Below are 231,529 nucleotides of genomic sequence, written 5' to 3' on the forward strand. Positions count from 1 at the left end.
GCCGTGTTTGGAATAGGAAGTTGTTTGATATAGCCTGCAGCTGGGGTGGGGGGAGGAGGAGGAGAAAAGGAGGAGGAGAAAAGAAGAAAAGAAGGAGGAGAAGGAAAAGAAAAGAGGAGGGGAAAACAAGAAACAAAGAAGGGAGTGGAAGAATAAAAAAGAAGGGAGTGGAGGAGGAAAAAAAAGAAGAGAAGGAGAAGGAGAAGCAAAGGAGGAGGAGAAGGAAAAGAAAAGAGGAGGGGGAGACAAGAAGAAAAGAAGGAAGAGGAAAGGGGAGGAGGAGGAGAAAAAGAAGAAGAGAAAGAAAAGGAGGAGGAAAACAAGAAGAAAAGGAGGGGGAGAAAAGGAGGAGAAAGAGGAGGAGGAGAAAAGAAGGAGAAGGAAAAGGAAAGGAGGAGGAGGAGGAGGAGAAAAGAAGAAAAGAAGGAAGAGGAGGAGGAGGAGAATCTATTGATCTGAATTTCCCCAAAAACCAAAAAAGGGCCAATTGCTTCCTGTGCATTTTCTTCCTCTAGCTACAGGTGAAACTCGAAAAATTAGAATATCGTTCATTTATTTCAGTAATGCAACTTAAAAGGTGAAACTAATATATGAGATAGACTCATTACATGCAAAGCAAGATAGTTCAAGCCGTGATGTGTCATAATTGTGATGATTGTGGCTTACAGCTCATGAAAACCCCAAATCCACAATCTCAGAAAATTAAAATATTACATGCAATCAATAAAACAAGGATTGTACATAGAACAATATCGGACCGCTGAAAAGTATAAGCATGCATATGTACTCAGTACTTGGTTTGGGGCTCTTTTGCAGCAATTACTGCCTAAATGCACCGTGGCATGGAAGCTATCAGTATGTGGCATTGCTGAGGTGTTATGGAAGACCAGGATGCTTCAATAGCAGCCTGCAGCTCTTCTGCATTGTTCAGTCTCATGTCTCTCATCTTTCTCTTGGCAATGCCCCATAGATTCTCTATGGGGTTCAGGTCAGTTGAGTTTGCTGGCCAATCAAGCACAGTAATCCCATGGTCATTGTACCGGGTTTTGGTGCTTTTGGCAGTGTGGGCAGGTGCCAAGTCCTGCTAGAAAATGAAGTCAGCATCCCCATAAAGCTCATCTGCAGAAGGAAGCATGAAGTGCTCCAAAATCTCCTGGTAGATGGCTGCGTTGACCCTGGACTTAATGAAACACAGTGGACCAACACCAGCAGATGACATGAGTGTGGAAACTTCACACTGGACTTCAAGCATTTTGCCGTGTGTGCCTCTCCATTCTTCCTCCAGACTCTGGGTCCTTGGTTGCCAAATGAGATGCAAAAGTTGCTCTCATCAGAAAAGAGGACTTTGGACCACTGAGCAACAGACCAGGTCTGTTTTTCTTTAGCCCAGGTAAGATGCTTCTGAGGTTGTTTGTTGTTCAGGAGCGCCTTGACAAGAGGAATACGACATTTCAAGCCCATGTCCAGGATCCGTCTGTATGTGGTGGCTCTTGATGCACCGACTCCAGCCTCAGTCCACTCCTTGTGAAAGTCCCCAACACTTTTGAATGGCCTTTTCCTGACAATCTCTCCAGGCTGCAGTCATCCCTGCTGCTTGTGCACCTTTTTCTTCCACACTTTTCCCTTCCACATAACTTTCTGTTAATATGCTTTGATACAGCACTTTGGGAACATCCAACTTCTTTTGCAATTACCTTTTGCGGCTTTCCCTCCTTATGAAGGGTGTCGGTGATGGTTTTCTGCACAACTATCAGGTCAGCAGTCTTTCCCATGATTGTGATTCCTACTGAACCAGACTGAGAGACTATTTTAAGGCTCGGGAACCCTTTGCAGGTGTTATGGCTTAATTAGCTGATTAGAGTGGGACACTTTGAGCCTAGAATATTGCACCTTTTCACAATATTCTAATTTTCTGAGATTGTGGATTTGGGGTTTTCATGAGCTGTAAGCCATAATCATCTCAATTATGACAAATCACGGCTTGAACTATCTTGCTTTGCACGTAATGAGTATCTCATATATTAGTTTCACCTTTTCAGTCGCATTTCTGAAATAAATGAACTTTTGCACAATATTCTAATTTTTCGAGTTTCACCTGTAGAAAAAGGTGACTAGCTAGAACACAATTTAAGCTTCTTCTTTTACTTCCTTTTTTTATTATTTTCCTGAATGGGATTCCCATCAGCCCTCCAGCTCTTGTGAAGGCTTGCTTTATATTTCAGTGATTTATCTTTCGCTATCAAAGGCTTGTTAAGTAACAAAATGGTTTTCAAAGAAAAAGGGAAGGCAGAGCTGGTTTGGTTTGTTTTTTCTAAGTTGCTGTCAAAAATTCTTTTCCCAGGACTCCACAATTCAACCCTCAGCTACAGGTATTGTGTTCGAATTAAGCCTCGACCTGGACATGTATATGTGTGCGTGCATGTGTGTGTGTGTAGCGGTTATCAGAATAAGGCTGCAAGGTAATGGCCCCTCCTTCAAGAAGATAAAAGGCAGCTGTGCAGCGAACATACTTTGCAGAAGGCAAAGACGTTTTGAAACTTCAGCCTCGTGGACATTCGAGTATCCTGAGTTTGTATTTGAAGATTCTTGTATTGCAAATTATTTCTTGCCTGTTATCTTTAAGCAAATCTCGCACAGTTTGGCAAGGCTTGTGCTTATCACAGCTAATTATTTTGCAAAAGCATTAGAAGGTTTCTGTTCCTTTTGAATTGTGTTTGATTTGTTGGAAAAGGGCGTGGGTCAGAACACCTCCTTTGCCTCTTGCAGAGGTCTCCAAACTTGTCAACTTTAAGACTTGTGGATTTTAACTCCCAGAATTCCCAGAATTCCCCAGCCAGCATTCTGGGAGTTGAAGTCCACAAGTCTTAAAGTTGCCAAGTTTAGGGGCCCTTGGCCTATTGAGACCTCTGGGAACCCTCAATTTCACCTGAAGTGTCTGGTCCACACCTGGAGAAATATAGCTGCAATCTGCTAAATTAAAAAGGTTTAATTCTCGCCAAAGATTTCCACTGTTCCAGATCAGGGCAGAAGCAAGCATCCCTGATCATTTTCCTGCTGTCTCAGAAAACTTTTTTTTTCCCCAAAAAGAGGAATGTATTAGTTTACTTTATTTTTTTTTTCCCTGGCATGAATAAAAGATGTTTAGTAGTCAAATCTCTGCCATAAACAAGCTACTGGAAGAGGCTATGACACTTGACAGATGTGAACGACAGCGCTGTCACCTTGCCCGCTTATTGTCTTGTACGTGGGCACAGCAGTGCCTCTTCAGCTGCAGATTAACAGGCTCTCTGTCATGCCCCTTTTGGAGACTGTCTCTGTGGGAGAGGAGGAACAGCCGACAGGGAGTGGAAGTGTGGCTCCGGAGGTTGTGGAGAAGGCTGGGGAAGGGCAGAGGCCGGCTGGGCAGTCAGAGGAGGACCCAGGCCCATCCCCTCTCCATCCTAGGGCACACAAGGAGGAAAGGATAAGGGAGAGAGGTTGTCTACTCAGGAGGAAAGGGCCTTGATCCTCTTCATGGGCTGCAGCTGTGACAACTGAATAAGAGGACGGACATGTGTATGGGCGAACGCTGGAAACAAAGTGTGGAAATATCTCTAGTTTATGCTTCCTCTCTGAGTTTGGCGTCCTTCCCAGTGTGTGTACTGTTATCTGTGGATGTCCTCCAGCCCTTATCTTGCCTAATTTGTGTTGTTTTTTTCCTTCTTCTTGTAACTGTTTGTGTGCGATTTTTTTTTTGTCTTCCATCAAGGATAATCGGAGCTTGGAAGCAAAGTGAAGGAATAAAAGGGGCTTCACCTGTTTTCTGTGACTGTGTTTGCTGTGTATCTCACCCTGGGTCATCATACTCTCTCCATGGAAGATAGGAGGTTTGTGGGGGCAGAGCATTCTCACACATACACCCCACAGGAATTGCAGAGAAGACTCCAGCAAAGGCTTCCATAACCTTCAACCAAAGAATATAATATTTATTAAATTGATATGCTGCCCAATTCCCAGCCACCATCGGCAGTTTGCAATTGTTAAAATAAAATAGGACCAGAGGTGGTATTCAGCAGGTTTTGACCCGTTCTGGAGAACCAGTAGCGGAAATTTTGAGTAGTTCAGAGAACCAGCAAATACCACCTTTGACTGAAGATTTTACAGTATCCTTCCCCTGCCACACCCACCAAGCCATGCCTACAGAACTGGTAGTAAAAAAAAAATTGAATCCCACCACTGAAGAGAACAGAATTCTTTTATTGGCCAAGTCTGACTAGACTCACAAGGAATTTGTTTCCGGTGCATAAGCTCTCCATGTGCATACAGCAATAGTGATAAAAGGTTTAATTGTTTGAAATTAAATTTAAAAGATTATATTGGTAAAACAGAGAATAGGGGGAAACAAAAACTAGAAAAAGAGCCCAAGGGCAAAAAGAAGACTTTTTGGATATAAGAATGGAATGGAATGGAATGGGATGGGATGGGATGGGATAGGATAGGATAGGATAGGATAGGATAAGGAGTAGGAACAGGAGTAGGAATAAGATAGGATAGAAGAGTTGAAAGGGACCTTGGAGGTCTTCTAGTCCAACCCCCTGCTTAGGCAGGAAACTCTATACCATTTCAGACAAAAGGTTATCTAATCTCTTCTTAAAAACTTCCAGAGTTGGAGCATTTACAACTTCTGGAAGCAAGTTGTTCCACTGGTTAATTTCTCTCTCTCTCTCTCTCTCTCTCTCTCACACACACACACACACACACACACATACGTATGTATGTGTGTGTGTATGTATGAATGTATATTCTGCATTTTGTGTTTGTAACTTGGTTTGGAAGAAAACAAAAACAGGTCAAAAAATCGAGTCAGTTCTGAGTCAGCCAGGGTAGGATTTGCAAAAGTTCCTCCGTGATGGTTTTTCACCCCAAGAGAGAGAAAGAGAGAGAGAGAGAGAGAATCTATTGGACTGACACAGAGAATCTGTTGTGAAATTTATCATCCTGTCAAGGGCACGAAGGCTGCTTTGAGCACCGGCAGGAAAAACAATTTGCTGAAGCAGTAAGTTGCAATTCATCGAAACCCCCACCCCTCCTTGCCAGTGTCCTGGTTCCACACTCAACAGCTGCTGAAGGGGAACTTGAAATATGGGATGTGGTGAGGCAGAGCGCGGGGGGGAATGGATAACGCCACCCTGTTGGAACTGGCCCTGTTGCCAGAGGATCGGATCACCTCCCAATACTGGCAGTTCTTGGCAGTCCATTTGGGGCATTTCGTGGGGAAACGGGGTGCAGCCGGATGCCCACCCCCCATCCCTGCTCAAGTGCATTGCAAAATAGCCAGCAGCCCCCCCTTCGCATGCAAAGAAGCAGGAGTGTGCACAGGTGTGTCGTTTCTCTTCTTTACAACTGAGGATGGGAGCCCAAGCAAAAAAAAGCCATTTGCTGCCCTGAAGCAGAGGGGAATTCAGACACACCACAGAACACCACAGTTCCTAAAGCTCTTTTTGCAGGGGAGGGAAAAATCTCGCTCGCTCGCCCACCCACCCGCCCTCCTCATACGGTCCGAAGGCAGTAAGGAAGGCTTGTTTTCGGGTTAGTCTGGGTGGGGGGGGGAAACCCCAGGGGAGATACAGCTGGTTTCGTTGCTTTTGCATTTTTCTTCTGCTGTATATTTACCTTTTGTTTTTTTTTGTTTTTTTTAAAAACTGTTTAGTCCTTAGCCCTTCTTAGGCTGTAAACTTAAAAGGAAGGTTTATGACATTTGTTGCAATAACGATATAATGGCCTTTGGTTGGAAGGGGGGGAGGGGGAGGAGAAGGAAGAGAAGGAAAAGAAGGAGAGGAGGAAGAGGAGAGGAGGAAGAGGAGGAGAAGGAGAGGAGGGGGGAAAGGAGGGAGAGAAGGAAGAGGAGGAGAGGAGGAGGGGGAAGAGAAGGAAAAGGACGAGAGGAGGAGGAGGAGAAACCAATATTTTTTGTAAGAACAGATGTAACACCAAAATAAATAAATACATAAGCAAGCCGTAATCTCCCATTTCTTTCTTTCTGGCCACAAGATGGCAACCTGTCATTTCTTCTTTCAACCATTCTTCTTTCTCTTCTGTAAAAACTCAGTCCCACCTTCTTCAAATCTCCAGCTGTGCCAGGCTACCACTTCCATCATCCCCACACAACTGCAGATGTGGATCAACCATCCTTAGAAGATACCAAACCAGGCAAGATTTTTTTTCTTGGAAACTTTGGAAAGAAACCATCTTTAACCACCATCCTGGCTTATGACCACAATAAGCAGGCTCCATGAACAGTCGTTTGATGAAGACTACCTGTATAAAACCTATTCTGGCCAAAATGTATATATAAAATCTTTTTTCCAATGACCAGCTGGGAAGGAAGGAGTGGCAGAAAAGTCTTGCTATGAGCAATTGAAAAGGGGTGGTAGGTGGGAGATGGAACTTCAATTGCACCATCAGGTCTGCTATCCTCCTGCTTGGTGGGCACTTTAGACCTGCTCAGAAATGCCCAACCTAATGCAAATTTAAATTTGGTTGGAAAGACTTCTGTCCATGCTCAGAGATCCCCCAGAGATCCCCCAATAGAATTTCTATTTAGGGGAAGGTTATTCCACTCTATGTGGGGGGAAAATCCCTTGTTGAAGTTTTTTTAAGGGCACAAGCTTAAGTCAGAGAGAAAAAGAGAGAAAAAGAAACACAGAGAATAGAATAGAATAGAATAGAATAGAATAGAATAGAATAGAATAGAATAGAATAGAATAGAAATCAGGAAAGTATAGAACAGAATATGGAATGGAACAGAAATAGAATAGAATTCAGAATAGAATAATAACTTTATTATTATTCATTAAAGTGAAATTTCGTCTCTCTCTCTCTCTCTCTCTCTCTCTCTCTCTCTCTCTCTGTGTGTGTGTGTGTGTGTGTGTGAGAGAGAGAGAGAGAGAGAGAGAGAGAGAGAGAGAATATTATTCCTAAGGGCAACCAAATCTAAATAATTGTACATCCTCTTCCGATGATCAATGGACTGTCACCTATGCAAGTGCAGGGGAAATGACTCCTTCTCGACGTTGCGTTTAGGAATATCTGGAACAACAAAGGGCGGAGGCCCCGAGTTCAAATCCCCGCCGACCTGCCAAGCTGCCTGGGCCAGCATTTTTCTTCCAACCGTAAACCACCTCATAGAACCCCTTTAGGAAGGGGAGACAGAGATAGGTACTGCTGCGGTCGAGTGAGTGCCGGAAGTGTTAGCTGCAGCTCCCTTGTTTTTTCTCTTTGATCCTCAGAAGCTTCATCCTCTCCCTACCCCGAGGAGGCGTGGCCAGAAGAGATGCTACGTTTCTGTCTCTTCTGCCCCGCCCGCCAGCGGTAGGCGTGGCCAAAGTGACGCTTACGCTTCTGTCTCTCCCCTGCCTCATCCCCGAGCAAGAGGCGTGGCCAAGAGTGACGGTTACACTCTCTCTCTCTCTCTCTCTCTCCCTCTCTCTCTCTCTCACTCCCCCCGCCCCGCCCTCGAGAAGGAGGCGTGGCCTAAGTGACGCTTACCCACTTCTGTCTCTCCCTTGCCCCGCCTTCCGGGAGGAGGCGTGTCCAAAAGGAGAGGGCGGTTCCGCCATAGAGAGCAAAGAGAGGGAGCGGAAGTAGATCCGGATTTCTCTTGCTGGCAGAGAGGTGAGTTGGTGGCGGGGGGTTCCACTCCGGATTAGGGGAGGTGGGTGGGGTGGGGTGGGGGGCTGCTGTACCTCTTTGCCTCGACCCCTCCCCAGCTCTGCTGGTCTCTGCAGCCCCGTCTCCCCTGAGCTTTCCCCCCCTCCCCACTGCCATCTGTGGGGTTCAGATAGATTGCCTGGGCACCTGGAGGCTCTACTTCGCTTCCCCATCTACAGGGTCAAAAGCCTTTTGGGGGGAGATTTTTTTGGGAGGAAAAGCTAGGAGTGGATACCCCCACCCCACCCCCCAAAAAAGAATATTTCTTTGCTCAGCCTGCATCACCTTGGGCAGCTTCGGAAGTCATTTATTTAAAATTATTTAAAATTAGTAATTGATTGAATTTGGTTTGTTAAAAGAAATCACCAATTATCTTGGTTTGGAAAACTGTGACGGGTCAGTCCTCGACTTGCAACCATTCCACTTAGTGGCCGTTCCAAGGGATGGCGGGGGAGGGCATTTTTCCACGCTTTACAGCCTCCCCGTGGTTGCGTGATCAACAGACACTGGGCCACCAGTTCATACTTACGACGGTCGCAGAGTCCAAGGGTTACATGATCCCCTTTTGCAGCCTTCTGGCAAGCAAAGTCAGTGAGGAAGCCAGATTCACTTAACAACCGAGTTGCTGAACTTAATGACCAAAGGGTTTCACTTAACGGGACAGGTCATAAAATGGGGTGAAACACATTGAAATGTCTCCCTTAAACAGAAATGTGGAGCTCAGCTGTGGTCATAAGCCGAGGACTACCTGTATTCCTAAATTAGAGAGATGATGGGAATGTAGCTTCAAACCAAAAAACTCAAATTTCCCAGTTTTTAAAATTTCCCAGGCCTTTGAATCAGAGCCTGTTTTTACAAAGTGAAGCTCTTTCTGGCCTCTTTCCCTGCTAAGAATGAAGGGGGAAAAAAAGAAAAGGAACACCCTGTTTTTCAACTTTAGCAACCTTTAAGATGTGTCAACTTCAATTCCCAGAATTCTCCATCCAGCATTGCTGGCTAGAGGATTCTGGGAGTTGAAGTTCACACTTCTTGAACTTGCCTGCATTGACAAATAGTAACTTATTTGATTGATAGCAGTTTAAAATTCCCTTCTGGCTGATTGGTGGCTGAAACAAGCCTAGTTTTCAGGACTTTGGTCAAATAAACCACTCTGAAACCATGATTTATCAAAAAAATTTTGCAAAGGGGCTGCTTGTTTAACGCCAACCACCATTTGCTGATTTTAGGCTATATTAACAAGTTTGGCTTACTACGAACAGAAATTATTTCATATTTCTAGTGGGTGTATTAGAGATCGGGGATCAAGTGTGTTTAAAGAATTTTTGGCCTTCTTTAAGCTGCCTTTAAAATCATTTTTTTCTCCACCAGTGTTCTGCATTGAAAATGACATTTTTTTTCTCCTGAATTCCCCCCATTCTAGTTCACATAATGTGCTTGAACATATACATACGCGTTTGCTTTGGGCCAAGTTTGTTCTGCGAGTAGAGTCATAGTGTGTTTTACACATCCGGTGCATTTCAGTCTGATCAAGGAAATATTTACCTTGTTCAGTTTTGCCTTGGGATGATACAAATCCTTCCCTTGTTGTCCCTGCCATATGCTGCAATAAATCTACTTTGGCTCTATTTACAGAGTCCGCTTACCTGTAATGATGTTCTCTGAACCATGATTTATAAATGAATTCAAAATTTTAGGCCTGGGTTTACAAACTTGTAGCTTTAGCCAGACCACTGCTTGTGGTGTTCAGAAATTTATACAGGTAGTCCTCAACAAGAGTTTGTTTAGTATTCGTTCAAAGTTATACTTTTAGGCCTGGGTTTACAAAATTGTAGTTTAGTGTGCTGTGTAAACGCATACCACTACTTGTCTTCAGAAATTATACAGGTTAGTCTTTGATTTACAACAGTTTGTTTAGGGACTGTTGGAAGTCAAAATGGCATTGAAAAAAGTGACTGACGATTCTTCTTCACGCTTACGAGTCTGGCAGCATCCCCCACTCGTATTTATGATGGTTGCAATGTCCCAGGGATCATGTCATCACCATTTGTGACCGAGGAAGCCAGATCCACTCAAACAACGGTGTTAGTAACTTAACTGCCACAGTGATTGACTTTAACAACTGCAGCAAGATCATAAAATGGAAGAAAATTAACTCGCTTGGCAATAAAAGTTTTGAGCTCATTGTGGTCCTAAGTTGAGGACTACTTGTAGTTTTCAGATTCTCAGTCATCCACGTCCTGGTTGTCCCAAAGGTGCTTTTTTTTTTCAAGAGGCAACTGGATTTTCTGGTTGTTGGGGAATGGAAGGATTGATACGCCTTGCAGACAGCTGGTCATTTGCATCCTATTAGAGGGCCGTTGAGGCCACTTGGATGTTTATCTGTGTCACCCAAGTAGCGCAAATGGGTCTGGGGTGGCCTCAACGACTCTTAAAAGGATGCAAATGACCAAGCTGCCTGCAACCCTTCCATTCCCCACCATTCAGTCAGAGCTGAAGAAGCTTCTCGGAGGAGAAGCGAAACATCTTCCAAGAAAAACCAAGAAAGACCAGTGGCCTCTTGGAAAAAGCGTCTTTGGCATGCCCTCAGATGAGCAACCTGTTGAATCTTCGCTCAATAACCCTGTATTTTTTTTCCCTGCTCTGTATAATATATAGAAATCATGTTTCCCGAAAGTGGCTCCTTCGTAAAGGGCATGTTACTTGGAGGGATTTGCTGCGTCCTGGTGACCCTTCTGGGACACATTAGAACGGGCCACACTACTACGAAGTCTCACGACCACCGACACCTCCAAGCTCCCAAGAAAGAGGACATTCTCAACCTCTCCAAAGAGAAGCGCTTGGAGCTGACCCAGAGCCTCCGGGTCTACTGCATAATCCTGGTCAAACCAAAGGATCTGGGACACTGGGCCGCCGTGAAGGAAACCTGGAGCAAACACTGCGACAAAGCCGAGTTCTACAGCTCCGAAAACGTCAAAGTCTTCGACTCCATCGTGCTGAACACGGACGACATGTGGACAATGATGCGCCAGGCCTACAAATACACCTACGAGAATTACCGCGACGGCTACAACTGGTACTTCCTCGCCTACCCTACGACGTTCGCCATCGTAGAAAACCTCAAGTACTTCCTGCTGAAGCAAGACGCCAGCCAGCCGTTCTACACGGGCCGGACCGAATCCTCGGGCGACCTGCAGTACGTGAACGGAGCTGGCGGGATCGTCCTAAGCGTGGAATCCTTGCGGCGCCTCTACCGGATTTTCCAAGACCCAGATAAGTGCCCGGAACACGGAGGCATGATTTGGAAACTTTCCGAAGATAAACAGCTGGCTTTGTGCTTGAAGTACGGCGGGGTCCATGCCGAAAACGCCGAAGATGCGGGGAAGAAGGACATTTTCAACACCAAGTCGGTGGGCGCCCTCATCAAGGAAGCCATGGCGAACAGCCCGCGGGAGGTGGTGGAAGGCTGCTGCTCGGATATGGCCATCACGTTCAGTGGCCTGTCGCCGAACCACATGCATGTCATGATGTACGGGGTCTACAGGCTCCGAGCGTACGGCCACACTTTCAACGATGCCTTAACTTTCCTCCCTCCGCCGGACTCCGATAACGACTGACGAGGGCCGCGGGGAAAGGCGGCCCCCGCCACACACGTCATCAGGTGTAGCGTCCATCAGCAAGCAGCATGTATTGAGGGCAAGTTCCAAATCTGAATTTGATTAGCATTGGCATCTGGTTTTGTAATCTTTGCAAAAGGGGGGGGGAGAAGGTTTCCCCGTTTTTTAAAACCGACAAGCCCTTTTTATACACCTGTGAATGTCACCTGGAGGGGAGGAGGGGAAACATTAAAAAGAACACTTCCGAAGATTTCTTTTTGCCGACAAATTGCGTAGCGGGTATGTAAATATTTAAAATCAAGATGAATCTACTGTAAATTAAATCTATTTTTGCAACGGGGGGGCATCCTGCGTCGTCTTTTAGCACAGCATGGCACCCCGATGGCCATCGCACCGGAAGAAAGGGAAGAGAGAACTTTTTTTAATCCTAAAATCTCTTGGCTTTTCCTTCTCGGCTTCACAATCGCTTAAAGCAACGTATTTTAATTTTTAAAAGCTTAACGGGACCTTCAGCATTCACTTGATTTATTGAGCATTAGCCACAGAACAATATAAATTTGTACATTCAGGTGCACATTTAAAAACAGAATTACAGAGTAGTCCACGCTGGCCAGGAGCAAGCCGCATACTTCCCGCTGGTTTTTCACTTGTACGTCTTCATATGCCAAAGGCCGTCATTTAAATAGTGAATATTTTCAATGCCGATCCCTTTGTTGACTTTCTCTCTGGGGGAGGAGAGGTGGAAAAGGAAAGTTTAGTCTTCCCAGCTCTGGGTGAAGTGCAAATGAGCAGACGCTACCCCCTAACACCCTGATGGCGAACCTATGGCACACATGCCATAGGTGGCATGGAGAGCCATTTGTGTGGGCCTTAGCCAAATTTACCTGCACTGTGCACGTGCGCACCTCCCGGCTGATTTTCGGACTATTTGAGGCAGTTTTCGCCCTCCTGGAGGCTCGAAAGAAGCCTCAGGAGGCCAAAAAACAGGCCTTCCGGAAATACCCAAAGTGCCAAACAGGCCCGTTTTCAGCCTCCCTTGAGCCTCCAGGCAGGTTAAAACTGCCTCCAGAGGCCAAAAAACGGGCCTTCTGGAAATACACGAAGTATTGAAATGGGCCTGTTTTTCGGCCTCCCGAGGCTGCAGAGACTTCCCTCGAGCCTCTGGGAGGGCGAAAATGGCCTCAAACAGGCCAAAAATCAGCTGGGAGGTGCATGCATGCATGCAGAGCTGGTAAGGAGGCGTGGTGAGGGTGTTGTGCGTGCATGCGCAGGTGGGGATGGGGTGGGGCGCCTTGCATTGTGGGTGCCAGCACAAGCACGCTTTCAGCACACCACAACAAAAAAGGTTCGCCATCACGGCCCTAACAGCTAGTCCTGGACTTAAAAGTTTCGTTTTGTGGACGTTCGAAGTCACAAGAGCCCTGGGAAAAAAGTGACGTGATTTGCATTTGGATGCTGGACAACTGACTCATATTTATGATGGTCGCAGTGTTTCGGGGGTTGTCACATGATCCCCTTTTGTAACCTTCGGACAAACAAAATCAAAGGAGAAATCCGATTCGGCTTAACGATCGTGTTACTAACGACCGCTGTGATTCACTTAACGAACATGGCAAGAACAGTTTGGACAATGGGGCAAAAGAGACTTAAGAATCGTCTCACCTTCCTCACTTAACAATGTAAATTTGGGGGCTCGATTGTCGCCCTAAGCCGAGGACTATCTGTATTTATAACCAAGCAGCTGAAAGCTGAATGGAGAAGCCTTTTTGCCTTTTTTTTTCTTCAGTACATTAACTCTTGAAGTTAGAAAAATCCTGGGCTTGTTTTCGGCCTTTTTAAAACTATATGCAAATACTGAAAGAGAGGAAGAGGGAAGGTTTAATAATGGCCTCCAGTCACATCTTATCTCTTGCACTTTCAAAAGCTCACAAAGGCAGGAGAAAGGATCAAAAGGCTTCAAGTCTTCACATTCCTCTCACCAAATTTAGAAAATGACTGGGTGGATGGTCCCAAAGGCGCTTTTTTTCCATGATGCAACTGGACTTTCTGGTTTTTTTTTCTTTGAAGAGGTTTCGCTTCTCATCCAAGGAGCTTCTTCGGCTCTGAGAACAGAAGCAGCTTCTGAGAGAAGCTGAACCTCTTCAAAGAAAAACCAGAAAGTCCAGTTGCCTCTTGGGGGAACAAAAAATGACCCAGAATCTCGACAGACCAATTGGGAGAATAAAATGAGTTGAAAGAAAACGGCTGTTTCCTTACGTTCTTAAGAAGAAAGTTGGAATCAAAATACATTTGGTAAGGCAATTCCTTATAGCAAATAAACATTTTTTGACTGCTGGCCAACTTCGACAGATAAACCCTTGTTACTTATTTGAACTGTTTAGAAAACACGCCATCTACAAAAATTGGAAGGCAGTTTAGACGTCTTGCAGTGTGTAACCACTAGTTGGATCTAGGAGAGCCAAGTTAAAGAACGGTACGGTTTTCCTTTTGAAACATAAGACTCACATATCGTCTGCCGCCATCTTCATGACCCCAATGCATAGTGCGTGTTGCTTTCCTTCCGCCATTATTGCCTGTTAAAAGTCTGCTAAGGAAAATAACCTTTTTTGTAGTCATTTAAAATCATACCAGGAGTAAGTAAAACTACTGAAGAAGCAGTCTGTCATGTCCTTGTCGGAATCTGATTTGGAGGAGGAGGCCGAGCAGCTGACAGGGAGTGAGAGCGTGGCTCCGTTGGCTGTGGGAGAAACTGGGGAAGGGCAAAGTCTGGCTGGGCAGAGCAGGGGAGAGGTAGAACAAGGGAGAGGGAGTTGACTCGGCCTTCCATCCTTCCAAGGTCATTAACTGAGGACCCCAGATTGTTGGCAGCAATAGGCTGACTCTGTAAACCGCTTAGAGGGTCAGCAGAATTAGACTGCAATCCTGCCTTCCGACCACGGTGCTACCACGGCTCTCGGTGTTAAGTCTTGGTGGTCCGTGGTCATCGCCCGTGGCCACAAAAGGTATTTTAAGGGGATCTGTGGTGAAGAAAAGGTTGGGAACCCCCGTTCTATCACATTCTGAGAAAGCAATTGGCACCCACAGACAAGGCCTACTCAAGGATACCACAATCGTATCGGCGCCAGCAGGATAAAGTTTGGCTCCGGGAGACGTCAGGCCAGGACACATGATATTGGCTCCACTAAGGACAAATTTAATGGCGCCTTTATCGACTTGTTGATGTGGCAGAATGAAGGGATCTACGGAGGGGAAAAAGGTTAACGGGGGAGATAAAAAAAAACAGTGACGGGGTTGAATAGAGTATCACAACATCACGGTTCATTTAGCTGAGACCAGCGGGCAAATCCTTTGCAGATATATGAGAGGGAGAAGAAAAATGATATCCCCTGCATGCTTTTCTCTCCAATTTTTCTTATATGCCTTCAAACTGCAAATTTACAAAATTTCCTTCTGAATCGTGCTCTGTTTAGGGAAATATTTAATCTACTTTTGAGAGAGAGAGAGAGAGATGGATGAGATAGATAGATAGATAGATAGATAGAATAATAAGGTAGGTAGGTAGATGAGAGATAGATAGATAGATAGATAGATAGATAGATAGATAGATAGATAGATAGATAGATAGATAGAAAGAGAAAGAAAGAAAGAAAGAAAGAAAGAAAGAAAAAGAAAGAAAGAAAGAAAGAAAGAAAGAAAGAAAGAAAGAAAGAAAGAAAGAAAGAATAATTTGGTAGGTAGATGATATAGATAGATATGATAGGTAGGTAGGTAGGTAGATGATAGAAATGATAGAGATGATAGGTAAGTAGATAGAGGCGATTACCATGTTTTCCTGAAAATAAGACCCTGTCATTATTTTTCCACCAAAAAAGGCACCAGGTCTTATTTTCGGGGGATGTCATCCACTGACTAACCTCACTTGCGCACGTCACCTCTGGCCTCCTTTTTGCGGTCAGAGGCTTTCAGGAACTACTACTGCGTCCGGCATGGCTTTCCTGAAGGCTTCTGCAGCCAATAACAAAGCTCTGGATCGATCAGGAACTTTGTTGTCAGCTAAAGAGGCCTTCAGGAAAGCCTTGCCGGCTACAGAAGAAATGGGCCGGCAAGGCAGGCGTCAGGGTGTGCCAGGCCCGGTTACAACTGTTTGAAAGTAAGTAGTAGGGCAGCTTTACCTACCCACCCCCATCCCCACCCTAACTTAATTTTTACCCATGAATTCTGGAGTGGGCGGGATCTTAATTAGGGCTTATTCGAGGTGATGGCTTATATTGGGCACACTTGTAAAAATCAAACTAGGACTTACTTTCAGGGTAGGTTGTATTTTTAGGGAAACAGGATAGAGATAGATGAGATAGATTAAGATAGGTAGGTGCGTAGATGAGATAGGTAGATAGAGATGAGATAGAGATAGATAGCCTGTGTGTGTGCCAAATGCAAGGAATGAGCTGCTTGCAACAGAATAAAAGTCAAATAAAAGCAAACAGGAAGAATAGACCTGCAGCACACAAACAAGTCGTCTCTGGGCGAATCCTGCTAAATCAGAAAGTTTTGTACATACATACACACACATACCATTGCATTTGAGAGGAAGGAAAACTGGGGAAAGGTTAATAAAATACAGAGGAAAGAAAAGGAAAGAGAAAGCATGCCAATTCAGAACGGAATGGACAGAAAATAACAGGGAAAAAGGTCATAAGGAGAAGAGCATAAAGAATCAGGCAATTCGGGTTGGAATAGGGGAAATGTCAGATTGCACAATGGAAAGGAGTAAACTACAGAGAACGAATGAAAATACTGCAGAGAACATGCAAACATATTATGCACGTTCTGTATTACACAAGCTGTCCAGTTCTATTTTTCTACTCAACGCCTGTTAATTTCAGCAAACAAATTTAAAACAAGTATGCTTATGTCTCAAAAGTTGCCAATCTTGATTTCTCTCCAGTCCAATAACCCTTTTTCCGCCAAAATACTTACATTTATGTAGTAACCTCAGTGTGGGATAAAAAGGCCCCTCCCTTTGTCTGAAGAACAGCAGTTCACCATTTACTGTGAGAATTTCTATATGTTCATGACTGAAATGTACAAAATTAACACACGATTATTTTTTTTAAGAAAGTGTTTCTAATAACCATTTAGAAATAATCATGAAAGAGAAAACTTTACATATTTCAAATGGGGCATTGGATAATCTGTAAGCTACCCATAGTCGCCTTATAAAGGAAACGGGCAGAATAAAAAAATTTAATAAATAAAATAAGGAACAAAATAACCCTCCAAGGTTAATGTTTCCATTAAACACGAATATCCTGGTAGCCTCCAATTCAAAAAATATCGTGTAAATATTCCAGCATCTGTTTTTCATTTTGTCCAGTACAGTTTCAATCTAGCAATCTATTTCTCACATCTAAGAAGTAACAATACAGAAAAGCAATTTGAGGAAGCAGAGGAACTTACCATCGTACTATCTTAACAGGATCTTTCTTTGGCATAATTTGATTTAGCCATGGTTCAATACCCGGGAACTGATCTATCAGTTGGTTTTTAATGCCTTTAATAACCGACGTTTTCAACTGGATACAGTTTGATACGTTCTCCTTTTCATCAAATCTGACCAATGAATAAAATAATATTAGAAACAACCTTTGGTCCACTTCTTCATCCACTGCCAAGGTGGTTATGCATATATTTCTTTGTCAACAAAACTGCAGTGACTAATCCAGATCAGGAAGCAACATGGATTTGAAAGCATTAAAAAAAAAAAGCCCCCCAAACATCTGGCAAAGTTCTATTTTTGTCACATTTTACTTCAGGTCATCTGTTCGGGATTCCTTCTCAAAGACTGTATTTATTAATATTAATGTGCATTATTAATGTTTACAATAATATTTGCATCATTTTAAATATTGTAATCTTGTTTTTTAATTGATTGAGTCCCCTCTACACAAGATAGGTAGCGTATCACTTTTACAAATATATAAACATATTAAAATAAGGTATGCTGGATCTCGCCATGATTAGTACCACTATAATCCCCGACATCTCCAAAATTGTCATGTGAGCCCAAACTATCTCAGAAGACAAACTGAAAAGGGGGTATTACAGTGAACTCCCTAAAAGAGTGGAAAATGATCAGAAGTTCTGACAACGGAAGGGATAAAAAGTTTATTTCCTGTATGGATATGGGATTCCCATCCCGCCCCTTCAACCAGCCTGCACCAGCCAGGAGGTCAGGTAATGTAAATATTTAATATATTAATATATCAATATTTGGAATGGCTGTCCCAGCCCTTTATTGTTCTCCAAAGCATCTTGCAAGCAGGACAAGAAGCAACGGGTGGAAGTTTTTTCAAAGAGAGACCCAACCTGGAACTAAGGAAGAATTAATTTCCTTGACAGTGAGAACAATAAATCAGGTGAAAACAGCTCACATCCTGAAGCTGTGGGTGCTCCAACACTGGAGGTTTTTAGAAGACATTGAACCACCATTTGTCCTGGATGGTATAAGGACTCCTGCCTTGGGCAAGGGGGGTGGACTAGATGACCTCCAAGGTCTCTTCCAGCCCTACGATCCTACTTCTAATTCTGATTGCGCTGATATTGTATCTCAGTACGGATCTGGCCGTTAGGGTGACATTTAGTGGGGCTGGTGCCTTGGAGCCTGGGGGCTGGACTAGAGGACCTCCAAGGTCCCTTCCAGCCCTGTTGATCCTATTTCCGATTGCATGATTGAATATGAATCTGAGAGATAGGGAGAAATTTAGTGGGGTTGATGGGTGTGCCTTGGAGGGGAGGGAGGGAGGCTCGACTAGAAGACCTCCAAGGTCCCTGCCAGCCCATTCTGACCGCACTGATACCGTATTCTCAGTATGTATCCGAGACTTGGGAATGACATTGAGTGGTAGTGGAGGGAGGTGGGTGGGTGGACTGTTCTGGGGCAGGGGGGCTGGACTAGACGACCTCCAAGGATCCTTCCCGCCCCGAGATTTACGTCGGTTCTCACAATCAGGCAGAGATTTTCTGCTGGATTTGGCATCTCTGGACCCCCCCCCGCCCCCCCCCTCCCCTCATCCCCCAGGAGATCCTTATTAGCAACAAGTCATCGCCACCACTAAAGCCTACCCGTCTCCTCCCGGGCCTGGATGATGGGAGTTGTAGTCCCTCCTCCCCTTTCCCCCCCCCAAGCCTGAGTCCACCCCCCTCCCCCATCCGGGGGCCCTCTCCCGCGCCCACTCACTTCTTGAACATCCTGGGGCGACGGGGCGCCGCTCCCCGCGAAGCCGGGCGGAGCGAGAGGGGGGCTGGGGCGGGTGGGGGCGGGGGGTCCTCCCGCGTCGTCCCTCCTCGCGCGCTTCCACGCAAGGCCTCTCCGGCCCTTCCTTCTCGTCTGCCCGCCTCGCCGGAAAGGAAACGGCGCGGATTGGGGAAACGCGGGGGGGAAGGGAGGACGGCGGGACGCGCTTTACGGCAGCCCGGTCGCAAAAACCGCTGGCGCCGAGCGAAAGGGAAAAGGGCAGCGCCCCAGTTCTCCCGAAAGACGCACGAGAGGCTCCCGCGGGTGGTGGTGGAGGGACTCGAAACTACCGCTCCCGGCAGGCTGAGCGCGCGAGACGGGGGACGGAGCAGGCGCGTTGAGCCCGAGCGGCCGTTACTATGGAGACGCATCCGAGTCGGGCCTAAGGAGGCCTTGGTTCTACTTTTTAAAGGGGCCGCTGCGGGAGAAATAGACAGACAGACAGACATAGAGATTTATAAATACAGGTATAAACATATGTTTATATTTATATTTAATATTTATATAGATGGATGGATGGGCGGGTGGGTAGATGGATAGGTAGATAGGTATAGAGATAGAGATAGATACTTATAGTTAGATATGTAGGTAGGTAGGTAATGTAGGGAAGGAAGGAGGGAGAGAGAGAGAGAGAGAGAGAGAGAGAGAGACTTTAAATATCTCCGACATGCCTTCATGATCAGGTCCCATTATTCCTTTTAAAAGGGGCGTAAAATGTAAAGTGCATCCAATGGAATCTAAGCCCAACTGCAGCTTTTATCACTGGTGTTCCTCGACCTTGGCATCTCCTTGAAATTTATTTATGTATTCTTTCAGTGATCTTAGCAGCTGCAAGATTTGTGGACTTCAAGTCTCAGAATTCCCACCCCCCAGTGTGTTTATTTGGGGAACTTTGATTAAACCGTGGCTTAATGCACTGCGATTTAGTTGATATGGATGGCACTGAGTAGCAATAGTTCCTATATACCACTTCATGGTGCTTTTACAACCCTCTCTAAGCGGTTTAGAGTCAGCCACTTGCCCCCAACAATCTGGGTCCTCATTTTACCAACCTCGGAAAGATGGAAGGTTAAGAGGCAACCTCAAGCCTGGTGAAATTCTAGTTGCTATTTGCCACAATAGATGCTGTTTTAGGATCTCTTTTCTGAGCACATAGTCTCTTGAGACTGAAGAATGCCAATTCGAAATGTAATATAATTCCTTTTTAAACTGGGGAAATGTGTTAAGTGGTAGCAAAAACCTAGTCTGAAGTGAAGATTATCACTGTTACATGAGATCATTGTTTTTATTTCCATCTTAAGAAAAAGGTATTGCTAATGATACTTAAGTCAGTATTTATGAATAAAAAACATTTGAAGTTGAATCTGCAGTTTTTATTTTTAAAGTAAAGCTTTGGATACACGATTCCCAAAAAGTTCAAAACCAACACGGATGAAAATATACTAACTACCGGTAGTATATTTAAGAAAATAAAATTAGAAATAAATAAGGACTGAAATCAAAACAATCTTTTAATATATAACAAACATTAAATACACTGAGATTACATGACAAAGAAATTCATTCCAAGCTATTGGACCAGGGGTTAATATAATTAGTAGACATGACAGGCTCCAAGAGAAAATGTAGTTTTTATTGACATTACATATAAACTCTTCCAAGCCACTTTCTCACAAAAAATCAGAATAATATAAATGATTAACAAAACTTCAGTATACAGAATAAGTTGAAAAAAGCGAGCATTTTTTAAACTTATATCCCCATTTCTGTTCTAGTGAACATACAGAACACCAAGAAAAAGCCAGGTTAAATATTCACCTTATTAAAAAGATTAAAGGACAAAAAGTATCCTACAAGATCTTGAAACTGATGCTTGTAAGTGAAAACTGAAACCAGATTTTTTTTTACCTAAAACCAGATCAAGTAGTAGTCAAAAAGGCTACCCTTCAAGTACCCTAAAAAATTAGGTCATTCATATTAAACTGCCCTAAAAAAAAAAAAAATCAGGAAGTATCCACAGGTGCATTTTAGATGTGAATTTTAAACAAATCAGAATTATTCTCCTCCATCCCAGTTAATTCCTGGCATCAAGAAACCCACCTTTATTATTATTATTATCTCTTTTATTCATTAAACATGAAACTCAGAACTGAACATTTAAAAATGTATCGCAAATATAATTGACTAGCGCTGATGGTTGATATGGGTTGCTGTCAGCAACCTAGGTATCAACTAAGTATCTTATTAAAATGTACAATGTTCTGAGTAGCAAAGCTTTTTGCAGTTCCCCTGGTGTTATAGCAAGCAACAGCAATTTTTTGATGTATTTTGCAAAATTCTTGGACATGGTACCAAGTGCCCTGATGATGATGGGTATAACTGTTACATGCTTCATCCATGATCCATTATATTATTATTGACACAAAAAACAAGAGTGTACACAGCAAACGAGGTAACTATGCTGCGTTTCGTATCACAAATCACTAGTCGAACACTTCCCAAGCATTGAGGACTACGTGATGTATCAGCAGGTTATGCGAGCAGATCCCAGTAAGGTGGCCTTCTGCAACTGACAAATGGTGATTTTGTCAGCCCCAATTGTTTACAAGTGCTTGCCTAGGTCTTTAGGCACAGCACCCAGTGTGCCGAGTACCACTGGAACTACCTGCACTGCTTTATGCCAGAGTCTCTGCAGTTCAATTTTCAAGTCTTGATATCTGGTGATTTTCTCAAGTTGTTTCTCATCGTTTCTGCTGTCACCAGGTATGGAAATGTTGACGATCCACACTTTTTTCTTCTCCACAATCATGATATACAGGGTATTGTTCCAAAAATACTATCGTTTACACAAAAAACAACAGTGTACACAGCAAACAAGATAACTATGCTGGATTTTGAAAATCGAACTGCAGAGACTCTGGCATAAACCAGTGCAGGTGGTTCCAATGGTACTGGGCACACTCGGTGCTGTGCCTAGACTTAGGCAAGTACTTGACAACAATTGGCGCTGACAAGATCACCATTGGTCGCTGCAGGCCACCTTACTAGGATGTTTGCATAATCCGCCGATACATCACGCAGTGGGAAGTGTTCGACTAGTGATTTGTGATTTTAAAAAAATTGTTATTATCTTTTATTCATTAAACATGAAACTCAGTCAACTGAACATTTAAAAATGTATCACAAATATTAACTATTATGTTATTATTATTCCTGTTCTTCCAAATGGAGTTTAAGTTTCCAACAGGTAGAAATGGGGAAGCATCTAGTTGCAGCTCAAGGCCCGGCCACCGATTTCACCGCCCGCCCAGGGACGCCCTTGCGAGGCTGACTGATTACCACGCACCCACCCCTTCCTCCTCGCTTCCGAAAGGCAGAGCCAGGGCCAAGGCAGTCCGGCGTTCCCTGGAAGAGAAAGGCGAGCGCGACCCCAACGGGCCAAACCCACGAGAGCCTGGAGGCGGGGACCAAAGCCTTCCCCTCCCCGTTTCCTCAGTCCCTTCCCGGCTGGGAAAGAAAAGGACGGCGGACCCGCCTCTCTCCATCTTCGCCGGGCAGGAAGGGAAGGAAGGGGTAGTTGCTCTCCCACTCCGCTTCCGCTCTTCGTCACGTGGGAGGCACCCCCAGCTACGGAAACCAACGAGGCTCAATCCCGAAGGGGTTAGATTTCGCCCCCCTCCCTCCCGGCATCTGGATTACGCCGAGGGAAAGGAAGGCGAGGAAGCGCCGCTACGGGTGCCGGCGAGGCCTCGGGGGGGTCTCTGCCAGGCGAGGAGAGAACGCGGATGCCCCCGCCTCCTTTCGGCGTCCGAGAGCGGCCGTCGAAAAGAGGCGACCCCGTCGGCCCCGCGAGCGCGGCTCGGCGCGCCATGGCCGGCCGCTCGAGGAACCCGCCGCTTCAGCAGCCGCCCGGCGATACAATCACTTCCGGTAGGGCAGAGGGCAGAGGGGAAGTGGGTGCCAGGGAGCGGGGTGAGGCGGAGGGGGGGGGGAGGGAAAGGAAACCCCGGGCGGACCTGAGGGGGTGTCGCGGGGACGGCGGGAAAAGGGGGCGGAAAACCGGTTCCGCGCGTCTCCCCGCCGGCTTCCACCCCTCCCGAGCGCGGCGGCGGCGTCTTTCAACCCCTGCCTGCCGCCAGTGGCGGCGGCGGCGGCGGCGCTACTTCCGGACGGCTCGCCTCCCGGCATGCCGCGCGGCCGGAAGTGCCGCCATCTTTAGGCCCCTTGCTTTGCTTCTTTTTTTTTTCTTCTCTTCCTTCCTTCCTTCCTTCCCTCCCCTTTTCCCTTCTTCCTAGCATTGACAATAACAAGCGGAGCTACTCGCCCGCCGGCCGCCCTCCTTCCCCCTCTTGCGGGCCGCGAAAGAGGCGGGGAAGGGGGAAGCGAAGCCCCGAACCCCCGAAAGCGAGAGCCAAGAGGGGCGGCCTCAGGGCGGGAGAGCGAGAGAGAGACAGGACCCCCCTCTCTCCGCCTCCTCTGCCCGTCTGAGGAAAAAGGGGCAGAGTTAGCGGGGTAGGGAAAAGGAAGGGACCAGGCCCGTCGACAGAAGCCAGAGCCAGAGGGGAATCTTCCTCCCCGCACCCCTCCCGAAAGGCGAAGGGGAAAGAGAGAAGCGGGGGCTTCTTTCCTCCCAGAAGAGAGGAGGAAAAATAAAAGGGGGGGTCGAGGAAGAAGAAAGAGGAGGCCTCGCCCGTCGTCGTCGTCCCTTTGGGCTTCGTCTCCCCACCCCACCCCACTCCAGGCGACCTTCGGTGACACCATCTCAAGCTCCCGCCCCCCTCTGCGTGCCTGTCACACCAGGAGGATTTGATGCCCTTCAGCCTGCTCACCTCTGTGGTGTTCATGTTTCCCACAGGTTTCTCTTCCCCCAACCCCCCAGCAGCAGCAGCGGCAGCTCAGGAGGTCAGACCTGCCACGGATGGTAGCAGCAGCTCTTCCTCCTCCTCTTCCTCCTCCTCTTCCACCACCAAGAAGAGAAAGTTGAACAGCAGCAGCAACAGCGGTGAGAGAGAAGACATCGTCGACTCCATCTCCTCCTCCTGTTCGTCCCTCCTGTCTCGAAACAGCGGTCCTTCCTTGCCCGGTCTCCTTATCACCGCCTCCACGGCCTCCTGTTCTTCCTCCTCCTCCTCTTCCTCAGGGCTTGCTTCTTCCAACCACCACCTGCAGAAGAAGCTGCGTTTCGAGGACTCCTTGGATTTTATTGGACTGGATGTGAAGATGGCCGAAGAGTCGTCCTCTTCCTCGTCCGCCTCGTCGCCGGCTGCGTCTTCGCAGCACCAGCAGCACCAGCAGCTCAAAAACAAAAGCCTCTTAATCTCCTCAGTAGCAGTGGGACACCACGCCAACGGCCTGACCAAAGCTGCCTCCTCCACTGTCTCCAGTTTTGCAAACAGCAAACCTGGGTCAGCCAAGAAGTTAGTGATCAAGAACTTTAAAGGTAACCGGCTGCTGTCGCACGTAATCTCTTTAACGTCTAATATCTGAAGGGGAAACCGCAGCGTAAGGCACATATTTCACCGTAGCTCTTGCCACAGGATTTATTCCTCTACTATACAGCTGTATTGTTCCTGAAGGTAGCTGGTTTTCTGCCTACATGCAAAACCAACTAGCTTTTTATAAGAAAGGAAGACATCTTCAGATATTATACTTAATCATTGTTTGAGGAAATGTTATTGTAGCCCTTTTGTTGAACCCCCATGACTTCTGTTGAGTCCCTGCGATCCACTGAGGAAGGAACTAGTCTCCCTTTATTTGAACACCCTGGATAGGAATTCTATGTCTTTTTTTTTGTCCTGCATTTGGAGAATATGGCAAAATCTTTTTAAAGGAGATAGATGGATATATGTATTTTAAATATAAATAGATATTAATGGCAACTTGAAGAAACTGCTTACTTAGGTGCACACTTCCCAAATATTTCTTACAAGGCAAATGGAAATTGTCCCTGCATGCTTTGTCAAATTCATATACATGAATCTGTGCAGTAGAGTTTTAGTTTGTATTAGAGCAGAATGGTACAAAACAATATGCTGCTTAACTATGTTTTCCCTTTCTACAATCAGTTTGCTTGTTTACAGTCAGTTTGGGTTTCTTACAGTAGTCAATCAGACAGATGTTCAAACTGCATTTGGCATTTTTATCTACCTATCACGCCCTTCCTAAGGATCTGGGATAACCAGATGTGATTTAATAATATGAAAGGTATCCTCATAGGATGTAAGCTGTGTTCTGAATAAAGCTGCCTTTTGCAATTGACTGGTGGTGATTTTGTCAATGCTGATGTTCAAGTGGTGCTCCAGTTGTTTTGGGATTACACCCAAGGTGCCTATTACTTTTGATACTACCTCCCCCCCCCCCTTTTTGTCACAGTCTTCTGTTTCCATTTGCAGCTCTTTTTTTTTTTGTCTTCTGTATTATTATGTACTTTTGAGTCACATTTTGATTCTTGGTAACTGGACCAGTTTCAATTTCGTCAATTTTCTTGATAAGTTTTTTCAGAATTGATTTGCCATTGCTTACTTCCTAGGGATGAGAAGAGAGTGACTGGCCCAGGGTCATCCAGCTGGCTTTGTGCCTAAGCAGTCATCCAAACCAGTGGAGGAAAAAAAAGCAAGGGATTCTTTAAATGGCCTTCTGCAACAACTTGCCCCAACTGATCTGAAAAATCTTCTAGAATTGATTGGGAGTGCAGAGGATTTGATGTTCATTTTAAGTCAAGTTGAAACTAGATTATCCTGACATAATTTTGAAATAATGGATACAATAACACGTGGATATTCTGGTCCTCTAAGGTTGAGACAAACAAGCACCTTTAGATTCTTTGGTAATTTCCTATGGCTGTGAAGTTGAAGAGAAAAGAGTTAGGGTACTTCTGTGCATAATGTAGGAGAAAATTATTTGTAAGATATTTAAACATGCTTTTCTTAATCAGAAGATACTACAATTGTACATTATGTGTAATAAACTGACATTTTAAATGTTGCTCATACATTGTATGCTTATCAAGGTTTTTGGTTCTAAGAAGAATGATAGCGGTGTTCTGTAATTCTGTTTCAGGGAATAAATGCATCATATCATTCTGGCTGTCTCTGTTAAATAACATCTTATCTATTAACAAATTACTCAGACATGCCTTAGTTTTGTAATTTTAGCCAAAGAAATAACAGTGAACTTTTTATATGAAAACTTTAAGCTATATAGATCAATTTCTGTCTTTTTAGACAATTTGTACATTTCCTTGTTTTCACTTGATAAGGATAATTTTAGCATATAATTCATTTCATACTATAGATCAATATTATGCCGTTTGCTTGTTTCTTTTTTGGTTTATGTAATCTAAAATTATACATCATGTACTGCCTGTCATTGAAAGCCAAGATAATCAGCTGTCCCTAGTTGATTTTCTCTTATTTTAAGCTGGTACAAAATAACAAGAAAAAGTTGTGGTTTTAAAGCTGAACACATTAGGTACATAAGGGATTCCGAAATGGATCTGAGAGATTGTGACAATGCATAAGGAAGAAATATCCAAATAGATAGCATTCCTCTTCAGTTTGCATTAAAAAATTGAATCAAAATCAGTATTCTGTGCTAATATACTGATGTATCCTAAGAAACCTTACTGACTTGTTCAGGGCCAAATCTCCAAAATTACAGAGCAAAAATTGGTATTCCTTTTTGTCTCTAGATATAAAAAATATTTCTTTCTGGTTTATGAGGTTGTCCCCCCCCTCCAAAAAAAAATTATTGAAGTTACTGTTGGGAAGCGCAAGCACTATACCAAATCAGTTTTCTGTGATGTTAAATGACAGTAACATTTGCTGTAAAGAACTGTGTCTTCTTCCAGACAAACCTAAACTGCCTGAAAATTATACGGATGAAACCTGGCAAAAACTGAAAGAAGCTGTAGAAGCGATTCAGAACAGTACTTCAATTAAGTACAACTTAGAAGAACTTTACCAGGTAAGCCTTTGTGGATGTACTTTCAATCCACTGGTAAACTTTGCAACAGTTCCAAGGATTTTCTCCACTTTCTAGGATGTGGTTGAGATCCCATCTTCACATTCTAGATGAGATGCCGTCTCAGTTAGACAGATGGCAAAATTAACAAGAACATCTTCACGATGAGCTGATCTTCAGGCTTTCTCACTGTAGAAACTGTACAATATCAATTTGTTTTTTGTGAAGTGTCTCTTTTGATTGTCTGCACGCCAGCCACATTCTTGGGATGCAGTGCTAGCCTGGGCCACAATTTGCTCTGCTAGATACAGGACAGAATTCTCTTATTTGGGGGTGATTGAAGCCCCCCTCTGGGTAATGCCAGTTTGCTTTAGTTATTTTCCAGTTTGTGCCATTTTTTTCTTTGTTTTTATCATGGCATTCTTTTGCTCTGTGTATTTTTATCTGTGAAGCACCCAGACTTCTAGGGAATTGGGTGTCTTGAAATTTTAATAAATAAAATCCACCAGTAAAAGTTCCGTTATCAACTAGTTTCAAACAAATCAAACACCTGCATTCCTTTCATTGAAAAAAGGCAAAGAAAGTAAGTACACAACAGACTCTCCAAATTGATTTTTTCCTAAGAAAATTAAGCCTTTTTGACTATTTGAAAATCAGAGAACAAGGTTAAAATATTTCAAGCTCTGCCCTCAGTACACATCTGGTATCTTATTAGCTTTGTTAAGTACAAGAACCAAAAACAAATCAGTTTTGTTATAAAAAGTGCTGGCTTATTATAAAGATATTTTTAGTTACTGTGTAGTTAAAAATATTAAAACATTGATGTGTACATTTCCATGTTCCATTTAAATTCCATTTAATGTTCATGGTAATAAATATTTTACTGCCTGAAAAATTATGGCAATCCTCTATTTTAAAAACTTAAACTGTTTAAGTATCAAATTATAGATACATTTCATGGATATTTAACAGGTTCATTCTCTGTTCTTCATGATTTCAGTATCAGTTCTTTTTTCCATGTGTTGATTTTACTGATTGTTGTTGGTTTAAAGTTCTGTACTAGTATAATATTATGGAAAAAATGGTAGGTAATTTTAGTTTAGATCTACTAGTTAAACTGAGAATTAAATACGGCATTTAACTGAAGATTTGATAAATCACTGGTATTCAGTAGGTGTATGGCAAGCCTTATTGGTCTATCCCAAAGAATCTCTGCAGTCGGTTTAACATACCTTAAAAACCCACTAAGACTTTGCTTAAGTCTTCATAATATGATTATGCATGCTTCTATAAATTGACCTCAATCTTGTTCTGTTTATATCTTCCGTGTTAGTTTTATTTTCCAAGGGTATCAGGTGCAGATTTTTGGAGTTAAAAGGTTTGTTTGGTAGGACATTAACAGTGTGTTCCCAACCCACCAGGATCATTGTGTAAGTGGGGTTTTAGATCTGGAAAACTACTGATTACTTCAAATAGATGCATTATTTCCTTAGACCAGAAAACTCTTGATTTTTTTTTTAATATGAAGCACGACTATTTTAAAAAGGATTGCATTGGAGGGTTTTTAAGTTGAATATGTTAGAATTTTTTTAAAAAAGTGATTGACATTTTATAAGAACATTATATGTTATGACCCTTGTGTTCACTGTCGTGTGATCTAAAGGCAGAAAGTACAGCTTGTTAACATTCATCTTGTGAACCTTGTGAGCAATCCCCAGAGCATGTTGAACCAAAATTGGACTAGTTTGTGGGTAATGGATTAAAAAGTGGACTTTGCAGATCTGGGAGGCATTTTTTTCATAGCTGAGTCTTGCCAGTTTACACGCCAGTTTTGAAAGTGCAACCTTTGACAAGCCATATGATGCTTGAACCCTATTAAGGGAAGCATTCAATTATCAAGAAAAGCATCTTAACTATTAAAACAATCTTTTAGTGTTTCTAATTGAGGTGACTTAATGTATTTGAAGGGAGTGAAGTAAACTATATTTGCTCTATCTGTGTTTTGTTCAGGTTCTGTGTGTGTGTGTGAAGGAGAGCGCAAGCGCACCATTGCACACAATCATACATATGAAATTCTGTCAAGGCCTTAGCAGACCCCTCTGATTTAGTATGTATTCAGAGCTATATTTTGGAAGGCAAAGCAGCTGCATTTTCTGTGGACATGATTTGTCTGGGTCTATTTTTAATACCTTGAGTTAAAAATAGTCATATGTTTGCTGGTAACTAAAGACTAAATAAAACCATGCTCTCTAAGACCAGCAGAACTGGTAAATGGATCTACCTCTAGCTATGCTTTTTTTAAGTACCATTATCTAAGTCATGGCAAGATTTAGCGCGCTCTCTCTCTCTCTCTCTCTCTCTCTCTCTCTCACACACACACACACACACACACACACACACACACATCAAAGAATTGAGACACACCTGTTGTGAGAACCCAATACGTTTCTTGACACATTGCTTCCTCTGCTGGCAAAATAAAGAAATGTAAAATTAACATCTTTGCAGCCATTCCTGCTATGGGGGTTATCCATAAAGTGGTACGTTGGTCTGAAATAGCCTTGTTATGAGTCTAGCATAGTGATCCTTCTTTCTTTCCGTTTCTTTGCTCTTGAAGTTAGCGCTCTGTGGCTTCAGAGAGTAGAACAATCATTTCATGGATGGTCTCTTCTAAATCTTGATATTTGAGTTCTCGTTTTTTTAGGAAGCCTGCGCTTGCTTTTACACCACATGGCATGACAAACAGAAATTGCATTTTCCGTTGCTAATGTGTTAGGCCAAATAAGGAGAAGAGTAGTAGTGGTAATTCTTGTATTTTCTTTCTCTCTTTTTTTTTTTTTAAGGCTGTTGAAAATCTTTGCTCCTACAAAATTTCTGCAAATTTGTACAAGCAATTAAGGCAGATTTGTGAAGACCATATCAAAGCACAGATTCATCAGTTCAGAGAATATCCTTTATAATAATGTCATATAAATGAAAAGCATGCCAGGGCCTTGTTAACTGTTTTAGCAATTCTCATTAATTAAGAAATGTGGCACTTGTTTTGGTAGTTACAAAATACCTAAAATATTCCAGCAGAAGAGAAATGTATGTTATCTGCCAACTAATCGGTTTAATCATTAAACTGAATATAAGCACATTCTTACTGGCGCTTGCCATGTGTATGTGGATGCTCACATTTAACCTTTGGGAACAGAATATTAAACTACTAAGTAAACTTCCGCTAAAGCGGTATCAGTGACAATGTTTTCAAAAATATTCTTAACTGCTTCCTCAAGGATTCGTTGGACAGTGTTCTTTTTCTTAAGAAAATAGACAAATGTTGGCAAGACCACTGCAGACAGATGGTAAGTCTCCTTTGTTTTCTAAATGTTTCTAAAAGCTTGGAACTACAGATGTTTATCTTCTGTGGCATTTGAAAACTTTCCCTGGAGGAACTTTGTTTACCTGAGCTTGCACCGAAGGAGTAGATCAGGTTGTCCAACCTTGGCCACTTTAAGAGTTGTGGACTTCCAACGGCCAGAATGACTTGACTAGGGGATTCTAGGAGTTGAAGCCCACAACTCCTTAAAAGTTGCCAAGGTTGGACACCCCTGGATTAAGATGGTGCCTCAGGAAAAGACAATTGGACATTCATGGACAATTTAACTGATCATTCCATATTGTTGACTGTCAAAAAAAAAAAGATTCTAGTAATTTGTATTTAGCAACAATTTGGTTGGGGTCATATTGAGGGGAATTTAAGAATTCAGATTTATCTCCACTGTATCAGTTCTTTCTGTTGAAAGTTAGCCGATAGCAGGAAGCTTCTAGAAGGTTGTTTTTTTTTCTGGGGACAGGAAATAGGAGAATACGTATTGGGAATACCTTTCACCCTCCTGAAATATTTATCTATGGGGCCATTAAAAAAAATCTGTGCCACTGATCATAAAGAATTATAAGAAACAAGATCAGTCTCTAAATTCTTTGTGAAGTGTTTGACACAATGGCAGTCAATAAGCACGGATATCTGAAAGTAATTTCCCTTCGATTAAGTGCCTCTCCCTTCCAAATTAATGTATCTAGACGAAGGCGAATGATTTTACGTTCTTTTCATCCAATAAATATACAGTAGGCCTTAAAATCGGTCAACACGTGACACCATGTTTTTTTTTCTTTCTCTCATTCTTTCTTGCAGATAATGATTAGGAGTATCTTTTTGTTCCTGGATCGAACTTACGTTCTCCAAAATTCAATGCTGCCATCAATTTGGTAAGGGAAGAAAAATAGTAATATTGATTTCCCGCTTCCGAAAGCTTTGTCATTGATTCATCATTTTTCTCACCTTCTGCCCTGATGGAAGGATGGCCCGTCCACAGTGGATAGAGAACCTTGGAACAAAACCAAGAAAATGTGTTCCCTTTCCCTTTGTATATCTCACCCTGCCAAAATCTTCATTAAAATGTGTGGGGTTTTGGGTTGTATTCAAAAGCCAGTTCAAATAAATAGCAAACTCTTTGAAAATGTGTCGTATGAATGAGAGAGAGACATGATGGCTAGAATGTTGCTTGGATCTAACCTGTAATGTCTGAGTTGGGTTACTGGCTTCCCTAAGTTACAAATCTTTATGGTTATAAGATACAGTTTATAAATCAGAACATACTGCCAACCCAACTAATTCTTCATTAGAGGCAGTCCTCAACTTTACGACCACAATTGAGCCAAAAACTTTTGTTACTAAGCGAGATGTTTGCTACGCGATGTTTGCAAAGTGGGTTTTGCCCCATTTTATGACTGTTCTTGCCATAGTGACTAAGTGAATCACTGCTATTGTTAAGTTAGGATCACGGTGGCTAAGTGAACATTCCCCATTGATTTTGCTTGTCAGAAGGTCGCAAATAGGGGATCACATGACCCCAGGACCCTTTACCATCATAAATAGGAATCGGTTGCCAAGCACCGGGATTTTGATCACATGAACGGGGGGATGGTGCAACAGTCGTGAGTGTGAAAAGTCACTTTTTTTCAGGGCTGTTGTAACTTCAAAATGGTCACTAAACAAAAGGCTGTAATTTGAGGACCACATGTAATTGATTAAATCATGACTGGAGATTATCCGTCATCCAGGTCATGGTCCCAAAGGTGCTTTTTTTTCCAAGAGGCAACTGGACTTTCTGGTTTTGTTTTTTTTCCCTTTGAAGACATTTCGCTTCTCATCCCAGAAGCTTCTTCAGCTCTGAGAACAGAAGAAGCTTCTGAGAGAAGCTGAAGAAGCTTCTGGGATGAGAAGCGAAACCTCTTCAAAGAAAAAACAAGAAAGTCCAAGTTGCCTCTTGAAGGAAAAAAAAAAAAAAGCACCTTTGGGATTAAATGCCTTACCAGAACCAACAAACCTAACAACTGATTCTTACATTCTTTCTTTTTCTTTTTTTTTTCTTCCACCCTTTCAGGGATATGGGGCTGGAATTGTTTAGGACTCATATAATTAGTGATCAGAAAGTCCAGAACAAAACCATTGATGGCATTCTTCTCTTGATCGAGAGGGAAAGAAACGGAGAGGCTATTGACAGGAGTCTACTCCGTAGCCTCCTAAGCATGCTTTCAGATTTGCAAGTAAGAGCCGCCTTTCGGGGTAAATCTGCCTAAACATTGAGCGGTTGGAGCATCCTGAAAGTAATTCTCTTATTACTCTTCCCTTCAGATTTATCAGGATTCTTTTGAGCACAGATTCTTGGAAGAAACAAACCGTCTCTATGCTGCAGAAGGACAGCGGCTTATGCAAGAAAGAGAGGTATTTTATTGACAATTCCAAAGCACCAGTTTTTCTAATTCCTCCTTTTTCTGAGCAGATTTCCCTCTTATCCACCCCTCCAAAGAAACCATCCGTTGCCTTGTTACGATTTTCTCCATAACTGATTCAATCTTCCAGGTCCCTGAATATCTTCACCATGTCAATAAACGCTTGGAAGAAGAAGCAGACAGGATTATAACGTACCTGGATCAAAGCACTCAGTAAGTATTCAGCCTCTCTTGATATGCAGGAGTGATTTCTCCTTCAGCCATTGCTTTTTGCTAGCATGAAATTATGAGCTTTTTTTTTTTTTTTTGGTCTTTTACATGTCTTTCCTCTCTTTGAAGTTCCAGGAGGCAAAACCCTATTTATTTTTGCTTCTCTTCCCCGCCCTAAAGCACCCTGTAATATCAGTAGTCTTGATAATCGGGGGGCTCCTTTGCAGATGTTCTATGTGGAAAAATTGTGTGTGAAACTGACCTCTCGTCGTCAATTTAGTGTATGTTCGGTTGCAGAGTCCAAAGAAAGTGAATAACGGCATATCCATTCAGTGGGTTTTCATGTCAGATCATTTTCTGCCTACCTAAAGAAGGCAGGAAAGATGAAAGGAAATGCAAAATAGCTTTTACCCAGTGCTGGGATTCAGATATTTTTTTTTTTACTACCGGTCTGTGGGCGTGGCTTGGTGGGCATGACAGGGGAAGGTTACTGCAAAATCCCCATTCCCTCCCCACCCCACTAACCTGCTTTCCAGCTCTGTTCTCCTGTGCAGGGCAACCAAAGAAGACTCAGCCGATCAGCTGGGACTTAATGGGAGGCAGAGAAGAGATGGGGGTGGGGCCAGTCAGAGGTGGGATTTGCCTGTCCGCTGAATTACTCAAAATTTTCTCTACCAGTTCTCCAGAACCTGTCAGAACTGATTGAATACCACCTCTGCTTTTACCCCCCAAAATAAATAGATAGATAGATAGATAGATAGATAGATAGATAGATAGATAGATAGATAGATAGATAGATAGATAGAGGACAGACCACCGTAATGTTGTTGGAGAATGTTGATGCTTAAACTGGGATAATTCTTGGTGTTCTGCTTAGACAAATAATTTGAACGGTTAAAGAGTGAGCAAAAAGGATTGTAATTCTAAACTCTTTCTCCTCTAGGAAACCACTAATCGCCACTGTAGAAAAACAGTTGCTAGGTGAACATTTAACATCCATTCTGCAGAAAGGTAACCCATCTATCTTTTTAGAAATCTTCTGTTTACTGCTTCTTCGGGGCTTTGGGTTCCCTGAGCTGGGTAGAAATGAGCCAATCGGGTGATGATTCATTCATTCTCTCTCTCTCTCTCTCTCTCTCTCTCTCTCTCTCACACACACACACACACACACACACACACACACACCCTTGTTTCCATATCCCATGATATCATATTCCAGACAGGCCTGCATGTCCCATTCTCCTTATGGGAGGAAAGGAACCACAGGAATGCCATTGGTTGCACTTTGCAATACGCACTAATGGAAATTGAGAAATGCTTCTGAAAGTAAAGTGGGTTTTTTTAAAGTCCTTTCTAACATTATAGAATATTAAAAGTCTTGAACAAGCTCTGTCTAACCATGGTGTTAAATTGTTTAAAACTCTACTTTTTAAATATACTTCCTCCAAGAAAATCATGGAGGCATAAATAGTCCCCCTCTCACATCGTTATTTTATCCATTTCATCCTGTTTTAATGGAACTGTAATCACTTAAGAATAAACATGTCTTGAGATTTTTGTGTTTTAGTTGACAAATGCTTTGATTCCAAAATGGCTCTGGGGGGAAAATGTTTTCTTGTTCTCACACAGAAAAACTTAATTTTGAAATACTTCGTCTCCATCAGCCTGCCTTAACTTAGAATCACTGTGCTTTCATTTTTTAGGTTTAAATCATCTCCTGGATGAAAATAGAATTCAAGATTTGTCACTACTCTATCAGTTGTTTAGTAGAGTCAAAAATGGAGTGCAAGCTCTTTTGCAACAATGGATTGAATACATAAAGGTAATTGTGCCTGGCTAGTTTAAATTAAGTCGCAGGAATAAATTTTAAATCTGTTAAAGAAAAATACTTGCATGGTAATGAATATAGATGTCAAAGAAAATTGCATAAATCGTGGAATTTTTAAGTTTGTTGGCCTTTTGAAATAATCTAGCTTGTACTGATTCCTCCAAGGAATTTTGAAACTTGAGTGGGAAGCTTTTATTTCTGTTGAATTGTTTGGATTTTGCTCCCAAGTGGAGCATTTTCCTTGCTTGTGTTTTCAGAAAATCTTGTTGCATTCAGGAAGCATTTCTACCCAAGTACAAAAAGGGTTCTGTAAACAGCATTTATATGCTAGCATATAAATAGGCGTTGTTACTTGATTTTCTAATTTCCTTGGTGGGTTTTTATTAACTTGCTATTGGTTTTATCATATTTTATCTATATCTTAAATTAGTGTATTCTATTCCAATTCCATTTTAGACTGTATTTTACTCCAATGTCATTTTAAATCGCATTTTATCCAGTTCCATTTTAAATTGCTTTTATCAAGGTTTAGCACTAATTTGTTTCTGGAACTCTGTACTTCAATATGGCCCGAGGGCCAATCAATCAATCAATAAAGAATATTAACTGGCTATCAATTATATTAGGAACAAATACCCTGTGATGTTCTTTGTGCTCCTCTTAGGCATTTGGTAGCACCATTGTCATTAACCCAGAAAAGGACAAAACCATGGTCCAGGAGCTGCTGGATTTCAAGGATAAAGTGGATCACATTATCGACATCTGCTTCTTGAAAAATGAGAAGTTTGTCAACGCCATGAAAGAAGCTTTTGAAACCTTCATCAACAAAAGACCCAATAAACCGGCTGAACTCATAGGTACAGCATCATTCCTTCAGGAGCTGCCAAATAGGACGCTAAAATGGATTTATAACTCAAAATCCCTGGGGGAGGGTGTGTGTACAGGGGTAGAGAATTTCCCAGCTTCTGTATTCTTGATGCCCTTTTCTTCAAAAAAAAAAAAAAAGATGGAAAAAAATATGAGCCTAAATACAAGCTGTCCTCGGCGTACGGCCCCCAAATATAACCCCAAATTTCTGTTGCTAAGTGAGACCCTTGTTATGTGAATTTTGGCCCCGTTTTAAGCATCTTTTGTGCCACAGTTTTTAAGCAAATCACGGCAGCTGTGAGTTAGTAACAACAAGTTGTTAAGTGAATATGGCTTCCCCATGGACATTGCTTGTCAGAAGGTCATAAAACGGAACCACTGCAACCGTCATAAATATGAGTCAGTTGCGAAGCCTCTGAATTTTGATCCTCTGGCCATACGCAACGGTCATAAGTCATAATGGTCCCCTATATCATTTTTTTTCCCGCACCGTTGTAACTTTTGAACAGATGAACAAGAAATTGTTCTTGGACCAAGATTAGTACCTTCCTCTGATCTGGAATAATATTTGGATCCATTATTCAAATCTGTACCATTATTTGTTTGTTTGCTTTTTCCCTTCTTCCTCCTCAGCTAAATACGTAGACTCAAAACTTCGCGCAGGCAACAAAGAAGCTACCGATGAGGAGCTTGAAAAAATGCTGGATAAAATAATGATCATATTTAGATTCATCTATGGTAAGAGCAGGGCTTTGTTTTTACATTAGCCAGCCATTGCTTGTGGCCAGATTTTAGGTATTGCGTACAAAATTATACATACTGTCATCTTACCTGTAAATGATTTTTTTTTTAGTTTTAATCGTAACGTAACACCTACAAAGAACTGCTTTAATCTTAATGTAAACCGCTTTAGACTTGATTGTAAAAACTTTGATTTTTGAAAATGTTGTCAAAAGTCTGGAATATCTTAACCGAGTCCGTTGTTGTCTCAGCTACTAACTTTCACCGTTTTAATTCCAACTTAACCTCTGTGGACCTCAACCCATATTGAAGAGGCTCCTAAGGGGGCATGCATGTGTCCTAACCTGTGTATCATCCCTGGCACATTTTAGTTTTTCTCATTGTGTTCATTCAAATTTGTAATTTTTGTTTGACAGGATTTTAAAAAATTGAAAAAAAATAACGGTTAAGCCCAAACCTTCCCCATTTCTCAAAGCAAATTGGGTTGGGATGAATGCAAATTGGCCTCCCATGGTAATGCCCAGGAAAAAAAAACGATATCCAGAGATATCCAGCATTGGTGACTTTTAAGACCTGTGGACTTCAATTCCCAGAATTCCCCAGCCAGCCATGCTGGGTTCTGGGAGTTGAAGTCCATAAATTTTAAAGAGTTGGGCAAGATTGGACATCTCCGCTTTATGTGTCAAAACCAACTTTCCATTTCTACAGGAAAAGATGTTTTTGAGGCCTTTTACAAAAAAGATCTCGCCAAGCGACTCTTGGTAGGCAAAAGTGCATCAGTAGATGCTGAAAAATCCATGCTGTCAAAACTCAAACATGGTAAGGTATTTTTTTTTAATGCACCTTCCACAAATGTTGCTCATGTCACTTGTATCCTGACAATTTACTCGTTTTAATATGGAATCTTTACCGATATAAAGGTAAACCTGTGTTTAGAAAAAAAAAACACCTCAGAATTGATAAAGCATTTCTGCTTGCAAAATGGGCACAGGTATTCATAAATTCTGTTTCTTTTTTCGGGTATTCATGTCTAATCCCAGTCAAGACATGCTAATTATGTCACATTCTGTGTCCTAAATCTAAGATTGAATCTTCTGCAGCTATTTTATAGCTCTCAGATTCCTGTGCAATTAGTTTTCCCAGCCTGTAACCAAAGCATGGAATGCGTGAAATGCTCACAAATCTATTGCATTTTGTTTTATAAAACTACAGCCTTTGCCCACTGTACCTCATAGCACAATAAATACGTCAGTCTTGTAAAACAAGGATACCAATTTGTTTCCCCTTTGGGAATTTGAGAGAATTGTTTATAATGGCAATTGAGTGGTTACACTTCAGGTTTTTATAACGCTTTCTACCTCAGAACAGAGGAAACTTTGCCACAAATTTGCAACCACTATGTCAAAAGATGCCCAGCTCATCTGATGCCACAGGTGGACAGGTTTCCCTGTCTCTCTTTTAGGATGCTTACAAGACGCTATCCTACACTTCTGCCGTTTGTTCTACTACAGCTAGTCCTCAACGTATGGACACAATTGAGGCCAAAATGTATGCTGCTAAATGAGAAATTCATTCAGGGAGTCTTGCTCGGTTTTACAACTTTTCTTGCCAATGTTTCTGCGGTAGTTAAGTTAGTAACCCAGTTGTGAAGTGAATGTTGCTTGGATCTAACCTGTAATGTCTGAATTGGGTTACTGGCTTCCTTAAGCTACAAACCTTTGTGGTTATAAGCTAGAGTTTATAAATCACCACATTTTGCCCAACTAATTCTTCATTACAGGCAGTCCTCAGCTTTACGGCCACAATTGAGCTCAAAACGTCTGATACTAAGCAAGACATTTGCTAAGTGGGTTTGGCGCCATTTTATGTCTTTTCTTACCATAGTGACTAACCTGAATCACTGCTATTGTTAAGTTAGGATCATGGTTGCTAAGTGAATATTCCCCCTTTGCTGGTCAGAAGGTCACAAAAGGGGATCACTGCGACCGTCATAAACATGAATCCTTTGCCCAGCGTCTGAATGCAAATCACATGACCGCGGGGATGCAGCAGCAGTCCTCAGTGTGAAAAACGGTCATAAGTCGCTTTTTTCAGCAGTTCCAGAGGGGAATATTTCTGAAAAGCATCAGCTTGCAAGCGGAGGATCTTTGAAAGATGACGTTAGGCAGGTGACAAATGATGAAATGCTTTTTAATGGTGCTTCTGATCTGACTGCTCTCTTGCAGAATGTGGTGCTGCTTTCACCAGCAAACTTGAAGGAATGTTTAAAGACATGGAGCTCTCTAAAGATATTATGATACAGTTTAAGCAAGTAAGGACGCAAAGTCTGCCATCGTAGTTTCTTTCCTTTTGGCAAGCCTCTCCTCTCTAGACCTCTTCTTTCTATTCTTCTACTGTCTTCATTTTTATTTTATTTTTTTTGGTAGTACCCTTCCTACCTGGGTTTCCCCAAAAATAAGACCCAAAAGTGTGAATGTAACATTGACCTCTTCCCTCTCTCTTTTTATTAATGGAAGCATTTCTACTTCAATAAGTGAATAACGTGTTTCCTGAAAGTAAGACCTTGTATTTATATTTATAGTTATATGTACATTTACATTTACAATTTACATTTAGATAGATAGACAGACAGACAGATAGACACACACACACATATCCATCCATCCACCAAAAAAGCACCAGGTCTTATTTTCGGGAGATGTCATCCACTGACTAACCTCACTTGTGCACATCGCTCCCGGCCTCCTTTTCGCTTTCAGAGGCCGCCAGGAACTTCTTCTGGGCCAGCAAGGCTTTCCTGAAGGCCTCTGCAGCCAATAGCAGAGCTCTGGATCGATCCAGAGCTTTGTTATCAGCTCCAGAGGCCCTTCAGGAAAGCCTTGCTGGCTGCCGAAGAAATGGGCTGGCAAGGTAGGTGTTGCGGTATGTGAGGCCTGGTTGTAAGATAAGTAATAGGGCAGTCCCACCCTCACCCTAGCTTAATTTTTACCAGTCTACTCTGAAGTGGGCGGGAACTTAATTAGGGCTTATTTTGGGGGGTAAAGCTTATATTGGACGCATGTGTAAAAATCAAGCTAGAGCTTAGTTTTAGGGTAGGTCATATTTTCGGGGAAACAGGCTATTTTACTATGGCGTTACCATGGGGAACTCTTGCCTTAAAGAACTGGGTCACTGTTCCATTATATAACTCTCTGGTAACCTTAAAAGTGCTGCAGGAATAAAATAGGAAAAATTGAAAGAATTCCTTTCTAAGTCCTCCTCCTCCTCCTCTTTTAACGGCCCCATGATCCCTTGCGGGGTGGAGCGGGGGCAACTGAATAGAGCTGAGCGTTTACTGGCCGGTTGCTCTTCCTATCGCCAATTCCTTTCTCGGTAGTTTGGAGAAAAGAATGCAAATGCACATGTCGTTCTGAACGGTCCTCCTTTGTGTCTTTGATTCTGTCGTAGTATATGCAAAATCAGAATGTACCTGGCAACATTGAACTCACCGTGAATATTTTGACCATGGGCTACTGGCCTACATACGTGCCTATGGAGGTCCATCTACCATCAGAGGTAAAAAAAAAATGTACAGTGGTTTTGAAATGAAAGAATTCTGTTAGCTGTCCTTCAAGGATCAGATAAGGAAGAAGTAGAATATTTAATGGGATGTGAATATGATGGTGACACACTTGAATGGGCAACCATAGGGGAAACTTTGTTTTGTAATGTTTGAAACATGGATATGGATTGAAATGGTACACAGCACAGATAAAAGTATAAGTATAATTACTTTGAAAATGTGAAAACCTTGAAAAGGATATGTAATAGATTTAAAAATGAATGAGAGAGTTATAAAATAAGCCTGAAGGAAGTATTTGAGGGGGGGAAGTTAAAGAATATTTAAAGTAGTGATAAGATATGAAATTGAATATGAAAGATGAAAAATGAATATGTAAATGAGATTATATCTGTATGGATTTGAAAACCTGGAACCAAGCTGTTCACTAAAAAAAGATGTTTTATTTTTCTTTGTTTCGTGAAAACCAAAATATTTTTCTTTTAAAAAGAGGGGGGAATCAGATAGGGAGACTAGTGCCATAGTTAATAAGTAAAATATATCAGGTTATAATTCCCCTTTTTCACTCCGTTGAAACGAACCATCCAGAACTGAGGGTGACCACGTCAATCTCATCGGTTTAGTTATAATATAAAATGCCGGCATCAAAGTCATTGTAGCTAAGTCGGCATTCGGATTTTAAAAGTGCAATTATAGGTTCATCTGGAGTCAGGCAAAAAGAAAGGAGATCGAGGAGGAAAAAAAAATAGGTTTATTTTATCTTTAAAGTCTGTGTTTCCGTTCCGTTCAGATGGTGAAGCTGCAGGAAATATTTAAGACTTTTTACCTGGGAAAACACAGTGGCAGGAAACTTCAATGGCAATCAACATTGGGGCACTGTGTATTGAAAGCTGAATTTAAAGAGGTAAGGTTTGCTTTGGGTTTGTTTTTTTTTTTCCACCATAGGTGGAAATATCATTTTGCAGATTGGAAAGATTTGTACCAGCATTTTTTAAAGCAAATCTTACTTGCATCCCTAAACTCTGTTCGGCTGTCTTGAATTTTAAATGCTTTATAAGCAATCCTCGACTTACGACCATAATTGGGATTAGAATTTCTGTGGCTGAGTAAGGCAGTTGCAATGGCCATAAATGCGAGGACCGGGTGTAAGTCCCTTTTTCAGTGCCAGTATAACAGTCATTGCCGGCTGGGGAATTCTGGGAGTTGAAGCCCACACATCTTCCAGCTACCAAGGTTGAGCAATGCCGACATAGATCGTAAGACCTTTAATGTCATGATAATGACAGTGATCATTATAGATGAGTGCTCCAACACGGCTTTAACAGACTTAACAGATAACCCAAGTTGGAAGGGACCTTGTAGGTTATCTAGTCCAACCCTCCTGCCCAAGCGGGGAGACCCTACACCATTTCTGACAAATGGCAGTCCAATCTCTTCTTGAAAACCTCAAGTGATGGTGCTCCCACAACTTCCAAAGGCAACTTCTGTTCCATGGGTTGATTGTTCTCCCTGTCAGAAAACTTCTCCTTATTTCCAGATTGAATCTCTCCTTGTTTAGTTTCCATCCATTATTCTTTGTCTGGCCTTCAGGTATTTTAGAAAATAGCTTGACTCTTTGCTCTCTGTGGCAGCCCCTCCAATATTGGAACCTGGTCCTTCTCTTCCCTAGACTAGCCAGGCCCAGTTCCTGTAACTGTTCTTCATATGTTTTAGCTTCCAGTCCCCTAATCATCCTGGTTGCTCTTCTCTGCACTTTTTCTAGAGTCTCCACATCTTTTTTATAATGTAGTGAGCAAAACTGGATGCCGTATTCTAGGTGTGGTCTTACTAAGGCATTATAGAGATTACTTTGAAGCAAGCATTTCACCATGAAGTTTTCACTCATTCGGCTTCAGTTCAATTCATATTTTTCCCCCCCTGGCAGGGCAAGAAAGAGCTCCAAGTATCTTTGTTCCAGACTTTAGTGCTACTTATGTTTAACGAAGGTGAAGAATTCAGTTTAGAAGAAATAAAGCAAGCGACCGGAATAGGTCAGTATTTGAAGGCTGCTCGTAACGTCTGAGTATGCACCGTTCAGATGCTGAAGCGTGCATTTCTCTCCCTCTCTTTGTGTGTGTTTGTCTTCTCTCTCTCTCTCTCTCACTGCTACAGAGGATGGAGAGCTAAGGAGAACCCTCCAGTCATTAGCCTGTGGCAAGGCCCGAGTGCTGGCCAAAGGTCCCAAAGGGAAAGACGTAGAAGATGGGGACAAATTCACTTGCAATGATGACTTCAGGCATAAACTCTTCCGGATAAAAATCAACCAGATCCAGATGAAAGAAACGGTAATTTGTTTTCCCTTCCAAAAAATAAAAAATAAAAATACCCTGAGCCTAAATCAGATGTAAAAGAAGGATCTCCAACCTTGGCACTAGGGTAGTTGTGGACTTTATGACTTGGGGACTTCAACTCCCAGAATTCTTCAGCCAGCATGGCTGAGGAATTCTGGGAGTTGAAATCCCCAAGTCATCCTGCTGTCAAAGTTGGAGAGCCCTCTGTTTAAAAGAAATAGGTACCCTTAAAACCCCAAACACTGATACTTTTGAACATCCCAAAGATAAACGAACTATAATTTAAATTAATTTAGAAATGGACTATCATTTAGATCCATCCCGACACCTTTGAGGATGTTTGAATTAACACCTCTTGACGCCAGGCTGGGAAAGCCTGAATGAATGGATTAATCTCCTGTTTGCTTTTCGGAGGCCAAACTTTTTGCTTGTTTTCCTTCCACAGGTAGAAGAACAAGCTAGCACTACAGAGAGAGTCTTTCAGGATCGTCAGTACCAAATTGACGCAGCAATAGTGAGAATCATGAAAATGCGCAAGACGCTTACCCACAATCTGCTTGTCTCTGAAGTATACAACCAGCTGAAATTCCCAGTAAAGGTAGGTCCCAGGGTATGTTTAAAATGGGACTCTTCATAATTTTGGCTTACCAGCAAATAAACATCATCGTGTTAAACGTTCCCATTGTTTCTTTCTATCCCACCTTCGTTGTTTTTATAAATAGCTGAAGGTGGTGAAGATACATAATACTCCTTTCTCTTCCTATTTTATCCACAACAACAACTCTGTGACTGTGAGGTGGAACAGGTCTGAAGTCACCCAGCCATGGCTAAAGCAGGATTAGAACTCAGCATCTCCTGGTGATTGGCCCTAAGGCACCCAGATGGCTTTCATGCCTAAGGCAGGACTAGAACTCACCGTCTCCTGATGATTGGCCCAAAGTCATCCAGCTGTCTTTTATCCTAAGGCAGGACTAGAACTCACCGTCTCCTATTTTCTAACCTGGGTGCTTCACTCCTGGACCAAACTGGCTCTTATTTTGCCCATTGGCTTCTCTTTATAAGTGATGAAACAAAAATGACCGTGTCTTTCATTCAAGCTAGGAACTTTTTGGGAGTTGTTCTTCTCAAGACAGAAGAGCTTCTGGATCTAAGGACAAATCATTTTTTCCAGCTTCAGCTTCTCCTGATAGGAACCAACCAGAAGTTATACTCCATTCAGTGCAACTACCACAGCCGGAGCTGTCTGGCTGTTAGCTGTGTCCATTAACAAGAAGATCTAGCCAGACTGGTTTAGATTGGCAAGCACCAGCAAGCAAATTTACTAATAAGCCAAAATTCTGTGCAAATGCAACCATCCTTTGCTGCTTGTAGTACTTTCCCAACATCCAAACCATCCATTTTACTTTAATACCGAGCATAGCTAAATGATTTGCTTCATTTAAAGTGGCAGAAGCTTTTTCTCAGGAAAATAATCTTTTAAAAAAAAAATTCCAAATGAAGTCAAAAGTATTTTTTTTACCTAGGTAGACATGTCCACGTTTTGTAGACCTCAAAAGTACAAACATTTCTGATTGCAAATCCAGGCATACCAAAAGCATCAGATAAAGCCAGCATACCGATGCGAAATAAGTCTTTTTAAATGTACTTCATTCGTTCTTTTAAATCTGTTTTTTTTCTTTCCTTACGCAGACGTTGTTTCTGACTTCTTGTGTTGTTTTTCAGCCTGCTGACCTTAAGAAGAGAATAGAATCGTTAATTGACAGAGACTACATGGAAAGAGACAAGGAGAATCCCAATCAGTACAACTACATTGCATAAAACACACAATGAGCCTTTTTTTTTTCCTTTTCTGCACACTGATGTTCTTGGTTACTGATGGATAAACAAGCCTGTTGATCCCATTAAATTAACCTTTTTTCTACTACCAATGACTGAATGAAAGCAACCTCTAATGGGATTGTGGGCAGGGGGGAAGAAATATAGTCAAGTGGTCTTTTTTTTTTTTTCCAGTGGCTTTACATGCCCGTTTAAAAGAGTAGTATTTACATTTTTACGAAGAATGCTGTTGAACTCTTTGCATGATATTTGGTATGAACTGTGGAAGATTGCAAGGAAGTATCCGGTCTCTGTAATTGCACCCCTTCCTTCAGGTTTGAAGGGACAGCCTCTCTTTAGCACATCGCGCTCATCCCATTTTGAAAAGGAAAAAAAAAAACCTAAAATGTGTAGCGTTTTTATTAAGAAAACAAAACCCCCAAGTTACAACCTTTTTTTTTTTTAAAAAAAAAAGACGCTTAAACTGCATGCAAATTTCTAACCGCTATACGAAATTATTGGGTTTTGTTTATTGGACAACAAAGCCTATGTGGATTGGCAATCTTCAGAATGAAAAGCTGCTCTCATATTTCCTAAACATAACAAAATTGTTCTGTAGGTGTTAGAAAGAAAAGCACGCCACTGGATTTTCCCAAGGTTGAGAACAGGAACCTGCCTAAAATGCTTGGATATGTGGTGCAAATATTACTGTGAAAAGCTTAAGGGAATTAGGCTGCTGCTTACTTCCTTCATCCTTAAGTGTAAGTACTTTTAAAAAAACAAGTCATGATATCAGAGTTCATTGTGAAGGGGGGAGAATTTTTAGAGGATCATTATTTCAGAAACTCTTAATGAATGTCAGGGTGTGATGTGATAGCTGCACTGGATGTTTATTTTCCCCACTCCCCCGTGCAAAATTGGAGGTTTTACCCTTCTTCTGAATTGCACATGTTTTATTGTTAGACCAAGAATTGAACAGGTATTTATAAAACGGTGCCTTTCATCCCATCCAGCTACAGTCAGGAGGAGAGTTGTAGCTTAAACCAGTGTTTCTCAAACTTGGCAGCTTTTAAGATGTGTAGGCTTTGCTGGCTGGGGAATCCGGGATGTTGTAGTCCACGTGTCTTAAAAGTTGCCAAGTTTTTTTTTAAACAACAACAACACTAGCCTAAGTAATACCTCTGCTCTCTCTTGGTTGAGTCATGCTGGATTCTGGAAGGGGGAGGAGACCATTTCTGGACAGGCTGGATTTACTGAGCATGGTTCTCATCATAATGGTACCTTTTCCCCACCTGGTCCTGTTAGTAAGGGGCTATAAGTCAGCTAGCAGGGAAAGTCTAAGAGCTGCTTATCATCTCTTCCAGTGCCCGGGGATTTTCAGATACATACAATTCTAAGAGAACATTAGGATGGTATTAAAGAGCAACCCAAACGCTGCTTTTGAATCACAGCGGCTTCTCAGTAACCTACCTTCATTGCTTTGAATTTGTTACACCAAGTCTGTGGGTAGGCTGAGTTGGTTTTTCCATCAGAAGGTCCTGCACTGTTGCATCCCATCAAAAATCCTGTTTTTAATCAGACGCTTTCAAAACCAGTATCCATGTTCAGTATTCATCTCTATGAACAGCCAAATCCAGCGCTAATCATAACTGTGGCCCTTCAGAACTGACCTGGCGGGGGTTTTTCCTTAACCTGTCCAACCCAGAAAATCTCTGGATTGAAAATTTATCAGACATTTTAAAGCTACCTTCTCTCTTCCTGGCACAGACCTCCAGTGGAAATATTTAGCCATCCATGGCCTTCCTAGCCTGGTCATCTAGAAAATGAATGTTTCCTGCCTAAGAGCGACCTTTATGTACGAGCGTCTATCTTCCATCTAGGCTAGTTTAGCAGGCCATCTTCTTGGTACATCTGTGTCTAGGAACTCAGGGAGACAAGCATTCCTCACAGAAATTGGGTTTCTTTTAAACCTCCAATCGTCAAGTGATGCTGGGGAGTTGTTATTTTTTTTCTCCCTTAAAGAGACTCTGTAAGAGGAGAAAAATGTTCATAATAAGTCAGTTCACCGAATCATTTTCCCTAAGTGATGCTGAATAATAGCTATTTTTCAGCCATATCGGCCAGCAACTTTTCTTTCTGCTGGCGTCGTGTGCCTGCTTTATGGAGCCATAAAAATATTTATAATAGATATGTATATAAAAATGACTGACTTTTTCCCCCCAACCAGGGGCTAAAGCAGAGACCCACAGCTTGTTTGGACATAAATTTTTAAAATCTTTTTTTTTTTCCTGTTGCATGCAGATTATAGCAGCCGCCTTTGTATGAAATCAGAATTTCTGTTGATTTTAGTTTGAAGGTTTTTTAACCAAAAAAAAAAAAAAAACACTTTATAGCCAACAAAATGATTTTTTTTTGCTAATTTACATTTAAGTGACCACATGGTTTCAGAATTAATGGCAAAGGTGTTGTACAAAATTATTTGTTCTATAGTATACACAAAGGTGCCAAAGTACACATTAGTTAATTTAAAGAAAATAGACAATTGTTAATGTTATTTTAGCTGTGGTTTTATTTACCTTTATTCATAATTCAGATGCTCGTTTTATCTGTCTAATGCGTGCCCCATTTCTGTGTGTTTAAACGTGTGTTCCCGTCTTGATTTCTCCAAAACGCAAAACATTTTGTCTTTCTAATTTTCTTCAAAATAAAATGTTTTTTTTTTTTTTTTTTGTTTTGTGCATTGGAAAAATACCACTTCTACTTTTAGTGACTATATAAGAACATCACCACCTCCCTAAATGTTTAAAACTCTAAAAGAGTCCAGCAGCATTCAAAAATGTAATATACTTTTTTGTATAGACACATTCTTTGGAAAGAATATCTTTGCAATGGGTGGAGGGAGGGGACAGACAGCAGCGGGAGGGGAAAAAATAATCCTGTTTCTTTTAAGAAGCCACTTCAGTAGGCTATTTAAGATTGTGCTTGTTTATTGCATAGAAGTGTTCTATTTACACAGGTCTGCAAAGAGGACATGTCCGCATTAATTCCTTCAATGCAAATAAAATACCAAACCCGAAACAATTTTCAAACGCTTCATAAGTCAAAGTGGATGGGGTACAGAGTCTCTTTGGTAAATAATGTAAATACATGTCCTTTAAAAAGAGTGAGTCTGTTATCTAGGTATTTTGTGTCATTTAATAAATAATAAACAGTTTTGTGTTGCTAAAGTCTTCCTCGGTCGTGTGTGGGGGTGAAACGAGTTTGTGACGATGATGTGCCTATCGCTTCTCGGGTTGACATTGGGCTATTTAAAAAAAAAAAAACTCACTAAAGATAGTCCTCAGCTTACGACCGCAATTGAGCCCAAAACCTACGTTGCTAAGTGAGATTCAAGTGAGATTTGTCCCATCTAACAACTTTTCTTGCCGCAGTTGTTAAATGAATCATTGCCGTTGTTGAGTCAGCAGCCCGCTTGTTAAGTGAATCTGGCTTTCCCCATTGACTTCGCTTGTCGGTAAGTTAGAATTGAATTGTTAGTATAACCCAAGTCGGAAGGCACCTTGGAGGTCTTCTAGGCCAGGGTCGCCAACCTTTTGGACCTCAGGGACCACCAAACTCATAATTTTAAATGCCATGGACCAAAAAACCTTCAGAAAATCCCCCCAAAAGTCCGCAGGAAAATCCCCCACCCCGTTTTCCTACCGATCAATCGTTCTTTATTTGGGATCGCAGGATACATCTCCAGCTCCATTCTCAGGGTGTGGGGGAGAGAGAAAGACTTTTGGCTTCATGCAAGGAAAGCAGCAGAAGTCTTTCTCTCCCCCAAACTCCGCCAGAAATGAGTCTTTGCTGGCGCAGCCTCTTGGAGCAGGAGGCCTTGCAGGGTCCCAAAGACTCATGCTTTATTTTTTTGATGTGTGTGTGGTTCTTTTTTAACTTCTGGTAAGCCAGCTCATTGCAACCATTTTTGGTTTTTGAATTTGCTTAATGAAAACAAGGGCTTCGGCATAGCGCAGAATAGATGGGTGGATTGATTCAAAGTTAGCTTGGTTCAAAATAGGTGGGTTGTATTAATTGATTCAAAGTTCCTATCTCCCCAAGATTGTGGAGGGGGAACAAAAACCAGGTATCTTTCTAATCTGCGGCGCTCAAGTGGTAGAACGAAGAGGGGCAACTTGGCCTGTTTTTCTACAAACGAGTTTTTGTGCCGCACAAACTCTTAATGAAAGTCCATGCCTGGGTTAACATGCCGAGCCATCATTTCTTGGTTGAATATGTTGCTTCAGGTTAATCGCCAGGAGACTGGGAATTCTAGTCCTGCCTTAGGCCTTGAAAACTGCGTGGTTGACTTTGGGCCAATTGGCAGGAGACTGGAAGTTCTAGTCCCCCCCCCTTTAGCCATGAAAGCCAGCTGGGTGACTTCAAGACCACCACTAGGAGACTGGGAGTTCTAGTCCTGCCTTAGGCCTTGAAAACTGCGTGGTTGACTTTGGGCCAATTGGCAGGAGACTGGAAGTTCTAGTCCCCCCCTTTAGCCATGAAAGCCAGCTGGGTGACTTCAAGACCACCACTAGGAGACTGGGAGTTCTAGTCCTGGCTTAGGCCTTGAAAACAGCCGGGTTGACTTTGGTCCAGTCGCCAGGAGATTGGGAGTTCTAGTCCCACCTTAGGCCTTGAAAACTGCCTGGTTGACTTTGTCAACCAGGAGACTAGGAGTTCTAGTCCCACTTTAGCCATGAAAGCCAGCAGGGTGACTTCAGGCCAGTCACCAGGAGACTGGGAGTTCTAGTCGTCGTCCCCTTTAGCCATGAAAGCCAGCTAGGTGACTTCAAGACAACCACTAGGAAACTGGAAGTTCTAGTCCTGCCTTAGGTCTTGAAAACAGCCTGGTTAACTTTGGTCCAGTCGCCAGGAGATTGGGAGTTCTAGATCCGCCATAGGCAGGAAAGTTGGCTGGATGAGTTTGGTCCACTAGCCAGGAGAATGAATTCTAGTCCCACCTTTGCCATGAAAACCAGCTGGGTGACTTCAAGACAATCACCAGGCAATGGGGAGTTCTAGTCCTTAAGCATGAAAGCAGGCTGGGTGCCTTTTTTTTTGAAGTTACAGCACAAAAAAGCCCATTATCCCAACGTGACACCTCCGCCGCCTTTATTTGCAATTATTACAAGGTTTCACGTGGCTCCCCAGCGAAGCTCAGCACTTTCCCCAAATCAGCTTTTTTTTTAATTGTTTGGCGTGCCTTCCCCATCTACGCGGCTTGGCAGGGCTTGGGCAGAGCCCTGCAGCCAAAGCCAACTTTGCAAAGCAAACCATGGTTACGGGTGGGGAATCAAAGATTTCAAATCGTGGCTGATTGGGGTGTGTGTGTGTGTGTGTGTGTAGTAAAGATTTCAAATTTGCAATCGGGGCAATTTAATGAAATAAAATGATAAAATACAATAATAAAACTTAATAAAATAATAAAATAAAATAAAGTAATAAAATAAAACTAAAACAAAATAAAATAATGAAATAAATAAAATAATAAAATAATAAAAGAAATAAAATATTAAAACAAAATAATACAAAATAATACAATAACACAATAAAATAATACAATAAATACAATAAACAAAACAATAAAACAAAACAAAACAATGAAACAAAACAAAATAATAAAATAATACAAAAAATAAAATATAATAATAAAATAATAAAAGTTGACCGCTCACACCCTCCTTTGTGATGAAAACCTAAACCGCGCCCAGCCGCCTCTTGTTTCGGCAGAAAGGCCGGCTGTGAACCGCAAGGTCCGCGCAAGGCGGAGCCGCGCCGCGATTGGTCGGCGCCGCCGAGAGGCTCCTCCTTTATCCCCGCGGGGCCACGCCCCCTGGCTTTGGCCATATGACCGGCTTGAGCGAGTTGCGCGGCTCGTCTCGCTGCCGGGATTCCGTTCGTGGCTGCTGCTGGTTCTCCTCGCCGCTTCGGCATGGACCCGCCTCGGCTTCGCTTCCGACCGCCCTTCTTCTCGGGCTGCCTGCTCCTCCTGCCCCTGCTGCTCGACGGGCTGGGTGAGAACCTGGGGGGAGGGAGGCACTTTGGGGGCGCTGGGCTGGCCTGGGGATACAGTTGCGGGGGAGGGTGACACCCCAAAGGTAGAGAGATCATTCGGGGAGGGGAAGGAGGGGTGGAAGCAGCGGAGGGTCTTTTGGAAGCAGTTTTTTGGGGGTGGGCTGCCCTGGGAAGGTGATAAAGGGGTTGACAGCCCCCAAAGGTGGAGAGAGCATCCGGGGAGGTGGGGGGTCTTCCATGGGAGGGGTGGAAGCAGCTAAGAGTCTCTTGGAAGCAGTTTTGGGGGGCTCTGGGCTGCCCTGGGAATGCGATAATCGGATGAGACCCCCCCCCCAAAAAAAAGGTAGAGAGCGCGCTCAGGGATGGGGGTCTCAAGTGGGGAGGGAGGGGCCCGGGGTCTCAAATGGGGAGGGAGGGGCCGAGGGTCTCTTGGAAGCAGTTTTGCAGGGTGGCTAGGCTGCCCTGGGAATGCAATGAGGGGTGACACCCCCCCAAAGGTGGAGGAAGCATTCGGGGAGGGGGAATCCCCCATCATAGCAGGGGGTGGAAGCAGCCGAGGGTCTCTTGGAAGGAATTTGGGGGTGGGCTGGGCTGCCCTGGGAATGCGATAAGGGGGTGACACCCTCCAAAGGTAGAGAGAACATTCAGGGAGGAAGATATCCCATGGGGAGGGAGGGCAGGGTTTCTTGGAAGTTTTTTTTGGGGGGGTGGACTTCCCTGGGAATGCAATTGGGGGTTGTGAGACACCACCCCCCAAATATGGAAAGAGTATTCAGGGAGAGGTGTGGAAGCGGCTGAAGGTCTCTTGGAAGCACCCCCAGAAGTAGGGGTCCGGCTTGGGCATACCCTGAAGATGGAGAAAGGGTTGCCTGGGAGGAGAGGTGATGGAGAATTCGGGCATGCTGCTCCCCCCCCCCCAAAAAAAAAATTGAGGGTGGAAACAGAGAGCAAAGGCGGAAGTGGGGGGGTTAAAAAGTGGGGAAGCTGGAAGTGCAAACAGGAGTAGATGTGCCCTAAAAGTGGGAGTGAAGCTCCAAAAATGGAGGTCTCCAAACTTGGCAACTTTTAAGACCTGTGGATTTCAACTCCCAGAGTTGAAATCCACAAGTCTTAAAAGTTGCCAAGTTTGGGGACCCCTGCTCTAAAAGGGATGGTGGAAGGCACCCCGAATTTGGATTCGATGCATGGGGTGGGCGGTAAAAGATTCGGAGGTGCCCCCCTCAAATGTGCGGGTGGCGGTGGAGAGGGATGGAGAAGGGCTCCCCTGAAAGTGGGGAGAGGCAATTGCCACACCCTAAAAGTGGGGGTGCACTGGGGGACCCTCCAAATGTTGTGAGTGGGTGCCTGGAATAGGGCAGTAGAGCATTCCTGGGTGTCCCTTTCCTCGAATTTGGGGTGGAAAAGATAGAGGGCAACAGAGAAGAAAGATCTCGTAAAATGCGACTTAGGCACCCCAAAGTTTGAGAGTGCTTGGATTGTCCCTTCCAAATGAGTTGGTGGTTGGAGGTGAAGAGGATGGAGACTTCGGGGGTACATCCTTAAAAGCTCAGGAGAAGAAGAGGGGAGATCCCATGAAAAGCAGGGAAGCTTCTAAGATGCCTTCAAAAGGTTGTGAGAAGATTGGATGAAGTTGCATCTGAAGCGAGACTCAAGCAGTTGCGTTGTCCTGCTCATAATGGAGGAGTGAACAACGGATGTTAGAGGAGAAACCCCCCCAAAAAGACCAGAAGAGAAGATTAAGAAGATTAGGAACCCACAATATTCTGGGCCACAAGATATTACAGAACTATATTCTGTTGGGTGGTTGGTTCCACTTCCAAGCTACGTTGAAGCCCTGGGAGTCCTTATCTCCTTTCTAAACCACAAACCTGGCCCAACCTTGGGTAGTTTTTGAGGACTAGCCAAAAGAAGTCAGGTGCTATTACTCATCTGAGTTATTACAAACTCAGGGGAAATTATACCTACTAAAGCAGCTTTAATCAATCTGGCATCCTTAGGCTGAAAAGCAAGTATCACTGTCAGCGAATGGAGAAGATAAAGGTGGATTTCTGCTGACTTGCTCTTTTCTTCTTCTGGCTGATACTTTTTCAGCTCCCCAGTCCAGCTGAGAGTTTTCTGGACATCACCCACCCACCCAAATCCAGATCCAAATTCTGGCTTGGTTTATCTTGCCAAGAGCAAAGGGGAGCATGTCAAACATTGAAGGTCTTCAACACGCAAGTAGGGAGATGGCTGAGTAAGCCTTGTTTAAAAAAAAAAAGTTTTTCTAGGTTGGAAGAACTTCTCAGAGGTTGGAGACCAAAAAGGCCACAATCGTGGCTTGGATGTGAATATAAAGAGGCTCTTCTGAATCCAGCAGGGATCAACTTTTGTGACTTGACTTGTTGTGTAAACAAGGCTGTTGTGACATCATCGAAAACTAAAATCCCTCAGTAGTTTACAGTCTCTCCATGTTGTGTATAAGCTCAGCCTTTGATTTATAGCTGGACTCTGGATCCCACTGCCGTTTATGATCCAGTTGTCAATTAGAAATTCAGAGAGAGAATTCCCTGTCCTTGAAGGGGAACCTGATCCATCCTTGAATGAGTTCTCAGCGATTGAAACACTGAGGTTCCTAAAACTCATCCAAATCTTTTGAAGTTTTAAGGGTATTGGAACCACAACTCTTCAGCCAGTGTTAGCGGGACGTGTTTCTTGGGACTTCGCCTCCTTTCAGATTTTGATATCAAGTTTAGTGAAGCTTGAAATCAGTTTTTGGACTTGTGGGTTCATGTATGACAGTCAGTCATGGTGACATAATAAATGCATCACATAGAGAGGCCTTCAGAGGCACTTGGCTACAGATGGAGATATCATAAATTCAAGTCCATTTTAGGCACAAAGCCTTGGGCCAGTCACTTTCTTTCAGCCCTAGGAAAGGAGGCAATGGCGCAAACCCTTAACAGATTAATAGATTTCAGTTTGGGAATATTTCATGTACCCTTAACAGATAATCAGAGTTGGAAGGGACCTTGTAGGTCATCTAGTCCAACCCCCCCCCACCCAAGTGGGAGACCCTACACCATTTCTGACAAATGGCAGTCCAATCTCTTCTTAAAAGTCTCAAGTGATGATGCTCCCACAACTTCTGAAGGCAACCCACTTTTGAAAAACCTTGTCAAGAAAACTGTAGGGATTTGTCCTGTCAACCTCCAAGAATCAGAGATGAATGAAAGAATAAATAAATAAATAAATGGCTGATCTTTACATATAGAACAACTCTGTCCTACTTTAAAAGAAAGGGGTGTAGTGCCAGTTACATTTTTTGTTGAGTTTTGTAATAGAATTGGAAAGAATTTGGTCTCTGCGTGGTAGGAGTTCCTTCTCTGGTCTAGTTGTTTTCCTGTTCAAACTCTGGCATCTTCAGCAATTTCTTCTTGCAATTTCAGTGCTTCTCTTAGCCTTCCTGTCTTTAAAAAAAAGTTGTTCTTATTGTATTTGTGTGTCAGGTGCGGAAATGTATCTTATACCACATTTGTCCAATTTGAAAGGGGGGGGGAACCACATCATTAAAATATGAGCTTAATTAGGAGGGAAGGATTTTCGGTTGCAGAGGTTTTAACAGCTGTTAAACCAGCATTTAAACCTGTTTGTTAAGCGCCGTGTCAGGAGTTTTGTCTGGGAAAGACAGGCTGGGACATGTGTGTTGCAATTACATCAAAAATTTACTACCATACTGGAGTGACATCCAGTCTATTAAGTGTTGGGTGGCAGAAATAAAATAGGGTTGAGAGACTTCTAAAATATGCACGTGCCCTTGAATTTTCTATCCACCCTCCAAGAAATGTGAGAAGGCAAACATTTGTTTCTATAATAGCATCTTCATCAGCAGTGGGTTTTTTTTTATAGCTAATGAAGCGTGGGTGTTTTAAATTCATCAGTCTAGATAAAAATCTGCTTTAGGCCAGAATGACTGAAAGATAATTACGTATGTGAATTTTTTCTTCCTGAAGTTTTTTTTTTTTCATTAACAAGCGGCTACTTTCTCTCCTACATTCAAACATAATTATAATCTGAACACAAAGAGAAATGAATTTAAGGGAGAAGGGTGATCGTGGCTGTATAAAACTCAGCTTTTATTCTATCTTGCAATTCACACACAACACTTCTGTTTAAATGGAAATTAAAACAAATTTACTTCCCCCCCCCACCCCACTAGAAATATCTTCGAAGACTGATTCTGATCTCAGATTAAAAATAGCTGAGGAATAGATTGGGTCTATTTTGTAAATTTGCTTTTTGCACAATTAATCCCCTATACTCGTGATGGTAACCTATGGCACGTGTGCCACAGGTGGCACGCAGAGCCATTTGTGCCGGCATGCAAGCTACAGGCAAACTTACCTCACTGGGCATGTATGTGCCTCACAGCTGATTTTCGGCCGGTTTAAGGCCTTTTTTGGCCTCCCAAGGGCTCAAGGAAGGCTTTTTTTTTTTTCCCTGAAAATACCGGAAGTGACGAAACGGGGCTAGTTTTCGGCCTGCAGAAGCCTTCCTCAAGCCTTTGGGAGGCCGAAAAAGGCCTCAAACTGGCTGAAAATCAGCTGTGAGGTGCAGTGCGGGTAAGGGGGCAGCGTGGATGGGTTGGGATTATGCACCCATGTGTAGGGCGCGTGGGGGGGGTGCATTGTCTTCTGGGTGCTGGCATGCAAGTGCAAGCGTGCAAGCCCGCACACAATTTTTGGCACAGAGCCCAAAAAGTTTAGCCACCACTGCCCTATACCACCATTCTCAAAAGCCTCCAGCGAGAGAGCGCCTACAATTTCTGAAGGCAAGCCTTCCAACAACTAGTTAATTTTTCTCAAATCAATTAAATGCAGGGCGGTGGGACATTTTGACATGAATTGTATCACTGGCTTACTGGGCAAACCATTTTCTAGTTGTTTTCCAGACCTATGCGGTAGATTTGGAGGTGAAAGATGACTCTAACATGTCTTGTCTGTTTGCAAAATGGATGGTGAAATTCTCGATAAGCTATGAAGGAACCGATGGATCTGTAAGCATGCCTGATTTTTATTTTATTTTATTTTTGTTTCCCAGTATTTAAGCTACCAATGGGAAAATTGTGGGGGGGGAACCTCTACATCCTGAAAACAGAAGCATCTCAACAGCCCTGTTCGAAAATTGTGTTAAACTACCCAGGGGGCTGCCAAGTCCTTTGGATTTAATCCCCAAAAGGCCTCGGGGGGTGGGGGAGGGAGAGAGATGAAAATTGGGTCTCCCAGAGTTCTGGAAGTCCAGAAACTGCCCTGTTTCCTACTTCCAGAGCCCAGGGGTGGCTTCCCAGAGGCCTGAGGGAAGCCTCCGGATTCTGGGAAAGGCGAAAAATGGCTCCTCCTGGAAGTTCCAGTAGGCCATGCCCACCCAGCAATCGAGCAGAGAAGTAGTTGTTGGGATTTTTGAATCCCACCCCTGCACCCGTTGCTTCTTGTCCCGTCTTCCGGCGCCTCGGAAACTAGCAGCCCCTCAAATATTAGAAGACTGCCGTCATGTCTCCACCCAACTCAACGTTGACCGTAGATGCTTTCCAGCCAGAGTTCATCAGGGGTCTCACACACATTCAACTTAAAAAAAGCTCCCACTTGGTTTGAAATCTTTTTTTTTTTTTTTTGCAGAAAACATCTACGTTTATGCTCCCGGAAGACCTGAGCTACATCGGAACCTCTTGTGGGAATGAGACCTCGGGCCCCGTCCTTTCTATTGAGTTTGGGGACGAGAATTCTTGGTCCATTCGTTTCACAAAGACCAAAGACACTTATCAAGGAGTCATCACCTTTGTTTACAACACCGGAGACTTGATGTTCTTTCCGGATGCTAAAAGGAAAGGTAGGTTTGGAGTCTTCAGGTTGCTTTGGTTCTGTCGTGATGGTTCGCCAGCTGAAGGAGTGTTGCCTCTTTGAATGGCGCCTCTGAACTTCTCTGGGTGGTTGTGGCAGCCTGGAAATGCCTTTATCCGCCATCTTAACAGGGGAAACACCTCAAAAGTGGGATATTAAACATATATCTATATATATAAAAGTGAAATACCATCTCCCACCCTCTGCAGGAAGGGCAGTATCAATCTTAACGCATAAACTACTCATCTTATTCCTGCCATTGACTCTGAGATATCTACAGGGCTGTCAAAGTCCTTGTTTTGCTCAGTGAAAGTGCCTCAAAATGCCAGAAAGAAAGAAAGAAATTTGAAAGTTTGAATCCTTCCTACTCTGGGTGGAAATTTGAAGTTATAAAATTCACATCAGCCCAACTCCTCCGATTTAGATAATCCTGAATTCATATCTCAAGGCTCCGAGGAGGCCATCAAAAGGAGGAGAAATGATCTTGTAAAAAATAACTGAGGTGAAACTGGAAGTGAATCTTGTGAGGATCATGGACTGCCCCATAACAGTCCCCAGAGGGGAGAATTTGGTGTCTTTACCGTAGTATGAAGTGCTCGGGTTACATGGAAGAGGTTTTGTCATGAGGAAAAACAGGTGTTGTATTTCCGCCCTCGGAGCTTATTGCAAAACCCAAATGTGGCAAGATTCTCTTGCGAAACCCCAGGCTTCTTATTCTTCCAATTTCCAGGTTGCTTTACTTCTTGCCTTGCCTCTCCTGGAGAACTTAAACTGGCTCGGCCTGAAAGGGAATTTCCTCATTTTATACCAGGAGTGGTAGGAAAAGGGCCGAGCTCAATTGAGCAAGACTGAGTGGGCGCTTCATTCTTCTTGATCTCCTGTCTTATACTTAAGATGCCACTCGGGCTGTATCTCCTGAGTGAGCTAAAAAGTGAGCTTTCTCCCACCTTCCCTTGCAGTTCTTTGCAACAGATCTTGGTTAGAAAGTCATTTCCCCTGGCTGGATTAATCTTGTCACATTAATTTAAATCTGATTACGGGTTTGCACACCCTGATTGCTAGCTTAAGTTCAAGTGGGGCACCATTATCTTTTTCGGCCTCCGGAATCCTGCAAGGAATTTTAGGTTTAAAATCTCAAAGGTGCTTTCTCCAAAGGGCAACTGGACTTTCTTGTTGTTTTTTCCTAGAAAACGTTTCGCTCCTCGTCCAGGAAGCTTCTTCGGTTCAGAAGAAGCTCACTGAAGTTCATTGGAGAAACGTCTTGGATGAGAAGCAAAACTTTTTAAAAGGGAGGGTGGAAAACAAAGTGTGGTGACTCAGGGCGTGGCACAAAGGCAACACATTCAAATAAGCAAGAAGAGTCCCTTTATTAGCTCCAACTTTGCCCCCAATGTCCATGTGTGTTACCTTTGACTGGAGAAAAACTCTCCCAGGAACAGTCTTTAAGTGGAGGAAATTCAGTCCAAAAACAAAGACACATACAAACTGTAACTAGAAATCCAAATAAACCATGCTGCAGTAATTAACATGACAGGGCAGGAGAAGGAATTGCAGACTTGACAGGCCATCCAAACACACATAGTTGGGAAGACACCAGGAACCCAGATAAGCCTCGACCATACCAGACAAGTTGCTGCGTGCAGCTTCCCTTTTTAAACAGCATGTTCCCAGCTGCAGCTAATGAAGGGAATCAGGGCCCTTTCCTCTCCCGTAAGCCACACAACCCACATTGCTCCCTTCTCTATTCCTCCCTGCATGCCCTAGGATGAAGAGAGGGTGGTCCTCCTGGGTCTTCCTCTGAACTCCCTCTCCCTTGTTCTACCTCTCCCTGCTCCGCCGAGGGGGACTTTGCCCTTCCCCAGTTTCTTCCACAGCCAATGGAGCCACACTCTCACTCCCTGTCAGCTGCTTGGCCTCCCCCTCCGAATCAGATTCCAACAGGGGCATGACACACACAAAATCCAAAGCATCTTTGGGATAGGCATGATCTGGATGATCGAGAATTCTCCGTAGACATTTAGGTTGATATATTTGCAAGACTCAGCTGGCAGCCTTGGCCTCTCAAACTTCTGGATTCCTTTACAGAACGAATAACCGTTATGGCCAATTTTCCTGCCAATCCAGTTCCGCTAAATACGGCCTTTAGTTGTGACACTGAAGACATAGTGAAAAGCGGCGATGTCACCCAGACGTTCCAGAGTGTGACGCTGCAAGCTTTCCTTCAAGACGGACGCTTGAGTAGCCAGAGTGAGTAGCCCAAGAGTACTCGACGGGTTTCCAAACTGCCCACCGCCCACGTTGGAAAAAAGCAAACCCTTCCTTGTCCCGAGAATCGAGGTGTTCCGTTGGACGCTCATGACTAGGGGGTTCTTTCTAGCAAGAGACATGTTTCCCTTCAAGCAGGGGGTGAAGAACAATAGCCCTTTTATGACTTGGGCTATAACGCCCAGAATTCCTGAGCCCAGCTATTCTGGTTCAGGAATTCTGGGAGTTGAAGTCCACAAGTTATAAAGGGAGCCATCTTTGCCTTAAAGGCTGCATTTGTGGGGCTGATATCAGTGTTGGCTCCACCATGGGCCAATGAGATGGTCACCTTGAGCAGAAGATGAGGAGATAGTAGCACGGGGTTAAGAGAAGGGAGCCAGCAGCCACAAGACCAGTTTCTTTTAAGCTGGGTTGTGATTTTGTCATTAAAGAAATATTCAACTGCCACTCTATAAAACCATTGGATGTGGCATGGAGAAGGGTCAACATCGTCCTACCCTAAAGATCTCAGATTGGCCAATGTCTATGGTGTTATCTTTGGCTCCTGGGACGAACGTTTCATGATCCTGTTTTTAGATGACTCACCTGGTCTGTGGACGTCCATGAAAACATTGCAACATAATTGAACATCCATAAAGGGACGCGGTGGCTCAGTGGCTAAGACGCTGAGCTTGTCGATCAGAAAAGGTTGGCAGTTCGAATCCCTAGCGCCACATAACAGAGTGAGCTCCCGTTACTTGTCCCAATTTCTGCCAATCTAGCAGTTCAAAAGCATGTAAAAAATGCAAGTAGAAAAATAGGGACCACTTTGGTGGGAAGGTAACAGCGTTCCGTGCGCCTTCAGTGTTTACTCATGCCGGCCAAATGACCACGGAGACGTCTTTGGACAGCGCTGGCTCTTCTTTGGTTTTGTAACGGAGATGAGCACCGCCCCCTGGAGTAGGAAAAGACTGGCATGTATGTGCGAGGGGAACTTTTACCTTTTTCTTTACCTTGAACATTTGACCTCGGTTCCCATTTGTTTAGCAGAGTGATGGGGTTCGGGGAAAAACTGTCTTTGTGTCTAGTTATTCTGATGTGCAGTGCTCCATGGCATCGTTTTGAGGGTAGTAGTTGAAACAGTTTATGTGCGGGACGTAAGGGGTCTGTAGATATTTTCACAGCCCTCTTTTTGACTCGTGCAGGATACAGGTCCTCGATGGAAGGCAGGTTGGTAGTAATTGTTTTTTCTGCAGTCCTAATTACTCTCTGGAGTCTGTGTCTGTCTTGTTGGGTTGCAGAACCAAACCAGATAGTTGTAGAGATGCTGAAGACAGATTCAATAGTTCCTCTGTAGAACTGGATCAGCGGCTCCTTGGATATGTCGCGAAATAAAATAAAAATGTATTCTCCCCCCCAAAAAGATATTTCGAGCTCAGTTATGGTTGTAAGTTGAGAACTACCTCTACTGTGACGGATACAAACTTAAGTGTCCTAAACTAAAGAATGGGCTCCTGTTTCAAATTTCTCTTGTCTTTTTTTCTCCCCTCAGTGACTCTCTGTGATAAGGACATGACCGCATCCACCGTTCCTGCGGCCAGCAAATCTATCCCCCTGGCCGCCACCACCGGTACCTCAGAGTCAAATGCTACCGAATCACCATCTTCTCCCACCATCCAACCAGAGGAGAAACCTGCCTCAGGAAGCTACACGGTCAAATCTGGCCCAGTTACCTGCATTCTGGCAAACATGGGTTTGCAACTGAACGTCACCCAACAGGTTTAACACACATATTGTCTTGCTTCTTCCTTGGGCAATTGTGGAGAGTGTTGTGTCACAGCGTTTGAGGCTAATTAATGGTGTCTTACCACAAGGAGATAGAGGAGCTGCAATCTCTGGGTTTGACTTTTAACCCCAGTTTTAACATTCTCTGAAAGTTTCTCAAGAGGAGGTGGCTGAAATTGGGTGGAATATTGCTTTAGAAGAGTGGATCTTTCTCCTTTTTATGCTAAAGTTAGAAAAGGAGCATAGAAAACTTTAATTCTATCCCTAGAAGAAACTGAAAAACTCGTGTTAATCCAGCCCTGGATATTGGCATTAAAAGAAAAGTTAAAGAATACAAATTCAGTGTTCTCAGCTGCCAAGAGAATCCTTGCTCTGACCTGACCATTAACAGTTGTATAAAAACAATTTAAAACTGGATTTTTCAACCCTTTTTTCCTTCCATTTACTATCCTTGCTTGGTTCAAAGACAGGAGCAGGCCAAAGCAGGGAGTTAATTTGTAAACAATTGCTAATTAATGCCCTTTGTTTCAAACCATGCATTCGCCGATTGGTTTTGCTGATTGTACACCAAGCCAGAGCTTCAGTTCAGGTTAAGCATGCAAAAGTTATTAAGTGCACAAATAAAAAGAGCTTTGGTAGCTTTTGGGTGCCCAGCTCACCAGTAGGGGGAGCGTAAATTTTCCCAAATCTCGCCTGTAATGTCTGGGAATCCTGATTCCTTGAGACTATAAGGCGCCTTGCTGATTAATTATGGATGATAGAAGAATAAATTCATTTTAAATCAGTAAGCAAAGGCACCCACAGCTTGGAGGGACACCCTCCTTTTAGAAATGACTTCCATATTTTTTTCTCAGGGCAAAGGGTGTTTTTTTTTTACCTCAGCTTAATTTGAGTTAATTTTTTGAAAAGTTGGCCGGGTTGATATTTTAATAGAATCTTTATGGTGACGTGCTTTGTTTCTTGGTTCTGGCATTGCCCTTAGCCATTGTGCACCTTTTAAAACAGGCTTTGCTGTCTGAGGAATTCTGGGAGTTGAAGTCCACAAGTCTTAAAGTAGCCAAGGTTGGAGACCCCTATTTTAAAATAAGGTGGGGTGTGGGTTTTGGAAAAGATTTTGAGTTCCCCAGATGTCTATGGAGATTCTCCAGGTCATGGTTGTCCCAAAGGTGCTTTTTTCTTTAAAAAAAAAAAAGAGGCAACTGGACTTTCTGGTTTTTATTTGAAGACGTTTTGCTTCTCATCCCAGAAGCTTCTTCAGCTCTGAGTTCCCCAGAGCAGGGGGTCTCCAACCTGGACAACTTTAAGGCTTTTGTGTCAGGATTCTTGCAGTTACCCCCAATTAAATCATGAGTCTGTAGCCAAACTTCCAAAACTTCAAAAGGATTTATTGGGAGTTAACTTGCCCAGCACTGCCTGGGTGTAGCCAACTCTGAGGCACATCATTCATTGTCACCCTTGGCCCTGGTCTTCCCCCATCCACTGGCTGTATCGTAATTCATATTCTCCAATGGGACGCATCCATAGCCAAGAGTCATCAATCAGGCTCTCCGGTTAGAATTTTGCATGGCAGAAACTTCATTCACCTATTACTATCTTTGAAAAACCATTTATGGAATGCACTTTCGGTTTCCAAGCTGCCACACTGCTCTTTTAAACCCCTCCCCCCCCTTTCTGTTGGCAACTCTAAAAAGACTATAGAGATATTTTATGAGTTGACATTATGGATTTCAACTCCTAGAATTCCTCAGCCAGCTTTCCTGGGAGTTGAAGTCCACATATCATGCCCTTTTTACGAGTCAGACCCTGAGGGAGAGGAGGAACAGCCAACAAGGAGTGGAGGTGTTGCTCAGGAGACTGGGGAAGGGCAGAGGCCAGCTGGGCAGTCAGAGGAAGAACCAGGCCCATCCCCTCTTCATCCTAGGACACTCAGGGAGGAACGGAGAAGGAAACAACTTGGCTTGCGAGAGAGGAAGCGGCCATGATCCCCCTCATTGGTTACAGCTGGGGAGAATAGTATATAAGAGAGACAGTTACAACACAGCGTTGCCAGAAGCAAAGCGTGTTTTATTTTGGGCTGAAGTAATCTTGGCTGGCATTCTTCCAACAGACTGTGCCTTGTTATCTCCTTGAAGTTGGTAATTACTTATCCTGATCCATTGTGGAAATTCCTCCATTGTAGTTTGTTTTGGTTTTTTATTTCATCTCTATCTGCTCATTAAGTTCGGACTGTATTGCTTTCTTTTGAAGACTATTTTGAGTACGTTTTATCTCCAGCTGAGAATTATTGAACAGTGGGGCCAAGTTGGAGGCATTAAAGGACATTTATTTATGTTTTGGATTTTGTTACGTTTGTGTTACACTCCCGATCATCACAGCCCAAGTCTTAAAGTGTCCAAGGTTGGAGGCCCCTGCCCCAGAACACAAATATTTTTGGTGGGCCTTCCCACTCATGAGAGATGTGTACGGTGAGACAGAATCATCCCGCTTCTGTTGGTCAGCCAGGATTAGCCCTGGAGATAATTTCATGAGCTTCAACGCAAAGATATTCGTGGGTGGAGATTTAAAAAAAAAAACCACAGAAGAAACTCACCTTTAAAAGGGCTGAAATGCTTCTGTTTTTTTTTTCCAGACTCCCATGATAACCAACTTTAATCCAAACAACACGGTGGCCTCTGGTAATTGTGGCAAGACAACCGCTGTGCTTCGGTTGAGTGACGGAAACTTTAAAGTTGATTTCCTGTTTGCTGTGGTGAGTAGCAGTAGCCGTAGCACTCAGACTTATATACTGCTTTGTGGTGACTTTCCAGCCCTCTCTAAGCGGTTTACAGAGTCTGCTTATTGCTCCCGACAATCTGGGTCCTCATTTTATCGACCTCGGAAGGACGAAAGGCTGAGTCAACCTGGAGCCTGGTGAGAAGCCAAATTGCAGGCAGGCAGCAGAAGTAGCCTGCAGTAATGGACTCTAACCACTGCACCACCAAGGCTCACCACTGGGGCATCTACCAGTTGATGCACCGACTTTATTTATTTAGGTTTTATTTTCCCCTTGCAAATCAATTTACCCTTTCCTGATAAAATGAGAGAAAGCTAGGGAATCCCTTTCAAGTTTTTGCTGGAGGAAGTAAAGAAGTTCCCAACCAGTTTTTTTCCAGAATTATTGCTTCAGCCTTAAATGCAGCCACTGCAGGACCATTTTACAGTCTTTCAAAATTGGATCGCTTTCATTAAACCGTGAATTAACAGCCCGTTGCAGTATCAGATTACACCCAGCAGCACTGAGATATCCAATTGGGACTTCAGTCTGTTAGGTATTTGTTACATCTACTTCCATGCTAAAGGCATTTGAGTGAGTTGCCTGCTAGGAGCTTGACACCCGAAGGGTCATTTTTCATGGAATGAAAGGGAGGAAAAATGATTCGGTGCAATCAATGAAATTCCGTTGAAACAAAAATGGAATTTATTTTTCCCTGCTCCGCTTTTCAGAGAATTAAGGGTGCTGTAATCCACCCTCTTTCCCCAGAATAAATAAATAAATTACCATTGTACGGTATGTTTGTGCTGTTGGGAGTAGTGCGGTGGCCAAGAGGTAGAGCTCTCGTCTCGCAGTCAGGAGGCTGTGAGTTCGATCCTAGGTAGGAGGTTGGTATTTCTCTCTCTGGGCACAATGAGAATATATCTGCTGAACAAAACTCCTCATTGGTGACAGGAAGGGCATCCGGCGCCAGAATAAATAAATATAATTGAACGGTATGTTTGTGCTGTTAGGAGTGGTGCAGTGGCCTAGAAATGGAGCTCACAATTGCCTCACAATTAGGAGGCTGTGAGTTCAATCCTAGGTAAGATGTTGGTATTTCTCTCTCTGGGCACAATGAGAATATATCCACTGGGAACAAAACTCCGTATTGGCAACAGGAAGGGCACCTGGCCAGTAAAACACCCTGCTAGCTCCATTCAGTTGCCTAGATTCCACCGCGCAAGGGATTATGGGGTCGTTAAATGTTCATGCTGTTAGGTTTCCCCTGAAAAAGTATTCTCGGTAAAAGTATGTCCATTGTATATGTGTTAATTGGTGTTTCGTTTTGTGAAACAGAAAAATTCAACCTCTTCGGAAAAATTCTATCTGAAAGGAGTGGATATCACTGTGGCGGATTCACCAAATGGTAAGAGAGGTTTGGTCACTGGCAGCCTACTGCAGGTGGTCCTCAACTTACAACCGTTCGTTTAGTGACCATTGGAAGTTACAATGGCGTTGAAAGAAAAGGGACTCCGCCAACTCTGAGACACATCATTCATTGTCACCCTTGACCCTGGTTTTCCTCCCACCCACCCCCGGGTGTATCATAATTCATATTCTCCAATGGGACCCATCCATAGCCCAGAATCATCAATCATGCTCTCCAGTTAGAATTTGTGATGAGCCAGGGATACAAAATAAACACAGTCACAAAAACAGGTGAAGCCCCTTTTATTCCTTCACTTTGCTTCAAAGCTCCAAACATCCTTGACTGGAGACAAAAAAACTCCCCCACAAACAATTACGGAAAGGAGGAAATGCCATTTAAACTAAAAATGCCTATAAATTATAAAGAGTAAAAACAACACAGACCACACTGAAGCGAATAAGGGAACCAGACAAGATAAGGGCTTGAAGATGTCCGCAGATATCGGAACACACACCGGGAAGGACACCAAACTCAGAGAGGAACGACAGACTAGAGACATTTCCACGCTTTGTTTCCAGCACTGGCCCATACGCATGTCTGTCCTTTTAACCAGTTCTCACAGCTGCAGCCCATGAAGAGGATCAAGGCCCTCTCCTCCCCCCGTAGACCACGCCATTCGTGTCTCTCCCGTAACCTCTCCTCCCTGTGTGCCCTAGGATGGAGAGGGGATGGGCCTGGGTCTTCCTCGGACTGCCCAGCCGGCCTCTGCCCTTCCCCAGGCTCCTCCACAACCTCTCCACTCCCTGTCGGCCGTTCCTTCTCTCCCTCTGGGTCAGCCTCCAACAGGGGCATGACAGAATTTTGCAGTGGCAGAAACTTCAGTCACCTAGTTACTATCTTTAAAAAACTATTTACGGAATGCAGTTTCAGTTTGCAAGCTGCTGCACTGCTCTCCCTTCCCTTTCTGTTGGTAGCTCTAAAAAGACCATAGAAATATTTTATGAGTTGACAGTTTGCACTTCTTTAACGAAAAATGTTTTGCAAGAAATCCTCCAAAAGAGAACGGCACAAACTTTGGTCAGGATATTGACTCTGAGAAGGATATGGTTAACTGTCTTTCCTCACCCAGTTCCTAAGGACAGTGAGTCACCAGCAAAACCGAAAACCAAGAATTAGGTTGGTTGGAGAAAGTAAACATCACTTGGAATTGTTTCCCAAAAAGCACCCCCAGCAAAAATGCCTTTTGTTTTTGTTTTTGTTTTCAGTGATTCAGTGCTTCATTTGACTCTGGTTTCTTAGAGATCTTTTTGGTGCTTTTCTTTTAATAAGCAGACAATTGTTACTTAATAATGACGCAAGCAAAACACAAATGGTTGGTTGCTTAGATGTGTATCAAGCAACTCAGTTAGCCATGGACAATATATTGAGCAACTCATATGCATTTGAACAAAAGGAAAGAAGTGGTTAGAGGTGTTTATTGAACAAAACAACTCGCTAGAAACATGACTAGATTATCTGAGAATCTTTTTCCTTGACTCTCTGTTATTTTTACAGTGGACAACCAGAAATGCATACCCCGCCCCCTTGCAAAACAGGTGCATAGTAAAATATAGCTCCCGCTATTGTATAAAGAAAGCAGGTGGTTAAATTAAATATATAGAGAGCCACTTCGATCTAAGAGTTGTAAGAAGCTAGAAAGCCAAAGACTGTCCCACCTTAGGCATGAAAGCCAGCTGGGTGACTTTGGGCCAATCTCCAGGAGACAGTGAATTCTACTGTCGCCTTAAACCTGAAAGCCAGTTGGGTGACTTTGGGACCAATCCTTTCTCAGTGCAACTCACCTGACAGGGTGGTTATTGTGGGGAAAATAAAAGGAAGGAGTATTTAATTTATTTGCTGCCTTTTAATTGTTCATCTTAAAAAATAAAAGCCGGGATATAAAATTTAAAATAAATGAAAACAACACATTATTGCCATCCAAGCTCATCTACCACCTTGTTCCTCTTCAGCTACTATTTCGGCCTCAAATCACACCCTCAACAACTGGGAAACCACCATGGGGAACTCATACCTGTGCCGAAAAGAAGAATCGATCCTGGTGAGCCCTGGCTATAAAATAAACATCTTTGATTTAAAGATCCAGCCATTTGAAGTGGAAGAAGGGCAATTTTCAGCAGGTAAGAAGAAAAAAGCCAAGGAAGATTTAGGACTCTTCCATCTAAAGATTCAAGGGACAAATGTCTATGCAGATTATTATTCATCCAGGTCATGGTTGACATTTTTTGTTGTTGTTCAAGAGGCAACTGGACTTTCTGGTTTTTTTTTCTTTTGAAGACATTTTGCTTCTCATCCAAGAAGCTTCTTCAGTTCTGACCGAATGGTGGGGAATGGAAAGATTGATACTCCTTGCAGACAGCTGGTCATTTGCATCCTTTTAGCAAGTCATTGAGGCCTCTTGGAGGTTTATCTGTGTCCTCAGGGCCACCTGGGTGGTGCAAATGAGAGTGGAGCCTTCTTAGAACTGCTTGAAAGGACTTTGTTGTAGACTGGAGATAGATGATGTTGTATCCCTGTCCCTCTGTTGAGAGAGGGCTGTTCAATTTTGATCTAGATGACCTCTTTGACCCCTCTTTCAAGCCATCGATGCTCTCTATCCAAAATGTGGACTTTGCTGTCTTCAAAAGAGCGACCTTTTGTCTTTTAAATGCAGAACCTAGTCCAGATGAGTTGGTTTTCCTATGTTGTGCCATGCATTTATTCCATTCCCCACCATCCGGTCAGAGTTGAAGAAGCTTCTTGGACGAGAAGCGAAACGTCTTCAAAGAAAAACCGAGAAAGTCCAGTTGCCTCTTGGGTTGGGAGGGAAGCACCTTTGGGACATCGAAGGAACAATCAATCCAATGTGGAAACACCTAATCCTCAGCTTACAACCAAAACCAGAGCCGGAATTTCTCTTGCTAAGGAGGCCGTTGTTCAAGAGAGTCGAGCCCGATTTTGCAACCTTTTTTGCCTCACTGGCTTTGCTTATTTAGAAGCCTCCTGGGAAGGCCGCAAGGGGCCATCACATCACCCCAGGACGCTGCAATCCTCACAAATACGTGCCGGTTGCCAAGCGACCATATTTTGATCATATTCTGGGGGTTCTGTGACAATCGTACGTGCGAGCCGCTGTTTTCAAAATCGTGGTTGTAACTTCAAAATGGCGGCTGAAGGAATGGTTGTAATTTCAGGATGGCTTCCAGTCCCCAGATTGCATGAGCCAGAATGGTTATCGCTAGAGAATAGATAAAACTAACAATAACAATAAGAGTTTATGCTGTGACAACAGCTTTGGGGTATATATTGAAAGAGGAGTGCATTTCATAAGGGGTAGAGAAACTGATATATCTCATAGAAAACCATAGCCGGTTCCTTTAAAAATCAAGATTTCTGCTGTGAAAATACTTGGGGTCAATTTTCAAAGAATTTTCAAGTACACTTATGTCCCTCTTCTCAAAACGTTGAATATCTTAAAAAAAAAAAACTTAAGAACTTCTGACTCTTGAGCCTCTTCATCTTAAAACAAATTTATCTTAAGATAAACATACTTGTAAACGCTATAAAGGTAGTTTTGTGTTGAATTCAGTTTATTTTGAATGTCTCATAATCATCTTTTTTGGAGCCAAAACTTTTCAGATGATGAACAGGACTGAGAGAAGATTGACTTGAAGCCTGGATTGGCCTCTTAATCTAAATTTTTGTTCATTTTTTTCCCCACCATTCTTTTAACCCAACAAATGTTCAGGTTTTTTTTAATATGTATATATATGTGTGTGTGTGTTTTATGAAAGTTGCATCACCTTTAAGCATCTATGGAAAATTTTAACCTAAAAGCTGGTAAGTTGGCAGGCAAGAAAGCCAGAATATTCCCAAGATACTTGCGGAAGCAACCCCGTAACTTAGAAAACGATGTCAGATTTCACGAGGTTTTGATGTCCTCATGATAAGAGCATATAAAACTTCTAGCCAGAATGCGCACACATTGAAGGAGAAACCATGATATTAAAAGAAAAGTTAATGAAGAGTTCTGGTGGAATTTTAGCCATTTTTGAGATTCTGGCCAGATTTAATTTCAATCGTTGGCAAAAAGGCCATCTTGACGTCTTCCAAATTGGTCATCTGTTCTTTTTTTTTTTCTCAATTTCCATGGAAAATGTTATGAAAGCATCTCTTAAGATGAATTCTCTAAATTAGGTTTTTTAATGTCTGCGTGAAGACCGACTCTTTGGGTTCTCTTTTCAGCAAACATCTTTTGATTTGTATTCTTTCTTTTTGTCACCCCCTTTCTCATCTACAGCGGGAGAATGTTTGCAGGATGATGACACTGTTCTAATCCCAATTGTAGTTGGAGCTGCCCTTGCGGGCTTGATTGTCATAATAGTGACCACTTACATGATTGGCCGAAGGAAAACTTACGCTGGCTATCAAACCCTGTAGGGTCTGGTGGTTTGACTGTTCTTCAATCTTAAAGCCCGTTTCCCACATGGAAGCCAATTGTGTAAAACTTGTGAGATTCTATTTAAAAACGGGGAGCGCCTTCTCCCTTGAAACACAGCCAACAACTGATCTCATCCCATTGTAAGAAGGACTTGCAAACTGCGTCGGAGAGCTTAGGAACGGCCAAACTCAGACCTGAAATGAAACTTTTAAAACTTGAAATAGGGTTAATGTAGAGCTGTACCAGTCAGTCAGTAAATAAGTAATTCTTGAAAAGAAGGTTAGTTTTAACCAGGGTCAATTTAGGTTGTTAAAGCAATAGGAGTGCAAATCAAAGCATTTGCTAATTCTATGTTGTGTACAAACAATGGTTAACCTAGGTGCCATAACAACTGTAACCTGGGAATCTAGGCCTATCTACAAAGTTGTTTTCTTTCAGCATACGACATCAAACAAATCCATTGGGTTAACTACTTCAGCCTGAATAAGCTTAATGCACTCTTCTCTCTCTCTCTCTCTCTTTATCAATTTGGTAGCAATGACTAATTTCGAAACTCCACTTGGCTCTTTGAGACTTAAAATAACACAATAGCAACATTTTTAAATATTGGAGGAGTAGGTATCCCTGTCTTTTGTGGATACTTACATGTATGGTATTCAGCTTTGTTCGGGTATTTTCCCACGTCATTATAGTTGTGCTTTTAAAGTTGTAGCAACTTTACAGACGAACACAATACAGAAGCCTGATGATGGCAGATGAGATTCTGCCGAAACGTTGCTACAACTTTAAAAGCACAACTACAATGATGTGGGAAAATACTCGAACAAAGCTGAATACCATATATATGTGTGTGTGTGTATGTATGTATATGTATGTACACACATATACATAGAGAGAATGAAAACATTGTTTTAAGTATCCTTAGTTTGCATAGCAGATGTCTGAGGATTTAAATTCCTCTTCAGCTGAAGGACTTACTTATTATGAGCTGGGTGCAAATAGAAGACAGGCGTTGTTTAAAGAAAAACCAGTTTGCACTTTTTGTATTTGCAGCTATTGTAAATGGATCTGAGGATCTTAGCCTCAGAAAGTTGTTCCTTTGAAGTGCCTGTAGAATGTTAGCGCATAAATTCCCATTGTAAGCCTTCTTAACAAAAACAATGTGCAAAGGGCTACTGTTTAAGGTTTTATTTTTTTCTGATGATAATGCAAAGGCCACAAAAGATTGGTACGCCAACCTCATAGCAGTGGGCTTCTCTGCCAGTTAAACCACTTTCACAACTGGATCTTAAAGGTACTTTCAGTGTACTAAAACTCCCTACTTTACAAACAATTAAGTGAGCAGTAGCTCTATAATGATGCCTATTCTAAAAATGAAGAGGATAAAGTAATCCTACCCTTAGTTTAATGCAGGGGTCTTCAAACTTGACAGTTTTAAGACTTGTGGACTTCAACTTCCAGAATTCCTCCTCCAGACCTGTTAGCTTGGGAATTCTGGGAGTTGAAGTCCACAAGTCTTACACTTGCCAAGTTTGAAGACCTTTCGTTTAATATCTTGCTTTTCTCCTTAAATGTGCAACCGTAATTAAGGTTGTACTTAAATCACTCTTGCACTACTCTGTGGATTCAACAGCTCTTTGTGTATGTTTGTGTTGGTTAACAAGTACCAGTTAGTATATTTGTCAAATCGTTATTTATATGCTACCGTAGATATTTACAAAGACTGAACCAAGCATGTACTTTCACTTGAAAATATATCAATGTCTCTGTTGGATTTGCACCCAACGAAAAGTCTGAACAATAGAGTAACCGGCGTGTGTCAGTTCTGATAAATGTCTGCTTTTAACTGTTGGAGCAACTATGGTCTTTACTATGTTTGTACTTCTGTGTAGGAATTTGACTGTTTGCACATAGTTCTCTAATAAAAATTTCTCCTGTTCATGTGGAAATTTGGTGATGCTTAATTGAAAACCTTTCTCTAGAAAAAGCAGTCTTTGAAGACAATTTGTCCCTGTTTCAACTGGAATCTTTTAGCACTCTGCGTCAGAAAATTGTTTATTATTATTGTTTATTGTCTGTCATGAGTCTCACTTTGGCTAAGGTGTCTTTTTAATGTAAGCCATTATTTTTCTCAAACTTGGCAACTTTAAGACGTGGATTTCAACACCCAGAATCCTCCAGCCAATGTTCTGAATTCTGGGAGTTGAAGTCCGTACCTTAAAGCATTCTGGGAGTTGAAGTCCACACATCTTAAAGCATTCTGGGAGTTGAAGTCCGCACATCTTAAAGCATTCTGGGAGTTGAAGTCCACACATCTTAAAGAATTCTGGGAGTTGAAGTCCACATATCTTAAAGAATTCTGGGAGTTGAAGTCCGCACATCTTACAGTTGCCCTGGTTGAGAGACACCTGTATAGGGAGCCGGTTCTTGTCACCTTAACAAATTACACACAAATCCTCAACCAAGCAATACTGAAACTTAAAGCATTGACAAGTGTGACTTAGAAAGTCCGCTCTGTGATTGTAAGGTTGGAATTCACTGATCACCTGGCTTATCACCCAAGTGGCCCAGAGGAGGCCTTGTTGCCGATGCGAGCCAGCGGCCAGATCATTCCTATCATTTTTTGGACAGTAGGGGGCAGATGTGTATAACAGCCGATCTCCACTATTGATAGAACAAGATTAGATCCTAGGACAGGAGCCTCCAAACTTAACAACTTTAAAATTTGTGGACTTCAACTCTCAGAATTCCTCAGCTAGTCATGCTGGCTGGATTTGAAGTCCACAAGTCTTAAAGTTGCCAAGTTTGGAGACTCCTGTCCTAGGAAGTCTCCCTTTAAAAGTTGTGGGGTTTTGTTGTGATCAGTTTGGGCAGAGACAGAAGCTAGCTTTAAGCATTTCCCAAGATCAATACAAGGAAATGCTTTTCCTGCCTCTTGGCTTCTTCTGGTCTGGACCACAATCACAGATGTAAAAGCAAGCACTCATTGGATGTGAAAGGCCTGTGTAGCACCCTCCAATGATTTTTTTCAAACTCAGTCAATTAAGATGTCTGGACTTCAATTACCAGAATTTAGAATATACAGTTCATCTGGAGATATATATCTTTGCTCCAACGAAACCATACATTAACGAAGTAGACAATAGTTGGAGACTTGGAGATGGTGCTCTTCGGTTCAATGCATTAAGCCATCATGGTTAGTTTAGTTGTCATTTGGTCTATTGGACAAAGCCAATCATTGGAGCTTATTCTGATGAGAGTCATAGAATTATTGTTACCAAAGCAAATGGCGCTGGTTATTCACCTAAATGACTAAATAAATGGAAATATTAGCCAAGGAGGAAAAAGATGGATTCATTTGAGATGTCTAGAGAGATTTCCTGGAGATTTTGCTTTATCAGTTATACTGCAGAATGATTTTCTTGAATAAATCACAGTGGCCCGGTTTATTATTAAGCCACAAATTGGTTTCCCAACCACCATGGCTGGAGAATTCCTGCTGGAGAAAGAATATTGCTTCCTTGTTTTGATTTCCAGTTCTCCAGGAACATCTGGAGCAATGTGGTGGACGAGAGAGTTGGTCTTTCCTTACCGAGTCTCGACAACCACAGGTCCCAATGTGAACATTCTGCAAATTGTGGTTCTTGAGATCCCAGAATTTCAATCAGAAGTCATATTGGCTGGGAATTGAGTTTTATATCTCTTAGAGGGGCATCTAGTTACCTTAACGTGTTCCATAAGCTTGGACTGTTGTTGGGCTCCCTGGGTCTACAAGAAGCTCTCTTGGCCAAAGTGTCTGAGGGCTTTGCAAGCGGGGAGATCTGCTTTGCTTTGTCGTTTGTGTTGGACAAGCAAAACATGGTTGAGCTGCCTTTGGCAACACGGTTGGGCCAGAGGCCAGAATGATGTTCTCTTCCAAAGAAGTCACCTGCTTAACTCTGTTTATCACCCTTTCTCCATCCAGCTGAAGATTGCATTCCATCAGGGGACAACTTCTTCGTGCCACTCCTGATGGCAGTAGCCTTGGTAGGCTTAGTTTGGTTGGTGGTGATGGCATATTGTACTAAAATTCGGCATCGTGCTGGCTATAGACAGATCTAGCGGCGAAAAACCAATGCAGGGTGAAGGCTTCCCTTTTCAAACTGCCAAGGAAGAAGGATTGGTGTTAATTTCTCACACTTGTTTGTAACTTTCCAAAAAACAAAAAAAAATCGCACAAAAGAACTGCTCTACCAACAGAAAGACGTTGGGGTTAACGGTCGTTGGATTGGTGACTTATTATGATCAGCTTAGAAGAGACTCCTGAATTTGGATTTAAGCCAATAGAAGCATAGAAAGGACCTACCCATTTTGGGGTGATTTAAAGGCGGCCAACATTGTAACTTTAACATGTTCAGCATCATTTTGAAAGAAGAAGTACACTAAATTATACTAAAGAAATTCAAGAAAAAAAGAGATACATGCTTCCAAACAGTTGGGTTTTTTTTTTTCATACTATGCTAGTGCTTTGCACCCTTATGAAAAAGCTGTGCTGTTGAAATGGGGTGTTTTTGTAAAACGTTGATGTCACAAAAGCATTTTTGAGGGTGTTGAAATATCCTGTGTTTGTTTTCTCTGCTGCTTCGGTTAAACCATCTTGCAAAGACACCAGCCAGAATTGCAAACCCATGCATGGAGAGTATGTGTGTGTGTGTGGAACCAGAAAGTGTTGGCGTTCCTAAACCCAAGATCGTGACTCGGTGTTGACTCTGCCTGAAATGTGAACCAGATTTTTGAACAGGGCAGCTGGATTCACATGTTACGAAGCCACGGCTTAATACAATAGCTACCCAGTCACCATAATAGTAAGCCAACAACTTGGTTTAGCCAGCCACATGGGATCAGGCTGGGATGGGGGTTAACTATTCTGGACATAGTTAGATCATTCCTATCTTCCCACAAGGTCAGCTACAAAGAAGTGCAAATTAGCAATTGTGCAAGTTAAGAGAGGGCCTGCTCTAATTAGCCCTGTCTGGTAAGTGTTCATTTGGGAAAGTTGGTAAATCAGGAAGACAACTTAAGAGCCAAATGGTTAAGACCAACCCACCAACCCTTACCCAACATAAATTAAATTTAAGTATACTGCTATTTACGCTTCTGCTAATTTACCTGCCAATACTTGCTTTGATCGCTAACTAACCTTCTGTCTCTTGTTTTGTTTTGTTTTTTCCCCCCGTCTTTATCTCTGCAGCTGAAGAATGTAGAAGTTCTGATATTCTCTATGTCATCCCTATTGTGCTGGGTGTGGTAACTGGTGTCTTGGTTATTGTTGGCTTTGTGATTTTTATGGTTTCCAAACGCAAGGGTCAAGTGGATTATAACCCTGTGTAAATCTCCCTTCCCTTTTCCCCTCCTTCCCTTCCTCTTTTCCCTCCTCAGTCCATTTTCTTCCTTTTATTTTTTCCCTCAGCATTTACTCGGATGTTCTTTTTGAAATTAAAAACAGGAAAAAAAAAACTATCCACTTCGTTGAGAGTATTTTGGACTTGTTATGCTGTGGGCTGAGCTACACAGTGTGAGTGTGTGTGTGTGTGTGTATATGTATAAAGTTTTCACGGGTACTTACATGTATGGTATTCAGCTTTGTTCTGGTATTTTCCCACGTCATTATAGTTGAGCTTTTAGTTGTGCATGACAGTACAGAAGCCTGATGATGGAAGATGAAATTCTGCCAAAACGTTGCTACAACTTTAAAAGCACAACTATAATGATGTGGGAAAATACCCGAACAAAGCTGAATACCATACATGTAAGTACCCGTGAAAACTTAAGAAAACAAATACGTATGTAAGTATGTATGTATATGTATGTATATAATCTTGCATTGACACCTAAGGAAACGCTTCGTTTGTGGTGGTGCCTGAAAATAAAAGCGCCTACCTTCTCAAATGCGTTTTTCACGGGTCTTTCTTACGTGCTGGGAACTCTGATCCTACCACATCCAGCAGCTCTGGATTGAGAAAGCCTGCTTTGAACAAATAGGAAGCCGAGATCAACAAACCCCAGGTAGCCGTGAAATGGGGAAAGCTGTCTTAGGAAGGCATTGCCATTTTTTGTTCTACTATGACTGGAAACTCCTGAATTGCTGCATTTTGGGATTCTGTTATCGTGCATGGGGAGAAAAAAGCTCAAATCTTTACTGAAAGTGGAGTCCAAAAAGTTGGTTATATCTGGAAGAAATGGTGCTTTACTGTCCCACAAAGAGATTTGCGGCAAGAATTGAAGGGATTAAGTAAAGTTTTTAAAAAGCAGGAATTCAAAAGAACTTCCTAGTCTCTCAGATTTCCAATGTGGGAATCCTAATCTTGGTATACCCGAAGAGCCAGTTGGGTCTAGTGGTTAAGACATTGGGCTAGAAACCAGGAGATGGTGAGTTCTAGCCCTGCTTTAGCCAGCAAAGCCGGTGGAGTGACTTTGCCCCAATCGGCAGGAGATAATGAGTTCTAGTCCCACCTTAGGCCTCAAAGCTACTGGAGGACATTGGGCCAATCACCGGGAAACTTAGTTCTTAGTCCTTAATTCTAGTCCTGCTTAGGTGTGGAAAGCCAACAGGGTGTCATTGGGACTGTAATTCCCTTTCAGCCCAACCTGCCTCCTAGGATGGTGGTTATGGGGAAGATGAAGTTGTATTGTGTGTGTCCACCACCTTCAGTTATTGATAAAAATAAAAGGGGGGTATGTATAAATAAATAAAATGGAGTAGGGCTCCAACAGACCTCAAAAGAGCTGCTAAGGGTTTCATTTCAAGGTGGAATCCTAACCCTGGTGGATCGTTCTTCCCACATCCTGAGAGCCCATGGTACAGTCCATCAATGGCATTTTAAGGCCTACCCTTCAACGGCCATCCTTCAAGTCTTTTGTGAGCCCACAGGCAGTACAGAAAGAGGCTTTGTTAGGTTGTAAAGTCAGTCCTTTTATTTCAGGGTACAAACATTTGAGACCCCCCACACCTCTTCACAGCCTTCCCCCCAGCTGCGTCCCTCCCGGTCTGAAATGCTGCATCAGGAACGTTGGGAGGCAAACGAGGAAGCAGTCCGTACACACTCCAAATGCTGGTTCTCCTTGTTCGCATGTAGGTCTAACCACCCCATTCCAAAAACACGGAAGTGCGCGACTAAACGGAAGTCCCAGTTCTGGTGTCACCACTGTGGGGTGGGCCTTCCGTGGAGGTCCTTGTTCCCCTGTGGGGTATTTTTTTAAAAAAAAAAACACGGTGCTGAGCACCTTGAAGGCTTCCAAGCAAACATCTTGAGATGGTCAAGAAAGAGGTTTAAAGAGGCCCTCCTCCCTCGAGATCCCCCTTGTCTTATCTTTGCAAACCTGATTTAGGCATTCAAGGCTGGTGAACTTGGGGGAAAAAAACCCCACGTTTTCCTCTCTTATTTAAGGGAACACCTATCTTGATCAAGAAGGTCTACGCTGCCTAGGAAGGCATGACTGCCACTAAATTGAGCCAGAAAAGCAATAGGACAAAAATAACTAGAAGGGAGGGTTTTGGGGGCGAGGGCCGGGTCAAAGATTACATTTAAGGCCAAGTAAACTTTTGCTGGTTATTCTAACTTCTACGATGGTTAAATCTCAGGTTTTAGAAGGCCTTTTAGTGATGGCTTTTGTGAAAATCCGTTTCAAACATTGCCAAAATAGAACGCTGCCTGGTTCCCCTGCGCTACCTACCTACTACCCCATACTGGCCCATTAAATACGAAAGTGGCTCGCCGACTTCTGTTATCGACAGCAAAGGTTATCTTTTCCCCAAAGAGAAATTTTTTAAAAATATTTTTTTTAAATAACAATAAAACCAATTTGTGGTATGATGGCAAAAACTCCCACTTGGTGCCAAACGCCATCCCTTCCGATGCACCTAAGGGGGCGAAGATTTAAAACGCTGTTTTATTTAAAATGTTTTTTTAAAAAACAAAATAAAATTCGTTGGGCTGATGGGTTTACTCGGAGGATGAATGTATTCGAGCGCTTTATGTTTATGTTGAGTTCCAGATCTTGGGAGCTATCTTTTTATTGTATTTATGTTTCCAAAAAAAAAAAAAAAAACCAAAAACCATCCCTCAAAATAGGTCTGGAGTTTCCTGGTGCTACGTCAATGGCCGATTGGATTTGTTTGAGGAAATGTTTGAGTGCCATAAAGGGGGGGATCACAAAACGGGGAGACCTGGCCTTAGCTGTTGACGGTTAGTGTGAAAATGATCCGTCCCAGAAACCGATCGTTGTTCACCGTGTTGATAATTCCTTTCCCATTCAGCTGGCACTGAAGGTCCAGGGTTTGGTTTCTTGTAATTCCTGTGAAATGAATAGCTACCACGGGCTGCGTGTAGTTCACCTGGAAAAGGATCAACCAAGCGAGACCTTTTATGTCAGACTCGGAAACGGCGCAAAATGGGAAAGCAATGAAAAACAACATAAGCGATAAAACGTTTACCGGTGGGCTCTAGGAACAGGTTATCCCTTTGAGCAGTAACCATCATTAGAGAAAGCCCTGAAAAAAATGCTGTCGGGTAATCCTCTGCTTATAACAACACTTGGGCCTGGAACTCCCGTCACTAAGCCGTGGGGTCATTACACCTGATTTTATGCACTTTGTCACCATGGTTCTTAAGTGAATCGCCAGAGGTTTGGGTGAATCCCACAGTTGTTAAGCTTCCCCCATGGACTTTAGTTGTCGGAAGCTCCCTGTTGTGGACTGTCGGTCGCCGGCCCCTCCTACAGCCGAATCAGATGAGGAGGAGGCGGTGTGGGAGTCAGGGTTAGCATCAAGGCAGCCTGAGAGCTCCGAGGGGAAAGAGGGAACGGGGCTGGCAGAGAGGCAGAGGCGGAGCCTGGGCCGTCCATCAGCCCTCAGATGGAGAGTCAACAGCCCCCAGGTCTGGAGGTGGCTGATGAGGAAGAGGAGGAAAAGCTGGGTCCAGTGCCTGATGCATGGATGTGCAGAAGGCAGAGGAGAGGAGAGAAATAGAAATCTATGGGCCGGTCCTTGGGACGGAAGAGCCACCCCGCTGCTGGCGAAACCCCGCCCTAGCTCTGGGGATAAAAGGCAGGGGGCAGAGGTGAGTAGGCGTGGCAGACAGCTATTCATGTCCCTACTGGACAGACTTGTTAACCTGTGGGGAGAGAGAAACTTTTTCCCAGGGCTGCCGGCACTCCTAACAAAAGGAATCATTGCTTCAACTACAGAGGGTTTGTCGGTGTATAGGGAGCTGGGTCAGGACACTCCCCAGAAAGATCGCAAATAGTGACCACATCTTCCTGGGATGCTATGAATGCCATAAATACATGCCAAGCACCCAAAGTTTGATCCCACAACTGTGGGACACTGCATCGGTCATAAGTACAAGGAAGAGCCTCGTAACTTTGGACGTTCAACTAAAGGTTTAACTACCTCTATTGGGCAAAGTTCTGTCTGAAATGGTATGGATCTCTTGCTTGAGCAGGGGTTGGACTAGAAGACCACCAAGGTCCCTTCCAACTCTGTTATTCTCTAACTGAACTGATATTAGGTCATTAAAAACACGATTGTGACTTTGATACAAAATTGTAAAATATTTTTTTCAAGCATCAATAGAGCAAGGATAAGTGCTGGCAGAATTGTACAGAGTGTATCTCCAGCAGTTCAAAACATCTGGAGGCCACCAGTGTGGACTTTTTCTCCAGAAAGCCTCCTCGATACCAAAAGGGGTGATTCACACAAACATTAATCCAACGGTTAAATTTCTACTTACGTGCGAAAGTTTGCCATAATAAGGGAAATACATGGGATCAAATGTCTCGCTTGGGAAGAAGTCCAGTGACTGGAGGTGACTTTGTTCGCCTTTCTGCAATCCAAAAACAGAATAATTAAGCCAACATACATGACAAATCGACAACCGGCGACTCCGTTGATAGAAATCGGCTAGCCACTGTACCCAGATATAAAAATTGTCCTTCCCTTCTCCAAAACGTCCTGACAATTTTGGATTACAAGCAGGAGTGGGCTTTCAAAAATTTGAGCAACAGGTTCTCTGCCTGGTTGCTTGGTGGGTGTGGCCTAGTCGGCCTCCTGCACCACAGCAGGGTGGTTTCCTTGAGTCTCCGGGAGGATGAAAACGGCCTTCCCGGGCTCCGGAGGCTCTCTGGAAGCCGGAAATGGGCCCATTTCTGACCTTCCCAAACTTCTGGGAGGCCCGTTTTTCACCCTCCCCGAACCACTTCACAGGCCCTGCACTTACCTGCACCCAAAACAGGCTACGTGGGGATTCCGGGGAGGGGGGAGGGGCAGGGTGGATAGGCCCAGCCAAAGTGGGATTTGGGGGTTCTCTAAACTGCATAGTATCTTAGGGTCTCTCCCGAACCCCTGCGAACCCCCAGCAGCCCACCCCTGATTACAAGCAGTACTTCATTTAACGGCCACAATGGTCGTCAACAGTTCTGTTGCCGAGACATTTCTTCAGCGACTTTTTCCCCATCTTACGACCCTTTCTTGCCACAGACACTAAGGGAATCATGGCAGCGGTTAGATTAGTAACGTAGTTGTTAAGTGAATCTGGCTTCCCCGTTGACTTTTGCTGGTCAGAAGGTTGCAAATGGAAGGTCACGGGATACCGGCCCATAGATTTCCACTGCTCTCCTCTCCTCTGCCTTCTGCACATCCATACCTCAGGCCCTGGACCCAGCTATATCAATCGGTGGCTAATTATGTGAATTTTGATCAGGTGATCAGGGGGAGGTTGCAAGGGTTGTAGGTATGACAAACACTCCTCAGTTTTTTTCAGTCCCATCGTAACTTATAATGGTCACTAAATGAACTGTTAATTGAGGAGTATTTGTAATTGTTTTAAGGAACATGGGGCAGGTGATGAGCAGTTTTTCCTGCCAAAAATCCTGCAGAAATTATTGACAATCATGGGAGATGGGAGATCCTTGGCCTTGATGTAGACAGTGGCAAAAAAAAGGACAGAAGTTGTAAAATTGGGCGCAATTCATTGACCGCATCACTTAGCGATTGGAGTTTGAGTCCCCATTGCAGTCGTAAGTCAAGGACTACCTGAAGACCCTTATAGCTAAACCAGGGTTGTTCCTCACGTCATTTACAGAGTGCCCAGGCTGGTAAAATCCGATTTAAATGGTAACTACCTCTTGCTGTTCACAGTATTATGTCAAAATTGTGTCTCATTAAAAAGAAAAAAAAAAGGAGGCTGGATAGGTTTGGCTCAAAGTGTTTTTGGCTGCCAAGAATATCTGGTGCAAATTTGCAAATGGAACCAATAAAATCAAGATAATTTACCTGGATTTTGCAACTCACAGTAATTGGAGTGCCATAGCCAGGCTGATACCCGATTATCTGCAAAAAAAAAAGCTTTTTTAATTCCCTTTAAAAACACGTCGATTTTCTAAATTTTGCTGCCGGTAAAAATGAAAAAAAAAAAAAACAAGAGATCAGAAGTTACAACTGTTTCGAACTTCCTATTGCTTTCTTTTCAAGGGCCACAGAACTGTTCACACAGCCTTCCTCGATCTCTCCTTACCCAGTGTTATTTTTATTTTCATCATCCAATTTATATGGCTCCTCATCAGAGCAGAATGCCCAATATCTAAAGGAAGCAAGCTTAAGACTGCCCCCTGATTTGAAACAACACAATATCGAAGTCCGTGTTTTTCAAACTTTGCAACTTTAAGATGGATGGACTTCAACTCTCCTGGAGTCAATCTATTCTCCAAAGCACCAGAAGGCAGGACAAGAAGCCACGGATGGAAACGCATCAAGGAGAGAAGCAATCTGGAATCAAGGACAAATTTCTTGGCAGAAGTTGTGTGAGAACTCCATCACTGGAGGCTTTTAAGAAGAGATTGGATCGTTGTTTGCCTGGAATAGCATAGGGCAGGGGTCTTCAAACTTAACAGCTTTTAAGACTTGTGGACTTCAGCTCCCAGAGATCCTCCTCCAGTCATGTTCGCTCAGGAATTCTGGGAGTTGAAGTCCAAAAGTCTTAAACTTGCCAAGTTAGAAGACCCTTAGCATAGGGTCTCCTGCTTGAGTAGGACTACAAGACTTCCAAGGTCCCTTCCAATATTGTTATTTTGTTAAGCCACCGTTCCTTCTCCCTTGCTTCATGTCCACCTACGTGCTTGACTTGAACCCACTACAAGCATCTTAAACCTCTAAAACCCACCCCCAAGGGGACCTGCCAGCACTCAAACCTCTCAAGTCCACCCCATGGGGAAGTAAGCAAGTATAAAATGACCTTACGCGATTCATCTTTAGCAATATGCAAGGCTGGCCCTGTGAATATCCAAAGGTCTGGTCCTGAACTCCGGAGCACTTCATCAACTGGGACCTCTTGAATTGGCAAGCTTTCTTCACCGCAGTTTCATCACTGTCTTGCATGAAATAGGCGCCCGGGGTGCAAGGGATGTTTTTGGTTTCTTGAACCTTGTCGTCATACTCTAAAGACAACAGAGAATGTGGAGGTCCTGTAATGTAGATCTTACTGCAACGCGTTTCAATGCTGGGCTTTTGTTCTGACTCAACTCCCCAAATACAACAAACTCTCTGGTGTGAACTCAAAAGATTCCTTTATTAGGAATGCTAGCAGCCCTGGCAAAAAGTTCCTCTCTCAGGCTAACTAGTCCGTCTGTCTGGAAGATAAATAGTTGTCTGCCACATCTATTCATCTCCGCCTCCTGTATTTTATCCCCAGAGCTAGGGTGGGGCTTCACTAGCAGCGGTGGCTCTTCTGTCCCAAGGACCAGCCCATAGATTTCCACTGCTCTCCTCTCCTCTGCCTTCTGCGCATCCCTAATAAGGCACTGGACCCAGCTGTTCCTCCTCTTCCTCATCATCCACCTCCAGACCTGGGGGCTGTTGACTCTCCATCTGAAGACTGATGGACAGCCCAGGCTCCGCCTCTGTCTGTCTCTCTGACAACTCCATTCCCTCTTCCCCCTCGAAGCTCCCAGGTTGTCTTGATGCTGGTCCTGACTACTACTCCTCCTCCTCCTCTAATTCAGCTGCTGGAGCAGCCGGTAGCTGACACACCACAACAGCTTTTCAGGATAAAAAAAGGCTCCTTCTCTTTTCAGAATCAGGACTGTTGGGAGGGAAGATGTCCACTATGGTTTTGGTTCTAAGATTTTCATATTTCTCTGATAGTAGTGGACTATACCAGAGCAGCATATAGCGAACCAGTCTGGCCTAGTGGCTAGAAATTAAGAGACCGGCAGTTCTACATCCACCTTAGGCATGAAAGCTGACTGGATGATTTTGGGCCAATCACACAGTGTGATGACCTAGAGTATTTCAGAAATACAACAAAAAACCAAAACGTAAATCAAGATCCTTTAATGCCTTCAACTTGGCTTCCCTGTTTAATTGTTCACAGTGGAGGAGTAAACTATTTTCAAAATAACATTTCAAAGGAAAAAAAAAAACAGTTCAAATTCAAAGAGCTGATAACGAAGCAAAAACCAAAAACAAACCGCATTGAATAAAGTTCCACGACAGACCAGGATGGATAATTGCCAACTTCAGGAAGATAAGCAGGGACAGTCCGTTGGAAGAACGCCAACCAAGATAAACCTTCTTTAGGAATAAAACACTAATTTGTCTCCAGCGTCTGTTAGCACGCAGGTCCAAACTCTTATGCAGATCTCACACCTGCAACCCATGAAGAGGATCATGGCCCTCTCCTCCCAAGTAGACCACGTTCTACCTGATCCTCTCCTCCCTGCGTGCCCTAGTCTGGATAGGGGATGGGCCTGGATCCTCCTCTGACTGCTCAGCCGGCCTCTGCCCTTCCCCATCCTCCTCCACCACCTCTGGAGCCACACTTCCACTCCCTGTTGGCTGTTCCTCCTCTTCCTCAGTGTCAGTCTCCACCAGAGGCATGACCCACAGCTTATGCATACAATGTTTTTAAAACTACATATTTCTTTGCAGAAGGGCGCAATTTTTGCTTTTCTTAAAGGCAAATACCGTTCAAATAGCAAACTTTGGACGTGTTTCCCAAGTCTTTATAGAGCTCTTAATAGCTGAAGATGTCAGTCAAATTGACTTTGTTTCGTTTCTCTTTACCGTGTGGAATGGTTGGGTTTGGAAATCAAAACAGGAATGAAAAAGGAAATGCTGCAGCTTTTGGGAGGCAAAAGAAAAAAAAAGTAAACACAGACAATGAATAGATAAACAGTTACACAAAGGAGGAAAGGAAGGGCACCTTTTAAGAACAGTTCCAGGTTGTCCACATAAGGCTGCCATGAACTAGGTTGCGAGACTCTGAAGGCAATGTTGTAGGCCTGCTTTATGTATGGCCTAATCGTAACTCCTGCGAAAATAAATTTTAAAAGGAAAAATAAAACAAAATTCTTAGATCAACCCCTCCAAAGCATCCTTTCCTATGATGTTGACCAACTCTTCCCCAAAATATGGCAGATGCAAGGACGATGAAACATATGCAATTTGTAAATGGGTATGTATCAATTATTTCATATCCACATCATAGTTGCCTCTAATTTTAGCCAGCATAGAATAGCAATAATGCTTAGACTTATATGCCACTTTATAGCGCTTTACAACTCTCTCTAAGCAGTTTACAGAGTCAGCCTCTTGCCCCCCAACAATCTGGGTCCTCATTTGACCAACCACAAAAGGATGGAAGCCTGAATCAAGCTTGAGCCGGTGAGAATCAAACTGCTGGCAATCAGCAGAATTAGCCTGCAATACTGCATTCTAACCACTGCGCCACCACATATCTTCTCTGCTCTAAGTCCCTCCACACAGATGTGGAATTCTACCTGATTGGACCGGCTCTATAGAACCGGTTGTTATGATTCTGCCCAGTTCAGAGAACTGGCAAGTTGCACCACTGGTTGGCCCCTCCCCTCCTCGCCCCACCTACTCACTCCTTACCTGGCATGTGCGCCATCCAACTTGTCTGTGTTAGCCTAATTTTTTATAAGTTGCTATTTTTCCTTTTTTTTTCCCCCCGACCATCCAGTGTTCTGCTGTGCCGGGTGATTTAGATTAGCTAGAAAGCTGGAAATCATTGGATTTCTTTCTTTCTAGCTAATCTAAAAGCAGAGCTGAACCTTCCTTAGGACTGAAGCTTCTATTTTTCAGTGCAGACTCAGGTAGCAGATTGCAGAATGATAGATCTCTGAGTGAATCTATGATTCTGTGAGCAACTCAATCTGCCTGCCTGCTTTGCCTGATTTTGGGTAAAAGTTGCTCTCTTTTTAATAAAAAAAAGTTCAATATTTACATAAATATTTACAATATTTACATACAAGCCATGCTCATCCAGTCACGTGACCACCAAGCCACACCCACAAATTATGCTACCCCCACAGAACCGGTTGTTAAGAAATTTGAATCCCACCCCTGCCTGCACACCCTAGGTGTCTTCCCTTCCAATGGACGCCTTACAAGCCGCACTGGAGCACTTACCTGGTGGGGCAACCCTGTCCCTGTATCTTGGTGTGTAAGGGCTCAGCATGATCAAGACTACGTACATATACAATATGAACATGCCAGCCAGGAACGTGTACAGGACAATGTAAAACAGGAGTATCAGACCTGAAAGACAGAGCAGAGCTATTAGCTGATGGCCTCGTGATGGGTGATCCATCAGCGGGGGGTTTCAAGAAGAGACGGGACGGCCATTCCATATTCTGTGCTGTTCTATACTTTCCTGATTTCTACTCTATTCCATTCCATTCCATTCTCAAATTCTATTCTACATTCCTCTATTCTATTCTGTTCTATTTCTATTCTATTCTATTCTCTTCCTATTCTATTCTATTCTATTCTATTTCTATTCTATTCTTCATTCCTCTATTCTATTCTATTCTATTCTACTTCTACTTCTACTATTTCTAATCCATTCCATATTCTGTTCTGTTCTATACTTTCCTGATTTCTACTCTATTCCATTCCATTCTCAAATTCTATTCTTCATTATTCTATTCTGTTCTATTTCTATTCAATTCAATTCGATTCTATTCGATTCGATTCGATTCGATTCGATTCTTCATTCCTCTATTCTATTCTATTCTATTCTACTTCTACTTCTACTTCTACTTCTACTTACTATTTCTAATCCATTCCATATTCTGTTCTGTTCTATACTTTCCTGATTTCTACTCTATTCCATTCCATTCCATTCTCAAATTCTATTCTACATTCCTCTATTCTATTCTGTTCTATTTCTATTCTATTCTATTCTACTTCTACTTCTACTTCTACTTCTACTATTTCTAATCCATTCCATATTCTGTTCTGTTCTATACTTTCCTGATTTCTACTCTATTCCATTCCATTCTCAAATTCTATTCTATTCTATTCTATTTCTATTTCTATTCTATTTCTATTCTATTCTATTCTTCATTCCTCTATTCTATTCTATTCTACTTCTACTTCTACTATTTCTAATCCATTCCATATTCTGTTCTGTTCTATACGTTCCTGATTTCTACTCTATTCCATTCCATTCTCAAATTCTATTCTATTCTATTCTATTCTGTCTGAGCAGCAGGTTAGACTAGACAACCTCTAAGATCCCTTCCAATTTTGTTAATTTTGTGATCCCATTAAAAGGAGAATCAAGCCCAGGCCTTTTGGGAAAAAAAACAACCCCCCAATTAAAAATGCACGAAAGTCAATCCTCCATCCACCCCATGGAAGCTTCTCGCTGTGTTTTGATTTCCCAGCGGGGATCCCAAGTGCATTTTCCAAAGCAGCCTTTTAGCGCAGCTGTGACTTTTTGGCCTCTGCGTTCCTGAGGTGTTTACGTTACGGGCAATTTTGAGTTCTGGGAACAAACCGGCCGGCCGTGGGGACAGGACATGTGGGGGTGGACAGGGGGGGAGCTGCTGAGGGGGGTGGGGGAGAAACAAAACTTAATTTGAACCCGTGAGCTTTTTTGGCCTGGGGTCAAGAAAGGCCGGGAGGGAGCCTCTCTTTGAACACAGCAAGGGGGACGCTGCTGGCCAGGCGTGGATTGACTCATACGGGCCATTTGAACTGGGATATGGGTAGACGCAAGACCAAAATGGAGAGCACACACACACACACACACACACAATTTCTGTCGCTAAGTGAAGCATTTAGGGCACACCTTGCCTCGTTGTGCAAACTTTCCTGCCACCGTTGTTCATGGAGTTGTGAATGCAGGGCGGTCCTTGTCTTACTACAACCACGACCGAATCCCCAATGCCTGTCGCTAAGGGAGTCATTCCTTCCGTGAATGCTGCCCCATTTTACCACAGTTGACAGGCGAACCCCTGCAGTTGTAAACGCAGGGTGGTCCTCATCTTACGACCACAACCGAGTCCCCAACGTCTGTTGCTAAGCGAGACATTTGTCCCGTGAAAGCCATCGGTCCTAGATGGAAGGTAAGTTGGTAGCCATTGTTTTTCCTGCAATCCTAATACTCTCTGGAGTCTGTGTCTGTCCTGTTGGGTTGCAGAACCAAGCCAGACAGTTATAGAGGTGCAGATGACAGACTCAAGGATTCCTCTGTAGAACTGGATCAGCAGCTCCTTAGGCAGTTTGAGCTTAAAGGCTTAAAGGCGGAAGAATCAAACCCAAAATATTTGGCATAACAGTGTTTCATCCTTCTGTTAATTTCACACAGAGGGAATCCTCAACTTACAACCATTACAATGTTGTTTTTTAATGACCTAATAGTAGAACGGTTCAGTTCAAAAAATCCAGGCACTCCTTGACCTATGATGGTTAGCTTAACCACTGTTGAAAGTCACAAAGGCACTGAGAAAAAAGGGAGTTCTTTGTGAACTGAAGAAGCTTCTTGGATGAGGAGCGAAACGTCTTCAAAGAGAACCTTGCGGGGGAAAAAGCATCTTTGGGACCACCATGACTGGGATGACTGAGAATTTCCATAGACACAGTTTCTTAGTTTCTAGCCTGATGCACGTAACTCTTTTACTACATGTATTTTAAACTATATTGGGCTGCATTTTTACAGCACACGAATAACAGAACAGAATTACAGTGTTAGAAGGGACCTTGGAGGTCTTCTAGTCCAACCCCTTGCTCAAATAGGAAGCCTTATGCCAGTTCGGACAAAGGAGTGTCCAATCTCTTCTTAAAAACTCCCAGTGTTGGAGCATTCACAACTTCTTGTGGTAAGTTGTTCCATAGAAGAAACTGTTTTCACTGTCAGGAAATTTCTTCTTAATTCTAGACTGGATTTTTCCCTGATGGGTTTCCATCCAATGCTTCTGGTCCTGCCTTCAGGTGCTTTGGAGAATAGCTCGACTCCCCCTCTTCTTTGTGGCAGCCCCTTAAATACTGGAAGATGCTACCATGTCCCCCTTACTCCTTCTTTTCATTAAATTAGACACACACAATTCTTGCAACCATTCCTCATACGTCTGAGCCTCCAGTCCTTTAATCATGTTTGTTGCTTAAGGTTGTCCTCCCCCCTCTTTGGAAGAGCTTTAGAACCTATGCTGCCTTAAGAAAGTTCAAAACGTCCTCAAAGATCCCTCTTATCCTGGGAACCCCTTTTTTGAACTACGACCATCTGGCAGACGGTACAGGATAATAATAAAAACAAGAGCAAATAGGCTGAAAAACAGCTTCTAATGCATAAATGAAGGCTAGCAGTCTGGCACTCGGTCTTAAACCAAAGTTGCAAACTACAAATGACGTTTGTCAAACTCTTGTTTCAGCTCACTGTGGAATTCTCTCATTTTACTAAGATGGACGGAGCAAAGCAAGAAATGTGCTCATCTATGCTGGCTTATCAGGAACAAATTAATAATATCTGCATAACCAAAATTTTGCTCCTCCCTGGATAGATTCCCGGTGTTAAACTGAAAATGTTTTTCATCCACTCCATTTTAAAAAAGCAACATTGTGCACACGGAATGCAGTATTGATATAACTTTCATCCTTATCTCAATAGGAAATAAATGATGAATGATCAATTTCACTTACTCCAGCTCTTACCAGACCGGCCCAAACATTCCCGGGTTTCTGGATTCCAAATGAAAGTTTTAAATTCTTTAATCCTTTCGCCTCGCGTTTTCTTGCCCATCGTTTCTTCGTTCTTCTGTTCCTCTTCTGCATCCAGCTGATGTCTCTCTTCATCCTTATTTCCCTGGAATGATGACAAAGCAAATCCCGTACACAACATGAGCAAAATGTACTGGCCTACTTTTGCTGGTTGTTTTCATTTCTTCTTTCCACCACCCCCTACCCTCTGATCCATCATTCCTTCCCAGGAAAATAATTCCATTTGTCAGAAATAAGCACCGGTGGCTTTAATCTCCAGAGTCGGTGGTAAATTTCCATTGTGTCATCATTGCTTGCTCCTTATCAAATCTTTTCCAAGTGGGAAGAAGTTTTAAAGAGAAAGTGTGAGAACGCTTGGGCAACTCAAGGGTTGCTGAATATACCCAAATGATGAAGGCAGGCAGACCTACATAAATGTTTTGGGGGTGAGATAATTGGATCCTTCATCCAAAGAACCCAATGGAGCTTTTTTTTTTTTCATCCTTTTCCAGCACTACTCAAGAAAAATTCTCTCTGAATGGGGAGGAGGAGGAAGAGGAGGAGGGAGACTGTGCGGTCCTTGGTGCTCTCTGAGGATTCTTGGCTGTTTGCTTGCCAATGTTTTATTGCTCAAGAAGAGAACGCCATCAAGGCTGCACGGTGATGAGGGCTAGCACTGATGAGATGACCTAGTAGGGTAATGAAACGTCTGCAAGGAAACTAGCAAGCTCAGAGAGCACCAAGGACCCCATAGCTGCCGCCTTCCTCTCTTCTCCTCCTCTTCCTTCCTCTTCTTCCTCTTCCTCCCTGCAAACCTCACCCCATTTTAGCACTGATGATGTTAATTGAAAGCCACTCTTTCAAAGGCTTAATTGCAGTGACACCCCCTTCTCAAGGAGCCACTTCATCCCCCTTCCTCTTCCTCCATCCCAGAGATGGAATTGCTGATGAGTCACTTCTACCCATCTACCAGTATGGCCACGGTCCTTTTTAACCAAAAGAGCATCGTGGTTTTTTTTAATTTTGTATTTTATTTTATACAAACAATTCATCTTCCATTTAAACAGTGTGTCATCTGGGTACAAATACCTTGTGCAATAACAATGACAGTTAATACAATATTCATTACTATAGTATCAATATTCTATTCTTACTTTATACTACCATGCATAATATGTCTAGTTATTATAACAATCCCCTTCTTAGCATATTTAATTCTTATTCACGTGCTTACTATTTTTTGCTAATTTTCTTTCATTCCTAATTTCCATATTTATTCTCCAGCCATTGATAAAATAGATAATACCATGTAATGTTCAGTTGGTTCCTTTCCTTTAATTGCAAGGGTTAGCCTATTCATCTCTGCACATTCTAATATTTTCCTGATCATCTGTCGGAATCTTTTAACTTTTTCCAATGTTGTGCAAATCCAATTCTAGCTGCAGTTAATACATGAATAATTAGGTATGCCTTTACTATAAGAAAAGAAAGAAAGAAAGAAAGAAAGAAAGAGAAAGAAAGAAAGAAAGAAAGAAAGAAAGAAAGAGAAAGAAAGAAAGAAAGAAAGAAAGAAAGAAAGAAAGAAAGAAAGAAAGAAAGAAAGAAAGAAAGAGAAAGAAAGAAAGAAAGAAAGCATCATTTTAAGCAGAGCACTCAAAGGAAAGTAGATAGGCTGGTTAATCTAGAAGCAAGGACAATGATGGAGATGATGAGAGAAACACACAGGTAGCTCTCGACCTAAAACAGATAGTTTAGTGATCATTTGAAGGTTACCATGGCACCAAAAAAGTGACTTATGACCGTTTTCCATGCTTACGACCATTGCAGCATTCCCATAGTCACGCCATCCAAATTCAGGCGCTTGGGAGATAATTAGGAAGAGACTGTGTTGCACAGAAATGGACAGACTTACGTGGAAGATTAAACAGAAGACGCAGAATATTATCAAACGTGGAACTTATTCTACCAGTGGTTGGAAAAAAGGGGGCGGAGAATAAGAAGGTAATCTGTACTGCTAAGCAAATAAAATAAGCCAGACAACACAATGTTTATTAAGCACTAATGAAACAATAGAACATTAATAAAACTTTGTTTTTTTAATTCAAACACTTGGCAACTAACTGATATTTATGACAGTTACAGAGAGTTCTGACCCAGGCTTCCCAAGATCATGAAGCAGATTCTCTGTCCCGATAAAACCCCTTTTATTTAGTTTAAAGTGAATTCCTCTCTAGCAAAGTCCCGGCAAATAGTCTTTCAAGAGATTTCACAACTACAGACCTTTATCAGGCTGGGAGAGTTGCCAGGATGATATCTTCCAAACGCCAGGCTGTAGCAGCAATTACTTGGCAAGAAGTCAGGAACAGATCTTCACCCTAATGAATTGAACTAATTGTCTCCTGCAAACACCACTCCCCCTTTCACTCCTCTTTATTCCCCATGGGAGGAGCCATTCACCATCCACCTGTACCCTTACTCCCGAGTTGACCCTTGTTCCTTAACTGTTCCCTTCTCCTGGCAGCTCTGTGCATGTGCACATTGGGAACAGGCTCCGGCTGTTCTTCTGCCCCACTGATGTCCGACTCTGAAGGCAGCTGATAATTGCCAGCCTGCCCTGGCCCCATCTCTGCCTCCGACGCAGAGCCCTCATCAGAGCCTTCCCCAGACTCCAGGACTGGCCCTTGTTCCTCCCCAACCTCCTCACTGTCAGAGTCTGCCACCAGCTCTGCTGGCCATTGATGGGCCACAACACAGAGTCTTGGAGTCATGTGATCCCATTGACAAGCAAAGTCAACAGGGATGCCAGATCCACTTCGCAACCATGTTACTAACTTCAAAATGGCAGTGCTTCACTTAACTATGGTGGCAAGAAAGGGCATAAAATAAGGCAAAATTAACTTAGCAGCAGTCTCGCTCACTTAGCCAATGAAATTTTGGACTCTGCGGTGGTAGTACGTCAACCTGTTTTCTACACCTGGCAAAATGGTTATACAGTCAACAAGCTACAATTAAGAGGGGTCACAGAATACAAGCCACTTCGTAGCACAATCGCTATCCTGGTCAGATCTAACATCTACGATGTTCAGGAAAGTGGCCCGTTAGGTACATAGAGATTAAAATGGCTGCCAAAAACCAATGTAATTTTACCAATGTTGTCATCCCACAAATACTGACATTGCAATTTTGGACACACCTTCCTGCAATTAAATTTCCTTGAAACCTTTCAATGTGGCCAGGGAGGGAAGGGTTAGTTAGCCACTTTGGTTCACAAACCATGGTTTATGTATTAACATGTTATGCATACCCTGGAAAATCACATTTTATGCAATCATACAGTTAAACAAACCACAGTTTAATGTGATGCATGAATCTAGAGAATGAGAAACTCATTTGGGGTTTATTGAAACAAGCCGATAGTGCCAAAAAATACTTGGATGGCACATACCCTTCTGGGCAAGAATGCTTGAATCAAGCCACGTTCAAATCATCTTAAGTCCGTGAAGGTCCAGTTAATGATTTGCCTCAATGAAACTGGCCATATTTTGGACTCTGACTTCATTATTCCCCATTGAAAACAACATCAATCCACTGCAGCTTTTCTATTCTTCAACAAACGATTCCATCTGCCTAATTACGCCCAACCCTTCGTATTTTCCTTTCTCCTTCTAAATATTCCACACCTGGGGCATCAGCTAAGCCCAGAAAAAGCTGGTATAAATGCAGTTTTTGGCACAGGCCTCCATCGAATTAAGTTTAGCAACGTGGGGACGCTGGAAGAGAATCAACACCCAGTAAGGTTCAACTTACCAGGATTTGGAGTTGGTTCATGTGATGTTCTTTGGAAGCTCCAGAGGTGTCATTTGTAGCCATTGCTTTGTAAAAAAAAGAAAACCTCCCCCCCTAAAAAAAACTGCAAAAGGGGAAATAGTATCAAGATGTAAAGCCAGCTGCAGAATTAAAGAACTGAACCACTTCTACCAGCTTCACAATGTTCAACCGAGGTTCTTTTCTGAAAACCATCCAGTCGCGCGTTTTAGAAAGCAAGATTCGGGTTGTTCCTCGGGGAATGCAATACCCCAAAATTGACGGTTGAAACTTTTGGGGACTTCTTCGCTGCCAGTGCCAGGTGACTGGCTGTTGCTCTTTCAATGTTGCCCCCAGGAGGAGAAATGCAGTTGGCAGGCCATCAAGAGTGGGAGGGTTGCTTTCCCCGGGCAGGTGATGTCATGTAATTCAAGGCTAAATAAGCATTGAATGGCCCTGTCCATCAAAGACCACCGGAGAAGGAGAAGACCTTGTCTAAGAGAAAGCAGAGCCGTCCTAATTGTATCTAGGCAAGCCTGGGATCAGTTTTTAGACACCGTTGTGACACCGTTGGGCTTGAATGGAGAGCAGAGAGGGACAATACGAGCAAACATGTTCCTGTCAGTCACGGCCGGGTGGACGGGACCATAGAGAGTTTGTTTGATTGCTCTGAAAAGTTCAGGGACTCAGAGGTGGCTATATTTACCCATCTGTGCTCATTCAGGCTGGGCGGATGGGATTCTGCGGGGTCAGTTTTCCCGGCTGTCTAAAGTTCCACAAATCATCTCAAAAACCTCCAAGGAGAGCCAGAGGCCTCCACTTGCCACCGTGATGAAGTTGGGTGCTCCAGTTGGGTTCCTGGTGGCATGAAATGAGCCTTCCTCACACACACACACGCACACACCCCAGTTTGGGGGTATCCAGCACTGAGGCATTCATCTTGGTATCTCAGCCTTGCTTTGCCTCTTTGGGCAATGGCTTAATTAGGAGCAGTTCTCCGAGCCAAACTTTAAACCAGGGATGTCCAACCTTGGCAACTTTTAAGACCTGTGGACTTCAACCTCCAGAATTTGCCAGCCAACTGTGCTTGTTTCATGTTTTCGTGTTTCATTTTTAGATCGTAAATCCCTGAAGATTAAAACATCCATCCATCCATCGGTTCTTTCCTAAACATCCTGACCAGAGCCAGTGCTATGAAAATTAGGAATGTACCCGTTGTTTCAAAACTTCTCTAATGTTATCTTAAGTTTAATGTAGTTTAAATTAATACCAGTTCAGTTGTTCTCACCCACCCATGGATGCGGGTGTCTGCTATGGTGCACATTTTGACCCTTGCATTCTAAAGTCATTGATATTAGAATTAGAATAGCAGAGTTGGAAGAGATCTTGAAGGTCTTCTAGTCCAACCCCTGCTTAGGTAGGAAACCCTACACCGCTTCAGACAAATGATTGTCCAATAGCTTCTTAAAAACTTCCAGTGTTAAGAGCATTTACAACTTCTGGAGGCAAGTTGTTCCTCTGATTAATTCTGTCAAAAAATTTCTCCTTAGTTCTAGGCTGCTTCTCTCCTTGATTAGTTTCCATCGATTGCTTCTTGTCCCGCCTTCAGGTGCTTTGGAGAAGAGCTTGACTCCCTCTTCTTTGGGGCATCCCCTGAGATATTGGAAGACTGCTATCATGTCTCCCCTAGTCCTTTTTTTCATTAGACTATAGATAATTACTGCAACCGTTCCTTATATGTTTTAGCCTCAGCTCTCTAATCATGTTTGTTTCTCTTTTCTGCACTCTTTCTAGAGTCACAACATCTTTTTTGATCGTGGCGACCAAAACTGGAGGCAGTATTTCAAGTGTGTCCCTATTCCCCCACTGGTGTATTTAATATGCCTCCTGTGATCTTTTCAATCTGCTTCATGGCCTTGGTGACCCACAGCATGAAAAAAAAAATGTCTACTCTCCCATCAATGGTGGTGTCATGCCCCTGTCGGAGTCTGAATTCAAGGAGGAAGACAGAACAGCTGACAGGGAGTGGGAGTGTGGCTCTGTGGGCTGTGGAAGAAACTGGGGAAGGGCAAAGTCCGGCTGGGCAGAGCATGGAAGATGTAGAACAAGGGAGAGGGAATTCAGAGGAAGACCCAGGCCCACCCTGTCTTCATCCTAGGGCATGCAAGGAGGAATGGAGAAAGGAACAACGTGAGTTGCATGGCTTACGGGGGAGGAAAGGGCCCCGATTCCCTTCATTAGACACACCTGGGAAGAATGTTTAAAAGAGATGCATGCTGAGCGCAGCATCTTCTGGGAGCAAATGGTGAGTTTATCTTGTGTTGACTTTGTTTATCTGTGTTCCTGGCATCCTTCCAACCGTGTTGAATTATTGCCATTCCTTCATGTCTGGAATTCCTTCTCTTGCCCTGCCGGACTAATTACCTCATTTTGCCTTGATTGGACTTATAGTTACAGTTTTTGTTGACCACATTTTGGACTTGATTCTCTGCAGCCAAAGGCTGTTCCTGGGAGAGTTTTTCTCCAGCCCTGAAGGTAACCAGGACACTGGGGGCAAAGTTGGAGCTAATAAAGGGACTCCTACTGATTATCTGACTGTGTTGCCTTTCTGCCACGCCCCTTTGGGTCATCACAAGCGGTTAACTATGAGGCAAGAACTAGCGGAGTTTCCCCAGACTGCTCTACGTAGGCATTTCTCCAGAGCAGTGTTCCTTAACCTCTGAACCTTGAAACTGCGTGGACTTCAACTCCCAGAATTTCCCGATCCGAACCTCTTCAAAGTCCAGACGATGAGAAATGCTGCTCCAGTCATGAGAGAGTTGAGCAGTTCCCTTTAACCAATTAAACCACCAGTTAAACCAGTGGAAATTAGCTAACTAATGACACTGTAGGGGAAATTATTTATCACTGGTATCTTTTATGTACACTGAGAGCTTCTGCACCGAAGACAAATTCCTTGTGTTTCCGATCCCGCTTGGCCAAGGAAGAATTCTATTCAAAAAAACAAACCCTAAATCCATTGAAATCCAGATCTGAGATTTGGCAAAATGATCCAAATTATTTCGCTGGCTTCCAGCTGGGACTTCCAGCCCTCCGGCCACTGTCCCTTTATCCCCATGTCTCCTGTGAATATGATTTATCTATTTTTCCCATCACTCCCTCTCTACAGATCATCTCCAATGAATTGTGTGCCCCCATCACCCTACAGAAAGAGGCCACACTGACAAAAAGGAATAACACTCTCTACATAGCCAGATAGATGTGTTTTCCAAAGCTGCTTCTATTTTTGGCTCTTGGGTGATCAAGTTACACTGACCAGATTGATGTCTGGTCTTTCCCCCTCTTTTTAAATTATCTTCTGCCCCCTCCTGGCTACATCTGACCCCCAAAGAAAGGATTTAATCCCCAGAGAGACTGGGACTTCACAGGACTGACTTTTGATTTGGATTTTTATTTCAGAAGGTTCCTTGAGCCTTAAAACCTGCCTGAGAAATCTCCTCCCAAGAAATATACACCCTGAATTTTAAAATTCTGAGCCCCACAATCTTTTAGATCTCGATTGTGTTGCTGAAGAAGAATTCACATTGAAGGCACAGCTATACTTTTCAGATCTGCTTATTTCAGAGTTTATCAGGACAGTTTTGAACCAATATAGCTATTTTATGAGGGGGAAAAAATGGTGGTTTTTTTCTTCTTATTGGGTCTTATCCCACAGAAGGCCTTTTCCCAAAAAGCTACTGCAATACATTTTGCTTACATGATGTAACTTTCTCCTTGTTTATGAAGAGCTTGCTCGATACCTGTGCTTCACTACGAAACTATGTGGTAGTTTTGGGGGGAAAAAATAAGGGGAAAAAACTCTGCCTCTCCCTACCAGCATCCATCAGTATTCCTCTGGCTAGCGTCTTGTCAGTGTGTGAGGGTTGAGGGCTGTTTGGAAACTGAAAGCATATTTGCTGTGTGAGCAAGGAGACAGCAAGGAGCCTGGGTATGGCTTAGCTCAACTGTTTTGTACTAAAGCTGCGTGGTGCTCTGAAACTACAACTGAAACTCCTCTCTTCTGCTTGTGTTTTGCATTTGGAACAGATTTCTTTCCAGGTGGGTAGGGGGAGTAGAACTCCTTAGCATCAGTGTAATAATAATAATAATAATAATAATAATAATAATAATAATAATAATAATAATAATAATAATAATAATAATAATAATAATAATAATAATATAGGAAATACTAATGCTCTGACGGTCATTTCAAAAAATCCTTTTTTAGTGAGCACCTAGAAGCCAAGAGGAACAAACATGCCACATTTCAAGTCTGTAAGCTTTTGGAGATTTTGTGATGATGCGTGAGGGGTATTTCGCTTTTTTATGTATAGATTTTGTATATTCCCTTAAAAAGACATTTGTTTTGCAAAGACCTTATTCTTTCCTAACTGATTCCTCCTCTTCGAATTATCTGGGAAGTAGCTCAGGCTGGACCTTGAACATCAAAATCCATAAGTCATATATCATCCAACCTAAGTGCTTTTTGAAAATCCTCTTTACATTAAACCTGCACATTTATCCGAAAATACGCCCAAGAGCCATTTATTGCAAACCGCAACCCTTAAAAATAAAAAATTAAAAGACAGGCGAGATAAATCCGGCCTAAGATATTCCTAGCAGAGGAAGCAGCCAAAATTATATAAATACGTTCTTAAGGAAAGGTTGGCCTGTCCCTCTGCAAGGCCGGCGAATAATGCAGGTTTTGAAGGATCTTTCTCTCCAAGCCGACAATCTTGAAACCTTCGATTGGCTGAACGTGGCACGGATGCATCTCGGAGACCATTTTCATCTCCCGAGCCAAGATCTATTATGATCGTTGCCTTTTTGGGAATTTGGGCTTGCGCGCCTGCAGTTTGCATTCCAGGCGCAATTCCGGCACTTGGGAAGGGTTGGGGTTTTTTTTTTTTTTTTCCCTCCCCTTCCTTGGCTTTGGCATCTCCCCACCTCTGCAGAGGCGGAATCCAAAAGAAGCCGTCCCCTTTCCGTGCCCACCTACCCTCCCGACCCTGGATCGAAGCGCAAGGCTCATCCACCCTTGGAATCCGGCGCATCTCAAGCCCGCGGGGTGGGTAGGTCGGTGGGAGCGAGCCGGCGGCGAATCGGCGCAACAGCTGGGACACCATCACCATCACCACCACCAACCCCGTCCGCCTCTGGGCGCGCAGCTGCCTCCGTCAGGCTCTCTTCCCCCGCCTCGCGCAAGCGCCACAAGCCGCCGGCGCCGACCGGGAGCGCTGCGGGGAGGATGCTCCGCGACCGGTAGCTTGTGCGCGCCTTGCCGGCTCCTCGTGCCGGGGACGGTTGGAGGAGGCGCGCCGCCACCGCCATGCGCCAAGCTTTGGCTCCGCCGCGCTCCAGTGCCATCCCGCTGTCCACCTCGCTCGGTGAGTGGCTGGCAAGGACGGTGAGGGATCGGGGAGGCAGAAGGGCGGCCCGGCTGGAGGATCGGGCGAGACCCCGAGGGCCCTTTTCCAGCGGGGCAAAGCGCGCCCGGGCTCCGTGCGTAATTGGAGAGGTCGGTTGGGCGCGCTCTTGGGGTCCCTCGGTCAGCTGGAGAGGTGTGTTGATGGCTTCAGGGCCAGGGGGGGTTATTCACCCTCTCCCTTTCCCTTCGTTCCACCTCTTCCTGCCCCCCCCCCCAATTTCCAAGACACCCGCTTCCCTTCCCCCGCTCCAAATAAGGGAGAGGGTTAAATCTCTGGATTTGGAGCAGCTGGCCTGAACGTGAAGGGGTTTCCAGTGTAAAGAGTTTCCTGGGTGGCAATGGTCCTCTTGCACGGTGTGCGTGTGGGGAGGGGGGAGAAAATGATGGGGGCAAGCCCCCTCTGTGCCCCTTGGAGCTTTCCCAGGAAATTCAGGATAGTGCCAAAAATAGATAAGCATTTGAAGAAAGAGGGAGGGAGCTGGCCCGCAAAATTGAAAGCACCCCAATGAAAGGTGACACCGCCCCTCCTCTCTTCAGAACTAGGGTGCTTTCCTTTCCTCCCAGTTATTTAAAATGATCTCTCCTTCCTTGTTTTCCCTTTTGGAATAGCAAAAGAAGGGGAGACCCCAAGTTAGCTGTTGCTTTTGGGGTTCAGATCATGGATGGGTTGGTCACTTGGTCCAGCGGTGGGATTCGAAAATGTTTACTACCAGTTCTGTGGGCGTGGCTTGGCGTGGCTTGGTGGGTGTGGCTTGGTGGGCATGGCAGGGGAAGGTTACTGCAAAGTTTCCATTCACTCACCACTCCTATGGGATGGTTACTGCATGATCCCCGTTCCCTCCCCACCCCACTAACCTGCTTTCCAGCTCCGTTCTCCTGTGCAGGGCAACCAAAGAAGACCCAGCCAATCAGCTGGGACTTGGGAGGCAGAGGATAGATGGGGGCGGGGCCAGTCAGATGTGGGATTTGCCGGTTCTCCGAACTACTCAAAATTTCTGTTACCGGTTCTCCAGAACTGGTCAGAACTTGCTAAATACCACCTCTGACTTGGTCCCTTTCATTCTCACGTCCCTGTTCTGTGGTTTCTTCAGGGGATGAGTGAACCTAACCCAGCTGGCCACCTTGTGGGTCGGTGACCTACAATATGTGGCCACCATTCACCTTCTAGAGAAAGTTGTCTCAAAGCTTCACAGCCCCTGCTTTGTAGGAGCTGGGATGAAGATTCGGTTCTCCGGACCTTCTGAGAACCCCAATCTTCATTTTTGGGGTAACATAAGTGGATTTCCCTATGAGTGGTGCAGGGGTGGCCTAGAGGTGGAGCTCTCGCCTCACAATCGGGGAAGCTGTGAATTCGATCCTAGGCAGAGGCAGATATTCCTCTCTCTGGGCACGTTGAGAATATATCTGCTGAATATAACTTCGTAATGGCAACAGGAAGGGCATCCAGCCAGTAAAAATGGGGTCCGTTGGTCTGGAGAATTCTGGAGAACAGGTGCACCTGACCCACCAGGTTGAATATAGAAATATACCAGGTGGTTTTAAGGTGCGTTTGAAAGTGGGAAGAAAGCCAGAATGCCAGCACAGATCTGAATTGCAGAAGCCGGAGATGTTCCTCCTCTGTGATTTAATATTTAGATGTTCTGTCATTCATTAAACTTATTTATTAGATCTATGGCCAGCCTTTCCTTCAGGAGCTCAAGGTGACTTAGGCAGCTCTCCCTCCTCTTGTTTTTCCCCACACCAACAACCTTGTGAGATACGTTGGAAGGAGAGAGGAAGTCTGGCCTAGAATCATCCAAAGAGCTTCCTCAAGCTTGAAGCTAGGTTTGAACTTGGTTCTGACAACTAAACCATCATATGGTATAAAACCAGGATTCCTTATCATCTTTAAAGGTAGAGGTTCCCCTCACACATCCATGCTAGTCATTTTCGGCTCTAGGGGGCAGTGCTCATCTCCGTTACAAAACTGAAGAGCCAGCGCTGTCCGAAGACGTCTCCGTGGTCATGTGGCCAGCAGGACTAAACGCCGAAGGCGCACAGAACGCTGTGACCTTCCCACCAAAGGGGCCCCTATTTTTCTACTTGCATTTTTTATGTGCTTTCAAACTGCTAGGTTGGCAGAACCTGGGACAAGGAGCGGCACTAGGGATTCGAACCGCCGAACTGCCGACCTTTCTGACTGACAGGCTCAGCGTCTTAGCCCCTGAACCCCCGTATCCTTTTATCATCTTTAGGTTGTTCTTTTCAAAGGGGGGGGGGAGGAGAATAAAAACAATAAAAACACCTTTTGTTGGTAGAACGTTGATTTTGGATGTTGAAGGTTTTCCTTGTAAAAGGTGAAAGTCAACTTGTCCCTCTGCTCTAACTAGAGTGGAGAACACTGGAAATCCATAACTAGATGTTAACAATGTGTACGAACATGTAATATGTTCAGAAGTCTTCTTTCATGGCCCAAAGGTGCTTTTTCAACAGGCAACTGGACTTTCTTGGGTTTCTTCCTTGAAGACGTTTCGCTTCTCAACCAAGAAGCTTCTTCAACTCTGGCTGGATGGTGGAGAATGGAAGGATTGATCCTCCTTGCAGATGGTCAATCATTTGCATCCTTTTAGAAGGTCATTGAGGCCACTTGGAGGTTTATCTGTGTCACCTGAGTAGTGCAAATGGGTGTGAAGTGGCCTCAACGACCCTCTAAAAGGATGCAAATGACCAACTCTCTGCAAGGAGTATCAATCCTTCCATTCCCCATCTTCCAGCCAGAGCTGAAGAAGCTTCTTGGACGAGAAGCGAAACATCTTCAAAGAAAAACAAGGAAGTCCAGTTGCCTCTTGGGGAAAAAAAAACACCTTTGGGACATTCTCAGATGAGAAGTGAAATGTTTTCAAGGGAAAAAAAAAATCCCCAAGGAAGGTCCATTTGCTTTTTGACCTATATTACACGTTTGTACACATTGTTAACATCTCTTCAACCTCCTGGATGATTGAGAGCCTCCATAGATGTTCAGAAAGAATCTTTTTAGGACTCCCTCAGGGAAGTTGAGCAGAACACGTGGCCGGTGGAAGTGGCCTCTTGGTGGACTACTTGACAGAAACAGGCCCGTCCTTTTATTGTTATCGCTCTGTGTCTCTTTCTAGGGTCTTTCAACAGAAGGAAGCGAAATTCGCTCTATGTCACCGTGAGTCTCCTCATCGTCTCGCTCCTAATTCTCACCGTGGGCCTCGCTGCCACCACACGGACTCAGAACGTGACCGTTGGGGGTTACTACCCCGGAGCTATTGTAAGTATAGAGTTCTTAGACTGGGGAAAAAATCCTGGATCTTGATTATTCTCACTGTCAGTTTCTCCTTATTTCCAGGTTGAATCTCTTCCTTGTTCAGTTTCCATCCATTATTCCTTGTCTGGCCTTCAGGTGCCTTGGAGAATAGCTTGACCCCCTCCTCTCAATGGCAGCCCCCCAAATACTGGAATATCGCTATCCTGTCTCCCCTGGTCCTTCTCTTTCCTAGACTAGCCATGCCCAGTTCTGCAACTATTCATCATATGTTTTAGCCTCCAGTCCCCTCATCCTCCTGGTTGCTCTTCTTTGCACTTTTTCTAGAGCCTCAACATCTTTTTTATAATGTGGTGACCAAAACTGGATGCAGGATTCTAGGTGTGGTCTTACTAAGGCTTTATAGAGTGGTTTTAGTACCGGTTTGGTACGGGTTTGCCCAAATCGGGACGAACCGATAACATCCCACCCCTGCTTACAAGCAATTAACGATGGTTTGAAGTGGGAGTAACAGGGATGTTAACACGATGCCCAGAATAGCAAAGTTTCTTCGGGGCAGAGAAAATTGCTGTGTTCGTATGACGTCCGAAGCATTTCCTTCGTCCTCTTTTCTAAGCAGGAACAATCTTAACATAACAGCAGGAAGGGAATGATTGATGTTTTGGAACAGGCCAAGGACAAAGAAATGGAATCAGGGGAAAGATATTTACCATCAATTGTCATACAGCTAGTCCTTGCCTTATGGCCACAACTGAGTTGGCACTAAGTGCACTAAGACCGTTGTTAAGCGAACTCTTCCCCATTTCACCTTTCTTGCCGCCTATTAAGCAAATTGCTGCAGTGAGTAACACGGTTGTAAAATGAAACTGGCTTGCCTATTGGCGGAGGGGAATGGTTGGACTAGGTAACCTACTAGGTCCCTTATTCTGTGTTCTGTTGACTTTGCTTGTCAAAAGGTTGCAAAATGACCTCAGGGCACTGCAACCGTCATAAACGTGAATCAGTTGCCAAGCATCTGAATTTTGATGAAGATGCTTCTTCAAAAGTGTGAAAAACAGTCGTAAGTCACTTTTTTCAATGCCTTTGTAACTTCGAATGGTCAGTAAGTGAACTATTGTAAGTTGAGGACTACCTGTATACATATTTAGGTCTGTGCTTCCCCATAATTGTCAATCCCCATTATTTTTCCCTAAGACCGACTCAACTGGCTCAGTCTTAGCTGACCAGGAGAAAACTAATAAGCTCAAATATTTATAATTATATTATCATATATTGCCTGATCCGTCCGTGTTCCCATAGATGCCGGCATCAAAGTATTGAACTATTTTGTTGACGTGAGTTTATGCTTTTCCTTCCTACTCTTGTTTCCAAATTTGACTCTGCCGAAAAAGCAACTGACTTCCAGGCCAGAACGTAATTTTTTTTAAAAATAATCTTTTCCCTTTCAGCTGGGCTTTGGATCGTTCCTTGGCATTATCGGATCCAATTTGATAGAAAATAAAAGACAAATGGTAAGTCGTTTCCCGCTGGGGAAGTTACTTCTCTGTTTGTGTGACATAATTTTTTTTTTAATACATTTTTTCTTTCGCTTCCCTTACTTCCGAAATTGACATTTCTGCCTGGTTATTCTGCCGTTCTTTTTTGACGCTTAATTTGATGAGCAGGAAGTTCCGTAACATGGAGAGATGCTTTTTTCCTCTGCTTAATCAAAGCAATTTATAACTCAAGAGTAGACATCTGTCACAAGCCAAGATTACAGCTTAATCCTCTTGAAAATGAAAATGACCCACCTGACCATCTCAATACTGAACTCTGTGTATTGAGTGAAACTCATGACATAATCCAGCCTTTGCTGGAGACTAAAACATACGATGAACGGTTGCAGGAACCGGGCCTGGCTAGTCTAGGGAAGAGAAGGATCAGGGGAGACAGGATAGCAGCCTTCCAGTATTTGAGGGGCTGCCCCAGAGAGGAGGAAGGAGGTCAAGCTATTCTCCAAAGCAAGAGGAAGGAAGAAAGGAAGGAAAATAGAGAAAGAAAGACGAGAGAGAAAGACATCTGAGGAAACCATGGATGGACAGAAGATATGTCTAATTTAAGGAAAAGAAGGATGGGGTGACATGATAGCACCTTCCAATATCTCAGAGCTTGCCACAAGAGATGTAAAAAAGATGTGGAGACTCTAGAAAGAGTGTGAGAAGAGCAACCAGGATGATTAGGGGACTGGAGGCTCAAACATACAATGAATGGTTGCAGGAACTGGGCCTGGCTAGTCGAGGGAAGAGAAGGACCAGGGGAGACAGGAGAGCAGCCTTCCAATATTTGAGGGGCTGCCACAGGGAGGAGGAAGGGGTCAAGCTATTTTCCAAAGCACCTGAAGGCCAGACAAGGAATAATGTATGGAAACTGAACAAGGAGAGAGATTCAACCTAGAAATAAGGAGAAACTTTCTGACAGTGAGAACAATCAACCCATGGAGCAGAAGTTGCCTTCAAAAGTTCTGGGAGCTTCATCACTGGAAGCTTTCAAGAAGAGACTGGACATTATAAAAAGATGTCGAGGCTCTAGAAAGAGTGCAGAGAAAAACAGCCAAGAGGATTCAGGGGACTGGAGGCTCAAACATACAATGAATGGTTGCAGGAACTGGGCATGGCTAGTTTAGTGAAGAGGAGGACCAGGGGAGACATGATAGTGGTCTTCCAATTTTTGAGGGGCTGCAATAGAGAGGAGGAGGAGGGAGCCAAGCTAGTTTCTAAAATACCCAAAGGCCAGACAAGGGATAATGGATGGGGAACTGAACAAGGAGAGATTTAACCTGGAAATAAGGAGAAATTTTCTGACAGTGAGAACAATTAATCCATGGAACAGAAGTTGCCTTCAGAAGTTGTGGGAGCTTTACCACTGGGGGCTTTCAAGGGGAGATTGGACTGCCATTTGTTGGGAATGGTGTAAGGTTTCCTGCTTGGGCGAGGGGTTGGACTAGATGACCTACAAGGTGCCTTCCAACTCTGTTAAACTATGAATCACGTAAACTTCAGCGCACCTAGCGTGGGCCAAGATTTCAGCCACAGCTCACTGTTTGCCCCTGTTGTTGCAGAACCCAGAAGTTGGCTGGAGACAAGAGCAAGGAAATTAAGCAGTTAAGTTAAGCAGGAAGTAAGATTGGGTTACAAGCCCTCCTTGTTCCATCAGAGTTCTCATATCAGTTGACCAGTGATCTCAGAATGACCCCTTCTCTTTCTGTTGTTTTTTTTAAAAAAACTCAAAACAGAGACTGAGACGTTCGCCCAATTAAGCAACTATGCAATATTATACACCAGTGGGTTCAAATTGTATTTTTAACACACCAGAAACTAATGAGGGGTGTTGAAATCACTGAATTAACTAGCATTCATGACTTCTTCCAACTATTTTTGATTTCTCCTCTATAAGCGGAAGGCGGACTTTCTTGGCTGAGATCAACCGTGGCCGGATATTTCAAACCCTGCCTAGCGAAGCCTATTTTTGAAGGGATGTTCTTAGGAAGAATGCCACTTGATTCCTGATCAAGGAGGAGATGAGTCAGAGAGTTAACCCTGAGCTTTCAGACAACTTTCTGCTTAATATCTTTGCTGGGGATTGAAGTCACAAACTCAGGCTCCCAGAGAAAGGATTCTGTAGGGAATCTCACTCTGTATATAAAAGCGAAATATACCCCTCACACACCATCACAAAATCTCCAGAGCCGTAAAGCCTACAAACTTGACATTTGGCACATATGTTCCTCTTGGCTTCTAGGTGCTCACTAAGAAAGGATTTTTTGAAATGACCATCAGAGCATTAGTATTTTCTATATTATTATTATTATTATTATTATTATTATTATTATTATTATTATTATTATTATTATTATTATTATTATTATTATTATTATTATTAACACGCTCTGATGCTAAGGAGTTCTACTCCCCCTGCCCACCTGGAGTCCATCTAACTTGGCACCTGTTGACTCAGGTGAGCAACAGCTTTCTTGCTTCTTAAACTGCAACCTTTCTACTACTTGATTGACTCAACTGGAAGATGAGGAAGTTAGATCTGGCTCTTGTGCCACGTACAATACTTCCACTACTTATTTTTATTTACTGAATTTATTGGCCGCCCATCTTACCACAGGATAACTCTGCACTTCTTCCTAACTTCTTTAAAATTTCTGGACAGCCCCTCCCCCCTCCAAACAAAACCCCTAACGATTAACACATGTTTGGTTGTTAAAGGCCCAGCAACTGTATTTGTACGAGGTATAGCATTTTGTTGGTTTTAACCTTACTTTGGCTTGGAAGAGTAGGTTTTGGTTTAACATGAACAAGCTGGGCTTATTTGATAATCCAGTGTGTTATATAAACTCAGGAAGTGGGTCCCTTACAGAGGTGGTATTCAGCCGGTTCTGACCGGTTCTCGAGAACCAGTAGCAAAAATTTTGAGTAGCTCAAAGAACTGGCCAATCCCACCTCTGACTGGCCCCACCAACCCCATCTCTTCTCTGCCTCCCATTGAGTCCCAGCTGATCAGCTGGGTCTTCTTTGGTTGCCCTGCTCAGGAAAACGGAGCTGGAAAGCAGGTGAGTGGGGTGGAGAGGGAAGGGGGATTTTGCATATATCCTTCCATTGCCATGCCCACCAAGCCACACCCACAGAACCGGTAGTAAAAAAAAAAAAATCGAATCCCACCACTGGTCCCTTCCATAGGCCAGTTAGAAGTTGTTTTACTATTTCTTATAGTCAAAAAATCTTTGGCCCAGAGAAGTTCCTCCAGTTGGCTGGCAAGGCACTTGATGTTGTGTCTTCCCTGGAGGGGGTTGAGGGAAGGTTTCCTCATGTGAAGAAGGGAAATTCTGTCAACTCCTAGCATCCCAGATCCATCCATTGTATCTGAAGTCTCTGCATCTCTTAGTTCAACGGGGAGCATTCTAGCCGGTTTCCATGGCTACTCTCCTTGGTGCAGTTTAGGGAAGAAGGGGTGTGATGGGTGCAGATAGGGCCTTCATCTCTTGGTTCATCAACTCAAGGGTGGCTTTGACCTCTTTTTAACCAGTCCTCAATCCATCCATTGCCTGCCCCCACCCCCACTGGAAAGAAGAGCCTAGAATCTGGATTATGTCATCAACTGCCATGAACAAAGAGAGGCTGTGTGATTTTTACCCAGAGAGAAAGAAAGAAAGCAGATCCGTCTAACCTGGTTAGACGCCATCTTTGGGCTTCGTTTGAATGGCCAGAGGTACTTTGGGGGGAGCCTCCCCTTGAGCTGAAAAACGGAGAGCCAGGAGAAAGAACCAACCCTGAACGGTTATCTGGATTTCTTTTTCCCTCTCTGGACTGTCTCAGACAGTGCTACGGGACAATACCATGATAACATCTAATAAACCACCATGAAACAACAAACCCCATCCACGGGCTTCACTTCCTCCTCCTCTTTCTTCCTCTCCTCTCTCTCCCTGATTGCGATTCTGAACTGTCATTCAAAATCGTGCTTCGTCACGGGAAAAAGGAAGAAAAATATAAATGGAAACATTTAGTACCTTGGGGTGGACCATCAGGGGATAGTAACACAGGTGTAAGAGCAAGTGTCCAGGAGGCCAATGAGGTGTGGCCAGGCAGCCAGATTCCCTTAAGTGACCAGTTGACCAGGAAGTGATGTTGGGATGAACAAATCTCTATTGTTCTGTTCCGTGTTGCATTCTCAGCTGTTCTTCCAGGGTTCTACTCCTCTGTGTTCTGTCTCCGTGTCTCAGAACAGGTTGGTGCCATCACCAAGGGACGTAGGAACCATCATGGCAGTGGTGGGATTCACAAAATTTTTTACTACCGGTTCTGTGGACATAGCTTGGATGTGGCGTGGCTTAGTGGGCAAGGCAGGGGAAGGATACTACAAAATCCCCATTCCCTCCCACTCCTGGGGGAAGTTACTTCAAAATCCCATTCCCTCCCCACCCCCGCTAACCTGCTTTCCAGCTCTGTTCTCCTCTGCAGGGCAACAAAAGGAGACCCAGCCAATCAGCTGGGACTCGGGAGGCGGAGAATAGATGCAGGCGGGGCCAGTCAGAGGTGGGATTTGCCAGTTCTCCGAACTACTCAAAATGTCCGCTACCGGTTCTCCAGAACTGGTCAGAACCGGCTGAATATCACCTCTGCATCATGATAGTAGGAACTAAAGAAGTCTAGTTGTGAAGCTGTTCAAATTGTTAGTAGATACATCCTTGTGGTAAACTAATTGCCTTTTCACCCAAATGATGAGAACATAGGCAAGCAAGACACAAATTCCACATTCTTGAGAGCTCCAAAAGATACGTAGGATGAGAAAAAAATCAATACATGATAAGACAAAAACCTCCCACAGAAAGCTATGCCCAACAGAGGTATTTAAGACAATGCTAGCAACAGCAACATCATTTAGACTTATATACCGCTTTACAGTACACTCTCTCTAAGCGGTTTACAGAGTCAGCCTCTTTCCCCCAACAGTCTGGGTCCTCATTTTACCCTCCTCGGAAGGCTGAGTCAACCTTGAGCCTGGTGAGATTTGAACTGCCAAATTGCAGGCAGCTGGCAGTCAGCAGAAGTAGCCTGCAGTACTACACTCTAACCACTGCACCACCAAAGCTCCTAGATTTTAAAAATACATACTTGGATAGAAAAAATGATAAAGGAACACATAGATTTAAAACCAGAAATATTTCTGTTGGGTATCATACCAGAAAAATATAATAAAGGGACTATGTATTTAATATTACATGTGTTAACAGTGGCCAGAAGGCAATGCGCATACATGCCATAGGTTCACCATCACAGGACTAGCACGTATGTGCGAGGGGAACTGTAAGGTCCCAACCTTTACCTTAGTTCTCAACTTACAAACACAAAATTGAGTAGCTCCTGGGATAAAAGTTATTGAAATATTTGTTGGTGTGAGTTTATGCTCAGTGCAGTTGTCCCTTTCAGCGGTCACTAAATGAACCATTTTAAGTCGGCGTAGGCTTTACCCTCGATGGAGCTGCTCTCCAAAAGCTCGCGGCAAGGAATGCTGGTGGGTTCTTCAAATAGCTCTTGGAGTGTGTCAGGAGGCAGAAGAAGGGCTGTGTCATGGCCCTGGCGGAGACTGACTCTGAGGAAGAGGAGGAACAGCCGACAGGGAGTGGAAATGTGGCTCCGGAGGTGGTGGTGGAGGAGGCTGGGGAAGGGCAGAGGTTGACTGGGAAGTCAAAGGAGGACCCAGGCCCATCCCCTCTCCATCCTAGGGCACGCAGGGAGGAGAGGATCAGGGTAAAATGTGGTCTACTCAGGAGGAGAGGGCCGTGATCCTCTTCATAGGTTGCAGGTGTGAGATTTGCATAAGAGTTTGGACCTGCGTGCTAACAGACGCTGGAGACAAATTAGCGTTTTATTCCTAAAGAAGGTTTTTTGTTTTAAAGAAGGTTGGTGTTCTTCCAATGGACTGTCCCTGGCTATCTTCCTGAAGTTGGCAATTATCTATCCTGGTCTGTCGTGGAACTTTATTCAATGCGGTTTGTTTTTGGTTTTTGCTTCGTTATCGGCTCTTTGAATTTGAACTGTGGTTTTTTTTTCCTTTGAAATGTTATTTTGAAAATAGTTTACTCCTCAAAAATGTTAAAATAGTAATAAGATATGGAATAGAACACAAAGACGAATATGACATTGAGTTTGTGTCTGTTTGGAGAAGTGATAACCCGGGATCATGCTATTCTCAAAAAAGAGATGTTTGATTTGTATTATGTTTTTGTGAAAACCAAAATAAAATTTATATTAAAAAAAAAAGAAAGAAAATAGTTTAGTCCTCCACTGTGGCCAATTAAACAGTGAAGCCAAGTTGAAGGCATTAAAGGACTTTTAGCTACGTTTTGGGTTTTGTTATATTTCTGAGATACTCTGGGGTCATCACAGGCTGCCCGCTGCAGATGACACGCCAGCCCTTTGGAATTGACCACTTTTTTCTCCCTGTGCTTCCCACAGCTGGTTGCCTCCATCGTGTTCATCAGTTTCGGCGTCATCGCTGCTTTCTGCTGCGCGATTGTGGACGGCGTGTTTGCTGCCAGGCATATCGTGAGTACGGATCCAGAGGGTGGGAAGTTGGCAAAATATGGCCATTTGAACTGTTTTAAAAAGACTTTTCTTTTTACAGGACCTGAGGCCACTTTATGCCGGACGCTGTCACTACTATGCCAAAAGTACAACTCAGCCCAAAGTAAGTTAGCCTGATTTTTTTTTTAATCTCTCTGGAACCAAATTTTCCTCTTTCTTTAGAAATGTAGCTATGATTTTGTTCTGTTCTGTTCATTTTATTTTATTCTTTTCTTTTATTCTTTTACTTTTACTCTACCTTACCTTACCTTACTTTACCTTATTTCACTTCACTGTATTGTATTGTATTCTTTTATTGTTGTTGGCGGGAGGAACCAGGAACCAAATACTCTTCCCAGGAGTCACGCCTTATCAAAAATGGTTTGGATGTCCAGTGAGAGGTCCTCCTTATGCTAGCTTTGCTGTATGCAGGGCCAAAGTTAAATGTATCCGATGTGTGCCACATCAAGGGTTCCTTTACAGCAATAAGAAAAATTATGCAAAGCTAGAAAAGGTGGCACACAGAACCATGCATACCCCACTGTGCAGGTGCTTGCCTCACAGCTGATTTTCAGCAGGTTTGAGGCCTTTTTCGGCCTCCCAAAGGCTTGAGGAAGGCTTCTGCAGGCTTTGCGGGCCTAAAACTAGCCCCGTTTTGTCACTTCCTGTTTTTTCTGAAAATACCGGAAGTGACAAAATGGGGCTAATTTCCAGCCTGCAGAAGCCAACCTCAAGCCTTTGGGAGGCTGAAAAAGGCCTCAAACCGACTGAAAATCAGCTGTGAGGCGCAATGTAGGTAAGGAGGCAGTGGGGGATGGGTATTGCACGGACATGTGTAAGGGGCATGGGGGGGGCCGTGCATTGCCTTCTGGGTGTTGGCACATGTGTGTGTGCGTGCAAGCGCGCACACAATTTTTGGCACGGGAGCCCAAAAAGGTTAGCCACCAATGCTTAAGCAGCGGGTTAGATTAGAAGACCTCCAACTCTTGGTATTCTGCATACTCCCCCCAAAAGGGCCTCTTCGCTGCTTCTCTCTTTCCCGCAGACCATTTGCCACCCGCAGCCTCGGAGTTCCTGCATTCCCAAAATCAGAACCAACACCTGTTTTTGTTGTGACTTGTACCACTGCGGAAGGTGAGTGGCACAGATGGCACCGTAATGCCACCCAACAATTTGTCGTGGCGGGTCTCAAGCTAAGAGACCTTTGCAGTCTCTCAAGGAGGGAAAGACTGTTTGAGATTGGGTTTCATGCTTTGGGGGGTGACATTTCTCTGCGGACCATCAGCATTTTCTCTCAGACCACCAGTGGTCCCCGGCCCACTGGTTGGTGACCACTGCTCCACAGCAAGTCTCTCTCGTCCTTTCAGATTTGGTTTTGGTAGCCAAAGTGTTCTGACCCAGATCCCCAAACATGACAAACCCTCTGAAGTGAACTCAAAGATTCCTTTATTAGGAGCGCCAGCAGCCCCGGCAAAATGTTTCTATCTCACCGCAGGCTAACAAGTCCAGCCAGAAAATGAATAGTTGTCTGCCACATCTATTCGTGTGCCTTTTATTCCCCCCAGAGCTAGGGGGGCTTCGCTAGCAGCAGTGGCTCTTCCGTCCCAAGGACCGGCCCATAGATTTCCACTGCTCTCCTCTCCTCTGCCTTCTGTGCATCCGTGTGTCAGGCACTGGTTCCTCTTTCTCCTCAACCACCTCCAGACTTGGGGGTTGTTGACTCTCCATCTGAGGGCTGATGGATGGCCCAGGCTCTGTCTGTCTCCTTCTCTCTCTGACAGCTCCATTTCCTCTTCCTCTCGGAGCTCTCAGGTTGCCTTGATGCTGTCCTTGACTCCTATGCCCCCTCCTCATCTGATTCTGCTGCCGACAGGCCACAACACAAAGTACACGCCAAACTGTAAATGCCAGGTCCTCCTCCACAAGCAAACCTGGTTTGCTTCGTTAGCCGATGCCCCCCAAAATGGTCGTTTGGGCCCCCTCGAAGTCTTATTCATCTACTTTCCCAATCTGACATGTTGTTCTCTAGTTACGACTGTGACAGAGCCTTCCCCTCGCAGTTGTAAATCAAGTCGTCCATGTGAACAGCCTGGTTTTACCATCTTTTCTGCCATAGTTATTTTTTAAAAAATGTAGGAAGCTGGGTGGTTTAGCTTTGATGCCGTTGAGAACGTTTGCTTCTTTTGGTCCATCAGATTGGAAATTTCTGGCGGTTATTATGAATTCATCGATGTGAACAGTTGCCAAGATATCGTCCATCTCTACCATTTGTTGTGGTCGGCAACGGTGTTGAATATCTTGGGTTTGGTTCTAGGCATCATCACGGCGGCCATTTTGGGTGGTTTTAAAGATATGGTAAGTCTGAATGCCGGTAAGAAGTTAGTTCCATCTCAGAGGCTTTTAGACAAACCAAATGAAGTATTGCAGGCTAATTCTGCCCACTGGCAGGAGTTCGATCTTGATTGGCTCGAGGTTGACTCAGCCTTCCATCCTTCTGTGGTAAGTAAAATGAGGACCCAGATTGTTGGGGGCAACAGGCTGACTCTGTAAACCGCTTAGAGAGGGCTGTAAAGCACCGTGAAGTGGTATATAAGTCTAAGTGCTGTTGCTATTGCTAAACTAATAATAGACTGACAATGTGGGTTTAAACATCTCAGTGGTTTTCTATCCAGGTGGTTCTTAACTTAATGACCACCACTGAGCCCAAAAATTCTGTTGCTAAGGAAGGCAGCGAGTTGTGGCTCATTTTACGACGGAAGGAAGCAGGAAGTAACTGGGTTTAGAGAAAACTACACCATAAGGCAGGGGTCTCCAATCTTGGCCACTTTACGACTTGTGGACTTCAACTCCCAGAATTCCTCAGCCATTTTATGACAGACCCTTGGTCCGCTTCCTACACCTCCTACTTTGTATTTGAGTTTTTCTTCCTTCCCATCACTCCCTACCTCCTTCAGTGGCTTTGTCTTCGGGTCCATGCTTGAGAATTATGCTGGCTGGGTATTCCGGGAGTTGAAGTCCAATTTTGGAGAGCCCTGATTTAAAACTACAATCCCTATTGTTCCCAACCAGGGCATTAGCTACGCCGGTTAAGGGTTATCACAGTTTGGGCCCGGAGCATCTAGAACAAGGGTCTTCAAACTTGGCAAATTTAAGACTGGTGGACTTCCAACTCCCAGAATTCCTGAGCTAACATGACTGGAAGAGGAATTATGGGAGTTGAAGTCCACAAGTCTTAAAGCTATCAAGTTTGAAGACCCCTGATCTAGAGGGTACCAGGTTGGGGAGACCTGGACGAGGTCTTCTGATTAGATCATAGAGTCTTCTCTCTTCTTTGTTTTCAGATTCCCGCTCATCCTACTCTTACGTGCACGGTCGAAAACACCCGGCCCACTGTGTCCTATTACTCTCGACCCCAGGTGGCCTCATACAACACCTATCACAGCACCCCTCACCTGCCACCGTATTCAGCGTATGACTTCCAGGTACAATACCCCAGGCGATAGCTTTTTCTTCATTCCCATCCAGCTGGGAGCAGACTCTCTTTCATTGAAAGCTTTTTCTACAAGTTTAGCAACCCATTGAAGTTACAATAGCCCTGGTTAAGGCGGCCTGCAGCTATCGTTCACTTCATTGCAACCTCTCCGCAGTCATGTGATCAACATTCAGAGGCTTGGCAACTGGCATGTACTTATGACAGTTGCAGCAGCCCGGGCGGGGGGGAGGTATCAAGTGATTCCTCTTTTGTACCATTCGGACAGGTGAAGCCAGATTCACTTAACATTAACTTGTATTTTATTCCAAGAGAAATAGAAATAGAAGTAGAAATAATAGAAATAGAACAGAACAGGAGCAGAGCAGAGCAGAACAGAACCAGAATCGAACCGAACCAGAGCAGAACAAAACCAGAGCAGAGCAAAAACAGAGCAGAGCAGAAACAGAACAGGACAGAACCAGAGCAGAACCAGAACCAAACAACAGAACAACTGAACCAGAACAGAAACAGAACAGAAACAGAGCAGAGCAGAACACGATTCTTTATTGGCCAGGTATGATTGGAAAAACAAGGAATTTGCCTCCTGTGCATAAGCTCTCAGTGTACATATAAATGGTGTAAGGTTTCCTGCATGAGCAGAGGGTTGGACTAGAAGATCTCCAAGATCTCTTCTGTCTGTTATTCTGTATTTTTTTTTCTCTCTCTGTCTGTCTTCCGTTCCCCTTGTAGCATTCCAGCCTCTTTGCAACCTCCAGCCCATCCGGCCTTCCGGAGGATCCGCTCTCGTTACCGCCCTCGCCGAGCTTGGTCTGGTCCCCGACCGGTGCTCCCCCTCGTTATTCCCCACCGTATTTTCCACCTTCTGAAAAGCCGCCGCCTTATTCGCCGTAAAGACTGAGAGAAGGGGAAGAGGACGCAAGCCCTTCGAACTTCCCGCAAATCTTTTGTACTGGAAGAAACGAAGGGACATGGCCGGACTTTTCCTCAGTTTCCTTTCTCGCGTCCATCGCTCTTGAGCCAGAGGGTGTTTCCAAATTTGACAACTTTTTAAGACGTCCAGACTTCCGACACCCACGGCTGGCTGGGGCATTCTGGGAGTTGAAGCCCACACACCTTAAAGTAGTGGCCAATTTTGGAGATCCCTGCACAAGAGGGATTCAAAAGTGCCCCGGATCCTTGCTTGTTTTTAAATGATGGTGGGAGATTTAACCGTTGGCCTGTTCTTTTTTTTAAAAGAAGTTGCTTTTTTTTTCATGGTCCCTTTGAGTGAATTGCTTGTTAAAGATAGCAGTTGGCTATCCAGGAAGATCTTCGGGCCTTCCGAAAATGGGCAATTTGGTTAAACTATTGGAGGGACCACGCTGAGCATTTTCTCAAAACTGACATCGTCTCAAGGAAGTCAGGAGGGCAACTGCAACCCATACAATCCTATTTACTTGGATAAATGGACACACAACAGGGAGCAGAACTTGGATCGACCGATGGTAGCTGCCAGCTTGATCGATTTGTCCCGGATGACTCTGTGAATTGGAACCTCTGCCGAAGGGGCACCATTTCTCCGCTGTTCTTTTAAAGGAAGTCTCAAAGAGTTGGAATGCGTGGAATTAATTCTTTAAAACAGGTGTGGAGAGCGGAGGGATAGCCATACGACTAATCTGCAAATGGCCAAGAATGAGTGCAGGGTGGTTTATGGATTTCAGAGCTGCTGATTGAAGAGTCGGCTCTAATCCTGACACCCAGTGGTAGATTCATTGGTATTGTGTTGGAAAAAGACCAGATTTCTTTTCTTTGAAATAAAAGCTATCCCGGTATTATTCAACCATGGTATCTTTCAAGATAGGTGGACTTCAACTCCCAGAATTCCCCAGCCACAGGGAAAACTATATGCTACTGAAACTCTTATTGTGGTGATCTCTAACTGGATGAAACATTGCCTCGTAGGGCAACTGTTTTTGAACCAAGGTACCTCAAGTGGGCTAATTTATACAGAAATGTGTTCAAAATCCAAGACCCATCACTCCTTTAGGGAAGAAAGTTTGGAAAGATTGTGACTGTTTTGGTACTACCAAGTGCTGCTGCTGCAGCCACGTGATCTTTCTTTTCAATGATCTGTGACAGTTTCCCAGGCAGTCTAGCAATCCCTTTCTGCCTCCACCTAGCAGCAGCCTGGTACGGAAAAACAAATTGGTCCCATCAACAGCTACAGCCATTATATCTAAATCGGAGGTTTCTTTAAAGAAAAGACTTTAAACAGGTGCCTCTTTTATATGTGTGTGAGTGTGCATGTTCACACCCGGAAACTTAGCATGAATAAATGAGTATTTCTACCGCTTTGCACATTCAGTTTACTTGATGCACGCTTGAGAGAAGAGGTGCTTTGTTGAAAAATTGGGAAGCACAAATTATGACGTGGGGAAAAAAGATTGTGCATCTGAAAAGTGGGGTGTTTTACGGGCATTTCTAGATTAAACATTGCTCAATATGCATTAAAGGCAGTGTGACTGACAGGAGCCGTGGCTTAGTCTAGAGAGTGGGTAAGGGAAGATATGTCTGTGATTAATGCAACGATGCAAAATTGCAAATAAACCATCCTTTTTGTTATAAGACCACAGATGATAGTTTCATGCATGTGCCATTTCCCAAACTTCTCATCTTAACGACTTTGAAAACTGAGATGTGTAATTTTAACCAATGTGCCCCCAAATCAATGGCAATTACGTAGATGGGTTCCAGAGTCTTTGGGGGGCCTCAAATTGATGCCTTAACATCATTGCAAACTCAAAAAAAAAAAAGTATAGGTAAATTCCTTAGCCTGTGACCATAACGGAGCCTGTCCATTGTGGACGTGACTTATAATGGCTGTAAAAGGGATCAGACATTAAGCCAATTTGCAGTCATGAATTTAAACCTCGCAGCCCTTAAAACGAACTGGTGGTTCTCTCCGGGTGCAGTTTTGCCGAAAACAAAAGTGTCCGTTTTGAGCCAAATCATCGTGAAACGTGATCACGTGACTATGGGAACCTGCAAACTGCCTTCAAATGCAGCCGTGTTGCTGCCAAACACCCAAAGTTTAATCAAACCTGACTGCAGAGAGAGCCTGACCATCGGAACTTCACATCTGGCCATAAGTCCCTCTTGTAGAATAGAATGGAGCTGGAAGGGACCTTGGAGGTCTTCTAGTCCAGCCCCCTGCTCAAGCAGGAGAACCTATATCATTTCAGACAAGTGACTGTCTCCAGACTCTTCTTTAAAACCTTCGGTGATGGAGTACCTACAACTTCTGGTGGCAAGCTGTTCCACTGGTTAATTGTCCACACTGTTAGGAAGTTTTTCTTTTTAATTCCAAGTTGCTTCTCTCTTTGGTTAGTTTCCATCCGTTGTTTCTTGTTGTTTCTGATGCTTTGGAGAATAGCTTGACTCCTCCTTCTTTGGGGCAGCCCCTCAAATACGGGGACACTGCTATCATGTCGCTCCTAATCCTTCTGTTCTGTCTGTTCCAGACACAAATCCTGCAGCCGTTTTTATTGGACTGGTTGTAACTTCAGTAGCTAAGCAACCAGTTTTTGAGGACTACCTGGTACAGGAAGTCCTTGGCGTATGACCGCAACCAAGCCCAATATTTGTGCTGCTAAGCGGGACAGTTAAGGGGAGTTTTGCTGCATTTTATGGCTTCTCTTGCTGTGGCTGTTAAGTGAATCACCACGACGGTCATTAAGTGTGAAAAACGGTCATAAGCCACTTATTTCAGTGCCATTTGTTAACTTAGAACGGTCACTAAATGAACTGTTGTTAAGTCGAGGACTAGCTGTATACATAAAACCACCGGTGAGCAGACTGGTTTAGGATCGTAACCACATATCTCGACCAACAACGTGGACTTAAGCAATGATGCCTTTCAGTTTATCCCGCAAGGACAAGAGATTTGATTCCAAATTACAAGGATGCCATGATTGTAAAAAGAAAAAAAAAAAGAAAGAAACATTTGCACCTCCGCAGAATTGAAAGGGTTTATTTATTTATTTATTTTGCCATACAAAGCTCTAAGGACTAAAAGTCAAGTATTGGTTAATGAAAAGCAGAACAACAAATTCCCAGAAAAGGTATGTTAAGGGGAAAAAAAGCTGTACAACTATATACATTACAGTACTGTATTGATAAAATTAAAAATAAAAATAAAATAATAATACCGCTCTGTAAAAACAGTCGTTGAAATAAAACCACTGCCCCTTTTTTTTGCATCTTTCGTTTTGCTAATAAGTGATAATGCTTCGGGAGGAAATAAATTAAATCAAGTAGATTATTTTTTTTCCTTATTAATCTCGTCATATACAGGAATGCATGTTAGGTGCAAAGCCACCCTTGAAAAAGGAATCGAGCTTTCTTACACACTCTCCTGCCCCCAGAATAACGAATTCATAACTCAGAAATATCTGCGCAAACCCCACCCCCCAAGGTGGTAAAATATTGGATTTTATACAAACTTCAGGCAGGCATGGCTATCTGAATTCTCTCCGATGCAGAATATCTCTTTCCACAACGATCCAGAAAATGTGACAATCTGGTGGGATTCTACTAGTTTGGAAGTGAACCGGTTGTTACTCCGGTTGAATCCCACCATTGGTGACTGCTAATTTTTTCATCCTGTTATATTGCATGCAAGTTTTCTTTTAGGGGGAACCTAACAAGAAATAAAAAAAAAAAATAGGGATTCTTGCATTCTCTGTTCAGGGCAGGGAAAATTTATAACATTGGTACATCCAAACTCAAGCGGAACACAAAATCAAGCATCGTTGCGCCAAGAGAGACCTACTTGGAATGACTTAACCTACTGTTACCATTTTCGCTTTAGATTTCTGCTCAAGGATGTATTTCACGTTCATCTCTTTAGTAAATGTGTGAGGTTCTTTTGGTGGGGGAGGAGGAAGAAACAATTCATTTAGTAATGGAATTTAGAGGCAATCTTTCCAGAGCTGTTGCCACGATCTTTTTACAAAAATGGAAAAGAGAGAAACTGCTGCTTTAATAAAAAAAACCAACACTCATGAAATGGTGTCAATCAAAATATTTTCAACACCGTAAAGCAAAAAGGCTTTAAGTCTACGTGATAAGATCCCCTTAACTTCGGAAATTTGAGAGTTTTCTTCCTAGGAAAACCAAACTACAACGCAGAGTTGTCTTTCTAACAAGATAAACAGTTTTGAAACTTCGCCTTTCGGTTTGCAAATTAAAACAAAAAAAAAGACACTTTCAACAGGCACTGATTTAATTAATGGTTATCGGGATTTTCTGAGTGGGAGGGGGAGTAGCACGTCCAAGCTGAAAGTTTGACGGACATACAGCAACATAGTAGGTTACTTAGCAAACGTAACACCTTTTGCTATGGACAGCTGAAGGAAGTTAAGTTTCACTTAGCTTATAAAATGCTATGGACACATCAGTGTCTCTTGAAGAGGACAAAAATATACTTGAGATCGACTAACGGTGAGGGTATTTCTTTTAATAAAGTCCCACAAATTATTCACTTAAGTATGCAATGCCAATTTCAAAAGATCATTTCCATTTATAAAAAAAACAAAAACAAAAAAACTTCTAGCCATAATCAAACGTAGTCTCAACTCTACAGAAAAAAAAAAGGCATTCGCTTCTCTTTCTCCCATTATTAGAAACACGATCGGCTCTTTTTTCCATTGTGATTTTCGTACATGATTTTTCATTTTTACTTCACAGTGGAATTTCATTCACTTCCTGGCTGAAAACGATGTTAAAAGAAAGAAAACGACGACACAAAATTAAGGACTAGGAATGACTACTCTGAATACAAAATAGAGACTTCAGGAAAAGGGGAAAAGAAGAAGGAAGAAAAGAATAGTTAAAGTGATGAGGACAGGAGATTTTTCCATGACAAACCACCAATTGCTAGCTAATTTTATTCATCACAGTCCTTTTCAACCTTCTATAACACCCACTCCAAATATTATAATTTACAAAAAACAAGGCAAGAGGTTGTTTGAAACACAAGAAAAAACAACAACAAACTCTTGACCACTTATTTGTTGTTATTTGCTCAAATCGAGACCTTGCTTATCGCAGAGCACTGGAAAAGTATATTCCCAATTTGCAACGAAAGGAAAGCATGACCACAAAAGGAAACTCGCGACTAGCCCCCCACTCCAAAAAATAGTCGACCCCTTCTCCATATGGCTGCTGTAAAAAAAAAAAAAAACTAACCAGTCTCTCTCTTTTAAAAAATAAAAAAACTACCCACTCAGTTACAACAACAACAACAAAAACACACCCCATCATTTGCAAGGCTGCTTTGGTAGGAAGCTTCTGAACTGTTCCGGGAAGAAATCTACACAATTAGATTTCTAAATATTTTTCTTCCTCCCAGGGAATAAGACGGGGGGTGGGGGGGGAATTAAGGTTCATCCCAAATGGCTAACCTTCTTCTCCTGTAGAAAAAGATCCTGATCTTGTAATGTTTTCCATCTATTCTACTGAGTCCAAAATAAAAAAATAAAAAAATGGTGAAATACAATGGTCCAGCCACTGAGTTATCTTAATCCCTGGGGATAATAAGAAATGGGTGTTAATGTTTTCCGTGGAGAAAGCGTCTTCCTTCTCTTTTAAGGATGGCCCACATGCATTACCAACCACGTACAATTGCTTATCTCAAAAAGCCAACAAGAAATGGCTTACGCCTCTTTCGCCGTTAAAAACTTGGTTTCGTGAAGAGCAAGCACGATTTGGACCCTTATAATGTTCAGTTGCAGGAACGCACCGATTTCTGTTTTTAAAAGGGGGGTGAGGGGTGAGGGGACGACATTTCCTGCTTCCCATCAGCAAGAAAACTTAGCTGTGTGTCTGTTTTGTAGTCACAATGGAACCCCTTTCAGCATTAAAGTGCTAACATGAAAATAAAAAGCGGTTCAAGGAAGAGATATATATTCCTGCTATTCTACACCTAACGGGGGAAACGGTAACTTTTTAGATTTTGATCCGTATGAATAAACGCTGAAACGCCTAACTTCCTAAGCGCCTTGTAACCTGTATTCAAGTATCGTTTTATTTCCTGACCAATATTTTTGTTTTGTTCACAAGTTCAAAAGTTACACATTATCTAATTTTAACACACAACCATAGGCTAAAAGGTCGAAGAAGAAGCACGTGGACGTGTTCCGTTAATAGGAGATGCTCTCTAGATGCTGCCAAGCGGCCCGTTGAGAAAACTCTGGTTTTTGTTTTGTTTTTGTTTTTTCCTTTAAACCATCCAACAACCACAAAAAATTTCCTCCCCTTTTTGATAACGAAACAAACTATTCTCCCTCCCCCCCCTCCCCATTTTCAGCAACAACCTTCAGTAAGATTCCGGTATCACGAACTCAAATTCGGAGGTGCCGTCCGAAGGATTTTGTTTAAAGAGGGATTCGTTTGCTTGCGGGACGAAGATGTCGTCCCAAGTCATTGGCTTCGCAGGTTGGTTCGGGACCGGTTCCTGAGGGGTTTCTTTTGAAGGAGTGCCAGAATAAACCAGGGTATTGTCATTGGTGACCGGGATATTGTTGGAATTCCCTGAAATGTATGCGTAATTTCTGATCTGTAACGACCGACACGGATGCAAACGGTACAGCTTGGATTCCCCTGAAGGATCCTGGCTGTGAACCGATCGAAGGTGAGTGGCCATCACCTGGTAATTGATAAAACATTGGCCGCAAGCCAAGCACTGGTACCGCCGCTCACCGGTGTGATGGATTTCGTGTTTGGTGCGGTACTCCGCCAGAGGGAAAACCTTCTCGCAGTAACGACAGGGGTATTTCTTCTCCCAGGAATGTACGTTGAAGTGTCTCCGCAAACTCGTCAGGCAGACGTAGGACCTCCGACACACAATGCATATATAGTAGACTTTCCCGTCCATAATCAGCTCGTAGTGATCGTCATGCTTGACTTTCAAGCGCTTGCGGTTAGGGTCATTGCCCGAGGTGCGCGGCATGTTGTCCAGGTGGACTTCTCCGTCAGCCTCGTCTTTCACCGGGATGACAATATCATAGGTGTCCTCACCGATGTTCGCGTAAACTTTGCAGCCGGTGGACAAGCTTTCAATCTCCGTTGCTTTGTCTAATGTGATAGTTTTCTGCCCTTCAGTGATGTGCTTCGGCGCGACGTTTGGGGGCGTGTCCTTGAGGCCTCCGGAAAGAACGTCAGAGATCAGGATCTTGAACTCATTGGGTTGGGAGATGGGCTCCGGCGGAAAGCTCACCACTTGCTTCTTCTGGGCGGCTGTGCTGTCGGCCGCAACAGCAGGCTTGGGAGTTGTGGGCTGCTGGACCAGAGAACTGCTGCTTGCCGAACCGGGACTGGATAAACCGAGGATGTCATCATCGTCTTCCACATCTTCTTCTTCCTCTTCTTCATCGATGACGTTGGTCTCCATGTCAGTTAAGGAATCGTTGGTGGACGGCTGCTGGTTCTCTTCGGGAATTGGCAACACCTCTATTTCATGGGAGGAACTGACCCCCGGAGCAACGCCAACCTGCGATGCATTGAGCACGACAACATTTGGAGTCATGGTCTTTGGAGCTGGGAGAGGAAGAACATCAAGAGGCTTTTGGTTTTCGGCCGGATTCAGAAGAACAGTCGAGGAGTCAAGCCGTGGAGGTGCCACCGATTGAGGAAGAGAATGATTGTTGGTAGAGCTGGCTACCTCAGAAGACCCAGTGGGATTTGGGCAAGGCGGGATCTGGGTTATGACTTTAGTCTCCACCGAACGCTCCTTAGACGGTACCAGCTCAGAGCAGAAAATGACATCGTCGTCGACATCCTCATCCTCCGAATCACTAATGGTGATCTTGGTGGATTCACACGGCTCCCGGTATAGAGAAAAGGATTCTGTAATGATAGGTTTCCCGAGTTTGATGGATTGGGTCTCAAGTAGTGCTGGGGTCTTCTGGGCTTTGGGCCCATTTCCCTCCAGGATGGGCACCTCCGAAGAGCTGGCACTGGCCTCCGACGACATGTTCTTCACCTGTTGTAGAGGAACGCCCAGTTCGGCGAGGAATTTGACCCCGAGCAACTCACCCGATTTAATCAGTTCGTCCAGCAAATCCGATCGCACCCGAATAATTTTGGAGCTGTAGATGTAGTTGAGGATTTCCGCGAAAACCTCCCCCCGGATGAAGTTGAGCTCCACAACTTGTCCCGCCACGGCAAAGAGTTGGTGAAAGTAAGTGCTGGAAGCCGAAAGGATGTTCCTGTGGGCTCGAAACTTGCGGTCCTCCACAATCACAGTGACGTCGCAGAAAAGCCCGAGGCCTCGCTGCTCGTCCAGTGCTTTCAAAAGCATGCCAGAATATTGGTTGTCAGTCGCGGTGATGAGCTTCCTCGTCTCCATCCCTGTAACAAAGAAATAGAATCAAAATTCCTTTCTAAGGTAGAACATTAGCACCCACCCCCTCTCCTAGAGGAACGAAATATTTTGAGAAAAAATTTAAAAAGGCATAACATTAGATTTCCCTGGATGAGAAACGGAGAAACATGTTTTCTTTTGTAGAGGCAGGAAGCACTCTTAATAGCCCCCACTTTTCTTAACAGCCCTCAGAACTTAAGAGATAGGTAGGTCTATTCATAAGCAAATTCCACAATAGCCTCTTCATTGCATCAGCCCAAAATTCAACCAAGCTTAGCTCAGACAAATATGACCCCTACATGACCCCATGAGAGTCTGACAACAGCCAATAGAATACATGTTCTTGCACAGGAACAGGAAGCTCAAGTGCAAAGCCCAAGTGAAGGTATAAAAAAACCCTCACTCTCAAACTCCATGTGGTCAGCTGTACCAGAACCATGGGCTTGGTAGTTCCGCTTCATCATTAAACCATCTTTCCAATCAGCCTCCATGTCTCCAGTGTCTTTCTCCTGGCTTGGAACTGAACCAGATGGATATTTCTTCCAACCCCACTAAGGAAAAGTTCACTTGGAACCTGGAACATCAAGACAGGTAGTTCTCGACTTACAACAGTTCATTTAGGGACCATCCAAAGTTTCAACGGCACCGGGGAAAAAGTGACTTACAACCATTTCGATCGAGAAAGTGCTTCAGTAAAAATATGTCGATCTCTCCTTTAAACAAAGCTATTAAATATTTCCCGGCATGTCCCACGCCGGTCCTGTTGTAATTTTACTTACTGTGCAATAAGGCGGGAACCTGGCTGCGTATTGCTATTCTAGCATTTTACAAAAGGCAAGATCTTTATTTATGCATCTCATTAAAAGTAGGGATTCCTGACGGAGCGGAGAGAGGAGGTCAAATGAGAAATGCAAAACTTGCAGAACCTGAAGGTTAGTAAGGGAACTTGACAAGCGACGTTAAGGCGTGATGAAACACATCCACGGATTAACACGCTCAAAACAGAAGCTGGAAAACAGGCTGTGTGTATTTCTTCCCTGTTATTTCTCAACAGCTGCTGAAGCGTTGGCCTTACTAGGAAGATCATTCCGTCGTGCGGGTAACACGGGCCCAAAGGTGCCAGGCTCTGAACTAACATGCCGGTGATGGACAATCCTGAATAGGGTTCTCACACATCTCGTTTCAGTCTCTGAGGGGCAGCCACAAAGAGGAGGGAGGGGTCAAATTATTCTCCAAAGCACCAAAGCAAGACGAGAAATAAGTGGTTGGAAACTGATCAAGGAGGGAAGCAACCTGGGATGAAGGAGAAACTTCCTAACAGGGAGGACAATTAATCGGTGGAACAGCCTGCCACCGGAAGTTGTAGATGCTGCATCACTGGAGGCTTTTAAGAAGAGACTGGACAGCCACTTGTGTGACGTGCTTTAAGGATCTCCGGCTTGAGCAGGGGATGGATTAGAAGACCTCCAAGGACTAGTCTAGTCTTGTCTTGTCCATTCCATTCTTCCCTTATTCTTTCTCTATTCTACTCTACTCTACTCTACAATACTCTACTCTATTTCTATTCCTTATTCTATTCATATTCCATTCCATTCTTTCGTTATTCTTTTTCTCTTCTCTTCTCTTCTCTTCCTATTCTCTTCCTATTCTATTCTACTCTACTCTATTCCTATTCCTTATTCTATTCCTATTCCATTCCATTCTTTCGTTATTCTTTCTCTATTCTTTCTCTATTCTATTCTATTCTGTTCCATTCTTTCCTCATTCTTTCTCTATTCTATTCTATATTCCATTTCATCTTCTCTTCTCTTCTATTCCATTCCATTCTTTCCTTATTCGTTCTGTTTTGTTGTTCTGCTCCATTCTTCCCTTATTCTTTCTCTATTCTATTCTGTTCTGTTCCTTATTCCGTTTCATATTCTCTTCTCTTCTTTTCTACTCTACTCTTAAGTGAATGACTGCAGTTAAGATGTTAGTAGCCTGGTTGTTAAGCTTCCCCGTTGGCTTTGCTTGTCAGGCCGTCTCTAAAGCGGATCATGTGACCTTGGGACACCACAACGGTCACAAATACGAACCAGTTGCCAAGCATCTGAATTTTGGTTATGTGATCGTAGGGGGTGCCGCAAAGGTCATTAACTATTTTTTAAAAACGGTCGTAAGTCACATTTTGCAACTTTGAACTGTCACTAAACGAACTGTTGCCGGGGACTACCTGTATTATGCTAATAATAGCAGAGCCAGCTCCTGCAGCAGAAAAATACAAAAGAGGAACAATAAAAGAAGAAACGTGGCATTTATAGATCCCGTCAACCAGGAGGAAGAGCCTAGTTCCCTTGGCTTGTGATGACCCAAAGGGGCGTGGCAGAAAGGCAACACAGTCAGATAATCAGTAGCTCCAACTTTATTAGCTCCAACTTTGCCCCCAATGTCCTGGTTACCTTCTAAGCTGGAGAAAAACTCTCCCAGGAACAGCCTTTGGCTGCAGAGAATCAAGTCCAAAACGTGGTCAACACAAACTGTAACTATAAGTCCAAACAAGGCAAGAGGAGGTAATTAGTCTGGCAGGGCAAGAGAAGGAATACCAGAGGTGAAGGAATGGCAGTTGGGAGGATTCCAGAAATGCAGATAACCAAAGTCAACTCAAGATAAACTCATGTTTGTTCCCAGCAGATGCCATACTCAGCATGCATCTCTTTTAAACTCTCATTCCCAGGTGTGGTTAATGAAGGGAATCAGGGCCCTTTCCTCCCCCATAAGCCATGCAACCCACATTGCTCTCTTCTCCATTCCTCCCTGCGTGCCCTAGGATGAAGATGGGGTGGGCCTGGGTCTTCCTCTGAACTCCCTCTCCCTTATTCTCTGTCTCCTCTGCTCTGCCCAGCCGGGCTTTGCCCTTCCCCAGTTTCCTCCACAGCCAACGGAGCCACACTCCCACTCCCTGTCAGCTACTCATCTTCCTCCTTGGATTCAGACTCTGACAGGGGTGTGACATGGCTTTTTTACAAGATCACAATGAAAGTTGTTAATTATGCTAAAATATACGCTTCACTCCTGCTTCTTAGACAAGGAAGTCAAGTGGGATAGTCAGGCTCAGAAGGCTGGATTTAGTCACGCCTATGGGGCTGTTGCCACCAGAAAGAAAGAAAGGCACGATGTGCAATTGCGTTTGTTTTTCTCAAACATGTCTGCAAAATTCAGGTCATTTCTGCTTGAAATTCCCTGTCCTTGTGGAAAGTTCCAGAAGCCCTTAAGTTACATGGCAAGGGAGACTAGGACGCAGGCATTGAGCGCCATCTGAGTTTTCAGGGTTTTTCTTTTTTCTGTTCGGGGGCTCTTTGAAGCAGCCCCCCAAAACACAGACCAGGTCCTGATATAAAAATCTGGGTTTTATATCTGGGTTTAGCCCAGAAGCAAGATGCAGACATGTTCATTCCTCAACCCTCACAGGACCAGTTTCAAGACAAGAGTGTTTTGGTCATGTCTAAACAAGCGGATTTTTTCTCACCCTCAGCCGATTTGCTGCCTTGCTTGTCAGCCTTTCTGGTCAGGATGGACTCCAAATCCCATCACTAGCTACAAGAGGATAGAAATTGCAAGCTAAAAGAGCTGGAAGGGTTGCAGAATTAAAAGTTTCCCCAGGGCCACAGCTCTAAGAGAACCAGGTTTTCTTAGCTCCCCCGCATTGCTTTAGGATTACACCTCCCTCAGCCCTGCTGGCTGGGGATGATGGGAGCGGCACCTATCCAGAAATCAGCCAATGGAAGTGGGAGGAAGAGCAAAAGAGCAAAGGGAAAGGAGTTGCCAAGTCGTTTCCTCAGCTCTAAGACGCCGACTTTCCTCTTCTCTCTATCCCAAGCTAGTCCTGAAAAGAATTATCTGGCCCTGCTGGCCAGGGATGATGGTTACTGTAGTCACAATGCACCGAGTTGTCAAGCTGTTCTGTTGGGAAGAGAGGAGGGTGGCTTTCCAGAATTCCTCCTTAAGCAAGCTTGCCACTCATCCAATCCTTCCCTTGCCAGGAAGCATGGGAGTTAGAACCCAGGCTGATAAAAAAGAGAGAAAAGAGAGAGAGGAGACAGAAAGAAGAGAGTAAAAAGAGGAACAGGAAAGAAAAGAGAGGCGAGAGAAAGGGTAGAAAAAGGAAAGAGAGGAGAAAGAGGGGGAGAGAGAGGACAGAAAAGAGAGGAGAAAGAAAGGAAAGGAGAAACAGAGAAAGAGGAGAGAGGAAAGGGAGGGAGAAAAGAGAAAAGAAAGAGAACAGAAAAAAGAGGAGAAAGAGGAAAGAAAAGAGGAGAGGAAAGAGAGAGAACATAGGGGAGAGAGAACAGAAAAGAAAGGAGAAAGAGGGGAGAAAGAGAAGAGAGGTGGAAAGAAAAGAGAGAAGAAAGAAAGGGGAAAGAAAAGAACAGAGAGGAAAGAGAGAACAGAACGGAAAAGAGAGGAGAAAGAAAGGGAAGAGGAGAAACAGAGAAAGAGGGAGGAGAGAAAAGAGGAGAGGGGAAAGGGAGAGAGAAAAGAAAGAACAGAAAAGAGAAAGAAGGAAAGAGAGAGAACAGAACAGAAAAGAGAAAGAGGAAAGAAAAGAGGAGAGAGGAAACAGAGAGAACAGAAATGAGAAGCAAAAGAGAGAGGGAAGAAAGAGAAGAGAGAGAGGAGGAAAGGAGAGGAGAAAGAGGGGAAAAAAGAGAGGAGAGGAAAGAGAGAATGGGGAGAGAACAGAGGAGAGGAGAACGATGGGGAGAAAGAGAAAAGAGAGAGAAAAGAGAAGAGAGCGAGAGAAGAAAGAGAAGGGGGAGAGAGGAAAGGAGAGAAGAAAGAAAAAAGAAATGTTTCGGAAAGCGCCTCTCCTGTAGGCAACCACAGAAGAAACTGAACTCAGGCCTTGTTGATGGGTGCGAATAAAGAGGGTTTTTTTTTCTCATTCAATGAACTTCAGGGGCTGTGCTAGATGGGCATGGGAGTCCAGGTGGAGAAGGGGGGGCTTCTTCCAAGAGGCTAAGCCACCCCAGAGTTCAGAAGATGGGTATTGTAGTCCCCAGGCACCTGCAGGAGCAGCTAACCCACCGGGAGGAGGTTGGGGGGTTGCAGGAAGCAGGGAAGGGGACTCGGCTGGCCCGAAGCCGGCCCTGCTCCAACGCTGCCGGCCGGACAAAACAAGAGACCGGCCTGCTGTACCTCCGCTCCGCCCCGCGTCTTCGGCTCTTCGCCCCGCAACCAACCAGCCCCGCGTCCCTCCGCTCGCTCGTCGCGACGCTTCCCAGCCCTGCCCGACCCCTCGGCTCTTTCCGGAGCCGCTCAGCGGCCGTCGCGCTCCGCCCGAACACCCCTCTCGGAGGCCTTCGCGCCTGCCCGAACCCCGCTCGGCTGCGCCCGGCGAGAAGCCGAGCGGGAGGAGTCGCTAGCCGAAGGCGTTCGGGTTTCGGGAGGGGGGGAAGAAAAAAAGAGTCTTCGGGGATTTTCGGCTTCGGAGCGTTCCCGGGCTGAAAAAATATATATATATATTTTCCTTCCCGTTTTCTCTCTCTCTCGGCTGCGGCTGGGAGGCATGATCCCGTGCAAAGAAAGCACCCGCGTGCAAATGCTGCAGACACGGGTCTGGCTGGGTTCCAGGCCGACCTCCTGGGTCTCTTTCTGGGGGGGGGGATGCAGTAACATTGGCACGGGGTGCTGGTTGCAAATCTGCAAAACTCTCTTCGCAAGAGTTAGCATCCCAACAAATATATATATAATGGGAGATTGGACGTCGGTTCCTTGCTGAGCGTCAGCTCTGCTCCTGAATAAACGGAGGAAATTCCATTTAAGATAGTGGCCGAAAAGGGATTTTAGCTCTTAGGGGGGTCCAAAGGAACAAAAATCCCGAATCTCTCATCTTTTAGAGAGTCTAGATAGATAGATAGATAGATAGATAGATAGATAGATAGATAGATAGATAGATAGATAGATAGATAGATAGATAGATAGATAGATAGTTTTCTTAACATATGTTTTCTTAACTCTCTCTCTCTATACATATATGTATAATATACATGTATATATTAAAGATAATTATATATATAAAATCTATACATCTCATATATATATATATATATATATATAGAGAGAGAGAGAGAGAGAGAGATGGATATATATATATATAAAAGATATATATAAATTATATATATAAGGTACATATATAAAAGATATATATAAAATATACACATATATATTAAAGATATAATTATATAAAATCTATATATCTCATATACATACGTACATACCCAATAGACTAGATTTGCACCCTCTGAACCCTAAACTTAAAAACAACCCATTTCTTCCAGCAAATCAACATCCATTGGATGTGTTTTAAGGGCTTTGCAGCAAAAAAAGGAAAGTGCATGGGTGTGAAAGAGCCATTTGTGTGAATTGGCTTTTGATATTCTTGAGGCCCGGGGGCTTAGCTTATCAAAAGGCACCAACTAACTCATCTTTCTTTACAAGCAGCTCCTGTTAAAGTACTGCAAGTTCTTACCTTCCTATTATGATCTGTAGTAGTTTTTATCAGCATGAGAAGATGGGCATTTTTCCCATTTGAAAGGCTTTGTTTATTCGATTCAGTTTTTGAGCTTTAAATCTTAACTTTCACCAATAAAATTGCGATGCTCTCCCCAGAATACATATGCAATGTATTCTCCCCCCTCCCCGCCCCGCCTTGGGGGAAAAAAAATGTTTTTAAGAGTTATTCTCAACCACAAACCAGCCAAACCTTCTATTGTATACCAGCCCAGCCTATGTGGATTACAACCTCAAAGAATTAAGCTAAATAATTCTACTTATATAGAGCCTATGCTCTGACTTGCATTATATTTAATATCTTCCCTCTGGTGATCTGGCTTTTAATTCATGCCCCTTGCTTTTAAACGGCTTTCATGGAACGTTTTTTTACTGTTAGTTATATCATGCCCAGAGACTCCCTGGGGGTGGGGGGAGATGGGCAGCTGTAGAAATTTGACCAATAAATAAAGGATATGGTACACTGCCCCCTTCCTTTTAATATATTATGGCAAAGTTTCTATCCATTAATAATGATTTTAGGTTAGTCCCCAGCTCTCTACTTTTGCAAAGAAACAAAAAACCCACTCCCCACATAGATCAAGCCCCTCCATGGCTCCAGCAGGTGTCAAAGGTGGAATTTCATCCCTGCTGCAGGTCTCCAATCTGAAGTTGATAGGATCATATAAATCTGTAAAGATTCCCCGTCCTCCAGGTAATCCTGGTTGTCCCAAAGGTGCTTTTTTTTTTTTTTTTTTTGAAGAGGCAACTGGATTTTCTGGGATTTTTTCTTTGAAGATGTTTCGCTTCTCCTCCAAGAAGCTTTCCCACCATCAAGTCAGAACTGAAGAAGCTTCTTGGAGGAGAAGCGAAATGTCTTCAAAGAAAAAACCAGAAAGTCCACTTACCTCTTGAAAAAAAAAAAAAAGCACTTTTGGGACAACCACGATTACCTGGATGACTGGAAATCTCTGTAGACATTTGTCCCAAATGTACTTTTATTTTATTTTTTTCAGGAGGCAACTGGACTTTCTTGTCTTTTTCTTTGAAGACCTTTCGCTTCCCATCGAAAAGGCTGCGAATGACCAGCTCTGTTTGCAAGGAATATCAATCCTTCCATCGCCCACCATCCAGTCAGAGCTGAAGAAGCTTCTTGGATGGGAAGTGAAAGGTCTTTAAAGAAAAAGAAAAAAACAAGGAAGTCCAGTTGCCTCTTGGAAAAAAAAAGCACCTTTGGGAGACGCATCCTACCTATAGGATCCTACTACCTATTGGGATCCTTCCTTTGGGGGAGAATTTGGGGGGGGGGTGTTTTGAAATAAAGCAATTCGGCCCGAGGCTCCAAAGGCTTCTTGGGGGCTCGTGCAGGAGGGACTCAGCCTTCTTCCCATATCGAGGAGGCGCCGGTTGGAGGGCACAGCAGCACCGGGGAAAACGTATCCACCGCAACCAGCCGGGCTGGCTTGGCAGGGAGAAGGGAGAAGGCCTCAAGGCAAAACAGCTTCTTCGGCCCGGCCGCCTTCTCGCTCACTTGGCAGCATGCGGGAGCCAGCCAAGCTCGGGGCTGAGCGGGAAGCCCGGGCCAAGCCCGGCCCGGCCACGCGTCCGCCGCCCTCCCGCGAACAAGGCCGGGCGGGCATCGCTCGCCCAGCCCGGGTTTCTCCCCCCTCCCCCGCCCCGTTCCCGGCTCCCGTGCTCCGGCCTGGTCTCTCCGAGGGAGGCCGAGGACGGCGGTTCTTACCCGCAGCCTTGCCGCCCGCCTCGCTCATGGCGCCCGGCTCCATCGCGTCTCACCGGCGGCAGCCCATCCGAGCACAAAGGAACCGCCTTGCGGAACTCCAGCGGAGCCTGCCCAAGGGAGCCGGGCGGAGGGAAAGAGAGAGCGCACCGACCGGAAGTGGCGGGAGAAAGCGGTTCTTCTCCCACGCACGGAGGGTCGGAGGAGCCGAAAAGGAGCCTGAACGGCTTTGTTATGAAGAAGGGGAAGGGGCTGAGGGGAAGATCGAACGGCGGGGCGCGGATCACCGGGCCGGAAGTGAGGCACGGGGAAGAGGTAAACCGACGGACCGTTTCTTTTTCTTTTCTTTTTTTTCAGCAGGACTGCCCTGTGAAGGAAAGGGTCCGAAGTGCTTCGGGAGTCCTTTGTGAAGACATCCAGGCTACACGCCGGTTTTCCCTCAGAAAAGCTGCTCGACCGTGCTTAGCACTAGCCGGATCCCGAGTATAGGATCAAAGCGGCGCCGTAAGTGAAGACTTGCGCGCACCTCTTACACTTTCGTGCTTCTAGGGCCAGAAGTGACTCTTCCGAAAAGAAGAGCGGAGGCGGCGCGCGGAGCATATGGCGGTTTGCGGGTGTGACGTCAGAAAACCGGAAGTCGCGATGTTGGGGCCTAGAGAAGCCGCCGAGGCCTGGCCGCCTAAGCAGCAGGAGCAGCTGCCATGGGGCCGGTCTCGCGTTCGCGGAGCCCCCTGGACTCCCCGGGGCCCCGCCGGGGACGAGAGAGCGGCTCGGCCAGCCCTTCCCCGTCCAGGCACAGTCGCAGCCGCAGGTCTCGCTCTCGGGAGCGCAACGGCTTCCGACGCCCGCATCACTTCGGTTACCGGCACGACCCGGAGCACTACGGCAAGGAGCAGGAGGAGTCGCTGCGTCAGAGGCGAGTGGCGGCCCGCCGGGTGGGCGGGCTCGGCTCTGGGACGGTTGAAAAGCCGAGGTTCTTCTTGTTTGTGGTTGGTCTCGCTGTCAGCCAGATGTTGGGTTTTGGGTCCTCCTGCCCTACCCAATAATATTATTTACTATTGTTATTATTATATTACTATTACTACGGTGTTACTATTATTACTATTACTGTCATTACTATTAATAGTAACAGTAATAATAGCAACGATTATAATAAACACCAAGGACACTCAGTGTTATTAGTAACCCCCTCCACCGTTAGCTTTGTGGGGTAAAAACAGTAAAATAAAACAATAAATACTGTAAAAGTAATAATAGTATTAATAATAGTGATTCTTGACGAATGTATCGTTTCTTTTATGTACCCTGAGAGCATTTGCACCAAGACAAATTCCTTGTGTGTCCAATCACACTTGGCCAATAAAGAATTATATTTTATTTATTTATTTATTCATGCTAACTCCTTATTCCATATTCTATTCTATTCTATTCTATTCTATTCTATTGATTAATAAAGTGGGGGTGTTTGATAAGTACCAGGATAAAACACAGGGCAGATTTGTTAAAATATATATTTTAGAGTGTTTGACAGTTCATTTATTTGACCAAACTTTTTTGCTCATCTCCCTAAAAAAGGGAGTCTGGACAGTGAACTAATAAAATACTAAAACTCAAAAATAGGATATAAAATTTAAGAAGGCAATCCTTGTGATTTAATTTATTGATTAAAATTCAGTGTTAAAAGTTAATTAAAAGCCGGGCAGAAGGCTTTCAGAATGCTAGCCAGCCCAGGAGGATAATTGAGGAAGGATTTGCAGTCCTTTTCTTGAAAATCTGAGGGCTTTCTCCACCACTTTTCCGTTTGCGCATTAACATTTAAATTTGAAGATTTCATTTTCCTGCAGTTCTGACTATAAATATATATTTTTTCACAGACGACTAAATGAGAGAGAACGAATAGGCGAACTAGGAGCACCTGAAATCTGGGGACTCTCACCAAAACTTCCTGAGCCAGAGTAAAACTTGCATTTAATTTAAGTTACATTTGTATTTCACGTTGGGCACTCTAGTTGATAGATCTTAAGATTAAATTCTGCTTTTTAAATCTAGTTCTGATGAACATACACCCGCAGAAGATGAAGATGGATCATCTAAAAAAAGCAGCACTTCCGAGTCCAGTTCAGAAGGTACTGCAATGTGTTTAAGATAAAGTTTGACTACCTCAGAAATATCTGTGGGGAACTCATTTTACTTTCAGTTGTAAATGGCATTTCCAAATTTGTCCAAAATAATTCCAGATGGCTGCTTCTTAACTCAGGAAAAATGTGTGTTCTCTGAAAACTATAGATGTGGTTTGAAAGCTTTTTTGCTGCAACAACCTTGTGATAACTTCGGGCATGGCACAAAGACAACACAGTCAGATAATCAGTAGGAGTCGCTTTATTAGCTCCAATTTTGCTCCCAATGTCCTGGTCACCTCCTGGCCGGAGAAAAACTCTCCTAGGAACAGCCTTTGGCTGCAGAGAATCAAGTCCAAAACATGGTCAACAAAAACAGTAACTATAAGTCCAAACAGGGCAAAATGAGGTAATTAGTCTGGCAGGGCAGGAGAATGAATTCCAGACATGAAGGAACGGCAGTAATTCAACACGGTTGGAAGGATGCCAGGAACACAGATAACCAAAGTCAATGCAAGATAAATTAACGTTTGTACCCAGCAGATGCTGTAGTCAGCTTGCATCTCTTTTAAACTCTCTTCCCAGGTGTGGCTAATGAAGGGAATCAGGGCTCTTTCCTCCCCCGTAAGCCACACGACCCATGTTGCTCACTTCTCCGTTCCTCCCTGCGTGCTCTAGGATGAAGAGGGGGTGGGCCTGGGTGCTTCTCCGAATTCCCTCTCCCTTGTTCTACCTCTTCCCTGCTCTGCCCAGCCAGACTTTGCCCTTCCCTAGCCTCCACAGTCAACGGAGCCACACTCCCACTCCCTGTCAACTGTTCGTCTTCCTCCTTGGATTCAGACTCCGACAGGGGCATGACAAACCTGTTCCCCTATATTGCTCTGAAATAAAGGGTGGTTGTTGTTTTTTTAAAAAAGAGGGGTACTTACAGGTAATCCTCGACTTACAGCAACTCATTTAGTGACCATTCAAAGTTAAAACAGCAATGAAAAAGGCGACTTATGACCATTTTTCACACTTATGACCGTTGCAGCATCCCCACAGTCGAGATCAGAATTCCATTGCTTGGAAACTGGTTCATACTTATGACAGTTGCAGTGTCCCCGGGTTATAGGTATCTTGTTTTGCAACCTTCTGACAACCAAAATCAACGGGGAAGCCAGATTGTTGCTAACTTAACAACTGCAGTGATTCACAGTTGTTAAACTGTGGCGAGTGGTCATAAAACGGAGGAAAACTCACTTAACAAATGCCACAGAAATGTTGGGTTCCATTGTGGGGTTATGTCGAGGATTGGCTGTAACTGTCTTGCACCTCTGCAACCGACAATCAGTGGATCCTATTTCAGGAGGAAGTACTGAATTGTTTGGAAGTTATTTTTAATAAGTTTTCCGTAACCCAACTTCCAGAGAATTCCCCCTGGATGACTAAGAATCTTCATCAGTATATTAGAAATGAATTGTTTATCTGATTATAAAACAGACACTTTTCAAAAAAAAATTTTTTTTAGAGGAAGAGAAGAAAAGGAAGAAGAAAAAGAAAAAGAAGAAAAAGGCTGCAGCACGTAAGTTTCAGGTGATAGTTGGGAATAACGTTCTTTCTTGATTTGGATTAAATTTGAATTAAATACAGAGGGGAAAAAAATCCATATTTTTGCCGATATGAAAAAGGAATATGATGAGTTTGGTTCAGTTTAACGTTTAAGTGTCTTTTTACAAGAATATAGAATATGTACGTGTACTTTCAAGTGTTTTACTTAATAGAGAATCAGTATATCGTGCCAGCAGTTATTGTATCATTAAACTAATAGGGAATTACATATTTAAAAATTCTCAGATATAATTCAATATATGTATCTGGAACCAAGGAATTCAGCTGTGACAACTTTAAGACTTGTGGACCTCAACTCCCAGAATTCCCCTGCCAGCAGTTCATATTTATTTACACAGCATATCCAGTGCGATTCACTGACTACTGGAACAGTATTACTGTTTCACTGTTCCCTCTGTTTTATCAGACCAAGAGAAAAACATTGATTTAAGTTCATCCTTTAAAATTCACAACAGAATTGGAGATTTGCATCTTAATCTTTTTAATTTATTTCCTTAATCTGGTTACTCGAATGTGCTAGTTTTTATCTCTCTTGGAAACAAAATCAGGTTTTAAAGATTTCCTTCTTGTGTCTCCCCCCTCCCCCTATTTTTTTTTTTTCTATTTAATACTTCAGGTGAGGAGGAGAAAAAAAGAGCCAAGAAGAAGAGAAAGAAGCATAGAAAGTAAGAACCCATTTAAAAATAATTGCATGCTTCCTGTATTAAATATGATACCATTCTTCCCTTAACTGCCTATGGACAAGCCAAAATCTGTCTTGTTAATAGAAAGAACTCCTAAAATGCTGGCTTAACTTTCAGCTTTTGTTATTGTTATTGAGCAAATAAAACATAAAACCCTATTTATGCCAGCTAGAAAGAGAAAAGAATGAAGAGTTTGAGATCCTAGCTTGCTGTGGCCCCTTTGCAGATAGTGCTGTAACCAAAGCATTTTATTCTTGTAATCGTTGGTTTTTCTCTTCCCTGATGGTGGCTCTCCAAATCCTCTCCCTCTTTTAATGGCCAGGAAAAAGAGCAAGAAAAAGAAGAGTAAGAAGAGCAGGAAGGATTCTAGTGACTCGAGCAGCGAAGACTCTGACGAGGGAACTCTACATGGGGACGATCTCTGGATTGAGAGATCAAGTACGTGGTTCCCACTGCGGAAGGGCTAACTAAACTCAAGTGATGTGCTCAAGTAATCCTTTTGATTAAGAGACATGCGCTCATCTCAGAACAGTCTAAAACTCAAACTCATTTCATTGGGAGATTACTAGCTAATTTTAAGGATATTCTTGTGTTTACATCCTTCTTTCCAGTCGCCTGGATTGTATTTTTTTTTATGCTTTTTGTCTCTTTTATCATTCCTGTTCATTAATGATGTACAGATAGTCCTCAACTGAGGAGCACGATTGAGCCCACCATTTCTGTTGTTAACTCAGACGTTTTGTTAAGTGACTCTTGCCCCCATTTTACAACTTTCCTTGCCATAGCTGTTAAGTGAATCGCCGCCATTGATAAGTTAGTAGCCCGGTTGTTAAGTGAATCTGGGTTCCCCGCTCCCTTTCTGCTGGCAATTAAAAAGACCAAAGGAGGTCTGCTTTTCTTAGTCAACATACGTGTTTTTTTTTCCCACAAAACAGGCTTTGTCACAATTGTATATTAGTGATCCATACTGCCGTAGCTTTCATTGGGTTAGGATTTGTTTTCTCCTTTATTTATTGCAGAAAACCCCGACTCCGTGGATTTTATTGGCCCAGAAGCTCCCATCACTCACGCTTCTCAAGACGACCGTCCTTTGAAGTGAGTGCTCTCCTCCGTGGCTGATAACAGACTAGGAGGGAGTAGAATGGTTGTAGATTCAGATCGCACACAGAGGGTGAACTGCAACACCAGGCTTTGGGGAAAGCAGCTCTTTTTTTTGTACTTGCTGTGGTTTACATCGGCATTCTCTTCCTCCCCTGAAGCTATGGACACGCTTTGCTGCCCGGTGAAGGTGCCGCCATGGCCGAGTACGTCAAGGCGGGCAAACGGATCCCCAGGAGAGGCGAGATCGGCCTTACCAGCGAAGAAATCGCTTCCTTTGAGAAATCCGGCTACGTTATGAGTGGCAGCAGGTAAGTGACCAGATTAAAAAATTGCTGTGAGGGCTAAGAGCTAGCCTTGACTTTGATTAGCCCTTCCAAAAGCACAAACACTAGATTGGATCTCAGAACAAAGACTAGATTGGATCTTGCTTGTATTTTACACCAAATTGTAATGAAGAATACTGAATTATATTGAATTGCACTTCATCATGATTATACCCTCATCTGTAGAATTCTTTTGTTTCTGTCCAATCAAAAATGATGGTTTGGCAGTAGCATTTGGCAATAATATGCCATCTAGGAATTTCAGTCTGTGCATCTGTGCGGTAAGCTTTTAGACATAGAAGACCTAGAATAACTTTATTGTCACGATGAACGTACTCAAATTGGCATACATTAAAATGAAATTGTGCCACCCCCACCCACCCCGTTCATGGCAACTCTAAAACAGGCGTAGAAATGTTTTATGAGTTGACAAATGCTCTTGTCACTGGTTGATGCCTTGAGTGTTGGTCGTTCACCGATGGGCACCGTCTCTCTCCTTAGGCATCGGCGAATGGAGGCGGTCCGTCTGCGGAAAGAGAACCAGATCTACAGCGCGGATGAGAAGAGGGCCCTGGCGTCTTTCAACCAGGAGGAAAGGCGGAAGAGAGAAAACAAGATCCTAGCCAGCTTCCGGGAAATGGTCTACCGAAAAACTAAGAGCAAGGATGAGAAATGAACGACGTGTCCTCCCTAGTGATGGGCAGATGGGTGGGGCCCTGACACTGCCTTGTGCTATGGGGAATTTGCGGGGGAAACAGTCCCTGAGATATCCAGCTTCAGAACCCTAATTGGTCTGGTGAGGCCTTGGAACTAACTCGCAGGGTCTTTCCAACTTGCAATCCAAGTCAGAATAACCAAAGCAGGCCAATCGGTACCACCATAATGCCCAGAAGCTATTGAGATACTGTTGCTTCTTTTTGGTTGAGAAAGTAGCACTTTAAAAAGAAAAAAGAAAACCAGAGCAAATGGAGCAAAGATTTCCATTTATGGGGGTTGAGAGAAGACCTGTTTTCTATCCACTTTGACAAGAAGAAAATATTAAGCCCTGAATGAAACAACAAGGTCTCTTATAAGACGAGTGTGTTTTGTGAAAAATGGCCAGAACATACCCTGGGTCTGACTCTATGCCCCCAAAAGACAGAAGTAGCTTTAATACTGATGGTTGCCTTTATAAGCTTCCTGCCTCCAACAGACACAAATAGGAGTGGATGGATCATTAAAAACAGAGAAAAATGGTTTAAATCATGTTCTCTGGCTCAGACCATCAAGTGTGGGGCATCTCCTGCAGACTCCTTGTAAATAGGAACACAAAATATTCTTTTCATTTTGAGATTTTTTTGCAGGTTTAATATCATTTTGCAAGCAAGAATGCTTTTGCGGATCGGTAAATGTATTTCCTGCTCAACTAAGTGTAAATAGAAGATGGAATATTCATCTGAGTAAGTTTTTAACCCTTTAGTTTCTTCAGTGGTTTTATCTATAGATAAAATATGTTGGGTTGGAATTCAAAGCCCATGTACCAACTGCCACGTATTGTGGGAGTTTTCAGTTTCTGTTGCCTTTTGTAAATTTGGAGTGCCCCATAAACTTTAGAAGCAAAGCTGGAGCCATGTTTTGAAACAAGGAAGAAAAGAAAATCCCAATGTAACTACACCCCAGTATCAAGGACAGCTTTATTGAATGCATTCTGGACATTACTTTTTTGCACAGTTCCGGTATGGTACACCACTTCTAAAGTCTATTTTTAAAATTAAAATGTCCTCCCTAAGTACAGATGGCTATGTGTTGTTTTTTTGAGGTGTGCCAGTTTCTGTTGTGGTTCGCCGGCAGCTTGCGTAGACAGCAGTGGAATCGGACAGTGGGGAAGAACGGGGACCAGTCTGGGAGGACTCAGACGAGGGTCCTACGTCCGATGCAGAGATCGGGCCAGGGGCATCTGGGAGTGGAATGCTGACTCCAAAGCCTCCGGAGTCTGGCAGCGAGGCAGAGGAACCAGAGGAGCCTGTTCCCAATGCACAGAGCTGCTAGAAGGCAAAAACAGCTGAGACAAAAGGGGCGACTCGGGAGTAAGACTGGGAGGTTATTGTCCCTCCTATAAGGGATAAAGGACAGACAAAGATGAAGAAACCTTTGCAGGAAGCAAAGTCGTTCGCTCTGCTCAGATTAAATCTTGAAGCTCTGTGTGGACTTTGTACTTTGTTTGGCTTTTTTATAGTTCATTTGGCATTCTAGTTGGCAGCAATTCAAAGGCGAGAAAGGTGGGTGCTTATCTCGAGGGACTGGGACTTATTACAGGCTGGGAATGAACATAATTCCCAGTGTTGAAATAAAACAAAGAGTTGTTTTAACTAAGTGCTTAATTACGGTTTCAGGAAGCCTTGGTCAGAACAGTTTCCTATTTGTTCAATAAATGCCTCTCCGTCTTTTATTGGAGCTCAAGGTTACGTACAGAGCCCGCCGTTCTCCATTGCTATCCTCACAATAGCCAGGAGAGGCAGATCCAGGCTGAGAGAATGACAAGGTTCATCCTGTGGCTTTCCATAAACTTAGAGGTGGATTGGAGCACAAGTTTTCTCAGGCTTACTTCAACTCCTAAACTAAATGACTCCATCTCAACTCTTTGAAGTCATTGGATGACTGAAAATCTCCATAAACAATTTGGTTAAAAGTTTTTTCTTCCTGCACTTCATTGACACGAATGACCCAAAGAGATCAAAACAAGGGTTTGATTACAGCAACTCTTGAATTTTGCTACCAAAAAATAAAAACAAAAGCAGTGATAGAGAGAGAGGGGTTTTAATTTCTAATCGTCCCAGCAAAACTAAAAATCCACAGTCTCCATCATGACAATCTTACTTTCAATTACATCTTTGAGCCACTTCTCTTTGAATCGAGTTTTTCCTGGCCTGTATAAATAGAAAACAGCCCTGAGTATTTTACACTCACATTTTTCATTTTATATTAAAGGGTTACCTAATACAAATAGTTCTTATGGCAAAGTGGGAACCCAGATCTTTTAAACCAGTTGATTGGGGTGTGTGAACGTACCTGTGAACGAGCTTATTGGTTTCCACCACAAAGAATACTTCAATCGGCAGCATCTGTATCAGATAGAAAACCAAAGATTAGTTTTATGAATGGGGCTAGTTTAACCTCTTAACAGTCACTAAATGATTGGTTTTAAGCCAAGGACTGCTTGTACAAAAAGCCAATAATTTCCCATCTCTATTGTGATCAGATTCTGGTCCTAGAATCCCAGATGCTCTCCAAGACTGGTGGTTTTCTTGCAGACGTCTCATTACCAAACTAGGAAACATCATCAGTCCTAAAAGAGTGTGGGGTTTGGTCACAGTTTCTATCTTGCAGCTTGCTCTGTATTGGTGTTCAGACCCAAGCCTTGTTCAGATTAAACCAACACAAACTGTGTATAAAAGCAAACCTATTTTAATGTGGTGCTGGGAATTCAGGGCTGTCAGGATTCCAGCAGTTACTCCAATTAAATCATGAGCCTCAAGCCACACTCCCAAAACTAAAAAAGATTTATTTGAAGGTAACGTTCTAAGTCCGGCATTTACCTGGGCATAGCCAATTCTGAGATACATAATTCACTGTCACCCTTGATCCTGCTTTTTCCCCCACCCCTCTGGGTGTATCATCCAACGAAAAACCTCCATAGCCAAAAGTCATCAATCATGCTCTCCAATTAGATTTTTGCGCTGTAGAAGCTTCAGTCATTTAATCAGTGTTTGAAGAAAATATGAACAGAATGTACTTTCGATTCCACACTGCCGCCTGCTTTTTGAAACGTCCTTCTTTCTGTTGTCAACTATAAAATGTGTATACCAAATGTTTTATGAGTTGACAAGGGCATTCCCAGCCAAAAGACATTTAAACCTAATTGTCCAATATCAAAAGCAAGCCCTTTCAAGGTTGCAAAAGGCTGCCAAGAACAGAAGATTAATTACTGATTAAATATCCACCGACAGAAGTTTTAAAAACAAACCGGAGTAAGCAGGGCTTCAACAAGGACTCTGAGTCTAAAGAATTACTTTGCTTCCTGCAAAGAATACATCCCCAAGGGCTGGTTTTTATCCCTTATGGGAGGGGCCATCACTTTCCAGCCTGACTCCCGAGTCACCCTTGCTGCTTCAGTTGCTCTTTCCTGCAAGCAGCCCTGTGTGCACGCACTCTGGGCACAAGCTCCCCGGGGTCCTCTGCGTCACTGCTGCCAGACTCCACAAGCTCCAAAGGCGGCACTCCACTCTCCGATAGTCCTGGCCTCATCCCTACATCACACGCAGGCCCCTCATCCGAGTCCTTGCTGTCAGAGACCTCTGCCGTCCACACCTGCTCCCGGCGAACCACAACAGTTGGTGGGAGCGTTCTTGGTTGGAGCCACAGTTCATGGGTTTGAGAGAGCATCCCTAACACGACTTCATCGCAATTGAGCTTAATTGCCTCCCAAGAGGACCTCAAATTACTCACTTTGGGTTTGATTTTGGAAATCTCAATGACGAAATAGACACAAGCTGTGGCTCGCGGGATGGGCTTCCTGCATGTCGGGATGCTCCAGCGGACTCGGTAATAATACTGGGTGCTATACTGGAGTTCCTGTTTGTTGAGATAGTTGCTCCAGTGTAACCAACTTTCATGAAGTTCCCATGTCTGAAAGGATAAATGTATTGTAAATCAGAGAGCAGTCCTGTTATGAGCACCTCTTTGGGAAAAAAAAGGCTGTTTTAGTAGAGTGGAGTAGACAGAGCAGAACAGAACAGAACAGAATTCTTTATTGGCCAAGTGTGATTGGACACACAAGGAATTGGTCTTGGTGCAAATGGTCTGTGTGCACAAAAGAAAAGAGACATTTGTCAAGAGTCAAGAATCATCACATACAACACTTAATAATAGGGTACAATAAGCAATCAAATAAAATAAGATTTGTCCCGTTACTTCAATGATGGAGAAATGAATAAAAAGGAAGGATGGGGGGAAAAGGTATTACCTTGAAATATATCAGTAGCTATACCCAAAGGTGATTTTTCAGGAGACAACTAGACTTTCTTGTTTTTTTTCTTTTGAAGACGTTTCGCTTCTCACCCAAGAAGCTTCTTCAACTCTGACAGAATGGAAGTCAAAGCTGAAGAAGCTTCTTGGATGAGAAGTGAAACGTCTTCAAAAGAACAAACAAGAAAGTCCAGTTGCCTCCTGAAAAAAGCACCTTTGGGACAACCAGGACCTGGATGACGGAGAATCTTCATAGACGCTGGACATGAAACTTACTTTCATATAGTCCTCAATCTGCAACAGGCCTTTTCCGATGGAGAAATCTGTGCACCTCATCCAAGTAATATTTCGCATTTTGTATTGGGCACCTGAAGTTGATTGAGAAGAGTACAAATTAGAGCCCAGTAGTCCCAAGTCAGACACCAATGCCCTGACACCTTCATGTCCACCTGGGAGTACCTGCCTCTTCCTTCTGCAGGGCTACGATTTGGTCCACGGCATCTTTGACCACTCTACCAACAACCGAGGTTGCTGCCTCCTGGATGTCTTCCTCCTCCTCCTCATCTTCCTCGTCCTCCGTAATTATTATGTATTTCTCTTCCAGTGACATGGTTCTTTCTGTCTTCAGCTTGTAGAAGACGGAGGGGAGAAAAAAAAAACACTGTGTAGAATCTGAAGAAACAGTCTGGGGAAAAGTTATGTCTGGATTGTAGGTAAATCCTTGACCCGTGTGCCCGATTCCGTTCTTATGTGCATCATAGAAGATCATCTAATTGTGATCATGAAATCTTAAGTGGTGACACATCTGCTAGTTTGTAAGATAATAGAAGACCTTCTGATCAGCTGCTAGTACCGCAGACCATAATTGGTCTAAATCTTCCTGGTTATAGGAATTATAGCAATAGTACTTATATACCACTTCACAGTGTTTTACAGCCCTCTCTAAGAGGTTTACACATAGCCTCTTGCCCCCAAACAATCTGGGTCCTCCTCATTTTACCAACTTTGGAAGTCTGAGTCAACTCAACTTATTAATTATTTGAATTAATTATTTGACTTAATTGAATTATTGAGTCTGTCATCTGCACCTCTATAACTGTCTGGTTTGGTTCTGCAACCCAACAAGACAGGCACAGACTTCAGAGAGTAATTAGGACTGCAGAAAAAAACATGGCTACCAACCTGCCTTCCATCGAGGACCTGTATCCTGCATGAGTCAAAAAGTGGGCCGTGAAAATATCTACAGACCCCTTCACATCCCGGACATAAACTGTTTCAACTCCTACCCTCAAAATGACACTATAGAGCACTACACACAACTAGACACAAGGAGAGTTTTTCCCTGAACACCATCACTCTATTAAACAAATAATTCCCTTGACATTGTCAAACTATTTACTAAATCTGCACTACTATTACTATTAATATTGTGAGTGTATGTCTGTAACTTTGTTGCTTGTATCCTTACGATTTTTATTGACTGTTTCCTAGTATGACTTAATTGTTTATTGTACCCTATGACTATTATTAAGTGTTGTACCTTATGAGTTTTGACGAATGTATCTTTTCTTTGATGTACACTGAGAGCATTTGCACCAAGACAAATTCCTTGTATGTCCAATCACACTTGGCCAATAAAGATTATTCTATTCTATCTATGCTATTCTATTCTGTTCTGTTCAATTCTATTCTACTCCTTATTCCATCTTCTCCTCTCCTCTCTTCTGTTCTATTCGAACTGCTGGCAGTGAGCAGAATTAGCCTGCAATACTGCATTCTAACCACTGTGGCACAATGCTTCCTGAAGGCCACAAGGGGTAACTTCTCATATCTCCCCATTGTTTCAAGCAGAGCTTGTTCTCCTCCTATCAGAAGATGCCAAGGACTAAACATAGAATGTTTTGGAGGCTAAATCATAAGAACCATTGCAAGAATTGGCTATGTCTAGTTTCATGAATAGAAGGACTGAGGGTGACATGATAGCAGTGTTCCAAAATCCAAGCAGTTGCCACAAGGAGGAAGGGCTCAATCTATTCTCCAAGCAATTGAAGGCACAATGGGAAGCAATAGATGGAAACTAATCAAGGAGAAAAGCAACGTAGAACTAAGGAGAAATTTCCTGACAGAATAATTAATCAGTGGAACGACTTGCCTCCAGAAATTGCAAACGTCCCAACCCTGGAGGCTTTTAAGAAGAGATTGGACAACCATTTGGCTGGAATTGTATAGGGTTTCCTGCTTCAGCAGGGGGTTGGACTAGAAGACCTCTCAGGTCCCTTCCAACTCTGTTATTTTGCATGCAAACCATGCCTTGTATCGCTCTTCCATATTTCCTGCACGACAGCAGTGCTGCAAAAAAAGAACCCCGCCGCCAACCCTTCCTTATTGCCACCTTCCACCTTGCAATACGTGCCTGGCTACCTTTAGAGTTGCCTTTGAGGGATAGCCATGCATGGAAGGAAAATGCAACGCGTGGACGTTATGTTCTTAAACCTCCCTATTGCCTGCTTGATCCACCACTATGAGAAAAAGCAAGCCGCTGTTTGTAAGAGATTACTTGGGAACGTCAATCTGTCACCCAGCCAAGAGGCTTTGGAATTTGTCTACCTGCTTTAAAAAAAAAAACCAAAAACACTTTCTGGTTTGCTTCACTCTCGAGACAAACCCAAACCTTATTTTTCTTTAGGATGCAAGTTTCCAAAGTTGATCAAGGTTCCGGCTGTGGATTTTGCAAAGTTGTTTGCTCACAAGCATCACTTAGGCAACCAATGTCCAGCCAATAATTCTGTGGCATTGATGTTTCAAGACATTCCATCAAGCTTAAAGGAAAAGTGCTAAACGAACAGGACGTCTTTGGGGCCAATCAGGCGTGTGGGAATGTTCAAGAGATGAAATTAAGTGATGGATTAGTGTTGTGTCCTTGGGGCTTCTCTCAACCCTCTGATAAAATCAAGGGAACACTGGACAACGGAAACTGTTTGGGATGCTTTCCGTTGCTTCTAATTCTAGCTGCTTTATTTTCCCTGTTCATTTTCCCCGTTTCCCATGCTTCTTGGCTTCTAGGTGCTCGCTAAGAAAGGATTTTTCAAAATGACCATCACAGCATAAAAATAATTTTAAAAATAGAATATTCATTTACCACCGTTTTCCTTTTTTCCCCACCCATTGCCTCTTCTGACAGGAAATCCAACTTTTGGATTTAATCAATTTCCAAGCTTAAATTTGTAGACTGGCTTTTGAAAAAAAGAGATTCTTTCTTCCTCTTGATTCCTGTAAAAAAAAAAAGGACCATTCAGTCTTCCCAACAACCAGCAAACTGTCTTTGGGAAACAAGCCAGACTTTAAACAATGTGACTATTTCCAGTTTTCTCAAAAGCCATATCTCCTATAATTTCTAGCTGAAACACTGCATTTAGCTACACCCCTTGGTTAGTTAATCTACTATGATTTTTTTCATCTCCTATAACACAGTGTGTGAATCACACTAAGCTATAGTGGCAATTTTAAAATTATTTATGTTGACAAGTGAAATAAAAATCCACTTTTGTCCACCAGTAACTACACAGAAATAGGCATGTGGGTTTGTTTTTTATGGAAAATTTGACATTGCTTTTTTCTGAAATGTTATTACTTCTCGGTTTGTTCTAACAGTCTACAATCCAAATTAATAAACCCTGACCCTACTTAGCTTTTATGGGATAAAACATGATGGTTTAAGTGCTGTGAGTTTCTGGGAGTTGAAGTCCACAAGTTTTATAGTTGCCAAGTTTGGGACCCCTGATCTAAACTAAATACAACCCATTTGTATCACAGATTTAACCTCTTCTGGTCTTCCAGAAACTCTAGACATGACACTGAGATATCTAAAGATAATCAATTTCTAGCAATGCTCCAACCCTTTGCTTAAGTCTAGATAAAAACTCAGAGATCTTCTCAGCAAACAGACATGTGAGTTTTTCATCCCTCATGGGTAGAAAATGAATCTGTTCTGGAATTAATGACTCACCCCAAACTCTCTTTTTTTTTTCTTTTTCAAGCTTTCTTTCTGAGCTTGGATATTTCATACTTGTTTTTGGAGACAAGAGGTCGAGCAAGCCAATCTTTTGTTCATCATCATGGCTTGTTGGAATCGCCTTTTGGGGTCCGTTCTCACTTTCTGGACCATCCTGGGTTCAAATCACGCCTTTCCAGATGGAGCCCCCGAATCTGCTTGTAAGAATATGTTGCCAGTCCATATTGGGGTACATCCTCAAACGGCACCTAGTCCTTATGAACTTTCGGTTAGTACACCATCCTTCCAAAACGGGCAACCAGTTAATGGTAAGTTTTTATTTTGTTTATTTCAATTGAAAGGAAGGTACTGTGAAAGCCACTCGACCCCAAATCTTCCTTTCTCTCTCTCTCTCTCTCCTCTTTTCCAAGTAGAGTTAAGAAGTCCTTATGTTTTCTCAGCATCAATAATCATTAGGTTTTTATGTTAGCAACGATCAGCAGTAACCAAATTTTGGACAATCTTGGAAGTACTAAACTGAGCCTGATTAGACAAGCTTATCAGCAAATGTTCAGATTCAGGGAAAATTAAAAACAAATCAGGAATTAAAAAAGCAAGATATAAACATAGATTGGTGGCTATATCTTCAGCTGCAAACCAGATACCAAAAAGACGTAGAAGAATTTGGATTTTATACTGAGCTACAATTAGATAAAATTTTAGTAGGCCCTGAAGAGAAATTCATAACAAGGATGTATAATTATTTATTAAAAGTTGCTTTGGAAGGAAGTAGTAAAAGGTTGTATGATAGCATGGACAAAAAATATAGGACATAATATAGACTTAGTGGATTGGGAAAAATGTGGAATTAAAATTATACATTAAGATCGACAGCTTATAAAGAAAATATATACATTTTATCTTTGGCACTTGACACCAATGAGATTGGCGAAAATGTACCCTAACATGAATCCAAAATGTTGGAAATGCAAACAAAACCAAGATACCTTCTACCATATGTCGTGGTCGTGCCCGGAAGCCCAAAAATACTGGATTAAAATACGCAGTTGTTTATAAGAAATATTGGAAGATCAGATAGTTTAAACTGGAATTGTTCTTGTTGGGAATAATTAAAGGGAAATATAGGAAAAAGATTAAATATATTCTACTAATATATTGAGAGAAACAAGGATAGCATTTGCACAATGTAGGAAACAGAATAACACACCTTCAGAGGAATTAGTAATTCAAAAAAATTTAGATTGTGCTGAAATGGATAAACACGTTAAAATTAAAGGATAAAGAAGAGTCAGAGTATTACAAATTTTGGGATAATTGGTATAAATGGTTGAACAAGAGAAATGATATTGGAGATAAGAAAATTATACATAAATGTATATGAATGTATATAAATGTATATATTTATATGAATTTGTTATATGTAATAGATGTCACAGTACTGTGTTAATACTAAGATTAAAATGTGAAAGATGTGAAAAAGAACAATAGAAAAAAAAAAGAAATGTCCAGATTTTAGGCAACAAGAAGTGGATAAATTCCCAGAAACAAAAGATAATAATCTACTTCCACGTGATTGCCAAAAAAACCAAAAACAAATGCAGGTATCATTGAAGTCAGCAATTGTCCTGATCATCCAAAAGCCATTTTCTCTCACTTTAGATAAATGGGTTGTGTGAATCCACTTTGGAGTTTCATTCCTAAATTCTTAGCAAAGTGGGTGAATCCAGCCAACTTTGGTTGATCCATTCACTCATGGTTAAGCCATTCATTCTGGACACAATACATAAACTCAATTTTTTTTCAAAAATGCTTTGGAAACAAAACAAGGTTTACTGGTTTACAGTAATGGAAAAGAAACACCGTTAAGGCGTTCGGCAAAAAGAAGGTTTTTTTCTCTCCAGTTCAGATCCTCGGAGCTGCTTATCGAGGGTTGTTGTTGGAAGCGCGTTCGTTTCACCCGGCCGCTGCCCTGGGGTTTTGGCAAACTCCCCCCAACAATACCAGATTTTTACAGGTAAGCACAACTAGTTAAAAGTCTGGAGGGCGGTGTGGCAGGTACTTGTCTGCTTGAAGTCTACAGTCCCAGAGCTCTTCAGTGTCTTGTATCCTGTGACTAGTAACTAGTTTGTGTTCTCACTGGTTCTTGCTTGCAGGCAAGTGGTGAGCAACATAGCATCCTCAGGTCTGTTTGAACTCACCATTGCCCACAGTGGTTAGAATGCAATATTGCAGGCTAACTCTGTCCACTGCCAAGAGTTCGATCCTGACCGGGTTGACTCTGAATAACAAGAGTTAGAAGGGACCATGGAGGTCTTCTATTCCAACCCTCTGCTGAAGTGGAAAATCTATACCACTTCAGACAAAGGGGTTGCCCAATTTCTTCTTTAAAAAAAAACCCCAGTGTTGGAACACCTACAAGTTCTATCCTTTCAAGGTCAGTAAAATGAGGACAGAGATTGTTGGGGGCACTAAAGCACTATGGAGCAGTATATAAGTCTTAAGTGCTATTGCTATTACCCACACCCCCAAATTGTGTATCATGAATTCTGCAAAACCATAGCTCACTTTCTCACATTACACTGAGATGGCATGTTGTTGAACTTCAGGCCAGCGTGTTCTTGTAAGATCCCAATCCTACGGTGAGTAAACCATGGCTCCACTTCATGGGTGTTGAATTCAGGAAGGCCCATCGAAGCAAAATGTGCTAGATAAAAGTCATCACTTCCACAGGGCTTGTTTTGAAGATTGGGCATTGCAAGGCAATTGTTTCAGCTATTGCTATGTGAAGACACAAAACTGAAGTGAAAAAAAGGGGCAAAGAGCACGGGTGTGGTAGAAATACGATGAATTCTGTTTTAAACTTGAATTAACTTGAAGTAGCTTTGGGGTTTATTCATTTACTTTACTTGATTTACTTCCTTGTTTATTTGGCAGTGCTCTGGAAATCCTCAAGGGGCCATTACTCATTCCAACACCAACTTAAAAATGAATCAGATCTACTCCTGGCTCCCACCTCCCTTACACTGTCCCCGAGTAGTTTACTTTGTGTAAGTATTATGGGCATTTCGAACCCTGGCTGCTTTTCTTTAAAAATGGTGATATTTCATGAGGCTAGAAATCAGGCGAGCCAAGAAGCCATAATTCCTGGAAAATATCCTTTCCAATTAATTCTGCAAGGGGAGAGGGTGGGATTTTAAAAGCACTGTGGAAGATTGTTGATTTCAATTCCCTTGGCCTCTTCTAATCTGAAACCCTCTAGTTGTGTAAACAGGAACTGTTTTATAACCTTTAGCTGGATATTATTCAAAACACCAAAGAATTAATATGCTGGCTAGGGAATTCTGGGAGATGAAGTCCACACATCTTAAAATGGTCCAGATTGAGAAACATTGGATTAACATAAGGCAATGGTGGAATTCAATTTTTTTAACTAATGGTTTTGTGGCCATGGCTTGGTGGGCGTGGTGTGGCTTGGTGGGCGTGGCACTTGTAAAATCCCCATTCCCTCCCCACTCCTGGGAGAAGGTTACTGCAAAATCCCCATTCCCTCCCCACCCCACTAACCTGCTTCCCAGTTCCATTCTCCTGTGCAGGGCAACCAAAGAAGACCCAGCCAATCAGCTGGGACTTAGGGGGCGGAGTATAGATGGGGCGGGGCCAGTCAGGGGTGGGATTTCCCCACCCCACTAACCTGCTTTCCAGCTCCATTCTCCTGTGCAGGACAACCAAAGAAGACCCAGCCAATCAGCTGGGCCTCAATGGGAGGCGGAGAAGAGATGGGGGTGGGGCCATTCAGAGGTGGGATTTGCCGGTTCTCCGAACCACTCAACATTTCCGCTACTGGTTCTCCAGAAGTGGTCCAAACCAGCTGGATACCACCTCTGACAATGGAAGATTCCCAGCCTTACTTGAACGTCCTCAGAAATTCTAACTATAATTATGTCTCTTCCTGCTACAATCAGGGCAACTGTGGCCCAATCGCACGACGTCTACTGGACCCAAGTCAAATCCAAAGTGATCTGGAGAAGTGAGTATCACCAGATTCCCTCTCCGAAAGCCACGGGTTCCTTCTGCGTGCCAGCCCCAGGCATTCCTGCAAGATTAACTCTCTTTCTTTCACTGCAGATCCTCAAGCCACATGTGGAGTGGAAGCATCTGGGAGACAATTTTCCGCTGCTACGAAAATTGCCTGCTTGCTACTCATGATTTTGCTCATCTGATTGTTTTTCCAAAGGCGTAACCAAAGCAATTGCTGTCTTTTTAAAAAAAAAATTGCCTTGCTTAGAATCCTATTTTTCTGCTCCCAAGTTTGCAAACCATGCGCTGCAGGCTTGTTTTAGGTTCTGTTTTATTTGATTTAATATTATAAATGCTTTGATGAAATAAAAAGAATATCAGGTCATGGCTTTAGTCGATGTTGATTTTCTCCAGACCCTGAAGAAAAAAAAAGACAAGGAAAGCAAAAGTCAGAATCAAACTATGTCACAATCAAACAAAAGGATGCTCTTGGGTTTATTTATCAGACTTGAGTTATCTCACTCCGTCACCCTATCAGGAAAATCGTTTCCTGAATTAAAGGCAAATCGTACCATTTTTTTTAATACTCCCGGACACTTTAAGGACTTACAAGCCTCTTTATAACCATACAAAAACAGAATTAGAGTTTATTGTTGGCTTAGCTCAGAGGTCTCCAAACTTGGCAACTTTAGGACTTGTGGATTTGGGGGAGTTGAATTCTGGGAGTCGAAGTCCACAAATCTTAAAAGTTTCCAAGTTTGGGGAGTCCTGGCTCAGGTAGTGACATGGGGTATTTGCAGGTCTAGGATCACCCAGGTTCTTTTAAGGGAGTCATAACTCTGAATTCTGGGTCAATTTAAAAAAAAAAGAACACACACACACACAACCCCGAAAAGGATGGTTAATCCTAACCCTACATGCCCCCTGGGAAAGGAGGGTGAAGATATGAGCTCCTTCAGGTTGTACCCGTTTTTTTAACAAAGATATTGCCATGATCTTGCAATTGGGTTGCTTCCCCCCGAGAAGTTTCCTTTAAACTGGGTATGAGCAACCCGTGGCTCTGGAGCCGCATGCGGCTCTTTGGGCCCTCTGCTGTGGCTGTCAACTAAAAAAACACTCCTTTGGTCTTTTAGCTGCCAGCAGAAAGGGAGTGGGGAGAAAGCAGTAGATTCCTGAAATGCTTCAGATAATCTCCTTGGCAGCCCAAAGCTGTCGGCACGCAAGATTATCATTGAAGAGAATGATTGATGACTCTTGACTATGGATGGGTCCCATTGGAGAATATACATCCAGGGGGTGGGGGGGGGGAAGATCAGGGTCAAGGGGGAAATGAGTGTATTTTAGTGTCGGCTGCTCCCAGCTAACGCCGACATATTAATTCCTAATAAATCATTTCTTTTTTACTTTACTTTTTTACTCGGCTAGAGAACGGGGGTGGATTTGTTGGAGTCTTGACAGTGGCTCCCTGTTGGGTGATCCCAGCACTGGCTGCCCCCCCACCCCCGTCACTCCTTGCCTGACTTGAGAAGGTAAAACACAAAAAACCAGAAATATGAGAGAGAGAGAGGGAGAGAGACCCATTTTTCACAGAAGACACCAGGAGCCACAAAACCTGGGTTGGCGTGGCCGAGGGGGTGTCATGTGACTGGGTGGGAGTGACATCGAGTTGGCCACGCCCAGCCAGGTTTTGCGGCTCCCGGTGTTTTCTTTTCTGTGGGAAATGGTTCCAAAATTGAGTGCTTTAAGGTTGCGGACCCCTGCATTCAACTAACCTTAGACCCAGTTCCACAGACACGTTTTTCTCTCAGCAACGCTTTGTAGTCGTTTGCCGTCTTTATCATTCTTTTATCCTAGGTACCCAGAAATACAGCAGAAGTCATGTGGAGAACAATGGGGGGGGAGGAGAAGAAAGAAGATTTTTAAAAAAGAAAAAAATATACATTCAGAGGTAAGGCAAAATTGCAACGAAGAGATGCTGAATAAACCCTGCTTGAAGAGGGGGTTGGACTAGAACAGTGGTTGCCAACCGGTGGGCCGCAGCGCAGCCGTGGCTGCAACAGGGGTGATACCAGCAGGCGGATGATGGACTGATGCACGTGGGGAGGGAGGGTAGCGCACGGGAGATTGCGGCATCAGAGCCAGGGGTGGGATTCTACCAGTTAGCACCTATTCGCTAGAACTGGTTGTTAACATTCTAAGCAGTTTGGAGAACCGGTTGTTAGAAGAAATGACTGGGCTAATCCTGTAAGGAAGGCAGGAAGGAAACATTCTGGTGTTGCTTACAGAAACTGCCTCTCCGTTAACCCTTATTACATTCTTGGCAGGACTAGACTTCCTGTCTTAGGAACTTCTCTGGAGTTTTTTTTCTCCTCCTTTGCTGGTACTTTGCTTGTGTCGAGTGACCATTCAAAGTTACAATGGCACTGAAAAAAATGACTTATGACCGTTTTTCACACTTACGACTGTTGCAGCATCCCCACAGTCATGAGAGGCCAGGGGAGGAGATGGATGCCTCGATGTGAGTGATATTGAGTTGGCCATGTGTATATGTGTGTGTGTGTGTATATTAGTATGTATGTGTGTGTGTATATGTGTGTACATATATATATATATATATATATATATATATATATATATATATATATATGTATATATGTATATTTGTGTATATGTGTATATGTGTGTGTGTATTTGTTTTGTGTATGTGTGTGTGTATATTTGTGTATATATGTGTGTGTATATATTTGTGTATCTATGTGTGTGTGTGTGTATTTGTTTTGTGTATGTGTGTGTGTATATTTGTGTATATATGTGTGTGTATATATTTGTGTATCTATGTGTGTGTGTATGTATATATGTATGTATGCATATATGTGTATTTGTGTATATGTGTATGTGTGTGTGTATGTATATTTGCGTGTGTATCTATATGTGTGTGTGTATGTATGTATGTATGCCATCAACCGCACCCCACCGGCTCAGGCGGATGGGGAGGGTAGTCAAGAGGGGATGGGATTGGTAGTTCCCCCCCCCCTCCGCATCGCGTCCACAGCTCCTCACCTCGCCGTTGTTCATATATCGCTGGAGGTAGTACGTGGAGATGCCCGGGATGATCAGCCCCACGTACATAATAGCCGCCGAGGGGAGAATTTCGTACCACATCACGACGAATCCCCGATTCGGTCGAACTTCTGCAGCAAGAGACACCACGCATGCGCCACGGCTCCCCCCTCCCGGCCCCTTCTGACCTTCCCGTCCTCGGGCCCCAGGATGCACCGCGCGGCCGGCCACTTCCGCTCCCCGTTACTGTGGTAACACCTCTGCAACGGCGGAAGAGGGGGGTTTTTTTTTTTTTTTTAAGGGAAAGACGAACCTTTTTAAATTATTATTATTTGTTTTATTCTTTGGGCTCCATACGAGCTGGAGCGTTATTTTACACTGAGGTAATGGGGCGGGGATAATTGGGTAACGCTTACCCAAATATCCCGGGTCTACATCGGCATTACGCGCGCGTCACGTTGACGTTTCGTGACGTTTCCCCCCCTCATTCGAGGAGCTGGGGTGAGGGCGTGGCCTGCGGGTGACAGTCCCGTAAGGAAAGGGTAATTGTAGTTGTTGTTTTCCCTCCGTCCCGAAAGAGTTGAAGAAGCGCAAAGCATGCTGGGAAGTGGAGTCCCTGCCCGCCCTGGCTGGTCGCCGTGGCAACGCGCGGCCTGGCGGAGTCGCGCCGCCTGCCTGGTGGTGAGGAGGCCGCTGTGGCGTCGCGGCTTCTCTTCGCCTCTTCCCGCGAGAGGAGCGGGCCGATTCCGCGGCCCAGGAGTCAGGGAGGCCCGCCGCGTACGTTGCCCCGACTCCCCACCCCGGCGTCCACCATGAAGGAGGACAAGGAGAACGCCAGGCCGAAGGAGAAGCGGGCAGGGCCCCTCACTCCCACCGGCCTCCGAGCAACCATGGCCGGGGCGGACGCCAAGGCGGGCGGGGAGCCCGACCGCCTCGAGAGGCCCAAAGACAAGAAAGAGACGCTCAGTAAGGTGCGCCGAAGAGAAGGGGGAGGGGAAGGGGGGAAGATATTCGGGCGCCCCCCCACCCGGCCACCCGCTGGTGGGGAAGGACTACAACTCCCATCATCCCCGATCTCGCTGATGTCCATGGATGGAGGGGCAGATTTTGGAGAAAACGATATTTCCCTTGGCAAGAGTAGAACATAGAATAACAGAGTTGGAAGGGACCTTGGAGGTCATCTAGTCCAACCCCCTTCGAGCAGGATTGTCTATTCCAAATATTAGCACCTCTAAGGTTACAGAGGTTGTTGTGATGCTGATAATAGGAGGAAGAAGAGAATATTAATAATAATAATTGGTAGTAGTAGCAGTAGGAATAAGCGATCATATTGATAATGACAATAATAATAGCAATAATTATTAATCATAATGATAGTAAATAATAGTAATAAGTGAATGATAATATTGATGACAATAATAAATGATAATAAATAAGTGATAATTATAATATTGATAATGCCAATAATAGCAATAATAATAACTAATAATAAATGATAGTAACAATAGTAAGTGATAATGATTATATTGATAATGCCAATAATAAAAGCAACAATTACTAAATATAATAAATAATAGTAATAAGTGAATGATATTGATAATGCCAATAATAGTAATAAGTAATGATAATAAATAATAAACCATAGTAATAAATGATAATAATAGAATAATGATAATTAGCACTCATAGAAATGTGATAATATTGATGATAAATAGTACTAAGTGATAATGATATAATGATATCAATAATAACGATAATATAATAACAGTAACAACAATAGCAACTGTTATTGTACTTTGCTTAGGTCATGGAGCTCAAATCTTCTCCCATCCCCCAACCTGAAATGGTATAACCCTTTATGGCAGGGGTGTCAAACTCAAGTCACGGTCGTGTCATGTGATGTATCAGGACTTCCTCCCCCTCCACTAAACCTGGCACAGGCGTGGCCAGCACATGACGCATTGGGCCCATGGGCCAGGAGTTTGACAGCCCTGCTTTATGGCGATTCTTCAAGCTGCACCCACTGTTAGTGAGCTGAGGATGTCAACACTGAGGGCTCCTGGGTGCTCTCTGAGCTTGGTGGTTTTCTTGCAGACGTTTCATGACCCGACTAGGTAACATCATCAGTGTTGGAAGGGAGGGTTATACATAAGATATAGGTAGATTAAGCTATTAGATCCAGGAAGGATTCTACAGTATCATTCTACAGTAAATAAAATGAAGAACCCAGCGCCTCTGTGGATGAATATTTTCATTCAGTGGCATGTTGGCATCTGAAGTTAAGTTTCATTATAAACAATAGAGGAGAGGAAATAATCTGGTTTTAATTAAACTACTTGATACTTTAATGTTTTTATTTGTTTTTTTATAAAAAGTTGCATTTTTAAAAACTGCTTTTTGATGTTTCACCTGTTGTAAAGGATGAAACATTTTTCTTTAAGGTAGTGATTCGACGCCTTCCTCCCAGCTTGACCAAGGAACAGCTTGAAGAACATCTCCAGCCGCTGCCAGAACACGATTATTTTGAATTCTTTTCAAATGACTCTAGGTAAACAAAAGAAAAAAGAACAAAAAAGGGGAAGGTTGGCTGTGTTGCACGCAACGATGGCATGTCACGTCTGTCTTTCAGTTTTTACACCCTTCTGTGTTGTGTATATTTATAATCACCACTCAGCAACGTTTTCTTACACATTGCCATTTTTTGTCCTTCTGCAGTTTGTATCCTCACATGTTTTCCAGAGCATACATCAACTTTAAAAACCAAGAAGACATAGTTCTGTTCAGGGATCGCTTTGATGGTTATGTTTTTATTGATCACAAAGGCAAGTAAGCCTACAATTATCATATCTCTGTTGTTCATATATATATATTGGCAAACTTTTGTACAATAAGTATACTGTAATTCTGGAACCACCTATTTGCTTCCATACCATAACCGAGTTAAGATCTTTTAACACATAGTTCAGATTGTGCATAATTACACATCAGTAATCTAACTAATCTGAGGTGGTAGAGTTTTATTTGCAGGCAGAGGGCTTAGGATCATTAATACCTCAGTGCTCGGCACACTTTTTCTTAAACTGTAAGAATCATATTTGGTTTCAAATAAATAATTTTAGAATTGCAGCGTCAACTAAAGTTGGACGCTTGGTTGTATAAAAATGTCAGTTCTAATTTGGGTTAAGTGTAGTCTTTGGAGCATACAAGCTGCCCAAAGGAATATGGATGTCGGGAAGAGGATAAGTTGTGCTTGCTTTTTATTAGGGATATGGACTAGCCTAAAATCCCATTTGTTTAGGGATGATTCGGGGATTAATAAGAGAAGTTTACAGAGTCAAATAAGTGCCCCAGTTTTCTTGCTCAGGATTCTGTTTTAGCTTCTTTTGGTTTCAAGGTAGATCAAGCTGGCTGGCTTTGGAAATCCAGATGCAGATGCAAAAAAATAAAAAATAAAAAAAATTAAGGCATCAGTTCAGGAATTTTGTTTTGAGAACCACACTGTATGGTACTCATAGCCTTTCTGCACCTAAAATAATGGAATTGACATCGTGGAAATATTTTTTTCTGCAATAGTTGCCCAGTTGAACATTAGAAACATTTTAGAGTTTAATGTAGATTTTGAAGAAATTCTGGTGGCAAAGCCACATCAGCAGCCACCAACTGTAGGATCATGCTACTTATTTATTTATTATTTATTTATTTATTTTGCTTATTTACCATTTTTCATGCAGCCAAAATTACTTTACGAATCATTTATGTTAGGTTATAGTCATTGTTGTTTAAAAGCATTTTAATTCAATAAGTCTAGACACCCATCTATTATAAATGTATGCATTGTGTATTACCTCACCACACTGGCCTGTATATTATGAAACCGTCATAAAATAACTGGGAAACTTACCATGGTTTTAAAGTGCGATGTAATTCCTACCCATCTGAATGAAGCAATCGTGTGCCCAGTACAGCGCATTTCAGCTAGTCTTTTATTCCTTGCTGTTGATGAGAATGGGGGCCGCTCACATGCTAAGGAATGTCTTGTGCAAAGTCCTCTTTTATTCCACTTCCTTTGTGGTCTTCAATTCAGGACCAATTGGTGCAGCAGCCATTCAGAGCAGTTCTGAATGAACGGGTACTTTAACGCCCAGTTCTCAAAGTTAAACGGCTGTTGCCACATCCCTACAATCATGTCATCAAAATTCAAGCCGTTGTCATTTCTCAGACATGACCAGAGGGGCGCCTTTCTCTGTCTCTCCTCCAATTCTGCCCTTTTCGCCACCCTGCACGGTGGGCAACTCCTTGGCTGTGACAGAGCCAGCATTGCTGGGGTTGAAGGAGAGACCCAAGGCACTCAGCAGTCTCGTCCAGCAACCACCACACCAGGCCTGCCCTTCAGCCTTGGTCTTGAAGAAGACTTCCCACCCCAAGGCCTCTACCACAGCTAGTATCAGGATTCCAAGTAATCAGTCCATTGCAAGCAAGAAACTCCAAAGCAAAGGATAGCTCTATTGGAAATATCAAATGGGATGGAATATGGAATGGAATAAGGAATAGAATAAAGTAGAATAGAATAGAATAGAATAGAATAGAATAGAATAGAATAGAATAGAATAGAATAGAATAGAGAAAGTATAGAATGGAATGGAACGGAACGGAATGGAATGGAACGGAGTAGAATAGAATAGAATAGAATAGAATAGAATAGAATAGAATAGAATAGAATAGAATAGGGGATGGAATAAGGAATAGAATAGAATAGAACAGGGAAAGTATAGAATGGAATAGAATAGAATAAGGGATGGAATAAGGAATAGAATAGAATATAATATTGGGCCAAGTGTGATTGAACACACAAGGAATTTGTCTTGGCGCAAATGCTCTCGGTGTACATAAAGGAAAAGATACATTCATCAAGAGTCAAGAATCATCAGGTACAACACTTAATAAAAGTCATAGGGTACACTAAGCAATCAAATCATACTAAGAAATAGTCAATATATTGGCCAGTATCTGATGAAAACCAACTCTGAGGGGCCCCTTGGTTTTTTCCTAATTAAAACTTTTTCCCTGAACCCCAAACAGTCACGTGGACCAGTCACAGCAGCATCCGCTGGTCTGGTGACATCACTCCTCCTTCCTCCAGCCAGGTGTGAGAACATCCTTGGTTCCCAGGTGAAATAACTTTATTTTGACTACACAACCACAGCTATCTCTAATTCCCCCCTCCCTATCGCTCACCCAGGTCAGCTTCAGGGTTGGCAGCTGGTACCCCAACTCAAAGCCCCAGCTGCCCCTGACACACTGCTACACCTCGCCCCTCAGCTGATCATCATCATCTTCCTCCTATTGCTGACAAGGTGTGTCCGGCTTGGCCGAATGAGAGGCAGCTGCTGCCTGCTGGCTCTTCTTCTCAAGGCCACACCTGCGCGCCTCTCTCCAAATCGCGCAACCTACCTGTACTTTGGAAATCTGTTCAATGCAACTAACAGCCCTTGTTTCTTTTTCTGATGCAGTTCTTTTGTTTTTTTAAAAAAGTCTTTGTACGTATAAACAGGTCTTGAATATCCCGCCATCGTGGAATTCGCCCCGTTTCAAAAAGCAGCCAAAAAGAAGAGTAAGAAAAAGGATGCCAAAGCTGGAACCATTGATGATGGTTAGTAATAATAGTGCTGGGTTGTTCTTTCCTCTTAAAATTAATTTCAATGAGGGGAGCTTGACAATTTCTGGTTGCAGTTCCTGCTTGTTGTGGTTAGCCAACAGCAGGTACGGATGGCTGAGGAGAGCGATGACTCAGATGAGGGGCCAGGTCCATTAGGGACTGGACTGCTGCCTTCAGTGATTGTGGGGGCTGGCAGCAGCGAGGAGGAGGTTCCCAAGGAGCCTGTGCCAAGTGCGCACATGCGCACAGGATTGCTCGTAGGAAAGAACAGCTGCAACAGCACGGGCAACTCGGGAGTAAGGCTGCAAGGTAGTGGCCACTCCTTCAAGAAGATAAAAGGCAGCTGTGAAGCGAACATTCTTTGCAGGAAGCAAAGACGTTTTGAAACTCAGCCTCATGGAGATTACAGTTGGTATTTGAAGACTCTTGTGTTATAAACTAGTTCTTATCTGGCTCTTTCTTGTCAGAGCTAATTAGTTGGAAGCAGCCTTTTATCTCTGAAGAAACAGGATTCATAGATGAAACAAAAAGGTTGTGCTGCTGCCTTTGTCTTGTGTTTTCTCTCTTGGAAACAGGTTTGGGTCAGAACACTGGTATAGCCAGGTTCAACATTTTCAGATAAGGGAATTCTTACCATGACCAAGTTGACTTTGATTAAGTTGGTGCATAATCTGCTGGAAAGCATCCAGCAAGGCTGTGCCCCTTTCACTCTGCACATTTCAGTGTCCTTCGTTAACCAGCAGATTAAACAAATATTCTCCTCCTGAATTGTCTGCCATGGGATTAATCTGGTTTCAGGAAAAGAACATTTTATCATTGAACGTGAATGTGGTAACGGAAGCTTTGCCACAAAAATTATTGCTGTGGATTATAGAAGATGAAATTGTGTGATCCAAAGGCAATAGAGATCACGTATCTAACACCACTGCAGGCTGGCTGGCATCATAGGCTTTGTGATTTTCAATTTATGTATTTTTTAAAACTGTGTATTTATAAACTGTATGTGATGATCGTTCCTTAGATCCAGAATATAAGAAGTTTTTAGAAAGCTACAGTGCTGATGATGAAAAATTAACATCTACCCCCGAGACCTTACTTGAAGAAATAGAGGCAAGAAATAAAGAATTAATAGGTATGTTCTTAACATATTCAACACATCTGTGACTGCTGTTCGTCTCACTTTAGTGGCAATAATACGGAAATTAAAGGTTTCTAAAATCCTTTTTGCAGCCATGTTATAGACATGTATTTATTTTGATAATATTTTTGCAGTAATTTCAGTTGAGGCCTTTTAAAAATACAAACACCGACACTCTATTTTTCTTAACTCTTTAGCCAAAAAGACAACTCCTCTGTTGAACTTCCTGAAGAATAAGCAGGTGATGATAATTCCTTAGTTATAACTGCTTTATGATCTATTGCTTAATTATCCATGTACTTAAAGAAATGGTATCCAATTAAACCTTACTCTTTCACGAGTAAATACTAATATTTCTAATCTTGTTCTGGGGAGTTACGCTCAAGTTTTCTTTGGATAGAAAATTCCCCCCACCCAAAATGTTTTGAAATTACCTTTCCTACCCATTTCCTGGTTTAATTCCTTGTGCATATGTTTTTAAAGAAAAAAAATTATTTTAGTGTTTAGATACTTTAGCTTTGTAACTTAATGTTTCTTAATTTAGAAAAAAAATACTTGCAATTAACATCAGATTAGGTGATGCTTTTGGTCGGAAAAAAAACTAACTTCATGATTGTGTTGCAGAGGCTTAGAGAAGAGAAACGAGAGGAAAGGAGGAGGCGGGAACTAGAGCGGAAAAGACAAAGAGAAGAAGAAAGAAGGAAGTGGAAAGAAGAAGAAAGAAGGAAGCGAAAAGAAGCTGAAAAAACAAAAAAAGTAGAAAGGTGTCCAGAGAAAGAAAGGGACAAATCAAAGGATGAACCAAAGATTAAGGTATAACTTCTTTCCTGTAGGATAAGTAACTTACAAGCACCCTGTGCCTCGTGTATATCTGTAGAATATGATAGCTAATCCTATGTAATTTAGGAGCAGCAGGGAACTCAGTGGAGAATACCTGAAGTAAAAAGGCACGTGTTGTGTTTAAGTCCCTTGTAATTCGTAGCTATGGAAATGTCATTAAGATTGCTGTACCACATAGTCCAGAGCACTATCCAATATACTATGTGTTTTTATTTAGAGTAGGATCCGCTCTTGATTATAGCAACTAGGCTGGCACCCAACGCTACATTTTAGTGTGGTCTGTTGGGTTTTGGCTTAACGCGATCCATTCGCCAGTCATTCTAGCTGATTTTACAAAAAAAGGACTAAGGAAGATGTAGCTTTGTGGACATAAGTAATTGAGAAGATGAGTATGAAGTGGCTCAATGAAAGCCTTAAACCTCACAACTGGCTTGACCCGAGGCAACAAGTATAAAAATTACACCTCACAGAGGTCCGTGAGGAAGAACAATCTATGATGGAAAGAACTGAACAGCGCTCATGTTATATATTTAATCCTGTCCATAGTTGGCCAAATTGCTAGCCTAGCTTAGAGTAGAAAATCCATTTAGTAAGGAGGACTAAATTTGTTTTTTTGCTAGCTACTTAAGAAGCCGGAAAGGGAAGAAAGAGATTTTGAAAAAAAGGAGAAAGCCAAGAGACCAGAGAAAGAGAATCTGAGGGAAGACAAGACCGCCAGCCCAATCGGCAGCCTGCCAGCCAAGCGCTCTGACGGCGAAGTTAAAGAGGAAAAGACAAAAAAAAATGTCTACCCATTGCAGTACGTATTCTCATTTCTCAGAACACCCTGGTTAACTTTTCCTCAAAATTCACCTTCTAGAGCTAAAATGTAGTCAACTCTCTGATCTGCCTCACCATTTCAAGGTAACTTTGAAGATTGTCGAGTTAACTGACAGTGTTTGTAGAGATTCTCAGTTTTTCAGGTCATGGTTGTCCCAATAAATATAAACTCTCCCATTCCCGACCATCCAGTCAGAGCTGAAGAAGCTTCTTGGGATGAGAAGCAAAATGTCTTCAAAGAAAAACCAGAAAGTCCAGTTGCCTCTTGGAAAAAAAGCACCTTTGGGTTAACATACAGCGTGAACTATAAATTCCAAAATGTAAACTCTGGATAGGAAATACATATACACCCCATACATCGTTTTACAGTACCATAGGCTGGGAGGAGCTATATAATGAAAATTTCAATTTCTGATGTCCTTTTGTGTTATTCATATACTTTATCAAGGAATTTGTTGCAAGCCCCCTTTTTTAAAAAATAGATCAATATTCTGTTAGGAATTCCGTGCAAAATCCAGGGTGAATGAATAAATGTGTCAGGATTCTGGCAGTTACCCCAATTAAATCATGAGTCTCAAGCCAAACTTCCAAAACCTCAAAAGGATTTATTGGGAGTTAACATGTCCGCCGCTGCCTGGGTGTAGCCGACTCTAGACACGTAATTCATTGTCACCCTTGACCCTGGTTTCTCCCCATCCCCCTGGGTGAATCATGATTCATATTCTCCAATGGGACACCTCCATAGCCAAGAATCATCAGTCATGTTCTCCAGTTAGAGTTTTGCGCGGCAGAAATTTCAGTCACTTAGTTACTATCTTTGAAAAACTGTTTATGGAATGCAATTTCGATATCCAAGCTGCCGCACTGCTCTTTCAAACCCCTTCCCCCCCACCCCCCCTTTCTGTTGGCAACTCTAAAAAGACCACAGAAATATTTTATGAGTTGACATTCAACTCCTAAGGAGACTGTCCCTTTTTTAATCTTAATCCTCTTTTTTTTGCGTCAGATTCGAAGACGAGTGCGGGAAAGACTACCGGGAAAGAGAATACGACCGCGATCGAGACTACGAGAGGATTCAGCGGGATAAACTCCGGCGCCAGGAGGAAGACCGGCGGCGGCAGAAAGAACGCTTCGAGAAAGAGAAAGTTTTCCGGAGGAAAGAGGACGACGTGAAAAGGGAACGAGACTCCTTGCGAGAAAAAGGGAAAAGAGCCGACTTCGTGGAATACGTGGGCAACCCAGAGAAAACGGAGAAAGGGACCAAGGAGGACAGAAGAGACGATTTGGCCAAGAAAGACCGGATTCGGAACAAGGTGCTAGTCCTGGTTTTCTTAAATGTCTTTTTTTCAGTTTCTCTTAGCCGTCCATCTCAGGCAGGCAGATTGATAGCACCTCATTACTCCCCCGATACGACAAAGAGGGAGAAACAGCAGATAGATTGGGGGTGGGTGGGGGGTGTTTGTTTTTAATCAAGGGCATAGACTTTGATTTTAAGCTTCTAAAAGGTCCGTTTCATAGGACCTCTTGGCGAGGATGCTAAAACTTCCAATCGGCCATAGGGATTTCCGGTTGGGTTGCTTACTACTGCATCGTACTTCCCTACTTTTTCTAAAGCATTCCCGGCCTGAGTCATAGGACCATTCCTCCTGAAAGAAACCTTAATTTAATCCATGTTCACCCAGCCCACTTCATGGCTAGGTTGAGCTGGCTGAACTCACTAGCACTGATAATATTACCTAGTTTGGGTAATGAAAAGTCTGCAAGAAAAGAACCAAATGAGCACACCAAGGACCTCGTGGTTGTCTTCCTCCTCTTCCTCCCTCCCTCCCTTCCACAAACTCCCCCTCCCTTCTAACACTGATGGTGTTACCTAGTTTGGGTAGTGAAATGTCTGCAAGAAAAACCCTAAGCACCAAGGATGCCCTCCTTTCAACACTGAGCTATGAACATCCTCTCCTTTATCGACCTCTATTCTAGCTATTTATTCTGAACTGTCGCCTCCTCCGCCCAGCTGGAAGCAGGCCAACCAGTCCAAATTTTCCCTTGTCATTTCAGGATCGGCCCGCCATGCAGCTCTACCAACCCGGAGCCCGGAGCCGAAGCCGCCTGTCCGCGTACGACGAAAGCTCTCCCAAGCCATGCGACCAAGGGGCAGATAAAAAGCCGGAGTGCGAGGCTAGTAACTTGAAAGAAGAGGTGTGACGGCCTCACCTGCGCTCACCCAAACTAGCAGCCAAAGAGGATGAACTGTACAGTCCAGAAGTGCCTTGGGGGGAAGAGGAGAGAGGAGAGGAAACTATGCTTTGGGACGTACCTGGTTTCCAAGCCATGTGCAGAGTCAAAAACCCAACCTTTGTGTGCAACAGGCGCATTCTCTGTTGAAGAGATCGCAGCAGCAGCAGCAGCAGCAGCCTCAGAAAAGGAAGGTGGGCTCCCTGCAGCCCAGTAACAAGCCCTGTCTTTGAAATAATAAAACCCACCCAAACAGTGTTTGCACTTCAAATCCAGTCCTTGGGATCCGCCCCAGGGTGATTTAAGCTTGGATCACGGCGGTCCCAGAATCTGCCCAATTGACTGGAGCAGGAGCCAAACGCCGTCAATAACGTTCAGTCGCAAGAGAGCCTGTCTCTCTCTCTCTCTTTTTTCTTTTGCTTCTCACAAGCGAATGGCAAAAAACCCAATTATTTTTCAGAGGGTAGCTTTGCGTTTGGCTCTGCTTCGCGGGTGGTTCGTGCAGCCTGAACGAGAGCGCTGACAATTAGACGCGGATATTTTTTCCCCCTCCTTTTTAAAAATAATAATAATAATAATAATAATAATAACACAGCTTTTGTTCTAAAGGCAGCTGTTTCTATCTTAATTTACCTTCCGCTTTTCTGAACGCCACCTAAGAAAACGTTTTCTTTCTGTTTTCGGGTCAGACTTTCTTCTTCGGTGCACTAAGGCAGCCACCCCGGCCTTTCTTCCCCACTCCACCCCATTTCTCTCGGATCGCTTTTCCTGGCTTGGCCGGGAATCTGGGAAGAAGAACTGGGTGGACAGGGGAAATGAAGGAAGAGGAACTAGCCACAGACGGGGTTCTCCTTTCTGCTAACCCAACACAGTTTTTATATTCAATAAAAACCCTGTCCATTTATACATGTTTTAAAAGTATTGTTTTGTCTGTAATGACTTGGTGGGGGAAAATGCAGTCTCACATCGACGGTGCGCATACAGTGTCCTTGCATAATGTTCCAGGATCCAGTCTGGGTCAGTCACTGGGACCAAGTCTTCCAAGCTTTCGGATTCGTACTGGAGCTCAATCCTCAGGGAACTTCTGTCTACTGGAATGTTGTGCTAAGATTATCCCCTTTGGCTGGCAGGAGCAGTCAATCCCACGGCATGCGTTTAACAGACAGCATCAGGTACTAAATTGGGGGCCTTCTTGGAAAATATATGGTTGGTTGATGAGCTATATTCTCCTGATGACGTGGCACAGAACAGGATTGCCCGCTCAATATCATTTTACAACCCACCCACCCACCCAATAAATAAAAGTATATTTTTTTAAAAAGAATCTACAGATCCTTTGGCCGCTTGAGAGAAAGATAGCGGCTTTCTCCAGCGAATGGCCTTCAAATCCGTTGGATCTCCAAGCGGCATTTGTGCGACTGTTGCAGCCAAAGCACACTTAAGAAAGATCTAATGAGGGGCGGGGGGGAAAGTCTAATGGGATGAAATCTTGCTCAAGCAAATCTGCATAATTGTTATGCCGCCAACAACAACAACAACGTTTAATTCACCATTAAGGTTTGATCGCACTCCTTTGATCGAAGCCTGCAAAATCTTGCAAAGTCAGAAACCACAAATTATTGCATGGTTGCAAATATATCTGATGAGCACATCCAAATGCACATTGAATAAAATAAAACAAAATTATCCCAGCTAAATTCAATAAGTTTTTACTATTTATTTATTTATTTATTAATCTTGCTGTAAACCAGGATTAAAGAATTGCTGGCTGGGGAATTCTGGGAGTTGAAGTCCACTAGTCTTATATTTGCCAAGGGCTTAGAAGTAAGACTGAATTCTGCCTAAAAAAAGGTCCCGAGTTCTCAGATAAACTCTGAGATTGAGCTTGGGAGGCCCATTGGGTCTCCTGCTTGAGCAGGGGGTTGGACTGGAAGACCTCCAGGGACCCTTCCAACTCTTCGTTCTTCTGTATTCTGACCTTCGCGGCGTTACCTGCTTGAAAAAACTTGCAATACCACGTTGGAGACGCTGAGCGGGCGGCGCTGTCGCCACCGAGTCGACTTTCTAGGCCACCGCAGGAAAAAAAAAAAAATCACTCGTTCGCTTTTTTTCCCATCATTCCATGCGCCCCTTCCCTTAGCCCTTTTCCCTCTTCTGCTGCCGTGGTGACCGCGTTGGACGATGGTGAGTCTATCCGTCGCAATCCTCCTTCGGGGAGTCGCTTGGGAACCCGTTAACCCGGGCCGGTTCTTCGGGGGGGGGGGGGCTCCCGCGAAAAGCCCCCGGTTCGATCTGGAAAATTGGGAACCGTGGATAAAAACTGGAGCGTTGTGCGTGTGCCCGGTTAGAGGCCTGCCCGCCAGCCGCCGCTTGAATGGGGCAGTTGTTTGTAGGCCTCTCCTTAACCATAGAGTTGCCCTTCTCGGTGGAAAAGGCGACTCGAAGCCCATTAAAGGAAAGGATTTGAATGGGATTTGACGCCACCAATATCTGTTGTCTCCCAGTGTTTTACTTGAGAGTTTATTCAAACATAACGTAATCAGTGTTGGAAAGGGACCTTGTTAGCTCATCTAGTCCAACCCCCCTCCCCCGATTTAGTTAGATCCGAAAGAGAATTGGCTGGATTCTGCCCCCCCCCACCAGCCCTATTTTAGGTATGAAGTCAGTTTGGTGTGTGCTGGCTTAAAAAAAGGGGGGGGGGGTGTTCCCCAAACTTGGCAACTTTTTAAGATTTGAGGACTTCAACTCCCAGAATTGAGGAAATTGCTAGCTAGGGAATTCTGGGAATTGAAGTCCACAAGTCTTATATTTGTATAAGTGCGGAGATCCCTGGCTTAAAAGAAGACTTTGAGTTCTGCCTAAAAAGGCTCTTGGGTTCTCGGATAAGATGCCAGATTGGACTCCCAATGGGACTCCCAAGCCCAATTTGGGAGCTTATTTTGTTCGAGCAGGGGTTGGACTAGAAGGCCTTCAAGGTCCCTTCCAACTCTTGTTATTCTGGATTCTGAATCCTCTTGTGGCTATGAGTTCTAGTCCTGCCTTAGCTATGAAAACTGGGTGATTTTGGGGACTCTCTCTCAGTCCAACGGACCACACAGTGTTGTTGTGAAGAAAAATAGGCAGGCAGGGGCATTAGGTGTGTTCCTTGAGTGAAGTATAAAAAAGAAGTAAAAATATCAATATTTTTATTGATAGCAAAAGTGTTGAATCCTTTTATGTTGCCATAATGCTGCAGGTTGTGTATCTCAGCAGGTTGAGATCTGTACGGTTAGGATTGGTGTTTTCATGTTGCTGCAAAATGCACCGGCGGGGTGTGTTTGTGTAAACACACAGTGAGTAACACACCAGCAGCATTTCAGTGCCAAAGCAATAACGTTGGGAGTTTTAAAAGACTGGAGTAACTATTCAGTAAATGGCAATTAGAAATATACATTCTAATTTATATTTCTAAGCAGTTCAGAGAGATAATTTGTTTATTCGTTGGCTTGTGTATCTTGTGTGTATATGGCCGTTCATCTCAAAACACAACTCTGCACAGCTCACAAAATTTAAAAAAAAAAAAACTGTTTTGCTTCTTCTTTGATGTTGCAGTGTGTATGGAGCGAGACTAGACTTCCCTGTGGGGGAAGCCAGTTTTCCCAGTTTACTTTCCTCTTTTAGTCTGGAAATCTATATAATGCTTCCATATAGTTTTGCTCCCTTTTGGGCATAATCCAGCCACGTAGCTGCAGGTTAAATGGGCTGCATCTAAATAGGTTTTACTCTGAAAATGGCCAGCAATTCACAGGATCATGAGTTGGAAAGGAATAGAGTGGTGGGGTGGCCTAGAGGTGGAGCTCTCGCCTCACAATCAGGAGGCTGTGAGTTCGATCCTAGGTATGCAGATATTTCTCTCTTTGGGCACGATGAGTTTATATCTTCTGCTGAATATAACTCCGCATTGGCAACAGGAAGGGCATCCGGCCAGTAAACACACAGCTCCATTCAGTTGCCCAGACTCCACCCCTCAAGGGATTACGGGGGTCATTAAAAGTAGGTAATGAGTTGGAGAGGGATCTTGGAGATCTTCTAGTCCACTTCCTTGCCCAACACAGGGATCGACCTCATTTGCATCCACACACAAAAAAAAGAACCCATTACCTCCCAGGTCAACCATCAGCCATTGTTGGAAGTCTCTGTGTGATTTTTGAACGCTTATCTTGGCCGCTGCTTAAATGGTTTTCGATGTTCCTTCTCTTCCCGGTCTCCAGTCGTCCCACAAGACTTTCAAGATCAAGCGATTCCTCGCTAAGAAGCAGAAGCAGAACCGACCCATTCCTCAGTGGATTCGCATGAAAACTGGCAATAAGATCAGGTAAAGCTCTTGCGAGAGCAGATCCCTTCGATAGCTGCCTGCCCACTGTCAGAATTACATTGGGATTTTTATATTTTGGAAGAAAACTGGACTCCAGCTCAGTTGCATCCTTCTCTTAAACTACTCTTCAGCCCCTTCCTGAAGTTTCAGATGGTTCATTGTCCCCCAAATATTAATTATGTAAAGATTTAATAAATACCATTTAACCAATTCTGCTACGAATAATAACATTGAGCTGACTTTGTATGAGGTTTATAATTGACCTACCTATGCTGCGTATGCCTCCAAATATCAAACAACTTTCTAACAAATATTCTTATCTTTTTTTTTTCCATTTCATCATCCGTTTTCTTTCCCTGGTTTTCCTTGCCACACTCTCTTCATCCTTCTGCTTCTTTTCACATAAATACCCTTCTCTGTGCAAAACAAAGCACATTTTGACAGGTGCGTTCATGCAATATTCTGTTTCTCTCTGGCACCGAAATGTTGAGGTCTGTTCCCAGGTCAGATGAGGGAAGGTTACTTTCTTAAAAGGAAATTCTGTTTTCTTAAAAAGGAACATTTTTCTGAAGCAGGTAGCAATTGCAGCGTTCCCTTACATGGAAACACTGCCATATCCCTGCTGAGAGCAATTCTGTTATATGGGATTTGATTTCGCCTCCATCCTGGTGAAAAATAGCCTCCCTGTAACAGTGACAAGCCTTAAGGGGAAAACACGGGACAGATTTTATCTTCTCTGAGAGGACACTCAAATGTAACCTTGTGGTAATATCGGAGGAAGGTTTTCTGTGATGGGAGTTTAGATTTATTGCTTGCTTTATCTATCAGGGCCGCCCCAGCCTCTTAACAAAGTTTGCAGATAATACAGCATGAATTTAAAAAATCTGTTGAAAATTTTTTTATGGAAAATATAATTAAAAATATTTTTTTTGATTTATTTTAAAAATAATTAAAATTTACTCTAAAATTTTATGTTAGATATATTAAATAAATAATTTGGAAGCCTGCTAAATGTGCATCTTCACTAAATGAAATTAGTACGTAGATTTTTTTTTTTTAGAAGCAATCACCTGGATCAGTCTGTTTGGGCAAATCGTGGAATTTTAATCTAAAAGACTTGATTAATTGATCTGGTCAATTCAAGGATGATGGCCTAGTGACATCCCCATCTCTTAATGCTTTAATTGGGGGCTTAATTTTTTTAGGGGGTAGGGGACATTTTGGAATGCTAGACCTTGCCACGGGCCCTGTCCTTGTGCTTACATTTCACAAGGCTATTTATAAAGCAGCTTGTGTTGAAAGAATGAACGCACAAGGGTTGGGGTTTTTTTTTTTTTTTGGTGCATTTAAATGAGGAAAGGGAGTTACAAATTGACGTGGGAAAACTATTCTCCCTCTGCCTTATAAAAGACCCTCCAGATTAAAAGTCCTTAGTTTAATTCCTTGCTATTAGCTTCTAGGCAATTCAGGTTTTAGTCCGTTAGACTCTCAGAGTTGTGTCTCGCTTACTAATTGTGCCTCTTTTGTTCCAGATACAATTCCAAAAGGCGTCACTGGAGGAGGACCAAGCTGGGCCTGTAAATGGAAGCAGCTGCAACCCTCACCGTGTCTGTCTGACAACCAGCTTTTGTGCCCCAGGATGGCTTGCCTTCTTAACAAAGCCCTATTTTCAAGACTGAATCTCCATATTATTTCTCCTGTCCTCCTCTGTCCTTTAAAGTTTTTATTTCCACAAAGAGGTTCCCAAAGGAATTAAAACCAAATAATCTGGATTTATTGTGTACATGTTTTGTGTTCTTTAACTCTCAGGGTAGCTACGTTGGCTGAATTCTTGCTGTCAGAAGAGAGAATATCATTAATAATCAGACTAGTTAATTTCACAATTCTGTTTGGATTTACTGCTTGTATACCCACTTAGTCATAAAGGGAGACGTTGTCAGAATATGAAAGGCCGTAGCTGCCAGAGTCACTAGCCTGAAACAAGCAAGCAGGAAACCGTAATCCCAAGCAAATAAATATGAGGATATTTGTCAGCTGCCCAGAGTCATTTGCTGAGATGGGCAACCATAGAAATCAAATAACTTTCAGAGTTTAGAAATAACGTCATTTCAAAATGTTGGTGGTATTAACTAAGAAAACTAGCCAGAAACAGAAAGGGAAGAAATGACATAAGAGAGATGAGGTAGAAAATTTAAACTACAGAGTATAAAGAATTATAGAAGAAAGGAAAAAAATAAGATGTTTGTGCTGAACTCTGCATGCAAAATATCTTCGGAGTATTTCCTTTTTTCTTTTTAATTACATTTAGTAAATATAATTTTTACGAAGCTGTTAGCAAGAGGTGAAAATTGTTTTTTCGGTGTTTAAAGAAAGAAAATGCTTCTTAATTCTCAGACTTTTTAAACTGAATGCAGGTTTAACCAGAATCAACGATTAAGCTGTTACGAAATATTTTTCTGAAGACTTGCACTTAATAGGGATTAACGATATTAGGAAAGCCATAATTTACAAAACACCAGAACTATAAGAAAATAGCTATAGGCCTAACGCTGAGAGCTGATGGGCTAAAAATGACTTAGCAGACTTAACTACTTACAGTGAAGATGCTTACAGAGGTGTGAAGTCATGATTGAATGAGAGTCAAGATTTATTTAAAAGAAGACAAAACACTTGTTTTAACCAGATGTGTTCGTGGGATAAATGCCTTGACCCTCCAAGAAACTATACATGTTAAGACATGGTTTAATTAACCACAAAGGATTAAAATGAATTTTAGGTCTAAAAATATAATGCCACCGATCTGGGCAATTTTTAGGAATTTCTTCACAAAAAATTGAAACTTTTCTCTCCTGGTGGTTTTGGAGAAAGGACAGGATTTCAACAACCCACGGAATTCATGTTGACAGGCTTTGACACCAGAAGCCAAGGGAATGAATGCACTGCCTTTACGCTGAAAAATAACCTTTTAAATATATTTTTTTCTGACTTTATCCAGGATGATTCTTTGCCCCTCTTACTAGTGCAGCCCATTTAAAAATGTCTCCAACTTAAAGCAGCCAAGTTTTACACCATTGCTTTTTGCTCTTGTTTTCGAACTTAAATTTAGCCCCGCTTCAAGAATTAGCTGGCTCCACCCTGTAGGAGGAAGAGCTAGATGGGATCAGATAAAGGACTATCTAGTTTTGGTTTGTTGTTTCCTCAGATGCCTTTGAGAACCTTTGTGTTTGTGTTTGATTCGTTGGAAAAGGCTGTGGGTCAGAACCCAGGCTGAAGAACAGTTTCTACCCCTGGGCTGTCAGACTCCTGAACGGAAAATAACTTCATGTCAACGTAGTATGGTAGACTTGCAGGGCCAGTGCATTGTGCAACAAGGTCACATAGTGCAATAAGATTGGGACTGGGTTAGGGACTTCTGTCCTCCCTGTGAGTTGTGTTGGTGTGTGTGTGGGGTTGCATGAAGGGAGGCTCAGCCAATCTGATTGTACACATGTTGTACTCTGATAATAAAGGTAATAAAAATAACAGATCGCTTGACGATTCCACGATGAGGCAGACCTGGCCTTGTCCTCATGAAACTCCCATTAGTTCTCTTCATGGGGTTGGAAGACAGGACACCCCCCTTCGTTTTTATTATTTCTGGATTCTTTCTTGGGGGCACAACCCTTTCTGCAACTCTCACAGTCAACCAGGCTTTGCAAAGATCAGATGATACTCAAAATTGTTTTTTTTCCCCCCTCTTCTGCCTGCTTGTTTCCTGAAGATATGCCCCCTTCCGGTTTTGTGAACCTTGCGGTTTTTCAAAGGGCCAGTGGCAACGAGATCAACAAACTCCCAAGACTTGAACTCTGTCTTGATCCCCAAACCACAGGAGTGAGCGCTTCACGGTCCCACCACCCACTTCCAACCATGTCGTACATGGTTCTCTTGGTGCAACTCATAATTAGCTTTGTTTAGTTTAAGTTTATTGTCACTGCACATCGTACAACGAAATTAAATACCATCTTCGGTGTACTACACAGTAAAATTCAACGGAGCTACTGCCCTGGGATAGAAGCTGTTTTTCAGCCTCTTTGTCCTTGTTTTTATTATCCTGGAAAAATCATCATTCTGGGTTCAATTCCAAATGGGGGGAAGAGACACTGGAAACATGGAGGCTGTTTGGAAAGATGGTTTAATGGTGGACAGGACCACATGCCTTGCAGCTCCTGGGTGAAAGAAAAAGGGCAGACATGCTAAGAGTTCCTGGGTTTTATGCCCTCTGTTGGGATTTGAATTTGAGCTTGTATTCTGATTGGCTGTCAGACTCCCATGGGACCGTGCAGGGGCAGCACTTTAGGCTGTCCTGAATCCCAGGCTTAGTTGAGCCTTGCTGGATGATGATGTAATGAAAAGGGCTTTGGGCAATTCCTATTATAGCTCTACCTGGAGTAGATCTTTGTTAGGTAAAATAGACTGGCCTAGGCCAGAGTAACGGTCCATTAGCAAAGGTGGTGAAGCTGAGTTTCGGCCTCTCTCGAGTTTCTACTTTCCATTTTAGGGGAAATATTCTGCCTTTTTAATATTTCCTAGGATATTTTCATTTTTCTAGGAGAGGGATGGGTGCTAACTTCCTACAGTACCATCTGCTAGATGGTAATAATTCAAAAAAAAAGGGTGCCCAGGATGAGATGGATCTTTGAGAATGTTTTGAACTTTCTTAAGGCAGCGGGAGCTATAAAGCTCTTCCAAACCGTCTGGAGTGCTTTCCTATCTGCCCCTGTGCAATTGGCAAACCATACAGAGGTGCAGTAAGTTAAGATATTCTTATGGTGCAGCAGTAGAAGGTCACTAGCAATTTTTCATTCAGTTGTTGTTTCTTGAGAAGTCTCGGGTAGTATAATCTCTGCCAGGCCCCTTTGACCAGGGCTGCAATGTGAGCACCCCAGGTCAGGTCCTCTTTTAGGGTAACACCCAGAAACTTAAAACTGGCCACTTGCTCCACTCGGTCTCCATTGATACGCAAGGGCTGGAGGTCTGATCTCTTCCTTCTATAATCCACTATAAGCTCCTTGGTCTTATGGGTGTTGAGGACCAAGTTATTGTCTCCACACCACAAAAGCAACCATTGGTCCACCTCATCTCAGTAGGCAGACTCATCCCCCGCCCCCCTGGAGATAAGTCCCACCACTTATCCAAAGCTTTCTCGTTCAGTTCATCCATTTTGGGGATCATCCATGAAACCCCAATTCTCATCTCTGCTAAAAGATTTAGAGACACTCCTTGTCCATCAAGAGGTGGCCCATTCACACAAACGTAAAACGAAAAGGACAACGTTCGGGTTGAAACATCCTTTATTTAAAACAGAGAATATCCCTGAAGCTGTCCAAGTTCTAGACCCCTAAAACAAGTGGAAGGTAAGTTCTCCTTTGAGGTGAGCTCAGTTCCTGCCCCGTCTTGCTTCCTAAGGATGTGTGGTTTGGGCCATCAGTCTAGGTCACAGGGATCTGGCAGGTTGTTATGGTTCACCAGCAGCTGGTTCAGACAGCAGCGAAATCGGACAGTGGGGAAGAACGGGGACCAGTCCAGGAGTCTGGAGAGGACTCGATACGAGGGTCCTTCATCCAATGTAGAGATGGGGCCAGGACCACCTGGGAGTACGGTGCTATCTTTGGAGCCTTCGGAGTCTGGTAGCAGCGAGGCAGAGGAACAACGGGAGCCTGGTCCCAGTGCGCATGTGTGCAGAGCTGCTAGAAGGCGAGAGCAGCTGAAAAAAAAAGGGCAACTCGATAGTAAAGCTGGGAGATGATTGCCCCTCCCATAAGGGATAAAAGTCAGGCCAAGATGATGAAATCCTTGCAGGAAGCAAAGTAGTTCAATCGGTTCAGAATCATCCTTAAAAGCTCTTTGTACTTCGGTTGGTTTTTCTTGTACTTCAGTTGGTTTCTTTTCTAGTTAATTTGATACTTCAGTTTTGGTAGCATTTCACAGAACTGAAAGGAGTATGCTTATCTTGGGGAATGGTTTGACCTTAATTCCGGCTGGGAATGAAAATAATTCCCAGCGTTGCATTAAAATAGGTTTTGTTTTTAAAACAAGTTTGTGAATAATTACGGGTTATGAAGCCTGGGTCAGAACACGGGTCTCCAGGACAAGCATGAACAAGATTTGATCCTGCAGGATCTCATTTGGGTCAGTCACTAGGACCAGAGGTTTAGCCTTCCCAAGCTTTGGGATAAGGGCTGGAGCCCAGTCCCACCAGAATTTGAGAGAGAGAGACATTCTGGTGAGAGAGAAGATCTCCAAGGATGGATTCTTCCGAAAGCTTGGAAGACCAAACTTCTGGTCCTGGGGATCGACCCAGATTGGATCCTGCAACATTATCCTGGGACACGTAAGATTTGCCTTCAATTTGTAAAGATCAAATCCTGCATAGCTTTTTTGGGAATCCATCGGCCTGAATGACCTGCTATGAATAAAAAGAGTTTGCATCCTGTTCCTGATGGCTTCGTGGAATATCCTACAACAGTTCAGAAGTAGACCAAGTAGATTTTTGGGTAGTGGCTGATTTGGGGTTTGGTTTTTTTTTACCTTAAAGCTTGGGGTAATCCTAGCTAGCATCTCTAAACCAGATCTAATCCATCTAGCTTTCTGAGAAGGCTTTGAAAACTTCACTGTTGGGTAAAAGTGGTTTTTTTTCCCCCTTTCCAAATCATGTTAAAGGTAGTCCTTGACTTAGGAATATTCATTTAGTGACTGCTTGAAGTTACAGTGGTGCTGTGGTGACCAGTCCTTGCATTTATGATAATGGCTTCTCCAGAGTCACATGGGAAGAATTCTGGAATTTTGCAACCGGCTCACAATTAGGGTTGCAGTAAACCTGGCATTCTACGTTTCTGACAAGCAGGGTCAATGGGGGGAACCCAGATTCACTTAAGGACCATGTGATTCACTTAACAGGCACAGCAATTTGCTTAACAACCATGACAAAAAAGGGGGAGTCAAACTGGACAAGACTCACTTAATAACCGCCTCGCTTAGTGATGGAATTTCTGGTGCCAATTAGTATCCTAAGCAGAGAATTATCTATTTTTCCCCCCATTGCTGCATGAGCTTTTTCAAACTGGAGATCTTGCAGATTAAAACTTAAGCTTTCTCTTCTACTTTTGGTTTCTTTGGATCGGGGGAGCCGGAATGACAAACAAAATCAGGTAAACCAATATATATATATATATTTACTGATCAAACAAGGTGACTATCGAATAATATCTTAGAGCAGGGGTAGTCCAACCTTGGTAACTTTTTAAGACTTGTGGACTTCAACTCCCAGAATTTGTACACTTCAACTCCCAGACTTGCGTAGATTTCAACTCCCAGAATTCCCCAGCCGGCTGGCTGGGGAATTCTGGGAGTTGAAGTCTGCACAAGTCTTGAAATTGCCAAATTTGGAGATTAGAGGCTCGCTGCTGAAATTTTTTTTTTTGCAAAGATTGCAACACCAACCAGGAAGGGCTTGGTCTAACTGAAGTGCACTTCCTTATGTTCTTTCGAAAAGCACAAAAACTGAGCCTTTGCTTAGCATTACCAACTCTTATCTTCTTCTCTTAACACCCAAAATCGGTAAAGACAACTCCAAGCATTCGGTACTCTCGTAAATTAAAATGGACGGCTGATGTTAGCTTAGCCCTGAATTGCACCGTGGATAAGACTGACAATATCCGAAGGTGAAAATATTATTTCTAAAACAATTTAAGTCCCCTTAATCCTTTAAACAGTACAACTAAAAGACGAACAGTGGTGGTAGATGTAGGCATTTCACACAGACCCCTCAGTACTTACAATAACACAGTCAAAATCGGGATAAAATATAGGATCTTGACATATTATTAATATCAGATCCTATATTTTATTCCGATTTTAACCGTGTTCCTTGTAAGTTTGGTACTGGTGAGTCAATATGAAATGCCTGCATCTACCACTTTTTGTCTTTTAATTGTACTGCTTAAAGTACTATTTCTCACTCTTTTCCACCCCATCCTGCCAAAAGAATGGGCAGGCCGTGTTATATTCTGCTTCCTTGAGTGTTTCAACTCTGATTTTAAAAAGCCAGTTGCTTGCCAAATTCTATTGTTGAACTGTCAGAAGCAAGATGATTTAAAGGTTTTTCAGTGGCCAAAGGTGAGGCAGGCCAACCTCAACATAATTCTTCGCTGCTCCTTCGATCTAGCATCATCCGAATATGTTATGCAAAGATATGTGCATATCTTTGTATAATGTGACGTCCTGCATTCTCACGGGATAAGGTGAGGCATTTTTCCAGAGGCAGAATTTCAAGTTCTTTTTAACATCATATATTTACAGCCCTTTAGGGAACAAATGCTAAGGATACCCCCAGTTTCATCCAATCTCTTCCTCCCCATATCTACTTCCTTGAGTCGAAAGAAGATGTTCTTATTCCAGAGGCTAAAAAAAAAAAAAAAAGATTTGCTTACCCTGAGGTTTGCTAAAACTTGGGGCCATAATCTGAATCACTTTATCACTTCCTCTGCCTTCTTAATGGCCATTTCTCTAAGGGCGGCCATGAGTGTTGGCAGATTTGGACAGTGAGGAAGTTGGGGTGGAACATGGGCCAGTCCTGGAGTCTGGGGGAAGGTTCTGACGAGGGCTCTGCATCAGAGGCAGAGATGGCACCAGGGCCATCCAACAGTTATCAGCTGCCTTCAGAGTCGTAGATCAGTGAGGCAGAAGAACAGCCAGAGCCTGTTCCCACTGTGCACATGCACAGAGCTGCCAGGAGAAGGGAACAGCTAAGGAACAAGGGCTGACTTGGGAGTAAAGCCACGGGTGGACAGTGAATGGCCCCTGCCATAGGGAATAAAAGAGGAGCAAAAGGGGAGTGGGGTTTTGCAGGAGACAATTAGTTCATTAGGGTGAAGATCTGTTCCTGCATTCTTGCCAATTATTGTCGGCTACAGCGTGGCATCTGAAAGATAACGGCCTGGTAACTCTCCAAGACTGATAAAAGTAACTGTAAAATAAATAAAAGGGGTTTATTGGGACCAGGAGTCGGCTTCGTGCTATTGGGGAAGCCTAGGTCCAAACAATGAGGATCAATCCAAGCCAAGAACACAAACACCACTAACCCACCTAGGAGACCTCTAATGATCTTGGAAGAATGCAACAGCTTGCCTGAAGATGTTCCTGAAATAAGATCCCATGGGACTGCTCCTCTGGCCTGGCCCTGGAGCCTCAGCACTTGCGTATTCTGTCCTAAAGGCCCCGATCATCCAACCCCATCGGGAAGGAGCGCAATTATTGTTGGTGTTCCCTGCTCCAGAGATGGCCAAGTCTTCTTCGGTAGCTCCCAGAAGTTCCTTCAACTCTCTAGGAGCATTGGCGTGGAGGTACTGCCAGGCTTTGCGCCCATTGTGGTCCCTGAGGTTGGTATTGGCCCCAAAGGCTCCTACTAGGATCTTGACGGTCATCACGTGGCCCTGAAGGGCAGCCAAGTGCAGAGGGGTCATCCTCCCACTGGCCGTGAGTACGTTGACGTTGGTTGGGCAGCCGTTCCTCTCTGCAAAGGACATCACCTCGATCAAATCTTCGTGACGGCCGTGTTTGGCCAACCAGTGAAGGACAGTAAAACCGGTCACAAAGTCTCTCCGGGAAAGCAGGCTGGGCTCCTTGGCTAAGAGGTTGAGGATGCTTTCGGCGTCCCCTTGGGCCACAGTCAACATCCATTCGTGCTCCAAGGGGTCCAGAGCTAAGCACGGCTCTTCAGAATTCACCTCTGAGAATGGATCCTCTACGCCCCGTTGGCTCTCGGCCGTCGAGAGGGTCTCTTTGGGGGAAGGTGTAAGCCAGGTGGGGCTGGCTTGACTGCTCTGCAGGAGGAGCTCCTTCAACCCTTTCCTCCTGGTGCTGCTCCAAAACATGGAAAGGCGGGATGGGTTCATTTCGGGCCCCCACTTTGCCGAATTCCTCCTCACCCAACTCCTGTTGGTCGATTGACCTCGGAGAAGGCTCAAGGTTTCAGCCCGGCTGATAGGACGAGGGGACTGGTTGCCATCGGAAGCTTGTCTTTGGTCCTGAAGGTTGCTTGCAGGAACCGACACCTCTCCTCCTCCTCCTCCTTCCTTCGGGTTGCTCTCCTTTTGCTTCTCCATCACGTCCCTTCCTTCAGGGTCCAGCATCTTCTCAAAGTTCCTGGTACTTTCCCCACCTCTATCCTAAAGTCTTGGTCATCGTTGTGTGCGGCTGCTTCTCGAAGTCCTCATTTTCCTGCTCCGAAGAGGAAGCGAGGGAGATCTTGTTTCTACTCAAAGTTGCCTGCATAGAAAGAGGGAACCAACACAGACCATCAACCCTTGGTAAGAGGAACTGATCATTCAGCGAGAAAGAGACCGTGAATAGCAATTCTCGGCTGAGGAGGTTTCACCCGCAGAACCAGAGTTCTTTTGTTCATTTGAGGTTCTCCAACTGGGGTCCTTAATGTTCTCTGAGCTTCAAAGTGTCTTCCTTGATGCTTCTACAAGCTCAGAGAGCACCAAGGACCCCGCTGTTCAACTCTGAGCTACACATATTATCTCCTCTCCAAAGCTTTGGAGAAACTCAAAAGAACTTTCATGGTTGATAAATGCTCTGGACTTCCCTTTCAAGCTTTCGCTAACATGTCTCTGATGCAAGCAAAAGAACGTTGCGCAAGAACAAAACAACAACCTTCTATTTGCAACCTTCTCTTTTTCCTTACACAGCAATTCATTAAAAAAAAACAACTGTTGATAGGCAACTTTGAGAAACCTTCATCTTAAAGTGCTCCCCCGCTCTCTCTATATATAAAAGCAAAATGCCCCTCACACATCATCACAAAATCTCCAGAACCGTAAAGCCTACAAACTTGATATTTGGCACGTATGTTCCTCTTGGCTTCTAGGGGCTCACTAAGGAAGGATTTTTCCAAATGACCATCAGAGCATTAGTATTTCCTATATTATTATTATTATTATTATTATTATTATTATTATTATTATTAACACCCTCTGATGCTAAGGAGTTCTACTCCCCCTCCCCACCTGAAAAGAAATCTGTTCCAAATGCAAAACACAAGCAGAGGAGAGGAGTTTCAGTTTTAGTTTTAGTTAAACAGCACCAAGCAGCTTTAGTACAGAAGAGTTGAGCTAAACCATGCCCAGGCTCCTTGCTGTCTCCTTCTTCCTCACACAGCAAATATCCTTTCAGTTTCCAAACAGCCCTCAACTCACTGACAGGACGCTAGCCAGATGAATACCGATGGATGCTGGTAGGCAGAGGCACAATTCCCCCCCACACTATTTTCCTCCCAAAAAGCTAAGCCCCATCACATAGTTTTGTAGTGAAGCACAGGTATAGAGCTAGTGTTTTAATAATTCAAAAACACAGGGTCTGTATATATTTGCTCAGTTCAGTTAAAACTTAAGTCTATAACTCCATCCCACGTTAACCACTGTTAATTTTAGTCTTGGTTGGGCTGGTATGCGTGTATGAAGCTTAGCATGGAAGTGAAATGCAGACCATTTGAGAAAGTTTATTATTCACTGTTTATTATTCATATCCAGAAACCTAATTTATTCATTAAAGTGAAGCGTATTAGATTGTTGCGGGAAAGATGCTCTGTAAACCACTTAGAGTGGGCTGCAAAACACTGCAAAGTGGTATAGAAATCTAAGTGCTATTGCTATTTGCGAGCATTTTGCCGCTGGCCTGCAAGTCAATCCTCTTCACTTGAATCTGCTTATCGCTTTTCTCTTCATTTTCTCCAACAAGATTTATTTCGGGAAGCGGAGCAAACGGACCTCAGGAAAATGGAAAACTGGGGCCATCCCTAGGAGATGTTTAAACAAACCAACCAAAAATAAACTCAAGATAATGATGGTAACCATGCAATCAAAGGCCCGCCCCTAATTTACACACATTGCAATGCAATAAAGTAGGACTTCAGTTGCACAATTGTGATCCTTTAAAAAAAAAAACTTTTGGGACCTTCCCACGTTGTACACGTCCTGGGAAAACTGTCTAGAGGAAGAGAATTAGCATCAAGACTATTGTGCGCTGCCCCATATGGCAGCCTTATCAATCTATCCTTTAAAAAAAAAAGGATGACTTTTATTAACAGGGACAGTCTGGTGATTTTAAATTAAGTTATCCAAGAGGGAAGCAACCTGGAATTGAGGATAAACTTCCTGACAGGATAATTAACCAGTGGAACAGAAGTTGCCTTCAGAAATCGTGGGCACTCCATCGCTGGAGGTTTTTAAGAAGAGGCTGCACTTCTAGTCCCTCCGATGTCCCTTTCAGCTCGATTCTATTCTTTTATTCTTCTTCATTCTGCAGGAGCTGGTGCTGTTTTTGCTGCAAAAGACTTTACACTGGTGCTGAAACCTATTTTGAATCTTTGGACACTGCCCGTTCTACCTTAAAAAAATTTTTAATTAACCTTTATTGAAATTTGAAACATTAAAATGCAAGTAAATTTAAAAATAACTTTTTACAAATCTCAATCTTCTTCGACAGCATTAAAATATCTTGGTTATATACAAACATTTCCACACATTTCTAGTTGTTCATATACATATCTATATATTCTTCTCATCTGTACATTGCTTATTCCTATCATCTATCCACTGATATACCAATCTTCCCAAACTGTGTGTTATTCCAAGTCTTCCTTGTCCTTTAACCCTAAAGTGAGTTTAATCCATTTCTGCGCAATCTAAAATCTTTTGGATTACTAAACAATCTGCCGGTATAGTGACCCCTTTTCCAGCATTGTGCCAGTGCAATTCTCGCTGCTGTGGTTATGTGTTCAAATCAAATAGTTTATGTTTTTAGGATACTTTTTCTTAATAATCCTCAAAAGAAGCAGTTCTGGCTTCAATTCTATTGTATTCTGCCAGGTTTGAAACACACTCCTGAAACCATCATCCTGACTCTGCTCTGCTCTCTCCTATCTAACCATACCGCACCAAACAGATGCTTCAAGGGAAAAAGAAAGAAAAAGAAAAAAGCTGTTCCTGGAAATACAATAAATTCCAATTCCATTTTTTCCCGCTTACCTAAGAGATTCCAGGGTAATCCAGGGTAAAAGTGAGCCAGCTTTCCAGATTCCTCTTTTACCTAGCGACACCCCTGTTATCTTAAGATTTATTTTTATTTCTTTGCGCTTGCAAAAGCCAAGCCGAGCAACCTTAGGATTGTTCCAAATAAACACAGAGCGGCACCATTTCTGAAGTTGTAAAACAGGACCGTCCAACCTTGGCACTTTTAAGACCTGTGGACTTCAGCTCCCAGCAGGGCTGGGGAATTCTGGGAGTCGACGTCCACAAGTTTTAAAGTTGGACACCCCTGTTTTAAAGGATCAATGGCCAAGCAAACAACATGGGGTTGTTGGGTTTTTTGGGGGTATTTCTATTCACAAGTGACAAAGGAGTTTATTTACTTAATGAATTCAATGTATATGCTGATCATCTGGCTACGTGAAGTGACTCTGGATACTTTTAATTTGGGGGGGGTGTATTTTATTTTTTGCACCTTTCTTACTCCTTTGGGGCACAGCAAGAAAGAAGGCATTTTAAAATCCCAATCTCTTCAATTAGAGGGTTGGTCTAGATGACCTCCAACGGATCTTCCAACTCTGTTATTCTGTTAATTAACAAGTGGAACAACTTGTCACCTGTCAATTTGTCTTTTTTTATAAAAAAATTACTTCCTGCTGCCCACAGTTTTTGTAAAATTTTATCTTTTAAAAATATATATATTGTAAGCCGCCCAGAGGTACCTTATAGTAAGATAGGTGGTTAATAAATTTAATAAATAAATCAAAGGGCAGGTTGATCTGGGAATTACCACCAGTCCCACTGATATTTATTTATTTTTTTCTGATGATTGAAAAAAAAAATATTTCCTCCACCTTACAACAGCGTGCAGGATGGCTAAACTGCCCATTACTATCCGGTCTGTCCTTTTTTTTTCAGCAGATCTTGCAACAATCAGTGCCAAAACAACAACCCTGCAAGGTAGGGTGTTGCCCAGGAAATCCCGCTTGTTGTAGGACTGGGGAAGCGGCCAACCTCTGGCTATGGCTGGCTCCATTTCTAGCACAACCCCACCGACTTCGACCCAACTCCTCGATGCTCCATAAACCACAATGCACAAACCACCTTCGACCGTGATGACTACGCTCAAAAAGAAAGCGGTTACCTACTTTAATCCGGCTAAACCTTCTTCTGATCAACTCACCTTCGGCTTGATCCGAATTACAGCGCCTTCTGTCCCAAGTCTTCCCCACCTCGCTGGGTTGGGAATCACATGCTCCTTCCTTTTTCCTCCTGGAGTTTCTGGATCGCGCAAGGAACGCGGAACGGGGCCCTTTGCGCGCTCCTGAGCCGGGGATCGCGCGCGTTTTTCGTCCAGGTGGATAGGGAAGGCGGCTGTTTTACTCCGGTTTTGAGGGTGGGGTGGGGTGTGGCGGGTGTCCCTCTACCCCGGGCTTCTACTACTACTACCCCGTCTGGAGCTTACTCCGGCCAGCCTCGCCACCTTGCAAGCCCGTAGCAGCTGCTGGAGTGAATGCGAAGCAACCGCCCCAAGGTCTTTTCTTCCCGTTTGGAGCCGGTGCTCGTTTGCTTCCGCCTCTTGAGCCAACCCTCCCCGGTGCAAAGTTTGTTCTCTTGCCCTGCTTCGGAAGGGAGCCAAAGAAAGAGAGAGAGGGAAAGAGAGAGAGAGAGAGAGAGAGAGAGAGAGAGAAGAAAGGACGAAAAAGAACCAAAGGAAGAAAAGAGACCGCGATCTTTGCGCTCCCCGAGGCGCTTCAGCCGCCGCCTTGGCGTGAGGTTGCGCGAAAACGCCTCCTTGGGAGACAAGGGATCCCACCCACCCAATTACTCAACCCACCTACCCATTTTTCGCCCCCCTTCCCCCGAGAAAAGAAAAACCAACCCTTCCCCCGTTGCCAGGCGCTGGGAAAGGCTGAGAAAGACTCAGGTTGGTGGGCGTGACTGAGACCCCCCCCGCCCCCGTTCACAAGACCCCGTTCCCCAAACTTGGCGAACCCCCAGGTAAGCAGCCCTGCACAGGTGAGAAGCCCCCTCCCCGTAAAGCCCCCCACCCACACCTCTGGCAGTCTTCTCTCTCGGATTGACTAAATGGCGAGAAATCAAATGGACTTTAGAGCTGCCAGCCCCGGTGGCTGGGAAGGAGAGAGGATGGATACTCCAAGGTGGGCTTGGCAGCCTATGCAAACACCCCAGCAAACCAAGATGTTCAGAGACTCGAGTCACGCCGGTCAAGAGCCTTAGGAGCTGCTCCTCGGGTTCCACCTGTCGGGCAAGGTGAGCAAATGGTTTGTCCTTGGAAAAATAAGAGGCAGGGAGATAGCTAAAAAGTTGTGGTTGTTTTTTGTGTTTGGTCTACTGGAGTGGGTCTCCCGTGGATGACGTCCAAGCAGTTTTCGTGGCGATAATGCGGACATATTATGACTATTGTTTCTTGGTCAAGTGTTTTGATTATATATAAAATACAAACATAGAAAGAAAAGGGAAAATAATAAGAAAAGAGGGGAGGGAAAGAGGAGGAGGGTAGGATAAAGGGGAGAAGAGGGAGAGGGAGGAGGAGGAGAAAGAGGAAAAAGAAGAAGAATGAAGAAGAAGAATGAAGAAAGAAGAAAGAAAAAAGAGAAAAGGAAGAAGGGAAGAAGAGGAAAGAAAAGAAAGAAGGAGGAAGGAGGAAGAAGAAAGGAGGAGGAGGGGAGGATAAAGGGGAAAAGAGGGAGAGGGAGAAGAGGGAGGAGGAGGAGAAAGAGGAAAAAGAAGAAGAATGAAGAAGAAGAATGAAGAAAGAAGAAAGAAAAGGAAGAAGGAAGAAGAAGAAGGAAGAAGAGGAAAGAAAAGAAAGAAGGTAGGAGGAAGAAAGGAGGAGGGGGGAAGAAGGAGGAGGAGGGGAAGAAGGGGAGGATAAAGGGGAGAAGAGGGAGAGGGAGAAGAGGGAGGAGGAGGAGAAAGAGGAAAAAGAAGAAGAATGAAGAAAGAAGAAAGAAGAAAGAAAAAAGAAGAGAAAAGGAAGAAGGAAGAAGAAGAGGAAAGAAAAGAAAGAAGAAAGAAGGAGGAAGAAGAAAGGAGGAGGACGAGGAGGACGAGGACAAGGACGAGGACGAGGCATTGACTTCCAATTCCTTTTGGGGCAGTAGAATAAGGTAACATAGTAAAATAAAATCATAGGAAATATTATTATTATTTCTAGAAGGCTTTTTCATGTTCGCAGACTGGCCAACAATTGTTTCTTAGTCGCCTGGCATTGAAGTGGCAGCTTGATAGATTTCTGCTTGGCTTCTGGGATCTGCCAAGGTCAGATAGATGCTGCTCTCTTGATGCTTGAACAACATTCTGGTCTCAAAGCAAAGTAATAGCATTGATAGTTATGACTAACTGTATTCCAAAAAGTCATATATATATATATTCATTGTCTTTCTCCTGCCAAGACTTTTTGGCTGTAGAGTAGGTTGGGAAGCTGAGCCTTCAAGAGTGGAGCTTACTTAAGATCACTCCGAGCCTTTCCCATGGAATGACACTGGTGTTCTTGGAAGGAAATTTTAGGCAAGGCTCTTCAAACTTGGCAAGTTTAAGACTCCTGGACTTCAAACTCCCAGACTTCCTGAGCTAACATGACTGGAGGAGGAATTCTGGGAGTTGAAGTCCACAAGTCTTAAAGCTGGCCAAGTTTGAAGACCCCTGGCCTCAGGGCTATTGGGTATCCAAAATGATGGGTCAGAAAGACTCCTGAAGTTGGCTTCCTCAACAGCTCAACCAACCAGCTCCCTGCAAGATTGAACTCACCAATGAAAGGATGAAGAACATCTTAGAGGCTGTTTCTTTTGGTCTTTTGAACATGCATCAAATGACGTTACCACGAAACGTATTTGGATTTTTGAACTTGGGTTCCAAGACTAGAAGATGAGCACTAGAAAGACGGGACATTGTCCTTGACCAAGACTGGAGTGAAGGTTTTTCTGACCCCTCACTGACACAGGCGGATGTTCCTAGACAGCTGTTGATACTCAGTCTTGTGTGAGTAGGATAGACTAGAATAACAGAGTTGGAAGGGACCTTGGAGGTCTTCTAGTCCTGCTTAGGCAGGAAAACCTGCACCACTTCAGACAAATGGTTATCCAACTTCTTTCTTAAAACTTCCAATGTTGGAGCATTCACAACTTCTGAAGAAAGAAGAAGAAAGAAAAGGAAGAAGGAAGAAGAAGAAAGAAGAAAAGAAAGAAGAAAGGAGGTGGAGAAGGAGTTGTTGTTCCGCTGATTAATTGTTCCCACTGTCAGGAAATTTCTCCTTAGTTCTAAGTTGCTTCTCTCCTTGGTGAGTTTCCATCCGTTGCTTTTCTTGTCCTGCCTTCAGGTGCTTTGGAGAATAGCTTGACTGCCTCTTCTTTGGGGCAGCCCCTCAAATATTGGAAGGCTGCTATCATGCATCCACCTTTCTTTCTTGTGAAGTGCTGCCAATAACAGAAGTGTCAAATGAACCAGAAAAGAAACCAACTGAAGTACAAAGAGCTTCAAGAATGAATCTGAACCGAAATGAACGACTTTGCTTCCTGCAAAGGTTTCTCTACCTTTGCCTGTCCTTTATACCTTAGGGGAGGGGCAATCACCTCCCAGCCTTACTCCTGAGTTGCCCCTTTTGCCTCAGCTGCTCTCGCCTTCTAGCAGCTCTGTGCATGTGCGCACTGGGAACAGGCTCCCCTTGTTCCTCTGCCTTGCTGCTGCCAGACTCCAGAGGCTCCAAAGGCTCCAAAGGCAGCACCCCACTCCCAGACAGTCCTGGCCCCATCCCTGCATCGAATGCAGGACCCTCATCCAAGTCCTCCCCAGACTCCCAGACTGGCCCCCATTGTTCCCCACTATCCGATTCCGCTGCTGTTTGCACAGGCTCTGGCGAACAACTACACGTTAGCATTCAATAAGGGGCGTGCATAAGTGCACCATCGTGCCTCCTGTCCCTGTCCTATTGTCCCCATTTATTTGTACCTATTTCCTGTATTCTTACTCATGTTTATACTTATACCTATTATCTTGTAATATTTTCATGAGGGGTCCTACAAGATAGAAGTGCCCAGAAATTTAAAACCACCAACCCTCTCCACCTCCTCGCCATTTATGTACAATGGTAAATGTACATCTCTCTTCCTCCTGAAGTCGATTATAAGCTCTTTAGTTGTTGTTTTTTTAGTGTTAAGTGTAAGATTAGTTACACTTAGTGTTAAGTGTAAGATTATTTTCTTATGTACGCTTCCCGGAATACATTTCCAGATAATTACATGGAACGGAGTCATTTCCTCTGAAATTTATAATGAGTTAATCATTAGCCTCAGCTTCTGGGCTTCGTGGGAGAAAACTCTCCAAGCTAAAAATACTAATTGGGGAGGGGGGCAAGAAAGAGAAAAATAAAAATTGGTGCTTTCCTTCCAGAAGGCTGTTATGCCGCGAAGATGCTTGTTTCGTGATTCCTCTACTCTTTGAGGGATAGAACAAGCCGCGTTCGACTGGATTCGCGCACTGCACAAAAGCCACAAGCTGCAAGGATGAGGTTTGCAGGTTTGACCAGAGGCAAGGCTGGGCCTGAGGATGTGAACCAAACAATATGTGTACACACACACACACACACACACACACACACACACACACACACACTAAGTCAAGATGATGATGTTGCATTGTCTGTTTATTCGGCTGGCTCCATCCACAGTGCTCTCTAGCGGCTGAGCCGATGCACTAAAGAAGCAAGATTTCCCTTGTGAAAAGGCATGAAAAATGTTTGACAAACGCACTGAAGGGATGGGAAGAGGGGCAGTTGGGCATCTCTTTGGTTAGCATCCCCATTCCACAGAGGGGGGTGCAACCCTTGCTTGAAGATCTCCCAAACAAAGCTGGATCTGAAGACCTTCTGTGGGGGAGAGAGAGAGAGACAGAGAGAGACAGAGACACACACACAGAGAGAGACAGAGAGGGAGGCAGTGAGGGAGGGAGAGAGAGAGAGACTGAGAGAACAAGCTACTTATGTATAAACAGACATCAAATCCCAGTCTCTTCTAGCACTGATGATGTTGCCTAGTTGGGTCATGAGATGTCTGCAAGGAAACAACCACGCTCAAAACAAAAAGCATCAAGGATTAACCCCATAGTCCTCCTCCTCCTCTTCCTCCTCCTCTTCACAAATCCCACTCTCTTCTAGCATTGATGACATTACCTAGTTGGGTCATGAAAAGTCTGAATGGGAAACAGCTAAGCTCAGAGAGCACCAAGGATCCCACAGCCCTTCTCCTCCCGCTGTTCCTTCTCCTCCCTCCCTCCTTCCCTTCCTGTCCCCTCCTCCTCCTCTACACGTTCCCTTCCAGCACTGATGATGTTACCTAGTTAGGTAATGAGACATCTGCAAGGAAACAACCACACTTAGAGAGCATCAAGAACTAACCCCATAGTTGTCCTCCTCCTCCTCCTCCTCCTCCTCCTCCTCCTCCTCCTCCAATCCCACTCTTCTAGCACTGATGATGCTACCTATTTGGGTCTTGAAACGTCTTCATAGAAAACAACCAAGCTCAGAGAGCACCAAGGAGACCCCGCAATTCTCAATTCTGGGCACTTAGCTAAGCAATACTTTGCGTCTGCTCTGCACACCTTTTAAGTCAAAATGTACCATGAACAGTCCCGCACGTTCTCCCAGCTTACACACCCACAGCCCATCTTGTGCGTAGTTCTTTAACAACGCGTGCTCCGAGCAGAGAAGCGATTGCCATGTTGAATATTCATCAACTCCTTCAAAACCGGTGTTTGTGGTTGCTTCTGAAATGCCGTGTTAACATAAATCCAAGGTTTTGGGCTCTTGCAGGAACACAAGCCTCTCCATGCTTATGAAAATAGACAGAAGAGGACAAGCTGACAGGTGTGAAAAAAATGCTGCCAGCCCTCACTGTGGCTCTGTAGCTGGAATGGTATGAACAGTGCATTAAAAATAGCCACGGTGTTGCTTCTCATAAATGAGAAACAAAAGGAAAAATAAATTCTTTTTTTTAAATTGTTTTTCCTAAAAACAAACACCAAACAACTTCTCACACAAGGCTATTTTGTTCCTCTTTCACACAAACGCACCAGCTGGGTTTCCCCTAAAAAAACCATTGGTTTGGTGTCAGAAAAAAAATATTAAAAAAAGACAAAGAGAGCTATGAACAAATTCAGAGTCGTTTATTAAACTTTTGCAAAAGCAGAATCCCAATATCGAGAGAGTCCGTTTGGGCTCATCCTATGGGGTTAAACCTCAGCGTCACTTGGTGTATGAATCTGGATAACTGTCATGGATTCAGACAACCACGCTTTAAACGTGGCTTGGCATAATGTGTGACATGGGAGTCCAGCAGCTTTAAGGGCTGAGAGAAGAAAGGCAGGAGAAGTGGGGCTGTTAGACTCTAGGCCACCATCCCCTTATTTCCAACATCAGGAGGAGAAAAACTGGTTTTGCTATATCTTCCCTCATCCAAAAAGTGGATTATAATCTAGTTTGCTGCATCTGGGCTGCAAGGTGACATTCCCGGGTTGATTGGGGGAATTCAGAGCTCAGCAATGGTGGCCAACGTGTTGGACTAGAAGACCTTCAAAGTCCCTTCCAGTCCTGATTCTATGTTGGAGACCAAAGGAGAACAGGAATTTCATATTCCTGGAGCCTCACTAACCTGTGAAAGCTAAACAGGGCCAGAGCTGATCTGGATCTGAGTGGGAGACCACTGGAAGATCCCAGGGTTGTGGTTAACCTGGGAATGGACCCAGAGCATCCCGGGAACACTTGCACACAGTTGCGGGGATGAATCCATGGTGTCTTCCTCTTATGCCACCACAGAAACCACTGGAAGGTGCTTTTTTTTCAGGAACCAGCTGGACTTTTCTGGTTTTTCTCTAAAGACGTTTCGCTTCTCATCCAAGAAGCTTCTTCAGCTCTAACTGGATAGTGAGGAATGGAAGGATTGATATTCCTTGCAGACAGCTGGTCATTTGCATCCTTTTTGAGGGTCGTTGAGGCCACTTGGAGGTTTATCTCTGTCCTCAGGGTCACCTGAGTGGTGCAAATGGTTCTTGTAGTCTGCAATTTTTTCCTCTCTGGAAATCCATTCCTGCTCCCACACCATTCCAAGGGTTTCCATCCCAAATTGCAGAGCTAAAAGTCTGTAGAGATTCTCAGTCATTCCAAATCATAGTTGTCCCAAAGGGGCTTTTTCAGGAGGCAACTGGACTTCCTTGTTTTTTTCTTTTTCTTTGAAGACCTTTCACTTCCCATACAAGAAGCTTCTTCAGCTCTGACTGGATGGTGGGCGATGGAAGGATTGATATTCCTTGCAGACAGAGCTGGTCGTTCGCAGCCTTTTGGATGGGAAGCGAAAGGTCTTCAAAGAAAAAGACAAGAAAGTCCAGTTGCCTCCTAAAAAAAATAAAAATAAAAGTATATGTTAATCGTGGTTGTCCCCAAAAGTGCTTTTTTTTTTCTTCAAGAGGCAAGCGGACTTTCTGGTTTTTGTTTTCTCTTTGAAGATGTTTTGCTTCTCATCCCAAAAACTTCTTCAGCTCTGAGAGCAGCAGAAGCTTCCGAGAGAACCCGAAGAAGCTTCTCGGATGGGAAGCGAAACCTCTCCAAAGAAAAACCAGGAGGTCCAGTTTTGCCTCTTGGGAGGGAGGGGGGTTAAAAAAAAGCACCTTTGGGACAACCCTGACCTGTAGGACTGAGAATCAATCAATCAGAGTAGAGCTGGGGGGGACCCTGGAGGTCTTCTAGTCCAACCCCACCCCCCACCCCCCATGCTCAGGCAGAAAAACTCTCAATCGACCCCTTCAATCTCCCTACAGACTTTTCGTGGAACTGGCCGTTTCAGCACCCAACTGCGGTCCCCGACCCCGATCGGCCTGACCCCAAACCCAGCGGCCGTTGCGTCCTCAGGACCCCCCACGGTTCCTGGGTCTGAGGACCGAATCGCTTGTCAGTGGGCATCGGAGAGGGTGGCGGGGAGGCAGTTGAGCTCCGGGACCCCGTGCAGGGCTGGGGACGGATGAAGCTGCGACCCTTCGCAGGCAGGCAGGCAGGGCCGCGCCAGGAGCCTCCCCCCCTCCACCCCCACGGGGTGTCCCCCCCCGGCCCTCCCCCACCCCCCCAAAAAAGCCCCAAGCCGCCCTGCCGATCGGTGCTTCGCAGCGCAGCCGGGTGGATTCCTGCCTGCTCGGCTTGCACCACCGCGGTCGGGGAGAGGGGGCGCCAGAAGCAAGGCGGGGGGGGGGAAGAGAGAGAAAGAGCCGGCCAGCCCATTCCCGCCCCCACGGGGGGAGAGGAGGAGGAGGCGAAGACCCAGCCAGCGGAGGAGAAAGAGGAAGAGGAGGAGGAGGAAGAGGACGGGGGAAAGCACCGGCTGCGAGGCTTGGGAGCGGTGGGTGGGAAGAGGGGGCGGGGGTGTCTCCGCGTCGTGTCCACGCCCCGCTCCTCGCCCCCTCGGCTACCTACCTCCCTCCCGCTCCTGCCGCAGTGGCCGCGTCCTGCCAGCTCCCCGCCCCGCCTGCCAGGCCCCCCCTCGGCGGCTGCTGCTGCTGCTGCTGCTGCTGCTGCTTCTGGGCTTGGGAAGGAGGAGGAGGAGGAGGAGGAGGAAAAAGAAGAAGAAAAAGAGGAGGGAGAAAAAAAGAGGTGGAGGAAGAAGAGAAGGAAGAAAAGGAGGAGGAGGAGGAAGAAGAAGAAGAGGAGGAAGAAGAGAAGGAAGAAAAGGAGGAGGAGGAAGAAGAGGAGGAGGAGGAGGAGGCCAGGGGGGCCATGGCGGCCACGGAGCTTGCACGCCAGGTGGTGAGTGCGGGCAGCGGGCGGTGGGGGCGGTGGGGCGTCCCGGGGTCTCCCCGCAAGCCCCTGCCCTTCCCCGAGGGGCTGCTCCGGCCCTGGCCTGGCCGAGGGGGGCGCGCCGGAGCTGCCTTGCTGCAGGGCTTGGCCGAGCCAAGGCAGGCAGGGATGCTGGGCAAGAGGTCCGGACTCCGGCCGTAGTTGCTTAGCTGCGGCCCCTTCTGCGTCTCCGGAGCCCGTTGAGCCGGAGCAGGGAAGGAAAGAAGGAAGAAGAAGGAGAAGAAGGGAGAGGAGGGGAGGCCCGGCTTCCTGCGGAGAAAAAGAAAAGCGGGCGGTGGGCTGCACTAGACCTGGGGGCTTTTTGGGGGGTCGTCCTGCTCTCCTCCTCCTCCCCTCCCCGGGAGGGAAGGGCGCGATGCAGGCCCGGCGCCTTGGGGGTGGGGGGGGGGGGAGAGATGCCTTCCCCACCCCACCTCGGGGCTGATGTGGGGGCTTGGGGGCGTGGGAAGGGGGCTCCTCGGGCCTGGCAGGCAGGTTGGCTTCCGGAGGGAGGGGCGGGCGGAGGGGGGGAGGAAGGGACAATCCCGGCCCAAGCCACGGCTCGGTCTGGTTTGGGCCAAGGGTGATGGGAACGGACCGGGCCAGAATCGGGCCAGCTGGTAGCCATTGATTGCCTCTGGGTTGGGGGGTGAGGGGAGACGAAGGAGGCTCCCCCTTCCCCCCTCCCACTCCAATCAGGCCATTACATCCCCCCCTCCCCCGCTTTCCCTCTCTAGCTCCCATCATCCCCAGCCAGAGGCGGCTGAGGAAGGGGAGGGGGCGCTTGCGCAATTTGCCTGCCATTTGAGCCACACACACACACACACACACGGGGGGCGCGGGCAAGAAGAGGAGGAAAGTGGGCTACCCCCACCCCACCCCCCCAAAAGAATAAAGTAGCGGAGAGAGGGAAGCTTTTGTCTCCATGCAGGAGGATGGGGAGACACCTGCGCCTAATCCTGAGCTTTTCTTTCGGGTTGGGGGTGATTCAAAAGAAAAGAAAAGAGAAAAAGGCAACCGAGCTTGTCAACCTTTCTTGCTTCCCTTTGTTGTTCCGGAAGGAAACGAACCCGGGACTGGTGGCAGAGCTGTGGGTTGTTTTTTTTTGTTTTTGTTTAATTCATTTTGAGGTCTCTGGTTCCTTCGAACGAGGAAAATGGACGATGGCTGGAAAAAGGGCAGCTGACAGCAAAGGCTGAATTGGAAATGGGGGTTATTTCACTCCATCCCACCCCTTTGACAGTCGGGGGCCGGGGGGTCTATAGGAGCATCTTTCAGCTGGATAACCTGACAGATTAACAGAGTCGGAAGGGACCTTATAGGTCATCTAGTCCAACCCCCAGTCCAAGGTTTGCCTTACATGGGAGGGAGGGAGGGGTCTCCGCGGGGCTGAGGTTACCCCAGTTGAGGGGAAGGAGAAACAGGGGAACCTGCTCCCCCTGCCCCCCCCCCCCCAGCAACAAGCTTCAAGTGTCACAAAAAAAGGACAGCCATATTTTTTGGGGGGTGGGGAGGAAGTTTAAAAAAAACCTGCTCTGTGGGTCTTTTAGCTCAGAGGTACCCTTGTAACTCTGTCTCCGTTAGCAATCTTGATTTTGGTTAAGTTAGCCCCCTGTGCTGGTGGCTTTCGAGACCAGAAGGCGGCTGTGGGTTGGACTAGATGACCCATAAGGTCCCTTCCGACTCTGTTAATCTGTCTGGTTTTCTATTTTGGAATGGAATGGAATAGGAATGAAATAGAATAGATATTAGATAGGGGAGGGGAGGGGATAGGAGAGGAGAGGAGAAGAGGAAGAGAAGAGAAGAGAAGAGAAGAGAAGAGAAGAGAAGAGAAGAGAAGAGAAGAGACGAGACTTTGGAGGTCTTCTAGTCCAATGCCCTGCTTAAGCAGGAAATCCTACACCACTTCAGACAAATGGTTAGGGTTAGGCTTCTTGTCCTGACTTCATAATAGAATAGAACAGAACAGAATAAGAAATAGAAATAGGAACAGAACAGAACAGAATACTTCATTGGCCAAGTGTGATTGGACACACAAGGAATTTGTCTTGGTGTACATACTCTCAGTGTACATAAAGAAAAGGTACATTTGTCAGGAGTCAAGAATCATCAGGTGCAACACTTAATGATAGTCATAGGATACAATAAACAAACAAATCATAACAGGAAACAGTCAGTATAAATCATAAGGTTACAAGCAACAAAGTTACAGTCCTACAGACACAGGTGGGAGGAGATGGGTGATAAGGATGATGAGAACATTGACAGTAATAGTACTGCAGACTTTGTAAATAGTTTGGCAATGTGGAGGGAATTATTTGCTTAGCAGAGTGATGGCGTTTGGGGAAAAACTGTCCTTGTGTCTCGTTCTGGTGTGCAAGGCTCTATAGCGTCGTTTTTAGGGAAGGAGTTGAATATTTGGGACATTGGGAGAGGGCTGACAACTTCATCAATTTTAGTTATTTATTAGGGTTTTTTTTAAAATCTCGCCTTTATGACTTTTTAAGTAACTCAAGGGAGTTGAATATACCTAATACTCTTTCCTGTTTTCCCCACAACGACAAACCTTTGAGGTAGGTTGGGCTGAGAGAGGAAGGGACTGGCCCAAAGTCACCCAGTTGGCATTCATGCCTAAGGCAGGACTAGAACTCCCAACTCATTTGGACCAAGTTACACAGCTGTCTTTTGTGCTTAAGGCAGGACTAGAACTCCTAGTCTCCAGGTAATTGGCCCAAAGTCACCCAATTGGCTTTTTATGCCTAAGGTGGGATTAGAACTCACAGCCTCCTGGTTTCTAGACCAGCATCTTAACCACTGAGACCAAACTGGCTGTAGGAATGTGCGGCCCTCAATCTCATTCAATCTCTCCCATTCCAGAACACCTCAGTGGTGGGATAGATAGAAAACCCATTTTAGTATTGAAGTTCTACCAGCTAGCAGAAGACTAGGGCTAGGTTTGATTGGCAGACAGGTTGAGCTCACAGTGTACTAAACACAGTGATGTGTACATTTGTGACCCCTCCTGTTGTAGAGACCTGGATTCCCTGGCTTGTGTCTTGTCCAAACCAGTCCATGATGGCTTGCTCAACAAACTTGGGTTTAGCAACTTTGCTCGGGAACGCAATCTAACTCATTGGGTGAAGCAAATTTGGAACATAAGAGTGCTAGTTGGTTTCACAACCGTTTCTGTAGTAATCTGGCTAGCTACCACGAGGGAGGAAGGAAGAAGGGTCAAAGTTTCTCTTTGCTTCCCCTTGTAGCCTGCGAGGATATTCTCTCCTATTATAAGGAAACCTTTGTCCATTTTTCTGGGTAGGTAGATACCATTCGGAGGAGAGAGAAAAAAATATCTCAAAGCCTCCATTGTTGTTTGTTTACGAACGCCTCTTGAATCACTCTGCAAATTCTTTTCTTAATGTTGTTTACATATCATTTCTTTAAAAAAAAAATTTTTCCCCCCATATTTCCGTTTTAATTCTCCCTTTAGACGGCAGCACTTAACTGACTTATTCTGGTTTTGAAAACTGAGCAGGACTGGTAGTTGAATAAAAGACCATTACCAAATCCTTGGATCGGAGGCTAAGCAGGGAAGTCAAACAAATGTAGAAGATAATACAATTTTAAAACAAACAAACAGATAAAACCCTGCCTGGATGCGTCCATTAAGATTAGCAGGAGTTGAGTTTGGATTGAAGTGTTGTTTTTTTTAAATCTAGAGTTTGTGACTGGAGGGTTGGAATTTATCTTTCTGGATGATGGCAACGGGTGTAAAACATTCAGGATTGTAGAAAGGTGTTAGAATTGGATGCAGATCTGGGCTCAGTCATCAAATTCACACCGGGTCTCCTTGGGTAGTAGGAGCCTTGGCAGGCTGCACAATGCTGTAATGCCAAAAATGGCATCAGCAAACGTGCACCGTCCATAGCAGGCCAGCTTTCCCTCAAGATGCTTATGTAACGTTCTAAAGTTTAGTAGCCAACAACAGATAATTATGAGGTTTGGGTCTGTGCCTGCAGGCGCAGAGAAGCCCCCATCTACTGCCTTGATTGATGCTGCTTTTTGACAAGCGACAGGCAGATGTTTTGCACACAGAGAAGGTTTTCATTCTCAAGAGTGACTCATGGAAATCCAGAGCTCGGAAGGCTTTTGCGCAGCAAAGAAAGGAACTCATTACCATCCAGAAGGGTCTCTCCTGAGTGGCAAACCATCATGGTCTTATCTGTCATGGAGAAGAAGCAGAATTGTTGTGTCCGTCGGCAGCCTGTGGAGACGGCAGCAGAGGTGGACAGTGGGGAGGGATATGGGCCAGTCTGGGAGTCTGGGAAGGACTCGGACGAGGGTCCTGCGTCCGATACAGAGATGGGACAGGGCCATCTGGGAGTTATGTGCTGACTCTGGAGCCTCCAGAATCTGACAGCAGCAAGGCAGAAGAACAAGGGGAGCCTGTTCTCAGTGCGCACATGCACAGAGCTGCCAAAAGGCAAGAACAGTTAAGACAAAAGGGACATAAGGCTTGGAGGTGATTGGTCCTCCCATAAGACAAAAGGAGGAGCAAAGGGACAGGAGCCTTTGCAGGAAGCAACGTTGTTCGTACTGGTCGGTTTGAAACCTGAAGCTCCGTGTTTAATTTGTGCTCCTGTTGGCCTCGTATAACTAATTGGACATTTAGATGCTGGCAGCATTTCAAGGGAGATAAAGGTGGGTGCTTATCAGACTTATCCTGAAGGACTTTGACAGACTTCCGTGGGACTATTTACAAACGGTGTGAGACTCATTACAGGCTGTGAATGATTAAAATTCACAGCCGTTGAAATAAAGAAAAAAAGGGTTTGGAGACTAACGTGTGTTTGCTAGTGTCTCAATAAGCCCTGGTCAGAGCAAAAATAACAAGAGTTGGGAGGGACCTTGGAGATCTTCTAGTCTATCCTCTGCTCAAGCAGGAGATGCTGTGCACCCTTCTGGACAACTGGTTGTCCAATCTCTTCTTAAAAACTTCCAGCGTTGAGACTACCCACAACTTCTGAAGGCAAGCGCTTTCCACGCAGTTCTCACTGTTAGGAAATTTCTCCTAGCTTGCTTCTCTCCTTGATGGAGTTTCCATCCATGGCTTCTTGTCCTGACTGCAGGGTCTTTGGAGAATCAAATATTGGAACCCTGTTAACATGTCACCCCCCTCGTCCTTCTTCTCACTAGGCTAGGTAAAGATAAAGGTTCCCTTTGCACATCCATGCTAGTCATGGCATGGCTTGGTGGCCCTGACAGGAGAAGGATACTGAAAAATCCCCATTCCCTCCCCACTCCTGGGGGAAGGTTAGTGCAAAATCTACATTCCCACCATATCCCACTAACCTGCTTTCCAGCTCTGTTCTCCTGTGCAGGGCAACCAAAGAAGACCCAGCCGATCAGCTGGGACTCAATGGGAGGCAGAGAATAGATGGGGGCAGGGCCAGTCAGAGGTGGGATTTGCTCGTTCTCTGAAGGACTCAAAATTTCCGCTACTGGTTCTCCAGAACTGGCAGAACCTGCTGAATACCCACCTCTGAAACCGAGGAGTTTAAAAGCTGGTTTCAAAACGCTACTAATAAATGAGGAAAAAATAGGTCAGCCCAGTGGTTTCTCTGAGTCATAAATTAAGTACACAACATGTGTGCGGAGTCTTTGTGCTCGAGAGCAGCCTGGGTTGTTGTAGGCTGCTGTTGGCTGCTCTGGGAGAAGAACTCTGGGTTTGATTCATCTTTGAAGTAAACGGGGCCGATCCGTTGTACAGACTTCGCCACTCAAAATCTGAACGTGGATGGATGGTATGATTTTGGAAGGATGAAATGAGTCAACGGAGAGCAGCTAGACCTTGTTTTGCAGATACAGATTAACAGAGTTGGAAGGGACCTTGTAGATCATCTAGTCTAACCCCCCTGCCCAAACAGGAGACCCTACACCATTTCTGACAGAGGGCAATCCAGTCTCTTCTTGAAAGCCTCCATGATGAAGCTTCCACAACCTCCAAAGGCAACTTCTGTTCCATTGGATGATTGTTCTCACTGTCAAAAAGTTTCTCCTTATTTCCAGGTTGAATCTCTCCTTGATCAGTTTCCATCCATTATTCCTTGTCCGGCCTTTGGTGCCTTGGAGAATAGCTTGACCCCTTCCTCCTCTCTGTGGCAGCCCCTCAAATATTGGAAGGCTGCTCTCCTGTCTCCCCTGGTCCTTCACTTCCCTAGACCAACCATGCTGGAAAAGGATCTTTTTCTGTCGTTGAGACTTCTTAGGGTACTGGTTTTCAAGCAATTGAGGAAAGGTCTTGATAACATAACCTTGCCTTTTGAAGATAACCAGCAAAAATTATTGACCTACACAAGGCTTTTGTTGGGCCGCCCCCCTCTTTTTAAGGGCTAATATGGTGAAAGCGATAAGAATGTTTAGTTTTCTTTTAACTCAGTCAAATAAGTCATTTATGATTTGGCAGAGGAGAGGAAAAAAGCACCCTGATTCATGTAATGTTTGTAGTTGGTCACAAAAGAAATGGATAAGGCTCACTTGGTGGAAAGAGACCGACCACATCAAAGATTCTTTGCACTTTTTCCTCTTTATTCCCCCACGGTGGCTGGGGAATTCTGGGAAATGAAGGCCACATCTCTTCAAGTCAAGTCAACAAGGTGGAGAAACTCTGCTCTATATAGCATTAGGGTTTGATGAAGGTGATAGGACTAGCAGAGATTGCCAAATTACCCAGCTGGTTTAGAGAAGGATTGATTACAATAATCTCTATTACATTTATTGGTGATCAGAGTAGAAACTTCTTATCGACTTTTTGCTGTAAAAGAAAAAGAAAAAAAATGAACTTGTATCATTTGGGGCTGATGATTAGAAAATGTAACTTGTAGAAAGAGAGAATTGGGATGTCGTTTTATGACTTTACAAATTCATAATCTTTGTCCCAAAGAGCCTATTTCCATTTCTATGTCTTAGTCACTATTCTTCCTTATAGTTGTGTTCCTTTTACCTTGTTAACTTTTTTCAATGAAAATTATATCAAAAGAAAGAGAAGCCGATCACCATAAATGCTTTTTAACTGAGCAGCGTGGCTGCAAAAGCAAAATACTTCCCAGGGCTCCTTTGTACAAATGTTCCTTTTTTCCAAAAAAAATAATAAAAAAAGAACTTGTAGTTTCGATGGTGGGAACCTTGGTTGGGGTATGTCAAATTAAAGATGGTGAAAGGGAGGAAAAAAATGACCTTTGCTTTTCTTGGCATGAACTTTGTGGAATAAGGAGAGTGAGAGAAAAAAAAACCCAAAGGAAAATAATTCCTACCAAGGAGAAGCACTGGATAGTTGAGCTCATGAATTTTATCCTCAGGGGGCCAACTAGCAAGAGTAAGATACTTGGGGTAGGCTTTCCTGGTTCTGCTGGACTTTATTTTGTTAATTTTGCTTAGAGAACCAATCAGATCACTGATATAGCTCGAGGGGTACATGTCTTGGCAACAAGTCGGCGTTTCTCATTTCCTCCAGCATCAAGGAAAACACTTTGCACTTTGTACCATGGGAAAGTTTCATCAACCCATTTCTGCTGCCCTTGGAAGCAGGTTCACAATTTAAGTCTGCATGTTGTTGCACTGTAAAATCGGTGCATAGGAAATTCAAAAAGAATCCCCCTTTTTTTTTTACAGCAGTATTTTTCAACTTTGGCAAGGTTGAGATACGTGGACTTCCAATTTCCAGAATTTTGGGTGGGAAAATCTGGGAAATTCAGAATTTCTGGGAATTAAAGTCCACACCTTTTAAACTTGCCGAGGTTGAGAAATATTGCAACAAATAAGACAATATGCAATAAAAACAATAACAGGGAATAGGAATACAGTACCTAATTTAAAAAAAAACAACAGCAAAATTAACCGGCCTATTACAAAGATCCCCAAATAGGTCACGATTTCAACAATATACTGGGGTAAATGAGAAGGAGAATTTGATTTAATATGTTTTTGCAAAAAAGATTACAGTAACCATCTCATGTTTTATACATCAATTCTCCCATAGCAACAATCTCATCACAGACTTAGTGATGGAGACTCTTAATTTTTCCAGTGTTGCACAATGGCCAGTGTTGCAGCAGACATCATAAATTGAACAGTTATGTTTTCAGTTCTTTTGAGTTGTCTTACTAAATAATGACAGTAAATACATCCTGGGACCGTAACTAAATTTTATGATATCCTTGGAAACTGTCTGGGGCAAAGCACATGTTCTTGTGAATTATGGCTCTTTTCCAGACTGAAGCCTGCTGAGGAAAATTGCCAGAGCAGAAGGTGACTCAGTTGTAGCTTTAAATTATGGAAACAAAATCAGATTGTCTTTGCAATGGCTGGACCTTTGCTGTGTCTTAGAATCAAAGAGTTGGAAAGGACATCAGAGATCTTCTAGTCCAGGATTCGCCAACCAGTGGGCCGGGGACCACTGGTGGTCCATGAGAAAATGTTGGTGGTCCACAGAGAAATGTCAACCCCAAAGCAATTAATCCTGGTTGCATGGGGAACACAAGGCTTGCATCGCTTGCATTGCAAACAACACGAGGTATTGAGGGGAGGGGGGAAAGGGTGGAGGGGAACTTGCCCCACTCATCCCACGCACCTCGCCTGGCCACTGGGCTGCTTCTTTCCACTTCTTTCTTCTTCTGCTTTTGGCTGCATGCAAGGAAAGCGGCAAAAGTATTTCTTTCTCTCCCCCAAACTCCGCCAGAAATGAGTCTTGGGGACCCTGCAAGGCCTCCTGCTCCAAGAGGCTGCGCCGGTGCAACAAGTCTCACAAAGATTCATTTCTGGCAGAGTTTGGGGGAGAGAAAGAAAGACTTCTGCTGCTTCTGCTGCTTTCCTTGCATGCAGCCAAAAGTCTCTCTCTCTCTCTCTCCCACTGAGAATGGAGCTGGAGATGGTATCCTGTGATCCCAAATAAAGAATGATCTATCGGTAGGGAAATGGGGTGAGAAATTTTCCTGTAGATTTTTGGGGGGATTTTCCCAGAGTCTCTGGTCTGTGGGATTTAAAATGATGAGTTTGGTGGTCCCTGAGGTCCAAAAGGTTGGCGACCCTTGTTCTAGTCCAACCTCCCTGCCGAAGTCAGGAGACCTAATTGCAATGAAGACAAATAGATGTCCTATCTTTTCTTGAAGGCCTACAACTATGGAACATCCACCGCTTTTGAAGGCAAGCCGTTCCACTGATTAATTCTTCTCCCTGTCAGGAAGTTTCTTCTTCCTTCTCAGTTGGATCTCTCTTTAAGGAGCTTCCACTCTTTCCTTCTTATTCCACCCTCAGGTGATTTGGAGAATCAACTCTAGACCTATCAATTCTATTCTCCTTGGATTTAGCCAACCAGGCACGACCAGATTGACATCCAACAGAAGAACAGAATTGGAAGGGATCTTGCTCAAGTAGGAGATACTCTATGCTTGTCCAACCTCTTCTTGAAAACCTCTAGTCATGGAGCACCCAGGCAAGCTGTCCCCACTGGTTCATTCTTCTCACCATCAAAAAAATTCGCCTTCCTTCTAGGTTGGATCTCTCTTTCCGGAGCTTCCACTCTTCCTGTCCTGCCCTCATGTGATTTGGAGAACTTGCTTGTGGTCTACTTGGATTCTGGAAGATAATGCTAGGCCAACAGTAGTTAAAATGGCCAAACTGCTGCTGGCCAATCCAGCTGTGCCTTTCTGTTGCAATTTTGGTTGTTACTTGCAAATTCATGTCCAATCCATCGTGACTCCAAGGACAATGTTCCTCCAGGCCTTCCTGTCCTTCACCATCTTCTGAGTCCATTTAAGCTCACGCCACTGCTTCAGTGACTCCATCCAGCCACCTCCTTCTCTGTCGTCCCCTTCTTCTTCTTTTGCCCTCAATTGTTCCCAGCATTCGGCTCTTCTCCAGTGAGTCCTTCCTTCTCATGAGGTGGCCAAAGTCTTTGAGTTCCATCTTCAGGATCTGGCCTTCTAAAGAGCAGCCAGGGTTGATCTCCTCTAGGACTGACCGGTTGGATGGCCCTGCAGTCCAAGGGGCTTGCAGGAGTCTTCTCTTCCAGCACCAGAGTTCAAAGGCCTCCATTCTTTGGCGCTCAGCCTTCCTTACGGTCCAACTTTCACAGCCTTACATTGCAACTGGGAAAACCACAGCCTTGACTCTACGCATTTTTGTTGGTAGGGTGGTGCCTCTGCTTTTTATTATTGTTGCAATTATTAATGTCTTTATTGTTCTTCACTCTTCCCATGGACCTCAGTTCTTTCTTGCAAGGGCCTCTAAGAATTTGGATGAGGAAAACTTGATTTTTTCTCTATTCACTGAATTTTAGATTTTTACGGCAAGCACTAACTGTATTTTTGAACGGAGATAGCAGCAACCACACGCAAACAGGAAACCTCACTCAGAGGAAGTGAGTGTCATGCTTGCTCTACTCATCACTGCAAGCTTCAGAAGCTTCCACGCATCCTTCACCTGCCCCTCGCCAGATGTGTGGATGTTAATACCCCACCCCCAGATTTCCTAGTCTGCACAGATACGGTGGAGGTGGCAAACCCAACGTGTTTGTGAGGTTTCAGGTTTGGGGACGGTTGAGAGACAGGATCCCTTTACTCAGAAGTTACTAACAGGTGAAGCATTCACTGAAAAAAAAAACACCTCAACATTTTTGGGTGCACCGCTTAAAACGAACCCTTTGCTTTTTCACTCTTCAAGGGGTGATTTTGGAATCGCCTGCGTTTTCTGTGCGTGGACAAAAACCCAGTTTATTTGGCGGTCCTCTGAAGATTGAAAATGTAGAGAGGGGCTAATTACCGCAGCAGGAACCTTTGCAATTGGACTGCTATAATTGGATATATATTTTCCAGTAAATGCACCTTACAGCCAGGTTCCTGGCTAGCAGGGAAAACCATACCAGGTCTTCCTTTTCTTTTCCCCTATCAGTTACTTCATTACTGCTGCAGTTCTTTTTGTTGTTGTTTTGGTTTGGTTTTGGTTTGGTTTGGTTTTCCCTGCAGAATTGAATGATGAACTTTTGGCAGACAGAAAGGGAAGGAATTAGACATTGGTCATTGGGAGATCCACTACTCTAAAGCAAGGCTGCTCAACTCTGGTGACTGAAGATAGGTGGAATTCAGTTGCCAGAATTCTCCAGGTGGCTGGCTGGAGAATTCTGGGAGTTAAAGTCCACCCATTAAAAAAAAAAAACTTGCCAAGTTTCAAAAAACAGTGCTGATTCATTCTGAATTTCCTGTGCACCAGTTTTAACCTAGTAGCAGCCTCCGTGTCAACTTGTAAAACATTCCTACATTTGTTTCCAAGTTGGCATAAGAAAGAAGGGTGAGCCTTCGTGACCTCCCAAACAAAACATGGAAAAATCAATATACAATATTTAAAAAAAAAACAGGAAAAGAGAAAATGCCATTTAAATATGGGCCAAAATGTATAGAGGTAGATGCAGAAAAATACCTTTTATTAGCACGCACATTGCACAATTACAGGGATTATTGGGTCCCTTTTCGAAAACATATGAAAGAAGGCTGAATATTATTGGTTATAGAACCTCAGAAGTGTTATAGAGCGATGATGAAGAAAGCAGTGTAAACAAGATGTATGTATTTCTGATACATTTACATGACTCATCTTTTATTCTACTCTTTTTATTCTGTCTTTTTTTAGTATGTAGTATTTACAGTTGTAAAAATAATCTTTCATAAAATTACGATAAAAAGAAAAAAAAGGGGTGGGGTGAGGAAGGACTGGAGAAATGAACTTAGAAGTCAGCACTTTCCAACTTTATCTTAAAAAAGATTGACACTAAGCTACTGGAGCTTTTTGCCCGAGAAAAACTTCAATTGGAGAACGTGATGGATGACACCTAATGCTTAATTGGAGAAACTGATTTATGGCACACCCAGGGGAGAGTCGGGAAGCAGAGTGACGGGTGACTGTAATTATATAGGCCAGAATCGGCTTCATACAGGTCATGCCGGTATGTCGCTCCTAATGAATTCTTCAAAGTTTTTTTTAAGTTTGGCTCGAGGCTCAGGATTTAATTAGGGCGATCTCTGGAATCCTGACACTCCGCACTTAATTTGTGAATCTCTTTCATAGGGCAGCAGAATTTGGGAGGGGGAGCTGATCAAACTTTCCCATGGCAAGAAGCGCACCCCTTTCTTTCTTTGATGCTTGAGGCAATGTTTTGTTCATAGCCGCTGCGTCGCATTTGTGATTTATGAATGCAGAAGAGCACAATAAGGGAATGAAATGGGTATCCTTGCTACCAATGGCTTAGCTCGTTCGCATTTCCGATATGGTCCTTTCACAGAATTGAAAAAAAAAATGTCAGGCTGCTCTTTTAGCCTGGCTTGATCCTAACTCCCAACTTTGACCCATAAAATGGCAAACTCCTTTTCAATCCTGCAGTCCAGTTTGATGGGCAGAAACCTGATGGTTGGACGGATTTTTCTAAGGATAGAAGTTGTTAACAGTTGGAAGGGACCTTGTAGCTCATCTAGTCCAACCCCCCCAGCCAAGCGAGAGACCCTACACCATTTCTGACAAATGGCAGAAATCTCTTCTGGAAAGTCTCAAGTGAGGGCAACTCCTGTTCCATGGGTTGATTGTTCTCACTGTCAGAAAGTTTCTCCTTATTTCCAGGGTAAATCTCTCCTTGTTCAGTTTCCATCCATTATTCCTCGTCTGGCCTTTAGGAGCCTTGGAGAATAGCTTGACCTCTTCCTCCTCCCTGGGGCAGCCCCTCAAATATTGGAAGATGCTCTCCTGTCTCCCCTGGTCCTTCTCTTCCCTAGACTAGCCAGGCCCAGTTCTGCAACCGTCCATCGTATGTTTTAGCCTCCAGTCCCCTCATCACCCTGGTTGCTCTTCTCTGCACTCTTTCTAGAGTCTCCACATCTTTTTTATTGTGTGGTGACCAAAACTGGATGCAGTACTCTAGGGGTGGTCTTACTAACGCTTTATTGAGTGGTATTAGTACCTCCCTTGATCGTGATTGTATCCCTCTGTTAATGCAACTAACAACTAATGTTGAAAGATGTGCTTGCAAGGGGGTGGTCCCTCAATTATGGTCTAAAAAATCCCCTCAAGACGGCCATGACAGCAGGATGAAAGCACGGCTTTTGATGTGTGAAAAAGGCAATGCACATAAAAACCAGGCAGAGCTTTGATTGCATCATTTATAACCATGCCCTGTGGACACACCTATGCTGAAGATCGGTATCTCCATAAGAATTCCTGTTCTTGGGAATCTTCTCTCCTTCCAGGTCCTAGGAGGAAGTTAGGTTTTGGAGCCTACTGACGTTGGCCAATTGAGCATGGCAAGAAAGTTACCAGATGTTGCTCCAGGTCGGTTCGTTTTTAAATGGTGTGATGCTATCGCACTTGTGGTGTGTTTCTCAACTCTGGTTCCTGCTCCTGCCTCCCAAGGCAACTTTCCCATAGCTTTTCTACTCTGTTCTTCTGCCAGAGCATAAAATAATTCCAGTAGGGACATGTTCAGCCTGTATGTGTAATTTAGGAAGAGTAAAAGAGGCCAGCAACATGTGCTTGGAAGTTGTTCTGATCAAGGCTTATTGAGACACTAACAAATACACGTTAGTCCCAAAAGCCATTTTTCTTTAATTCAGTGGCTGTGAATTTTAGTCATTCCCAGCCCGTAATGCGTCTCAAGCCGTTTGTAAATAGTCCCAAGGAAGTCTGCCAAAGTCCTTCAGGATAAGTCTGATAAGCACCCACCTTTATCTTCCTTGAAATGCTGCCAATGAGCAAATTTCCAATTAGTTATACCAGGCCAACAGCAGCACAAATTAAACACAGAGCTTTAAGGTTTAATCTGAACAGAGCAAACAAAACTGCTTCCTACAAACGCTCCTATCCCTTTGCTCCTCCTTTATTTCTTATGGGAGGGCCAATCTCCTCCAAGCCTTCCTCCTGAGTCGCCCCTTTTGTCTTAACTGTTCTTGCCTTCCAGCAGCTCTGTGCATGTGCGCACTGAGAACAGGCTCCCCTTGTTCCTCTGCCTTGCCGCTGTCAGATTCTGAAGGCTCCAGAGTCAGCACATAACTCCCAGATGGCCCTGGTCCCATCTCTGCAACGGACGCAGGACCCTCGTCCGAGTCCTTCCAGATTCCCAGACTGTCCTATTTTCCTCCCCACTGTCCATCTCTGCTGCCGTCTCTGCAGGCTGCTGGCAGACCACAACAGAAGGAGCCAACATCTACCCCAAACCCCCAAATCTGGACTATATTTAAAAGTCTATCCCAAAAGTTAAGCGTTTGCAAGTTAATATTAACATGCGTCCTTTTGTAACCGTCTTAGGGTGAAGGTTGCCGAACCGTTCCTCTTTCTGGCCATGTCGGATTCGATAGCTTGCCTGACCAGCTGGTTAACAAATCAGTTAACCAAGGCTTCTGTTTCAACATCCTCTGTGTGGGTGAGTAATACTTTCATTTTCTGTTCTTCTCTCTTCCTCCCAGTCTTCTCAGGCCCACCATTTCCATTTTGGGGAAATTCCGTGCTCAGCGTGAATTCCTCTGCAGCTCCCAGTAGATAAGCAGGGCTGATCCTTTGATCTACCTTGGACACGTGTTTGGCCTACCAGATCCTGTCCTACCAGATCGTTAAAATTCACTGCATGGAATGGACAGGAGAAGAAGGAACAGGCTCTCATAGGGTTGGCCAAAAAAAGAGAGCAAAAATGACAAAGAGGCAGAGATAGAACGTGTCTAGCTCTGATGGCAACTTCTACTATTGCCTTGTTCTTGTTTTGTTATTCAAGTTGCTAAGTTGTATCTGACTCTTTGTGACCCCCAGGGACCATAGCCCAGCTCCCCTGTTCTCCAAGGTCTCCCAGACTTTGCCCAAATTCATGTTCGTTTCATCGATGTCCATTACTCTAGTAGGGTTCATATTAAGTGAAGAGCTAAAGAATTGTGGGGTCCTTGGTGCTCTCTGAGCTTGGTTGCTTTCTCGCAGATGTTTCATGACCCAACTAAGCAACATCATCAGGAGAGAGGGGTGTGTAGAGGGAAGGAGAAGAACTGTGGGGGCTCACTGTGCTTGGTTGCTTTCTTACAGATGTTTCATTACCCAACTAGATAACAACATCAGCGCTAGAAAGGAGTAAGGACTTTCTCTCTGTTTGTATTCTTGTAGCTTACCCTGTCACTGTTGGTGGAAATGATCTTGCTGGTCCCTTAATTAGACTGTTTACTGTTTGACTGAGTTGATAGTTCTTTGATTTGAGTAAGATAAACAATTCAGTAAGTTATACCCGGTGGTGGATTCCAAAAATTTTAATATTGGTTCTGTGGGCATGGTGTGGCTTGGTGGGCATGGCAGTGGAAAGATACTGTAAAATCCCCATTCCCTCCCCACCTTGCTAACCTGCTTTCCAGCTCCGTTCTCCTTTGCAGGGCAACCAAAGAAGACCCAGCCAATCAGCTGGGACTTGGGAGGCGGAGAATAGATGGGAGCGGGGCCAGTCAGAGGTGGTATTGGCCAGTTCTCCAAACTATTCAAAATTTCTGCTACCGGTTCTCCAGAACTGGTCCAAACCGGCTGAATACCACCTCTGGTTATGTCCACAGGTGTAGTGCCACTTTAATGGAGATGAAGACACTAAACTAAACTTCCCATTAAACAAATTGTGAATTCTGCCTGGGTTCCTTCTGTAAAGTTGATGTAAATGATGAAATTGTCTTCCTATTGATTGAGTTGTTCACATAAACATTGTGTTCATTTCCCTGATCGTATTGTCACTCTTGTGTAGGATATTTTGAAAGAGAACAAACGGTCGTTGGCGACTGACTTTTAGTTATGACTGATACACCGCCGCCGGTGCATTTAAGTGGCATTTCACTGTAGATTGAGAGTTATGCCCTTGCAGGAAATTTAATAAAAAAAGAAAGAAATTGTCCATGTGGATAGTGCTATATTAAGAACGAAGAGAACTCGTCATCGCTCTCAAAATATTAACTCGGTCTTATGAATCATCTATTTATAAGAATATCCACACAAACCTCCGCACTTTTAATATTCATGTTTTACATTTATTATTTGCGCATTCCAACCACTTGGCCTTTATTATTGTTATAACGAAACCGCAGGCCTGAAATGGAGGCTAGAGCTACATATTGCAGGTGAAAGAATCAGAATGAGGGCCAACGAGCCGAGCAGCGGAGAAGATGAGAGACAACACAATACGGAGTTTGAAACAGCACTGAAGGAACCCAGTTTTCCATTTCCATTTCGCCACGAAGCTGATGAATGCAGAAGAAGACCAGGCAGAGCTGGGGATGGAGTTAAGCATGTCATCAGCGTAGAGTCGTTACATTCCCACAAACGGTCCAAATCCAATCCAACTTGAATTCTGTTGACCGGCGTCTGTTTACTGTTGAACTTTAGTTGTCAATAAAGGAGAATATTTGTAGTGCAGGGTTGGAAAGAAGGATTCTTGATGCTCTCTGAGCTTGGTTGCTTTCTTGCAGATGTTTCTTGAGCCATCTTCTAAGTGACATCAGTGCTAGAAGAAAGTGGGGGGGGGAGGAAGAGGAGGAGGAGGAGGACTGTGTGGTCCTCGAGGTTCTCTGAATGTCTGTTTTCTTGCAGACATTTCATGACCCATGTAGATAATATCATCAGTGCTAGAAGAAAGGGGTGTGTGTGTGTGTGTAGAGAGGAGAAGCAGGAGGAGGAGGAGGAGGTGGTAGAGGACAACTGTGGGGTCCTTGGTGTTCTCTGAACTTGGTTGATTTCTTGCAGATGTTTCATGACCCAACTAGGTGACATCATCAGTGCTAGAAGAAAGTAGGGTATGTGTGGAGAGGAGCAGGAGGAGCAGGAAGAGGAGGTGGAGGACAACTGTGGGGTCCTTGATGTTCTCTGAATTTGGTTGTTTTCTTGCAGACATTTCATGACCCATCTAGGTAATTTCATCAGTGCTGGAAGAAAGTGGTGTGTGTGTAGGGAGGAGGAGCAGGAAGAGGAGGAGGAGGAGGAGGAGGAGGAGGAGGACTATGGGGTCCTTGGTGCTCTCTGAACTTTCTTGCTTTCTTGCAGACATTTCCTTGCCCAAACTTGTGATAGCATTGAAGATGTTATTTTTTGATGATGAAGATTTTTTTTTTGAATAAATCTTCTGTGCTGCAGTCTAACGGACGGACTCTTCCTGCCTGACAGGAAGATACTTTCCACACCAGTAACTTACACAATCTCCACTGCCACATCCAGCCATTGTTGACATGACCTAGTAAAGTCTGTCTGCATGCATTGAAATTTTGACACAAGAATGACTGGATGAGGCTGGAAGATGCTGGAGGTTACGTGTGTGTGTGTGTGTGTGTGTGTGTGTGTGTGTGTGTGTGTGTGTGTGTGTGTTGTGTGCAGGAATGACTTAGGAGTCTGGGCTCATTCCTTTTGCCTTGTTGAAGAAAAAAAAAATCCTTTTCAATTCTTGGGAGACGAAATTATAAAGAAGAAAAAAGAATGAATCTCCTCAGTCGGTGGAAAAATAAATAATCCTGGAATGAACAGATGGAAGTAAATTGATAGAAATCAAATAAATATGCTGTATATATTTGAGTGAGAGGCTTTTTAATGTGTTTTTTTTTTTAAGTTTTAACTGTTTTAATATTTTTAAAACTGGGAGCCTCTGAGTCTTACAGTACAACACGGGTGACAATAGAAATTGAATGAATGAATGAATGGAAATGGAATGAGTGAATAAACAAATAAATAAAGGAAATAAACAATTAATTGATTTGAATGAAATTTATCTCAGGGGCAACTTCATAAAATCTCTTTCTCCCCTCCCTCTCCCTTTCCCTCTCTCCCTCTCCTTCCCCCTTCTATTCCTCTCCCCCCCTCTCCCTCTCTCCTTCCCTCTCTCCTCCCACTCCCTCCCTCCCTCTCCCTTTCTCTCTTCCTCTCTCTCCCTCCCTCTCCCTCTCTCTCCTTTCCCTCTCTCTTCCTCTCTCCCTCCTCCCTCTTCCTGTCTCTCCCTCCCCCTCTCTCTCTCCTTCCCCTCTCTCTTCCTCTCTCCCTCCTCCCCTTCCTGTCCCTCCCTCTCCCTCTCTCTCCTTTCCCTCTCTCTTCCTCTCTCCCTCCTCCCACTTCCTGTCTCTCCCTCCCTCCCTCTCCCTCCCCCCTCCCTTTCTCTCTTCCTCTCTCTCCCTCCCTCTCCCTCTCTCTCCTTTCCTCTCTCTCTCTCTTCCTCTCTCCCTCCTCCCTCTTCCTGTCTCTCCCTCCCCCCTCTCTCTCTCTCCCCTCTCTCTTCCTCTCTCCCTCCTCCCCTTCCTGTCCCTCCCTCTCCCTCTCTCTCTCTCCTTCCCTCTCTCTTCCTCTCTCCCTCCTCCCACTTCCTGTCTCTCCCTCCCTCCCTCTCCCTCCCCTCCCCTTTCTCTCTTTCCTCTCTCTCCCTCCCTCTCCCTCTCTCTCCTTTCCTCTCTCTTCCTCTCTCCCTCCTCCCTCTTCCTGTCTCTCCCTCCCCCTCTCTCTCTCCTTCCCCTCTCTCTTCCTCTCTCCCTCCTCCCTCTTCCTGTCTCTCCCTCCCCCTCTCTCTCTCCTTCCCCTCTCTCTTCCTCTCTCCCTCCTCCCTCTTCCTGTCTCTCCCTCCCCCTCTCTCTCTCCTTCCCCTCTCTCTTCCTCTCTCCCTCCTCCCCCTTCCTGTCCCTCCCTCTCCCTCTCTCTCCTTTCCCTCTCTCTTCCTCTCTCCCTCCTCCCACTTCCTGTCTCTCCCTCCCTCCCTCTCCCTCCTTCCCCTCTCTCCCTCTCTCTCCTTCTCTCTCTCTCTCTTTCTCTCTCTTTCAGCTTCTCTCTCATTTCTTCCCCAGAAAAAAAAAGAACCCAAACTTTTTGTAAAGAACTTCACCTAACTGCTTTTATTTCAAAAAAGAGGAAACGGTGACGTCAGTTCTGGATGCCTTCTGCAATCCAATTTGACTGCTCTGGGTGGAGTTTGGGTGGAGTTCTTAATGTTCCAAAAAGAGGAATTCTTGCCTCCCATTTATTTATTATAAATAAGCAATCTTAGTTCTATTTTTTTTTTTAAAAAAAAAAATCTGATTTCTTCTATCCCGTAATTCTATGGCCTCCCTTAAACCCGCAAAAAAGCAACTTTTTAAAGTTGGATTCCGGCAAAACATGGCTCAGTTTTGGCCAGCCGTGAAGGGTGGCTCATTCAAAGTGGGTGACCTCTTCGTCAGGAAGCTCGGCCGGGTTCCATTCCAGGATGGTGTTACAACAAAGCAGAGATCTGTCTCCACTGTTTTGGTTCCAGGAAACTTTTCAATTTGGAAGTGATGACGACGGCTGTTTCCTCGGGCAAATTAATGTTTTCTGCGTCTTCCCCAGTGCCTAATTTCTAGATTGGGTTGCAGGAAATCCGTAGCTCATTAAAGAGCCGTTCCTTCTTCCTGGCCATAATCCCAGAGATGACATGTCTTGATGAGAGCAAGTTGAAATTAAAAAACGAACAAACTATATGACAAAATGCTGAACCTGTTTCCGAATTCCACCCAACTCTTCCTCTGGTTCGGACCATGAATTGTATTTGCTTTTACTGCAGAACCTCTTAGTGTTGCAACTCAAAATATTTATGTTATGCTAGCTTGATACCCGGGCTTTGCTATGAAACTATGTGGTCGGGCTTAGTTTTTGGAGAGGAAAATAAGGGGGGGAGGGAATTGTGCCTCTGCCTACCAGCATCCATCAGTATTCATCTGGCTAGCATCCTGTCAGAGTGTGAGAGAGTTGAGGGCTGTTTGGAAACTGAAGCAGTATTTGCTGTGCGAGCAAGAAGGAGACAGCAAGGAGCCTGGTCGTGGCTTAGCTTAACTGTTCTGTACTAAAGCTGCTTGCTGCTGTGAAATTAAAATTGAAACGGAAACTCCTCTCCTCTGCTTGTATTTTGCATTTTGGAAGTGATTTCTTTTCAGGTGGGAAGGGGGAGTAGAACTCCTTAGCATTAGAGTGTGTTAATAATAATATACGAAATACTCTAAATGCTCTGATGGTCATTTCAAAAAATCCTTTCTTAGTGAGCCCCTAGAAGCCAAGAGGAACCTACGTGCCAAATTTCAAGTTTGTAGGCTTTACGGTTCTGAAGATTTTGTGATGATGCATGAGTGGCATTTCGCTTTTATATATATAGATTTTTCAGAGCCTTAAAAGAAATATGCACACTCCTACATCTTTTTTTTTTAAAGCAACATTTCAGATGTCCCTTAAATGATATAATTGTAGCACTGTTGAATAGCTTTGGAGAGAAAGAAGAAAATCAAGAATGAAAATAAAGTTCTATAATCTATATTTTTCCCTCCATTTTTTTCTCCTATCATGTCGATAGAAAGCTAAAACTGGAAGAATTTTTTTTCCCTTAAGAGAAAAAAAAAACCCTCAGAATATTCTGTGGGATAGTAACTCTGGATCGCCTGATGGGTTTCCGTAAAAAGCAACAAAGAAATTCTAATTTGGGATCCACAGTGGCGCCTTGTGTAAAATGCACTACTGTGTGTGATGCAGATTTGAACGTCATCAAAATCTCTGGTGTTTTGGTTCTTTTGATACAGGGAGATTTTTTTGCAGAAAAAAATTCCCTTTGGAAAGGAAGCAAAAAAAAAATCTATTTATTTTATTTTACCAACTGGTTGTCACAACTTGTCCAATATAGTCATCTGTTCAGCATCTGAGATAATAATCTTTGCCAACCCATGCTAGCAAAACCCCCAAGATAGCCTGTTTCAAAGGATAAATTGGTAACAGAACAAGCAACTGGACAGTTTGCTGGAATCAAAGCTTCTGGGAAAGCATAGCATAGAATAGAATAACAGAATTGGAAGGGACCTTGGAGGTCTTCTAGTCCAACCCCCTGCTTAGGCAGGAAACCCTACACCACTTCAGACAAATGGTTGTCCAATCTCTTCTTAAAAACTTCCAGTGTTGGAGCATTCACAACTTCTGGAGGCAAGTTGTTCCACTGATTGATTCTTCCAACCGTCAGGCAATTTCTCCTTAGTTCTAGGTTGCTTCTCTCCTTGATTATTATCATTTATTATTTATTTTATTTGTTAAAAGTTTACAATATAACAGAAACAAGAATAAACATGTTTAAATACAAGAAATACGAACAAATAATCGGGGACAATAGGACAAGGACGGTAGGCATGATTCTGCGCTTATGCACAATTCGTTTCCACCCATTGCTTCTTGTCCTGTCTTCAGATGCTTTGGGTAAGGACAGGATTAGATTGATTAACTCTTGACATTTGTTGGGAAAAAGAGGAGGAGGAGGAGGAGGAGGAGAGTCCTTGGTGCTGCCTGAGCTTGATGGTTTTCTTGCAGATGTTTCATGACCCAGCTGCGTAACACCATCAGTCTAGAAGTGAGTGGGATGGAGGAGGGGGAAGAGGAGGAATTCTTGGTGCTCTTTGAGCTTGGTGGTTTTCTTGCAGACATTTCATGACCCAACTAGGTAACATCATCAGTGTTAAAAGTGAGGGGAGAGGCAGAGGAGGAGGAGGAGGAAGAAGAAGAAGATTAGGAGTCCTTAGTGCTCTCTGAGCTTGACGATTTTCTTGCAGGCATTCCATGACCCAACTAGGCAACATCATCAGTTCTATAACCTCACTTCCTTCTAGCACCGAAGATGTTCCCTAGTTTGGTAATGAGGTTCAGTTCCGAATCGAAGAAGCTTCTTGGATGAGAAGCCACGTGTTTTTTATAAAAAAACCCAAGGAAGTCCAGTTGCCTTTTGGGGAAAAAAAAGGGACCACCACATTCTGGATGATTGAGAATTTGCATCGGCCTTTTTCCTGAGCTCTTATTTTTTATGTCTGCACAAACACTATTGCAGCCCTTCTGTGTAAACCTGTGCCTGCCTCTTGGCTTCCTTCCACCCCTCGCCGCGGTTTCATGAATGTGGATTCTGCCTCTTCATCTGCTTTGCAGAGAGGAAAAAAATAATGTAAAAAAGGAAATTCTTCCGAAAAGCTACAGATTATCCAGATGGAGGATTATTGTATTTTTAAAAATTATTATTATATACCCGCATTTTGCCTCCCCCTGTGTTGCCTTGGCATTTTTTGCTTTTATCAATTAGATGCTTATAAGTGCCAGGTAAAAACCATTTTTAGAACCCACTGGATGGAAGGATGGCTTTTAACTGCTGAATTGCTAATAGTGGCAATCATATTGTGCATTGTTTCATGTATCAGGTTTCCAAAAGGCTTCGAGCTCACACCGGGGCTGAGAGAGGATGCTGGTGTCTTAGAACCAAATACAAAAAATAGCGTTTTCTTTTGCTAAATCCAAACTCATTTACTGCATCCCTGAGGCCAGATACAAACAAGATATCGAATAAAAGAAGCATTGAATCTCTCTCTCTCTCTCTCTCTCTCTCTCTCTGTATATATATATATATATGTGTGTGTGTGTGTGTGTGTGTGTGTGTGTGTGTGTGTGTGTAAGAGAAAACAGCAAGCGTAATGACTCTAAAAATAATGAAGAACATAGTTGCTTTCAAAAATCTGAATAAATTCCGGTGCGTGAACACTTAAAACTCCTTTTGCAAAAATTTATACATTAGCATTTCCGTTTCTGCCCCGATTCCCCTTTTGTTCTGATTTGAGATGCATATGTGTATTTGTATATGTGTCTCTGTGTGTGTGTGCTTGGAAGTGCCATTTCTATTTTGAATAGCTTAGATCTCCTACCTTCTCCCACGTCTTCAGGGCAAATTTTGCCGTGTTCTGTGATGCAGGAAATGGTTGTCAGTGAATTATTATCATCACATAAAAAAAAGAAAGAATACCTACCTCGAGATTAGCAAAAATGTATTCCAACATGAATCCAGCTTGCTGGAAGTGCAAAAAAGAAAGAAGGTACATTTTATCATATGTGATGGTCCTGCTGGAAACTCAAAAATATTGGTTAAAAATTCAAAAGTGGTTACAAGAGATTATCAGTGAGCAAATAGAATTAGAACCAGAATTGTTTTTATTGGAGATATTCAGGAAGAAATATGGGAGAAATATAAAATATTTAATATGGCACATTTTAACTGCAGCCAGGATTGGCTGTGCCCATTGTTGGAAACACACATGTATACCACCAGAGGAATTGATCATTCAAAAAATAACGAGCTGTGTCGAGATGGATAAATTAACTTCGAGTTTACAAGAGAAAGAGGAATCTGACTCTTACAAGATTTGGGAAAAATGGTATGACTGGATTGAGCAGAGATAGATTGTTGGATAGATAAATGGATTGTAAAAAAAAATAAGGATAAGCAGCACTAGATAAGTTAAAGATTTATATCCGCACAAATTTTATACAGTATATTTGTAAATAATGAGCAAAATATTAGTATAAGATGAAAAGACTACATAATTCGAATATTTATTATTGTTTTTCGTTTATTGGGGTGGAAACTCCTCATAATTCCTTCCTTAAAACATTAAACATTATCCTGCTTATGTTAACTGTACTGTACTAGCAAATACTGTTCTCATCACATATTTAGCTTATGTAAATACTGGTAAGGAAAAAAAAAATCACATCTGCTCTTTGGTTCACTTTATGTTTGCTTTTATTTTTTAGATGTTGTCGTAAGTTATAGAGTCCTTTTTAAACAAAACATCTTTGTGTGGTGTGTATTTTTCCCCTCCCAAAGGAGAAACAGGTCTCGGGAAGTCGACGCTAATGGATACACTCTTCAACACCAAGTTTGAAGGAGACCCAGCTTCTCATTCGCAGCCAGGAGTGCAGCTGAAATCCAGTTCCTACGACTTGCAGGAAAGCAACGTTCATCTGAAGTTGACCATTGTTAGCACGGTGGGCTTTGGCGACCAGATTAACAAAGAGGACAGGTAAGTAGGACTTAACCCTTGGTGAAATAGAAATCAGGATTTATTTTCTGGATAGATTCATCCAGAAAACAGGAGCTACATATGTCTAACGAAGAAAAGGACTAGGGGTGGCATGATAGCAGTCTTCTAAAATTTCTCGAGCTGTCAGGAAGAGAAAGGGGTCAAACTATTCTCCAGAGCACCTGAGGGCAGGAGAGGAAGCAATGGATGGAAACTAATCAATCAGAACAATTAATTAGTGGAACAACTTGCCTCCAGAAGTTGTGGGTTCCTCCATCACTGGAGGTTTCGAAGAAGAGCTTAAACAACTATTTGTCTGAAATGCTGTAGGGTTTCTTGTTGTAGGCAGAGGATTGGATTAGAAGACCTCAAGGTCTCTTCCAACTCTATGATTTCATTATATCATTGAGAGCCAAACCTGTTAGTGTGTTCTGACCCAAACCTTGTTCCAAGGAAACAAACACGAAACAGAGGTAACAGCAAAACCTTCTAATGATTCTTTACGAATTCCTTCCCTGGTTAAAAGGCTATTAAAACTCATTGTCTCTGATAAGAACAAGCCTTGCCAAGAACACTAGATAAAATTGCCAAGAAATATTTCAAACACAAAAAGTATCCAAACACAAACTAAGATAGTCCGAATGTCCACAAAGCTTGAGTGCAAAAACTTCTTTGCTTCCTGCAAAGAACTCCCATTTCTCAGCTGGCTTTTATCACTTAAGGGAAGGGGCCATCACCTTGCAGCCTTACTCCTGAGTCGCCCGTGCTGCTGCAGCTGCTCTTTCCTTCGAGCAGCCCTGCATGCACACGCACTGATCACAGGCTCCTCAGGGGCCTCTTCATCACTGCTGCCAGCCTCCACGATCTCCAAAGACAGCACCCCACTCCCTGATGGTCCTGGCCCCATCCCTACATCACATGCAGGCCCCTCATCTGAGTCCTCAATCTCCCAGACCTGAGCTGTCTGCACCTTCTGCCGGTGAACCACAACATAGTGCCTTGTTGCTTAATCCAGAAAGGTCCCTTAGATTGGTTCATATGAAGCTCTGAACAGATAAGAGAGTGGACAAGGCTGGCATTTCCTCATGAGACATGTCCAGTCTTGACTTCTGGGACTGGTAGTTACTTACCCAACCATCTGGAGAACACCAGACAAAAGAAGTTGTCCAAAAAAAAGCTTTTCTTCTTTGTAGGAAGCATCGGAAAAAAATTAACACGTGTTTTGTCTCCCCATATATATTTTTCCCATGAAGCTATAAACCCATTGTGGAATTCATTGATACCCAATTTGAAGCCTACCTACAAGAGGAGCTGAAAATTAAGCGGGTGCTGCATAATTACCACGATTCCAGGGTCCATGCTTGCTTGTACTTTATCGCTCCCACAGGACATTCTTTGAAGTCCTTGGACTTGGTCACCATGAAGAAACTGGACAGTAAGGTAGGACGTGCAGGTCTTCTCCAGATGAGAAGGTCTTCTTCTCTTCTCTTTTGACTCATGAGGTCCACTTCTGTGGTGTTTCTCATACTTTGATTAAGTGGGATATAATTCATTTGGAGATTGTGTTGTTTGCATGCAGTTCAGTAGTGGTATTCTACTGGTTTGGCCCGTAGTGAAAGAAACAGCTTCCGGTTGGGCTGAACCAGTATTTCTTTCTTTTTTTCCCCTCCCAATGATCAGCTATTCCGATGATCAGCTGTGCTGGGATCCCTCTCGCTGTCTTACTGCTTTGCCCAGGAGGCAAAAAAAAATGGAGTGTAGGGGGGTGCTGCAAAAAAAGAAGAAGAAGCCATGCCCACCCAGTCCCATGGCCATGCCCACCTAGCCATGTCCAAAGAACCGGTTATAAAAATATTAGCATCCCACCCCTGGTGCAATTGGTATTCTTAATTCAGTCCTTCTTAAATAGAATCTGGTAGCAAGTTTAAGGACGTCTGATGCGAGTTGGGAAAAAGAAGATTGGAAGATTGAGCCAAGAGATTCCGCCAAGGGAGAGAGCAGATAAGAGAGAGCCCAGCCCACACTGGATAACGGACGGGGTAATCATCTCAGAAGGGATCCTTCTCTAAGTCCTCAGGCTGTAAAGTGAAGGTGGGAGCTTTGTCCTTTCAGACTTGCAAGTTTCTGTTAATGTAAATGTGCTATAAAATAGCATTAGCTCACCTGGTTGGGATTCCTATCTGGTTTACCCCACCGGGCTATCCTCCATCTTGCGAGTGTGAAAGGGCATCCTTTCTCCCTCCTCCTTTACAGCCAAAGAAACTAGGGAAGGTCTTTTTGGAAGCTAATTCTACTCACTGTTCAGTTCTGGGCTCTTCCGTATTTTATCCGGGGTGGGCTGCGGGGGGTTCACAGGGGTTTCAGAGACCCTCTAACTAAGATTCTGCACAGTTCAGAGAACCCCCAAATCCCAGTCCTGGCTGGCCCCTCCCTCCCCCGGAGTCCCTAGGTGGCCCGTTTTGGATGCAGGTAAGTTCAGGGGACACGTGGAGGCTCAAGGAGAGCAACCCCCCCCCAAGTTTAGGAAGGCCAGAAACAGGCCCGTTTGCGGCTTCCAGAGAGCCTCCAGAGCCCAGGGAGGCCATTTTCGCCTTCCTGAAGGCTCAAGGAAAGCCTCTGGAGCCTGGGAAGGCCAAAAATGCTCCCTCCGCCATGATGCAGGAGGCCGACTAGGCCATGCCCACCATGGCCACGCCCACCCAGCAACTGGGCAGAGAACCCCTTGCTAAAATTTCTGACACCCCTGCTCTTATCTGACCATTCCCTAGTCAGCATCTCCTTGTCCCATCTCCCAAGGTCTTTCCCACCTGTTATTTATTACACAATGGAGTTTCTTTGAGAAAAGTTTGGATCAGACTGGATAGTCTTGATTTGAATCCAGGACCGGACAAACTATAACATGGGAACCCTGATTATGCCACTGATTATCCATGACGTGCATACCCCAAACGGGTGCATGTCAATGTGAAGTTAATTGCAGCCATATGCTCTCTCGTGTGGAGTACAGATGAAAGGAAAAGGAATGGAACACTAATCAAAATCTTGCTTCCCAAAGATCCGTGTGTGTGCATATTTCCTGCTCAGTTTTCAGTTTTAATTCCTCTCTCTCTCCCTCTCCCTCCCCACCCCTCTCTATACACACACACACACACACACACACACACACACACACAAACATGTACATGTTCATATATATATATCCAGAAATAATGTAAAAGAGAATGCCACCTGGTTTTGCCTGCTATGGAACAACCCTTCTTCCGTTGCTCTGCCTTTTAAGCAAAATGACTCTGGGAATTTTCATGCAATCAAACTTGATGTTGTTTAAATGTTCAGAATGCCTCTTTTCTCCATTGGGATTCCCTGCAGGTGAATATCATTCCTATTATTGCCAAATCTGACGCCATTTCCAAGAGCGAGCTGACCAAATTCAAAATTAAGATCACCAGTGAACTCGTGAGCAATGGAGTCCAAATCTACCAATTCCCTACTGACGATGAATCCGTGTCAGAAATCAACGGAACCATGAACGTAAGATAATACCGCAATAACCATAATCACTTCTGGAATAAAATATTGCATTTGGAAAAAGGTGTTTTTTTTCCCAAGAGGCGATTGGACTGTCTGGTTTTTCCTTTGAAGACTTTTCACTTCTCACCCAAGAAGCTTCTTCAGTTCTGAGAGAAGCTGAAGAAGTTTCTCAGAGAAGCTGAGGAAGCTTCTTGGATGAGAAGCAAAACTTCTTCAAAGCAGAACCATGAAAGTCCAGTTCCCTCTTGAAAAAACACCTTTGGGACATTGGAAAAAAAAAGATTCACACCTGATCTCTGTCCCAGACTTTCAAGCAGGGCTTCCTTGTCTTCTATTGTTCCTTCCTTCATCCATAATGTTGAAAGTATATTTTGATTTTAGTTTGTTTTTTAACTGAACTATCGTTAGCAAACATTATCAGATAACTAAATTAACATAGATATAAAATGAATAAAGGGGATGTGAATAAAAACACCAACAAATCTACTAAAGTTTTCCAGATGCTTTTTACTAGTTTATTGTTTTTGTTTTAATGGTTTTATAATTTTTGAACTGTAAGCTGCCACATGGTTGAATTGGGTGACGGTAGAAATTGAATGAATAAATGAATAACAATTAATAAATAAAATGCAAGCAGAGAGGTACTATTTACAGATTTACCATGTATGTAAAGTATTACCTTATTGCAGTCTATTGCTATAGGGAGAAACCGTGAAATCCACTCAAGTTTGATAAAATGGTGACTCCTGCTTATAATGTCGGATATATCGACTAATATTGGAGGTGCATTCTCTGTTTTTCTTGGGGTGCTCCAGGCTCATTTACCTTTTGCCATCATTGGCAGCACAGAAGAAATCAAGATAGGAAATAAAATGATGAAAGCACGTCAATATCCATGGGGAATAGTGCAGGGTAAGTAAAGTGGCTAGTTGAAGAGACCTTGGTGCGGTGGTGGGATTCAAAAAAAATTACTACCTGTTTTATGGGCGTAGCTTGGTGGGCGTGGCTTGGTGGGCATGGCAGGGGAAGGATACTGCCAAATCCCCATTCCCTCCCCATCCCACTAAGCTGCTTTCCAGCTCTGTTCTCCTGTGCAGGGCAACCAAAGAAGACCCAGCCGATCAGCTGGGACTCAATGGGAGGCAGAGGATAGATGGGGGAGGAGCCAGTCAGAGGTGATATTTGCCGGTTCTCCGAACTACTCAAAATTTCCGTTACCGGTTCTCCAGAACTGGTCCGAACCGGCTGAATCCCACCTCTGCCTTGGTGGCATCTTGACAAAATGTTCTTCCTTGTTGGGTTAGCTTGACCGTGGGCAGCTGATCCTGATCAAGATAGGTTCATTGAAGGTGCCATAAAAGTTCCCACTGGGGTAATAACTTTTAGAGTTGTTGATTCTGTTCAGTAAGAAGCAACGGATGGAAACTCACCAAGGAGACAAGCAACCTAGAATAAGGAGAAATTTCCTGATAGTGACAAAACAATCAACCAGTGGAACTCCTTGCCTCCAGAAGTTGTAAATGCTCCAATACCCGGAGGTTTTTAAGAAGAGATTGGACAACCATTTGTCTGAAATGGTATAGGGCTTTCTGCCTAGGCGAGGGGTTGGACTAGAAGACCTCCAAGGTCCCTTCCAAGTCTGTTGTTCTGTTATTCTCTGAGTTTGGTTGTTTTCTTGCAGATGTTTCATTACCAAAATAAGTAACATCATCAGTGTTAAAAGGACCGCAGAATTGAAATATTTATTTATTTTGGGTTTTGGGGAGTGGAAACTTCTCAGAATTCCTTCCTTAAAGCGTTAAATATTCTCTTGTTCATGTTAACTGTACTGTATAAGTAAATACTGTTCTCATCTCATATTTAGCCAATATAAATATTGGAAAGGAAAGGGGCAAAAAATCATACCTGCTCTTTGGTTCACTCTGTTTATTTCTTAGACGTCACTGTAAATTTGTTATTCTGTTTTCAACCATGACAGCTTGAAGGTAGATGGACTTCAACTCCCAGAATTCCCCAGTGAGCCATACTGGGCTGGGGAATTCTGGGAGTTGGAAGTCCACAAGTCTTAAAGTTGCCAAGTTTGAGGACCCTTGTTGTAGAGCAACACACAATCACGATAAACTTTATTGGTCGCCCTCTTTTTAATCTACCCACACAGTGGAAAATGAAGCCCATTGTGACTTTGTGAAACTCCGAGAGATGTTGATCAGGGTCAACATGGAAGATCTTCGCGAACAAACCCACACACGCCATTATGAGTTATATCGACGGTGTAAACTGGAAGAAATGGGATTTAAGGACACCGATCCCGACAGCAAGCCATTCAGGTACGGCTTACCCAGATCAGGGGCACCCATGGAAGGAAGGGGCTGTCCAAAAAATAAGCCATGATGGTAGTTGTTTACTACATGAGTAACGTTTTGTTACTCACACATTACTCTAACACTTATCCCTGCATTACAGCACTACTTAATACAACATTGGTAGGAAAAAAAATTCATAGAGGAAAAAAACTCAAACTTGTTCTGAAAAACATAAACTTTGGTCTGGATTCCTTCATGGCACTACCAAGCCAAGAGATATTTCAAACAATTATTGTTTGGTCAGTTATATAGGATACAGCACTTTGTTATTTGTATGTACACTGAGAGTTTATGCACATGAGACAAATTCCTTGTGTATCCAATCACACTTGGACAATAAAGAATTCTATTCTATTCTGTTCTGTTCCATTCTTTCCTTATTCTATTCTATTCTATTCTATTCTATTCTATTCTATTCTATTCTATTCTATTCTATTCTATTCCTTATTCCATTCCATTCTCTATTCCCTATTCTCTATTTTCTCTATTTTCTCTATTTTCCCTCTATTCTATGTTGGGCTTAATTGTGGTCATAAGTCAAGGATTGCCTGTATAATCTTGATTCTGCAGATGTACAAGCAGAAGACCTTAGTAGGTATTGGATCACATGAGCTGCAAGGTGACTCAAGCTGAATTGGCTGGGTTTTTTCACCCCCTCTTTTCAAATGTTGCCTTCTTCCACCTTCTTCCTGTAGTTTACAAGAAACCTACGAGGCCAAAAGGAACGAATTTCTTGGAGAACTTCAGAAGAAAGAAGAGGAAATGAGACAGATGTTTGTCCAGAGGGTGAAAGAGAAGGAAGCAGAGCTGAAAGAGGCTGAAAAAGAGGTGAATTGATTGATTGATTGAATGTATTTGCTCTCTATCTCATTTCGAAGCAACTCTTGAATTGATGAGGGTCTGCAGAGTTGCTGAAATGGCATCGCATCAATCATAGACCAAGATTGACTAAATGTTTTAGAGTTCAGCAAGGTTTCTGGTTTTAAATGCATTCTTTCCCTCACAACAAGGTAACTTTGGTTGAATCAAGCTGCAAATTGCCCTACAGCCACATCTCAGACCTGACCTTGAGGAGGTCTATTCCTCACTTAAAATTAGTAGAGTTTTCAATCCTTAGCAATAGCACTTAGACTTATATCCCGCTTCACAGGGCTTTACAGCCCTCTCTAAGCGGTTTACAGAGCCAGCCTATTTGCCCCCAACAATCTGGGTCCTCATTTTACCCACCTCGGAAGGATGGAAGGCTGAGTCAACCTTGAGCCTGGTGAGACTCGAACTGCCAAATTGCAGGCAGCCAGCAGTCAGCAGAAGTAGCCTGCAGTACTGCCCTCTAACCACTGCACCACCGTGGCTCATTATCTTTCTTGCAATCCTTATTTTCTTGCAGACTCTTTTCTATGCAAAGCCAAGAGAGACTATCTGAGAATATAATGGCAGCTGGAGGAAGGTTTCTCAGAATGCCACAAAAATTGTGAGAGGTTTAAGGCAAGTTAGGCTACCTCGGAGAGTCATTTAAATTAAACCAAAGTTCTCTCTCGAGCTTTCCTATTATCACTTTTGTATTTGTGTCCCAGCTACTTTGTTGAGCAGGCTATTCAAACGTCAAATGTGCTCCAACCCACGCTACAGATTTTTGATTCAAGAGTTTCTGCATTTCACTTGTAATCCCTTCAGAAAGCAAGTGGGTTATGGGATGACTGAGCCCCATAACTTTCTTCCTTGAGAGTTTTGAGATGGTCTGTATTTAGATCATTTTGTTTCAGGCCTAGTAAGTTTCTGAGGAACCTCATGGTTTCTAGATGAGTTCTAGATATCCGGTTAGGCCAAGGATCTTCCCTTGAGTACTGGTATCGACTTGTGTGCCTCGGTACCCTTATTCCAGCTCCACGAGAAATTTGATCGTCTGAAGAAGCTGCACCAGGATGAGAAGAAGAAGCTGGAGGACAAGAAGAAATCCTTGGACGATGAAGTCAACGCCTTTAAGCAGAGGAAGACAGCCGCTGAATTGCTCCAGTCTCAGACTCAGCAAGCAGGAGGTTCACAGACACTGAAAAGGGAAAAGGAGAGAAAAAAGTAAGTGGGCACCTCCGGCCTCTTCCGGCCTCCTTTTCTCCATAGTTGAGATCTTTTGACCGTCCTTAGCTCTTTTTTAAAATCCTCTTTGGGAGCTGGGCTGTTCGGAGCATGGATAGGTAGAGTGATAGGATCTCTTGGGTTGTTCCTCCAAACGGTTTAATCAATATCTGGTGATTTCCCATCTCTTCATAGCAATGTTCCTTGGGCTTTGCTACTTGGAAGATGGTGGACAGTCTCTGAACCCACAGAAGTCCAAAACATTGGTTCCCATCATAAAAACTGGCCATATCTAACTTATAGAACTGCCTGACCAGAAAGACACGATATGCTTTCTACAGGGTGGCTGCAGTGAGAAGATGAATGTCAGCCTTGGAAACCAATTGAGTTAGATCATGTCATCTGGTCCCACTGTTGATTCCATCTTATTTACCTCACCTCATGAAGGGAAATCTGTCCTTGAAGCCATGTGCTCTTCACTCTAAAATAGTGTCCACCTTAGCAACTTTAAGATGTATGGATTTCAACCCCCAGAATTCCCTGGCTAGCAACGCATTAACACATCTTATTGCTATTAATGTTATTAATATTAATGTTGCTAAGGTAGACCAATCTTTTTGACTTCAGAAGCTGTCCATCTTCTTCCACCATGGTTCCCCACCCCCTGTACCTAATGCTGCTTTTCATAAAACAGTAAGTTATTGAGGTTCTTAAAGGGACATTTTTCATCCCCCCGCCCCCTGAGATATGGGAAGGAGAACCGAGCAGGTCAGATAAAACCCACTGATCCCCCAACTTTGCCAAACGAAAACTAAGCAGGCCTTCTCAAAAATAAAAGAGGCTGTAATCTTCACACTTTCTCCATGTTCATCCTTTCACCAAGTCTTCTCCAGATTGGTTGTTTCCTGGTTTCCTGGCTCCCTGCACACTCGTCATCACAAAATCTCCAGAACTGTAAAGCCTACAAACTTGAAATTTGTCATGTATGTTCCTCTCCGCTTCTAGGTGCTCGCTAAGAAAGGATTTTCCAAAATGACCATCCAAGCTTTAGTATTTCCTATATTATTATTATTCACATGCTCTGATGCTAAGTTTAGTTTAGTTTAGTTTATTGTCATTGCACCTCGTACAACGAAATCAAACACCATCTTCAGTGCACATCATGACCATGACCATGAAAATAAACACAAACACACATCCTTCACCCTTCACACATTGAATCAGAAACCCCCAACACCACACCAATACTGTACTATACAGCAGAGCTACTGCGTCCTCTGTAGATCTATTTTTTTCTGTATGCAAACTGGTGTTTATCAAATGTATGCGGAAGACCAGAAATGATGTGCCGGCAGACCAATTTCTCAAAGCACTTCATGATGATAGGAGTGAGTGCCACTGGTCTGTAATCGTTGAGTTATACTCCCACTCCCCACCTGAAAAGAAATCTGTTCCAAGTGCAAAACACAAGCAGAGGAGAAGATTTTCAGTTTCAGTGTTAGTTTCAGAGCACCAAGCAGCTTTAGTACAGAACAGTTGAGCTAAGCCACGCCCAGGCTCCTTGCTGTCTCCTTCTTGCTCACACAGCAAATACTGTTTCAGTTTCCAAACAGTCCTCAACTCTCTCACACACTGACAGGACACTAGCCAGGCGGATACCGATGGATGCTGGTAGACAGAGGCAGAATTTTCTTTTCCTCCTTTTCCTCCCTAAAAACTAAGCCAGATCACATAGTTTCGTAGCGAAGCACGGGTATCGAGCTAGTAGATATATATATACATATATATTCTTTTATTTCTTTTTCCCTTATGTTTTCATTGCGCTAAATTTGCCTTCCTCTTAGTTGTTATTTGTGTGCTATTTTTCAGTTAATCCCCGCTGTTTGCTGCATGGTGCATGCATGGTGCATGACGGCACCTTGTGTGGGTAAGAGGCTGTGACTAAACCCAAGAAGGCAAGGCAGTGCGACCCACAAACACACCTTGTGCCAGACCAGACACAATCCTCCTGAATCGTCCGACTCCTAGTATTTTTTGGCCATTCCCAACATAGAGACCTCTTCCAGTTACGCATCCTTCCTTCTAAGTGAGATGAAGGCAGGAAGGTGTTTTCCCTTCTCCGTCGGCTGTTTGAACTGCCAACCAAGATTTTTTAAAGTGTTATGTTTTTTAAAAAAGTATTAAAAAAAAATCTTCCTTTCAAAAATGCATCCCAGTTTTTCCCCCCCTTCCGCCATTTTTTTTTGGGGGGAGGGGGGGTACCTGGCGCTGGTTTACATAAGGCTGTAAGTAACCTAGGTTCATACATAAAAGGATTTTTTTTTCATTCCTCCTTCCTCCCTACCCCAATTCGCAGATATTTCTCTCTCTGGGCACAATGAGAATATATCTGCTGAACAAAACTCTGCATTGGTGACTGGAAGGGCATCCGGCCATTAAACACTCGGCTAGCTCCATTCCGTTGCCCAAACTCCACTCCGCAAAGGATTATGGGGGTCTTTGAAAGAAGATGATGATTCTCCTTTTTGCTCGATTCACAGTGTGCAAAAATAAAGGCAGGCCTCAACTTGCCACATCCCATGAGCGACCGAAGACAAAATGGCGCTGAAAAAAATGACTTCCAGCCGGTCCTTGCACTTAGGACGCTTGTAGAATTCCCACAATCAGGAGATCAACATTTGGCTGCTTAGCAACCGGTAAATATTTATGACGGTTGCAGCATTCTGCAATAGCTTCTTGAAACTTCCCCAGCTGACCTCTGACAAGCTCAGTCAATGGGGAAACCAGATTTGCTTAACAATCTCAAGATTCACTCCACCACCCTGGCAAAACAGGTCGTAAAATTGGGCCTGGCTTATAGCCATAAACCAAGGACTACCTATAGTGTTATTGGACTTAAGTGGCTAAGCTGGTGAGATCCAACAATAAGTAAGCCTTCTACTACTGAAAAAAATAATAATAATATCCAACTGTTTAGGAGGAAATCATACTTGAATCACCGGGAACCTTTTACAATTGTCGATGGGTGGGTCTGATATATAATTTTAAACAAGTTTTTTTAAAAGGATTCTTCCAGAATAGTTTGTGCCCGGAATGAAAGACAAGCTAAGAACAGAAAGGAGAAAAAAACCAACAGTTTGTTTTCAGGATGACAACAGCAATGGAAAAAAAAAAAAACAGGCCCGAACAATAGACTTGTTTATCCTGGTCTTTGAACATTCATAACCCAGGGCTGGAGAGCAACTGGGATAAACACTGTGACTCCTTGTTAGCTTTTGAATTGCTTTTGGCGGGCTGCCACATCCAACCCTGAAGTGTTGTAGTTGTGGGTCCAAAAAATGGCTCTTTTTTTGGTCCCTCAGATTATAGGTGAAAAACAAAGGCAAGTGGTTCTTCTTTTGCAAGGTCCTTCCCAACCGTTCCTGAATCGTTCCCGTTTTGATTTGGCCTGGGAAATTTTGCATGGCGCATGCGTTTTTCCTGCATCCCTCTAAACTGCCAGCTGCAATCTGCTAGCACCACACACAAAAAAATGTGGCAAACATAATGCTGCAGAATCCAAGCATGTTTAAACAACATTTGAAACAAAACTAACACATTTTTCTCCCTTTCTTCTTATAATTTAGACACCAGGGATGGGCAAGCACCGTAGATTGTGGCAATGCCAATATTGTGTTGACGCTGGTCTGTGTTTCTTTGCCAGTATTACAAGTTGGAAGCATCCCCCTTTTTAAAATTGCTAGGTGGTTTATAAGCTTAAGGGCTGAAGAAGTTTAAAAGACAGATAAATATTGCTTCTAATTCGTTGTGGTCATTTTTCCCCCTCCATTAAGAGTGTTATTAAGCCTTAAAGTCAGTTTTTTAATCAACTTTTTATATTTTGCTCCAGGATAGGAAGATCACAGTGGATAAATGCTGTATGTTTTATTTTCAAACAGCATCTGCCATAAAACACACACCTTTGAATGTAATATATAACCAATGGTCTTTGTGTCTCATACGGTATCTCTCGGTGTGATACTGAATTCCAAATTATGTTGCCCATCTCTGGTTCAAACTTTATTTAGCTTACATTAATGGAAAGAAACATTAATCCTTTTTGGTGGCTGCTGTTGTTTGTTTTCAGTGCAAGCTTCCTGGGGGAAGGGGGGGATCCACATTTTGAATTAATATGCATTTCATCCCTGTACTTTTTCTTTCCAATGCATTTTCTTCTGTGTTTTTTGTTTGTTTATTTGGTTTGGTTCTGTTTTCCTGAATTGCAAAAAGAAGCTGTATTCTCTTGACTGTTTTGGCAAAGATTTTGGCAGTTCTTTCTTGGACCTGATGAACTAAGCAGCTCCAAATGCCGTTCTGTTTTTATCCTGTTGATTTATCCTGTCAGGACCGATGTCCCGCAAAATATTTAGCATCAGCATTTCCTTAAGCCACGCAGCCTGTGCATGTGTGGGTGTGTTTGTGCAGAAACTGGATGTCTGGTTAAGAGCTGAGCTTTTTTTTCTCTGGGAGACAGAGAGAGAAAGAGAAGGAGGGAGGGAAGAAGGGAGAGACAGAGACAGAGAGAAAGAGAGGGAGGGAGGGAAGAAGGGAGAGACAGAGAGAGGGAGGGAGGGAGAGACAGCTTAAAAGAGAAAGTTCTACATCATTACTAGCAAGGAACCGGATATTGCCTCTACAAATATATATGAGGGAAAACCACTTCCCTCTTAAATCTCTTCCTGTCTTTTGGATTTAATATCCTGTTCTCACGTTTGTTCTCGAGTCCACATCTTCTGTAATTGTGAAATATTTCCTACTTGGTGGTTCCAGCTATATAGGTGATGGACAGACCATCCATGATCAGCTATTGTCCCATTCTCTAGAGTGCGGGTTTCCAAATATGGCAACTTCTAAGATTTAAGGACTTCAACTCCCAGAATTCCCCAGCCAGCAAGAAGTCCACAAGCCTGTCCGGCTGGGGAATTCTGGGAGTTGAAGTGCCCAAGTCTTACAGTTGTCAAGTTGGGAGACCCTTGCGCTACATAAAATGTCCCCTTATCTTCAGTGCAAAACTAGCCATTCCCGAGCCAAACAACCAGCTTGATCAATAGTTAGGGTATCTTTCTCAGCCCCGTCACCAGAATGGCCATTCATATTTTCAACATCCTTGGAAACCCTTCAAACCTGAAAAGTTTGGTTTTCTTGGAAGTAAACTCATTGTACTTAAATCATTTTGAATCAACGCAATCCCCTCGCTTGTTCTCCTATGTTATTTCCATTTTAGGGGCTTTGTCCTTATTTTCGATGGGAAGCTTTTTTTACAAAAAGAAAGAAAAGAAAAATAAACATGGAAACGATTCTGGTTAATGCTTTGTTTTTATTCTTTTTTTGCTTTCTTCTGTTGTTCTTACCCTTCCTTTACAGTAATCCCTGGCTATGTACTGAGTAGTTCCCCCTTGAATATACTGAGCTGGGATGTCGACCTTCACTTATTTATTGCTTTTCCTGTTCATCTCATGGGCCTTCCAGAATGCCATTTTATACTCTACGCAAACAGTTTACATTATCTGTATTTGCTGTTTCGGCTGCATCGTGGGGCGCGCCTGATGTCAAAGACCGATATTACAGCTTTTCTTGTACACTGTGGTTGGTGTAGGATGCCCATACTAGGTTGCCTTGTAAACAAGCCCATCATGTTTACTCGTCAGCAAAAGTCCTTGCTAGCAAATTGAAGGTTGATATTTTCAGATGACCACCTGCAAGGAATGGGGTGATGAATATGTGGCGCTATTACCGTAAGCCTATCATCAAAATCTAGTTGAGTGGTGACTGAGGGGAAAAAAAGTGTGTTTGCGGTACATACTCCCTTTGAATACTCTTTATTGTTAACAGTTGTGTTATTTCCCGCTGCTGCCTTTATTCATTTATTTGTAAGTGGGAGCAGGAATCATATGAATAAAGCCATTTAATGAACCACTGGGGTTTATAAACAGTTTTTAATTAGATGATGGGCGTGGTGGCTCAACGATTAAGACGCTGAGCTTGTCAGCTGAAGAACTGTCAGCCCAGGTTTGAGACCCCAGTGCCACACGATGGGGTGAGCTCCTGTCTTCATCTCAGCTCCTGCCATCCTAGCAGTTCGAAAGCATGCAAATGCAAATAGATAAATAGGTACCACTTTGGTGGGAAAGTAGCAGCGTTCTGTGATGTCATGCTGGCCACATGACTACAGAAATGTCTTCAGACAATGCTGGCTCAATAGCCTTGAAAGGGAGTTGAGCACCCTAGAGTCAGCAACAACTAGCGGAGTAAAATCCACAGAGGACTCCGTACAACTGTTAACTCAGAGCTCTTCCGTCACCCCAAACATGGAAACAAAGAGGAAATGAAACCAAGGATATTTAAGATCCAATTCAGGATTTCTATGTTAACGTGGGTTCCTGAAAAATAAAATTGTTCTTCTTCTTGAACTTTTCCCAGCATCAAGTTAAAAAGGAGTTGCCTGTAGCTTTTTCACCGTTGGGAAGGAAGCCATGCTAAATATATTACAGATTGTGATTTTGTTTCAGAAGATGACCAATTTAAGAACAGGAGAAATAGCCAAGTCTTGCTTACGTTTCTGACTCTGCTACTCACACCACGGGTAAAAATAACATAGAAGAATCCTACAAACTGTAGAGTTCTTGGTGTTCTCTGAGCTTGGTGTTTTTTTGGTTTTTTTGTGTTTTTTTGCAAGATGTTTCATTACCCAACATCATCTGATGATGTTACTAGCTGGGTCATGAAACGCCAAGCTCAGAGAGCACCAAGGACCCCTCTCACTTCAAACCCTGAGCTCCAAATATCCTCTTCTATTGATATCCCACATACGGATCCAACTTTCTCCAGGCTGAATGTTGACAGTCGATAATTTTTCTGAGTGCCCAAATGTCTTGCAAATCAATGGCGGCTCAGTTTGAGCTGTGCCCATATCCTCTGGGTTGTTGTTGTTGTTTTATTTACAAAAATAATCCTTTAGCCTACTCCCAACTTGCTTCCCTGTTAACGTGAAGGATTTCAGTCCCCATCATTCCCAGCCATCAGGGCTTTGCCTCCCGGGGACGTGGAGTATGGGTTTTGTAGTTTAGAATGACTGAAAGATACCGGCTTAAAGATGGACGGTTTCGAAAAATCAGTTAACTGAAGATCTGAATGATTTCCTACCTTGCTTAACCTCCTGTAAGCACTGCAGGGAGATTATTTACAGTTTAAATGGGGGGCTGGCCCTTCTAAGTTGTTGTTCCCTTGCCAAAAAGCACATAATGCGAGAAAGAGATATTTTAGAGTGGGGGAACAATACCAAGCACAATTTGAATCCTTTCCCCACAAAACTAAGGTGAAGTTTCCAATTCCTAGGGGCAAAATATCCCCAAGTTTCAAGTCCTGGGTGAAAACCACAGAGAACTCATTCAGCAAGTCTTGCTCTATAATTCTACCTCGCTTTTCTTCTGAATGTTTGCATTGATTTGAAACATATATGTGTTTGTATTGTGCCTTCCTGAGTTTCCTTCCACCAGCACCCCAAAGACCTCTGCAGACTTACCTTCTAAAATGCACACTGTACCAGGTAGTCCTCCTTTGGCGACTGCCTCATTTTAGCAACCGTGGCGACAAACGGTGATGGGAAAATACCTTTGCAACCTGTCCTCGCGTTTACGACTTTCACAGCTATTCAAAGCAAAGGAAATCTGATCATAAGTACTGTCGCGGTTTCACTTGGCCCCAGCTTCGTTGAACGACCGAATCACTGGTCCCTATTTGGGTTGCTAAACGAGGACCACCTGATATTTAATGTGGGCATCCTTTTTCGACGGTGTTTCGCTGCTTGAGTTCCTAACAGGGCAGCGAAAACATAGATTTACTGGCTTGGTTGTTGTCGTTTTTTCCCCTTTCCATTTGATTGTGTTCCTCAGTTGTCCATGATCTGCTTTACTTTTGATTGCCTCCTTTTATTACTCTGCCGTTGAACTGACAATTCTTTCTTTCTTTCTCTTTTTTTCCCCTTCTCTTTCCCTCTGTAGCTTTTTCTAACCTGTCTCTACCTGCTGCATATCTCTGAGAAGACAACTACTTGAACGAATGTTGGGATATACCCATCCTGCTTGGGAAGGGAGAGGGACAGACCTGAATAAATAAAAAGAAATTTAGCCTGGGGGAAAAAAAAAGAGAGATTTGGGGTTGTTTTTCTCCCACTCCTATTTTTCCATGTGTGTGAGTGGTGAGGGGAGGGGGGGGTGTCTTTGGGATTTTATTTTCTTTCTTTTTTTAAGCTGAGGGATCTTGTGCTCTGCCAAACAAGATGGAAAAATAAGGGGGGAAAGGCAAGACATTTTTCTACAGCCCCCTCCCAAATATTGTTGTCCAATGAATGAGGTGGCTACTTCACACCGAGACAGGACTTATTGTGGTTTATGATTATTGTTGTTATTCCCTTCCTAGTTTTGCCTCCATGTCACGATCGTGGGTTTGTTTGGGTTTTTTTTGAGTAGAGACAGAAGGAAAAAAAAAAGTCCTATTCATGAGTTGTTGGTGTGGATAAAAATTATGCAATGTACAACACATAGAAAAAAACACACACACACACACACAAAAACTCATGACTTTGCTACCTCTGAGGAATATTTACTTTGAACTCTAAGAAAAAGGACAGTCGTGGAAATTTGAGGGGGGAAATTGTATTTTTCATTGGGAGGGGGGAAGCCTTTCAGTTAAAAAAAAGTAACAAATATTTCCTGATTAAAATAAATAAATAAATGCGTTCACTAAATTTGTTTCCATTCAGCATATATGCATTGAGGTGGAAAGTTCATGGTTTAAAATCTCCCCCGTAGAAATGATTTGTGTCTGCTGCCTTTGCAAGAATTTTTAAAATGCACAAAGAGCCTTAAGCCTTTGAGGGAATGAGAGAGAGAGATGTATTGTATAAAGACGTAAGTAGTAGTATCATCGTAGAATTAATCCCCCAAAGTTCTAAGTAACCCCTTTAAAACCTTTTCGAAGGGAGGAAAAACAAGAGGCTTCTCTATGAAGGTGGCGAGGGAAAATAAATTGTAAATGCATCTTCTTGTTTCTCAAAACTTATTGTTGCAAGTCCCGTGTAACTGCCCTTTAAAAAAAAAATAACTGAGAACTTTTGGGGTTGTGTTTGGAACCATTCACTGCATGGCCTGGTTCCCACGTATTCATTTTTTTTTTATCCCTGTCTCTTCTTTTTTTAAAAGCTCTTTTGTTATGAACAGTTGTGATCAAACAGCTGCAATATATATATATATATACATGATCCATGTGAGTGAACCAGCACTGTTGAACTTAATACCTTTCTAATGTTGTCGATTTTCAATAAAAACTTAACCCTCCTGAAAGAAAGCGGTTCCGGGTCATTATTTTCTTCTGGGGATATATTTAGAACAACAAAATCACATTGACGTCAACTTTGCGGTTGGCGAGCCCCAGGCGAAGTCATATGGATTTGGAAGAGCTGATCTTTCAGGTGTCAACCCATAAAATATTTCTATGGTCTTTTTAGAGTTGCCAACAGAAAGGGGGGTGTGGGGGAGCAGTGTGGCAGCTTTGTTACACTCCGGGTCATCACATACCATTTCAGACAAAACAGTTGTTCGATTTCTTCTTAAAAACCTGCAATGTTGCGGGCACACTCACAACTCCTGTTGCAACTTTTGGGGAGGCATTGACTTGCAGGGGGTTTTGCTCAAGGCAAAATATTGAAAAATAAGACAGCCCTAAGAGGGATATTCTGCATAAAATAAAACAAATAGAAAACTAGACTTCGTTTTAACCAATGCCCCCAAAACAAAACAAAAAGTCTCTAATAAAAGTTCTATGACCTGTGGAGCACTCAAAACCTTTCTTGCCACAGTTGCTAAGTCCGTCACCTCGTTAAGTGAATCCATTAATTTTGCTGGTCAGAAGTTTGCAAAAAAGGGATCAAAATGACACCACCACACACACCCCGCAAAAGATACTGTAACTATTAGGAGCCAAGTATCTAAATTCTGATCCTGTGACTACGAGGATGCTTGCAACTGTCATTCAGAGTGAAAAATGGTCAGTGTAAGTGGCTTTTCTTCAGTGCCGTTGTAATCGGTCAGTAAACGAACCATTGTAAGTCGAGGACTCCCTGTTACCTGAGCTTGTCCACCAAGCCTTTAATTCAGAGGTGTCCAAACTTGGCAGCTTTAAGACTTGTGGACTTCAAACTCCCAGAATCCTTGAGCTAACATGAGTGAATTCTGGGAGTTGAAGTCCACAAGTCTTAATGTTGCCAAATTTGAAGACTACTGGACTAGAGAGCGAGAAAGAGAGAGAGAGAGAGAGAGAGAGAGATGATAGATAGAATAAAGAGAGGTAGAAGAGATAGAGATAGAATAGATAGATGATGGATAGATAGATAGATAGATAGATAGATAGATAGATAGACAGATAGATGATAGATAGATAGATAGATAGATAGATAGATAGATAGATAGATAGATAGATAGATAGAAAGAATAGAGCAAGGGTCTTCAAACTTGGCAGCTTTAAGACTTGTGGACGTCAAACTCCAAGAATCCCTGAGCTAACATGACTGGAGGAGGAATTCTGGGAGTTGAAGTCCACAAGTCTTAAAGCTGTCAAGTTTGAAGACCCCTT

At 43.6% G+C, this 231,529-nt stretch overlaps 14 protein-coding genes and 1 non-coding gene across 35 annotated transcripts; 10 read left to right on the plus strand and 5 right to left on the minus strand.

Moving 5' to 3' along the window:
- Positions 1–7,553: 7,553 nt before the first annotated feature.
- On the plus strand, positions 7,554–11,639 carry C1GALT1C1 (C1GALT1 specific chaperone 1). Its single transcript, XM_026724025.2, has 2 exons — positions 7,554–7,653; positions 10,345–11,639. The coding sequence occupies exon 2, from the start codon at positions 10,350–10,352 to the stop codon at positions 11,301–11,303; it is 954 nt and encodes a 317-aa protein (XP_026579810.1). The 5' UTR covers positions 7,554–7,653; positions 10,345–10,349; the 3' UTR covers positions 11,304–11,639.
- A 172-nt stretch (positions 11,640–11,811) lies between these two features.
- MCTS1 (MCTS1 re-initiation and release factor) lies at positions 11,812–18,906 on the minus strand. The gene is made up of 6 exons (XM_087941112.1): positions 18,541–18,906; positions 16,761–16,913; positions 16,281–16,378; positions 14,409–14,542; positions 13,809–13,876; positions 11,812–12,028 (listed from the first exon to the last, which is right to left on the minus strand). Exons 1-6 carry the CDS (start codon positions 18,549–18,551, stop codon positions 11,947–11,949), a joined length of 546 nt encoding a protein of 181 aa, XP_087797238.1. The 5' UTR covers positions 18,552–18,906; the 3' UTR covers positions 11,812–11,946.
- Positions 18,907–19,964: 1,058 nt separating this feature from the next.
- On the plus strand, positions 19,965–46,914 carry CUL4B (cullin 4B). Of its 2 annotated transcripts, none has more exons than XM_087941100.1 (21): positions 19,965–22,527; positions 23,453–24,037; positions 26,447–26,562; positions 29,403–29,505; positions 29,836–29,906; positions 30,737–30,810; positions 31,989–32,151; positions 32,240–32,329; positions 32,468–32,550; positions 33,491–33,558; positions 34,251–34,369; positions 35,040–35,232; positions 35,876–35,980; positions 36,692–36,802; positions 38,209–38,294; positions 39,431–39,538; positions 40,333–40,446; positions 41,467–41,572; positions 41,694–41,866; positions 42,318–42,470; positions 43,595–46,914. In XM_087941100.1, the coding sequence occupies exons 1-21, from the start codon at positions 22,383–22,385 to the stop codon at positions 43,688–43,690; spliced, it is 2,862 nt and encodes a 953-aa protein (XP_087797226.1). In that variant the 5' UTR covers positions 19,965–22,382; the 3' UTR covers positions 43,691–46,914. The 2 variants fall into 2 exon arrangements, with proteins under 2 accessions (XP_087797226.1, XP_087797227.1); XM_087941101.1 differs by lacking the exon at positions 19,965–22,527 and adding an exon at positions 22,541–22,569.
- Positions 46,915–49,548: 2,634 nt separating this feature from the next.
- Positions 49,549–73,793, plus strand: LAMP2 (lysosome associated membrane protein 2). 4 transcript variants are annotated; one of them, XM_087941119.1, is made up of 9 exons: positions 49,549–49,740; positions 54,661–54,776; positions 55,396–55,606; positions 57,703–57,864; positions 59,414–59,640; positions 62,276–62,395; positions 63,737–63,806; positions 65,819–65,986; positions 73,517–73,793. In XM_087941119.1, exons 1-9 carry the CDS (start codon positions 49,659–49,661, stop codon positions 73,654–73,656), a joined length of 1,296 nt encoding a protein of 431 aa, XP_087797245.1. In that variant the 5' UTR covers positions 49,549–49,658; the 3' UTR covers positions 73,657–73,793. The 4 variants fall into 4 exon arrangements, with proteins under 4 accessions (XP_087797245.1, XP_087797246.1, XP_087797244.1 ...); XM_087941120.1 differs by lacking the exon at positions 73,517–73,793 and adding an exon at positions 72,251–73,499 and having other exon boundaries at positions 49,561–49,740; XM_087941118.1 differs by lacking the exon at positions 73,517–73,793 and adding an exon at positions 68,146–70,229 and having other exon boundaries at positions 49,562–49,740.
- A 1,420-nt stretch (positions 73,794–75,213) lies between these two features.
- On the minus strand, positions 75,214–91,800 carry ATP1B4 (ATPase Na+/K+ transporting family member beta 4). Of its 4 annotated transcripts, none has more exons than XM_026702911.2 (8): positions 91,133–91,800; positions 87,269–87,431; positions 83,753–83,881; positions 82,524–82,631; positions 80,561–80,757; positions 79,598–79,654; positions 78,057–78,149; positions 75,214–76,660 (listed from the first exon to the last, which is right to left on the minus strand). In XM_026702911.2, exons 1-8 carry the CDS (start codon positions 91,193–91,195, stop codon positions 76,499–76,501), a joined length of 972 nt encoding a protein of 323 aa, XP_026558696.1. In that variant the 5' UTR covers positions 91,196–91,800; the 3' UTR covers positions 75,214–76,498. The 4 variants fall into 4 exon arrangements, with proteins under 4 accessions (XP_026558696.1, XP_087797251.1, XP_026558699.1 ...); XM_087941125.1 differs by having other exon boundaries at positions 75,214–77,438; XM_026702914.2 differs by lacking the exon at positions 91,133–91,800 and adding an exon at positions 87,587–87,762.
- A 4,553-nt stretch (positions 91,801–96,353) lies between these two features.
- On the plus strand, positions 96,354–117,318 carry TMEM255A (transmembrane protein 255A). 3 transcript variants are annotated; one of them, XM_087941127.1, is made up of 9 exons: positions 96,366–96,558; positions 99,731–99,873; positions 101,316–101,378; positions 107,871–107,960; positions 108,040–108,102; positions 109,024–109,112; positions 110,174–110,333; positions 111,320–111,460; positions 117,199–117,318. In XM_087941127.1, exons 1-9 carry the CDS (start codon positions 96,501–96,503, stop codon positions 117,262–117,264), a joined length of 873 nt encoding a protein of 290 aa, XP_087797253.1. In that variant the 5' UTR covers positions 96,366–96,500; the 3' UTR covers positions 117,265–117,318. The 3 variants fall into 3 exon arrangements, with proteins under 3 accessions (XP_087797252.1, XP_087797253.1, XP_026558700.1); XM_026702915.2 differs by lacking the exon at positions 117,199–117,318 and adding an exon at positions 112,201–114,080; XM_087941126.1 differs by lacking the exons at positions 101,316–101,378; positions 117,199–117,318 and adding an exon at positions 112,201–114,080 and having other exon boundaries at positions 96,354–96,558.
- On the minus strand, positions 115,466–129,261 carry ZBTB33 (zinc finger and BTB domain containing 33). Of its 2 annotated transcripts, none has more exons than XM_026702909.2 (2): positions 129,144–129,261; positions 115,466–120,861 (listed from the first exon to the last, which is right to left on the minus strand). In XM_026702909.2, the coding sequence occupies exons 1-2, from the start codon at positions 129,184–129,186 to the stop codon at positions 118,829–118,831; spliced, it is 2,076 nt and encodes a 691-aa protein (XP_026558694.1). In that variant the 5' UTR covers positions 129,187–129,261; the 3' UTR covers positions 115,466–118,828. The 2 variants fall into 2 exon arrangements, with proteins under 2 accessions (XP_026558694.1, XP_087797239.1); XM_087941113.1 differs by lacking the exon at positions 129,144–129,261 and adding an exon at positions 126,050–126,157.
- A 428-nt stretch (positions 129,262–129,689) lies between these two features.
- Positions 129,690–136,746, plus strand: NKAP (NFKB activating protein). The gene is made up of 9 exons (XM_026702910.2): positions 129,690–130,056; positions 131,015–131,095; positions 131,190–131,266; positions 132,768–132,821; positions 133,485–133,533; positions 133,874–133,989; positions 134,571–134,646; positions 134,811–134,960; positions 135,477–136,746. The coding sequence occupies exons 1-9, from the start codon at positions 129,842–129,844 to the stop codon at positions 135,649–135,651; spliced, it is 993 nt and encodes a 330-aa protein (XP_026558695.1). The 5' UTR covers positions 129,690–129,841; the 3' UTR covers positions 135,652–136,746.
- A 963-nt stretch (positions 136,747–137,709) lies between these two features.
- AKAP14 (A-kinase anchoring protein 14) lies at positions 137,710–143,258 on the minus strand. 2 transcript variants are annotated; one of them, XM_087941128.1, is made up of 6 exons: positions 143,119–143,258; positions 140,439–140,607; positions 140,256–140,347; positions 139,461–139,640; positions 138,024–138,076; positions 137,710–137,881 (listed from the first exon to the last, which is right to left on the minus strand). In XM_087941128.1, exons 1-6 carry the CDS (start codon positions 143,143–143,145, stop codon positions 137,797–137,799), a joined length of 606 nt encoding a protein of 201 aa, XP_087797254.1. In that variant the 5' UTR covers positions 143,146–143,258; the 3' UTR covers positions 137,710–137,796. The 2 variants fall into 2 exon arrangements, with proteins under 2 accessions (XP_087797254.1, XP_026558932.2); XM_026703147.2 differs by lacking the exon at positions 143,119–143,258 and having other exon boundaries at positions 137,717–137,881; positions 140,439–140,872.
- Positions 143,259–144,066: 808 nt separating this feature from the next.
- On the plus strand, positions 144,067–148,393 carry LOC113437775 (putative defense protein 3). Its single transcript, XM_026702907.2, has 5 exons — positions 144,067–144,299; positions 145,893–146,005; positions 146,926–147,038; positions 147,954–148,018; positions 148,117–148,393. Exons 1-5 carry the CDS (start codon positions 144,095–144,097, stop codon positions 148,209–148,211), a joined length of 591 nt encoding a protein of 196 aa, XP_026558692.1. The 5' UTR covers positions 144,067–144,094; the 3' UTR covers positions 148,212–148,393.
- Positions 148,394–151,737: 3,344 nt separating this feature from the next.
- UPF3B (UPF3B regulator of nonsense mediated mRNA decay) lies at positions 151,738–162,657 on the plus strand. Of its 6 annotated transcripts, none has more exons than XM_026702902.2 (10): positions 151,738–152,039; positions 153,489–153,616; positions 153,784–153,890; positions 156,620–156,718; positions 157,746–157,856; positions 158,060–158,103; positions 158,487–158,675; positions 159,323–159,501; positions 160,528–160,834; positions 161,577–162,657. In XM_026702902.2, the coding sequence occupies exons 1-10, from the start codon at positions 151,881–151,883 to the stop codon at positions 161,721–161,723; spliced, it is 1,470 nt and encodes a 489-aa protein (XP_026558687.1). In that variant the 5' UTR covers positions 151,738–151,880; the 3' UTR covers positions 161,724–162,657. The 6 variants fall into 6 exon arrangements, with proteins under 6 accessions (XP_026558687.1, XP_026558688.1, XP_026558690.1 ...); XM_026702903.2 differs by having other exon boundaries at positions 159,332–159,501; XM_026702905.2 differs by having other exon boundaries at positions 153,510–153,616.
- A 1,153-nt stretch (positions 162,658–163,810) lies between these two features.
- RPL39 (ribosomal protein L39) lies at positions 163,811–167,879 on the plus strand. The gene is made up of 3 exons (XM_026702908.2): positions 163,811–163,937; positions 166,004–166,107; positions 167,640–167,879. The coding sequence occupies exons 1-3, from the start codon at positions 163,935–163,937 to the stop codon at positions 167,686–167,688; spliced, it is 156 nt and encodes a 51-aa protein (XP_026558693.1). The 5' UTR covers positions 163,811–163,934; the 3' UTR covers positions 167,689–167,879.
- LOC113438002 (small nucleolar RNA SNORA69) lies at positions 166,676–166,806 on the plus strand. The gene has a single exon (XR_003374322.1). It is a non-coding gene; the product is annotated as a small nucleolar RNA SNORA69 (small nucleolar RNA).
- Positions 167,880–171,419: 3,540 nt separating the features above from the next.
- On the minus strand, positions 171,420–180,728 carry SOWAHD (sosondowah ankyrin repeat domain family member D). Of its 2 annotated transcripts, XM_026702897.2 has the most exons (3): positions 180,358–180,728; positions 175,231–176,412; positions 171,420–171,850 (listed from the first exon to the last, which is right to left on the minus strand). In XM_026702897.2, the coding sequence occupies exon 2, from the start codon at positions 176,274–176,276 to the stop codon at positions 175,242–175,244; it is 1,035 nt and encodes a 344-aa protein (XP_026558682.1). In that variant the 5' UTR covers positions 176,277–176,412; positions 180,358–180,728; the 3' UTR covers positions 171,420–171,850; positions 175,231–175,241. The 2 variants fall into 2 exon arrangements, with proteins under 2 accessions (XP_026558682.1, XP_087797256.1); XM_087941130.1 differs by lacking the exons at positions 171,420–171,850; positions 180,358–180,728 and adding an exon at positions 173,567–174,546 and having other exon boundaries at positions 175,231–176,408.
- Positions 180,729–188,499: 7,771 nt separating this feature from the next.
- SEPTIN6 (septin 6) lies at positions 188,500–230,245 on the plus strand. Of its 4 annotated transcripts, none has more exons than XM_026702894.2 (10): positions 188,500–188,979; positions 203,347–203,461; positions 212,699–212,894; positions 214,148–214,334; positions 216,264–216,425; positions 217,241–217,337; positions 218,584–218,752; positions 219,484–219,616; positions 220,671–220,861; positions 222,731–223,067. In XM_026702894.2, the coding sequence occupies exons 1-10, from the start codon at positions 188,950–188,952 to the stop codon at positions 222,732–222,734; spliced, it is 1,284 nt and encodes a 427-aa protein (XP_026558679.1). In that variant the 5' UTR covers positions 188,500–188,949; the 3' UTR covers positions 222,735–223,067. The 4 variants fall into 4 exon arrangements, with proteins under 4 accessions (XP_026558679.1, XP_087797270.1, XP_087797269.1 ...); XM_087941144.1 differs by lacking the exon at positions 222,731–223,067 and adding an exon at positions 228,901–230,245 and having other exon boundaries at positions 188,532–188,979; XM_087941143.1 differs by lacking the exon at positions 222,731–223,067 and adding an exon at positions 226,265–228,169 and having other exon boundaries at positions 188,532–188,979.
- The last annotated feature ends 1,284 nt before the right edge of the window (positions 230,246–231,529 follow it).

This window comes from Pseudonaja textilis, chromosome 12 (genome assembly GCF_049901715.1).
Source record: "Pseudonaja textilis isolate UNSWEBS1 chromosome 12, rPseTex1.2, whole genome shotgun sequence".
In the NCBI taxonomy this organism is placed as follows: Eukaryota; Metazoa; Chordata; class Lepidosauria; order Squamata; family Elapidae; genus Pseudonaja; species Pseudonaja textilis.

Bases quoted from the DNA above. Each gene is read 5' to 3' on its own strand.
- SOWAHD (XM_026702897.2), bottom strand. From the start codon at position 176,276: ATGCTGGACCCTGAAGGAAGGGACGTGATGGAGAAGCAAAAGGAGAGC.
- SEPTIN6 (XM_087941142.1), top strand. From the start codon at position 188,950: ATGGCGGCCACGGAGCTTGCACGCCAGGTG. The intron at 212,895-214,147 runs GTAAGTAGGACT...TTTCCCATGAAG, and splicing joins CAGATTAACAAAGAGGACAG to CTATAAACCCATTGTGGAAT. The intron at 217,338-218,583 runs GTAAGTAAAGTG...CTACCCACACAG, and splicing joins TCCATGGGGAATAGTGCAGG to TGGAAAATGAAGCCCATTGT.
- RPL39 (XM_026702908.2), top strand. The intron at 166,108-167,639 runs GTAAAGCTCTTG...CTTTTGTTCCAG, and splicing joins AAAACTGGCAATAAGATCAG to ATACAATTCCAAAAGGCGTC.
- NKAP (XM_026702910.2), top strand. From the start codon at position 129,842: ATGGGGCCGGTCTCGCGTTCGCGGAGCCCCCTGGACTCCCCGGGGCCC. The intron at 133,534-133,873 runs GTAAGAACCCAT...TTTAATGGCCAG, and splicing joins AAGAGAAAGAAGCATAGAAA to GAAAAAGAGCAAGAAAAAGA. The intron at 134,961-135,476 runs GTAAGTGACCAG...CTCTCTCCTTAG, and splicing joins TACGTTATGAGTGGCAGCAG to GCATCGGCGAATGGAGGCGG.
- CUL4B (XM_087941100.1), top strand. From the start codon at position 22,383: ATGCCCCCGCCTCCTTTCGGCGTCCGAGAGCGGCCGTCGAAAAGAGGC. The intron at 32,152-32,239 runs GTAAGAGCCGCC...TCTTCCCTTCAG, and splicing joins GCATGCTTTCAGATTTGCAA to ATTTATCAGGATTCTTTTGA. The intron at 41,867-42,317 runs GTAATTTGTTTT...TTCCTTCCACAG, and splicing joins AGATCCAGATGAAAGAAACG to GTAGAAGAACAAGCTAGCAC.
- C1GALT1C1 (XM_026724025.2), top strand. From the start codon at position 10,350: ATGTTTCCCGAAAGTGGCTCCTTCGTAAAGGGCATGTTACTTGGAGGG.
- AKAP14 (XM_026703147.2), bottom strand. From the start codon at position 140,748: ATGATCTTCTATGATGCACATAAGAACGGAATCGGGCACACGGGTCAA. The intron at 140,348-140,438 runs GTACTCCCAGGT...AATCAACTTCAG, and splicing joins CCTGCAGAAGGAAGAGGCAG to GTGCCCAATACAAAATGCGA. The intron at 139,641-140,255 runs GTAAGTTTCATG...TTATCCTTTCAG, and splicing joins AGATTGAGGACTATATGAAA to ACATGGGAACTTCATGAAAG.
- LAMP2 (XM_087941119.1), top strand. From the start codon at position 49,659: ATGGACCCGCCTCGGCTTCGCTTCCGACCGCCCTTCTTCTCGGGCTGC. The intron at 57,865-59,413 runs GTGAGTAGCCCA...TTCTCCCCTCAG, and splicing joins CGGACGCTTGAGTAGCCAGA to TGACTCTCTGTGATAAGGAC. The intron at 62,396-63,736 runs GTGAGTAGCAGT...TTTGTGAAACAG, and splicing joins TTGATTTCCTGTTTGCTGTG to AAAAATTCAACCTCTTCGGA.
- LOC113437775 (XM_026702907.2), top strand. From the start codon at position 144,095: ATGGCTTGTTGGAATCGCCTTTTGGGGTCCGTTCTCACTTTCTGGACC. The intron at 144,300-145,892 runs GTAAGTTTTTAT...TTTTCTCTCCAG, and splicing joins AAACGGGCAACCAGTTAATG to TTCAGATCCTCGGAGCTGCT. The intron at 147,039-147,953 runs GTAAGTATTATG...TGCTACAATCAG, and splicing joins CCCCGAGTAGTTTACTTTGT to GGCAACTGTGGCCCAATCGC.
- ATP1B4 (XM_026702911.2), bottom strand. From the start codon at position 91,195: ATGGCTACAAATGACACCTCTGGAGCTTCCAAAGAACATCACATGAAC. The intron at 82,632-83,752 runs GTAAGTGCTCCA...TTATTTTCGCAG, and splicing joins GGACAGGGTTGCCCCACCAG to GAGTTACGATTAGGCCATAC. The intron at 78,150-79,597 runs GTAAATTATCTT...TTTGGATTGCAG, and splicing joins CTGTGAGTTGCAAAATCCAG to AAAGGCGAACAAAGTCACCT.
- TMEM255A (XM_026702915.2), top strand. From the start codon at position 96,501: ATGCGCCAAGCTTTGGCTCCGCCGCGCTCCAGTGCCATCCCGCTGTCC. The intron at 107,961-108,039 runs GTGAGTACGGAT...TTCTTTTTACAG, and splicing joins TGTTTGCTGCCAGGCATATC to GACCTGAGGCCACTTTATGC. The intron at 108,103-109,023 runs GTAAGTTAGCCT...TCTTTCCCGCAG, and splicing joins AAAGTACAACTCAGCCCAAA to ACCATTTGCCACCCGCAGCC.
- MCTS1 (XM_087941112.1), bottom strand. The intron at 14,543-16,280 runs GTAAGTATTTTG...TCCCCTCCGTAG, and splicing joins ACTGAGGTTACTACATAAAT to ATCCCTTCATTCTGCCACAT. The intron at 12,029-13,808 runs GTGAGTCTTATG...CTCCTCCCCCAG, and splicing joins AAGATGGCGGCAGACGATAT to AGAGAAAGTCAACAAAGGGA.
- UPF3B (XM_026702902.2), top strand. From the start codon at position 151,881: ATGAAGGAGGACAAGGAGAACGCCAGGCCGAAGGAGAAGCGGGCAGGG. The intron at 152,040-153,488 runs GTGCGCCGAAGA...CCTGTTGTAAAG, and splicing joins AGAAAGAGACGCTCAGTAAG to GATGAAACATTTTTCTTTAA. The intron at 156,719-157,745 runs GTTAGTAATAAT...ATCGTTCCTTAG, and splicing joins AGCTGGAACCATTGATGATG to ATCCAGAATATAAGAAGTTT.
- ZBTB33 (XM_026702909.2), bottom strand. From the start codon at position 129,186: ATGGAGCCGGGCGCCATGAGCGAGGCGGGCGGCAAGGCTGCGG. The intron at 120,862-129,143 runs GTAAGAACCGCC...TCTTTGTTACAG, and splicing joins GGCGGGCGGCAAGGCTGCGG to GGATGGAGACGAGGAAGCTC.